Source organism: Chiloscyllium punctatum, chromosome 22, assembly GCF_047496795.1.
Source record: "Chiloscyllium punctatum isolate Juve2018m chromosome 22, sChiPun1.3, whole genome shotgun sequence".
NCBI lineage: Eukaryota > Metazoa > Chordata > Chondrichthyes > Orectolobiformes > Hemiscylliidae > Chiloscyllium > Chiloscyllium punctatum.
Genome location: NC_092760.1, coordinates 40914337 through 41202694, shown reverse-complemented (window position 1 = coordinate 41202694; position 288358 = coordinate 40914337). Strand labels below are relative to the sequence as shown.

The 288358-nt window shown below is 40.1% G+C and overlaps 6 protein-coding genes and 1 long non-coding RNA gene across 18 annotated transcripts; 1 reads left to right on the top strand and 6 right to left on the bottom strand.

The window, feature by feature from the left end:
* Window positions 1-26933: 26933 nt before the first annotated feature.
* LOC140493563 (inner centromere protein B-like) lies at window positions 26934-85403 on the bottom strand. 5 transcript variants are annotated; one of them, XM_072592128.1, is made up of 17 exons: window positions 85294-85403; window positions 83793-83947; window positions 75378-75487; window positions 73249-73970; window positions 71309-71354; window positions 61341-61383; window positions 61103-61220; window positions 57664-57709; window positions 53472-53589; window positions 51065-51138; window positions 48674-48779; window positions 48407-48517; window positions 46256-46446; window positions 38061-38202; window positions 36974-37159; window positions 31293-31452; window positions 26934-28390 (listed from the first exon to the last, which is right to left on the bottom strand). In XM_072592128.1, the coding sequence occupies exons 2-17, from the start codon at window positions 83835-83837 to the stop codon at window positions 28182-28184; spliced, it is 2427 nt and encodes an 808-aa protein (XP_072448229.1). In that variant the 5' UTR covers window positions 83838-83947; window positions 85294-85403; the 3' UTR covers window positions 26934-28181. The 5 variants fall into 5 exon arrangements, with proteins under 5 accessions (XP_072448229.1, XP_072448230.1, XP_072448228.1 ...); XM_072592127.1 differs by having other exon boundaries at window positions 26935-28390; window positions 75378-75473; XM_072592125.1 differs by lacking the exon at window positions 85294-85403 and adding an exon at window positions 84690-84837 and having other exon boundaries at window positions 26935-28390; window positions 75378-75473.
* A 3505-nt stretch (window positions 85404-88908) lies between these two features.
* On the bottom strand, window positions 88909-127259 carry LOC140493561 (inner centromere protein-like). 4 transcript variants are annotated; one of them, XM_072592122.1, is made up of 19 exons: window positions 127183-127259; window positions 124020-124186; window positions 123297-123452; window positions 120929-121024; window positions 118504-119249; window positions 115800-115836; window positions 110793-110862; window positions 110574-110691; window positions 109105-109168; window positions 106509-106626; window positions 103842-103976; window positions 103504-103613; window positions 100916-101036; window positions 100670-100792; window positions 97540-97733; window positions 97139-97280; window positions 93647-93826; window positions 91355-91514; window positions 88909-90351 (listed from the first exon to the last, which is right to left on the bottom strand). In XM_072592122.1, the coding sequence occupies exons 3-19, from the start codon at window positions 123443-123445 to the stop codon at window positions 90143-90145; spliced, it is 2772 nt and encodes a 923-aa protein (XP_072448223.1). In that variant the 5' UTR covers window positions 123446-123452; window positions 124020-124186; window positions 127183-127259; the 3' UTR covers window positions 88909-90142. The 4 variants fall into 4 exon arrangements, with proteins under 4 accessions (XP_072448223.1, XP_072448222.1, XP_072448225.1 ...); XM_072592121.1 differs by having other exon boundaries at window positions 127075-127201; XM_072592124.1 differs by having other exon boundaries at window positions 109105-109153; window positions 127075-127201.
* Window positions 127260-133742: 6483 nt separating this feature from the next.
* On the bottom strand, window positions 133743-181722 carry pgghg (protein-glucosylgalactosylhydroxylysine glucosidase). 3 transcript variants are annotated; one of them, XM_072592116.1, is made up of 14 exons: window positions 181022-181233; window positions 177582-177848; window positions 176283-176493; window positions 168706-169141; window positions 161356-161475; window positions 159979-160110; window positions 158831-158942; window positions 154984-155056; window positions 152072-152208; window positions 150513-150646; window positions 145358-145453; window positions 143912-144009; window positions 141271-141482; window positions 133743-134377 (listed from the first exon to the last, which is right to left on the bottom strand). In XM_072592116.1, exons 2-14 carry the CDS (start codon window positions 177832-177834, stop codon window positions 134292-134294), a joined length of 2100 nt encoding a protein of 699 aa, XP_072448217.1. In that variant the 5' UTR covers window positions 177835-177848; window positions 181022-181233; the 3' UTR covers window positions 133743-134291. The 3 variants fall into 3 exon arrangements, with proteins under 3 accessions (XP_072448217.1, XP_072448215.1, XP_072448218.1); XM_072592114.1 differs by lacking the exon at window positions 181022-181233 and adding an exon at window positions 181271-181722 and having other exon boundaries at window positions 133744-134377; XM_072592117.1 differs by lacking the exons at window positions 152072-152208; window positions 154984-155056; window positions 181022-181233 and adding an exon at window positions 181271-181722 and having other exon boundaries at window positions 133744-134377.
* LOC140493560 (uncharacterized) lies at window positions 180631-202089 on the top strand. Its single transcript, XR_011963711.1, has 3 exons — window positions 180631-180733; window positions 195340-195470; window positions 201967-202089. It is a non-coding gene; the product is annotated as an uncharacterized lncRNA (long non-coding RNA).
* LOC140493559 (uncharacterized) lies at window positions 184698-196436 on the bottom strand. 3 transcript variants are annotated; one of them, XM_072592119.1, is made up of 4 exons: window positions 195890-196434; window positions 191185-191277; window positions 188755-188844; window positions 184698-188030 (listed from the first exon to the last, which is right to left on the bottom strand). In XM_072592119.1, the coding sequence occupies exons 1-4, from the start codon at window positions 196308-196310 to the stop codon at window positions 187738-187740; spliced, it is 897 nt and encodes a 298-aa protein (XP_072448220.1). In that variant the 5' UTR covers window positions 196311-196434; the 3' UTR covers window positions 184698-187737. The 3 variants fall into 3 exon arrangements, with proteins under 3 accessions (XP_072448220.1, XP_072448219.1, XP_072448221.1); XM_072592118.1 differs by having other exon boundaries at window positions 188755-188847; window positions 195890-196432; XM_072592120.1 differs by lacking the exon at window positions 191185-191277 and having other exon boundaries at window positions 188755-188847; window positions 195890-196436.
* Window positions 199385-261276, bottom strand: LOC140493557 (uncharacterized). Its single transcript, XM_072592113.1, has 23 exons — window positions 261126-261276; window positions 251059-251138; window positions 250127-250228; window positions 249431-249522; window positions 246069-246182; window positions 245583-245637; window positions 240662-240724; window positions 237056-237123; window positions 236865-236958; window positions 234097-234219; window positions 232951-233066; window positions 228095-228261; window positions 222648-222744; window positions 221823-221946; window positions 220062-220254; window positions 215074-215189; window positions 213306-213385; window positions 210746-210825; window positions 207613-207763; window positions 206447-206516; window positions 204663-204828; window positions 201994-202151; window positions 199385-201126 (listed from the first exon to the last, which is right to left on the bottom strand). Exons 1-23 carry the CDS (start codon window positions 261139-261141, stop codon window positions 200956-200958), a joined length of 2496 nt encoding a protein of 831 aa, XP_072448214.1. The 5' UTR covers window positions 261142-261276; the 3' UTR covers window positions 199385-200955.
* A 5910-nt stretch (window positions 261277-267186) lies between these two features.
* On the bottom strand, window positions 267187-283794 carry LOC140493360 (fascin-like). The gene is made up of 6 exons (XM_072591759.1): window positions 283269-283794; window positions 282092-282373; window positions 281108-281226; window positions 275670-275826; window positions 271868-272052; window positions 267187-267381 (listed from the first exon to the last, which is right to left on the bottom strand). The coding sequence occupies exons 1-6, from the start codon at window positions 283792-283794 to the stop codon at window positions 267187-267189; spliced, it is 1464 nt and encodes a 487-aa protein (XP_072447860.1).
* Window positions 283795-288358: the final 4564 nt, after the last annotated feature.

Here is a 288358-nt window from a genome sequence, read left to right as displayed (position 1 = left end):
AGATGACACCAAAATTGGAGGTGTAATGGACAGTGAAGAAGGTTATCTCAGAGTGCAATGGGATCTTGATCAGATGGGACAATGGGCCGAGGAGTGACAGATAGAGTTTAATTTAGATAAATGTGAGGTACTGCATTTTGGAAAGGCAAATCAGGGAAGTACTTATTACAATTAATGATAAGGTCCTTGGGAGTGTTGCTGAACAAAAAGACCCTGGAGGGCAAATTCATTGTTCCTTGAAAGTGGAGTCACAAGTAAATAGGATAATGAAGATGGTATTTGCTATGCTTGCCTTTTTTGGTCAGAGCATTGAGTATAGGAGTTGGAAAGTCATGTTGCGGCTGTACAGAACATTGGTTAAGCCACTATTGGAAAACTGTGTGCAATTCTGGCCTCCCTGCTTTAGGAAGGATTTTGTGAGACTTGAAAGGGTTCAGAAAACATTTACAAGGCTGTTGCCAGGGTTGAAGATTTTGTCCTGGAGGGAGAAGCTGAATAGACTGGAGATATTTTCCCTGGAACATTGGAGGCTGAGGGATAGCCTTATAGAGGTTTATAAAATCATGAGGGACATGGATAGGTTAAGTAGACAAGGTCTTTTCCCCAGTGTGGGGGATCCGTAACTCGAGGCCATAGGCTTAAGGTCAGAGGAGAAAGATTTAAAAGGGACCTAAGGGGCAACCTTTCCATGCAGAGGATGGCGTGTGTATGGAATGAGCTGCCAGAGGAAGTATTGAGGCTGATACAACTACAGCATTTAAAAGGCATCTGGATGGGTATACGGAGATATGGGCCAGATCATGGCAAATAGGACTAGATTAGGTTAGGATATTTGGTTGGACCGAAGGGTCTGTTTCTGGGCTGTTTATCTCTATGACTCTATGGTCCAACAGCAGAGTTCCTAACACCTGGATATAAAGAGAGATAACCTCTTGTGAGATTAGCAGCTGGCATGTTTTTCAGGGAGGTAACATAGCCTGGACAAGTTTAACTGCATGAGTCATATCTGGTCCTAGTCTGGTAGCCAGTAGTAGTTTAGCTAAGGATTGCCACAAAGACTTAACATTGTGATCCGTGGAGTAATTAATGTCAGAATCAGCAGTTTTATAGTGAGAGAGCAGGGTTTTGGATAACATTTGGCAATATGGCTCTTTTGTGACTTCGGTGTATTTTGTGAATAAAATTGCATTCAATTACACTCTGATTCCTCTGTTTCACAAGTATAGTACCCGAATAAAAGGAGTTCACATAGCAACTGGTCTAAGTATCCTAAGCATAACAACACTCCTTGCCCAGGAACTTGACAATTTTGGTAATTCGACCTGGAACTGTGGTAACTTGCAAACCCTCATCTGGGCCCGCTCATTCGAAAATGGGGTCTCATGGCTGTCATGCACAGCCGCTAATGAAATCAAAGAATGAAAATGGCAAACTGTCACTTTGAAACCAATTTTTATGCACAATAAACTGGAAAAGGCTTTATTTTTGCACTGCTACAGTACAGAGATGTCCACATTGGATATCAGCACAATACAAACAGAATTAAGGGAAGTTCCTTTTGAAGATTTAATTGTTCTGTCTCTGGAACAGTCAAAAGATTTAGTGAGGAACTTGGGATGAGAATGAGGTATAGAAACAAGAAGTGAAGAGAATTTCAGGAAAAATGGCAGGAAAGGGAGTTTGAACTAAGACAGGCTGGGCTTCAGAGTCTTTCTGTGTAGGACACACTACAGGCTCTAATTTAAGAATAAAAGCAACAGGCGTTTGCTAACTTAAGTTAAGAAGACAGAGGCAGAAGCTTCTTTTAAAATCCCAGAGTGTGTTGCACAGCAGTTAAAGTGGCTAGTCCTTATTACTGCAGAATAAGATTTTGAGAAAATCCCACAAGATTCACACTGTTTTGTCTGAGGAGTGTGCTACTGATTATGAGGTAGCAAAATGGTAGTTAGTGTCTGAGGCAAACTGTCAAATATTCATCACCCCCGGGAAACCGCCTAACCAGAACCTCCTGGAATTTGAAAGGCATGAGCAGTTTAGGTTTGACCATTGAGTATGGGCACAGAAGATACTTTCATAAACCTCCATGAGCTAATTCTCCTTGAGGAGTTCAAAAACTTAATACTGTTCTCAATAAAGTACACCCTCAAGGACAGAAGGTGACTGGGTCTGTGTTGTAACCAGTTACACCTTCAAACCCCTGGTTGTTGTGGGAGCTTGACCTCACCTATCCAGGCTGCTTCTATTAATTAAAGGCTTAGTATTCTCATAGATTTCTCATCAAGGCTTCATTTTTAAGGTAGTAACATTCTGGGATACACTCATTCTTCTTCGTATGCTTTTTGATACAACCACTTTAGTTTTTAATTTTTCTATTGCAATTCAGCTAATTTCTCTGAACTAAAAATATCCAGTTTGTTCTCCACCTGTTCTTGTTTTTTCTCAAGCATTTGATCAAACATAGTTTCAGATAGTAGAACTTCAACTTCATTATTTTTACTCTTTCATTTCTCCTCCTGCTTCAACCTGTGGCTTTGTGACCTCGTTACCATACAGTCAGGAAAAATCCCAGGACATACTTCCTGTAACATCTCAGTTGCCTGTTTTTCCACTGGCTTTTCAACCACAATAGGCAGCACTCCTATCTGTGACCCAGTTATATTGTTAGCAAGGGCAAATTGTATTCCTGGTACTGACAGTTCTTCCAGTACGGTAAAAACAATGACTGCAGATGCTGAAAACCAAATACTGGATTAGTGGTGCTGGAAGAGCACAGCAGTTCAGGCAGCATCCAACGAGCAGCGAAATCGACGTTTCGGGCAAAAGCCCTTCATCAGGAATAAAGGCAGTGAGCCTGAAGCATGGAGAGATAAGCTAGAGGAGGGTAGGGGTGGGGAGAGAGTAGCATAGAGTACAATGGGTGAGTGGGGGAGGAGATGAAGGTGATAGGTCAAGGAGGAGAGGGTGGAGTGGATAGGTGGAAAAGAAGATAGGCAGGTCGGACAAGTCAAGTAGACAGTAACTGAGCTGGAAGTTTGAAACTAGGATGAGGTGGGGGAAGGGGAAATGAGGAAGCTGTTGAAGTCCACATTGATGCCCTGGGGTTGAAGTGTTCCGAGGCGGAAGATGAGGCGTTCTTCCTCCAGGCGTCTGGTGGTGAGGGAGCGGCAGTGAAGGAGGCCCAGGACCTCCATGTCCTCGGCAGAGTGGGAGGGGGAGTTGAAATGTTGTGCCACGGGGCGGTTTGGTTGATTGGTGCGGGTGTCTCGGAGATGTTCCCTAAAGCGCTCTGCTAGGAGGTGCCCAGTCTCCCCAATGTAGAGGAGACCACATTGGGAGCAACGGATACAATAAATGATATTGGAGGATGTGCAGGTGAAACTTTGATGGATGTGGAAGGCTCCTTTAGGGCCTTGGATAGAGGTGAGGGAGGAGGTGTGGGCACAGGTTTTACAGTTCCTGCGGTGGCAGGGGAAAGTGCCAGAATGGGAGGGTGGGTCGTAGGGGGGGTGTGGACCTGACCAGGAGGTCACGGAGGGAACGGTCTTTGCGGAAGGCGGAAAGGGGTGGGGAGGGAAATATATCCCTGGTGGTGGGGTCTTTTTGGAGGTGGCGGAAATGTCGGTGGATGATTTGGTTGATGTGAAGGTTTGTAGGGTGGAAGGTGAGCACCAGGGGCGTTCTGTCCTTGTTACGGTTGGAGGGGTGGGGTCTGAGGGCGGAGGTGCGGGATGTGGACGAGATGCGTTGGAGGGCATCTTTAACCACGTGGGAAGGGAAATTGCGGTCTCTAAAGAAGGAGGCCATCTGGTGTGTCCTATGGTGGAACTGGTCCTCCTGGGAGCAGATATGGCGGAGGCGGAGAAATTGGGAATACGGGATGGCATTTTTGCAAGAGATAGGGTGGGAAGAGGTGTAATCCAGGTAGCTATGGGAGTCGGTGGGTTTGTAAAAAATGTCAGTGTCAAGTCAGTCGTCACTAATGGAGATGGAGAGGTCCAGGAAGGGGAGCGAGGTGTCAGAGATAGTCCAGGTAAATTTAAGGTCAGGGTGGAATGTGTTGGTGAAGTTGATGAATTGCTCAACCTCCTCGCGGGAGCACGAGGTGGCGCCAATGCAGTCATCAATGTAGCGGAGGAAGAGGTGGGGAGTGGTGCCGGTGTAATTACGGAAGATCAACTGTTCTACATAGCCAACAAAGAGACAGGCATAGCTGGGGCCCATACGTGTGCCCATGGCTACGCCTTTGGTCTGGAGGAAGTGGGAGGATTCAAAGGAGAAATTGTTAAGGGTGAGGACCAGTTCGGCCAAACGAATGAGAGTGTCAGTGGAAGGGTACTGTTGGGGACGTCTGGAGAGGAAAAAACGGAGGGCTTGGAGGCCCTGGTCATGGCAAATGGAGGTGTAGAGGGATTGGATATCCATGGTGAAGATAAGGCGTTGGGGGCCGGGGAAACGGAAGTCTTGGAGGAGGTGGAGGGCGTGGGTGGTGTCTCGAACGTATGTGGGGAGTTTCTGGACTAGGGGGGATAGGACAGTGTCAAGGTAGGTAGAGATGAGTTCAGTGGGGCAGGAGCATGCTGAGACAATGGGTCGGCCAGGGTGGTCAGGCTTGTGGATCTTGGGAAGGAGGTAGAACCGGGCAGTGCGGGGTTCCCGGACTATGAGGTTGGAAGCTGTGGGTGGGAGATCTCCTGAGGTGATGAGGTTCTGTATGGTCTGGGAGATGATGGTTTGGTGATGGGGGGTGGGGTCATGGTCGAGGGAGCAGTAGGAAGAGGTGTCCTCGAGTTGGCGTTTGGCTTCAGCGGTGTAGAGGTCAGTGCGCCAGACTACCACTGCGCCCCCTTTATCCGCTGGCTTGATGGTGAGGTTGGGATTGGAGCAGAGGGATTGGAGGGCTGCGTGTTGTGAGGGTGAGAGGTTGGAGTGGGGGAGGGGGGACGACAGGTTGAGGCGGTTAATGTGACTTCCCCACTTTTCATTAGACACTGTATCCTCATCTCACCTCACCATGAGTTCCAAGTAGTAACACTTCTACTGGCAATACCCCTTTTGAGTTACATATCTCATCCCTCATCATCAAAGATTGACTTGCTCCTGTACCTCTTAAATTTTTAATTTCCTTTCCTGGTCCTCCTGCCATACCTGAGTAAACCTTACCCCCACTTTTCAACCATTTTCTTCTCAACCAACCCCTGACCATTTTGGTGCGGCTCTTTAGCTTTCTCTGTGTTTTCCTTTACGACTTCAACAAAACTCACTGGCTTATCTGGTTTTCCCACATCCATCTTCCCAGTGCTTTTTCTAAACCACCAACACTGCCACTTCATGTGAACTACTTAATTACAGTAAAAGCAGCTGAGTTTTTTTGACCTCTTTCCCCCCTATAGTTTTCCTTTTTATCCTGTTGTAAGCTATCATTATTATCTTTAATGAGATCCCCCTTTCCTTCACCACCTGAGGATTTCTTTTTTTCCCCCAATTTCTATCCCTCACAGATTGAAACTGATTTTGCAAGCCAAACTTTGATTTATGAGCCAACTCATAATCATCTGCCATTTCTGCTGCTAACCTTGCAATCTTAATTCTCTGCTCTTCCACGAGTTCTCACTACTCCAGGAAGTGAATTTTTGAACTTCTCCAAAATAATTGTCTCTCTAAGAGCAGCATATGTTTGATCAATTTTCAACACCCTTATCCACCTAACAAAATTACTTTGTTTGACCCTTTCAAACTCAGTATACGTTTGTTCAGATTCCTGCTTTACATTCCTAAAATGTTGTCTGTCGGCATCTGGTAATAGCTCATATGCACTCAGAATGGCATTTTTCACCTTATCATACTCCCCAGATACCTCCTCTGATAGTAATACAAGCACCTCACTAGCTCTACTGACCAACTTTGTTTGAATCAACAATATCCACACAGTCACTGGCCATTTCATTTGTTTAGCCATCTTCTCAAATGAAGTGAAATAGGCTTCTACATCCTTCTTGTCAAACCTAGGCAACCCTTGAACACATTTAAACAGATCCCCACCAGACCTAAAGTCACATTATCATCACAACAGGCATCAGCACACTGGTTGCCAGTGTCTCTTTACCATCATTGATGTGGCTATCCATTTCCCATAGGCTGTTCACACGAGAGCCATATTAACCAAGTCAGTGGAGAAGGAGTTGATGCAATTCTCCAACCAGTATCATTCACACCTCAGATCAGAGCTTAAATTTAACATCCAACCTATTCCAGGAAGTTATGGAAAACTTGGGTGGAGCCCCGCTGAAGTCTTTAGCATATCACCCACTGTGCCGGGGGGGGTGCTGGAACATAGAAACATAACAAATAGATCAGGACAAAGCCATTCTGCCTCTCAAGCCGTTCCATCTGTTCAACAAATCAATAGTTGATCTGCCCCAGACTTCAACTCATTTTTCATGCCCGCTCATTATAACTCTGAGCTCCCAATATTTCAAAAATCTATCAACCTCTTTAATAACAAAAATGATTAGGAACAGGATAAGAATAGTGCCACCAGACCCTAAAATTAATGATGAGTGTACTGCCACTGCTACCTGCATAATTGGGATAAAGGACTAGACTTAATCCCTTTTGCCATCAAACATTCCCCAATGAGTCCATAGGTTTAACTCTGTTTAAATTGGTTTACAGCCATCAAGTAAGTGCAAGGGCATTTGAAGGTAATCAAGGAGAGGTTTTTAGAATAGAATAAGCTACTTCTGAACTAAGAGGCTCAGGTTCAAATCCCACCTGCCCCAGAATTGCATAATAACTCAGAACCATATAACCCCTACAATGTGGAAGCAGGCCATTTGGCCTATTGAGTCCTCACTGATCCTCTGAACAACATCCCAACCAGACCCACCTCTCCATCCACTCTCTATAACCCTGCATTTCCCATGGCTAATCCACCCAGCCTGCACATCCCTGAACACTAAGGGGCAATTTAGCATGGTTTATCCATCTAAGCTGCACATCTTTGGACTCCTCTGAATCAGTTGATGAGAAAATATACAGAACAGAATGAGAAATTCTCCACGTTAGTCCACCAAGCAAAGTTCCAAGAGCAATTCTCATCAGGCTGTAACTTTCATATGGCTTGAGAACACTTCAAATTATGCAGACAGTGATATAAAAATATATTCCAGCCAGAACCTTTCAGCTTGCAGACAAGGTGTGAATGCTCCTATTAAACTCAGGTGAACTTAACTGTCCAAATAGATTCGCAAAGTAGTTTGTTAAAGCAGGAAACTGTGTCATGTAAACAAGCTAAATCAATATCACCAAGAAGGGGACAAGTAGGTAATGATTTATGCCATTACCACTGACCTAGAGGATGAGGCTAGTGGTTGGGGTGAATTGGAAGGAGATGTGAGTGAGGCCCAAATTGATCCATCTCCTATTCAATTAAACAATAAAGTAAGTATACTTACCTACCTAGCTCAACATGATGTGGACATGAGAGTGGCTCCAACTATAAAGCAACATTTCTTCATTTAAGTACAGAAATACTTCCTCAGCTTCGAGAGATTAACTACATGGGAGCACCAATTAACAGAGCATTACAGCAGTAGCTGGAGCTTCCCAGCTGTGAGTGCTCCCAAGCAAGACTGCTCCTCAAGGCTCTGCATTGACTACTGGGAAGTCAGTGCAACAACCAGAGCCAACTCCTAACCAATATACCAGCTGAAACATTGCACAGACACAGTAGAGTGGGGTAAGGACAGGTACTGGAAAGGCCTCAAAGCTATAAGCAGTAGCACAGTTCCTCTGTCCCACAATGAAACATGAAACATGAAATTCTCTCGGGAATTTGAAAATTCTACCAAAATTTGGGACAAACACTGACAGTCCCACTATAGCAAAAAGATAGTATGGAGATTCATGATGATGACAGTATAAAAAATCTGCTGTGTTGAGCTCTGTGCCATACCCCAGGCGAGGTGTGCTCCTACCTCCACAGTCTCATTAGCCACCCCTAAGTAAAATTGTCAGTGTAAAGCAGGCAGAACCTTTTAAATTTGGATTTGGAGGTTTTCGAGTTGAGATGAAGGCAAACAAAGGAAAAGGAGCAAGAGGAGCACAGTAGGCAGGGCACTCCCCTACGTGTCAGGCACACACGCAGCTGCTGTTTTGACTCCCATGGCGGCGCCTCTGAGCTCAGTGGAGTAGCAGCATCTACTCTCAGAGTTCGCAAAACTCCATGAAAAAATCGAAATGTTGCTGGAACCAATTCCTGCCATGCTGACAAAGCATGAGCAGGAGATTCTGTCATTGGATCAATGCGTGGATGCATTCCTGATGAAGGGCTTTTGCCCGAAACCGATTTCGCTGCTCCTTGGATGCTGCCTGAACTGCTGTGCTCTTCCAGCACCACTAATCCAGTATTTGGTTTCCAGCATCTGCAGTTATTGTTTTTACCACCTTAATGCATGGAAGCGGTTGAGCAAAGGACCGCAACATTGGAGACCACGACGGAGAACTCCGAAGGGCAGATCCGAATCCTGGAAGGCCAGGTTTAGACCTTGCTGGAACAGGTTAATGACCTCGAAAATCTAGGATGGAGAAAAGACTTATATGTTTTGGGGTCTTCCAGAGCACGAGGAAGGTGAGAGTCTGGCTGAGTTCCTGGAGATGTGGCTCCCGAAGCTGCTGGGCTGGAGATCGAGTCAGGCCAGGTGAGTGTGGAGCAGGCCTACCAGATCGCGATGTGCAGGTCCGGGTTGGATTAGCGCCCCGCCTGGTCCTAGTGCGACTCCAGCAGTTAATAGTAGAAACATTTCGAAGACTGGGAAGAGATCCACAGGTTCTCGTATATAAAGGTTGGAGAATAATGTTTTTTCAAGACTTTTCTGGGCCCATAATTAAGAAGAGGAAAACTTTTGATGATGTTAAGAAAAATTTAAGAGTCTAAACTATTCAATATTCTCTAAGGTACCTGCCAGTAAATTTTAATTATGGGGGCTCTGTCTAAAACTTCAACTCAGTAGAAAAAGTAAAGGAATTTGTGAATTCGCTGAAATGAAAGACTTGGACCAATGGGGGGGGAAGAGGAAAAGATGTTTGCGGACAATGGCATAATTTTTTTATCTTCTCTTTCTTTGTTCTTTTCCCTTTCGTGGTTTCTGGCCTTATAAACTTGGTATTACTTTGGTGTAAAATCTGGATTGTTTCATATTGTATCCGTTTGGAAGTTATCTGTTATGTTACTGCTCTATTTTTCTAGGTGAGGGGTGGTTACTTCTTTGGTGTAAACATGTGTGGTTGCGATATGGAGGCGGGGGACAGGGAAGGGTGTCCATTACACTTGCCGAAGCGTAAGTAACATGTTTTTTTCCATTGCCTGGGTTTGGGGCACAGCCTTAACTGGGAGGTGCCAGGCCGGCTGTAAGTATGGTCGAGGGGGAAGATCTCTGGAGATATGTGGTTTTTGTGTTTATTTGTTCAAGTTAAGAGTAGTGGTTAGTTTCTTAGTTTTAGTAGTTTTAATCATGTTTCTAGGAATAGTTTTCAGATTTGATAAGTTCTGTGTTTTTTCCATTCGCCGCATATTTAATGGGTTTCTTCCTCTTGGGGGACTGCGGGTTGTGGTGTACGATCATGGCTAGCGTTCTGTTCAGGTGGTGCACCTAGAATATAAAGGGCAACTATTCCCCCATTAAAAGGAAAAGGGGGCTCTCAAATGTTAAGAAGGAAAGGGTTGACATCGCTCTATTGCAAGAGACACATTTAACCGATAGGGAACATCTGAAGTTACAGCAGTGGGGATACAATAGGGTATTCTTCTCCTCCTTTAACTCCAAAAGCAGAGGAGTGGCCATACTGGTACAAAGGAACCTTCCATTTCAGGTGATAGATCAAATCAAGGATGAGTTTGTATGGTTCATCATTCTCAAGGTTCTGGTACACGAAGAAGGGTATGGCATCCTGAATGTTTACTGTTTCCTGGCATATTCTCTCAAGTTTTTAATTGATACAGCCTCGAAAATAATGGCTCGTCGAGCGCTGTATGATTATAGGAGGAGACTTTAATCGTCTCATGGACCCTGGGGTTCACAGGATGCCAAGAGGTCTGTCAGGTACACCTCTCCAATCTAGACAGCTAGTATCTACCTGGCTTATCCCCATATTTGAACAGTGTTTGCTTTGCAACTCTTCACTGCTTCTGTGAGCACTGAGTCCACAGCAGCCCGGAGAGCCATGACCCATTGTAACTTAACCACAGATGGTCTGGTATAATATGTCCACTTGGCTGCCTTCAGCCAGCCCTCAAGCATCTGCTGCTGCTCTCCTCTCCGCCTCTTTTTAGTTTTGAATATCGAACTTATCTGGCTTGGAACAAAAGTGCTCCACAGTCCATTATGTCTATTAGGGAGTGAACTGGCAACATCACTCGCAAGCTGAACAGGATAAAGGCCAGATTTTGGGAATTCTATGCAGAGGAAAAGCGAACCCGGGAGACTACAGCTAAGGTAAGACAGTTTGTTTCAAAATTACTTACCTGTAGCGGGCAGCTGTGTTTTTTTTCTCTCTCTTCACAAAAAGAGCGGGAGCAGCAGAGGAAGTGACGGCAAACAGAGGGGCAGCCGGGAAGGAGAACTGTGAGTATAAATACTCACCCTTTAATCACCAACGGTCATTTGAGTGGGAGCAGCGGCCGAGGAAAAGCGAACCCGGGAGACTACAGCTAAGGTAAGACAGTTTGTTTCAAAATTACTTACCTGTAGCAGGCAGCGGTGTTTTTTTTTCTCTCTCTTCACAAAAAGAGCGGGAGCAGCAGAGGGAGTGACGGCAAACAGAGGGGCAGCCGGGAAGGAGAACTGTGAGTATAAATACTCACCCTTTAATCACCAACGGTCATTTGAGTGGAAGCAGCGGCCGAGGAAAAGCGAACCCGGGAGACTACAGCTAAAGTAAGACAGTTTGTTTCAAAGTTACTTACCTATAGCGGGCAGCGGAAGTGAGGTTGGAGCGCATAGCTGGGCGGGAAGGTAAGTGATTAGTATTTGAGTGGGTGTGTTCTAGACCCCAGGTCCTACTTTTGTAGGGCCTCCTCTAACCTAACTTTAAAGTCCACAGGTAAGTGACTCAGTGTTATTGACTCAGTGTTCTTGTTTTTGGAGACAAAGTGTACAGTCATGGCAGCGCAGGCGGTGGAATGTTCCTCCTGCAGGATGTTTGAGGTAGGGGTGACCACCGATACTCCTGCCGACTTCGTCTGCAGGAAATGCAGTCAGATCCTGATCCTCACCGAACGAGTTAGGGAACTGGAACTGGAGCTGGATGAACTGAGGATTATTCGAGAGGCTGAGAGGGTGATTGATAGAAGCTACAGGGACATAGTTACACCGGAGAACAGAGGTAGCTGGGTAACAGTTAGAGGTGGGAAGGGGAAGAAGCAGGCAGTGCAGAGTTCCCCTGTGGTCATTCCCCTAAAAAATAAGTATACAGCTTTGGAAACTGTTGGGGGGGGACAGCCTTGCAGGTGTAAGCTGCAGTGAAGGGGTCTGTGGCTCTGAGACTCAGAAGGGAAAGGGGGAGAGGAGGAGAGCGCTAGTTATAGGGGACTCTCTAGTAAGAGGGACGGACAGGCGGTTCTGTGGACATGAGCGAGACTCTCGGATGGTTTGTTGCCTCCCGGGTGCTAGGGTCCGAGACGTCTCAGACCGTGTCTTCAGAATCCTTAAGGGGGAGGGTGTGCAGCCAGAAGTCGTGGTACACATTGGCACCAACGACATAGGTAGGAAGAGGGGTGGGGAGGTCATTCAAGAGCTCAAGGAGTTAGGCTGGAAGCTAAAAGCTAGGACAGACAGAGTTGTCATCTCTGGGTTGTTGCCGGTGCCACGTGACAGTGAGGCAAAGAATAGGGAGAGAGTGCAGTTGAACACGTGGCTGCAAGGATGATGTAGGAGGGAGGGCTTCAGATATTTGGACAATTGGACTGCATTCTGGGGAAGGTGGGACCTGTATAAACAGGACGGGCTGCACCTGAACCAGAAGGGCACCAATATCCTGGGGGGTAGGTTTGCTAGCACTCTTCGGGGGGGTTTAAACTAATTTGGCAGGGGGATGGGATCCGGACTTGTAGTCCAGCAAGTAAGCTAGCTGTGTGTCAGGATGTCCAAGACTGTAGGGAGGCTGTGGAGAAGGTAGCACTGACAGGGAATACTTGCGGACACAGAGATGGGCTCAAGTGCGTATACTTCAATGCAAGGAGTATCAGAAATAAGGTGGGTGAACTTAAGGCGTGGATCGGGACCTGGGACTACGATGTTGCGGCCATCACAGAAACATGGATAGATGAGGGACAGGAATGGCTGTTGGAGGTTCCTGGTTACAGATGTTTCAGTAAGATTAGGGAGGGTGGTAAAAAAGGAGGGGGGGTGGCATTGCTAATTAGAAATGGTATAACAGCTGCAGAAAGGAAGTTTGAGGGGGATCTGCCTCTGGAGGTAGTATGGGCTGAAGTCAGAAATAGGAAAGAAGCAGTCACCTTGTTGGGTGTTTATTATAGGCCCCCCAATAGCAGCAGAGATGTGGAGAAACAGATTTTGGAAAGGTGCAGAAGCCACAGGGTCGTAGTCATGGGCGACTTCAACTTCCCAAATATTGATTGGAAGCTCTTTAGATCAAGTAGATTGGATGGGGCGGTGTTTGTGCAGTGTGTCCAGGAAGCTTTTCTAACGCAGTATGTAGAGTGTCCAACCAGAGGGGAGGCCATATTGGATTTGGTACTCGGTAACGAACCGGGACAAGTGGTGGGCTTGTTAGTGGGTGAACATTTTGGTGATGGTGACCACAATTCTGTGACTTTCACCTTGGTTATGGAGAGAGATAGGTACGCACAACAAGGTAGATTTTACAATTGGGGGAAGGGAAATTACGATGCTGTAAGACAGGATTTGAGGAGCATACGTTGGGAGCATAGGCTGTCAGGGAAGGATGTGGTGGAAATGTGGAACTTTTTCAAGGAGCAGATACGACGTGTACTTGATATGTATGTACCTATCAGGCAGGAAAGAAATGGTCGTGTGAGGGAGCCTTGGTTGACGAGGGAGGTTGAATGTCTAGTAAAGAGGAAGAAGGAGGCTTACATAAGGTTGAGGAAACAGGGTTCAGACAGAGCAGTGGAGGGATACAGGATAGCCAGAAGGGACCTGAAGAAAGGGATTAGGAGAGCTAAGAGAGGGCATGAAAAATCCTTGGCGGATAGGATCAAGGATAATCCCAAGGCATTTTATGCGTATGTGAGAAACCTGAGAATGACGAGAACGAGGGTAGGTCCGATCAAGGACAGTAGTGGGAGACTGTGTATTGAATCGGAAGAGATAGGAGAGGTCTTGAACAAGTACTTCTCTTCAGTATTTACGAACGAGAGGGACCGTATTGTTGAAGAGGAGAGTGTGAAACGGACTGTTAAGCTAGAAGAGTTACCTGTTAGGAAGGAAGATGTGTTGGACATTTTGAACAACTTGAGGATAGACAAGTCCCCCGGGCCTGACGGGATATATCCTAGGATTATGTGGGAAGCAAGAGAGGAAATTGCAGTACCGTTGGCAATGATCTTCTCGTCTTCACTGGCAACGGGGGTGGTATCAGGGGACTGGAGAGTAGCAAATGTTGTGCCCCTGTTCAAAAAAGGGAATAGGGATAACCCCGGGAATTACAGGCCAGTTAGTCTTACTTCTGTGGTAGGCAAAGTAATGGAAAGGGTACTGAGGGATAGGATTTACGAGTATCTGGAAAGACACTGCTTGATTAGGGACAGCCAGCACGGATTTGTGAAGGGTAGGTCTTGCCTTACAAGTCTTATTGAATTCTTCGAGGAGGTGACCAAGCATGTGGATGAGGGTAGAGCAGTGGATGTAGTGTACATGGATTTTAGTAAGGCATTTGATAAGGTTCCCCATGGTAGGCTTATGCGGAATGTCAGGAGGCATGGGATAGAGGGAAATTTGGCCAATTGGATAGAAAACTGGCGAACCGGTCGAAGGCAGAGAGTGGTGGTAGATGGTAAATATTCAGCCTGAAGCCCAGTTACAAGTGGAGTTCCGCAGGGTTCAGTTCTGGGTCCTCTGCTGTTTGTAATTTTTATTAATGACTTAGATGAGGGAGTCGAAGGGTGGGTCAGTAAATTTGCAGATGATACGAAGATAGGTGGAGTTGTGGACAGTGAGGAGGGCTGTTGTCGGCTGCAGAGGGACTTAGATATGATGCAGAGCTGGGCTGAGGAGTGGCAGATGGAGTTCAACCCTGCCAAGTGTGAGGTTGTCCATTTTGGAAGAACAAATAAGAATGCAGAATACAGGGTTAATGGTAGGGTTCTTAGTCAGGTGGAGGAACAGAGGGATCTTGGGGTCTATGTACATAGATCTTTGAAGGTTGCCACTCAGGTGGATAGAGTTTGTAAGAAGGCCTATGGAGTATTATCGTTCATTAGCAGAGGGATTGAATTCAAGAGTCGTGAAGTGATGTTGCAGCTGTACAGGACTTTGGTTAGGCCACAGTTGGAGTACTGTGTGCAGTTCTGGTCGCCTCACTTTAGGAAAGATGTGGAAGCTTTGGAGAGGGTGCAGAGAAGATTTACCAGGATGTTGCCTGGAATGGAGGGTAGGTCGTACGAGGATAGGTTGAGAGTTCTCGGCCTTTTCTCGTTGGAACGGCGAAGGATGAGGGGTGACTTGATAGAGGTTTATAAGATGATCAGAGGAATAGATAGAGTAGACAGTCAGAAACTTTTTCCCCGGGTACAACAGAGTGTTACAAGGGGACATAAATTTAAGGTGAAGGGTGGAAGGTATAGGGGAGATGTCAGGGGTGGGTTCTTTACCCAGAGAGTGGTGGGGGCATGGAATGCGCTGCCCGTGGGAGTGGTAGAGTCAGAATCATTGGCGACCTTTAAGCGGCATTTGGATAGGTACATGGATGGGTGCTTAATCTAGGTTAGAAGTTCGGCACAACATCGTGGGCCGAAGGGCCTGTTCTGTGCTGTATTGTTCTATGTTCTATGTTCTATGTTCTAGTTATACCGGTCAGAGAGTTGTGGAGATGGAGTAGCGAGAATGGAATCCTTTTTTGAAAACCTGGACCTCCTCGGTATAAATGCAGATCAGGCCTCCCTTTTAAATGCACCTCTGATGATACAAGAGGTACAAGAGGTGTTAAGGCAGCTCCAAGGTGGTAAGGCACCCGATCCAGATGGGTTCCCGAGTGAACTTTTCAAAGAGCTTTTACACATTAGCTGAACCACTTCTGAAGATGTACAGTCATTCATATAGCCAGGACTACCTTCCACCCTCTCTTAGGGAGGCCAATATTTCCCTTATATTAAAGAAAGGGAAAGACCCTGAGGATTGCATGTTGTATAGAACTATCTTGTTGTTGAATGGAGACTTCAAAATTTTATCAAAGGTGCTGAGGTTGGAAAAGGTGTTGTCCACTATTATAAAAAGGTTTTATCAAGGGCCGCAGCTCTTCCAATAATATCAGAAGACTATTGAACATAGTGCAAGTATGTCAGCAGAGATTGATTCTGGGCTTGGAGGTCTCCCTGGATGCTTTAGATTGGGTGGAATGGTCGTATCTCCTTGATGTTCTAGATTGCTTTCATCCAGGCAGGTGGCAATGCTTAGAGACCCCAAGGCAGCGGTTATCATGAATGGTATCAAATCGAGCAATTTTAGTGTGAGGAGAGGTAGCTGACAGGGATATCCCCTCTCTCCGCTACTATTTGCCTTGGTAGTTGAGCTGTTGGCAGAGACCATCTGAAAGGATCCTGAAATAGTGTTACCAAAGGTGGGAATTAGGGAACACAAAATTATGCATTATGCAGATAATGTCCTTCTGTTTCTGGCTAATCCAGAAAAGTCCAGCTAATGGTAAATATTCAGCCTGAAGCCCAGTTACAAGTGGAGTTCCGCAGGGTTCAGTTCTGGGTCCTCTGCTGTTTGTAATTTTTATTAATGACTTAGATGAGGGAGTCGAAGGGTGGGTCAGTAAATTTGCAGATGATACGAAGATAGGTGGAGTTGTGGACAGTGAGGAGGGCTGTTGTCGGCTGCAGAGGGACTTAGATATGATGCAGAGCTGGGCTGAGGAGTGGCAGATGGAGTTCAACCCTGCCCCAGCTAATACACAAAATTTAATTATTTGGCAGTTTTTTGAGATACAGGATAAATTTTGCAAAGTCAGAAGTCATGCCTGTGGGGGAATTCGTGGAAGTGCTGGAGCTGGAGGACAGTTTCCTTTTCGGTGGTCACAGAAAAGGTTTTCTCTACCTGGGAATTTTTATTATCCCTACCTTCCATCAGCTGTACAGAGCTAACTTTGTACAATTATTTGAGAGAATAAAGCGGGACTTGCAGTGGTGGGAGGGGCTACCAATCTCATGGTTAGGCCATATAACCCTGATTAAAATGAATGTTCTTCCTCAGTTATTATATCCTATGACGATGCTCCCGTTGCTGTTACCCAGACAATGCAGAGGTGCCGTAGATGCCCCCTAATTAAATTTACAAAGCTGCAACTTTCACAGGATTTGGGTGGGGGGGGGGGGGTGGACCTCCCAGATCTGAAGAGATACCAAATAGGTGCCCTGCTGTCATATGTGGGTGACTGGGTGCTAAAGGACTTGAGGTCGATATGGCTTGATGTTGAGGCTTTGCAGGCGAGATGTCTCCTCATTACCTTACTGTTTATGGACAAGATGAGATCCATGGCTGAGCACTGTGAGAGCCCAATTATCCTAAAACAGTGAAAGCATGGAGGATAATACAGCAGGATGAGGGCAATTTGCTTAAGACTTCACCGTTCACCCAGTTAGTGGGGGATAACGGAGAGACTCCATGAGATCTGGAATCAAGAGCTAGGGGAAGAAATTTAATCGGAAACATGGAAGGATATATGGGAGAGTGTAAAGAAAATTTCAATATGCAATAAAGCACAAGCTATACAATTGAAGATCCTTCCCAGGGCCCATATGGCGCCAGAGAGGTTAGAAAAGTTTAAGAAAGGATCTTCTCCAGAATGTCTCAAATGTAAAATCAGATTAGGCACCCTTACACATTGCTTTTGGTCCTGGTACAAGATTCACGGATATTGGGGTGCCATAATGAATGAGCTGGAGAGGATCCTGGGAATTGAAGTTAAGGCGGATCCAATATCCCTTCTTTTGGGACTACCAAATCTGTCCTCTCTGGGTGAACTCTGGAAGAGTTTACTTAACATTCTTACACACTGTGCGAGGAAGAACATTTTAATGAAGTGGACATCAGAACAACATCCAGGTCATGCAGGATGGCACAGACTTGTGATGGAGCTCGTCCCGCAAGATTATCTGATGAGTATGGTGCACCATGGAACAGAGCAATTTTATAAGACATGGCAGCCTTTTCTGAAGTAACATAGACATTGACGTATTGGTGGTATTGTTTAGGGCCTTTATATAGCTGTGAGGGTTGTATCTGGTGGTCTGAGAACCCTGGGGGGAGGAGGTCTAGTAAATACAGGTATAGCTGTTGCTCCCATGGATGGGAGCTTCGGTGGAGGTGCAGCAAGTGGCGTAGAGTAGTGGAATGTAATATAATTAATTTCATTGGATTGAAATTTAATGTAATACTATTTCGTTTAATTTAAGTTTATTTTAACTTGGGCTAAGTTAGGTAAATATGAGACGATTGTATCCCGAAGAATAGTAGGTAGCTTATTGTTAACAATATTATATTACAGTAATGTGGTATTATTTCTACTGTTTTCTTCTTTGCAAAAGTACAAAAATACAAAACAAAAACTTATAAAAGAGTAAAAACTTTTCAAAAAATATATTAAAAAGATTTTCTTTAAAAAAAAGTAGCATAAACTGAGAAATGCCAGGCAGCTTTGAAAAGCTGATGGCCATTTTATTAAGTTTTTGCTCACAGTTCCCAACTTTAACCAAACATTTAAAACAGTAGTTGATGTAAGTGACATGGGAGTAAGGGCTGTCCTCCCTCAGGAAAACATACGATCATGGGTACAGGAGTAGGCTATTCAGCCCCTCAAACCGGCTCTGGCATTCAATAAGCTCACGGCTGATCTGTGACTTAACTCCATCTGCCTGCCTTGAACCCATGTCCTTTGATACCTTTGCTTAATAAAAATTTCTCTCACATTTAAATTTAACAATTGAATTAACATTGCCCGGTATTTGAAGAAGAGTTCTAAACTTCCACTACTCATTGCATGTAAAAGTGCTTTCTAACATCTCTCATGAATGGCTTGGCCCTAATCTTTAGACGATGCTTTTCTAGGATCTTCAACCAGTGAAAATGGTTTATCTTTATTTACCCTGTGCTACCCTGTTAATATCCTGAAAACCTTGATTAGCTCACCCCTTCAGCGTCTAAATTCTAGGGAATAAAGGTCTAATTTGTCTAATCTCCCCTCATTACACCTGAAGTCCAGGTATCATCTTTGTTCACCTGCATTAAACTCCCTCTAGAGCAAAACATTAGCTCATGGTACTCTAAGTGGGGCCTAACTAGGACTTTGTATAACAGCATAACATCTGCATCCTTACACTCCAGCCCTTTAGTTAGGGAGGCTAATTGAATGTTTGCCTTCATAACTATGTGCTACACATTTTCATAGATTTTAAAAGAGTTATCCATCTGAATCTCCAAATTTCCTTGGACATCCACTGCATTTAACTTTGTGACTTCTAAAAAAATACTCTGGTCTGTTTTCCTTTGGTGTGAAATGAATAACCTCACATTTGTTTATATTAAAATTAATCTGCCACAACTTTGCCCGTTCCCCTAATCTATCAATATCCTATTGCAATTTTATGCTGTTATCTAAATTGCTGCACAATTTGTGTCACCAGAAAACTTGGATACTTGACTTTTTATGTCATTATCCAAGTTGTTAATGAATATTGTCATGAATATAGTAAGATAAATCCAGAATAAACAGACCAACCAGGGTACTTTTCCAAAAAACCTAAACAAATATCAGATATCAAATATCCTCAAATCTGTTGAAGGAGGGATAAAACAGCTTCAGAGACACTAGAAAGGTAAACTCTCACAAGTGAAAGAAAGACTGAATTTCTGTGTAGCAACAACCTTGTGTTGACCTCAAAAAATCAAAAGGCAGTAATAAACGAAGTCATAAAATTCTGTCATCTGCACTGTTACTGGTGAACTATTTTTCCCTGATATTTTTCTCCTTTATTCACACTTAATATCCATGCAATGTCTGTCTGTATGTGAAGAGTTATTTCAGAAAAAATTGAGTTTAAGTTATAGAATTATACATTAGCAATTCATATTATCTTTTTGACATTTGTTCACAATTACCAGTTTTATCTTTTTATGTATACAAACATGGTGTACATATTCTTTTTACCTAAATAATTAAATGGAATTTGGGTGGCTTAATCAAATTTTCACATTTGTGGGAACTCCACAAACAGTGGGGCTTAATTTTACAGTGCACTTTCTAATGAGTCATGACAGTATGCATGTCAGTGTTGTAAAGTATTCCCCTCCCCTCTGCGTCTAATACAGTGTGTAAAAAAAAACTTTGTGTTTTTTTTAAACCTTTATATCAGTGTTATGATCTTTACAAAGTCGGAGCCAACAAACAGAATGAATGGGGGAAATTACAGACAGGTGGTGAGAATAGGGTGAGAGATTTGTTTAAAAACCCAATCGGACTGTGACAAAGGATATGTTATCCTGTGTTGGTGTTTGTATATGAGAAATTGAAAAACAACTCTCAGTTTGCTGAGTACATCTATTTTACTATTTCATCGATTTTCCAGAAACTTGAGGAGAGGGTTCAGAAAGAAGAGAGACAAATAATTTTCACCCAGGCAACAGGATACCTATTTTACCTTGCACAATCATCCCTTTTGGTACTTAATATTTGACATTTCTTTTCCACTCCTCCTACTTCACGTCACACCCCTTTCCCTAAGTCTGTACTTGTTTAAGACGTATTTTATTTCTAACATTTTCCTATTCTGAAGAAAGGACATTGATTGAGATAACTCTGTGATTCTCTCCACAGAAACAACATGACCTGCCGAGTACTGTTTTGTTTATATTTCAGATTATGAGCATCGCTGTTATTTTTCCCTGTTTTTGTATAGAGCTTTCCTCCTACTGTCCAAAGATGTGCAGGTCAGGTGAATTGGCCGTGTTAAATTGCCATAGTGTTAGGTACATTGGCCAGGGGTAAGTGTAGGGAAATGGGTCTGGGTGGGTTACTCTTCAGAGGGTTGGTGTAGACTTGTGGGGCCAAATGGCCTTTTTCCACACGATAGGGAATCTAGTCTAATCTAATTGTCCACCTGTTTTAGAACCTTCTGGTTACATTGAAATTAATGGAAAGGAAAATCTGGCAGCTCATATACTGGATGAGTGATCAACTCTGCTAATTTACTGCACAAGTTACAAAATTTGAAAAATAGTGCAAAGTTTTTTTGATAAGCTAGAGTTGAATTCAAAAAGACACCTCCCTTTATGAAACAATAAATCCTACACTTTTCTGCAAGTAGCTATTGGTGCTGTAGGTGGCAGTGTGATTTGTTAGAACCAGCACACATTCTATGATACAAAGTCTTTCTGCGATATCCTTTTTTGCCACAGGAACATTTTTATTGTTTTTAATTGTGAGCGCAATTTAAAAATGCTTTAAGTCTTAATAGAATCTGTGGCCAATTAGAGAATCCTTGGAATTCTCTGACCCTAGAGGATTCCGGAGTACCCATAGCTGAGCATATTTAAGGCATGATTTGGAGACGCCAGTGGTGGACTGGGGTGTACAAAGTTAAAAATCATGCAACACCAGGTTATAGTCCAACTGGTTTATTTGGAACAACTTGCTTTTGGAGCACTGCTCCTTCATCAGGTGATTGTGGAGAACTTATGTCAAAAGTTTACAGTAAGATGTAACTGAAATGATATATTGAAAAAGACTTGGATTGTTTGTGAAGTCACTCATCTTTAGAATGACCATGTTGGTTTCAGTTCTTTCATATGTAAAATCGCAAAATTTTTTAGAAGTTACATTCTCAAGTGAACTTTAACAATTGGTGTCATGTCAGCCCAGATAAGGTATTGCAGGTGTTAGCTCCCTGTGCCACAATGGTCAGACTGATTCTAATCTAAAAAACAGATTTACACAGAGTCTTACATGGATTCATGCAGTTTTTGAGCAAAGTAAAATGTAATTCTGAAAGTACAAATTCACCCCACAAACTTATATGTGCGTGTGTGAGTGTAAACAGGTTTGAGTCTGTGAAAGAGTGAGAGTGTGAGTGTAAATGAATTAAAGTCTGTGAGAGGGTCAGAGTGTATATTGCAATAGGGTCACCTGTAGTGTGACATGAACCCAAGGTCCTGGTTCAGGTATTCCCCATGGATACCGAACTGGCTATAAGCCTCTGCTCAGCCACTCTTCGTTGTTGCCTGTCCCGAAGTCTGCCTTGGAGGACGGTCACCTGAAGGTCCGAGGTTGACTATCTCAGACTTCTGTCCAAGTGGGAGGGAGCACTTCTGTCTGTTGATTGTTCTGCAGTGTCCATTCATCCGTTGCCGTAGCCTCTATTTGGTCTCACCAAAGTATCACACATATTTAAGGCACTACACATTTTTGGTCCCTTACAGGAGGTTGTCATTATTTAACCAATTTCCAACTATTTCTGAGGCTACCAGAATTTAGTTGTGGCTCGGGGATGATGAGGGCAGCATGGCTTTCCGGTGTCTCCAGAAGGCTGCCCAGCAAAAACTGTGGCCTTGTACTGGTTTCCATTTCTCAAAGGTCTTATATGGAACCAGAATGTAGCCTTGAAAAATCATTTCGTTTGAAAATTGCAAAAGTAGGCTAGAGCTGCAGCCAGTACATGGAAGAAAAGTTTGGGACATTTCATTAACCTTATCATATGTTTCTTAACTACCATTATGTTACTTTTCTTAAGAATATCTCTATGCCCCTGAATTGTACTTTAACAAGCCATATACTGCATCTTTTACTTCAGTTTTCCGATGTCACTTGGCACACATTCTTTATTTCTTGGACATTGTGCACAATTAAGGTCGGTGGTCATGGCTACCATAACAAACAATTCATGGCCATGAGAAGATCTCCTTGGGAGCTTACACAGATTCTCTGCTCCAACTATGTGAATTGGCAAATTTAGTGCCAGATTAGTGGTTAAAAAGCTAAAAGCTGTTGTTCTGGGATTATTTAGTCAAACCATACATCCACAAGCTTCCAGCTCTTGTTCTATCACTTAATTCCAAGTAAGTAACACCCACATATTCTCAGTTTGTACTGATCATGATCTTAGCTGATGACATTACTAGATGGGTCAGATCTCAGAAAACACCTGGCCTGATAGCATATTTATATAATTTATTTGCTGCAGATTTTCTTTAACAGTAAAACAGAAGTTTATTCCACAAGTATAAAATAAAACAAACCAAGCTAAATAGAGAACAGTTTGAAAGATCTTAAAACACAGAGCAAATCCAAGTTTTATCTACTCCCAACAGTCACTACAGCATTTCATATGATAGAGAAGGATGATTTCTGTGGATATCTTTAAATTTGACTTGTAATCATTATCCTGTGAATTGTGAAGTTTTCAGACTTGAATACTTACAGAACTGAAAGTTTAAGGCTTCCTTAGTCTAAAAATCTGTCAATTTCTACCCAGACACTCCTAGTCTTGATTTGATTTATTACTGTCACATATACCAAGGCATAGCGAAAAGTGTTATCTTACGTGCTTTATGGACAGTTCATATTATACAAAGTGTATCAGGGTATCAGAATAGAGTGCAGGATAGTGTTACAGCTGCTGAGAGAGATCAAAATTAACATTAAAGAGGTCCATTCAAAAGTAGAATAACAGCAGGGAAGAAGCTGTTCTTGAATCTAGTCTGGAAGATTCACAAGTTAGATTTTTATACCGAGGTAATTGAACTTTTCCTTCACTGTCCTAGATTCCTTTCCCTAGGCATGTTTGACTACTCAATACAATCATATTGGATTTGTGGCTTAAACTCCACTTTCCCATCTACTCTACATACTCAATTTCATGAGGGTCCCAAAGTCTGTCTGTCTTTCTCATCCTTAAACATTATCAAAATGATCTAATTCATGATTCATATTAATACTTTAGTGGTAATAATTTATCTTGAGAAATTACATTTGAACAAGTAACGTTCTCATTTTTTGATCTTCATAAGTAAAAGCCTGACTTATAGGTTACTTTTAAACAATGTTTATTAATAGACTGTGTATTGTGGTAAGAACACTAGTAGCATGTTCTGTGCTGTACAGGTTCCAAGCTCCTGGCAGAGTGCTATCACATGACAACTAAGGTTACCATTACATCACAGCTTACCTCATAGGCTAATCAACACATGCATTAAAACTTTAGAAATTGCCAGAACACTGCAAAGTGTGTTTATTCAAGAGGTTCAATGTGTACATACGAGGTGTGAGATATTGTATTTGCTTCACTGGTGCACTGTTTTCTATACTGCATTTCCATCCATTCATAAAAAAGCGATTTTATAGTACATTTTACTGTTTTAGAAGATAAACTAAATTCAAACATCCCTTTCAAACCATTACTGCTTCTTTACACCTTTCAATTCTTATCGGCCCATACTGCAAGCAGTGTTTAGACCTATCTCTGTATCAAAGGCTACTCCTGAAAAAGTGTTAATTCTGTAACCTACCTAGAACAATGCCAACCCTATCGTGTCTCCATAACTCACTCTAAACTATGGAAAGATTATCATAATCATCCCTTAATAACAGTCTCTTAGGACCTGAATAGACTGCAGAACATCATACAATTTCCTCCCTTAGCATGTACTTTATAAAACACATTAAAAGGGGTAGCAGCCCTATTTAAGAAACTTACTGTCAAAATAGCACTTCCATGGAATGGTGTGAATAAATACATAAGAATTGTGAGAACTGGCAACAGTAGATAAAATCTCTCAACCCAACTGTGAAAGATCAGTTTAATATCCTCTATACATTTATTTAGCACATGTACATAGATTCTAACTTATTTAGATCATATAGGTCTACTATTTATTTATCAACATTACTAACTTTAAAGATAGCTTTTCTTAATTATGCAACTCAGACCAGACTGACATTCTAATCCCTACAGGAATAACAGGCATTAAACCATCTCTTGCTTTCCCAGGACAGATGGCACACAAACTAGTGTACGATAGATACAACTATGCTAAAATTTTAATATATCTAGGAACTGTATATAAAACAGCTTCTGTAAAAACTGTACTTCAGATTCTATCGCTACCTCAAACTGTTCTACTGTAGATGCACAACAAAGAGGTTATTTTCACCACTCACTAATTTCGGTTGTTATTGAACACAATCCCACAGGAGGTCAGAGATAGGATTGTAAAGTCTTAAAGCAGCAGGTACCTTCATTTACCTGAGGAACTGCAAGCAGCAAGTCATAGAATCATTGAACACAGAAATAAAACCTTTCATACTTAGAATAAATGGTTTGCTTTCATCAGGGATTTAAGTTTATCATACAGACCACAGGGTCAAGAGATTTAATTTAGAAGCCATCAAGTTAACCCTAATAAAATATTTATGAGATATCACAACTAACTCTGGTTTCAGAGATTAATGATTCAGATTGAAAACTTGATTGAAACTCTGGAGTCACATTATGCACTAGACCTATAATTACATTTTCCCCTCCCTAAAGGACACAACAACTCATGTCTTTAACAGCAGCAAGTAGTTTCATGGTCATGATTATGCAAATTTACTTGAAGTAAACTATTTTTTAAAATCCAAATCACAATTAGTAGGATTGAACTCAATTTATTAGACCAGGTATCTGAATTATTAATCCACTAATATGAACCACACAACTATACCTGTACACAAACATTAATCATTTGGCAATCTTGCCCCTTTATCCACCTATACTGTAGTGTGATAGAATCTATGGTTTCAAAGCTTTTTTTCTGAGACAGTCCCTAACTTTAACTGAAGTGGAAATTGACATTGGATTAAAACCAGATAAAATGATAAAGCTATTTGATGTTCAGTTGCAATACAGGTATGGCTGAAGGTGGAAGTTGGATCCAGGAGCTGGGATTTTTTTTTTTAAAAATCGACCTATTCAACCATCTTCGACAGATGAGATTTGCTTTCTGACCCAGAAGTAGGGACCTACCATTCCATCATAAGAGCCCTCCCATAAGCAGAGGTATTTTATTTCAAATCATCTTGTTCAGAGATGTTATTACACACCTCTGGAGCAGGTATGACTAGAATCCAGATCTCCTAACTTTGAGGTAGTAGGAACTCTACCACTGCACCACATGCTGTGACTAGGCAAATACACATTTACTGTTGTTACTTGAAGATAACTGGTTGCATAGCCTTGAGACAGTCAGGAGCAGCATTGAGGCAACTGCACAGATATCTGCCATTTAGGTGAAGACTTGGAATTCTGCTCTAATCCAAAGACCAGGCTAAATCCAAAGGGAGCTGGAGTTCTACTGGAGAAGTACTTTTCTGACTGAAAATAGTGCCAAATGTGCAGTAACTTGCCCTAAATGAGTACTCTTAAAAACAAAAACTGCCACTTAGCATAATTCAGTTTACATGAATTAAAAGCAAATTACAATTAATGTTGGATTCCCTGGCATATTTAATTCTTTGCGTTTGGTCAATCCCCACAAGGATCATAACAGCAATTAGGTCACAGTTTCATCATTCATGGAAATTAAAGTCATACAGAAGAGATGCACAGATTGGCAATATTACCAATTATATTTTAATTGACTATTTTGTTAATACGTTCAGAATATGAACGTTGTTACCTTGATCAGCATTTATTGCAATCGTCCCTAAATGTCAAGGAGATGATGGTAGTCAGCTGCCTTCTTGAACTACTGCCAGTACATCATGTACATAGAACTACAGGGCTGTTAGTTAGGTCAAAATCTTGGAACTCTAAGTGAAAGAATCAGAATATACTCCAAACATCAGTTGCATAGCTTGCATTTCCTGTCCTTTGTCTGTTGAGCTCATACAGTTCACAATTGGAAGGTGATTGTGAAGGTATTGGACAAGGTGCCAAACAAGCAGGTGGCTTGGCCCTGAATGGTGATGAGCTTAGAGTGTTATTGCAACAGCACCCTTCCACACAAGTGGATAGCTGGCCATTACACTCCTTGCAGAAGTTGGCCTGGAGTTCAGGAAATAAGCTACAGACCACAGAATTCCTAGCCTCTACCTGCTCTTCTTGTCACAGTATTTGTACAGCTATTCTCAGTTTCTAGTCACTGGCAACCCGCAGGATTTTGAGTGTGGGGGAATTCACTGATATACTGCCATTGCATGTCAAAGTTAGAGTCTCCTTGGTTAGGAGATAGTCATTGCCTGGTACTTCAGTCTTATGAATATTATTTTCCATTAACCCAAGCATCATGCAATACATATGTTTTTCTTGGATCAGGGAATGGACTGTTAGATGTATATTTTTCCCCTTGCCCCAACAAGTTCTGATTATTGAAGGACAAAAGACATTATGGAACATTGTGCAGGTGTGCAGGACCCTACCATACATGCAGCAAATAGTGTCAAAATCATGGATTTTTTTTTCCCTTGTTAAAAACAGCATTCAACTTTTTGTGCAAGTAGACCACTTTAGTCTTATTATGGGTATTTTTACATCAAATTTTATTTCCACAATAAATGATTGAAATTTCCTCTGAAGCAATCTAGAGATAAATGGCTGCTCCATGGAAGTTTAAGATAAAATTAGCTGCAAAAACACCTTTACAATAATACTACTGTATTATAGTTGCAATAATATTTCAATGACATTCGATTTGAAAGAATAATTGAAGAATAAAAGTTAATATAAAACTCTTTATTGAGTTTAGTTTAAAAAATGAAAGTTCCCCTCATTAGACTTTTGCACATGATTTATTTACAAAAAAAAGAGACTTTACACCAAGATACTCATTACAAAAAAAACCAGTTTTGACACATTGCAGTTTCAACCTCAGAGTACTGCATCAGATTTTGCAATGGTTTTAAACAGCATGGAGCTGTGTGTGGTCAATTTACTCTCCTTTCAAGACAATTCCTGTGGGTAATGAATGTGCAAGCACTTTCAAGATTGCTGCCAGGTGATCATCCTGCACACAAGGTTAAATAATGGAGTTTGGCAGTCTAATTTGAGAAGGGACGCAGGGAAAGACAAGCCTGATCTTGTCCTCAAATCTTCAAAAAAAAATGAAGATTTTGCCAGTTTCCCAGCCCCTCATCCAGGAGGTGTTTTTACTGATTTCACAATTTTAAAATTATTATTCCAATCAAGGTAGTGAACTCATAATAGATAAAGAAATTTAACCTGACATATCTTGGACCACGTGGCCACGTGTTTCCAGTATTTTTGGATAAAAAGTACTATTCTAGTAGCTTCCAAAAACAAAAAATGCCAAATACACAAGATCAATTATTACTCAGATAAAAAAAATTCTATTGGAAATGAAATCCTCAATTTTAAACACAAGGAACATTTCACCAATCAAGAATTAGCAACCTGCCCAATTCAAGCAATTTGAGTCAAGACAGAGCCAGATGCACAACAAAAAGCACCTTGCCCAAACCACTAAAAAATACTATATTCCAACAATGAGATGAGATTTCTTCAACTACAATCAGTCATATCACATATCAGGCACAGAGTTTGCCAATTGTTGCTAAGTTAGAAGTATTGTGCAGGTTCATCTCAGCAGCATAAACTTAATGGTATTTCCAAATTACATTTTGTACATGACCCTGATGGAAGGCAGGAGATAGAGACACATTTATCCCATCAGGGTATGAACTCCGGCACAAAATAAAAGTCTAATGAAAGTTAGCTTTAAGAAAACCCTAGTGTATTAAAATGCAACAGCTTTAGAACATCAATACTCAAAAGAGATTTGTGACAACCAGCTGAGAGATGCTTGCCTGCAAAATAGGACAGTTTAAAAAAAATCAAGCAATAAAGATATAAGATAGATAAAGGGATACAAGGAGAGTTCATTTTATTCATTACAACATTTAGAATGTCATTTCTAATGAAAGGATTACTTTCAGTATTTCATAAAACCGTAGGGTACATTCCTTATACTGTTTGATGCTGGTGGCGAAAGCCAAACTGCAGAACTTGTGCGTTTCAGATAACGTGGCTTGCTTTTGCCGAAGATGTTCTCAAGATTTGGGGGTTGAATGACACCGAAGAATTTGTCTAAATCAAGTGGGTGATAATACTGCTTTACGAGCGCTTGCTGCAATTGGGCACCTGATGACAAAAAGAAAATGGCAATGTGATGGACTGGAGCTAAATCTTTGTTATAACTCTCCACATCGAAAGTGCAGACAACTTAGCTGTTTTGCTGATACAAGGAATTTACAAATTTTCCAATATAAGAGTGGTGGTGAAGGAGATGGATGTTAGGATAATGAGGGCAACTTCATTTGACTACAATTAGTAGGCTATACATGAAATAACTATTCCCTTACAGAAGTGTCATGACCATGGTTTTCAGAATTTTCTGATCTGAATTCAGATTTCCAATACTTTTCTCTCCTCCACAATTTCTGTTGAGAAAAGAATTTCATCTCAATTGCTCAACATGCGGCTCAGACAAACTAATAGGAGGCAGTTTCCACTTACCCATGAGACAATGAGGGTGGCTGTTTACATCACAAACAAAAACAAAAAAAAAGGCACATATGCGCTAGAGAAAAAAAAATGGTGGGACCAATAATAGATCATTGGGGCAGAATCAGAGACAACATAAGGAGTATGAGGATTGCAGGTAACACTGCATACAACTGAAAAGAGAGATTGTATTCGATACCTGGGTAGGGCAGTCCTCACCAGCTGGAAGATGGAGACAAATTCCAGTAAGTTGGAGATGGGACAACAGTTTTCAGAGGAGACAGACAGAGAGGAAGTTTAAGGACAGCAATCACAAATTTGAATATAACAGAGCTGTACCAGAAAAGAAATTGTTAACAGTTGTCATAGGAGCCAGATTAGTGGCTTTAATGAAATTAAATATAAAATTATTCATGAATTTCTTGCACGGAGCCAAATGGGTCGAGTGAGGGGTTTATAGGAACATGTTGGCAGTGGAGTATAGAAAAGGGAGATTTCTTCACTTCCAGAACTGTCTAGGAATAGCTGTTGGCTTTTGACAAAGGAAACACCTTAAGAAAGAATAGAAATATTTCTAAGGGCTGGCAGCATTTGAAAAGAATGAAATAACATTAATATGAGAGTCAGATTTGACTACTTACCTTCAGTTCTAAAAAAAATGTGATGGGACTTAAGCCATTGAAATGGGAAAGGGGAGGAAAAACAGAAGAGAAGTGCTGAAATTGAATAGTAGGTTGGAGAGATGAAACAAAAATATTATGAATGGAAAACAAAAAAGCAGTGGTAATAAAAAGGCAGTGGTAGAAAAGAAACAGCATTTGACCAGAGATCGCAAGTGGCAGAACAATATTGTTCAAAAGCAACACAGGAGAAGCAAAATTCAGAACAGTCCACAGCAAAATTAAAAAGTTCCTGGTTTGAAATTGTTAAACTCAAATGTGAAGTCAAAAGAATAAAGTGCCTTGTTGAAAGGCATGGGTGCTGTTCAAGCTTGCACTCAATGGAACGATGAGTAGGCCAAGGACAGAAAAGTGAGCATGAGAGCAAGAGTGAATTAAAATCAAGAAGTGGAGCCTGCTGTCATGTTTGTGGATCAAGTTGGAGATGTTTGGTAGACTGTCACCAACTCGGTTCTGAGGCTCCCAAATATATGGGGGAGTTGCTTTGTTGGCTTTTTGCACAATGCAGACTAAACTCTTGTATGTATTACGATAGGGAGCTTATTGCAAAAAAAAATTCAAAATCAGCATCATTAAGCTTCCCCTTTTTGGCTTCTACTTCTCCAAATGTTAACTCTGGATAACAAATTCAGAAAACAAGGCTGAAGATAATTTTGAATCTTGGGTTCAGTCTGTGTAGTACCAGATATGATCAAGCCTGAACTTTTGAACTTCGATTAAAAGGTAAGAACTATAACTTGGTAACAAACCTACATGAGGCAAATTTTTTAAAAAAAGAGGAATAATCCATTTCAAAAAGGCAAAAAAGTGTAGTCAAGGATGGAAATACCTGAAGATAGGGCTACAGGACAGCCAAAAGGCAAGGTAGTTTAGATACTCAAACTGATTTCATGGAGAGCACAAGGAGTAAGCAGGAGGGTAGAATTGGGCTAGTTTTGCAAGTACACTTAACAGCAAGGGAAGTGGTTTTGAGCTAGTGAGGATACTGCTGATAAGGAGGCCCTTTACAGCAAGCCAAAAAGGGACAACAGGCTTATTCTGTGTGTCTTGGATGGTAACAGTGCCAGAGACAAAGAGAATGGTTGCGATTGGGATTCAAAAGAATCTTCACAAACAAAATGTAATTTGTAAATCACATGCCAGATTTTAGAAGCACTTGCAGTAGTTTTAAAGTTAGATGAATGGAATCTTGACTAGGTTTGTGCACATATCTTCCATCAACTGATAAACCATGTTAATTTGTATGTAAACTATGATTGCTAAGCTTGACCCGTTCTCTCAGTTGTAATCCAGAGTTAATACTTAGTTGGAGTTGAAAGAAAAAATAGAAGGCAAACAGTAAACTCACCAGTATAGATGCCCAACAAGCTAATCTTTTTCATTTATTACATGGAAAGATTTAGTCTTGTTTGTGCAAAAAATTGAAAAGGAATAAACTCACATTTCAACTTTTTCCTGTGAGCTTGTATTTGCAATAATTCTTTAAGCTTCACTGCAAAGCCCATACAAGTGCTCCTTGCAAGAGTTAGAAACAGAAATTGATGGAAATATTGGCTGGTAAGGCAGCATTGGAGCAAGAGTGCAGTGAGAATGAGAAAACAGAAACAAAAGTCAATATTTCAAGTGGATGGAGTATTTCCAGCATCTTTGTTCAAGTTTACAATTTCCAGCATCCACTCTGCTTTTGTTCCAAAGAGTGCATAACAAATCAAACACGGGAAGAATTACATAATTTGCCTGTTGTTGCTACCAAAATAGGCTAATGAGCTGATAATTGGAAGTTGGAAGTTGAAACTTTGTTTGTTTGCATGGATTCAGCTGCCTAATAAAACTCGAAATTGATCAAGTTATTTCCTTACCATTAGCCCAAGTAGGAATAGGTTTACGTGGTGCTCCCTCATCATCTGTTGAATCATCACTTTGTAAATCCATCCCGTAAGTTTCCAGATTGACTTGAGACAATTTAATTTTTGAGTAGCCATTAGGAGTCATAGTGTAAGACTCCAGTACCGTTGAGTGCTGGAAAAAAAGGTAATCCATTAAAAATCATAAATTGTTGAACCATCAGCACTTTTTAAAAAAACTGTCCCTTGAGTTCTCAATGAAGTATACACTTTTCCAACTATACCACAAACTCAAAGGATGACTTCCCAATCAGCCAATTTCCACAAAATCACACTAACAGTTCACAGATCCTGTTGTTGGACAGCCATTTACTGTTAGGCAGGTACCAGAGTTTTGGGCAGATGCCAAAAGGCATGCAAAGCCAAGAGAAGAATCTCCAGTTTAGAATGCACAGCCACTTACGCAAAACTGCTCAGTTTGTTTTGAAATGGTGATTAAAAAGGAGAAGAGGGAAAAGACAGGATTGAAGAGAAATGAATTTGCATTAATTCCAATATTAAAACATTAAAGTGAAATTCAGCAAGAACTAGAAATTATAGGTTTGCTTTTATACTACTTGGATGGGCAGTAAAAAAAATCAGATTTCTGAAGCTGCACAAAGCAGCCGGCCATTTAGCCCATTGTTATTTCAAGGCACTGTAGATACAGTTTGTCTTACTTCTCCATTGTTTCTCATGCCCTTGCAAGTGTTAAGTGTTTATCAAATTCCCCTTCAAGTTACTGAATTTGCTTCCTTGCATGAAGGCATTCCCAGTCATAACAGGATTGGTTTTCCAAAAAAAAAATCTATTTGTTCATCTTATCAATCATTTGCTTATTATTCTTAGACAACAAGGATGCTCATTGTATGATATGTAGTATAGCAATAAGTATGACTACATTCAGTCAAACATTATTGGGATCTTAGGGGACTGATCTTGCCTTCCAAAACTAGGAGAACGGGTTTCAACCTTTTGCACAAAATAACAAATTTTAAGAACTACTGTATTATCTTTTCACAACATTACCTACTTTTGTTTGTCATTTATATAATGAATTTGGATAAGAACATAGGAGGCACAGTTACTAAGTTTGCAAGTGATACCAGAATTGGTGATATAGTGCACAGGTAGTTAAAAATTTAAAAATAAAAGAGATCTTGATCAATTGGGTCAATGGTCTGAAGAATGCCAGATGAAATTTAATTTGGATAAATGTGAGTTGACATATCTTGGTAATACAAATAAGGACAGGACTTATATAATTAATGGTAGTGCCCTAGATAGTATTGTAGAACAGAGATTTATGGGTTTGGGTACATAATTCTTTGAAGTTTGCATCACAGGTAGACAGGCTAGTTAAGATGACGTTTACCATGCTTGCCTTCATTGCTCAGACCTTTGAATATAGAAGCTGGGATGCAATGCTGAAGTTATACAGAATGTCGATGAGGCCTCTGCTGGAGTACGGTGTCCAGTTCTGTTCTCCCTCCTATAGGAAGAATATATTAAACTGGAGAGGGTTCAGAAAAGATTTACCAAGAATGTTGAGCTGGAGATATAAAAATATAGACTAGGACTTTTTTCCCTCCCCATACTGGATTGTAAAGGTGAAGGTGTGATCAATACTGAAGTTTATAAAAATTGAGGGGCATAGACATTGTGAATGACAAGGATCCTTTCCCTCAGAGGGGGGGGGGGATAGAGTTCAAAACTAGGGAGCTTATTTTTAAGGAGAGGGGAGGAAATTTTTTTTTAAAAAGTTGCCAGTTGTGCTTTTTAAAAAAAAAGGAACAGTTCACGTGTGGAATAAACTGCCTGAGGAAGTAGTGAATGCAGGTACAGTTACAACATTTAAGAAATTTGAATAAGTTCATGAATATAAAAGGTTGGGAGGGATTTGAATGAAATGCAGGCAGGTGGAACTAGTTGGGAATGTGGTTGAGTGGACTGGTAGGACAGAAGGATCTGTTTCTAAGCTGTATGACTTTGCAACTCTACTCCTCCAAACCATCTACCCCACTGGTTAACCCATAATAGTGTAACTATAATGGTTATATACAAAATGCTATGTCCTTAGTTTCTTTGCAAATGAATTCTCTCACACACGTCTGTTGGAATACACTTTTCAGAATACAGTCAATTGGACTCAAGAATGTTCGACATTGTGAATGACAATGTTTGATCTGTAGATTATTTCTCAGATGGAGGATCTTTTCTCTCTTAGATCCTTTGCAGCACGAGTTATTTCAAGTAAACTGTTGTCATGACCACAGATAATAACCCCAGATCATCAATGGACAGGCCAAAACCTTAAATTCTATTTTTTTTTGGTAAGGAAAGCCAAAACAATTATAGATAGATATCTGGACAGGAATTCTGGAACATCACACCTGCAAGTTAAAAAAAAAAAGAACTTTAAAAAGAGAATGTGAGGAGGAGAAGCGAGTGGCATTATCTCTGGACTATTAATCCAGGGAGGCAAAAGTGACGACTGCAGATGCTGGAGATCAGAGACAAGATTAGAGTGGTGCTGGAAAAGCACAGCAGGTGAGGCAGCATCTGAGGAGCAGGAAAATGAACATTTTGGGCAGGAGCCCTTTATCAGCACCATTCTAATCTTGTCTATTAATCTAGAGACCCAGGTAAACATGCTAGGGACCAAAAACAAATCCTGCCATGACAGATAGAACTTAATTCCAACTTTTAAAAAATGACCTCACGAGTTAAGTGATGACCACAAAACCATTAACATGAAAATAAAACACCATCTGTTTCACTAATGCCATTTAGGGAAACAGATTTGCCATCCTTACCTGGTGTGGCCTACAACATGCAATTCCAGACCCACTGAATGTAACGGACTCTTAACTGCCCTCTGAAACAGCCTAGCAAGCCATTTGGTTGTAACAATCACTAGAAAGTAGCACCACCCAAGAAGGGAGCTCTTTTGTAAGAGGGTTAATTGCATCATAGCAATACGTAAATTTTATTTAGTCAGGCATAATTGCTAAGACCAGAAATGATCTGTCCCCCCTCAAAGCTGAAATAGAAAACCTCGTCTCTATCCACAGATTGTGAGCAAAAGCAGACAGAATGCATACAGCCAGTGTAACTTGAACATTACACTGCCTTTGACACCATTATCTAATACAGCAAACTTTATTTTAAAATGGGTACCTTATGAACCAAAATTCTTGATAATGCAGCAAAGATTATAGACTTCAAATATCAGATGTTTATTGTATTATCACAATCTCAGTGCTGTCCAAAGTAGTCAGTTGTGTACAAGTGAGAAGGCTGTCTGCCAGTAAGTTTTATTTAAGGAAAGGTTGCATGATTTTCTTCTTTATTTACAATAAAGAATCACTGAAATAGTGATATGTATAACTCCCTGCATTAAGTTTCTATTACTTTGTGTGCTTTTACATTGATTTTGTGGACCTCTTGATCAACTGAAATTTTTGATCAACAGCACACTCCGTTCCATAGGTGCTGCTAAATTAAGTTTGCTCTACAAGATTTGTCACCTTCAGTTTTTTGTCAATTATTTTATTAAAGAATATCCTCATATTATTGACCTTGTTACTGGAAACAATTTAATCAAAATAGTTCATGAATTTAAACCACCTTGATCAAATCTCCTCCACCTACTTACTTCAAGGAGAGCATCTCCAGTCTGTCCACTTCTAATGAACTATGGTAGTCTCAGATACCATTCGAGTGAATAGTTTTTGCTGCCTCACTAATGTTTTCACATCCTTAAGGTATGACCCTCTGAACAAGGGTACCCCAGATGAGATCTAAGCAGCATACTTCATAAACATTTAGCCCAACATCCTGCTGTACACTTCATGTTTATAAAACCAAGAATCCTGCATTATCATTTAAATTGACTGTTCAAGGCCCTGCCATCTTCAAAAGATTTGTGTATGCATATCAAAGTCTTTCTATTATAGCATTCACTAGAATTGTTTAATTTGGGTTACCTTGCCCCTAATCGGATTGGCTTCATCTATCCATTTCAAAGTCTTCCTGAGGCCCTTTGCTATCAACCACACTGAACCAGAATTGCATTTTACCTGCAAAACTTCACAATTTGTGCCCTTTGCATGAATTCTATTTGCTACCTACTGTATCAAGAGGATTCCAATATTGATCCAAGGGAACACGACATTGCAGACTTTCTTCCGGTCCGAAAACCCTGACGATTTTCACTTTTTCCTCCTCCTCTTAACCATTTAATAATTATGCAGGCATTTCCATTTTAATCCAAAGATTTCAAAATTTGCTACAAATCTATTTGTTGTACTCTCTCAAAACACCTTTCAAAAGAACTATGTACACAATTTCATTACATGACCCATCAAGCTCTCCAAACACAATCATGCATGTTAAAATGATTTGTCTTCAACAATCATGCTTGAATCCATTTAAATTCTTTTGTTCCATCACACATGACAGTTTCATCCTGGACTACTGTTTCTACACCATGAGGTCTAGTTGCCGGCAATCACCAGGATTAGGCCATTCTTTTGAAAAAAAGGGGAAGTCAAGTTGCTGTTGTACAGGACATTGGTAAGGTCTCCTCTGGGAGTACACAGTTGGTTCTGCTCAAACATGTGCTTCTTCAACACAAATTTACTTTAACACGATTGACGAATTTAGACCAGTATTTGTAGAAGGCAAATATTTCCTACCCATATCGGCTATAACGCCGCATTAGTTGAAATGGCGCAGCTATTGCATGATTTTCTTATAACCAGAGATTGCTTGAGAACGGAATTTAATCGGTTATATTAGAACCGAATGTACTACGTCCAGTTCTGGTTGCCCTGTTAAAAGGAAGGATATTATTAAGTGAGAGAGGGTTTAGAAGAGATTTCGCATGATGTTGCTGGGTATGGAGCATTTGAGTTGTAAAGAAAGGCTAGGATCTTTTTCACTGGAGCATAGGAGGTTGAGAAATAGTTTATAAAGGCATGAGGGGTTTAGATAGAGTTAATGGTAGGTGTCTTTACCTTTAGATGGGGGGAGGGGGAGGGGGAGGGGGAGGGGGAGGGCATGAGAGAGAGAGAGCACACGAGCTTTAAAAAGGGACCAAGGGGCAACTTCTTTTCCTTCCCCACACCCCACAGAAGTTCACATATGGAATGAACTTCCTGAGGAAGAAGTGGTGAATATGTGCACAATTACAAGACATTTGGATAAGTACATGAATAGGAAAGGTTTGGAGGAAAATGGGCCAGGAGCAGGCAGATGGGACTAGTTTAGTTTAGGATTATGTTCAGCGTGGACTGGTTGGACCGAAGATCCACGCTGCAGTGATCAAGGAAGTTCTTAATTTGCAGGAATTTCTTTGCACAATTTCTAGATGTAGGTCTGCTCTGTTTCGAGTCTTCAGGCAAGTAATTTGAAATGATAAATTGTCAGACGTCATGCAGTCTCAAGATCTCTCAACTTTGATTAAAGGCAGTCACCCCAAAAAAGTTAAGGAGAAATTATTCAAAATGTCATGGAGTAGCCCCAGTGTTCCAACAAACTTTTGTATTTGAAGAAGTTCATTATTCCAAGTCAAACAATTGAAGAGTCATGTCCTTATTAGTTATCGCCCTCTAAGCCCCAGTACTGAAACAAACAAACAAATAAACACTCACATGGACATTCAGTATATTTTTGTTGGAGACCTCTTCCTTCACTTTCCAGTTCTTTTCTTCCTTGCATTTTCTTTGATCTTCACAAAGTCTACTCCCATTTTCTTGCTGCTTTGGTTCCAACTTTAGACTTGTAGCTTCCCTATTTGCTAAAGTCAGACTTCCCAACTCTTTCAATTGCTGTTCTTCCTATAAACAGGGATATAAGTGTTATTTCAAATCTTGCTTTCAAACCTGCTTTCCCGTGATGGCCTTTAAGCTGCCTGACTGACTTCCTCAAGCCCCATACCTTCCAAAATAGGAAACAAAATAGAGAATTCATATTACAGAAGTTTGCCAGTCAGCCCATTGCACCTATGCCAACTAGCAAGAGGTATACATCCGAATCCCACTTACCAAGCTTTGAAGCTTTGTTATGGCACTTCAGATGCACGCCCATGTGTTTCAAGAAACTACATGGAGGGGTTCAGCCTTTCCCATCCCAGGCTGAAAATTAAGCACCTTCTTTCCATCGTTACACATCAGTGCACTAGTGTAATTACCAATTGATAGATTTCAACATTAAAAGGTTACTTTCAATTTGCCAAACTGTACTGGACAAACATTTCAGTAACTAGTCTTCAAATCAGGAGTGCAAGCTAGTTGGCCCATGAAATCTTTGCCACCCATTCAATGAGATCGTGGCTGTTTTGATAATCCTCAACTGTACTTTCCTGTGCAACCCCCACCCCCAAGGCCAACATTCCATTTGCTTTCTGAAGTAGACAATTTCACCACCCAAATTCCTTTTAATCTTTTGGTACTTAACTGCAAAAGCTATAATGTGTACAGTTTAATACACATGCAGTATACTTATTATGCAATATTGAGCTAAATAGCACTCCTAAATGGTTGTAATGGAGTCAGATGGTTAGCAAAATGTTATACTTCAGGATAGATTTGACAGCAATAAAAATCATTTCAGATATTTGCCCAAAACATGAACAAGGCTTAAGTATTCAATTTGTAGCTCCACTCAAATTTTAGGATTGTACAATCAGGGACTGGGTGGTCATTCAGAACAAACTCCCACTCAGAGACAGCCTCTTACCAGCTTTCTTTCTTTGTCTTGGGTTGCTTCATGAAGCTGTCCCTGTTCTTGTTCAGCCAGCAGTGCAGCATCCTCTGGTGTGGTTTGCTCCAGCTTTTGCTGCAACTGGATGGCTTTGTCTTTCTCTAGATGTTCACGCTCTCTGTTAAGAAAAATTTGGCAGTCATTTTAGTCTTCTATTTGAGGCAAATCTACTGAGCTTGAAGTCCAAAGATGAAAACAGGACCCCTAACCAATGCAGTACTTAACTTTAGTCTGAATAAGTGTTTATTCACTGAAGTTGCATTGTATCAGAAAGATCATACTGGTGCAGACCTAAACCGAACCCACAAACAATGGCACAAATGAACACCAACACATGCATGAAAAATAAAGGGAGAAAAATCTACTGGGAAATTCATAGGCATGTGTACAAATTATATTGGTGACAAGGTGGTAGTGCTGGTGGCGGGGAGAAGTGTGCTTACATTTCTCAAACATCAGTGTTCAGAATTTCCTTAGCCAAAATGCTTTTGTCCAAAAAGAATGGAGACAATGCTGGATTTGTTGCTGAAATGAGGCAGGCCAAACAGACCAGTCAAATACATTTGAAAGTATGTGAAAAGGTGATAAATAGTCAAGTTGGACTCCAGTGACAAGGGAGATGATTTTTTTTAAAATACTAGTAACAGACAATAATACTACACTATGCACACTAAGTGAGTTATTCCCCTATGAATCAAGCCAATAAGTTGGAGGGTGAAGACAAAAGACAACCAGATATGATATATAAATGGTAACAATGGCAGTTGACAGCAATGGGGATCCCAAAAATATTAACTGACCTGTATTAAGAGAGTCAAGATATGGATAGAGCAGAACATAGAGCAGTACAGCACAGGTTCTCAATGTTGTACTGACCTTTTATACCTGAAGTTTCCCATTCCTGGACCAATGCAAGTTGCTTCTACATTCACATCTTTCCTATAATATGGGACTGACAAATGGTGAGTAATACTCCAGCTGAGGTCTAACAAATAGCTTGTACAAGTTCAAGATGATCTCCACTCTTGTACTTTACACCTCCATTAAAGTAGAGAACTCTGCTTTATGAACTGCCATCTCCTGTCCAGCCATCTTAGAGGATCTGTGTGCAAGGAACATTTGGCACAACACAAATGCCAGGTTCTTACCACCACCAATAAAAGAGACAAACTAACCACCGGCCCTTGTCCCTCAAAGTGTTGCCATCACTGAATCGCCCATTTACAACATCCTTGGGGGTTACCATTGACCAGAAACTCAACTGGACTTGCCACATAAACACAGTGGCTCCAAAAACAAGTCAGAGGCTGGGAATACTGTGGCAAGTAGCTCACCTCTTGATTCCCCAAAGCCTATCCGCCATCTACAAGACACCTGCTTGCATGGGAGCAGTTCCAACAACACTCAAGAAACACACCAAAAAGGATAAAACAGCATGCTAGAATGGTACGATAATCGATAACTATCCATTCCCTTCACTACCAATACTCCGTAGCAGCATTGACAAGATGCACTGCAGAAATTTACCAAAAATCATCAGGCAGCACATTTCAATCCCACAACTACTTCCATCTACAGAGGACAAGAGCAGTAGATACATGGAAACACCAGCACCTGCAAGTTACCCTCTAAGCCAGTCACCATCCTGACTTGGAAATACATTGCTGTTCCTTCACTATTGCTGAGCCAATATCCTGGAATTCCCTCCCTAATGGCATTGTGGGTCAAACCACAGTAGATGGACTGCATTGGTTAAGGTGGTAGCTCACCTTCAAGGGCAACTAGGGACAGGCAATAAATGCTGGTCAGCCAGCAACATCCACATCCCACAAGGTGAATAAAAAACACCTGGGTCCCTCCACACCTGTACCCCATCTAGAATTGTACACCCATTTTGTATTTCAATGTACTTTAAACCAATATACATCACTTCACTTCTCTGCATTGAACCTCATCTATCTCCAATTTGCCCACACCAACTGGTCAATGTCCTTTTGGCGTTCCATGCTATTTTCAGTTTATAATTCTTCCAGGTTTGTGTTAGATGCAAGCTTTGAAATTGACGTGTTTATTGTATAATACAGGAAAAGCAAAGACTTCTGGGGAACTCCATGTCAAACAATCCTCCAGCCCAAAAAAATACAAACATCTAGTGACCATTTCTGTTTCCAACCACTCAGCCAATTTTTATATTTATGTTGCTACTGTCCCTTTTATACCACAACCTATAAAAGTTTTCTTAAAACTATTACTGCACTGTATCAAATAGACATTAGGTGCAGGAGTAGGCCACTCTGCCCTTCGAGCCTGCACCACCTTCTGGAAATCCTTGTATACCACATCAATAGCATTAAACTCATTTAATCTTTTTTCATCTCTTCAAAAACTCCAGTTTTAGAAATCGCTGCTGACTCGAATCAAGCCAACTTTCCCCCTTGATTACTAATTCCAGAAATGATGATTTGGGATAGAACATGAAACTGACTGGTCTGTAATTGCCAGGATTACCCATAGAACCTCTACTGATTGAGGCAATAAACGTTTGCAATTCTCCAGTCTTCTAACACCTGCAAGTCCAAGGAAGACTGAAAAATTATAAAGGCAAGATGGGAGCTCAAGGTGTTGGGGCTGTATTTTGGCATGGATAGAGAATTGGCTACATGGGCTACAAACAGTAAACTGGGGATAAAGGGTTCTTTCAGGTTGGCAACCTGTAACTGGTGGGTTTTTACAGGGATTAGTATTGGGACTGCAACAGGTTACAATGTTGCAATGACTGAGGGAGGTAGACAAATTTGCAGAAAAATATGTGACAAAGGCATTTTGTGAGGGGGGATACAGGTAATTCTGGGATAACATGCTTTTCAGCAGGGCGATTTGGGGATAATGTCGCTGAAGAATTGGAGAACAGTATTTTAGAGAACGCTTACCTTCGTTGGCAGTAGTGCAAGTCCAGCGAGGATCCATTTCGGTGCTTTGTTCTGTGAATGTGATGTCAGCTGCCAGAGCAGCTTTCAAATGTGAGGTACTGTGTACAGAACACCTTGTTTACATTTTTTAAATGTATGGTGTTAAATTTACTTTTGGTTTCGTTAATAAATCAGATTTCAACCTTCATTCAGGCTGTGCAATACTTTGCGTTAGACTTTTGGGCAATATTTGAGCAATCATAAGTGACATTTTTTGCCAGTCTGTTCCTAACCCTACTTTTCCCATAGGCCCCATTATTCCTATTAAGTGAGGTTTAGCTGGAACGCAACTATGGCATTACAAGAGAACTACCAATACAAAATCAGTTTACATAGAGAGATTGATAGTTTAAGCAAGCAAGCGAAACATTGACAAATGGAGTTTAAAATGAGGGAAAACATGAGGTTGTTCATTTTGGAAAGGAGAACAAAAAGAACAGTATTTAAATTTAGGAGAAAGACTGTAGAAATCTGCAACACAAAAAGGGACTTGGGTGTAGTTGTGCATGAAATAGAAACCTAGTACACAGGTGCATCAGGTAATCAGGATATTAGCAGTAAGACTATTGCAATGTTGGCCCTTAATTCAAAAAAAAGAGGGTTGGAGTAAGGAAGTCTTACTGCAACTGTACAAGGTACAGGTGAGACCACATCTGGGAGTAGTCTGAGCAGTTTTGGTCTCCTTGAAGATATGTCATTGGAGGCAATTCAGGGAGTGTTCACTTGGATGATCTCTGTTATTGAGGGATTGTCTATGAGCAAAGGCTTAACAGATTTGATATCTATTGACTGGAGTTTATAAGAATGAAAGGTTATTTCATTGGAACATATAGTATCCTATAAAGGGCTTGACAGGGTAAACGTGAGAAGATGTTTCCCCTCATAGTAGCATATGAGACCAGAGGGTATAGTCCCAGTATTAAAGGGGCACCAATTTAAGAAAGATGAGGAATTTCTGAGGGTTGAATATCTTTGGGACTTTTGCTACAGAGAGCTACTGGGTGTGGGTATGGGGGTAGTTTAAGGCTGAGATACATTCTTAATCAGCAGGGAAATCAAGGGTTACAACTGCCTTGGCCTCCACCACAAATTACCCCTTTTTATAAAAAACTTTCAAAATGACACACTATTTTCCCTTAAATCTATTCTGACTGCGTCAATTCACATTTTTCCATGTGACTATTAATTCTACCTAAAAATAAGTGTTTCTAGAAAATTCCCAAAAACATTAAACTGGTTTATAATTAGAAAGCTTACAATTTCTTTTTGTACAAGGGCACAATACTTGCAATTTTCTAATCTTCTGGCACCAACCCTGAACCCTGAAACATCATTGAGAGTCCTTCCACAATTTCCACTCACTTCCTTCAATATCATTGGACATATCATCCAGTCCCAATGCCTCATCAACATTAGGTGTCAACAGCTTATCCAATGATCCCCGCATTGATTTTAAACCCTTCAAGTAACAGTTTCTTCCTTCGTCACCATGGTTTGGGCAACATCTGTCATGTAGACAAACACAGTCACAAAATACTCATTTAACACTTCACCCACACCTCTTGCCTCCAAGGTGTAAATTTAAAAAAAAAACAATTTCCAATTGGTCCCACAACTTGTACGACGAGTGGTCTTAGATTTTGGGACTTCCTTTATAGTAGCTGCCAGTCTTTTCCATAATATTTATTTCTCACGTTTGCTTTTTTCATCTCCCTCTGAATCTTCTATAATCAGCTTGGCTCTCAATTGTACTTGGCTGACACCTGTCATAAACATACTTTCTACTTTTAAACTTAACGTCCAAGTGCCATTCAAGAAACTCTGGTTTCGTTTGTCCTACTTGCTTCAAGGAAACATACCTCAAAATGCCCAAATCATCTCCTCAGGTGAAGGTAGCCCATTATTGAGCTATTGTTTTTCCCAACAACGTGCAGTTCCAGTTTATCCAGCCTCCACCAGATATTTATATTTATTTGGAATTGACCAATGTCATTTTCCACAATCACCCCAAACAATGGCACAATGATCAGTGCCATCTAAACACTCCCCACTTTATCCCACATTATAACCACTTGATGTTTACAACAGAACAATGTCCTTGCAGGTTTGTTTCATATATCCTACCACCACCTGGTGGCCTATCGATTACACCAAGCAATGTTATTTCACCCATCATATTCTTTAACTTTAGTCAAATAAATGTTGTTCTTGTACCTTCTGAAACACACTTTCTCCAATGTTTCTCAATCAAAACACCACCCCACCATCAGACTTTCTGAACACCTTGTAACCAAAAATATTTCACAAGACAAATCTGTTACCTCCCCCACAAAACAAGATCAGGCAATCTCAGTAATGCCCCAATCTTAACCACATGAATGCAGTGAAACCCCAATTTAGACTTCATTATTTTTTCCTCTTACTCTGATTGCACCCATTAACTTACTATTCTTTACTTTAAAAGTACTATCTGACTCTACCAGCATTGTGCACTGATACTTGCCAATATTCTCTCCTGGTTCCCACAATCGTGCAGGTTTAATTAAGTCTTTCCCAAAAGCACAAGCAAAACACCCCACAAGGAATGAAGCCCCCGGTCTGTCAGATGCTGACTTGTACTGGTTCTTGTCCTGCAGCTGTTCTGTGACATACTTGACATTGACACCAGGGAGACAAAGCAGCATCCTGCAGTCAGGTTGACAACCACAAAAATGCCCATTTCTACTGCTAAAGACTCCCCGACCAATGGTGGCCTTCTTCCTGTACATCGGGGCCACCTGTGCTATCAAAGATCTATCGCTCACCGTGATATCCAGAATTGAAAGGAGTTTAGTAAATGGGCCCTTTGAGGATTCCTGCACCGCTCAGTTCTCTTGTACTGCCTGTAGTCACTCCTTCCCCTATCTCCACGCTTTCCTCTAACTTGCTTTTGTGATTACCTTTCTGAATGGGCTATTCCTTCATTCGCTGCATCACTGATGCAACTGACTTCAGACGTTCGTACCTGGACTCAAGCTTGTGTAGTCCATGATATTTCTTGAACTCAGGCTTTTCTGGGTCACAAGTTGTTGATATGATTCCCCAAGTGATAGGGTTAACATTTAGCTTGGTTGAGCTGTCTGCCAATCCTTAACATTAAAATCTTGACATGACTTTCACCTTGCTGTGGTACTGTTAACTATAAACTATGAGAAAATAGGAGTTCTTGGCACTTAATTACCACCACCACCAGCTTCTCTTGTGCTAATAAATTCTTAAAACTTCCAAACTGGCACAGTGATTTTCAAAATTACTGGAAATGAAAGTTTCCAACAGCAGCTGCTAAACAAAATTGATTAACTCAACTCTCCTGTGATGTCACTTACACTCAGCCAAGTTCAAGGGTACTCAGTTTCAACTTTTCACCCCAAAGGCAAGTGAAAAGTCCGAAATTGTAAACTCTCTGCAGATCACAAATGTGCTTCAAGGATCCAACTCACCCATGGAAGCCAGGTCAAGAATGACTTGCTATGATCTTCCATCAAAATGGAGGGTGGGGATGCCAAAAGATTGGCATATGACATACTTGGCACTCATTTCTGAAAAGGTCCAATGGAATTCCTCAACTACTGGTCAATTTCACAGTGGTAAGTAGTTTTTGAATAAGAAGGAAAAATTAACTGAAACCTGGAAAGGGTTGAGGTGACAGAGCAAGAGAGATTTCTTTTTAAAAAAAAGCACTTACTATTCAATCAAAAAATTAAATTAGATCGATCAAGTAACAGAAAGTTGAAGTAGTAAATCAGTAGATGGTGGCTATTTGGATTTCTAGAAAGCTTTTGAAAAAGTAGCAAATAAAAGGTTAATTAACAAATTTAAGATGTTTATATTACCTTCAGCTGGAATCATAATATAACATAGGAGTGATCAGGATGCATTTTAATTCGGCTGTCATACTGACAAGACAGTACAAATTCTTCAGCAACCAGTACTGTCCCACAATCAATCAATCAATCAGTTGAGACAATGTTGCAGTTACAACCAACCCATTACACCAAACACTGAACCCAAAACCAACATTAAAAAAGTGGGTATGTGCACATACAGTGAACAGAAATAGGAGCAGGAAAAAGGCTGTTGCCTGGTTTTAATTTGTAACCTTTCCCTATTCACTTTACATGAGCTCCAAGAAAAGTAATTCAAATTGCAAGTATTAAAATGCCTTGGAAAATCTCCTTGACATAATTCACAGAACACTGTCTGGTCACCAGGATTTCTGAAAAAAAAAGTGTAGTGATTGAATTCAAATCTCCATTAAACCTGTAAATACTTTATAATTGCATCTTCTCACCTTTCAAAAAAGAGAGAGAACTTGGGATTTTGAGCTGTATGGTTCTTTTAAGAGTCACTTGGATGGGTATAATGAATAGGAAGGGTTTGGAGGGATATGGGCCGGGTGCTGGCAGGTGGGACTAGATTGGGTTGAGATAAAATCGGTCAGTATGGACAGGTTGGACCGAAGGGTCTGTTTCCAAGCTGTACATCTTTGACTCTATGACAATGGAGACTATAGCTCTCAATAGTATATGGCAGTAGTTGCCAGGTGACCCATGAACTGATATAAAATGCAAGTCACTACCATACAAGGATGCAGGCCAAACCTTAATTCCACCACTCATGAGTAATCACACAACCATTCTAGTTCCTGCAATGAAACATAAGCAACACTGATTTTACAAAATTTAACATTAGGAGTGATCAGGATGGGGATCCCATTTGCATGTTCTCCTCTAAACTATGCACCATCCTGACAACATACAACGGAGGCCAATTTTTCAATACTTGTGGGGTTGAAGACAAAAGATCAGACATTGGCTAAACAAAAAGCAAAATAAAAGACTGAGCTTGAGCATGGCATTAATATTTTAAAAAAAGCAGTATTCTCTTTGATTTAGTTTAACTTTTTTGCAGTGACAATCAAGAGAAGGCTGGGCAGGACTAGGTGATAGTAGTCCACTGGTTATTTGCTCCACCTGGAGTGGTTCTTCTATTTTAAAAAAATAAATCTTAGAGAATCACTAGCAATAGGGTAAGGGAAAGTTCAATTCAAGGGAATGAACCAAGTGGAAGAGAAAAGATGACTCATGTTTGACCATTTGGGTTAAAAATTAATCTAATCTAAAATTGGGTAATGGAACTGCATTATTTTAAATAGGTACATACTTGTCTGTCTGGATGTGCTCTTGCTCCCTCTTCCTTTCCCACTGCCTATCTGTAGTCACTTGCAACACATGTAGTTTGGCCTTCTCCAGCTCAGATGGTTGCTGCTCTTGAAGCTTTCTAGCTTCTGCTATTTTGTGTTGCTTCTCCAGTTCTTCCTCCTCCTGTTGCAACAGCTCTTGGTGTTTCTCTTCCTGCAGAAAGAAGCACTAATTGTTTCATCTTCAGAATTTAAATGAAGCAGTTCACACTGGACATCAACAACTTAAGATCTTGCCAAAATTCTTAAATTCATAGAAGTACCATTTTAAAATATACCATCTATTATAAAAAGGCCTTTAAAATAAGCTACCAAAAACAGTTGAAGGTTTTGATTTGTGGCAAAAATCAGAGGTAGTAGAAAAGAATCTATAGAGTTAGCTTACTTGATGCTCATGAGTTCCTGGATTCTGGACTCACTAATAAAGGAATGGATACATTACACACTGGCTAAATAGGCATACTGGGGGAATATTTCTCAAAAGATACAAAGAAAAACATACTATCTTCTGACAGTATACATTGAACATGGATGTTGTCATTTGCTGTAATAGAATAGTTAAAAAATAGTCTTCATATATTCAAGAATGTGGAGATAATTTGGGAGATGAACCAACTTTTTTAATTATTAACACCTCTTTTAGCAAGGCATCCAAAGGACAAGGTGCATTAACTCACTGGTATGCCACTATGATCAAAGTGAAAGGAAAAATAGTTGTTGGAATGAGATACAAGGACACACAGCCTCCACTAAGCCATATTCTAGTGCAGCATAAAGTGGAACAAAATACGAAGGAAACCATTTCAAAACCGGCTGGCCCAATATAATAACTTTTGTGAAATTCACTCTGGGGATGAGCGTGTTGCTAGCTGACAAACATTGCCCATCCCTAGTTACTTTTCAGAAGATGGGCTGGTCTTCTTGAACTTCTGCAGTCTATTTGGTGTCAGTAGATGCACAATGTCATTAGGAAGGGAAAGGAATTCCAGGTTTTTGACTCTGATGCTGAAGGAGAAGCAAAAGTCTTTCCAAGTCAGGATGGTGCATAGTTTAGAGAACATGCAGATGGCATTCCCACTTATTTACTGCCCTTGTCTTTCTAGATGGTAGGTGGTTTTGAAGGGGCTGTTCAAGGTACAGTGGCAAATTACAGCAATGTACCCTGTAGATGGTATACAGTATTGCTACAAAAAAAGGATCAGTGGTGGAGGGAGTGAATATGGTGCTAATCAAGCAGGCTGATTTATCCTGGGTATTCCATCTCTCCTAACTTGTCTTGTTACAAGGCTATGGAGAGAGTGAGAAGGCAAGTCACTTACAGCAAACTCTAGGCTCCGAACTGTTGTTCTTGTTGCTGTAGTATTTACATGGTTATGGATTAGTGGTACTGGAAGAGCACAGCAGTTCAGGCAGCATCCGAGGAGCAGGAAAATCGACGTTTTGGGCAAAAGCCCTTCATCAGGAATACAGTATTCCTGATGAAAGGCTTTTGCCTGAAACGTCGATTTTCCTGCTCCTCGGATGCTGCCTGAACTGCTGTGCTATTCCAGCATCACTAATCCAGAATCTGGTTTCCAGCATCTGCAGTCATCGTTTTTACCTATTTACATGGTTAGTCCACTTCAGTTTCTGGTCAATGGTAACCCCACGATGTTGACAGTGGGGGATTCAGTGATGGCAATGTCATTGAATGTTAAGGGCCCCATGGTTAGATTCTCATGTTGATGATGGTTAATATCAGTTTCTTGGTACAACAATTACTACTTAACACTTGTCAGTCCAAACCTGGATGTTGCTCCATTTAGATCCTGACTGCTTCGGTATTTGAAGAGTTGGGAATGGTACTGATCATTTTGCAAACAAATATCCCCACTTTCTGATTTTAACAAATTCACAGACTGGTTATTGATGAAGTGGGCAATGATGGTCAGGTCACTACACTGAACAACTCCTGCAGATGAGCTGTCTGATCCCAGCAACCAAATAATTTCCTTTGTCGCAGCTATGAACCAGGGGAAGAGATCCCCCACTGGCACGGGTGGGGGGGGGGGGGGGGGGGGGGGGGCAGAAAAGTAAGTGAACAAACAAGTACTTCACTGGTACCATAACCATACCACCTGAAGTTTCTGTTTTTGGGCTTCTTCTTGTGGCCTTTGGGATTTTGCCTCTTCCTTCCTCCGAGTGGCTTTCTTCTTGGCTCTTTCAGCAAGACATTTCTCACGCATCTGTAAAAAAGGATGTGGGAATGCTACATTGATCTCCAAGTGGAGTTTTTATTGGGGATGGAGGTGGTAAGAGCAGAGAACACTCTGCCCACTCAATTGTTCAATAGCTGGTTTGTCCATGAGAAAGCCATCTTTAAAAGTAACAGAATGGTATACCTTTTCATCAATCTGAGAATTTTTTTGCTCAGCTTTTCTCTTTTTCTCCTCTTCTTGTTGATCAACTCGGGAACGAGTTTCCAAAACACATCTCAGATGCCGCTTTCTATACAAAAACAAAACAAATCAAAAATTCTACTCAAAAGCGTGTAGAAAAATGATAGAACCTATGTTGTATAGTGTCCACATTGCGTTTTCATAAACTTGTATGCATTCATGATCTGTGGTCACATTTAAAATTTCGCATTCAATTTTATTGAATCAAAAATTGTTGTTGAAGGGTTCAACCATTAGAAAATTATTGACATTGGAATCTAGGAGAAAGTGGGGACTGCAGATGCTGGAGATCAGAGTCAAAAAAAGTGCTGTGCTGGAAAAGCACAGCCAGTCAGCATCCAAGGAGCAGGAGTCATCGTTGTTTCAAGCAGAAGTCTTTCATCAGGAATGTGCCCCTCCTGCTTCTCAGATGCTGCCTGACTGGCTGTTCTTTTCCAGCTTACTCTGACTACACCGGAATCTGGACAACATTTTGCCACCCAAGGCAAGACTTGCTTTTAGTTTTAGTTTACAGCTTTGGTTCTCATTTCTAGGAGATTTTTGACAGCTCTGTTCCACAAAGTAACTGTCAGAATGGATGTACAGCTCTGTGTTGCTGATGGGATCCATGAGCAGTATCTCAAATGCAGAGGTCCCTTCTTCTATATAAAAAAAGGGCTGGAGGAGTGACAATCTGCAGGGAATTGATAGCCCCTGGAAAAAACATGCCACTGTATGTTTCTTCAATTATACAGATACTTTATTTTCCCTCCCACTTTGAAAAAAAATCATTTTTCAGATCATCTCCTAATCCCTCTAATCAAGTCATAGAATCCCTATAGCATGGAAACAGGCAATTTGACCCAACAAGTCCACACTGACCCTCCAAAGAGTAACCCATCCAGACCCTATCACTCTGGGTTTTTCAACCCTGATTAATGTACCTAACCTACACACATTCTTGAACACTATAGGCAATTTAGCATGGTCAATTGTCAATTCACCTACCTGCACATCTTTAGATTGGGCAGCACGGTGGCACAGTGGTTAGCACTGTTGCCTCACAGCGCTAGAGACTTGGGTTCAATTCCCGCCTCAGGCGACTGTCTGTGTGGAGTTTGCACATTCTCCCCGTGTCAGCGTGGGTTTCCTCCGGGTGCTGCGGTTTCCTCCCACAGTCCAAAGATGTGCAGGTTAGGTGAATTGGCCATGCTAAATTGCCCGTAGTGTTAGGTAAGGGGTAGATGTAGGGGTATGAGTGGGTTGCGCTTTGGCGGGGTGGTGTGGACTTGTTGGGCCGAAGGGCCTGTTTCCACACTGTAAGTAATCTAATCTAATCTAGACTGGGAGGAAATCAGCACGTGAAGGAAACCCACGCAGACACAGGGAGAACGTGCAAATTCCACACAGACAGACAGACAGACAGACAGACAGACAGACAAACAAACAAACAAAGTCACCCTATGCTGGAATTGAACCTGGGTACCTGGAGCAGTGAGGCAGCAGTGCTAGCCACCGTGCCACCTAAACCCTCACCAATTCTCAGAAATAAATCGACAAAACCCAATTTGTTTATCCACTATCTAAAAGCATCATGTTTTAATCTGTAAAAATAATAATCTGAGAACAAGCACATTCGCATGAAACAATAAACTAACTGTCCTGTGCTTTTCATCAGCAAAATTTCACCTTTCTCAGCAAAATTGTCTGCAAAATGCCTTTTATTCCTTTCCAGCATGTTTCATTAACTGAGTTTCATGCCAGCATGTGAAAAGGAATTCACTTCAGTGTGGTGCAGGATTTGAAAGTGGCAAGAAATAATTAAGACCAAAGGTTTGGGCATTCCCAAATTTGCAGGATATAGTAAATCAAGTCAAAATGAGATTTTTAACAAAATCCTGAAGCTGGACTGAAAAGAAACAAGATCCAGAGGGATTTCTGGATACCGAAATAATTAATAGTGGTGTTTAAAATTTTCAAAATTAAAAAGATTCAGTCTCTTCTTTGCAAGTAATATTTTCATCAGACTTCCATGTCCTTCATACACAATTACTTTGAAATAGTTCTAGTAACTGATGAGGATCTTTTGGTGTGATGTTGAAAGGAAACACATTGGCCAGGATCAAAAACCTTTGTTCAAATTGTGCACTGGACTCAAAAGCTTTTGAATATCATTTTTATAGAGACTGCAAATTTTGGTCACATCTGGAGACTGTAGGGCTAGTAACCAGTATTATTGTAATTAAAAAATGAACAACAATTTAACAGATAGCAATGAAATAATTTCACAATGTTTTCAGATATTGCAACTAACTTCAGTCTGGAATAGCACATATTAAATGAACATTTTCTTACTTTTTAAGTTCTTCCTCTTGTCTCTGTATTCTCACTTCTTCTTGCTTCTTCAGATTTTTCAGGCGGATCTTTTTCTGAAGTGCATAAGGGACAATTAAAGGCATATGCTCAACAGAGTTTTTCTTTTAATAACCGCATAAAAAAGTACCTTTTCAAAAACAAGAAATTGACAGTTGGATCACAAATCCATTGTCCTCATTTACATAAAAGTGAATCAAATGTTGCTTAAATCCGTCTCTTTGTTATTTGCCCCCCCCCCCAGTTATTCAAATAACAGGAACTCATGATAAGACAATATACTTTCAGTGGTGAACCTCCAAGATCAGGAAAGTGAAGTACTAAATTTGCTGTGAGCGAACCAGATTGACAGCTTTGGAAATCGGAGTACCCCGAAAATGGAATAATTTTAAAATTTCATCTTTAGTAGTTCCTGTGCAGCATTTAGCATCACTTAACTGTTGTATAGTAATAACTAGCCTTTTACAAAAAAAAGAGAATCTCTAGCAAATGAAATCAAAAACGACTACAAGAATCAGAGGTCACAATGCTCCACTGAACTAACCTCAAGTGATTTTTTTTAAATGTGGTAAACAAACTGAAAATGAAAATAGTCATCCTGATGGCAAATGGTAAACTGTATTAAATAATTGTGATTACAAACCCCAAAATCTGACAACAAGGGTCATTTGCTCCAACAGTACAAAATGTTTGTATTTCAAAGCTTGTTAATACTGACAGAGTCAAACTGAGGAAATTAAAAAGCTACGAAGTGATAAAGAGCTTTGTATGGTATTTTGTAAATGACAGACAAACAAACACTACAATCGGACAAACAGGCAGAAAGCTAGCCACCAGGTTACATGAACACCAACTAACCACAAAAAGACATGACCCATTATCACTAGTATCCTTGCTTACAGATGAAGGATGACACCACTTTGACTGGGATAACACATCCATCCTAGGATAAGCCAAACAGAGACAGAGTCATGCACGAGAATGCAGAGATGCCTGGCATTCCAACTGATCTCCACCAATAAACACACTGATTTGGACCCAATCTCTCACCCACTGAGAAAAAGAACTGGTAATGATATCACCCATCTTAAAAAAATCAAGACCCATAAATAGAAAAAAAACCAGGACATAACCAGCACTTCACCAGTAGCTCACCGATAAGGTAACCTAGTATGATGACAAAACGTCCAAAAACAAACATTTTCCATCTCGGAGCAAACTAACATCCAAAATCATAGATCATATGATCATAGAACCCATACAGTGTGGAAACAGGTAATTTGGCCCAACAAGTCCACACCGACCCTCTGAAGAGTAACCCACCCAGACCCATGTCTCCTGCCACATTACTCTAAATGTATCCCTGACTAATGCATCTAACCTCCACATCCCTGAACACTATGGGCAATCTAGCATGACCAAATAACTTAACTTGCACATCTTTGGCATTGTGGGGAGGAAACTGGAGCACCTGGGAGAAAACCCACACAGACACTAGGAGAATGTGCAAAATCCACACAGAGTCACCAGTGGCTGGAATCAAAACCCAGGTCTGGCGCTGTGAGGCAGCAATGCTAACCACTGAGCCACCATGCGTGATAATGGATTGAAAAAGAAAGCTCAAAAAGAGCAGTTAGTCAATATGCTAACTACAGACAAAATACTGAGAAAGTTGTGGAAAAAGCATTAAAACTTGACAGAATGCATCCCAAAATGCTGAATGAAAATAAGAATTAGCAGAGCCTTGACAACAAATTGACAACATTTTTTGAGCATGGAACAACCTAGAAGGGCAAAGTTAAATCAGTTAACCATGTGTCAATTAAGCCAATATTGATTGCAGGTATTGGGAAACTTCATTTCAAGTCTCAACAAGACTATTCAATCTTGCAGAGAAATAAAATGTAGGGAGAACAACAATGTCATGGACAGGTTCAGAGAAAACTTGCCAGTATCACTTCCAGGTATAGAAATAATGTCTGGTTAAAAAGAAGATTGGGAATAAAACAAAAGATTTTGAGGACTACGAGAATATAGAGAGAAATCCAGGGCTCAAATACAAATAGGAAATTAAGGAAATGTCTTTCAAAATAATACAAATTAAAAAATAAAAATGCTGAAATATTTCAAACTTGAAGTCCAGTTAACAAAAGAATTTTGTTCTGCTACAGAACTAACACAGAAGGATAATCAGGGTCTAAAACCTTTCACCTTATTTTAAGTTATGTCGGAACAAGAGACCACTAAAATGGTTGTCACAAGACTAAAATGTGAGTGAAATCAAGAGTGTGCCACTGATTTCCACCAAGCAGATTGGGAGGGTAAACAAGTATTCTTTTTAATATTAAATAGTGCAAATATCATGGAAAGTTTTGCTTCCAAGACTAACCTTACTTGGAGGACAAGATGGGGAAGCAGTCTTCTTTCTTGGCAGAGAATCGTCACAATTCAACACCTCAGTGTGATTATGCACATTTTCAACGCCTTGCCTGTAATTATTTTTACATCTGAGAAAGAGTAAATTTTAAGGCCAATAATGATCAAAACAGCATGATTCAAGCTGATGTAATATTACACTTTGCACCATAAACACAGGTTATGATCTTTTTGATATCATTATCAATTCAGACTTAACTAGTATCATTTTCACTAGACCATTTTCATTCAAGGACATTAAATAGCTTATATCTGTTCATTCACAAACAGAAACCAAACTATATGCTCAAGACTGCTGAAATTTTATTCAGATAGGAGGGGATTATTAAACAATATTAAAAATCTGCCAGGTGTTTCAGAATTCAGTTCAACAAAACTACACCTTTCTCTAGCCCAGACCAAGAATCAGAACTTTTTCCTTCCCCAAAGATTGTACAGGTGATTACACTGTAGGGTGCTTTGAAAAGCATTGATGTAGACAAAGACCCAGGACCTGATGGGATCTATCCCAGAATATTGGAAAAATATTTGCAAATTATTTAGCTTGGGCCTTGTACAAAATCTTTGTATTCTTCAGTCACAGGAGAGGCCCCAGAGGACTTCAGAATAGCCAATATTGTTTCTTTGGTTTTTTTAAAAACTGGGCGTGTGGGGAGGATGCAAAGGGATAATCAGACAAATCAGACTATTGACCTTTACATCAGTGTTTAGGAAATTATTGTAGAAGACTTTTAAAGGACAGGATTTACTCAAATTTGGAAAAATGTGGACTTATTAGAGATTGACAGCATGACTTTGTGCTGGTCAGGCCTCAAGCTTTTGACTCAGTCATACAGCATGGAAACAGGCCCTTTGGTCCAATTCATCCATGCCAATCAGGTATCCCAATCTGATCTAGACCCATTTGCCAGCTTTTGGCCCATAGCCCTGTATATCCCTTCCTATCCATATACCTCTTAAATGCTGTAATTGTCCCAGCCTCCACCACTTCCTCTAGCAGCTCATTCTATACACACACTCCCTGCATGAAAAAGGTACCCCTCAGGTCCCTTTTAAATCTTTCCCCTCTCACCTTAAAACAGTTGTCCTCTAGTTTTGGATTCCCCTGCTCTAGGAAAAAGGCTTTGCTATTCATCCTATTGATGCCCCTCATGATTTTATAAATCTCTACAAGGTCACCTGCAAAGCTAGACAGGCACTGATAATAAATGACACAGGATGATGGACGGTGCCTACATGGGCTTTAGCAAGACATTTGACAAAGTCCCTTATGGCAGGCTGGTATAAAAGTTGAAGTCACATCCACAGTGAGCTATTAAGATGTATACAGAATTGGCTTGGTCATAGAAGACTGTAGCAATGAAAAGGGTATTTTCTAACTGGAGCTCTGTGATAATGATCAGTGCCTGGAGCCCTATTGTTTATAATATGTACAAAATGATTTGGAGGAGATTGCAGATGGTCTAATTAGTAAGTTTGCAGACAAAGACTGGGGCGCTGGGGATGGGGAGGAGGATTAGCCAAGGATACAGCAGATATAGGTAGGCTAAAGACTTGGGTGGAGATGTGGCAGATGAAACTTAAGCTGGAAAGAAAAAAAGCAAGGATGGATTTTGGAACATTTAACATACGAGCGAAGTATATAGTAAATGGTACAACCCTTGGAGCACGAAGAAAGAAAAAAAATAAATTAACAAAAAAAAAATTGGAACAGTCATGTGCAGCTGTACAGAACATTAGATAACCACATTTAGAATATTGCGTATAGTTCTAGTCACCACACTACCAGAAGGATGGGGAGGCTTTGGACAGTGTTCAGAAACAGTTTACCAGAATTTGCCATGAAAGATTGGAAAAACTTGGTTTGTTTTCACTTGAATGCTGAAGGCGAAGATGTGACCTGTCTGAAGTTTACAAAATTATGAGAGGCACACAGATTGGATAGTTGGAGCGCTCTCTCCTCAGCACCCCACCAGGTAGAAATATCAATTACTTGGGGGACAAAGGTTTAGGATTAAAAAAAAAGGGAAACATTTAAAAGGAGATACAAGAGGAAAGTTTTTTTTGGTTTACAGAGAGAGGGGTAAGCACCCAGAATACATCAGAGGTGGCAGAAGCAGATACAATAGCAACATTTAAGAGGCCACTTGATAGAAAAGGCAGGAAAGAGAGGGATATGGACATCACTGAGGCAAAAGGTTTTTAAATTTATAAAAGGTATCATGCATTGACTCAGGCTTGGTGGGCTGAAGGACCTATTCCCGTGCTGATTTTTATCAATTAAAGAATGGTGATAGAATGGCCAGGCATGATGGTGCGCTGTTTGGAGGGAAACTTGCATGTAATCTTGTTTCTGTGTGTGCTTGCCTTTCAGCTGAAAAGGTCATAAGTTTGGAAAATCCTTGTGAAGAACATGGATATGATGCTGCAATACATCTTCAGGAGATACACACATTTACAATTGTGTTTGAGTGATAGAAGCAAGCGGTGAAGGTGGTGGGTTAGGTGCCAATCAAGTGGTTTGTTGTACATGGACCCGGCTGCTTCAGCAAATGTGCAATCAGCAAGCACATACCCAATTCCAACCTTAAATGATTGAGATAAGGAATTAGATAAACAAACTAAGATGGTTGGGCCAAGGACACTACCTGGAGGAACTTGGAGCTGTTATGGTGTGGTGGTAGTGCTCCATAAAGTCAGGGGGTCAAGGTGGCTTAGTGGTTAGCACTGCTGCCTTAACGCCAGGGACCTGTGTTCAATTCCAGCCTTAGGTGACTCTTCCCACAATCCAATCTATGCAGATTAGGTGAATTAGCCATGCTAAATTGCTCAGTGTTCAGGTATGTGTAGGTTAGGTGCATTAGTTAGGGTTAAGTATAGAGTAATAGGTTCGGGGAATGAGTCTGGGTGGGTTACTCTTTGAACCTAGGTCCATGGCACTGGGGCGCAGCAGAGCTAGCCACTGAGCCACCATGTCATCCCCTCTGGATGGCACACTTGGTCAAATGCTCTGGAATTCAGCCATTTAGTTCATGTTTGGATCAAGGTTAGTTCAAGGTTGCAATAAGGTCAGGAGTCAAAACCCAAACAGATGATCAACAAGCAGGTTACTGCTGACTAAGTGCAGTCTGACAGGGCAATAATTTGCCAGATTGGATTTGTCCCACTTCATGAACAGGTCATCTCGAGGCAAATTTCCATGCTGTTGGGTAGATGTTAATGTTGTAGCAGTATTGGAACAGCTTGGCTAGGAACATGGCAAATTCTAGAACAGATCATTACTGCTGCTAGAATGCTACCAGAATCATTAGCCTTTCTCGTACCCGGTGCCTTCAGCTGATCCATTTTGTCACAGTTGGCTGAAAGCTATTCAAGATGTTGGGGTCAGGTTAAAATCAGCACAAGGTTTACCTTACCTTGGCTTAATGCTACAAGATTCCACAGGGGTCCAGAGTCAAGTGTTGAGTACTCCAAAGGACTACTACGACTACTACTACTCACCATCTTGGGGAGTCAGTTTTGTTGATGGAACAGGATATACCCAGGAATGGGGTGGACCAATTAGGACAGACATGAGACATTTCTTCAACCAAAGAGTGGTGCGGCTGTGGAATTCATTGCCACAGGAAGTAATTGATGCCAAAACATTGAATGTATTCAAGGGGTGGCTAGATATAGCACTTAGGGCAAATAGAACCAGGGTTTATGGGGAGAAATCAGGATTAGGCTATTGTGTTGGATGATCAGCCATGATCGTGATGGATGGCAGAGCAGGCCTGAATCTATGTTTTAATGGCGACAGTGTGCCTGGGACAGTCAGTCACAGACTCAGTCATACACACACATATGAAACTAGACTCAGAACTTAGATGGGCAGGCTGTTGTTCAACTATATTTGCAATAATGGCCTCACTTTCAGAAAACATTGATCTGCAAACCATTTACAAACTATTACCACAGTAGAATCTTTTAGACCACTCCCTCTTCACAGAAAACATGAAATATGCAAAAGGATTTTTGTATTTTGGTATTCAGAGTTATAAATGCAAATCATTGTAATGTTGGTCATGTGCTATATTTAACTTCAGGACATTAAGCTCGCCATTCAGTGGAAACCAAACATACAATCATCTTCACAAACTCACCTAAGCCTCAGATTGTCAGAATTCAGTTCAGCAGAATTGCTGCCATCTATGGAGTTATAAAACAAATAATCAACATACCAAGAAACAGGCAAAGTGATCTATTCTGATTGTAATGGTCAGCCAGTTTCAAGCTACCGTTAAATTTCAACTCATAACTTGCATTCCAATGCTCTCTCAACTCTGACTTAGTATCAATCAGGTGAGAACTGAAATGACTTCATCACTGCATAGCAAACCTGAAAATCAACGTCAGCACACCAGAAGGCATGCCAAGATCATAACAGGAGCCTCAAGGTACCTGCACAGCTTAACAGGAACATGACCACAGACAAGGTTAAAATCTGGAAGTGGCATCAGATTCCATGGGGTTGTTGACAAGAATTTAGCATGCCCATCAAAATTAGTTGCAGAGTTACAGAATGATACACACACATATGAAACTAGACTCCTTCATTGCTCCAGTATACCAAGTTATAGTCAGAAGTGACTACTGCATTCTTGTACAAGAAATGGGACAGCTATGATTTTAACAGCCCATTTTTATTTTGCTATCTTTTCGCATAGATCAGTTAACAGATTGCTAATGCAGTCACCTCAGTGGCCAGACAGATTTCTCTGTTATAAGTATATCCATCCTGAAAATAGCTGTCCAAAATGGCCAGTCAAAAATGAACTGGCTCCAAAAAACCTCAATCTTGGAAGCAAATTGTTTTAAAACTCAAACAGAGTTTTGTTTTGGCACAGAGCACAAAAATTGGTACATTTCTAATTCAGGAGAAAGGGAGGACTGCAGATGCTGGAGATCAGAGTCAAAGAATGTGGAAAAGCAGCTGGTCAGACAGCATCCAAGGAGCAGGAGAATTGTCATTTTGGGCATAAATCCATTTCTTGTGCAAGAATGCAATAGTCTCTTCTGACTATAACTTGGTATCCTGGAGCAATGAAGGGGTCTATTTGCATGTGTGCGTGCCTATGTGGCATCCTGTTACTCTGTAACTAATTTTGACGTGCACGCTAAATTCTTGTCAACAAGACTATGGAATCTGATTCCTGATGAAGGGCCTATGCCTGAAACATCAATTCTCCTACCCCTCGCATGCTGCCTGGCTGGCTGTACTATTCCAGCATCACGCTCTTCAAGATTACTGATTCACCCAAGTTAGGAATGTTCCCCAAATTCAACTCCTAAAAAGAGAAAGCTGTACAGGAAAGAGAACTCAAACATTGATGTTTTGAAAATAGTTCACATTTCAGAAGAGGAAATCCTAGAGGTCTTAGAAAATACAGTAGTCCCTCATACCCACATGGGATACGTTCTCAGACCTACGGCGGAAGCCAGAAACTGCAGGTAGAGCAAGCCCATTAATTTCCGGCAGCCCTTGGGCCCTGGAATGATTGCTATAATACGTTCAGGCTGCAGTAAACTGTGGGTAACTGAAAAGGCAGTAACACTATCTGCAGATACATGAGTTGCCCTGTATAAAAGTGGAGAAATCTCCAGGATCTAGTGTATTCCAGGACATTGTGGGAAGTTAGGGAAGAAATTGTGGGGCTCCTTGCAGAAATATTTATGTTACCTATACCAATGGGTCAGATGCTGGATGACTGGAGAGTGGCTAATTTTGTGCCTTCATTTAAAAAGGGATGCATGGAAAGCACGAGCTCTTTAGAACTCTGGATCAGTGGTGGGTAAGCTGTTGCAGGTGATTCTGAACAATAGGATTTGTGCACATTTGGAGAGACAAGGAATGATGAGAAATAGCCAGCATGGTTTTGTTCGAGGGAAATTCTATCTCAGACTTGATGGTTAATTTCTTTCAAAAGAAAACTAAGATAAATAATGGCAGCATAGAAGAAAGATACTGTTTAATTGGACTTTAGTAAAGCCTTTCACAATCGTATGTTAGACAAATTAGTAAAGCTCAATCACATTCAGGGTGAGCTTGCAAATTGGATTAACAGCAGGAGACAGAGGGTGGTGATAGAGAATTGTTTTTTTTTGATTGGAGGCCTATGACCAGCAGTGTTTCACAGGGACCAGTGCTGGGTCCACTTTTGTCTGTCATTTTAAACAAATATTAGGATGAGAACATAGGAGGCATGGCTGGTAAGTTTGTAGATGACACCAAAATTGATGGTATAGTGGAAGTGAAGGGTACCTAAGATTACAAAGAGATCTTGATCAACTGGGTTAAATGGGCTGAGGAGTGGCACATGGAGTTTAATTTGGCTAAATGAGGTGCTGCATTTTTGGTAAAAAACCAAAAAAAAAAGGGCAAGACAATTAATGGTAGTATTGTAGAACAGAGACCTTGGGGCTCAGGTACATAATTCTTTGAAGTTTGCATTGTATATAGACAGGGTGACGTTGGATAAGACTGAGGACTGAGGTTTGGCAATGGCCTGGTTATGTGAACAGAACTATGCTGAGTCATGCAGGTCTGCTAAGACTTAAAATGGAGGGAAGTCAGCAACTGCTGTCTCTACCAGATAAGGCATACACTTGGACAAAATATTTGGATTGCTCACATGCATGGATAAGTCCATGCAAGGCATACACTTGGCACAGAGAAGTGTACAAAGATGCTGAAGAAAGCCATTAGTCCAGCAGCAATTTGAAGATTCAAGTTGTAATGATTGCCCTACATCAGGAGATTTTAGATTAGAATAGATTCCCTACAGTGTGGAAACAAGCCCTTTGGCCCAACATGTCCACACCGACCCTCCGAAGAGTAACCCACCCAGACCCATTTCCCTTGACTAATGCACCTCACACTATGGGCAATTTAACATGGCCAATTCACCTGACCTGTACATCTTTGAACTGTGGGAGGAAACCAGAGCACCCGGAGGAAACCAATGCAGACACAGGAAGGATGTGCAAACTCCACACAGACAGTCGCCAGAGGCTGGAATCGAACCTGGGAACCTGGTGCTGTGAGGCAGCAGTGCTAACCACTGCATTTCAGGAAGAATAGACTTCGCTGGTACATTTCAATATACAGGAAAGTGCACAATCACTGTGAAGCCTATATTGGGTACAATGTAAAGCAACATTGCTGACCTTCAACAAATTAATTTGAGGTTGCAATGATGACTACCCAGTAAACAATATCTCAAAGCACACACTATGGCTGCAGAATTGCAAGTGGTTATTTTTATTAAAACAAAGCCACTCCACTTAATTGCCCATCGTGCACAGCTTTTCCTTATCCTCTTGGAGGAGGTGACAATCCATCCAAAATCACGAGTTTGAAATCGTTATTGCCTCACATTGGTTCAGTATCTGACTGTTCTTCCAGACTTGGCTTTTTACAAGCTTCAACACACTCTCCACAGAAAGGTCCAGTCTTTAAAAAATTAGCAACCCAAAACCATATAACTATGGCGAGTTTTTCAAAAGTAAAATTGAACTTTTAAAAAAAAATTGACCACAAACCTTTTCCCTGAAACCTTGGTGAATTTCTACAAGCTTGCAGCCGAGACACATTCTCAAGATTGGCCTTCACAATTTTTGTGGCATTTCTAGTGCATCGAGGACTGTGCTTTTCAGGACCCTGCAGATAAATAGAACAAAAAGAGTGTCGTTTGCATGATTGCTCACATCGCTAATTAAACTACTATAGAAGTTAAATGCCAAAAGTTTAGAAGAGCAATACAATTTGAATGATACCTACCAACATGACTGGTTGATTTTGATTTGGTTCAGTCACTTCAACACTGCAATGACAAAACATTGTTCTAAGTATGCTATAATTTTTTTCAACATTTTGAACTAAAGATCAGAACAAATACTGTTAAGCCTTTTGATAAAAAGGTATGTCATAGAAATCTTCTGACAAGTGAAAGAAACTTGCAATTTAATACAACTTGCAACTCTTGAATTTATTTCCAAAACACACATTAAATTTTTAGATTAAGCCACTTTATGGCCATCTCAAAAGTACTGCAAAAACAAAATGAAATTAATCTACTTTTCTGTTTAAAGTTATCCAGGAGGAGTCAAAATAAATTTTCTTTCCTCAGGATTGCTTTTTGAAATTACCCTAAGGGCAGTATCTTTTGACTAAGGGGCATCATTTTCATGCTCACTAACTCCTTTGTTAGGTCATACTCACGTGGTGACATATCCTTAAAATCCAGAAAGTATTATCTTTAGATTGAATATACAGCAAGGAAAAAAAAAAACAAGACTACATAATTAATTCCTTAAAGCTTGATATCCATGAGCCAGGTCTTGGTATTTGGTTTCCTACAACACATGTTTTATAAAATAATTTGAAATGAATACATTGCCCTTACTATTTCCAAAAATGAAAATTTTGGCACAAAAACGCATCTCATATGCAACCACTTATAATTTAATTGAAAAGGATGCAGACTCATCATACAGCACGGGAACAGGCCCTTTCGTCCAACCAGTCCACTCCAACTATGCTCCCAAACTAAAACTAGTTCCACCTGCTTGCACCGGGCCTCGTTTTGTTCTATTTCACATTTCTTTCCCTTCACGATGTATGTTTTCAGTACACACTTCAAACAGACATCGCTACTAATTTTCACAGGTCCAAAAAGTACAAAAGGAAATTGACACAAACTAATGTTGCAGCACCAAGCTACCAATCAGACAATGCGTGGCTCCAGACCCAGACTCCAAACTCCCATCCCCATGAACTGGCACTCATGCAAAGTCTATCTAGCTCTCACTTCCCTTCAAAACAACACCCAAATTCACCTATGCTATCCCAATGAAAAGGTGAAAGATCAACCATCCTAACTGCATGTACAACATCCAGGTCAAGAGAAGGGAGAGGCCAAAATAACAGCTACCCCAGGCTCTGCTCCTGGTCTCATTGTTAGGTCCATTTGCCTCCTCCGCGTTTTTGCATTCTCCTCCTTGGCCACATTGCAACACAATTGGTCATGGGGCAGCCAAAAGAATCCTGGCATGACAGCAGCAATACCAGCCAGAATAAGTGCACCAACTCCTTCAAATCACAGGTGCCAGTTCTTGCTGCTCCTCCAATCATAACATGAGGGGAACAGAAGGAGGGAAACTTGATGAAGGGACTGGACCAAGAAAGTATGATTTTTTTTCTGTTTTGATGCCCATTTGTAGTAAAGACCACCATAAAACATGGTAATACATATTTGGTACAATTCCTTTATTTTCAGCTTTGAGCCTCACAATGATAGAATCCCTACAGTGAGGAAACAAGCTAGTTGACCCAACAAGTACACACCAACCGTCCAAACAGTAACCCACCCAGACCCATTCCCCTACTCCTATTACTCTACATTTCCTCTGACTAATGCACCTTGCCCACACATCCTGAATCCTTGGGGCAATTTAGCATGGCCAATTCACCTAACCTTCACATCTGTGAGAGGAAACCAGAACATTGGAGGGAACCCATGCAGACATGGGGAGAACGTACAAACTCCAGACAGACAGTCACCTGAGACTGGAACCGAACCTGGGACTCTGGTGTTGAGGCAGCAGTGCTAACCACTGAGCCACTGCACCACCCAAAGACTAAACCTTCCACCTCTACACTGAATTTATCCAAAAACATTACATTGAAACTCATTTAGTAAAAAGGGTTACAAATTACTTTCAGCACTGTACAAATGTGACAAACCAAAAGAAAAACGGTTTGGAGGATGCAACAAGTTTCCAATAAGTGAGAAGGGCAACTTTATCACAATCACATAGCACTGTTTGGTGGCTGATCACAGAATCCCTACATTGTGGAAGCAGTCTGTTCGGCCCATTGGAGTCTGCAAAGAGCATCCCGTCCAGACCCACACCATTCCCGTAACCCTGCATTTCACATGGCCAATCAATCTAGCCCGCAAACCTTGCGTGTAGGAAGAAACCAGAACACCCAGAGAGAACCCACACAAACACAATGCGTAAAATCCACAAACACAGTCATCGAAGGCTGGAGTTGAACCTTGGTCTCTAGCACAGAGAGGCAATAGTGCTAACCACTGAGCCACTACAATCACCCCTAACTTTAAGCTAAAAGAAAGGATGTCCAACTCAGCCAAGGAATCTTCAGCCCAAAATCACATCCAACAACCTTTGCCGAAGTGTTGCTCACTACTTGAGTCCTGGGATGGCAGGACTGACGTAAAAGGAGAGAAGAGTCAGTTAAGATTCTACTCACTGGAGTTTAGAAGAATGAGAGTGAATTGCAGAGAAACTTACGAACTTCAAAGGGATTGGACAGGTTAGATGTTTGATGGTAGGAGAGCCCAGAACGAGGGATCATGTTGAAAAATAAGGGGCACCCCTTTTAGGGTTGAGATGAGGAAAACTTTCTTCATCTAGGGTTGTGATCCTGTTGAATTCATCTCATTACCACAAAGTGGTGAGGCCAAAATATAGTGTTTTCTCAAGAAGGAGGTAACAAAGCTGTTACAGCTGGAGGAATCAAGGGATATTTGGTGGGGCGATGTAAAGTTTAGATACTGAGCTCCATGATCATCCATAATACAGGAATTCCCTGCTTTTCGAACATTCACTTTACATAATTTCGCTTTTAAGAAAGATCTACATTAGTACCTGTTTTTGAAAATCCAAAGAGGATTTTTGTTTTCACACAAACAAAAGCGATGTTTTCCCATATAAATCATGCACCTTGGCTTCACACCATTTTTGGCTTATGAAAGGTTTCCTGGGAACATTCTATTTTCAGATAGTGGGGGCTACCTGTATTAAAGATTAGCAGAGTAGACACGAGGGCTTGAATGGCCGACATTCCATCCCCGTCTTCTATATTTAAATTTAACTTTCATCTAAGCAGCTGAAGTGATCCTTAGCGGCCCAGATAAAAGTGAAATCATCTGGCCAATCCCAATGATGCAATTATATTTCCAGGATCTTGATCCAGACGCTTTTGCCAACAATTAATGTACTTTCTTCGGTCATATACTGTACCGAATTGTTGAATTTCTTCTGTCAATTGAGATAGAAGGTTCACAAAAATAACAAATCAGGGCAAAGATATCACCCTGCTCACCTTCAATTACATAGGAGATTAATTCTCATCTTTGTATTGCCTCTTGCACTGCCGCCTACAGCAGCTGCAATTCTGAGATGCAAGAATGTGGATAGCACTTGATAGTGCCATCAGCAGTTGTCCCAAGATAATGGTGCTAGACCTCCTCAAACCATGGTACCCTTGCAGCAAAAGGCATGATGTGGCCAGCTTTTATATTTATTTCCATCACTTTTGAAGGTGCACAAGAGGCAATGTTTAATGCTCCATTTGTTAGCCTGAAAACAAAAACATAACTCTCTACTCTAAAAGCATTACAGGAAAGAAAAGTTGCAATTTCTTTAGCACGGCTGTGAAAAAGCAATGGGCCTTAAGAATCCATTCCCCTACCCCCAAGCCATAATTTCTATATTCAGGAATGGTTTCTATGGACTGGAAAGTAGCAAAGTATATTTCTCTATTCAAGTAGGAGGTTGTAGAAAACAGGAATCTGAAATCCAGTTAACTGGATATCCATGGTTAGGAAGATGTTACAAATTGGTTAGAGATTATAGATGTGCACTTAGTCAAATAACTCAGAAACAGACCCTTCCATCCAGTTAGTCCATGCCAACCACATTTCCAAACTAAACAAAATTTATATATCTTTAAAAAACCCAAGTTAAATTGGAAGAGTCAGCATGGTTTCAAAGGAAAGTCATGTTTAACCAATTTCCTTTCTGGAAGGAATAAAGTCACCACAGTGCTAGCAGAGCATAGGCTGCCCTCTCAGAGAAATGACTGGTTTAACCAGAGGGTCACCACACCTCAAGCAAAGGAGGAGGTCAAGAAGGTGGACAGCTGGTACAGTAATTGCACTTGTACTGCACCATGAACTAGCCCATTCATTCCAACTGAGCTAACTGACCAGAGGGAACAATATGCATTGTGAATGAAGGAACACAGGAGGCATACAACATTTGGGTTTAAAAAGGCATTGAATATGGTGCCATAAAGATTAATGTGAAAAATAAAAACAAATTGTATGGGATAATAAGTATGGATAGAAGTACAGCTGACAAAATAGATTATGCATAAGTGGACCCTTGCCTGATTATCAGCATGTGACGAGTAGGGTCCCCAGTGTCTGTGCTGTGGCTTCAACATTTTTCTTAAAGATCAATTTCTATGAATGACTTTAATGAGGGGAGCAAAAAAATGGCAGATATATTTACAGAACACACAAAAACAGGGAGGAAAAAGTTAAGCTGTGAAGACTAAGGAGGTTACAGATGGATATAAATTGAATGGGTGGGAAAAAAAAACTGGGAGGGATCTGATGTGAGAAAATGTGAAGTTGATCCTTTCAGCAGGAAAGAATGAAAAAGTAGATCATCTTAATTGGAGAATGACTGCAGAAATTCCAAAGGTGCAGAGAGATTTGGACATTCTGGTGCAGGAGCTTTTATGCAGGTACAGTATGCAATCAAAAAAGCTTGTTGTCCTTTGAGGGGAACAGAACATAAAATGCTTCAGTTGTTTAATGAGGATTACGCTTCAGTTATGCAGGACATCGTTGGACCAAATCTTGAACATGATATGCAGCTATAGTATTTTTATTTAAGTGATGTAAATGTATTGGAGATGGCTTACAAGATGACTGTTTGAAGTGAGTGGGTTGACTTGGAAGGACTGACCTTGTTTCCACTGCAGATTTAAGAATGACAGTGACTTGATTGAAACAAAACAGGATCCTGAACAATCTTGACAAGATGGATGCAGAAATGATGTTTCCTCATACGGGTCAGTGCAGAATTAAAAGTGGCAGTTGCCCTTTCAGGCAAGGGATGAGGGGAACCTTTTCCGCAAGTGTTGTGGTACTTTAGAACACAGCTTCACAAAGTGATGAAGGTGGGATTATTAAATCTTTTTACGACAGGAGTGGATAAAAATGTTAGACAGGGGAATCTAAAGGTTTTGTTTTTTAAATATAAAAAAAGGTTATGGGGTAGATGTAAATGTAGAATTCAAAGCAAACAGATTAGCCATTCTTTTCCTGAATGGCTGAGCAGGTTTGAAGGACAAATGGCCTACTTCAGCTTCTATTTCATATGTTTGCATAATATTTGAACAAGGTCCAAGCAAGTTGCATCAACTGCAAAGTGATCAATTGTACATTTCTTAGATATTAACATATACTGGTTCACATGATTTGAGTGCACCAATGGCAGGCAGTTTGAAACACAGACACCACATGAGACAGACACAAAAGAGCCAGAGGCAAAAAGAACTACAGCAAAGGAACTGAGAATGTGAAGGTACAGATGCAGACAAAAACAAATATGGAGACTGAAGCAGGAATACAATGAGAGAAGCAAATCACGCAGGAAGTAGTCAGCTTGTCAAAAGCGAAAAAAAAGGAGCTCTGAGATAATGTGCAAGCTAGCCAAAAAAATATAAACGCTTTAAAACGTGAGTAACTTTGAGATGCTAAAACTTGGTTCTCCTGGCTACTTCTTTGTTGTACCACTCCCTGTGAACCAGGTTCCCTTAGAGAGAAGCTTATCAGTTTCTGGGCAAAAATATGGAGCAGCATCCTGGAATTTTCTTTTTAAAGAAGTACCATAGAATTCATCAACATTACAAAAGTGGGTGAACCGACTGTTTAAAAGAAAATAAAAGAAGTATGGGCCTTTAGAAATATCTATTCTTTGAAAATGTCACAATTTGTCTCAGCTGCTATGGTGGAATTTAATCACTTAGCCCAGACCCAGGAGGCCCAGGTTCAAGTCCCACCTGTTTCAGATGTTTTAGAAAATATCTCGATCACAGAATAGACTTAGGTATGTAGACCATACATTCCAAAGACTGGCAGACCATATCCAACAGCATATCACTTCAACTATTTGCATTTAACAAGGCGTTGATCATGTTTAGACAGGCGTCCAACATCGATTCTGCACTTGAATTATCCCTTGTGTGCACAAAATTATGTTGTTAATTTAGGATGGTCAGGCATGCAGTGTGGCACATACCTGTACTGGAAGCTACATATTAATATATAAGGCCCTATTCTTTAGAGGCAAGAGAACATGTACACACAGTTTGCCCATTTCAACTCCATAAAAGTCATGACAACCAGGTTCTCAATCCTATTTTAGTGACCATATTTCTCTAAATTAAATTCAACTGTTTACACTATTTATCTTTTAGTTACTGTACAAAACAAATCTCAGGTTCAAATGTGGTGTTCATAATTGGTTTGAAAAGTTGTAATGCATTGTAGACAAAAATGCATCCTGTTCATAAGATCATTTACCATTGTCCTGACCAGAATCAATTAGCCTGTTTAAGATTTAAACAAAGCCTGGCAGGGAACAGTCAACCATTATTATTTACTGCATTTATCATGGCAAGACCTCTAACAAGACCCCATTTGCCATCCAGTCAGCACTCCCCTCTCTCACACACAGTATATACATGTAGCTTTCCCCTGAGAACAATTTGCAAGAATATCAGGTTGAGTATAAGACAAAACAGTCTGGCAAAATGTCTTTTTTTGTCCCCCCCCCGCAAAGACATATTTAAAAATAAAGACTTAAGCACGGTGGAAATCATTCCTGTGCGAAGTGCGTCTTTCACATTTGGACAGTTTTCATCTTCTACCACCCTTGACTACAACAATGGTCACAAACTTTCAGATATGGTACCAACGTTTGGGTAAATGAACTATGCAGCTTAAAATCTGAAGCCTTGCAGAAAATTCTTAAAAAGGTTTCAAAGCACTTTGATATTGTATAACACCTAGTAACCAGACTCACTGGCAATCACCGAAAACAGGATGCATTTTGTCTACAAAGAAGTAGAACATTTCAAAACAATTAGAGTCAGATGTACAGCACGGAAACAGACCCTTCAGTCGATCTCGTTCATTCCGACCAGTTATCCCAACCCAATCTAATCCCACCTGCCAGCTCTTGGCCCATATCCCTCCAAAGCTGAAAGTGTGTTGTTGGAAAAGCACAGCAGGTCAGGCAGCATCCAAGGAACAGGAACAGGAGGATGCTGCCAGACCTGCCGCGCTTTTCCAACAACACATTTTCAGCTCTGATCTCCAGCATCTGCAGTCCTCACTTTCTCCTCCATATCCCTCCAAACCCTTCTTATTCATATACCCATCCAGATGCCTTTTAAATGTTGCAATTGTAGTAGCCTCCACCATTTCCATACACGTACCACCCTCTGCATTTAAAAAAATCACCCCTTAGGTCTCTATTATATCTTTCCCTTCTCACCCTAAACATATGCCCTCTAGTTTTGGGCTGCCCAACCCCAGGGAAAAGACTTTGTCTATTTATCCTATCCATACCCCTCATGACTTTATAAACCTTTATAAGGTCACCCCTCAGCCTCCGACACTCCAGAGAAAGCAGCCATAGCCTATTCAACCTCTCCCTATAGCTCAAATCCTCCAACCCTGGCAACATCCTTGTAAATATTTTCTGAACCCTTTCAAGTTTCACATCTTTCCCGTAGGAAGGAGACCAGAATTGCACGCAATATTCCAACAGAGGCCTAACCAATGTCCTGTACAGCCACAACATGACCTCCCAACTCCTGTACTCAATACTCTGACCAATAAAGGAAAGCATACCAAACGCCTTCTTCACTATCCTATCTACCCATGACTCTACTTTCAAGGAGTTATGAACCTGCACTCCTAGGTCTCTTCGTTCAGCAACACTCCCTAGGACCTTACCATTAAGTGTATAAGTCCTGCTAAGATTTGCTTTCTCAAAATGCAGCACCTCACATTTATTTAAGTTAAGTCCATCTGCCACTTCTGAGCCAATTGGCCCATCTGATGAAAATCCCATTGTAATCAGAGGTAACCTTCTTCGCTGTCCACCGCACCTCCAATTTTGGTGTCATCTGCAATCTTATTAACTATACCTCTTATGCTCGCATCCAAATAATTTATATAAATGACGAAACGTAGTGGACCCACCACTGATCCTTGTGGCACTCCACTGGTCACATACCTCCAGTCTGAAAAACAACCCTCACCAACACACCCTGACTTCTATAGACAATAACACAATAAAACATAGGAGTGGAAGGAAGGCCATTCGGCCCATCGAGTCCACTCCGCCATTCAATAATGGCTGATGGGCATTTCAACTCCACTTACCCGCATTCTCACCGTAGCCCTTAATTCCTTGTGACATCAAGAACTTATCAATCTCTGCCTTGAAGACATTTAGCATCCTGGCCTCCACTGCACTCTACTGCAATGAATTCCACAAACAAACTCTTCGGCCCAACAAGTCTGCCGTAGAGCAATCCACCCAGACCCATTACCCTACATTCACCCCTTCACCTAACACCATGTGCAATTTAGGGCATGGCCCATTCACCTAACCTGCACATTTTTGTGTTGTGGGAGGAAACCAGAGCAACCAGAGGAAACCAGAGCAACCAGAGGAAACCCACACAGACACAGGGAGAATATGCAAACTCCACACAGACAGTTGCCTGAAGCGGGAATTGAACCCAGGTCTCTGGCACTGTGAGGCAGCAATGCTAGTTGTTTTACAAGGATGCTGCCAGGATTGGAGGATTTGAGCTATAGGGAGAGGTTGAATAGGCTATGGCTACTTTCTCTGGAGCGTCAGAGGCTGAGGGGTGACCTCATAAAGATTCATAAAGTCATGAGGGGTATGGATAGGATAAATAGACAAAGTCTTTTCCCTGGGGTTGGGCAGCCCAGAACTAGAGGGCATATGTTTAGGGTGAGAGGGGAAAGATATAAAAGAGACCTAAGGGGCAATTTCTTTTCATGGGTGGTACGTGTATGGAATGAGCTGCCAGAGGAACTGGTGGAGGCTGTTACAATGAGCACAGTGGCACAACAGTACTATCTTTGAGCAGTTCTGTATCCAAATGGTGAGTTCTCCCTGTATTCCGTGAGATCTAACCTTGCTAGCCAGTCTCCCATGGGGAACCTTGTCGAACGCCTGATAGGTCCATGTAGATCACATCGACCACTCTGCCTTCCTCAATCCTCTTTGAGTTTTTTGAAGAAGGAACAATCAAGTTTGAGACATGAGTTCCCATGCACAAAGCCATGCTGACTATCCCTAAATCAGACTTTGCCTTTAAATGAATAACAAATTGAAGTTTGAAATTTTCAAGTAGTGACTAAAAAGGTAATTAACACAAACAAGTTGGACTTCAATTAGAGAAATAAAGTCACTAAAATAGAGCTTGTGAACCTGGTTGAGAAAGGATTTAGCAATCAAAGTCGGCAGAGTTCCCCATGTAAGAGCTATGCTACAAATCTAATAGTTAGTGAATGCTAACTAGGAACAGGATCGTTTGGTGACTGTGTTGTACTAGCCTATAGCATAATCTATAAAACGCACTTGGGAAGGAAGCAGAGAGCAACTTGCATTTGTGATTGGACTCCAGTTAAAGCAATTACCTCCAGGACAAGGTTAGTATTACTGCTGTGGTTTCTACATTGAAACTAGTTTCTTGGGAGAGTTATAGAGGAAGACATCTTCCAGAGGAGATCTCCTTTAAGGGATGACAATTTTTTTAAAAATGGATTATACTTCATTCAGCCACAAGCCAGCTACTCAAAAGACAAATCTCACCATTCTTCTTCCATATTTTTCTTCAATTTCTGAATAGAGTTATGATCTAAGGACAAAAGGAAAGGAAATAAATCAAAAGTGAAAAGAACGTTGGTATAAAACAAAACTTGCAGTGTCAAAAAGCTCAATCAAGTATTAGGTAAAGATTCAAGAAGCTGATACAAATAAAGTCTGTAGAATTAAACAGTCCAACAATATTCTAAAATTTGGAAGAATATGTATAGGTTAGTCAGGGGAAATGTAGTGTAATAGGAGAAATGAGTCTGGGTGGGATATTCTTTAGAGGATTGGTGTGGATCTGTTGGGCCAAAGGGCCTATTTCCACACTGTAGGGATTCTGTGAAATGTTTAATGTTCAAAATCATCCTCATGAAGAGAATGAGAAACAGTACTAGATTCAAATTTCAAATTATTGAAAATTTTGAAAATTCATTGGGTAGAGTGAGGAATTGGGGTTGAAATACTAAAAAAAAACAGGATTGCTGCTTAAAGTCACTACTGAAACATGAATGCAAAGCACAGTGTGCCTTTTATAATCTGGATTTATTTTCTCACTGTTAATGAACCTGTATAATCTTGTATAATTTCACTATCCTTGCTCAATTAGTTTGGCATATTAAATCGCTATTTTAAAATATTTTGCTGGCTCTTTCCACATTTGGCTTTTCATTAAACTACAGCAACAGAGTCAAGAGACCGAATCCACAAAATCTGTATTTCTCGGAAGAAAAAGCAGAAACCTCCAGTAAAAGGACTTTTTGTTCCAAAATCTGAAGGAAAGAAAAGGGCAATCATACTGCTCAAGAACCAGTCAGCATACAGAGGCAATGAATGGACAATAGGAAAAGCTAAACATATGCTCTTTGATCCGAAAGGTAAAAATGGAATTAACCAGATCTAGACTATCAGTTTTAAATAGAAAATTACCTTCATCATAATTAATGAAATATTGTGGCCAGGTTAGTTTAGGTTTCTAATAATTCTAAAATTTCATTTGTTGGCAACAGCCCATCTAAGTCATCCTTGAAACCCAAAAGAAACTTACAACCTTTTTTGGTTAGTGCTGCATTTCATAATTTCTTTAGAAATGAAGGGCAATTAATTAGATTCTTTAGGCTTAAAAGAAACCTTTGTACAATGGAAGAGCTGACATAAGATTCAATTTGACAGAAATTTGGCAAAAGTCCAAGGAGAATTCAAGATAGTCAATTATTCTTGACAGAGTTTCTTTAAATTCTGGGTAGTTATAGCTTTTCCTTGTAACCCCTTCACTAATACAGCAAGGAGGTGATGTTAAAGATTTATACGAGTCACAGATTAGACTTTGCCTGGATTATTATGTATGGTTATGGGTACTGCAGAAGAATAAGGTAAACACATTGCATAGAGTACAGAAAAGACTTACATAAATAGCTGCAGAGATGAGAATTTTCAGTGATAATGGATAAATTGGAGAAGCTGGACTATTCTCTGGAGAGAGTAGATCGGATTGATGTTTGCAAAATCATAGGGCGCTGAATCAAGGAGATTGGGAGAAACCATTTCCTTGTTAAAAGGATTACTAAAGAACAGGAAGATGTAGATTTCAAGTGATTTGCAAAAGAAGCAAGTGTAATGTGATAAGGCTTTTCTTAAAACAGTTCAGTTCTGGAATGCATTGCCTGGAAGTGTAGTGGAAGCAGGTTGTATTGAGGCAGTAGATTATTTAACTAAAAAGAATATGCAAGATTATGGGGAAAAGGCATGAGAATGGTGCAGTCATAGAGCTCATTTGGAGAGTCAGTAGGGCTCCACCTGCAGAATAACCCTTTTATGATTGAATAGATTCTTTTAGCACAAGTTTTGGTCAAAAAAGGTGCTCAGAAAGCAGAGCACAAGGGGAGCCATTCTGCATTCAGAATACAAAGCAGCTGTGAATTTTCCTTAGTTTGAAAACTTACAACTGGAAGCAGAGGACTCCTGCATATTTTTTCTCCAGGCAATTGATTTGTGCAAAGATTTTCTGCTGGATTCCTGCACCATGGTAGTCCATTGAACATTCAGTGAAAATTTATCCATCAATCTGAAGGAGCTGGACCGGCGACTGCTAATACTTTTCCGTACCAATCTGCAATTATGGTTGCGAACAAGCTTATTTTCAACTTCACCAGAGTTGGAACCCCCATCTGCAATGGGGGTATCACCTAACTCCCAGTTAGCTAAATGGGTGTCTCCAGTAACTGCATTTACTTTAGCAGTAACATCAATTTTCAGCTTCATTCCTTCAGGATTTGGGCTGCTGGGGTTCACTGCAGTTTCCAAAATAGTTTCACTCTCAGGTTGTTTTGCTTTAACTGTTTCTTGAAACAAGTTCACGTCTTCAGGAATCAGAAGAGATTGAGCTAAGTTGGCCACATGACTCTTCTGCAATTCTGGAGGCTTGCAGTCATTCAGCGACAATTCAATCAATGGAACTCTACTATTAACTGGGACAATATTGTGCTTTTCAGTTTCTAGACTGGCCATTGTTGCTCTTGCAGGTGACTCTGATGGTGTTAGATTAACAGGACAGGCTTGTTCAGTTCTGCTCTTAGAGTTACCATTATCTTCCACAAAGATTCTGTTTAAGAGTTTCGGCCGCCGAACTGAAGAACGCCTGAAACTTTTTCGGCTTCTAGAAAACCTGGAAACAAATTTTTAAAATAAAAAAGATGCTTAAGTAATTTATCAGTTGGATTTGAGAATCTCAAAATGGAGAATAAATCTCTTCTCCTTCATTACTAAAAAAAAATTAATTGCATTTTTATGAAATCAATTCACGGTAGCAAAATATTTTATAATATTAATAGAAACCATGTATTCTATCATTATAAAATTACAATCTTCAAGAGAAACATTTCTCATTCATATCTAAACAAAATTAACAGCAATGTAAATGTTGCTTATAAAACCACATTGCTATCTCACACTTAAAGCCCTTGCCATGCAGGCAAGAGTTGGCCTGGTTGAGAGACATCAGGTGCATGACAGATTTGAGGATTCTGCCCCAAGTGCTTGAATTTGAATAGCTGCTACCATGGCATTAAACATCAATTATTTGCATTTTGGAACAGCCAACAGTCCATCTAGAAGACTCCGGTCAACCAGGCTTCGAAAATCACTTCACTAACAGCGTGGAAACTTCTTGTCCCCTTCTCAGGGACTATACCAGCCAAAGGCATTGAATCTAAATGTTTTGTGGGAATAGGATTAGGTAACAGAAATTCATAGACGATAGCAGAGTTTGTCTTTAAAGGAACTGCTCTGATGGAGATGCTTAACACTCACCTAATGCATTCTAAGGCATTAAAGCTAGCTACAACAGGTAATACCAACCAAGCAGAATAAACAATCATTTGCATTTGAAATAGACTGCATAATTGTTTGAAGAAATTGAAATAAAGTAATTAATTCATACCTTCAAACTGCACGATTAAGCTACACTGACTTGCTTGGTAAAAGCAAGTCAACAACAAAAAAATGATTTTCCATAAGTTTTTGGAGAGAGAAGCAATTAGTTGAACTGTGTTAGTTCCTAACTCTTCCAAGTCACAAAAATCTTAAAGTTCATTATGTTGTATGGTTTCCTTTTTATGGTTCACCTTTCACCCTTAGCACCATTCAAAAAAAATTAATTGCAGCATCAGGTCTTATGCTTGTTTAGCCTATCGGAAAAATAAAAGAGGAAGGTTTTTCACATCTCCAACTGTCCTGGTATAAACTGAATACACCATTTATCCTGCCCAAGAAAATCAGGACAACTTGATCAAATCTATGAGTTGCTACCACAGTTGGACAAGTTTATTGTATAAAAGTTCACACCTTTGTGCTATCATTTTAGGTTTGCAAAATTAGTTTTACCAAAACAATGTTTCTTCAATGATTATTCAATGTAACATTAGTTGAGAAAAGAAAAATTTCATAGCCAAAACAAACAAATGGCAATGGGGGAAAATGGGAGAATTTTGACTTTTAAAAATCACTACTGAAAACAATTGAGATAAGTTCAATCCCAGTGCCAGTGTTCACTAAATGGCACTGATACTCTTACCTATTATTGGAATCCTGGATTACAGATAGACGCTTTCTAAGCAGTTTTCTTTCTGAAGGGGTTTTTGGCATCAACTCTGGCTCTCCATTAAAGTCACTGAAAAACATAAACTAATAAATATTTCCATTGAAATTGATAAAATACATTAATTCTTCTCCATAATGTCCATTGATTAAAATGAATGAAGGATAGGTTGAAGTTATTAATCTTGTGACTTAGTGTAAGCATGTTCATATCAAACTGATTTTCTTGATATAAAAAATTGCTGGAAAGGTTAGAGGATGTTAGCAAGTTTTGAAAAGATTTGTAGCTCAGGTTGAGGTTCTGGATGTAGGTTTGCTCGCTGAGCTGAAGGGTCATTTTCAGATGTGCTTCGTCCAGAGGCACCTAGTATGATAATGAAATGTCTGAAAATGCTCAGCAAGCAAACCTACATCCAGGTTAGAGGGAAATGCTATAACATCACAATGCCAGGGGCTAGAAAATAGGTATGCGATCAAAAAGGAATATCCAAGTGTTCATCATACACTTGTTTCAAAAGCATATATTCAACAATGATCTCATGGTATCTGGCAACTAATCTTTTCTCGATTACAAGTTTGAGAACACATCTAGGGTTGCCAAGGAAGAATTGGTACAGAAAGCAAAACAAATGACATCTGAAGATGTAGACCTTCCTCAGTGAGAAATTAGTGTTTGAATCAGGTTCAAAAGTAGTCAGAAGAAAAAAAAAGATTAACAATTAAGTGAATAAAATTGATCAAATTCACTGCAGTTTACTGCCTCTAATATTATGAAATTGAATAAATAACCATTTGCATTTGAAATACACTGCTTACAATGGAAGTTTCGATTGATCCAAGAAGTGAAAACCAAGTAGTGTTTGAAATTGGACATCTAAGCAATGGAAATGGTGTACTTAAAATCAGTTCAGATGGCTTGGTACAAAAGTAAAAAACTAAGTGAATTTCTTGGTTCATGCAAAGATAAGAAAACTTCATTCAACTTTCCAAATCCTTTTGCCGATTACAAACTCCTTGGTTGAAAGCAACAACTTTGTAGCAGGTGCTGTTCCATTCCGGCTTATATCTCAACATGATCTCTTCTAGACTGCATTTTAGAAAGCATAAAATCAAATTGTTAGAAATGCTCAGGTCTGACAGCACCTGTGCAGAGAGAAGTTTTCAGTCTCTTCTCCTTCAGATTCAGATGTTGCCAGACCTGCTAAACACAACCAGCATTTTGTTCTTATTTCAGATTTTCAGCATCAACAAAACTTGATCTTTGTAGAAAGTGGACATAGTTTATTTGGCTTGGAGGAATGGTTACAGGAGGACACAGCAAATATATTAAATATTATTTTCACAAATTCAATTTCCAGAATAGGCTAAACTGCTGTAAACAGGAGCCATAATTTATTTTTTCCAAAGTCTACTTTGTTCCCAAACCAAATAAGTCAACTGCAGCATACCGCCATCTAGACAGATCAAGGACTAAATAGAACAAAAACAGCTCAAAGCTCAGCAGATCCGGCAACATCTGAGAAGAAATATCGGGTTGACGTTTCAGGTCTGGTGACCGTTCCTTAGAACTGTTCTGAGGAACAGTCATCAGGCCCGAAACATCAACTGATTTTTCTTCAGATGCTTCCAGATCGGCTGTGCTTTTCCAGCAACTTCTGTTTTTGTTCTGATTTGCAACATGTGCAGCTCTTTTGGTTTTTATCAAGAACAATTGAACCATTTAATCCATTAAAAAGTCTTGCATTTTGTCTAATCCTTTTCAACTTCAGGACATTCTAAATCACTTCACACAAACAAACAAACAAAACCACTGCAGTATAGTAACTGCTGTAGAAAATGCTCCATGCAGATTGGTTCACAAAGACTCAAAAACAAAAATATGATGATGCCTAGATATTTTGGTTAGCTGTTAGCTGCATTATGAACAATGGACAACATTCCCTTGAAACAGTACCATGGAATCTCATACATCTACAGAGTCTAACTCAGCCATTTGCTTGACCATGCCAATTTGAAATAGCAACCCTATTGAGTAGAACTCTTAACCATTTCAACAGCTTTGCATCCATGACATTCTATGTTTTCACAATCCATGTGTGGAGAAATTTTTGACATTTGTGCCACATGGTTTGAATTTTATTACATTCTTATATTTGAATTCTGTTTCAATTTTTTCAGTTAAAAGATGTCAAGCACATCACTCCTCAATTCTAAGTCTTTCATTTGGTCTAGCCATTACATTGACTCGATTTGAAGAGTTTAGCCAAAGTAGTTTATCATTTAAAAACTCTTTTCTGCTATGGTACTTTGCATTTATTATTCCAATCAATATAAACTTTAATACTGCTTTATTAAATAATCTTTATATCCAAGGCCCACAATTTCCATCAGCATTTTCTCTTACTCTGCCATTTAGATTGTAACCCCTCATTGTTTCTCTCACTACGTCAAATCAAATGTGCCTGTCATTTCTTGGTCTGTTCACTTAACCTATATTATTGGTTTTTCATTTACATCCACAATTCATTACTGCCTTTTTAATAATTGGTAGGTATGAACATTTTTAGAGTAGACAATGGCAGAGCAGGGAGAGGTGGAGATCGGGCCATTGAGACTGCATCAGAAAGCTAGGAGCTTTACAGCCAGAAAATGAGGAAAGAGTGGGCCTTGGGAGATGGTGTGTGTTTAGGTCACTTTTCTTGGGCCGGGGGGGGCGGGGGCAAAGGCAACAACAGGCACAAGATAATGCTGAAATTGAAATTGACTAAGGTAGTGAGATCAGGCACTGAAGACTAAACAATGTGATGAACTATATCTGGAACTAGAGGCTTTACTTGTATTAAACAGGGTGGTGGTGATGCACCACTGATCTCAACTTAAGCAAGCAGATGGAGAGAGGAAATAGAATCATGGTGCAGGTCCTGGAACTTGTTGGTGAAGCTAATCAGAATTGCTTTCTCTAATTTTAAAATCTGACAAGAATCAGGTTAGATTGTGTCCTTGTTCACCACAGTTGATGAACAGCATAATCAAAGCACTTTTATACTGCCAAAAGTAGCAGATGTAGTATTTAGTGGTGTCGAAACAAAATCAGATTTCAAGGAGGCTAAATGCTAAGTTATCATACTCATGGAGCAGGAGAGGAAAACAATGCGAACCAAACCTTAGGACAGGAGGCATAGAATGTGGCCTTTCCATGCAATGTCAGCAGGGGCTCTGATGCTGCTATGAAAGTGCTCCATACCATCATAGCAGGTTGGAGATTTTCCATTCTGAAATCCCCCATCCACACAACATACTAGGTTTGCATGCAGACAGTTTAAAGAGAATCATTCATGACATTTATGTCCAATTGAGGGACTTTACATTAGGGAAGGGAGCCTACCACAAGACATTCACACTTTCTTCCCACAAAACAGTTGTTGACTTCTTCCCTGCACAGGTTCACTATATCTGGAGACAGAGACAGGTCTACAGCACAGACAAATAAAGACCCTTTGGCCCACTGAGTCTGCACCAGTTTAAAAATAACCATCTAATTATTCTAATCCCATTTTCTAGATCTTGGCCCATAGCCTTGTATGCCTTCGTATCACATACATCTAAATATTACTTAAAATGTTGAGGGTTTCTGCCTCTATCACCCTTTACAGGTAGTGAGCTCCAGATTCTTACTACGCTCTGGATGAAATAAAAACTCCTCAAAGCTCCTCCCCTTGTTCCTATGTCACCCTAGTGAACCTATTCTGAACTGCCTCCAATGTAGTTTCTTAAATACAGGAGATATACATAGCACTGTTGGTATGGTCTCACCAACTCTATTGTACTTATTACAGGATCATAAATAGGAACAGGAATAAACCATTTAGCCCATTCATCCCATTCTATAGGATCATGACTGATCCAACATTTCTCTTATTCACTTTCCTTACCTTTTCTTGATTATCCTACTGATCCAGGATCTCTCTCAGACAGAAATATACACAAGGTCACACCATTGATAGCTCTCTGCGCAAGGAGTTCAAAAGACTCAACACACAAGAAATTCCTCCTCAGCTCAGTTTTAAATTGCAGTCGACCTCACAACCATTATTTGAGACTATGCCCTCTGGTCGTAGATTCTCCCACAAGGGAAACATCCCCTCAGCATTTCCCCTGCCTGCCATTTAAGAGACCTACATATTTCAATGAGATCGCCTCTCATTATTCTAAATTTCAAGCAAGTCCGAACTCGTTTAAGTTTTGCTCATTAGACAACACCCCCACTTGTATTAAGATTGTCCCACCATTTATATTCCAATCCCCTTGCAATGAAGCTCCATGTCCCTTCCTAGTCAACATGCAGTGACAGCAAGTTACAAGTGTGACTCATGCACACTAGAGTTTATGCTTTAGGACTTCTGCCATGCCTTTGGTTACTAAAATATGTTTAACAAAAGTAAACTCAAAATTTACTCATGTGAACAATTCCAGGCATGAGGAATGTGACATGGTGATGGATTGGAGAAGTTAGGACTGTTTTCCATGGACAAACAGGGAAGATTTGATAGAGATGTTTAAAATCTGAGGTCTACAGAGTAGATAGGGGAAAACTTGGTTACCATTTGTGAACAGATTAAGAACTGGTGGGTACAAACTAAATTAAGTTAATTGGCAATAGAAAACCTTTTCATGCAGTGAGTAGTTAGTGTACAAATACAGGTTAGAGACAGAAGTAGACCATTCAGTCCCTTGAGCGTGCTCTACCATTCAATAAAATCCTATATGATCAGTTGGTATTTGGAATTCTATATTCCCATCTATCCCCAATAACCTTTGATTTCTTGCCCAAAGATCTACCATCAACTTAAATTCAATGGCCATAAATCCACCCTTTCCAAAGTCCCACAACCTTCAAAGAAAATTCTCATCCCAATCCTCAAAGGGCAACCCCTAACTTTTTTTAGGAAACACCTTTATGTATACCATGTCAGGGCCATTCAGGGTCTTGTATAATTCAATAAGTCATCCCTCGTTCTCAAAATCCAGTAGGAACAAACAGCCTGTTCAGTATTTGCCAAAGTAAACCCACTCATTTAAAGCTCAAACGTCCTCTGAACAACTTCCATTTACATCCTTCCAAGGAGACCAAAACTGCACAAGCTATTTGAAATGCTTTCTTACCAATGCCCTGAAGAATAATCATAATTTTATTCTCAATTCCTCTCATAAAAAGGGAGAACCCCATGCACCAATTAATTTGCTTATTGAATGACTCCTGCCCAAAAAACACCCTAAATCTTTCCACTTCTTGAAACTCTGCAGCTATTCTCTACTTTTTCACTCTTCTTACAAAAAAAAGCTTTCTCCCCCACATTAGATGCCATCTGGCCAGATTTTTGACTACTCACTTAATCCATCACAACCTACCACTTCATAACATACAAAAGATAGGAAAATGGCAGCTACAAATTTACCATACTTTTGCTCCCCTCATCCAATTCATATCCATAAACTGTAAATAAAACGTCCACAGTACACCCTTTTCATCATATCCTTCCAATCAGAAAAAGGTCCATTTATATAGACTCTTCTCTGCAAACAACCTTCTATCCATGCTAATGTTATCCCCTACACCATGCACTCCAACTTCATACAATAATCCTTAATGTAGTAACTGGTCAAACAATATCTGGACAGGCCATTTAATCACGATTAACTAACTTGTTTGAATAACGTTTAACAGGATCTTTCTTTAATGAAACCATGCCAACTCTTAGTTGTTCAGCCATGACCTCAAATGATTGATTCTAACACCTTCCCCATAACAGACATCAAGCTATGGTGAATTATCTTTGTCACATATCAGTTTGATAGAACTTTTGTACAATCAAACAAAATTTGGAAAATTGACACCAGTTATATCAACTACCCCATTATACAGAGCTAGAAGGCAATACTTCAATTGGCATATTGATGGCAATGCACAGAACCTGGGAGGAAACATTGCTGGAGCTTGGTTTGGAGGTTGACAAGAGGAGTCCGATCAGTACATGTCATTTGCAAACTTTACTGTTTCTTTCTTTTGGGGTAGCCCATCTCTTAAGGCCCCAGGATGCAGTTTATCAGGAACTGTGGGTTTATCACAACTGCAGCTCCATCAATTAGCCCAGTGGAAGGGACAGTTCTAATCAAGTTGTGGAGACATTCAAAGTAGACTCTGGTTTGGAAAAGGAATATGCAGGTTTATGGGGAGAAAGCAGAAAATGCCATGCTTACTCAGTCATGCAGGTATGATGGGTCAAGTAGCCTCCTTCAATGCTCTAACATTTGTGGATTGAGAGGTGTACAAATAAGTCTAGTCATCATCCTTTGTTGTGCTGACTTGTAGTTATACTTGGATTTAAAAACAAAACATTTTGCTCTTTGGTATTTACACACACAGCTACGCTGGAGTCTGAACAACTAATGGATGTTCTAAAGTCACAAGAACATAGAACTCAACCAGAGAGCAATTAAGACAAGGAGAGGCTGGATAAACAAACCGGAACAGAGGATTATGTAAGTAGAAGTTAGAGGAAGAAGAATGGTGGAGGTGGAGTGGAACATCAACTGTATATTAACTTTAATTTTACGATAAAAAACACATTCTGGATTATTTTTTGAGATGGGAAAAGAATACCAATAAACCAAGGCCAGTTAACGGAGATGCTGCAATATTTTACAAAGTTTTATGGCAACTCATACAATTTGGTTACATTGTTGCTTTGTTAAAAGCAAGTAGTGAAGATATTTGAGACTCAGTGGCAACTGGGGTGTACATAAAGGGCAAGTATGCCCAGAGACATACTATTGCTTGGGTTTTCAGTGGGGACTAGCTGTGTCATCCAAGAGTTATCAGCCTGACAATAACTACTGGGTAGTAGATACACAGATAGTCACTATTCCAGGAAACGTGACATATATTGGGCTTCTGATGAAAATTTAGAACTTATCTGTCAGGTAGACCTAGGCTAACAGAACATGTGCCAATGCTCTGTCCTGAAGAACTCTATTTCAAATACAGAGGAACCTTGATTATTAGAATATCAATAAAGGAGATCTTGAGGTCCCGATAGAAACATTACGTCAAAGAGCTGTCTCAACCCTAATCGCATCTTTTGTTTATAGGTACAAATGATTAAAAATGAACTCGGCTCACTGATACGCTCCAGAGAGTAGTCCTGGACAGTCCAGGCACCGTCTCTAAATAACTGACCTCCTGCCCTCTCTCTTCCCCCAACACTGAGTTCTACACAGGGGTGTACCCCGAAACTCTATTCCCAGAAAATCTCTCAAACGTTGTCCTGTACAGGGCAGAGGTGGAACGTGTCAAAAAGTTGCAGTAACATTGTGAGCATCTGGAAACTTACCTCACAAAGGCAGCAGCAGTCTTACTGTTGGTGTACAATCCAGCTGCCCCAGGGAAGGGGTGGGGTGGAAAAAAAAAATCAGGCCTGGGGCAGGGGGTGGTGGTGGTGGAGGACAGGGTGGGAGCAGACAGGGTTGGGTTCTCGCACAGTGTGTTGCTGCCTACTCTCCTGAACAGGGAGCAGACTTCACAGAAAACTGAGCCCCGGAGGAAATCAATTAACAATAATAATCCATTATCTGAACGAAATAGTGCCTGCCCATCTCATCCAGATAATCGAGGTTCCTCTGTAAATAGGTTCCAACCACAGGAAAACAATTATGAACTGTTTGAATACAACACTATAGTCTAAACTTTATTCTTCTTCCCAAGCCCCTCACAACATATACTTGACAGACAAAACATTAGTGCTATGGATGGAGGAAAGCAAAACTAGAAAGCAGTTCATGGGCGCCAGTCCACAGCATTCGCCAAGATGAACATTTTGCTTGCTGGGAATTTCAGTTTTTAAAAGTCTCTTTTTGCCAAGTTCCTTGTACGTTAACCAGTAACAAGAGACTCTGTAGCTAACAACCACACCTTACAGCAACTGAGTAAGGGAAAATGAACTGCCTTTCTTCAGCCATTTTACTGGACAGAAAGACACACCATCTGGCCCATGCCAAAGTTTTCTGCTAGTATTATGCACACTCATGCAGTTCAACAGTGACTAAAAGACTGAAAAATTGATTTGTCAACTGTCTTGTATCTGTAGTAAAGAATTGAAAAAGGATAAGCAAATACGATCAGAAAACAGTAAGGATTAACAAGTACTAGAGAGACACCTCATCAAATACTATGGACTAGTACTATTAAATTACATTCCCTTAAATTTTTTTCTTTCTCTGCACATAACACAAGTTTTTACCAAAATCGATATGGTTGTTACACAAAATTTGGGTCATCTCAGCAAATACATCTCCTTCGCAACATAAGGATTTATAGTTTTAGCAGTATTCTCACCAGACAAACATCTTTGTGGCTTCCTCCTGGATTTCTTTTAACCATATTTCATTTGCTTTAAAATCTTCAATCAGATCATTCAGTTTCTCACCAAAAAACTTCAGCATGTTATCAGTATCCACAAATGTGATGGCTGTTCTTGAAGCCATCGTGCTCTTAAATGGGAAAAAAAAGTTAACAGAGTAACCAAATGCAAGCAGCTTAAATTATTAAGAGCTTAGCAAGACACACAAGTTGTCCTTAAAATAATAAAAACAAAAGAATTATGTATGCTGGAAACTTGAAACAAAAACAAAGCATTGGTGGAGAGAAAACAAAGTTAGTGTTTTGAATTCACTATTATACTTCAGAAAGAGGATTAGATTAGATTAGATTACTTACAGTGTGGAAACAGGCCCTTCGGCCCAACAAGTCCACACCGCCCCGCCGAAGACAAAGATATTATTGTTGATAATGTAAGAGAGAGGGGTCAATACTGGACAGGGCGCTAATGACACATTTAAATGGTTGAAAAAAAAATCATTTGGCTGTGCCTATACAAAATAGAACCTAGGGGTTTGGCAGCAAACAAACATGGAGAACAAAAATTCTGAAGTGGTTAAACTCAACTTTGAGTCCTAAAGTTGAAGGTACCTAGGGCAGAGCTGTTATTGTTCCTCCAATTTGGATGAAAGCTCACTACATTACTGCAACAGGTCAGAGACAGAAATGTGAACATGGTAGGGTGCTGAAGTGGCAGACAGCGAGATGATCAAGGCTACTTTTAACAGACAGAAACAATTGCTCAGCAAAACAGTCACCCAGTTAACATTTCTGTCCCCTCGACACAGGAGGGGGTGAAATATAGAACCTTTGTTACTTATTCCTTCCACATTTATTAAAAAAACTCAAGTTTACCATTCAGCAGAGACAACCAAGACTTCCTCTATAAAATCAACACACACATTGAAGTCGTATTCAATCGCTCATCTCAATTTGCCATAGTGTTGTGGGAATAGCAAACGAAGCAGGACAATTACAAGTGTCCTAAGTTGAATAGCTTCTTGGTCAAGCTTATACATCACTTATCTACCCCAGTCTATAAGATGTTATCAGCAAATATTAATCAATCGTATTCGTCCATTCCATCCTGGCATTTGTTGGATTACTCTTCGTTGTAGCAGCTTTCAACAGACATCAACAAAGAACAATTACAGCAAAGTGGCGGGTACACAGAAGTATATAAAAGATTGCTTAAAAATTGTGGAAACTTTATAATAAACAAATTAATTAAACCAAGCCTCAAGTGGGTGCTGCGTTATTGCTCATTGATGGCATTATTCCTCCCAGCATGACCGGTTCTCCGAGCTGCTAAGGCCACTCTACTAGGAAGGAGAACATCAGGACCCAGACAGCTGACACCCTCTCACCTCCAAGAAGTGGCCGTCCAGAGACAACCCTCACCCCAGTAACAGGCACTTACCAGAACATCCCAAACAACCAACAGCAGCAAGGTACGCACCTGTTTTAAACGTTTAAATTCAGCGGTAGTGACAAAGCGAATCAATAATGACACAATACGTCATAAGAACGTGCGTAACGTTACCCACCGCCTCGGCGATACTGCGCAATGTCGTTAGAGCGGTGTGTGAAAGAATTGGGCAGTGCCTTTAAAAAGGAAGTGTTGTAATTAAGTCTGATTCCGCTTCGTTTGTTGTGGTATTATCCCGCGTTGAAAGTTTGTGTTCTTTACAGACAAATTCAGGCGATAGTAAAGCCAAGGCTGTGTTCATGCTCAAACTTCAAAGGAATACTTTATTTGACATTAATATTAACTATATCCGTTACCCTGATATTATTTTGCATATGCATTCCTTATTTGGTCCGGAAGTTTTGTGTAATTATTCAGCTGTTTTGCATTTGTCATTATTTCACCTGTTGCCGAAAATTCATTAACTCAGTATTGCCCATAAGAATGTTTTTTGTTGTTTCACTAATTGTTTGATTTTACTAAAATGTATATCCCAAGAATAACAAGGAACCCTCTGTACTACAATAAATAATCATAGATATATAAACTTTTTGCTTGCATTAGGTAACGACGAATCGTTCTGCTTCGTGTGTTCAAGCCAAGTTCACCAATCTAAGACTTTCAGACTAGACTGGTAGAAAGCATAGACTGGGTTTCTGTATAAAACTAAAGTAACTACTTATTACAATAACTTATTCCAGCTACAGGTAAACAGTCCTAAACTATTGGCATATGACATTAAAGAATCAAGCGTAGTGCTGGAAAACCATAGGTCAGGTAGCATCAGAGAAGAAGGGGAATTAACGTTTCAGGCATAAGCCTTTCAACTGGGAACTCTGCTAATTAATTAAATATACTCATAACCTATTTTATATGTATTGACTGGGGGGGTGAAGGAGAACTGGAAAGTTAGTTCAGTACTCTTGCTCCACTATTGATGAGAGATGAATGTGGATGTAGGTTTACTTGCTGAGGTGGAAGGTTCATTTTCAGACATTTTGACATCATGCTAAATAACATGCTCCAAACTGCTTTCCATTTATGTTCGGTTTTCCTTGAGTTAGTGATGTAATTTCTTATCCCCCCCTGCAGGGGGTGGTAAATGGGATTCAAGGCAATATGGTTGTTGATAGAGCTCTGATTGGACTTCTAACTGACACATTGCCTCAAATTGTCTTTTTCCAAATGCTTCCACTAGTTGGTGAGAAAGATAAAATAGCTAGCTAGCTAGCTCCCTTAAAAGTAATGTCATTTATTTCAGTTCAAGGTCATACATCTGTTGCAGGAAATAAACTGGTTTGTATTCTGTTTACATGAGTTTTGACTACAGAGAACTGGTTGAAGAACTGAACACAGTCTCTCTTAAACATTTCAATTATCTAAAAAACAAGCACACAGGAAAAAAGTCTTATCATTGTTACTAGTTCCTGGACTAGTCAACCTTCTTGGGGTCAATAAAAGCTGCAGAAGTACAGCAACTGTTTGTTCAATGTGATGCCTGCAATGGCTGTCAGATTATTTGTTACCAAAAAACTGCAGATTGTGTTTTTTTAACCTCATCCATGCCATCAAAAGATTTTCAATAACAGCTATAAAACTCCAAGCTGAATAAACAATTTTAAATTTGTTTTCTTCAGCTCATTTTAAATTCTGTACCTGAGGAAAAATCATAATGTTTTTAAACAGTCATAGAGGAAATATTTCAGAAATGTTTAACTCTGCTCCTCAATCTATTTTTAGGGGTGGTAAAAGACTGTTGATCCCTTCCCCTAAAGAAGGGATTCAGCTTTTGGTACCTGTTAAGCAGCCTCTTTTCATTTCTCCTGATAGCTGTTGTTAGTAGACTTTGACAGCACTCACTACTTTCTTAAAAGGTTTTGTTACCTCTATTATTAGACTTTTCTCCAAGCTACCAACAGCTATCATGCAGCAGTCAGCTTGCATTGAAAAATAGACTTTAGGCACTCTGGGAATTCAGGATACACAGATCATGATGCAAGTGCCTTGAAAACAGTTCAGAGAACTCTTACCAGATTATTACACGGCAATGAGGGTGTTGTCAAGGAAAAAAGGGCAGAAGACTAGTTTTGTAATTGTTGGAATTTAGATTGAAATAAAAGATTGAGGAATCACAGAGTGGGCACAAAGCAGATGTTTCTCTTGTGGCATAATCTAGAACAAAGGGGTCATCTACTTAAAACAGGCATAAATGAAAATCTCTGCCAAATATGCAACAGAAACAGAATCCTTGTGCATTAAGGCAGACACTGTTTAGATTCTTATTTAAAAAGGGGGCAAAAAGGTTATTTAAAGGGAAATATAGATTTGAGCTGCCATAATTTTATGTAATAGCAGAATAGGCTCAAGGGGTTGTATACCTGTTTATATTTTGTATTGGTGCCTCTCATTCCAGTTCCTGAAGAAAATTTTACATAGCCACATTTGATGGAGAAAAAAAATATCATTGGTAAGCTGTCAGAGTCAAAAGATGTTGCCCATTCCTAATTGCCCTTTCAACTAAGTAGCTTGCCTCACCATTGCAGGACTGTGTTTAGAGTCAACCACAGTCTGAAATCACAAATTAGTGTACTTTGTCTTTGTGTCCTTTTAAAGTTAAAGTTAGATTAAAGATGCATTCAAAATACCAGAAAGCACTCAGACAAATGGAAAGATGAGTTCTAAAGAAAAAGGCACGCACATGCTATTCACAGAACAATAATAAACAAAACATTTTAAAATAGTCCTTTCGGCTGCAAAGTGCTGCAGGCCTGATCCTCCATGACAGCATAGATACTTTGAAAGCTCATTGCAAATTTAATATTTTGTGACCTTGCAGTATGGTTCAGCTTCAAGACAGAGTAGAATGAATTCATTGACAGAGAGCAAAGTCGGTGACTTCAGGTCATCCCAATACTGTATATGAAGTGGAGAGAATTTCTGCTTATCCCAAGTTTGAAATTGTCAATGTATATTTAGTATTGGAGATAAAATGTAGTAACATGTACAAGGGGCGATGTATCACAATTGATGGTAGTCTTGTACAGCATTCCTATCCAAGCCAGAATTGCTGCAAGATGGAGGGATAGAATGTAGCTAAATAGGTAAATTTGTAAATCCTGGAGACACCTACAAGAGTGTTTTTCCTGGTCAGCCAAAACCATATGTTGTCAGTGCTAAACCTTCAGATAAAAAGGCTCCACACCATGAACAATCATCACTCCCTACGACCACACATTAAGTGGCAATATTCTATATTTGAATCACCAGCAATACCAGAACGTCACCCTTATCAGACAGATATGCTCTCCCCCTCCATCCCAAGGCAGAATTTAAATCTAGGCCCCAGAAATGAACAAACATCAACTCCATGCATCAATGAAAGTAATATTCTCAGCAAAAAATCAGGAGGCCAGTGTTTTACAAACATTTCCAATTCACAACGTTGGCTCATTATTACACTTTAAACTACTGTGACATTAACTTCAAGAATGAGTTCAAGGCACCACTTACTGAATTAGTGTATGCTTTTTTCTACAAAAAAAAAGGTAGATATCTTCATTTAACATGACCCCTTTTACAAGATTTTTAAAAATAAAAACATTGCCATTCAGGTCAAATCATTTAATGATGCTTGTCAGACAGAGATTCATTGCGCAAGAGATACTGACAGTTTAGACTTTCATCGTACTTGAAGTCAAAGTGAACCCAAAGTTCAAACCTCTTGGCAACAGTAAGGACAGCATTCACATTTAACAGTTGACAGACATTTTATTGCTAACATTCTCTTAAAAGAATAATTTTCAGGATACAGTTCCATTGGTGTTTAGATATCTTATCCAAATGATGATCCTGCACCAGAATTTAAGTAGCATTTATTTCTTGTTGTAGAGACGAAAAGCACAAGCAAGCCATTTTTGTCCTCAGACCTCCCCATGGACATATGCAAGGCAACAAGAAAAGTCAGTCAAATTCAAACATTGAGACAATGAAGCTGATTTAGACACTAAAGTGTCACTCAGCACAGACAAGTAACTGGACAACTGTCTTTTAGATTTGTGGTTTCTTTCCAACCTTTTGAAATTTGCAATCAGAAGCTTCCAAGTATTTCTTTTTAAAAAGCAGTACTAGGGTTAATGCTCCTTTTAAGCAATAGGGAGTCCTTACAATAATCCAAGAAATCAAACAAAATGTCTGCAATGGAAATGCTGGATTTCCTGTGTTCAAGATATGGACTAGAACTTAGCTTATTTCAGGCACTTCGGTCTCAGGTCAGGTAAACTGTCAAACCTCCGAATGTCTTACTCATGGCTGGATCAAAAGTTTTTTAAAAATCTTACCAAGATGCCCCTCCATCCGGTTTCCCCACATCAACTATTGAGCTTGTTAACTAAAACCACCTGTTAGACATTGACTATTTGTCCCCTTTCCTGTGCCAATTACAAACCAACACTAATTAGAAATTTCAAATTTCAAATTTTCAAACTCATTACACAGAGGCCTCAACAGTCAGACAGAAATTTTATCCCTTCAGGCAGCACTGGATTTAAATATTCGCCCAAAGAAAGAGATTCAAAAGTGAAGTCTAATTAAAACTACCCAAATAGATATCCTTAATATTACAAGGTAAAAACCTCAAAGCAAACCCAGACTTAAAAAAGGCTCCTGAGAAATAGTTGACCAGTTTTCCATTTGAAGTCTTTATCCACTAAAGTATATACAAACACAAAAGGGAGAAATAGCTAGCAAAGTCACATCAAGTTTGTCAATGAATAAGGTGTAGAGCAGAAGACAGATTCACACTGTACAATAGTTGGAATGCCACTCTAAGATAGAGGCACAGTCAGTATTTCAGAAGGCCATAAGGTATATTCCTAATGCTGCTTGATACTGGTGGAGAATGCCACACTGCAGAACTGGTCCGTTTCAGGTAACGTGGCTTGATTTTGCCAAAGATGCTCCTTAGATCAGGAGGTTGAATGACACCAAAGAATTTGTCCACATCAAATGGGTGGTAATACTGCTTTATAAGGGCTTGCTGCAATTGTTTACCTGGTGGCAGAGAAACATAATTCATTACAGTTAAACATAATATACAAACACTGGAAAATTGTCACCACAACCCCTCAGACTCAAAGTACAAACTGACTTCAGATTTGAAAAGTGCTAGTAGAATCTGGATGATGCAAGTAAAAAAGGTTAATCCCCAGGTGGCATACTGCAGCAACAATGACAATCAGATAAAGCAGTTTGAGGCTGCTCTTTGTAACAAAGCAATGACAGGTCCCTCAATGAGTCTTCAATTAGAATGCCAGAAGGATACACACAGAATAGTTATTTATTTCAATAATACGTTTAAACCGAGAGGAGTATTGAAGGACTAGAGGAAGGAGACAAAGAACAATTATGCCTGTGCTGGATAATAAAAAGCAGCATGTAGTAATCCAATATGAATCAAGTATTTAGAATAATTTGCAATACATTAACTGAAGTTGGTCAACTTAGAAGATGCCAAGTATCAAACATGAAACCCTGTATTTGTGGGGATCATTCTGTCAGCTTGTTAAGTCAGCAAGTAATTCTTCAGGTCAACAAAATTTCCTCAACAACTAATGCCCTCAAAAAGGAGAATCCTCTTCATTGATGCCTATTGCAGTTTGATTTGGTAAGTGACCATTACAGCCTGGGGTTTCATTTTGCTTAAGAGGAGATACCTGCAAGGATAGGCCAAAACAGTGTAAAGTAATGGATTAAAACTTTTAAAACTGTCTATAAATCACTTAACTATAAAAAGGTCCTAAAGTATTTGTTTGAAGCAATCAGCCTCATTAGGTCAGCATTGCACGTTGTTACAGACAATATAGCATGTGGGGTGAAGCAGGGTGTTGGTCAGAAAATATGGTTCATTGTCACATTGTCCCAGAATTTCAAGTGTACAAGCATCAGCTATCACAACCAGTTAACAACTTGCAGTTGCCATGACCAGTCAATTAAAGGCAGTAAACTTTCCATTTCATTACACACAAAATGTTTTCTTCCTCAATCAATTACTTACCATCAGCCCAAGCAGGGATCGGTTTACGTGGTGCTCCCTCATCATCTGTAGAATCGTCACTGTTCAGATCCATTCCATAGTTGTCTAAAGTTACTTTTGGCATCTTGAATTTTGAATAGTTATTGGGAGTCATGGCATATGATTCTGGAGCTGGGGAGTGCTAGAAAACAAGTACATTTGTCAAATCTCAATTACTGCACGATCAATAAGTTTCCATCCAGACTCAAACTGAACTAGTTTTGAGGGCATATGCATGGGTTCAGAAATGAAAGTTATCCCCAAAAAAACTTTGTTCTGATCTTAACTGGAGGCAATGACATTGTGGGTCAGAACCTAAAGTCATGCATATGAGTTCAAGTGTCTCAGCAACAGCATGCATCCAAGTTTTGCAACTTTCCATCCAAAAGGTCCACAAGTCAAATGATAAAACTGACTAACATCTACAAGATTTAGCAGACAAGTTTAAATTATAAAAGTATCGGAGACCAAGGCCATATTAGGGAAAAATAGCAAAACAATGTAAAATTAGAAGTAGACGTCAAAATAAAGCATTAACAAAAATTAATATAAATACTTTAATTTAGTAGCTTTTGAGCAGGGCAATCAAATTGGGAGAAAATGGACAGCAAAAATGAAGTTGATGAGATAGCTCTCCCAATTAATGGATGAAATAAATAATCTTAGCAGCACTTCCACATGAATGAAGCCAAGAGATAAGAGCATAAAATAATTGTGAAAAGGCTTTGACACCTTTTCATGGTGAAATTGGTAACAATCGAGAAGACAAATTTACAGTTACACCATGTCAAGGTTTGCGTTGAACATAAACTTACTACCTCAACAGTTCTTTCAAAAGAATTAATCAGGCCTCAACACTTTTTCCACACCAGAGTACCTGTCTGAAACACTAAGGCCTAGGATTTCTTTCCCAGAAAATCGATAAAGAAGAGAAGGTATAACTAGCAAGAAACAAAAATCTTCATCCACATAAAAAACAGATGAAAGATAAAAATACAGGCCTTCAGGTGCAAGGAAAGAGCTATCATAATGGGCAATAATGAAGCAGATGATAAAGATAGCTGGAAACAAGGGTTGACAAGAGTAAAGATGGGAAGGCTATTCTGAGGAAAGATCAAATGAGGTAAGGTTTAATGTTAGAGTTATGAAAGACTGATTCACTGAATCGCTGGCGTCTATAATTAAAGGGAGTATAGATCATTCTACGACAACACGCATTTTGTTAGCATGAATTGGCTATAATGTGATTGACAAGTTGTGGACGTTTTGATAATGCAAACTTTTTACTGAATGGGCATAGCGATTTTCTATTCACAATCTTCAATTATGTAATTTTCTACAGCATGTTGCAGAGGAACACAACTGTGAAACATCGAACAACCTCTATGACCAAGTAGAGCAAAATGATACCTATAAAGTAAGCGCACATGCGTACAAGTTGATTAGAAAATATCTGTAGTATGGTATCCTGAGTAACACCTGCAGTGAATACCTGGAGCAGAGATGATTGGCCTCCAACAACCACAATCATCTTCCATTGTGAAAAGAGTTTTTGCCCAAATTCCCATTCACTTCCCTGTTTCTCAGGCATCTTAATGCTACATGCTGTCGAAAGGCCAGGGGCCTTTCAGAATCTAAAACTAAACACCAGTAAGCAGGTTATTGCTAATTCAAGTGCCATTTAATAGAATTGTTGACAACACTTTGATGATGGAGGACAAACTGGGCTGCATTAGATTTATTGTGGTTTTTGTGGACAGGAAATCTCAGTAATTTTTGACATTGTCAAGCAGAAAACAGTAATGGAGCTGGTCTAGAATAACTAGCTCTGGAGCACAAGTCTTTAGTATTATTGCCAGAACACTGCAAAATGTTTGGGCTGTAACAATCTTTGGCATCCAGCTGTTTATTGCTAACATGCAGAGTGAATCAAATTTGCCAAACACTGGCATGTGATGCTGGTAAGCTCAGGTAGCAGGGTGGATCATCTAGTCAGCACTTTAGGCCTGCAAGGGGTTTGCAAATATTCAGCCTCATCTTAGTTGATGAATATGTTAAATATACTTTTGGTCCAATGAAAGGAATCCAAAAAAGGAAATAGGGAGAGGAAATTGGATTTAATTAATTTCCACAACACCCTTATTGAATGGCAGAGCAAATTTGGTGGCTGTACTGCTGTTCCTGTTTCTCTTGTTTGTATAATCTGGGCTGACACTTCTATCCAGTACTGAAGACATTGCATGATCAGATGTGTTTCAAATACTGTTAACTCACATGCACTTCCACAGTCACATTCAACATATTTTTACTGGTGACCTTCTCTGCTTTCTGGTCTTGCTCTTCCTTCCATTTTCTCTCTTCAGCTTCACGAAGTTTCTTCTCTTTTTCTTGTTGCTCAGATTCCAGTCTTTCCTGCTCTTTTCTAATTCTCTCTTTTTCTAAACGCTGCTCTTCCTACAAGATGCAAATATAAATTCAAAGTTCAGAATCACCACGTTAATAAAAAGTCATAATTGTTCAAATACTTCCAAAGGGGAAATGGGATTAAGCCCAATTATGGAATTTGATTTGCTTTGTACTAGCAGAGAAACATAAAACTTAGTGGTCTGAAAAAGATTAATGTGGAGAAGTGGATACTAAAATAGATTTAATTCCTTCCAAGCCTCTTCCCTCCTAGTGAGGCAGAACAGCAGCAGCTGGAGTTTCATTGAAATCAGGTCATTTAACCAAAATGCTTTTTTTGTTGGTGAAGGTGCTAAATACACAAAAGAAAAGGCACTGTATTATTCCATCAAATTTTGCCCTCTGTTTATTATCCAACAGTTTATAAAACAAAGAAACTCCAGAGATTTTCCTACTGTTGAGCTCAGGCGATCTAGCACACACACTTCTCCACAGGAAAGATGAGTTAACATAGTCAGCAACAATTCACCCCAAGACTTTCTGACAAACATTCAGCAAATAAATAGAGTGGCAATTGGAGGGATACTGAATCGAATTGTCTAACAAACATAGCAACTTTTGAGACACATTATGGTCAGTGGTAGTGTCCTACTTCTGGACCAGGAGGCCTCAGTTCAAGTCCCACTCGCTCCAGACAGGTGTAATTACGTGTCTGAACAGGTTGATTTTAAAAAACCTTTTCAGCAACCTTGTGAAAAGAGATCAACGTCAGCATCTTTTTCCATTACCTGATTCAATTAGATAACAAAACATACCTTCTGAAATTGAATTTTCAACTGTTGAAAAATGTTGAGACCATTTTAATAATTCACTTACTGCAAAAATCCAACTCTTAATTATACCTATCATTTACTATGCAATGACATACAAAAACTTGCCTTTTCAAGAATTCACTTTCACAGCGTGGGCATTGCTGGCTAAGCTAGCACTTATTATTTTGCACTAATTGTCCTGGTGGTGGTAGTATGGTCAAGTTGCCTTCTGGAAATGTTGTAGTCCAATTGGAGTAGGTATACTATGCTATTAACTAGGGAGCTCCAGGATTTTGAACCAGTGAAGGAAATAAGGAACTGCAGTATAGTAAAAAGTCAGGATGGTTTATGGCTTGGAGGGGAATTTGCAGGTGGCAGTGTTCCCACGTCCTTGCTTTCTTTGTCTTTCTAGGTTATAGAGATCACTGGTTCAGAAGAGACTGATTGGAAGAGCTTTGGCGAGTTGCCAAACTGCATCTGCTGGATGACCCACAGGATTGCAGTGGTGGAGGGAGTGAAGATTGAAGGTGTTTGATCGGGTGCCAACAAGTGTTGCCACTAGTTTTCTTGCTTCTATATGGACCAAAGTCTGTGCATAGTAGCGATTTCCAGAATTGTAAGTCAATGCTGCGAACAGTGTTGGCATACCAAACACCTCACTGACTGTGCACATGTATAGCTTACAACAAATTTTGTTGCCAAACCAAAACAGATTGCTTTTCCAGGATGGGATCAAGGTAGTGTTGATCCCATTCTTCAAAGTCTTGACTTGAAGTGAGATGATAGGCAGGATTGGAAATCAAGATGCAAGCTACTTGCTGCAGAATTCCTTCCCCATGCAAGCACAATTTAAGTGTCTGGTTTTAAAATCAGCCCAAGCCCAACATTTTCCAGGTTTTGCTGCATTTTGGATAATGAAGCAGTTTGTCTAAGAGCTGTAAATGATGCTAAACCGTGTAATCAATGAAGATCCTTCTCTCTATCACAAGGTCAGAAGTGAGGCAATTGATGAAGCAGATGGTTGGACATAAAGACAGACTTCTGCATTGATCGCCTGGGCCTGAGATAATTAACTGACAACCATTAACATCTTCCTTTGTGCAAGGTATGACTAACAATAAGTATTCTCCAGATTCCATCAACTTAAACTTTTATTTAGGCTCCTTGATACCATACTTGCTTAAATGCTGCCTTGATGTCAAGGGCAACCCCTACCATTTCACCTTTGGAATTTAACTCTTCCAGACTTGCAGGTCTGCACCAAGATTGAGGGCTGAAGCTCAGTCGACTTGACCGAATCCAAATGGAGTATGATAGCAGATGCTTAAATGCCAATGCACTTTCCACCATTTTGCTAATGAAACAGTAATTGGGCAGGTTGGATTTGTTTTTAAAATTTGCTCATAGGCCAAGTCAACATTTTTCTCCCCATACCTAATTTCACTGGAGAAAGCTGCATTGAGCAGGCTTCATCATGTTGCAGCCCTGGAGGTTTAGGAACATCTGGAGTGCTGTCAGAAAGGGAGTTTGTTGTTACTGCATCAAAATTCCAAAGAAACATTGATTTAGATGCAGGTCAGGACAGTGTTGGAAACAACTTGTAGGAGGTTGTGTTCCTTCACATCTGTTGCTCCAGTCTTTCTAGATGATACAGAAAAAACTTTTGAAAGATGCTATTGAAAGGAGATTTTTAAAATCTATGTAGTGTATCTGCCACCACTGTGGCAATGATGAAAAAAAAAGAGGGAATCGTGAAAGCTAGTGGGGTGCCAAACATCCTGGGTGGTATCAAGCTTCAATGTTATTGGAGTTCATTCAGGCAAGCAGAGAGTATTCATCAATCCTGACTGCACCCTGTAGATGGACAGTCAGGTGTCAGTTAATTGAAGAATTCTTAACTTTTGATCTGCTCTTGTAGCCACATTTAATTAATTGGTCAATTGAGTTTGTGGGCAATGGTAACGTCCAGGAATGTTGATAGTAGGAAGGTTTCAGTGATTGTAATGCTATTAGTTGCCATAGAGCATTGATTAGATTCACCCTTGTTGGGTACGGTCATTGCTTGGCACTTCTGTTTTTCACGTGCAGGACATAATTGTCCACCATTCATTTAGGAATGTGATAAGATTACACAGAGTTTAAATATGGTCTAATGATTGTGGAATTACTTACTTTTGTCAACCACATGCTGCTCAGTATGCAAATAGTCCTGGATAGTACTTCCAGCAGGTGGACTCATCATTTTTACAAATACCTGGCACTGCCTATGTGCTTCCTTCCTGCACTTTTGACTGAACAAAACTGGAAAGATTTTAGCATTTATTGCACATGATTATCCATAACTCTGGCTTGCTGGACTATAATCATTATGCAGTAGAAAGTCAACCAGATTGATGTGGAACAAAGCCACTGGCCAGGCAGCTGTGGAGTTTTTCCAAGTTACAAAATGCCAGCTTCATTGTCACTTTATCATATTTGAAATACTAATACTAGTGATGGCCCTCTGTGTGAGCAAGTGGCAACAAGTGCAGCGAAGGAGAGATCCCCTCACCCGTTTTCTCTCTTTCTCCTGCACTTCTTGGCGAAGCTTTTCCTTTTCTCGTTGAGCCTGGAGTGCAGCATCCTCCCGTGCTGTTCGCTCCATCTCCCGCTGCAATTGAAGGGCCTTTTCTTTCTCCAGTCGTTCACGTTCTCTGTTAAGAGAAAGTGCACGACTTATTCTAGATCTTGCACAAATCTATTTGAAGCAATGTTTAACAATCTACTAATTTGAACTCAAAAATGGGTTTCTCCTTCCAAACTTGGCATTTGTTTTTCAAATAACAGTTAAGAAACATTTTGCACACAAGAGTAAAAATAAAAGAATGATTTAAGAATACCATAACAGGTGGTCATGTGGGTTTGATTAAAAAAGTTTCTCTGGAGAGGGGGATGCAGAACTTTGTTACATACTTCTCTGCCCGAATGCTCTCCTCTTCCTTTTTTCGTTCCCGCTCCCTATCTGCAGCCAGCTGCAGCTCATGCAATCGTTCTCTTTCCAACTCCGCTTGCCGTTGTTCTTGAAGCTTTCTAGCTTCTGCCATTTTACGTTGCCTCTCCAGTTCTTCCTCCTTCTTACGCTGCTGCAGCTCTCTGCGTTCTTCCTCCTGCAAGAAGGATTTGAATTGTAGCCTTTATACCTGGCTTCTCAAGACTTTGAATCACTATTAGAATATGCACCATATGCCATGTGATATGGTTTTAACTTTACTGAACAGACATTACTTTTTAGTAGATCTGATAGTAGAAGATCTACTTTTTAGTAGTTGATGAGTCTCCGGGACCTGATGGCCTGCATCCCAGGGTACTGAAGGAGGTGGCTCGGGAAATCGTGGATGCGCTGGTGATTATTTTCCAGAGTTCAATAGAATCGGGGTCGGTTCCTGAGGATTGGAGGGCGGCTAATGTTGTGCCACTTTTTAAGAAGGGTGGGCGGGAGAAAGCAGGAAATTATAGACCAGTTAGTCTGACCTCAGTGGTGGGAAAGATGCTGGAGTCTATTATAAAGGATGAAATTACGGCACATCTGGATAATAGTAACAGGATAGGACAGAGTCAGCATGGATTTATGAAGGGGAAATCATGCTTGACTAATCTTCTTGAATTTTTTGAGGATGTAACTCGGAAGATGGACGAGGGGGATCCAGTGGATGTACTGTACCTGGACTTTCAGAAAGCTTTTGATAAAGTCCCACACAAGAGGTCAGTGAGTAAAATTAGGGTGCACGGGATTGGGGGCAAAGTACTAGATTGGATAGAGAATTGGTTGGCTAATAGGAAACAAAGGGTAGTGATTAACGGCTCCATTTCGAAATGGCAGGCAGTGACCAGTGGGGTACCGCAGGGATCCGTGCTGGGACCGCAGCTTTTTACAATATATGTAAATGACATAGAAGATGGTATCAGCAATAACATTAGCAAATTTGCTGATGACACAAAGCTAGGTGGTAGGGTGAAATGTGATGAGGATGTTAGGGGATTACAGGGTGACCTGGACAAGTTAGGTGAGTGGGCAGATGCATGGCAGATGCAGTTTAATGTGGATAAATGTCTGGTTATCCACTTTGGTGGCAAGACCAGGAAGGCAGATTACTACCTCAATGGTATCAAATTAGGTAAAGGGGCTGTTCAGAGAGATCTGGGTGTTCTTGTCCACCAGTCAATGAAGGCAAGCATGCAGGTACAGCAGGTCGTGAAGAAGGCTAATAGCATGCTGGCCTTCATAACAAGAGGGATTGAGTGTAGAAGCAAAGAGGTGCTTCTGCAGCTGTACAGGGCCCTGGTGAGACCACACCTGGAGTACTGTGTACAGTTCTGGTCTCCAAATTTGAGGAAAGACATTCTGGCTATTGAGGGAGTGCAGCATAGGTTCACGAGGTCAATTCCTGGAATGGCAGGATTGCCTTACACGGAAAGACTGAAGCGACTGGGCTTGTATACCCTTGAGTTTAGAAGACTGAGAGGGGATCTGATTGAAACGTATAGGATTATGAAAGGACTGGACACTCTAGCAGGAGGGAACATATTTCCGTTGATGGGGGAGTGCCGAACCAGAGGACACAACTTAAAAATACGGGGTAGACCATTTAGGACAGAGATGAGGAGAAACTACTTCACCCAGAGAGTGGTGGCTGTGTGGAATGCTCTGCCCCAGAGGGCAGTGGAGGCCCAGTCTCTGGATTCTTTTAAGAAAGAATTGGATAGAGCTCTGAAAGATAGTGGAGTCAAGGGGTATGGAGATAAGGCTGGAACAGGATACTGATTAGGAATGATCAGCCATGATCATATTGAATGGCGGTGCAGGCTCGAAGGGCAGAATGCTATTGTCTATTGTCTGATGTGGAGGTGCCGGTGTTAGACTGGGGTGGACAAAGTTAAAAATCACAACACCAGGTTCTCGTCAAACAGGTTCATTTGGAAGTACTAGGTTTCAGAGTGCTGCGCCTACTTACCTGATGAAGGAGCAGCGCTCTGAAACCTAGTACTTCCAAATAAACCCGCTGGATGAGAACCTACCATTGAGTTTTAACTCCACTCTGAATTGAGCTTTGCAAGACATCATAACAATGGAGTGGAGCATAACAAAAAATCCACAGAAGATAAATTAAAAAAAAGGTCAAAAAAAAACTTAGTCCTCTAATAAATGACTTACCACTCAAAACAGGGATTATGATTTAGAGAAGATGGACAGTATTGTTTTCAGATAGCAGAACACAGGAAGGGCATTAAATGAATGATGAATACAAACCATAATGAAATGAAGCTTCAATAATTAGAATCAAATATTCACATGTTAAAATTGAACTTAAGCCTGGTGTAATGACACTATCACTTTAAGGAGGTGTATATTGTCCTTTTTTGAAAAGGAGATCGAGAGAGCCACCAAGCTTTCCATTCCAAGCCAACAAAGTAAAGTTTCAGGCACCTTGGGTTTTTCTTTCCAAAATGTTGGAACAATAGAAGCAGCATGAAGAAATGGGGTCCAGCTGCCATAGAACCAGAATTTTTGTTTAGCGTTCAATAGTTGCTGCAATCTTCAAGCTGGGTTCTGTTAGTCCTCTCCCTCGCTCTTACAGCTAGAAGGTTGAGCTCTCTTCCTGCAGCTAGAATGGTCTCACATTCAGTCTATTTTACAGAATTGTCTTTGGCAAGTGTGTATGGGACGTAACGGTATTGGAATAGTTGATGTTTCATAACTAAACAATTATTCTGTTAAGTTTTAACAATAGAGTTAAATTATTCCAAATCTCTTTGTATTTTAGTTTAGTGTAATAAAAAACAGTTTTGCTTTAAGCTTGAATTGCTTCTGAAACATATCCCCTTATCCTTCCCTTTAAAACAAACAAACAGTTGGGGGTCTATGCTACCTTAATATATTTTGAAGGGGGTTAGTCTGGTCCATAACACTAATAGTGAGACATGTTCATAAGAAAAGTTCCTTGATTAAAGTGTCAAGTAGCAGAACTGTAACCAAGTCAAATTTACATGGCAAAAGTGAAATAGCTAAGCTTTTTAAAAATAAAACAAAGCACAGCGGCCACACCAGCTGTTGCAGTTTCTTATTTCGGGCTTCCTCTTCTTGCCGCCTTCGAGCTTCTGCTTCCTCCATCCTCTTGGCAGCGACCTTACTTTTTGCTTTCTCTTCAGCAAATCTTTCCTTACGAATCTGTAAAGCAGAATCCTAGGTTAATCTCTTGATACAATGTGCATATTCACTCAAAGGAATGGCAAATCTTTCCTACTTGGTTGATTCTTCACTTGTCATTAGGCAGCATCAGAACTGACATACCTTTGCATTCTTCTCATTAATTTGAGCAAACTTCTGCTCAATTTTCTTGATCTTTTCTTCCTCTTGTTGTTGAACTCTGGAACGAGTTTCCAAAACACGCTTTACTTGCATTTCCCGTTTCCTATGAAAAAGCATTCCATAAAGTTTCAAATAACAGTTTATTCCATATCCCTATTACCACCTAACATTAGCATGAGTGAATGAAAACTAGGGTTAATTCATTCCATAGATCAGCCACATTATTTTGGAATCACTGGGAGGGGAATGAGATAGTTTCAAGTTTCTTTTTGCTCAAATGGTGAAGGAAACCAAGATTAAAAAAAAAGAAAGTCAAAAACTACCAAACTCAATTGTTCACAAGGGGAAGATACACAAAAGCCATCTTGTACATTTTTTTTGACAAACAAATTCTAATTTCCATGTTGTTTCTAGGCATAATAATTCCACATTTTTAATTTATGGAAGCCTCCTTAGTCTTCAAGCTCCCAAATGGTACTGGTGTTTCCTTGTCCCTTCAGTCAATGTCAACCAAAAGTTCATCATACCAAAAACAATATTCCAGCTCTATTAAGAGTCTCTTTAAATCAAATTATGTCCCTACAGTATTGAGTGGCAAGTTATCAAAGTGATTTTTCATTCGGTAGCCCAAAGGCTCTCAACATTCAAATTGATTTAGACAGCATGGCTGTCCTCAAACCACTAATCTCCATATATCCTCCAACTGAAAACATCAAGCTGGTTGAAACCATCATGTTCCAACTCACTTGCTGCTTCATAACGACCTGTTTAGTTCACCTATTGGGTCTTCAATCTCAACATCCTATATGAAATTTCCCTGAGCAAAATCTACCTTTGAATCAAAAGGATAGTAAAACAGGCAGAGGCAAATCACTAGCAAGTTCTTCATGATAAACCACGTGTCAACTATGATGTGGAATGCGGAGCTGAAAATGTGTTGCTGGAAAAGCGCAGGTCAGGCAGCATCCAAGGAACAGGCGAATCGACATTTCGGGCATAAGTCCTTCTTCAGGCTTATGCCCAAAATGTCGATTCTCCTGCTCCTTGGATGCTGCCTGACCTGCTGCGCTTTTCCAGCAACACATTTTCAGCTCTGATCTCCAGCATCTGCAGTCCTCACTTTCTCCTTGATGTGGAATGCCCTTGTTAACCAATTTCGAAGCAAGACAAGCACATCACAATCAAATTTCACCACAGGACCTCAATATAAACTCCAAATGCACTTACATACAAATGTTGCAATGTTATGAAGATACAGCATGGTGGCTCAGTGCTAAGCACTACTGCCTTACAGCACAAGAGTTTGGGGTTTGACTCCAGCCTCAATCTGTGGGGTGTTTGAATGTTCTCCCAGTACCAGCAGGAAGGAGTCTCCTCTAGGTGGTCTGGTTTCCTCCCACAGTCCAAAGATGTACAGGTTAGGTGGATTGGTCATGGCTAAACTGCCCATAGTCCTCAGGGATGTGCAGGCTAAGTGGCCTAGCCATTGGAATTGCAGGCTGACAGGGATTTCAGGAAAGATGGGGGCTGGGGTTGGGGACACTACAGGTTAAGGTGGACTAGATGATCTGCTCCCACCTTGCAGGGATTCTGCAATATGCCCTCTACTACACAATAGCAATCCAATCACCATTCAGCAAACATTACCAATTACTGGATTCAAATGACTTGAATTCACTAAAAAAAAGAACAAATTTTCCTGTTGAGTATTAAAAAAAATGATAGAGACATTAAATGACTTCTGGGCAGCACAAATAGTTTTTTTAGACTTAATATAGCTTTTATTGTTTTCAAGCCCAAAGCTATCTTCCACCCTGAGCCCATTTTGCTTTCTTAAAAAAAGGATCTTGCAGATTCCATTTGACTGAGCTCTTCCAGTCAGCATTTTGCAAAAAAAAACCAAAATTGTATGACTAAGTGTTTAACAGACCACTAGTTTGACACTGCAGTTAAGCCAGTGTCAAAATAAGCATTAAATGGCATTGCAATTGATCAGCTGTTGAATTGGCTGCAACTTCCTGGTTGCATTTGTACAAGAATCAATTAGGAGTTGGCATATCTCAGTAGGAAGAATAAAGAGATCATGTAAAGTTTGAATGATAATCTAAACCAAATGCATCTCTATGACTCTAAGGCATCTGGGGAGGTACGGATACAGAAAATCTCAAAGAAACTTTGGTTTTGTGGAGTCTGTTTATTGCACTACAGCACATTCCAAATAGCACTATAGCTTAGTGGGAATATTTGCAGAAGCAGCAGTTCATCGTGCTACTAATACAGGGTCCTTCTCAGAATACAAAATTAAGAAAGAGTTGTTAAAGTTGCATAAAATTTTGATTAGACCATTTTGAACACAAAACAGTTTCATTCTTCAGACGATAAAATTTAGACAAAAAGTTTACTTGGCCTGCAGCAAAATACAGGGAGTTTCATAAAAAAGGTGGTAGCTTCAAGACAAAGGAAAACCAGTCTAACAGAGAATGCTTCTAAAATTATGCTCATGATAGATATTCTCACCCCTCCCAAAAGCTGATAGTGTAATTGATATAAATTCTGACATGTTGGCTTACTTTTTAAACTCTTCCATTTTGCGTTTCTTCTCTTCCTCCACCTTTTGTATCCTTTCTTCCTCTTGCTCTCGTTTCTTCTTTAGATTTGCCAGACGAGCTTTCTCTTGTTCCTAAAATATACAGTGGTAGGCAAGCAATCATTGATTGTATAGGTACATTAAAAAGATATTGTACCATTACTTTGATAGTAAATTTTAAGCAAATATTTCCTAAAAAAGGAAAATTTTTAATAAATTTAGATGTAGTACCACAAAACCTTTCACGAGCAGTCACTTGGACAATGATTGCATTTTTTCGCATACAAGACTAAATATCTTCAGAAGGCAGAATACACATACCTTGGGATCAACTTTCATTGGAGTGTTGCGTTTAATGAAGGACTTAACTACTGTGCGGCCAACAGACACTGGGGTCATCAACAATTGATTCTTTTGAACTGCATGGAGGAAGCTTTTGTGCTTTGGTCGAACCACCTACCGGAATGAAAATTTGGTCTCGGTTATATGTTGGAATTAGGGAGTGGGTGTAATTCATGTTCAGAATTGATCAAGAGCAAATAACAGTCAGATATCCAGCACAGCAAACCAGATATAATTAATATAGCTCTGTTTGCCAACATTTGGCCTATCTCCCTCTAAACGCTTCCTATTCATTAGTGAGTTTTGAGAAGCTTTTGTAACTCAGGTTGAAGTTCTGGATGTAGGTTTGCTAGCTGAGCTGGAATGTTAGTTTTCAGATGTTTCATCACCATTATAGGTAATGTCATCAGTGAGCCTCCAGATGAAACATGGGTGACATGGCCTGCTTTCTATTTGCGTTTAGGTTTCCTTGAGTTGGTCACATTTACTGTTTTTTTTTCCTCAGTGGGTGGTAAATAGGATCCAAGTCAACGTGTTTGTTGATAGAGATCTGATTGGAATGCCATGCTTCTAGGAATTCTTAAGTGTGTCTGTTTGGCTTATCCTAGGATGGATGTGTTGTCCCAGTCGAAGTGGTGTCCTTCCTCATCCATATTTAAGGATACGAGGGAGAGTGGATCATGTTTTTGTGCTTAGTTAATGTTAAATGTATCCTGGTGGCTAGTTTACTGCCTGTTTGTCCAACATAGTGTTACAGTTCTTGCAAGGTATTTTGTAAATGACATTAGTTTTGCTAGGAAAAGGACAAAGACCTAAACAAATAGAAAGCAGGTCATGCCACCTGTGCTTCATCTGGAGGTTCACTGATGTTACTTAGTATGGTGATGAAACATCTGAAATCAAGCCTTCCATCTCAGCGAGCAAACCTACATCTTGCTATTTATATAATTTAGACAGCTTTTGAATGTTATAACTGTACCAGCCTCTATCGCTTCCACTGACAGCTCATTCCATACATGCACCACCCTCTGCATGAAAGAGTGGTCACCTAGGGCTACCTTTTAAGTGGTAGAAAAACATTTTACTTTATTCAGCTTGGCTCTGTAGACGTTGAATCTTTTGAAGTTGATGTGAACTTTATTTTATGCAGTGTTTAAACTTGACTAGTATCAAGCAATAATTGAATAGCATACTATAGAAGTAGTAAATCAATATATTGCAAGGGCTTGGACAAAAACTTTTTCATCTGAATTAGAATTTGTCTAAGTACCAAAGGCAAATCAGAAAGTCTATTGTTGGAAAAAGCAGAACATACCTTCAAAAGAACTGTCCCTATTACACACCCATGCCAAACTGGCTAACTGAAGCACAAGTTGAAAACAAAAAATTTAAGTAAACATGAGGTCACAAAAAGAGAGGACGCTAAATCAAGAAGAACTGACAAGTAACATACAGATGCTCTAAAGTAGTTAGAAATTAGTAGTTTTTAAAAAGTCAGGAAAGGACGATTAGAAATGTCCATTTAGAATAGGTGGAAGCTAATATGATTAAAATGACTGGACTGTGGTATTTGTCTACAGTGATTTAGTCTTAAATTTAATCTGATGGTTCTGCCAGTGTTTTCCTCAGGGTATTATTCCACCACACAAATGTAGTGTCTTTGGATTTCAGTCTGCAGTCTCAATAAATACTGAAAATTGCTGCTAAAAGTTGAGGAGATAATTACAAAGTTTCTTCACTACCAGTTTCCCTCAGAACCTGCAGCACTCTATTCTGTTTACTCTAAATATAGTATTGTTGTTTAATAAACATCAGTTCCAAATTTTAAAAAGTCTGCAATAGTAATCTCTTTAGGACTGCAACAGACTAAATAATCTACACTTTTCTTCCCCTCTTTTGTCTAAATACATTTAGCGTGACTGGACTTATTTTTGTTCCAATTCTTCTACACCCACAAGAAAAAAAAATTACTAAAAACTAGATATTTTTAAAAACAAAATACTCTAGTTTCAAGGACATCTTTATGACACCAGTTTTATTTGATTAATAAATTTGAGGTTGCAAGCTTACTGCTGGAACTTTAACTAGTCCTTTTGGATTATTGCACCCAATCTCTGAATTACCAGTTCAGAAATGACTACCATAGTAGCCAAGAGGTCAAAAGATAATGGCTTTGTTCTCAAATTCTGAAGAGAGAAAATTTATGATCATCCATTACTAGATGGTAGACAACCCCACATGGCCAAACAAAGGGGATGACAGAGGCAAGATGCTGTGATCACACAAGGGAACCTGAATTCATTTTCTCTCTAAACACCAATTGACAGCAAAATAAAGACCCAATGATAGATTTGTGAAAGAGGAAGAAAACCAGGAGAACAAGAACTATCAATATCAGCCAATATAACCAGGAAGGAAAGAAAGTAGTCAACAGTTTGGTGAGAACAGAAAATAGTTCTAGGCAACAGGAGTTCAGATGACACTATGCAAAAAAAAGAGAGACATTAGAGAAAATTTGCTGGTTCACAACTAGAGTGGAGAAATAAGCTTGACTATTAACTAAAGTCAGATGGGAAACAGTAGATGGATGGTCTTGATCAGAGTGATACATGTGTTAGGAGATCCCTGCACTGTGTTTAGACTTACTTTGCTAGTTGCAAGGTCTGGTGAAGGGGTCTTCTTTCTTTGTGGAAAGTCATCAGTTTCCAATTCTTCATTGTAATTACACACATTTGCCACTGCACGCTTGTAACTACGTTTCCGTCTAAGAAACCACAACACAAGTTAATGACACTGCAAATAATATCATATAATATGATCTGTTGTTCTATTTTAATTTATACCTGGCTTTGCAACAAAGCTATTAAAACACAGTCTATTAACCTTAAAAAACCATAAAGGACTGTTTCTGATATACAGCATCTGCAAAGAGAAATCACTGAAACAGCTCAGGTTTGGCAGCATCAGTGAAAAGAAATCAGTTAATATTCTGGGTCTGGTTCTGAGGAAGGATAACCAGACATGAAATGTTAACTTTGACTTCTCTTCACAGATGCTACCAGACCTGCTGAGCTTTTCCAGCAACTTCTGCTTTTGTTTCTATCGTGAACATTCAAGGCTCAAGCCAAGTAAGATTTCTCAGGATAATATTTGAAACCATTCAGGCAAATTCAGCTGAAAAGAAACCAACATACATTATATGCAAGCAACCTACTCCGCACCACATCTAAGAACAGAATCTTTGAAAAGGAATGCTGAAGAGGTTATTTCTCCTCCTGAAAAACTCCACTAAGTTTACAATATACAACGTTCTTTTAAGAAATATGCCCACTAGCAATGTTGCCTTAAGGCTGAGCTGCAAAAAACCAAATAATCCCTGTGCAAGGCGGTCTCTTAAAATCACAGTAAATAGGGGCTACAACTTCAAGGCAAAAAAGGCAAAACCATTTGAAAGTACATTATTTGGATTAGATTCCCCTACAGTATGGAAACAGGCCATTTGACCCAACAAGTCCACACTGTCCCTCTGCGTAACCAACCTAGACCCATTTCCCTCTGACTAAGGCACCTAACATGATGGGCAATTTAGCATGGCCAATTCACATGACCTGTACATCTTTGGACTGTGGGAGGAAACCGGAGCATCTGGAGAAAACCCATGCAGACACAGGGAGAGAATGCGTGTAAAGTTTGCACACAGTCGCTGGAGGCTGGAATCGAACCTGGGTCCCTGGCACTGAGCCACCATATTGCCCCTTTAAAATGGAACTAGATGCAGAACACCAGGGACTTGAATCCAGGACCTCTCGCACTTATGTCACCTACCTAAAGCAAGAATCATACCCCCAGATCAATGAGCCAGCACGGTGCCTTTATCAGGTTGGATTCTTGCATGATGACACAAAACAAGTTTGGGCCTTTCAACTCTCCCAGGAGAAAGTGAGGACTGCAGATGCTGGAAATCAGAGTCGAGAGTGTGGCGCTGGAAATGCACAGCCTGTCAGGCAGCATCCAAGCAGGAGAATAGACATTACTGACATCAGGAATGAAACTTGTGGAACAACCCCACCAGCCCCTGGCTGAACAGTTCAATTCTCCCAAGGACATGCAGGCCCTGGGCCTCCATCACCAAACCCTAACCAGCTGATGCCTGGAGGAAGAATGCCTCATCTTTCTGCCATGGGACCCCACAACCACACATAATCAATGTGGATTTCACTAGGTCTGTCTCGGTCTCTTCCTTCCCACTTCTCCCATCTCCTATCAGTTTCACTTCCACCTTCATCCATCTCCACATTCCTAACTACCTTCCCTTTCCATTTATCTAAGTGGGAGGGGAGGGGAGGGGAGGGGAGGGGAGGGGAGGGGAGGGGAGGGGAGGGGAGGGGAGGGGAGGGGAGGGGAGGGGAGGGGAGGGGAGGGGAGGGGAGGGGAGGGGAGGGGAGGGGAGGGGAGGGGAGGGGAGGGGAGGGGAGGGGAGGGGAGGGGAGGGGAGGGGAGGGGAGGGGAGGGGAGGGGAGGGGAGGGGAGGGGAAATAAGGAAACAAGCATGAGAATTGCCGTTTTGGGCATGAGCCCTTCTTCAGGAATTGAAGGGGGCGTTGAAGTATTCAGCCACAGGGTTGGTCCAAGCGTCATTCCTGAAGAAGGGCGCATGCCCGAAATGTCGATTCTCCTACTCCTTGGATGCTGTCTGACCTGCTGCGCTTTTCCAGCAACACATCTTCAGCTCTGATCTGCAGTCCTCACTTTCTCCTCATGGAATAAGGAAAATCAACATTAACCCCATGTAGTTACAGGAGACGTGCTTCCTCCAAGTGTCAAGTAGTTAGGGTTTGGCGATGGAGGCAACCCAGGACCTGCGTGTCCTTGGGGTAGTGGAAGGGGGCGTTGAAGTGCTTGGTCACAGAGTTGGTCCACAAGCGTCATTCCTGATGAAGGGCTTATGCCCAAACGTCAATTCTGCTGCCCCTTGAACGTCACCTGACCAGCTGTGTTTTTCCAGTACCACACTTTCCAACACTCCGCCTATTTCAGAATTCTAGATACCATCTCTGAACTTTGAAACATTCTCTTGCTTGTATTGTGTCCCACTAAATCACCCTAAAGGTTAACAATTTAATCGTTGCACATTTTGGAGCCAAACACTAGGAGTAGTGGAGGACCACACTTCAAAGCTGCATGTAGCTACAAGCCAATAAAGTTAAACCAATGGCAGACAGGAATCTCAAAAGATACTTACTCAACATTCGGGCCATCAAGAAAAACTGGTTCGTCAGAATCACCACTCTCTGTGATAAGATAACCTGTATTAATACACCAAATGCTAATAGACATTACATGTTCTCTACTTAAATTGCAGTACCCTTTGAGCAGGACCAGTTGGCTTAACTGTCAAGAAATTAACATGCAGATGGTAGTCATCATTACTGTCAGCAACACTGTATTCACCATGACTACTACAGTGGTGACTGTTGAACAACCACATGACCCACATTCCCTCTGAACAGCACATGGCACAGCCACTGAGGGCTCCCACTGCAATGAGCATGCTGACATCTCTAGCATTGACTTCCATTTCTGATAGTTGCTGACACACAGAGGAGGTCATGCAGATGAATATTAGCAGGAACACTGCATGTGACAACCAAGATCACAGATTATGGCACTGCCATTTCAATTTTCACATCTACTGTTGTCCTTTTTAATTAGTCAACCTTCTCATCATACTGAAATATTCTGAACAATCCTAATGTGGTACCTTTTAATACATTTAGATTTCCAGAAAATATTTTACGTCAATTGGCTGTAGTTTAAGTCTACACTGTTGGTTTGTTACTTCAAGGAGTGTTCAGACAGGATTTCTCCTTCTTATTAAATTTTGAAGGAGTGTTGATTAAGCATTTCTGCACATCCAGTAACTACATCCTTTATAAATCTCATTATGTTTTAGAACATAACTATTCTTGGAAGATTTGACGAGTGCATCCACTATCTCTGTAGCTACTTCAATATCCTAAGGAGGTCCAGGGCACTTTTCAGCTTTTAACCTCATTAGTTTTCCCTAGCACTTTCTCTCTAGATAATTATTGCTTCTTTCTCCTCCTACTCTTGCTCCAGACTTTAGTATTGTTGGAGGCGACTCAAAAGTATTTATTGAACTCCTCTGCCATTTTCTCATGAGCCAATATTCACTTTGACCTCCTTTTTGTATATTTTAAAAAAAGGAGGCATTTGCTAGTCTTATTATTTGCAAGTTTTCCCTCAGTTTAAAAAACTCAATCCTCTGAATCACCACAACTCTTTGCAACACGATTTCTCCCCCCCCACCACCCCCAACTCCTCCCCACCCCCCCAAATTTAAAGCTATCCTCAACTTCCCTGGTTAACCACAATTGATCACATTAGAATCTGACTCACTGGGATACTATTTGTTGCAAGCCATGGGCTATTTTCTTAAACGTCTGCCATTGTTTGTATTTCTCCTTAGGAATATTACCAAGTCACTGCTGGAGGATAAATATTTTAGGAAGATAGATTCTAATTTTCAAAAACTTTGCTAAACATTTAACCCATTCTAATGACTTGAGATCAGTAAACCAAATCTTCCCCCCCGCCCCCCCCCCCCTCAAAAAAAAGTGCAGTGAACTTAAATGTTCATCATAAAACAGAAGCACAGCTTATTGAAGTTGTAAAATTGAATTTATATACCTTTCTGAACTTTTGAAGTTCTACATGTTTCTACATTAGCTGACACTTCCTTCTCTTGACTGTTCATGGCAGTTTTCATGACACTTCGTGTGCATCTACGTTGTTGATTTTCTGGAACCTGCACCAAGTGAAGCAGCTTACTTTACACATTTATCTAACAGAAAAAGTTCATGTACAGAAGTTAAGCTTTAATTAAAAAGGCCAATTCTTAAAACCTACCTTAGTGGCTGATTGCTCATCTTCCTTTCGCTCTTCAGTTTTAAGTGGAGCACCAGAACATTCGTCAACTCTAAGTGATTAAAACAAAAAATTGTTCAAGTTTCCAAAATAAAACAGTTTACAACAATGTGAGCCAAAGGATCTGCTCTTAATCTTAGTTTCATCAGCTTAGCTATGGAGATGGTAATAAGTCTTTTCACATGCAAAACAAAAATAGACAAGTTAGAGATTCTGCTCAGTTTACAGAGCACAATGTCCAGAAGAGAGCCAACAAAACAAGTGATGGATTTTAAAGCAAAACTGCATCCAAGAGGTACCCTAATATTTTGTAATGAAAAGAATCTTCAAACTACTTTCTTTTGCGTGGTGCACAAACAGCCCAAAGCTCCAAGACAAACTGATCACCATTCGGAAATTCCATTTCTCATACTCAATGTTAGCAGTCAAAGTCATAGATGTACAGCACCGAAACAGACCCTTCATTCCAACTCTTCCATGCTGGCCAGATAACCCAACCTAATCTAGTCCCACCTGCCAGCACCTGGCCCATATCCCTCCAAACCCTTCCTATTCATGTACCAATCCAGATGCCTTCTGAATGTTGCAATTATAGTAGCCTCCACCACATCCTCTGGCAGCTCATTCAATACATGTACCACCCTCTCCGTGAAAAGGTTGCCCCTTAGGTCTCTTATCTTTCCCCCTCACCCTAAAACTATGTCCTCTAATTCTGGACTCCCCCACCCCAGGCAAGAGATTTTGTCTAATTTATCCTAATCATGCCCCTCATGATTTTATAAACTTGTATAACATCACCCCTCAGCTTCCAATGCTCCAGGGAAAACTGCCCTAGCCTATTCAACCTCGCCCTACAGCTCAAATCCGCCAAAGCTGGCAACATCCTTGCAAATCTTTTCTGACCCCTTTGAAGTTTCACAACATCTTTCTGATAAGGAGACCAGAATTGCATGCAATATTCCAACAGTGGCTTAACCAATGTCCTGTACAGCCACAACATGACCTCCCATCTCCTGGACACAATACTGACCAGTAAAAAGGAAAGTATACCAAATGCCTTCTTCACTATCCTATCTACCTGCGACTCCACTTTCAAGGAGCTACGAACCTGCACACCAAGGTCTCTTTGTTCAGCAACACTCCCTCGGACCTTACCATTCAGTGGATAAGTCCTGCTAAGATTTGCTTTCCCAAAATGCAGCACCTCATTTATCTGGATTAAACTCCATCTGCCACTTCTCAACCCATTGGCCCATCTGATCAAGATCCCATTGTAATCAGAGGTAAGCTTCTTTGCTATCCACTACACCTCCAATTTTTGTGTCACCTGCAAACTTACTAACTATACCTTTTATGTAAACGATTTGATGTGAATATGTGATGAAAAGTAGTGGACCCAGCACCAATCCTTGTGGCACTACTGGTCACAGGCCTCCAGTCTAAAATACAACTCTCCACCACCACCTCCTTCATTTGAGCCAGTTCTATATCCAAATGGCTAGTTCTCCCTGTATTCCCTGAGATCAAACCATGCTAACCAGTCTCTCATAGGGAACCTTATTGAATGCCTTACTGAAGTACGTATAGATCACATCTACCACTCTGCCCTCAATCCTGTTACTTGTTCAGAAAACTCCATCAAGTTTGAGAGACATGATTTCCCATGCACAAAGCCATGTTGACTATCCCTAATCAGTCTTTGCCTTTCCAAAAGGAAGTACATCCTGTCCCTCAAGATTCCCTCCAACTTGCCCACCACTAACATCAGGCTCAATGGTCTATAGTTCCCTGGCTTGTCCTTACCACCTTTCTTAAAACAGTGGCACCATGTTAGCCAGTCTTCCAGCACCTCACCTGCCTCTGAGGCCATAAACTTTTTAAGTGCAACAGCGATTGACAGATTTTTAAAACAAAAAAAAAGTTACCACAAAACTGACTTAATAAGTACTTACTGAGTACAGTCATAGAGATGTACAGCATGGAAACAGACCCTTCGGTCCAACCCATCCATGCCGACCAGACATCCCAACCCAATCTAGTCCCACCTACCACCCGGCCCATATCCTTCCAAACCCTTCCTATTCATGTACCTATCCAAATGCCTCTTAAATGTTGCAATTGTACCAGCCTCCACCACATCCTCTGGCAGCTCATTCCATACACTTACCACCATCTGAAAAAGTTGCCCCTTTTTCATAATTCAATAATTGAAAACTGCATTGCTTACGGGCTATATATAAACAACAAAGCCACCATAGTCCTACTGGACCAGAGCTGTGCTCTCAGATACTGGTGATGTTTTAACTCAAGGATCGTAAAACTTCAGACTGACAAATACAAAACTTGGGTTTACAAATTGGCTTAAGTTATTCTTCTGAAAGACAAAAAGAACATTTTTTAAAATGCTATTTGATGATATCAGAATATATTAAGAGTATAAAAATTCAAGATTACAGCAATGTCTGACACCACAGTGACAACCACGTATACCATCCAAAACTTGCACTGCAGAAGCTCAGTTCCTTATAAAGCACTCTTCAAACTCAATCTCTACCATCTAGAAGGACAAGGGCAGCAGATCCAGAGAAACATCACTACCTTCAAAGTTTCCCTCGAAACAAATGGCTCAGATTTGATTTATGAAGCAGTCATCGCTTCACTGTCACCGAAACAAAATCCTGGAACTCCTTTCCTGACAGCACTTCAACACTAGACTACAGCAGTTTAAAAGGAGTTCACATCAATGTCCTCAAAAACAATAAAACAAATTTTTAAAAGCCTTTATTTCCAATTGCATCTAAAAGTGAACACTTGCAATGCAAGACTTACAGTTCTGACAGTAAACAGCAAAAGACTTTAAACAACTACAAAGGATGGGAAGAGAGGACACATTGTTTGGAACCTACAGACCCATGCTGCAGGTTTATCTGAATGGCTTTCACAATGCCATAGCTAATATACACATGCTCAAATAGCCATAAGTAAAATTCTCTCAGTGTTTCCAAACTTCTATTTAAACATCTAGGAAAAGATTGATTAGATATTATCTCACTGGCCAGATGTTTGCACACTTTTGCTTTTACAGCAAATTTAACTTCAGCTCCAATTACATTTTGCAGTTGGAATAGAAAAATCAAGGGAGGAGAATGCTGCTGACATGTATTCCTATACTGAAATCTATTCTATTCCACACATGTAATGTGATTTATATGTGCTCATCAAACTTTGCCTTTCATAAATTGCAATTGGCCCCTATCTCACTGACAAGATAAAGACTAACATGGACCTGGTTTTAAAACATACAATTTACATTGTTCACAACTCTAGGACATCCCAAAGTACAGCAATCCACAACCAATGACCAGAAGTTGAACAATACTATTTAGTGCAGTAATACAGAAATAAAATTTGCACACAGCAGAGGTGCAAAAATAGTAACTTGACAACAATTGATAAACATTTGTTTTTGTGATGCTAGTGATAATAAATATTGACCAGAACTTAGGGAGATTTTCCTTGCTCTTTGAAATAGTGACGTGGAAACTTTTGTGGGCCCAAGTCCAATGAGGAACTCAGTTTAGCAGCTCACTCAAAAGATAGCACATCAAAAAGATAACAATGTAGCATTCCTATATGATAAGAATAATAAGTCAGCCTCAGTTGTGTTATGAAGCCTCTGGTGTGGTACATAAAACCAACTTAGAAGCAAGAGTTAGAACACTGAGCAAGATGCCATTTAGCCCTGCACTGCATGTTTCAATTACTTAAGCCATTTCTAAAACAGCACACTATTCTGCCAAAGAATCTCACTGCTCATATCTTAGCAATTTAATATTTATGAGCAGTACAAGCTGTAACACTTTACAACTAACAAGTTTCCTAAACAGGCTACTTCACAGCTTAAAAAGGCAGTGTATAGTTATGCATAGATCAGGTGGTGACGTCTAAAAATCAGGAAATATGTAGGTGATAAATGCAACAACAAAGTATAACATCTGGCTTCACTACTCTTGGACATTTCAAGGTGAAGTCCTACAGACAGCAGGGCTCAAAATGTTTCCAATTACACTGGTATCTAGAGGAATGTATGTTTTCACTAACCAGAACACAAACTCAATTTAAGGATTAAAAATGCTTAATCATTGTAGTTCTCATACCTTGTGTCAGCAGATTGTAACTTGTAATAACTAAACTAGTGCCAGTCTGGTTACTGGATTTTAGCTAGGAAAAATACAGGGCACATAAAAATTGGCCTCAGATGATCCTGTTTTAAAAGGATTAACAAAAGTGGTGAAAAATGTTTGAAAGGCATCTTAACCTAATTGAAATTGCAAAAAAAATCATATCACCTATGCACCAGCTGTTTATAACAAAATTTGCTCATAGGAAGATCAAATGTTTTAACAAGAAAATATACACAGACTGGAGAACAATGTGGATGATCTGACTGTGTGATAGCATGCAGTGGGCTGTCCCACTCCACACCTCCCCATATCATTCCCATTTCCACTTTCATCATTGAATTTAGAAGAAGCAAGAGAGAGGGAATAAGAGTTCACATCATCACATACAAGTGAAAATAACAGCCATCTATCCTTCCAAATTTTGAACAGACCAAGGGGGGGGGGGGGTGGAGGAAACAAAAAGCAAGCAGTGATGGAACCATTAAACCAGTACGGATTGCTTTAAGCACCCTTCCATTACACTGTGTCCTTTAGAGAAAGAAATCTGCCATCCTTACTTGGGCTGACCGAAGTGATTTGCGACCCACAGTCATATGGTTGACTATTAACTGCCCTCCAAAATAGTTGAACAAGCCATTCACTTTTTTGTTCCGGAAAAGAAAAAGATTCAGATTACACACTTCAACAGATCCCTCTCGATGGGATAAATGTTGGGCAGGTAAGCAGAAGTTGCAATTATTTGTGACCCATTTAATGACTTGCCGGTCAATATTCATTCTGAATATTGAAGTAAATATTCTCTTACCGCATTCTCTCATCCATATTGTCATTACTGATGTGAGCTAAAAGCAAAAGACACACAAGCAAATTAGAAGATTTTAAAATGAAATAAAGAGCACCAAACAAAATCTGAAGTTGAAAAATACCTGATCAATTCTGGATTCTGACAGGTGTATTTAAGAGAATAAAGTCAGTTACAAAATTTGGCTAGATTTTCTAGCACAAGATAGGGCATAAAGTACATGATAGTAATCAATGACCAAGACAAAAATAGTAGATAACATCTGCACCTGAACAATCCATGCACCATACTAAATAGTCTTTTTCCAACTTGTTCCATATTTTGGGTGATCATTTAATTGACATAATGCAAGACAAGAGTCATGCAACACAAACAGAACCTTCGGTCCAACCAGCCCATGCCAAACAATCCCAAACTAAATTAGTCCCACCTGCATGCTCCTGGGCCATATCTCTCCAAACCTTTTCTATTCATGTACCTATCCAATTGTAATTGTGCCCACATCCATCACTTCCTCAGCAAGTTCATTCCACGTGAGCCACCTGGTGAAACAAGGTCTTTAAAATCTCATGTCTTTAAAATCTCCCTGCTCACCTTTAAATTGTACCACCCAAGTCTTGAAATCTCCCAATTTAGGGAAAAATAAGCTACCATTTTATAAACCTGTCAGCTCACCTTTCAAACTATGCTCCAGTGAAAAAGTCCCAGCTTCTCTAACTCAAACCTTCCATACCCAGCAACATCGTGGCAAACTCCTTCAGAACCTGCTCCAGCTGAGAATATTCTCCCTAAAACTGGATTGAATGCAGCATTCCAGAGGAGGTCTCATCAATACCCCTTACAACCTCAAATGGCTTCCCAACTCCCATAATCAAAAGGGATGAAGCAATGATGGCTAGCATGTCACATGCCTTTTTAACCACCCGGTCTATATGTGACACAGACTTCAAAAGATGTTTTGCATTTTGGGACATTTATCCAGATTGAACGCCATCTGGTGCTTTTCAGCCCATTGACCCATTTAGTAGAAATCCCTTTGTAATCTTAGAAAACCTTCTTCACAGTCTACTATGCCACTAATCTTGGTATCATTTGCAAATTTACTAACCATGCCTTCTATATTCTCATCCAAAAATTTATTAAGAAAGAAAAAGGACCCAGAACTATCTGGGGACAGATCACAGTAAATTGGAGTTTCAGTCATCATAGCATACTATGATTATGTCTGACATGACAATAGCATTTTGAAAATTTAGGCACAGATGGGATTGGGACAGGTCACTGCAGAGAAGTGAGTCATTATGACCGTCTATGCAGTCAGAAACTCATGGCAAATTTAGCTGCCATGATTAGCATTGCAGCAGTAGCTGCAGAGTGAGGATAGAATCTTGACAAGAATTGTGCAGATAACTAATGTTGATATTATCTTCTCCCTGAAGCAGAAAGTAGGGGATGTTGTGATCCAACTAGGACAGCAGATAAAATGAATGCAGCACATGTTTGGATTTTCAATTTTTAAAAAAAAAGTGCAAAAGGTTAAACTACAAGGAGATTACATGGTTGGGCAGCAGTCTTTGGAATTTCAGAATCAAATAGGTGACTTGACTTTTTTTTTCTCTAAATCAACCACTTCAGAGATGTTATTATACACCTCTGGAGCAGATAGGACTTGAACTTAGTGTAGAATGAGAGGATTATAATCTCAAGAATAAGGGATCAGTCATTTTGGACAGAAGTTACTTCACAAAGTTGGGAAGCCCTGGAACTATCCAGAGAATACTACAGATATTTCACAATTATATTCAAGGCAGAGAATCAATAACTTTGGGGCAATGAGGGAAGGAAACAAAGGAAAGGGGGAGTTAATGTGGAAGCATATTCATGTTACTAAACTGGATGATAAAGTTCAACATGCTCCTATTTGGACTACGCTGTCCAGATTGAACACCATCTCCTTTCAAGCCATTCTGCTAGATTAAGACAACAATAGCTAACCTCCAGATCTGAGATGGTCATTGCTTCTTAAGACTAAGCCTGGAAAGAAAGATGTGTAGGTCAGGTGAATTGGCCATGCTAAATAGCCTGTAGTGTTAGGTGCATTAGTCAGTGGCAAATATAGGGTAGGGGACTGGGTCTGGCCGAGTTGCTTTTCGGAGGGTCAGTACGGACTTGTTGGGGCAGTGCAGTGGCTCAGTGGTTAGCACTGCTGCCTCACAGCGCCAGGGACCCAGGTTCAATTCTCACATCAGGCAACTGTGTGGAGTTTGCACATTCTCAGAGTCTGCATGGGTTTCTTCTGGGTGCTCCGGTTTCCTCCCACAATCCAAAAGATGTGCAGGTCAGGTGAATTAGCCATGCTAAATTGCCCAAATAGTGTTGGGTGCTTAGTCAGGGATAAATATTGAGGACTGGGTGGTTTGCTCTTTGGAGGGTTAGTGTGGACTTGTTGGGCCAAAAGGCTTGTTTCCACACTGTAGGGAAACCAAAATCTAATTTATAATAAACAGGTTATACAAGCTATGAGAAAGGCTTTTCTTTCTTGTCTCAACACAGATCCTTCTATTTGCAAATATAGCCAAAATATTTTGTGATCTTAAGTTCAGTTTCATATGGTTCAAGTAGAAGAACTTAGTTAACCTTTTTTTTTGTAGATAGACTAGGTACAATTTGTCACCACATTGTCTAAAACATGTGCAGTTATACTTACAGCTCGAAGCAGAGGATTCTCGAATATTCCTCCTCTTGGCCATGGATTTACGCAAGGATTTCCTCATCGATTCTTGTACCATGACAGTCCGTTGGATATTCAATGAATATTTATCCATTAAGCCAAGACAGCTGGACCGGTGATTGGTGGTGCTTTTCCGCACTGATCTACGAACAGCCTTATGGCTAGACTGGTTTTCATCTTCAGTGATGGAATTTTCACTAGCTGCTGATGACTTCATAGAATTATTTAATTCCTGATCAGCTAAACACTCATTCACATTATTTTCTTTAGCAGTTACTGCACCTGCTATTTTCATCTTAGTTGCTGCTCGATTTGGGCTCCTGGGGATCACTGAAGTAGCAGCAGATATGATTTCCAAAACAGGTGCACTAGGAGGTGGTTGTCTTTCAAATTCCTTTTGCACATCTTCAGAAGAAGTTGACAGAGTTTTGGTTAAGTCAACAACTTCACCTTTTTGGTGCAACTCAACACTTTTACAGTCATTTGGTGACAAGACAACAAGTGGCACTCTACCATTAACTGGGACAACCGCAAGCTCATTTTTCTCAGTTTCAAGATCAGCAGTTGCTAATGCACGTGTCGTTGACCGTGTTAGACGTACAGGAGGTTCTGGCTCCTCAACTATCTTATTGTAGCCACTGTTATCTTCCTCAACAACCCTACTTCTGAGCTTTGCCCTTTGAGTTGAAGAGCGCCTCAAATTTCTTCTGCTTCTAGAAAGTCTGGAGAAATAAAATCCTTCAAATTAAAATCTCTACACAAACCAAATTAACCAGATCCAACACTCCTTCATATTAGCAACATTTTCTAAAAGTTTTCTTTACACCATTAGGGACATTCCACCCTTCATTCACTAAAGCTTTAATAACACTGGTTCAGTTCCAAAAGAATTGGAGCTATTCAGTACTTTTGTCACATGATGGCACAAAAAGTAGTTTCATTAACTATTGTACTGCGAAATGTGAATACATTAAAGACAGAACCTTAGCACCAAACTTCAATGGAAGTCAAAGCAAAAATCAAAATAGTACTGGCCAAATGATCCATTAAGAACAATCCAAAAGTGATCATATAATGAAGCATGAAACATGCTATGCATGACTCTTGGGAAGAGAGCACTTTGAACTGCACAAGAACTCACCTCTCAATTCAGCATAAAATGGAAGTAGACTCACCTTCCTCATCCCATCCTTCCTTTTATCATATGGCCTTCCAAACTTTGAAAAAGTATAGTGGAACTACATTCAACAAAAGCAGCATACTACTTTTCACCAAAATCTTATTAAATTCAATACATTTGAGGTAAATAGAATACAAAGGATAGCAACTCATTCACACTTGAATCGGAAATTTCTTTCAATTTTATACAAAGTTTTGATAAAAGTAAATTTCAACCCAGTTAGCTATCCAGCAGACTGCTCTGTACCAGCATCAGATTACCCACCAGCAGTCCACAGCCTGAAAAGGCAGAACTTTACATGCAAGAAGTAGGAAGAGGAGTAGACCTGATGTGTAGAGTCTGCTTTGCTATGATCATGGTGGATATTCTGCCTTAACTTCATTTTTTTGACCACTACACATATTCATTGATTATACAAGGCCAAAAGTCTATCCCAGTCTTGAATAGTCCATAATGGAGCATTTACAACCTTCTGGAGAGAATGATCACCCAAACATTTACTATACTTTGCGTGAAGAAATTTCTTACCTCAGTCAAAAATGCTTATTTTTGGGCCAGTTTCTAATGTCATACATTGCCCAACCAATAGGAGTAAACTTTTTGCCCATACTAATGAGCTTTAACACCTCAAGAAATCACATTTCATTCTGCTAATGATAGCATACACCGTTTACTCTGTCCATTGTACAATGACCCTCACTACAACCCCCCACATAACAATTTTTTTCCTGTCCATTAATCAAACCAATATTAAGGCAAATACTATTGCTGCAAATCCATGAACCTTCTAATGCCTATGGCCTTTGGTTTGACACCATATTGAATTTCTTTTGGAATCCAAATGGCTTCTCTTCACCCATGTCTCTCATTACACCCTTACAAACCCTAAATAAATTTGTCAAACTCAAGTTGCCTTTTGCAAAACAATGTTAATGCAATGTCATACTCTAAGATTGCCTTACCAATAGATTCAAGAAATTCCTATATTAATGGGATAGTCAGCACCCGGTCATCCCCATTTTTTCTTACCCCACTTTTGAACAGGATTGTGTTTGCTAGTTTCCAAAGTTGACACTATTCTGGAATTCAGGAAATTTTGCAAATTTAGAAGCATGAGAAATACTGGTTTTTAACTAAAGAAATTTAACCACTGAATGTGTTCAGGTGATTAATGCCTTCAAACTACATCTCAGTTTGCTGGACACCACTGATAATGCTTACCTCTTAGTGGAATCCTGGGCCACAGATGGTCGTCTCCGACGCCGCTTTCTTTCTGAAGGTGTTTTTGGCATCAGCTCAGGTTCTGCAGTAAAGTCACTGAAAATATTTTCAATTCTCACATTAGCAGCAAAACTCAACTGGTGCTCAAGTTCTTATTTGTGTTTATTATTCATTTGTGCAAGTGAATAATGTGTGCTGTATACTGGCAGTGTACATGGCCCTATTTCTTTGATGATAAAGACAGACTCCGGGCTTGAAGGTAATTCTAACACCTATACTCAACATTTTAGAATTTACTAGATGGATTTTAAAAATCAGTGGAGAGAAGAGATTCTGTATTTTTGGTTGGCAACTTATAACCTGTTCATTTATTCGTTCTTGGGCCCAAATGAACAATGCACAGAAACATCAATTTCTAAAGGCACATTTAACATAGTAATACATCACAAGACATTTAAGTGAGACTAATGAAAACAACATTTTTTTTTAAAATTGCTAGGCCACAATGAGCAAGAACTTGATCTAGGATATATATTTCAAAAAGGGACATGTCAATAAGAGAGGAGAAAATTTCATATCTTGCAGCAAAGGAAAATGGCAGTAATGTCACCAATGATTAAGCAATTTAAAAAAAAGATCAAAAAAACTACAGGCATCAAAGACTTTAGGGCTGCAACAGCTGCACTGAGGGGAAAAAAAAGAGACAGTGATGGGATCTGAAGACAAAGGTAAGAATTTTAAAACTGAGATATCATCTGACGGAAGTCCGTGATGGTCAGAAAACACATGATTGGCAAATGAGATTTGAAGAGTGTTGATAAATGGACAGAATTGGAGGACCCATGTTTATACTGGGTGCAAAATCAAGTTATTCAGGAGACCAATAGAATACTCAGCTTTTTGGTGTAACCGAAAGATTTTAGATGAATTTGTCTAATATCAGAGAGCTGGAAAGTGGTGGTCTTTGGTGATGGTGTGGACAGAAAACTGTTTCAGGAGTCAAAGATAATAAATTGAAAATAGACTTTTGCAGTTTCCAACAGTTATCAAGGATGGAAACAGTGCAGGAAATAAATTGCTGTAGGGAGCAAAGAATAGTTCCAGATTTCACGAGAGTAAGTTCAAGGAAAATTTTCACCTCGTGCTGCATGCCAGACAAGCAGTGAGACAATCATAGGAACTGATGAGCCCTAGAGAGGCATCAGTAAAATAGAGTCAAGTATTGTTGAATACTTGTGGAATGTTGCATTTTCAGTTAGTTGAACTATAGTATATATCTGAGAAATAAAAGGCTAAAAAAGGTGCACCTTTGGGGTCTGAAGGAGTTGTTGACTGCAAGACAAATATGGCTATTTTTTCACAAAGTAAAAACAAAGGTGTTCTTTCAAAAGCTGTCTAAATAAATAAACAAACCTTATAGATAAATCTGAAGTTGTTGAAATCAAACTAGCCCAAAAATGATGAAATGGCAAATCTAACTGGACATTGTCACAGAAAGATGCACCAATTGAGTTTGACTTTCTGAATGAGGTATATGCTTCCATTTGTAATGATAGCTACTTGGAAAGAAGTATTTTGACCAGGGGACAGTGGTTCATGCATTAACTAAAGCACGAAGGTTATGATTCACCAGATAACCAATGATCGTGCAATTGGCTGCAACACCATTGGCAGCTTTTGCCCGAATTGTTTTTTGCTGCATCTTATATGATTGTAAAACATGTCTCAATTCAGACGGTTTCCATCAGGAAACTTGAAAAACCTTAACAAGACTTTTAATGATTTTTTGAAACAAGTGCCAATTGAAGTCACTTTTAACTTAACATAAAAATGTTCAATTATACTTGAAGTAGGGGAGAAAGGGAGGACTGCAGATGCTGGAGATCAGAGCTGAAAATGTGTTGCTGGAAAAGCGCATCAGGTCAGGCAGCATCCAAAGAACAGGAGAATCGACGTTTCGGGCATCAGCAGCCCTGAAGAGGGGCTGATGCCCGAAACGTCAATTCTCCTGTTCCTTGGATGCTGCCTGACCTGCTGCGCTTTTCCAGCAACACATTTTCAGCAATTATACTTAAAGTGACAGCTATATTCATCAATCCCAGCAAAACATCTCAAATAGCTTGCCTTTATTAAGCTACCTATTTATGAGGTTGATTAAGGGGTTTAGCCCCATAACAAGTTAAAAATTTCATTGAACTGAAAATCTAAAATATATAAATTGTATAAATCTGCAACTTTTGCCAAAAAAACCAGCCTCTGGCAGTCTACTCAATATTTTGTTTCAACAGCTACAAAACTGACAGTATATCAAAAGCAAAAAAGGTACAGTGGCCAACATGGAGTTTGCAAAATAACAAAATTTTTTAACCTGATGAACATCTTTTTGGCTTCCTCTTTGATTTCTTTCAGCCATATGGTATTTTCTTTGAAATCTTCAATAACAATATGGAGTTTTTCACCAAACAATTTTAGCATGTTATCAGTGTCCGCCATTGTGATTGCTGTTCTCGAAGCCATGATGTCACTGAATGGCACAAAAAAAAGGATAAAATTTAAGCAAAGTAGACAAAGTGATTTAAGTTAACTAATGAAGTTTAAATTTGGAATATATATGCACATGAAGTGCAAGAGTGCACAAAGGAGGAAGGACCTGACCTGGCCTTCATGTCTCTCAACGTTCAGAGCAATAAATAAAAACCCACATCCCATAAACATTAACAAAATAAAAAACAAAATCAAATCATCCACAATCCATTACATATTAACTGATTTTCAATGTAGTTAACAAATCAGATGGGGAACAATTAGAGTAGAAGATAGAGTCAGCCTGGACTCTGACAAAACTCTAGCCAATTATAGATTTAGGGTCCATGAAAGACTCAAGCATCCTTTCAGAGAATGCTTCAATACAGTAATGGAAGCACACTGAGGAGATACTGTCTTGCTGATGATCAATAAACTGACCCACCTAACCATGAACGAAAGAACATTGTCTGCTCACCCAGGGGAATTTTAAAAAATTGACATTTGGCATGCAAACAAGCATAGCAATCCAGTAGGAAAACAAATGAAATGAATGCATATTTAATACCTTAAAAAGGTTTGACCCAAGACTAAAGTTGTTTAATCAATGTCTTGGATCATCAGCAGTAGCAAATATCTCCGTTGTCTTGAGTACTCCACGTTCTGATGTGTTTTTAAATCTTATTTAGTCACTGAGCAGACTCTTGAGTGCACAAACTTCCTCCAGCTTCAGACCTGTAGTCATAAACAAAAAAAACTGTTAAACAGCAGCTTGAAATACAGCTTGCTTTGTTTTCTACCTGCAGGAGATTCTTTTACAGGTGAGGTTCCATCTCCAATGTGAAAATTCCCATAAATGGTGCAAATCAAAATTGACAACAACTTATCACACCCAACTGGAGTGACTGGTTTCAGTCCTTTTTGATCAAAAGACTACTTATTTGTCAATACCAGTTCGTGATGTAGCAATTTTAATGTGCACACAAATTTGCACATTCATGTTGATGCAGGAAGTTCATTGGTGCAAAAAATGGACCACATTCATGTAGAGGTAGATATCTTCGCAACAGGGGTCTGCTGCAGTTGCATGCCATCCACATACACCAACTACCTTGATATTGGGGAAAATCACTGATTCATGTACTTCCAAATAAACCATATGGACTATAACCTGGTGTTGTGTGATTTTTAAACTTTGTCCATCCCAGTCCAACACTGGCACTCCACATCATGTTTGATTAATGTAATTTTTAAGATCAGGTTAATTGCACATTGATTGTGAAATTTGGATACTTTACAGTCACACCAATGGTGTGGGTTCGCAAGCTATCAGCCACTAGTTGAGTTGATGCATTGCATCCTTTGCAAGGTTTCAGTATAACACAATGCACTATTGGATTAGAGAGAATGTTATTCAAGCAGACCATTTTGTTCAAGTTGAGGTTGCGTTTCTCGAGTCTTGGAGCTGTGCTCATCTACACAAAGTAGAATACTCCATTCCACCTATTTGTGCTTTGCATGTGGCAAAAAGGCTGAAGTCAACGGCTGCCAAGTAACACCACAGAAACCTGTTCTTGCAACCATAGTACTATATTTTCAGTACTGACGACCTCCCTGCTCCTGCCAGACCTTCCCTGTCTTTGAAAAGGCAGACTTGCTCAATATCAAACATTGAAATTATAATAAAGCAAAGGGAACCCTCCTCAACTCTTTCTATGGTAACCAATGGGATCTTGCTCAGGTGGACCAAGGGGCTGAGGAGTGGCAAATGAAGTTTACTTTCGATAAATGTGAGGTGTGGCATTTTGGAAGAGCAAATCAGAGCAGGACTTAATGGTAAGGTCCTGGGGAGTGTTGCTGAACAAAGAGACCTTTGAGTGCAGGTTCTAGCTCCTTGAAAGTAGAGTTACAGGTCGATAGGATAGTGAAGACAGCATTTGGTATGCTTTCCTTTATTGTCACAGTATTGACTATGGAGTCAGGAGGAAATGTTGCAGCTTTACAAGAAATTGGTTAGGCCTCTGTTGGAATATTGCATGCAATTCTGGCCTTATCAGAAGGATGTTGTCAGTGTTGGAGGATTTGAGCTATGGGAGAGACAGAGGCTGAGAGGTGCATAAAATCATGAGGGGCACAGATAGGATAAATAGACACGGTCATTTCCCTGTGATGGGAGAGTCCAGAACTAGAGGGCATAGATTTAGTCGGGCAGGGGGTGGGCACAGGGATACAAAAGGGGCCTAAGGCGCAACATTTTCACAGAGGGTGGTATGTGAATGGAATGAGCTGCCAGAGGAAATGGCAGAGGCTGGTACAATTACAGCAGTTAAAAAGGCATCTGAATGGGTATATAAATAATAAGGGTTTAGAGGGATATGGGCCAAGTGCTGGCAAATTGGAATAGATTAGGATATCTGGTCAGCATGGACAAATTGAACCAAAGGATCTGTTTCTGTGCTGTACACCTCTATGACTGTATAAATGGTCTGCCCCGAGTAGAAAAACAAATCTGTTAACTAATTTATTAAATAAATTTTAAGCAAGTCTGAAAAGAATATGGATATTTTAAGAAACTCTCGTCTCAATTTCTATTTTTTTTTAATCTGGAAACTACAGAAATAAATTTAACCAAAACCAGAAATTGCTGGAAAAGCTTAGCAGGTCTGTGGAAAGAAATCAGTTAATGTTTGGGGTCGAGTGCCTCCTCCTCCCCTCAAGAACTCCAGTTAGATGTTCAGAGGACGGGACACTCGACCCTAACGTTAACGGACTTCTCTCCAGATGCTGTCAAATGTGCTGAGTGTTTCCAGCAATTTCCGTTTGTGTTTCCATTTTCTAACATCCGCCGTTCTTTGTGATAAAAAAAAACTTAACCCCAATTCACACCTTAACTGAAAAACCTTTTCGGAGATACTTTATAGCGCACCTCTTCAGAGAGATTTCAGAAATAATTATTGTCGTGGACGACTATCTAAAGATACCCCCAAACCCTGTGTAAATCCTATGCGCACAGAATTCCTTGAACAAACTGAAGATATAGCCCCATAGTTAAGGGTGGATGAAGCAGCTGCAAGATGCCTAGGCATATGCGAACCCAGCTTGAATAGAGAGGCACCACCATATATCTTTACACATCGAGCATCAAAAAAGTGCTCTCAAAAAGTATTAACACTTCACAACACACAATAGTTAGAACTCTCTGTAGATATAGCAACACAAATACCGTTAAATATCTTCCAATGTACATGTTATGGAAGTTAAGTTTCCTGAAGCCAGTGGCATATCAATAAATCCAATCTTACTACACCATTGTAGAGATTTAAGTATAGCATCAGTTGAAAAAGGAACAAGCCCCCGCCAACCCTCATGGACCCTCCGCATCAGAAATTCAAGACCAGGCCTTTAGTAATGCACGGACACATCCCAGATCCCAGATCCCGAGGCGGCCGTACTGCTGCACACACAGGGCAGGACAGCCTTTCTTCCTGCTCACATCCCTGTGGGCCCTCCAGTGCTAGCGAATCCTCCACCCTTCCCTCAAACCCTTCTGGGGACAAATAAATTAGAAGGCACCAGCCCCTCACCTCCCGGGACCGAGCAGGCGTCTGCATTCCCTTCCTCACCTCGGAGCAAAACAACCGCCTGAATTCCCCCGTCCTCCCCAACTCGGGATCGACCGGTTGCGTCCCCGTCCAGAAACAGCCCTCTCACCCCCAGTAGCTGGCACTTACCGGAGGATCGCTAACAAACCCAACAACCAGCAGCGGCCGCGCGCCCGTTTAAACTTTTAAATTCAGCGACGGTTACAGAACGAGCCAATGTCGACAAAGCAACCCCCGTGACGTACATGCGCCGGAACTGACGTAAAACGTACGCGGAGACCAACTTTAAAGTTAAATATCACACAATATTCGGTTGCAGTCTCAGAGGTTTATTTGGAAGCATTTACAGTGTGATATAACTGAAATTTTATATTGAAAAAGACCAGATTTAAAGTTAAGGTTACAGGTTTAACTCTTTTCACCCCAGTCCAACACCGGCACCTACAAATCAGGCCAACTTTAAACGAAGTTTAAATAAAAATCACACAACACCAGGTTATAGTCCAACAGGTTGATTTGGAAGCGCTGCTTCTTCATCAGGTGCTTGTGGGGTAGCACCATAAGACGCAGAATTTATAGGAAAAGTTTAGTGTTATGCAGCTGAAATATATTAATCAAACTTAGTATTTAATCTTTTAGAATGGTTTTACTAATTCTGGTTCGTTAATATGTAAATCCCAGAGCTCCTTTAAAGTCACATTCTTAAAATAACTTCTGGTTTTCTAATAAAATGTGTCATCTCAGCTCACACAATGCATTAAAGATATGAGGTTAAAGTCTGTCTGTGTCCCAATCTTGAGTCAGACTGGTTCTATTTCTAAAATGGGATTTATAAAGTCTTAGGTGGGTTGACTGTAGGTTATGCATTTTTGAGCAAGGTAAAATATTCTGCAAATACAGATTTGCCCCATAAAATTGTGTGTGTGTCTGTATACACGCGCATGCATGCAGGAGAGCCAGAGTGAGTATGTGTATGTGAGTGCGCGTGTTTGGGTGTGAGTGCATGTGAGAGAGTTTGTGTGTGTAAGCTTGGTAAAGTATGTGTGAGTGTGACGGGGTATAAGCCTGTGAGAGGGTGAGTGTGGAGGATGTAAGTGTGCATATGAAAGAGAGCTTGTGTATGAGAGAGGGTCTGTGTGAGTAGGAATGTGTGTGTGTGAGGGACTGTATAGTGCAGTGGGGTCACCTGTAGTGTGACATAAACCCAAGATGCCAGTTGAGGCCATCCTCATGGGTGCCCAACTTGTCTATCAGCCTCTACAAGGCAACTTTGCGTTGTTGCTTGTCTCAAAGTCCACCTTGGAAAATGGTCACCTGAAAGTCTGAGGCCGAATGTCCCAGACCGCTGAAGCATTTCCAGACTAAGAGAGAACACACTTGCCTGGTGATTGTTGTGCAGTGTCCATGCATCCATTGTCATAGCGTCTGCTCGGTCGCACAATAATCACCAGGTAAGTGTGTTCCCTCCCAGTTGGGGAACACTCCAGCGGTCCGGGCCATTCGGCCTCAAACCGTCGGGTGACCATCCTCCAAGGCAGACTTCGGGATAAGCAACCACGCAAAGTAACCAAGCCTTCCCTCCCTCCATATTCACACACTAACATACACCCTGCACTCTCACCCATGCACGAACCTTCTCACAGGCTTATACCCCATCTCACATACACATGCTTTACCAAGCTTACACACACTCTCTAAGATGCACTCACGCACATGCGCACACACTCTCTTTCTCTCCTGCACGCACAAACATAAGTTTATGGGGTGAATCTGAATTTTCAGAATAATATTTTATTTTGCTCATAAATGCAAAACTTACAGTCAATCCATGTAAGATTCTGTAAATCCCACTTTAGAAATTGAACCAGTCTGACTCAAGATTGGGACACAGACACACTTTAACCTTACACCTTTATTGCATTGTCTGAGCTGAGATGACACATTTTGTTAGAAAACCTGAAGTTATCTTGAAAATCTGACTTAAAAGGAATTCTGGGATTTACATATTAACAAATGGAAACTAGCAAAACCATTCTAAAAGATGAAAGATTCAATCTAAGTTTGTTTAATATATTTCAGCCACATGACACTGTAACCTCTTGCTTTCCATTCTGCGTCTTATGGTCCTGCTCCACAATCACCTGATGAAGAAGCAGAGCTTTGAAAGCTAGTGCTTCCAAATAAACCTGTTGGATGATGATTTTTAACTTTATCCATCCCAGTCCAACACCGGCTCCTCCAAATCCTAACTTGAAATCTCAACGTTTGTGACATAGTGATGTTAGGTTGAACCTTACCTCTCTTTTCTCAACTCAAGATTTCTGCCTAGAGTGGCTGCAGTTCATTTTCCGCATGTTTGCTCTCACCCTTCCCTTCTGGTCCAGAACCACACTGGGGTGCTTCGTGCTGTTTTTGGACCAGCCACCAATCTGTGTATTTAACAGATCCAGCAAGAGGCCATCACCAAACATGTTCTGCATACCCTTTCCAACATTCCAAAAGGATCATTGCCACTGTGACTCCATGACTTACTCCTCAGTCACCCCAATCCAGCAGTATCTATTCCCTGAAAAACCACAAGATTTGTCTAGGTCTTGCAGTGTATTATAAACTGCTTTGGTGCTTGAAAAGTTGCATTGGGTTCTAAACATTGCACAATCATCAGCGAAAACTCTACTTACCCAATGGAGAAAAGGTTGTTAATGAACTGTGAAGAACTCACGTCATAGAGCCATAGTGATGTACTGCACAGAAACAGACCCTTCGGTCTGACTCGTCGATGCCGACCAGATATCCCAACCCAATCTAGTCCCACCTGCCAGCACCTGGCCCATATCCCTACAAACCCTTCCTATTCATACACCCATCCAGATGCCTTTTAAATGTTGCAATTGTTCTAGCCTCCACCACTTCCTCTGGGAGCTCATTCCATACACATATCACCCTCTGAGTGAAAAGGTTGACCCTTAGGTCTCTTTTATATCTTTCCCCACTCACCCTAAACCTATTCCCTCTAGTTCTGGACCTACCCCACCCCAGGGAAAAGACTTTGTCTATTTATCCTATCCATGCCCCTCATGATTTTATAAACCTCTATAAAGTCACCCCTCAGCCTCCGACGCTCCATGGAAAACAGCCCTAGCCTATTCAACCTCTCCCTATAGCTCAAATCCTCCAACCTTGTCAACATCCTTGTAAATCATTTCTGAACCTTTTCAAGTTTCACAACATCTTTCCGATAGGAAGAGGACCAGAATTGCACGCAATATTCCAACAGTGGCCTAATACAGCCGCAACATGACCTTCCAAATCCTGTACTCAATACTCTGACCAAGGAAAGCATACCAAACTCCTTCTTCACCATCCTATCAACATGCGACTCCACTTTCAAAGAGCTATGAACCTGCATTCCAATGTCTTTGTTCAGCAACACTCCCCAGGACCTTACTATTAAGTGTATAAGTCCTACTAAGATATGCTTTCACAAAATGCAGCACTGCGCATTTATCTAAATTAAACTCCATCAGATCAAGATCCCATTGTAATCTGAGGTAACCTTCTTTGCTGTCCACTACACCTCCAATGTTGGTGTCATCAGTAAACTTACTACCTATACCTCTTATGCTCACATCCAAATCATTTGTATAAATAATTGGACTAAGATGATTGACCTCCAACACTGATTCATCTTCCTTTGTGCAGATATGACTCCAACTGCCATAGAGTTTCCCATCTCCAATTCCCAGTTTTGTTAGTGCTCCTTGATGCCAAAACCCATCAAATGCTGCTTTGATATTCAGTGCAATCGCTCTGACCTTATTTCTGGAGTTCAGCTCCTTTGTCAATGTTGAACCAAGATTCTAATGAGGTGAAATCCAAACTAATTTCAATGAGCAGATTATTCTTTTCTACATCCAGCCTGATGAAACTATGAATGACCCATTTCACTATCTCACTGATTATCGAGAGTAGACTGACAGGGCAGTAATTGGCTGCATTGGCTTTGTCCTGCTATTTGTGCATAGGCTGTATCTGAGCAATTTGCCATATTTCCAAGTAGGTAACAGTGTTGTAGCTGTTCTGGAACAGCTTGGCTTGGATCATCCATGTAGCACTTGTGGCTGATGCTTCAGCTTTCTCTTGGCAGTGTTGAGATAGACTCCCTATAGTTGAGGATGGAGACATTTATGGAGCCTTCGCATTCTATTAATTGCATGATTGCCCTCAACATTCATGACTGAATATGGCAGGACTGCAGAGATTTGATTTGATTTATTAATTGTGAATTTATTTATCCTGGTTTATTGTATGCTGCTTCTACCATCTGGCATACAATTTAACCTGAGTTATACATTCATCAAGTTGATATCTCATTTTATATATTCCTGCTTCTACTATGTCCTCCCAAAATTTAGGGTTGATCTCAGCTGATGCTAATGATAGAGTGAGACATATACTGGGCCATGAGAGGACAGACTGTGATTAAATAAAATTCTGCTATTGTTAATGAACCACATTGTCTCAAGGAAACCTAGTTTTGATTTAGCACAGTGATATTGCAATACTTGATGGAGAATATTTTCAATGTGACAGGTAAGCAGCAGGTTTATTGTACCATGTTAATGCAAGGGTTTCCTTTAAACTGGGGAGACCAAATGTATTCTGGAAACCCACTTTGCAGAACTGACTGACCCTGAGCTTCCTGTCACTCACCTTGTAACTTTTCACCTTGCTCTTATTCTGACCTTTCTATCCAATGAAACTCGACACAAGCTTGAGGAACAACAGTTCATCTTTTTTCTTGGCATTCTGCAGCCTTTTAGACAGATCAGGGAGTTCAACAACTTTCGATCACAGCTTCTGCCACTATCTTGTTTGGTGTTTTACTTTGGTTCTTTTGGTTAGTTATCTTGTTTCTTCTTTGTTCTTTAATGTTTTAGAGTCATACAACATTGAAACAGACCCTCCAGTCCAAATAGTCTACACCGACCATATTCCCAAACTAAACTAGTCCTACTACCTGCATTTGGCCCAAATCCCTCCAAACTTTTCCTATTCACGTATTTGTCCAAATGTCTGTTACATGTAACTGTATTTGCATCCATAACTTCCTCTGGCAATTCATTCCACACACTAACCACTCTCTGTGTTAAAAAAAGTTGCCCTCATGTTCTTTTTAAATCTTTCTTCTCACCTCAAAAAAATGTCCCCTAGTTTTGAACTCCCCCAGCTTACGAAAAAGATCTTTGTTATTACTTTATCTATATTCCTCATGATTAATAAACCTCTGTAAAGGTGACCCCTCAAACTCCTACACTCCAGTGAAAAAGGTTCTAGCCTGTCCAGCCTATTTTTATAACTTGAACCCTCCATCCTGGTGGATCTTTTGCTGAACCTTCTCTAGCTTAATAATAACCGGGTGACCAACCAGAACTGCACACAGTACTCCAGAAGAGGCTGCATCAATGTCCAATACAACCTCAATATGATGTTCCAACTCATACAGTCAAAGGTCTGAGCAATGCAAGCAAGTATGCTAAATGCCTTCCTAACCATCGTGTCTATCTGTGACACAAATTTCAAAGAACTATATACCTAAATCCCTTGATCTCTCTGATCCAAAACACTATCTAGGCCCTATCATTAACTGTTGCAGTTAGATGCTGGTATATAGTCATTCGCACCTCTGACATAGCATTTAGTCATAATCATAGTGTTACAGAATGAAAAGTGGCCCGTTAGCCCATCATGTCAGAACCAGTCAACAAAGACCGATCTACTCTCGTCCCATTTGCTGGAACTTGACTTGTCGTCTTGAATGCTATTGTGCTTGAAGTGATCATCTAAATATTTCTTAACTGTTATGTGATTCCTGCCTCTACCACCCTTTCTGACGAAGAGTTCCAGATCCCTACTACCCTCTGGATGAAAAAGAATCTTCATATCTTCTCTTAGCCCCTAACAATTTACCTTAAATCCTTTGGTTATTGATCCCTCTGCTAACGGGAAAAATGTTTCATTCTATCTACCCAATGCCTCTCATAACTGATGTACACAAAATCAAGTGCCCATTCAGCCTTCTCTATTCTAAGGAAAACAACTCGAGCAGATCTGATCCATTTTCATAGTTAAAATGCAGCAGCCTAGGCAACATCCTGGTGAATTTCACTTAAACCCTTTTGAAAGCAATCACATGCTTCCTATTTATGTGGCAGCCGGAACTGCACACAGTACCCCAGCTCTGGCCTAACTAACATCTTATACAGATTCATAATAATCTTTGCTCTTAAAATATTCTGTCAGTTTCTCTCTCCACAGATGCTGTTTGTCCTCCTGAGCATTTCCTGCATTTTTGTTTTGAGCAATGAACGGCTCGTTGGTTTCAAAACTTACTTCCCTATTCGACATATAATGCGTCCATTAAGGATGGGCTAAACAACAGCAAATAATGACTGACAATCAGGTAAAAGCTTCTACAAGGTTGACCATTGAAAAAAACAATCATGTGCTTAAAGGACCTATATTGTATAATGTATAAACTTGAATGCAGATTGTTCTTCCCCAAGAGCTCAAACATGGAACATCTCTCAGGAGTTCCTTCCTGTTACAATCTAAACATAGTCAAAGCAGTCCCAACATCAACTAATAAGTACTCCTTTCTGACATCTTTACAACCTTGCTATTGCACTATATTTCCAATAAGTTTCCTCAATGATAAATAAGTCACTTGGACTTCAATGAGACATTTCTTACTATTTTATTGATACACTTTCCTTTGGTTTACATATGTCTGAGATATGAAATTTAATTTGAATTAAAGAAATGTATGATTGGAACATATCTAATGGCTCAATAAGTAAATGGAGTAGCCACATAAACTAGGAGTGGGAAGGTTACAGATTGTCTGATCTCAAGAGTGTAAACTACAAATCTGCCCCAATTAACCAGAGTGATCCAGGGAGAGAGAAAGAAAGTCAACCAGAGTTCTCAAACAACACTTTTCATGTAAGGACAACACCAAACATATTCTTGAGGGATATTCTTCAAAGCACTGATAAGTTGCAAGTGCCAGTATATTTGAAGAGGTATCCATGTCTTTGGCAGATGAAGGGAGGGAAATAAACAAAATAACAATCCATGAAAGGTGTACAATTCCAGCAATACAAAACAAAACTTAGATCACATAATTCACAGACCTATACGTTATAGACAGGAAAAATTGGTTCCATTCCTATCGACTATAATTTGTTTGATAATACAGAAGCAGCAGCAGGACATTTTCTTTGAATCAGTCCTGGTTCCAGAAGGAAAGTCACTGCTTGACCTGTAAGAATAAATGAAAAGGGATGTTACAAGTTTAGGGCTTTACCTCAGACTTTCTCTAAAATATATTGTTAGTCATGTGTTTTATATCCAGCAATGTGATCATAAAGCTCAAATGTCCAACTGTACAATGACTTAACTCAGGACTGCAACCCCTTGTGATCTGAACTGGATATTCATATCCACATGCCTCCATCTGCACCTGTAGAACTATTTTGTTGACAAAGCAAGAAAACACTTGATAGATACATGCAAAGTTCCTTTATTTCTCAGCAAGTGAGCATACAGAGCAACAAGCAATGATACAAGTCACTCAGTTTAATCAGTACTGCTTGTGTTTGCAATACAATAAAGAATAATGAACCTATTGTGTTTCCCCTTGAGGAATTTAGCACAGTGGTAATATGGAGAAAGTGAGGATTGCAGATGCTGGAGATCAGAGCTGAAAAATGTGTTGCTGGAAAAGCGCAGCAGGTCAGGCAGCATCCAAGGAGCAGGAGCATCGACGTTCCTGAAGAAGGGCTTATGTCCAAAACGTCGATTGTCCTGCTCCTTAGGTGCTGCCTGACCTGCTGGGCTTTTCCAGCAACACATTTTTCAGCTCCACAGTGATACCTCTGGGCCAGGAACCCTGGGCTCAAGTCCCACTTACTCCAGAGGTGTGTCAAAACACATGCCTGAACAGGTTGGTTAGAAATCTACTGTGCTTTCCACATCAGCGAGTCATTTTGCTTAATTTCAGCAAATTAATGTTAAACCACTATTTAACATGCCTAACCTTCTAGGATCAGTGATGTTTTTAATCTTCATCATGGCTTGGAGGCTTCCCTCTGAGCCAGGATTTATTTCTCATCCTTCGTTGTTTTTGAGAAGATGGCAATGAAAATATGCACTTTCAGTTTTCTATATATAAACCACACAATTAAATAAACATTTGGGTCACTGTTATTATCTCAAACAACTTAAACAAACCCTAGAAAAGTACTCATGGCCATGGATCAGACATTAGTTATTGCACTGTGGATCCCACTAGGAAGACTGGAACTTGATCGGAATTCACAACAGTTCCATTACAGCCAGCTAACTGTGATTACATGACAGCTGGCCAATTAATAGAAGTGGGGGTATGGAGCCCATCCAACTATGTAACACTGATGGGATTCGGTGTAAGAATACCACCATTGGGTGATTTTAATCCATGATCTGACACTATTTCTAATATTACAGACAAGCTTTGTTTGCACACTCCCAAGACTTCTGAAAGCAGCTGAGTCAGAAGAATATATCAAGACAAAAGACTCTAAAAATATAATTGCAAATCGATGCTAATGAACAGGATACCTCAGAGTTGAAAATATCTCTCCGCAATCTCCGAGGGAGATTAAAACTTACAGTCAGAAACTGTGCACCATGAAACAATGACTGATATACAGAAAAAACTCTAATCCCACGGTTCAGCTCCAGGCGATCTGTGAACAGTGAGATGTATTGGTCACAGCTGATGGTCACTTTCCAAAGGGAATGGTGTGTGCTGTGTGCTCTGTTTTACAGAGACATGGCTCACTCCCACTACACTTGACTGTTCTTTACAACTGGAGGTTTCTCATTTCACTGAATGGACCACTTGGCATCCTCAGGCAAGGCAAAGGACAATAGGGTCTGTCTCCTAACTAACACCTCCTGATACTCAGATGTGGCGATGCTGGTGAGTTACACTCCCAAGACCTAGAATTTCCTTAGACTTAGTGCTATCCTTACTACTTGCTGTGCAAGTTTACGTCCGCTATCCTGACAGTGGTCTACATCCCAGCAAGTGCAGATGTGAAGAGTACACTTGATGTTGTATAGAATCAAATCAGTCTTGATACAGAATACCCAGAGGCCTTGTTCATCTTTGCCAGTGATTTCAACCAGGCCAACCTCAAGAACGGGCCATCAACACTTCTCCTATTCCAGCAGAGATTCAAACATCCTTGACCATTGCTATACACCCAAAGATGCTGACCACTCCATCCCCCATCCATGTTTTGGAATATCAAATCACAACGCTCTGCTTCTCCTCCCAGCTTAAAAGCTGAAATTGAAGTGTGAGGGCCAGTACAGAAAGTAGTGCAGTGTTGATCTGAGGCAACAGAAGGGCTCCTCCAGGACTGCATAGAGTCAGTGGGCTGGTCGATATTTAACAACTCAGCTGTTAACTGAAAAGTGTATGTTCCTACCATTTCAGACTTCATCAGTAATTGTATAGAAGACTGCATGTAAAAGAAGTTAATCTGAATGTTCCCCAAACAGAAACCATGGATGTACTGGGAGATTCACTCCCTAGAGAAGTCCAGGAATTGTCCACAGGTTACACAGTATTCACTCAGACTCACCCTCATGAGGTGGAGTAGGTCATTCAATAGACAATAGACAATAGATGCAGGAATAGGCCATTCAGCCCTTCGAGCCTGCACCGCCATTCAATATGATCATGGCTGATCAGTTCACTTTCTTCCTGAACTGGACCAGTCTTGCTGCTTCACATCACAACTGCTCACTTCCATTCAACTCCTGGCCAAGCCTTGTGGTTAGCTGGGAATGTTTTAACCTAACCAATACGGGTAATCTGGGTACGACCCTTATAAGGCTAAACATGCCGAGAGACAATACCAAACTAAGCTTGAGACCAAGACCAAGACCAACCACAGAGACCAACCACTGTTTGTGGCAAGGCTTACACGACATAACAGGCTACCAAGCAAATTCAAACAGAATTGCAAGTTAACAGTACATTCCTACCCACTGAGCTCAAAGCATTCTGTGATCGCTTTGAACTGAAGGTCAGTGAAGTGATATCATCTATCCCAACAGCCTCAGATGCTCATGGTCACCACTGTAAACGTTAGATTGGCCTTCTTGAGATGGAGTCAAAAAGTATGGTGCTGGAAAGGCCCAGTCAGTCAGGCAGCATCCAAGGAGCAAGACAGACCATGTTTCGAGCATAAGCCCTTCATGAACAGTTGACTCTCCTACTCCTTGGTTGCTGCCTGACCAGCGTGCCTTTCCAGTGCCACACTTCTTGACTCTGATCGCCAGCATCTGCAGTCCTCATTTTCTGCTTCTTGAGACTGAATCCATGGAAAGTAACTGGCCTGGACGGAGTCCCCAGCCATGTACCCTGATCCTGTGGGGACCAGCTAGCAAAAGTATTTGCAGTATCTGATCTGAAGTCTCCACCTGCTTCAAGACCACCATACCTTGGTGCCAAAGAAAAGCTTTGCACATGCCTCAATGACTATAGCCTGGGGAATCTGACCTCCATAATTATTAGATGATTCGAAAGGTTAGTCATGGCCCACATCAACTGTAACCTCCCAAATTGCAATTTGCCTACTGGCACAACCGATGCTGGCCCTAACACTCATCCCTGGAACATCTGGATATCTACGTCAGGCTCCTACTTATTGACTATAGCATTGCCTTTAACACCATAATTCCAAACAAACTCATCTCTAAACTCCAAGACCTAGGTCTGGGCTCCCACCGGTGTATCTGGATCCTCTACCTCCTGATCCATAGACTGCAAATCAGTAAGAATAGGTGACAAAACCTCCACCACCAAAATCCTCAACACCAGTGCCCAGCAAGGCTGTGTACTCAGCCCTCAATTGTACTCCCATTATATACTTACAACTGTGTAGCCAAATTTCACCTCAACTCCATTTACAAGTTGGTTGATGATACCACCATTGTAGGTCAGATCTCAAACGATGATGAGACAGAATACAGAAAATGAAGGAGCTGGTTATTGACTTTAGGAACTGGAGTGGAGGGCACATCCCTGTCTGCATCAATTGTGCTGAGGTGGAAATGGTCAAGAGGGTCAAGTTCTTAGGAGTGATGGTCACCAACAATCTGTCCTGGTCCACCCACATCGATGTGACAGTCAAGAAAGTACAATAATGTCTCCAAGTCCTCAAAAGGCAAAAAGAAATGTGGCATGTCCACAAGAATGTTTTACCAATTTTTATAGATGCACCACAGAAAGTTTCCCATCTAGATGCATCACAGCGTGGTATGGCAATCACTCTTCCCAAGACCACAAGAAACTAAAGAGAGTTGTGAACACAGCCCAGTTCATCAAGGAAACTAGCCCTCCATCTGATCTCTCATTCTGCACTTTCTCTGTGGTATAACACTGTACTCTGTACTGTGGTATAACACTGTAACAGTGTACTCTTCTGTTACACTGATACACTTGATATGGCACAATCTACCTGTATAGCATGCAAAACAACACGTTTCACTGTACCTCAGTACTGATAACAATAAATCAACCAACATAAAACATTCCCAGCTAACCACAAGGCTTGGCCAGGAGTTGAATGGAAATGAGCAGATATGATGTGAAGCAGCAAGACTGGGTCCAGTGCAGGAAGAAAGTGAATGACCTACTCAACCTCATGAAGGTGAGTCTGAGTGAATAGTATGTATCTGTGGACAAATATGTGTAAGGCACCCCCTCTCTACTCCAAAATTTGCATTGATCAGAACTCTTCCCTGGACCTCTACTGAAAATCAGGTTCATTCTCATACTGAGACAAAGAAGCCACTCATAAGCTGCCAGCTTTATCTAGTCAGGTTTCTGACGGCATGGAAGACTCTTACAAATCCAGTCAATCACCATAAAGATTTTACTGAGGTTCGAGCAAATTTGGTTTAAGGGGTTGAAAGAAAGGTTCATTTATTTTCTGCCATTAGACGGCAGCTTTGTCACTTTGTATTCTTTCCACCATACACTTGATGATACACATATCGACTGCTGCTGAGGTTCAGTTGGGAATTCTCCCATACAATTCTCTCGGACTTTCCACCAGTTTTGACTGCTCCAACAATCTTCACTAAATTCCACCCCTTGTTCTCCCAATATATCAATTGTTGAGTGTCACTAGCAACTGGTTGTTGTTTTCAATCTTTGGGGAAAGTTTAGATCATGAGCATTTTAACCATTATGTGTATGTGATATTTTAAAAAAATGTGAACATATTTTGTTTTAGAATGTAATATTTAAATCCTTGTTCCAAACCTTTAATATGCAGCAAAACAAAAGTTAGAAAATAAAAACCACAAATTGATATAAAGTTATCATGCATTACAAACAGTCACATTAGATGGCAAAGTTTTAAGGAGATAACCACTTAGTGAAAATAATTATTTTTCATTTTCAGCAATGTTGTACTTTATGCTTAATAATATCTTTAATATAAACATTTGGAATTTCAAAACATAAATCAAGCCATCACTTGCCTAGAGTTATTTCAATAGTCAGTCTTTCACAACCAACTCCCATTGCCCATAACAGAGGCAACCTCCAGCCTCAAGGTCCAGTTTACTTACACAAGTGTTCCTGCCCAACTAACTCTGGAACCTTCCATAAATGTATTTTTTCCAAAACACGAGGTAGATACTGGCATTCTTATGGCTCAATTTAAGACAGCATTTTCCTTTCCCCCTTCACTGCTCAAGCTGGGAACAACCCTTCTCAATTCAACCCTCACTCTCCCAAACACAGTTCATTCTGGCACTTCTATCTTTGCTCCCTCTGAATTAATGTTAGAGTGCACTGCTTTGGGTGGAAGAAGGAGGCAAGTGCTAACAAGAAGTTGAGATCTACAAAAATCAGGTGGACATAAAAGCTCTCTTAGCTCTATACAAAGAATATACGTAATTCTCTTAGCACCATGGCTAATATTCATTCCTAAACCAACAGCCAATATTCATTCCTAAAACAACATTATCAAAACTGATCAATGGGAGTTTACTATGCGCAAATTTGCAAACACATTTGCCGACAAAGCCTCAGTGGTTAATAGCTGTGTAGCATTTTGTCTTATCCTGAGGATATGAAAGGTGCTCTGAATAAGAAAAACCAGAATCATTTCTCAGAGCAATGATGAAACACAGATCTAATCCCTAAACACGAAATGTTAGCTGCTGCTATATTTGTGTTCTCCTTTGGTCAACATCTCCTCAAATACTGATCACAGAGTTCAACAGGCCAGTCAAAATCCAGAATTGTCCCAATTCAGTGTGATTATCCAGAACATAAGGTGGCCGTCATATATGCAAAGGCACAGCCATTGATGTCACCTGGTCATGACAGGACAGGTTGCAGAAAGTGTCTGTGCATGCACCAATGATGTCAATACATTCTGTGGACATTGATCATAAGACGATAAGATGCAGGAGCAGAAGTAGACCATTTGGCCCATCAAGTTTGCTCTGCCAATCAATAAAATCATGGCTTATCTGGTAATCCTTAACTCCACTTTTTATTTTATTTTCACTCTGTAATTCCAGATTCCCTTCCTGATTAAACATCATCCTATCTCAGCCACAAACAGACTTAATAATCCTCCCAGCCTCTGTAGCCCTTTGCAGTATAAATATCCACAGATCCACTACCCTTGAAGAGAAAAATAATCACCACATCCTCATCTAAAAGTGCAACCCAAAACTCACCATCATCAGCACACGTCACACCGACGGATTGCCTGGCAGCTAGTGACTCTTGAAGTGTAGACAAAGGATGTTTTGGGTTTTTTTGGGGGGGTGGGGCAGGGTGTGGGGAGAGGCAGGTTGGAGGAAGGCCTGTACCAGCAGCAGGGATGGGAACAAGACCTGCACCACTGTCAGGGGCTGGGCCTTCACTGGGAGCAGGCGTGTTGGGTACAGGCTGCACTGAACAGGCTTCAAACTAACATTTTTTTTTGTCATCCAGGGGATTTAAACACCTGCCTTCCATCGTTTGAGAATGATGTCAGTTTTCTTTCTGCTCTTTGCATCACCTACATGTGGCATGCATGGGATACTCTTGACAATTGAATTATGGTATGGACTTCCCAGTGTTACCTTCATTTAAAGCAAATTTCTTTCCTGAATCACTTAAAACAACTTCCAAGGCTGAGTGCTGAAACCCACAAGGCCTGATCAAAACAATGGTGACTTGCTTTGTCGAAAACTGAAAGTGCAGTTTATTTCCAAGGTAATTAATTCCAGTAATCCATAGTTCACCCAGATTCTCTGGGATTGTGGGATCAAAATATAGATAGTTTTTCATTATCCTGCAAAGGAGAAGGACAAAATACAGTTCAGAAGAGCAATTTTCAGACAAAAAGTTTGGTCTGCATTGTGATTGTAACTGGAAGCAGTAATAACTATATTAAATGCACTTTCCTGAGTAATCTATATTACAAAGAAATGTTGACACGTGGAAATTGTTCAGTTAGGAAAAAGGATTCCAAGGTCAAGATTTCACCACACGTTCAAAAATCAGGAAGTTAGGAGTAAGACAGGCAGTCAGATTGTCTTTTTTTTAAAAAAAATTCAAGATAATGAATCAGTGAGTTACATGGAAAGACACTGAAGCAGACAGTATAGTAAGATGGAATGGTCAAAATTCTCACGTACTTGCATACATCCACAGCACTTCTGTGTTTAGTTTTTTATCTTAATTCCAATTGTGAATATTAGGAACGTCTTTCAGCAAGGAGGCCTGTGACCAGTGGAGTGCCACAAGGATCAGTGCTGGGTCCTCTACTTTTCACCATTTATGTTAATTATTTCAATATGAACATTGGAGGTATAGTTAGTAAGTTTGTAGATGACCCCAAAATTGGAAGTATAGTGGACAGTGAAGAAGGTTACTTCAGATTACAATGGGATCTTGATCTGATGGGCCAATGGGCTGAGAAGTGGCAGATGGAGTTTAATTTAGATAAATGTGAGGTGCTGCGTTTTGGGAAAACAAATCTTAGCAGGACTTATACAATTCGTAGCAATGTCCTAGGGAGTGCTGCTGAACAAAAAGACCTTGGAGTGCAGATTCATAGCTCTTTGAAAGTGGAGTCGCAGGTAGATAGGATAGAGAAGAAGGCATTTGGTATGCTTTCCTTTATTGGTCGGACTGTTGAGTACAGGAGTTGGGAGGTCATGTTGCGGCAGTACAGGACATTGGTTAGGCCACTGTTGGAATATTGCGTGCAATTCTGGTCTCCTTCCTATCGGAACGATGTTGTGAAACTTGAAAGGGTTCAGAAAAGATTTACAAGGATGTTGCCAGGGTTGGAGGATTTGAGATATCGGGAGAGGTTGAATAGGCTGGGGCTGTTTTCCCTGGAGCGTCGGAGGCTGAGGGGTGACCTTACAGTGGTTTATAAAATCATGAGGGGCATGGATAGGATAAATAGACAAAGTCTTTTCCCTGGGGTGGGGGAGTCCAGAACTAGAGGGCATAGGTTTAGGGTGAGAGGGGAAAGATATAAAAGAGATCTAAGGGGCAATTTCTTCACACAGAGGGTCGTACGTGTATGGAATGAGCTGCCAGAGGGAGTGGTGGAGGCTAGTACAATTGTAACATATAAAAGGCATCTCAATGAGTAAATGAATAGACGGGTTTGAAGGGATATGGGCCGGGTGCTGGCAGGTAGGACTAGATTGTGTTGCAATATCTGTTCAGCAAGTTGGACCAAAGGGTCTGTTTCCGTGCTGTACATCTCTATGACTCTAAAAGAGGCAAAGCCTGGCCTATGCACCTGCACAACTCACTGTCAATGCCTGTTAGAACTACACCAAAAAGTAGCAATCTGACTTCTGCAGGAGAGGTATTTTCCATATGTTGATACAGTTAGTGATGACAACCCCACTTCTCAGAAAAATCATGCTAAATGGCTACCGCTTGCAAAAACAAAATCTTAAATGATTAGCAAATCTTGAAGAAACCTCCCAAAAAGCTCAGGGAATAAAACATTGCTCTCAGTGCCCCAGAACTCTGTTAAGCTTTAGAACTTCTTGGAGAAAAAAATTAGTCACATCCCATCAGAGGTCTAACACACTAACGCCGATTCCACAGAATAAAGTGTTTTTCTCAACATCAGCATCTTGGCACAAGGAGGCGCAGATGTGAGGAGAGAAGTATTGATTTAGTTGCAATTCTGGAATACTTCTTTAACAAAAGCAGGATTTATTGTATGGACTTGAGTCACTTCCTGCAAAACTAGACTTTTTAAAAATTGCTTTCCAAAAGTGCAGTAGGATTAACAAAGAAGATGGGTCATATAAATTGGAAAGTTCTCAGATTGAATTTGGCGCTAAATTTAACCCTCTCAATTCAGAGGGAAGAGATGGAGTTAGGGCTAAGGAGAGATAAAATAGCCAGAGTTCCTGACCTTGGCACATATCCAGTGACCCTGTTTGGAAATTCTGTCTTTGTATATAATTAAGTTATGGACAGGATCACCTAAGCTAACTACATTCCTTGACTGTAGCCCAACACACAAAATATGATTACTTGTTAGAGATAGTAATATTAGTGGTTTATCACCAAAGCATTTAGAACTGAAGAAAGAGCATTAATTAAAGAGAGAGCACGTTGAAGAAAAATATACAAATACCCTATTCTGATATACATCTTTATAGAAAAATAAAATTTGTGTATAATAGATTATTGTATATCTGAATGACTCAAATAAAAATTGGCTATATTTACACTGACCTGAAGCCAGTGTAGCCAAATAACACTGTTTGCATGAAGCCACCCATTCCGGTCAGGAAATTCACAGCTCCTGATCCATCTGGATTTTCACTCCAAACCTGACGTAGGGGATAAGTAAGGGCAAAATAAGTATCCAGAAACTTTTCAGCAAGCTCCATGCTTACCCTTTGATTCAAATTCTGTATACAGCATTAATGATGACCCGACTTAGAAATAAAAGAATTCATTCCTTTATCTAATCCATAGAGGAACAGCCATGGCTCAGTTGTTGGTGCTTTCACCTCTGAATCACAAACTTCTATGTTCAAGCCCTCGACCAGAGCATGAGCACAGAAATGACACCCCGAGGAAATATACCAATATTGGAGATGCTATCTGTCAGATGAGACGTGAATCGAAAGCCCCATCTGCTGGCTCTGATTAACATAGCAGATTTCACGGCACTATTTTGAAGTAGGGCAGGACAGTCATCCCCAGTGTCCAGGCCAATATTTAACTCTCAATCAACATCACAAAAACAGGCACAAAAATGACCAATGAGAACCATAATAATATGTATAGATAATAATCACATCCAATACCCTGCTCTCCACACCACATCACTACATAGCTGTTTCGAGGAATTTTCTGAGTGCATTTTGACTGTTGAGCTTTCTACATTATAACACTGACTACATTTCGCAAATAACCCAGCATCGAGTAGATGGAACCTTGTGGGGCATGCGAGCCAGACGTGGCTAAGCACGTAAGAAAAGTCTGTCATGTTGAATTTTTAATGTTATTTCCTTATTTTTCTATGTTATACTTATGATTTTGTACCTAGGCACCTTTATACTCAAGATGACGCTGAGAATGGTGACTTTGTACACTTTCACTGTTCTCTTGAGTATATGTGACAATAAAATCTAATTCTAATTCTATACCTGTGAAATGCTTTGAGATGTTCATTTCTCATGAAAAGTATTATATGAATAGAAGTCATGTTAATTTACTCAGCAGAGTAAGCAGGAGCCTGCTACAGGTAACCTCAGTGACACAGGCATCAGGAAAATGTGACAGGGATTGGCATCAGAGACTGATGTCACATTTCAGTAAGGTGATCAAATAAGGAATTCCTTACAGAAATTTCAGGGCATGGTAACAAGCAAAAACATATATCCTTACTAAATTCAGGGATGAGAATTACAGTTCTGAATATGTATCAAGATTGAAGTTGCAAAAAATCTAAATTTCCTGGTAGAACCACCTCCCCAACAAAATTTAATATTCTTTCCTTCTGCACTTATATACTCTTGAGTAAATTTCAATTCTACCTTTGTTCTGAAATAAGCTTGTGTACATTTGTTGTGAAAAATCTTTTGTGAAGGCCTTGGTTAGCCTTTTATAGTTTTATAGTTTGGTATGCATGCAATTGTACAGAGCCTCAAAATGTTTTGAAGGCATTACCTTGAATGGTTCCTGAATGTGGCTGTAACATTTGCTAAATTGATGCTGAGCCTGACTAACATTCTTCAGCTCCAGCCAACCGATTGCAAACATACTCTGAAAAAGAAATGTGTTTTAAAAAAAAATACAGATATTGACTATTTTGATTAAATTAATAGCCAATGGAACAGGAAATTTCAGATACAAACATGAGACCAAAAGGATTTTGGTCAGTATAGTTGAGATTAATATATAACCCCGATACAGTTATCTTAAGTAAACCTGTTTACATGCACATGGGAGGTACGAGTTTTCTAGACAGCCCCTGTTGATGTATTTGTCCTCATTCTCCCTCAGTCATAAGTTTGCAAAGCTTCTATAGTTACAGCTTATTTTGGCTACACATTTCTTACATTATACAGTGACACAACACATCATAGCTGGACACGCCCAGGCCATGGCACCAGGTCACATGCGTGCACATTAGTTTTTTTTAGATTAGATTCCCTACAGTGTGGGGCGCAACAAGTCCACACACCCTTCGAAGAGTAACCCACCCAGACCCATCTCCCTCTGACTAATGTAGTTAACACTATGGGCAATTTAGCATGGCCAATTCACCTGACCTGCACATCTTTGGACTGTGGAAGGAAACCGGAGAACCCGAAGGAAACTCACGCAGACACAGGGAGAATGTGCAAACTCCACACAGACAGTTGCCCAAGGCTGGAATTGAACCTGGATCTCCTAGTGCTGTGAGGCAGCAGTGCTAACCACTGAGCCACCGTGCCACCCCACATGGTTGGATCATGTCCTTCTAACTGCTGAAACTGTGGTTTCTAACTCCAGCATTGCAAGGTTCTACCAAGATTGCCTGTTAACATTCATTATTACTATAGCCTTGAAATTATGACCTTTACTGTTTACTTAAGCAATCAAGCAGTCACATTATGATTTCTTAGTACAAACACACAAAACTATCTTTTGACCCTTATGTTCCTGATTTGTAGTGTGGCACATCTGCCCCTCTCTAGTTAAAGTTGAAAATCACACAACACCAGGGTTACAGTCCAACAAGTTTATTTGAAAGTACTAGGTTTCAGAGTGCCTAGTTACCTGATGAAGGAGCAGTGCTCTAAAACCTCATACTTTCAAATAAACCTGTTGGACTATAAGCTGGTGTTTTGTGATTTTTAACTTTGTCCACCCTAGTCCAAAACCAGCACCTCCACATCAGAGCCACTTTAGTCAGTAAGCCTTTGCTTTTCTGTGGTATTTATGGATAAAAAGATGCTGTTACCAATTCTTTTTGACTATGTCAAAGGGTCTATTCACTTTCGCAGTGATGGAGGCTCAACCACCACTGAATCTTAACAAGAGACTCTGTCTGACTAAGCTATGCAGCTGTGTGTACAAATGTATCTTTTGGCAAGACTTGTCTTATTGATAATGTCTCTATCTCTGACCAGAAGATCTAGGTCAGTCAGCCTGTCTCGAAGTGTCATAACATGTCCAAACAGGTTAATATTAAAACAAATTGTTAAACATTGTTGCAAAGACTATAAGGAGGCCTGTTGATAATAAGTTGCACTTCACGTGAACCTAAGATGTCTACCTTATTCTCACCCAAGCTTTTCTGACATCATCAGACTAGGTGGAGCTAAATGTAGTCCCCAGCATTATTCCTTTCAGAACCATTACCTAAACACCACCTTCCACTTCTCAGGACTATATTTCAATTGTTTACTCCCTCTGTTGAATTTTAAGTTCCTAAGTTATTTCAATTTAATATTGTTATAATCTCACTGCAAAAGAATAGATAACACAGTTTGGCAGTTCCAGGATAACTGAAATGCCATATTGTTGTAGAAGAATCAACACAAATAGCTGACTATGTTTGGTAAACAAACAACATTATTACGTTAATACAAAATCTGTATATCCCCCTCCATAAGCTGCCACACACCACCCATTCCAGGTTCTTTTCTATTACAGTACTTTATTTAGGGATCTAATTCTGTTTCCCTGAACAAGAGTCAAGAATTCCTGGTTATGTTACAGTGATATTGAACAAGGATATTTTAATCCATTTGTAAATGCCTGCACTTCCAAATTCACCATATTTTTTGGTGAAATATTTGCTAATTTTTGTATCACTAGGCATAAGTACTCTCTGTGCAAAATTACATTACTCTGCTTTTAATCTATTCTGTATTGACAAGGGATTGTTGAAGAGAACTAGTCATCTATACTCTGTCCACATAATCTGCACTGAAAAGGGTAGGTAATTTATGATTATTTGAACTGAGGTTTTTTAGATGTTCATTTGTGATGTTTGAATTTCATCAACCTTTATTCAATTAGAAAGGGCTGTTTTTAAACCTGTTGCCTCATTGGTAGATAAATTCCAGGACAGAAGATCAAAATTTGTCAGTATCAAGAACTTGAGATCTGTAAATTAATAGAAACATGGATCTTAATCTTTTATGCATCTCCCTAAGTGCCATTGTGTACTGTGGCATATAGTTAAATGGCCTATATAAACCAAAAGCTTCAAAGCAGCCACTTTATTCCAGATTTAACTTAGACTCTAACTATCTGAGAACATTGATGGGGGTTCTATTGAAAAATGGGAAACTGTTCAATTCTCAATCACAATAGAGAAATAAATCATCCAAAATAAGAATTAGGTACAGATATCAGCACTTTCACCTGACAAGATACATGAAATAAAATCAGAAAACGCCTGAAATATTCAGCAACTCAGGCACTGTCTGTAGATAGAGAAACATAGTTAATGGCCCAGATTTTTAGCATGTTGAAAAACTTGGTTACACAATTAAAATGGTGGAAGTGCTCCAAAATTACAAGTGCTGCACGCAAACTCATAGTTTCCAGTTTAAATGGCCAGCTGTCTCCATTTAAATCCTATTTTGGGGTCACTGATGCATGAAACTAGAATGCACAGGATAGACTAGTTCAGGTCTGTCCTCTGCATTTTTTTGGACTATCCAGGGAACAATTCAGTGCTGACATGTCCCAATAGGCAAGGTCCCAGAACATTCTTTGGTGGGGGGGGGGGGGGGGAGGGGAAGGAGGAGGAGGAGGGTTTATGGGGTCAGATATCTGATATCTCTTAGGGAGTAGGGAGGATTATGCCTAAAATGTGAATACAGCCCTGGGAACTGAAAAGATGTAAACTGTTTTTTTCAGAACTATTAAAAAGCATCAAATTTGTTAAGCACTGTCAAAAAGTGTCAAAACTACAATGAACTGCCAAGGTGCATCAAAGCTGCCAACAGCTGTCAGAAGTTTTTTCTTTAAGCCCTAGATGATTTTCTCAATACAGTGTAATCTGCAATATAGAATATTATTTTTCTCCTGTCTACTTGAGTACTAGTAGAACAGGTAAGTTGGTATCGTAGGTGAAGGACTAAAGGGTGGATCTATAGTTGACATGAACAGGCACTAAGTTGACATTGGGAGTATTAGGGACGTATGGAATATGAGGGGCCATGTGTATGGTTATAGAGAATTAAAACTCACGTTGGCATGGATGGACCATGGAGTGTGTGTGGGGATGGGGCGGGGTTGACAATTGAGGTCTAGGGGGAAATGGCTTATATTTAATTCTTTGAGTTTAGTATTTAGAAACAGGACTGAAGCCTTGCCAACCAGCTACTGTAACTGGTAGTCTTCAGCAATTTCTGGTTTGCCTGGTCCAACTTCAGATCCAGCCCGCTGTATATAGAATATCAGGAAGATAGGCAAAAGTGAGGACTGCAGATGCTGAAGATCAGAATCTAGATTAGAGTGGTGCTGGAAAAGCACAACAGGTCAGGCAGCAATCGAGGAGCAGGAATGAAGGGTTTTTGCCCGAAACATCGATTTTTCTGCTCCTAGGTTGCTCCCTGACTTGCTGTGCTTTTCCAGCACCACTCTAATCTAGACCCCAATATCAGGAAGATATCAGTGTGGTGACTGTACTAGAACAGCTTAACAATGAGTGCAGCAACATCTGGAGCAGAAGTCTTCAATACTATTGCCAGAATGTTACCAAAATCCAAAGCCTTTGCAATAACCAATACTTTCAGCTGGTTTCTTAGTATCACTTGGAGTGAATCAAATTGGCTGAAGTCCTGCATTTGTGATGCTGGAGATCTTCTGAGGAGGCCAAGATGGACCATCTACTCAGCACTTCTGACTGAAGGTTGCTGCAAATTGTTCAGCCTTATATTTTATACATGTGCTGGGTTCCCCGATCATTGTGGATGGGGATGTTTGCGGAGCATACCTGTACAGATAGGCAGTAAAAGTTAGAAATACACTAACTTCTGGCTAACCTTCAAACTGAACTTCCCTCCACAGTGATCTGGACCCAACTCAACGCCCCATTCCTTACCCCAGGCATTGACTTGACCTCCCCTACCTCCCACCCCAGCCCTCCACCTAGGCTCATCCCTTCCATCCCCAACTACACACTCCCCAACCAACTGGACCTCAACCTTTCTACTCACTCATGCAACCATTCTTCTACTTTAGCTATACTAGTAGCTAAAGTTGACAAGCAGGAGGCTGGAAGAACACAGCAAGCAAGGCAGCATCAGGAGGTGGGGGAGTCAACCTTTTGGGTACAACCTTTCTCCAGGAATGGAATGGGAGTAGGGGGGCTGCAGATAAAGGTGAGGGTGGGCTAGGGGGGTTTTGGGTGGAAAGAGGAGTGAAGCGGTGAGGCGGTGAGGTAGGGATAGGTAAAAACACAGGCCATGGGTACGACCTGGTTGGTTGATGGGAAGAATGAATCCGGTTGGTAGCTGGAAGGAAGGGTCAGTCAGAGGAATGGAGTGGGGGTGGGGGGGGGTGAGGAGCAGTGATAAGGGGCTGGACAGGGAGTCAGGGGCTGGGAAGAAATGTTATTTGAAACTGGAGAACTCAAACGTTGAGTCCTCCAAGCTGTAGGCTGCCCCAGGCAGAAGATAAGCTTCTCTGATAATCCAAAGGTTTTCAACATGCCCTATCACTCCATCCTTGATTATGGACTCCAGTAATTTCCTGACAACAGATGTTAAATTGGCCAGTTTCTTATTCCCTCTTGATTATCCACATTTTAGATACTACTGTACTGTGATTAAAGCAGCATCATTCTGTGCCTGTTGAATTATCACCTTCTACTAACCCAGGTCATGGCAGGTCCATCCTGAGCTGTCACACCTTCATACATCACCAAGTCATTATTCCGCACCGGAGTACTCATGGGATACATGAGTGGGTAACCGAGCAGCACAACATCAGCTTGTTTCACAACGACTCCTGGAACACAGAAATACAATTTTTAAGCACATAAGATGCTGTAACCAAATCTTCACCAGCATATACAGTGTGAGAAACTCCAAGATAAACTATTTTAAAATTCTAATCAACTTTTTATCTTCCTTTCCTTGGACACAAACACCAGTAATGTCTTGCCCAAGTGAACATTGTTCATATGGGCTTAACATCACAGTTTCACTCAACAATATCAATACAAATAGCCTTCCCAGTAAGGATTATTGGTTTGTGATCAAGAGTGGAATCCCTAACTATTTTCTTCCAATTTAAAGGCTGAGATAGACAGACGTCTAATCATTAAGGGAAACAAGATTTATGATGATAAGGCAAGGAAGTGGATTTTAGGATTATTATATCAGTCATGATTTCATTGAATGCCGGAATGGATTTGATGGGCCAAAGAGCCTACATTTCATTGTATGTCTTATGGTCTTATGATGCACTGAAATTAACTACGCTGCCTCAGAAGATAAACACAAGGATACAAGAAACTTAAGAAATAAACGAAATAGGAGTAGGAGGTAGGCTACTTGGTCCCTCGATCCTGTTGAGCCACTTCAATAGGGTCATGACTGATTGCCTCATGACTTTAACTCCACCTCCCTGTTTTGCATAATCTTTGACTCCCTTAAGATCAAAACTCTGTCTAATTTAATGCTGAATATATCCAAAGATACAGCCTCCATTGCTTTCTGGGGTCGTGAATTCCAAGGTCAACAACCCTCTGAGAAGAAGTTACTCCTGAATGCCATCTTAAATATTTTTAAACTGTGGCTCCTAGTTCTAGATTTCCACAAGATTTCCATCTTACCCTATCAATATCACAGCCTGGATGTAGGAACAATCCAAGTGTTAGGGAAGTAGCCTTTTTTTGAAAGGAGGGAAACTTGGACAGTGGAATATCAGAATTGCTCGCCAATGACTTTCACCTCCATATTTTCCCATAAAGGGGCTCCCAATGGCAATAGCTGTACACCAGTTCATGGTGGAGAGCCAGTCAAAGGACAATTAGCCATTAATTTCTGTCTTTTAATGCAATATGAAAGAAGGCATATTGTTTCTGGGCAATAAGGAGAACCTAGTAACACATCAGAATGCAGAGGGCATTGGAGGCAGCCATAAATGCTGCAATCACAGAACCATGAAACTGAAATGGCATGAAACATTCTTGCGAAGAAGCACATGTGAAGGATCAGAACCCCCACGTGCTCCCAATACCTGAAAACTTGTGGGAGAGGATTCTGCCCTGCCTTGGCAACTTCTTCAGCTTGGGTTATGTCAAACCTTCAGTCAAAAGAAAGTGAGAAACCATAGTGGGTTCTGATAAAACAAATCATGTGACAGGAAGAGAGGGGAAGGTTGTTGGAGAAGGATATAGTAAGGAAGTCTGAATTAATTCTTCTGCACCTGACTTATATCCATCAAACTCAGGATGATACTGCTTCAAAGGGTCAAATGGCACTTTGATTTTCTCAGCTATTTTCATCCATTTTGATGGAACAGTAACTTTTAAACGTGATCCCAATTCTGTTGCAAACTGGAGGCTGGAAAAAATAAATAATTTAAATCTACTGAATTACTTGAAGATTAGTTGTAAATTTGATGTGTAACACACAATGTGGTAAATGAAAGACTTATCTATAACATAAATTACACCTTAACTCACACAAACCCGTTGTCCAGTCACTCATCTACAATGACTCCAGGTAAGGCTAAACCTTAATTTTAAAATTGAAGTCTTTACATCAAATATCTCAATGACCTGCCCTACCCCAAAACATCTCTGTAATTTCCCCCAATCCCAAAACTCTCCATGTTATTTGCATGCCTCTGATTCTGGTCTTTTGCACTTTCATAATCATAACTGTTTCACTGGTAGCCATGTCTTCAGTTGCTTAGGCCCAAGCTCTGGAAGTGTTGCTATATAGTTCTCTGACTCTCAATGTTACTTTTCACATTGAAGACTCTTCTTAAAATCTCTTTGATCAAGTTTTGGGTCAAATAACCTATTATATGCTTATGTGGTTTTGTGGTAAGCAACTGGTTTTATAATGCTCCTGTGAAGTGCCTTGGAATGTTTCATTACATTAAAAGCACCATGTTAGCATTGTACCGCTCAGAAGTAAGCATTCTTCAAACCCTGCGATGAGGTTAATTCCTGCAAGGGTGGTCCAGCTTCTTGATTTAATGAGATAGTTTGAAGATAAGCAGTTATCTCCTCCTCAAATTCCATAAGAATAGATAAATTGAGAATTACATATAGATACGTTGCCATTAATAGCATAGTGCACCACTATTTTGATGTTCTTGGCCAATAAACCTACTGCAATACGTACTTCTCACTTATTCTCCACTCTACTGATGGCTGCATGCAAAAGTCACTGAATGGCATTCTAACATAGGAACCCTAGCTGACTTCTCTCCTCTCTTGCCCTAGATGCTACAACCAGTCATTGCTGTTATACAGGGAGCTTTCCTGAACTAGGAATGATGAAGTAGGTAAGAGCAGCAAGTGTGGCACAATGACATTCACATAATTAAGGTGTAAGTGACAACGTGACTGATATCAGTGAGACAGAAGACACCAGTCTAGAATCAGTGAGGTCCGAGACACTACAAAGGAGCTGTATTTGACAACTACTATGTATAGGTGTAAATAAAAGTATTACACCACATAAAGAGTTGATGAGATTTACTCCATAATAAGAAGCAAGCATGTAGAACTGATAGATTGTGATACTCCAGATCAATATGTTAATCTGCAAGTAGCAGTTCTGATTTAAAGCTCAAGACAAAGCACCAATGTTGAAGTTTATGTGAGGCTTGGAGGGCAGTGGTGGTGGTCCCACATGCCTGCTGCTCTTTAACTCTGCTGAAGTGTCATCTCGACTCTAAATGCTAGCTTGCTGTCTCCATCGATGCTGCCAAACCCACTGTGATTTCCAGCATTTTTTTATTTCAGTGTCCACTGCTCTTGTTCTTCCAAGTGGTTAAGATTACATGCTTTGGTAACTTAGTGCAATACTTTGTCATACTGCATACATTTCAGTCACAATGGTAGAGGTAGTGGATGAGTTTGAAACAATGGCGAGCGTGCAAGTCAAAAAGAATACTTTATCCTAGATGGTATCAAACTTCTTGAGTGTTGTTACAATTGCACCCATTCAACAAAAGTAGAGAATTCTCCATCATACTTATGACTTCAGACAAGTAAGTGATGGACAGGCAATAAACCGCTCTCTAAAGAATACAGCACTGAATCCATAGTTAATGATGGTTTGGGATTTGGTACCAGGTAAAACCATTGAGTGTTAAGAATAATTGGGTTTTCTCTTGTTAAAAAATGGCCATTGCCTATGACTTGTTTTGTAAAAATGTTACATGCTACCTATCAGCACAAGCTGTTGTCCAAGTCTTATTGTATGTTAGCGTGTACTGTTTCAGTATCTGAGGAACTGTTAATTGATCTGAGCACTCTGATATCATCAGCACACACTCCCACGTGACTTTATGATGTTGGGAAAGTCACCGGTAAGGCAGCTGTTACACCTAAGGTCTGCTCCACGACACTACCCTGAAGAACTCCAGCAGTGATGTCCACACCTTTGGAAGATTGCAAATGGTTGAAATAACAAAGTTGCTCACCAGAGTTTCACCTCTCCTATCTAGGTTCAAATTCAATTTATGCTGAAGGATTTTTTCACTGTTAAGTTAAAGGTTCAAATGAGCAATTTTGTGCCGTTCCAATTCAGTTGGAGATAACACAATAAAGTGTACAATCAGCAGCTTAGATTTGGCAAATATCATATTGCTGCTTTTGGAAAGTCTTTTTTCTGAGGATGGGACAGAGAGGAGAAAGCTTTGTGATGCACCCAAATTAGTTACGTTCATTTTCAAATGTTTCGACTAAAAATGCATGAAACAAAAAGAGAAAAGATTTCATAAACATTTTTCAAACAATCTTTATCTTTCTTCCTGTGTTTCATTCTGAGGATTGGTAACAACACAAGTTCAACACTTATAAAACTAAACATAATGAAAGCTTGAAATATGACACAAAAACAGGGAATGCTGGAAATTCTCAACAGATCAACTTTCACAGAAAGGTCATCTATATGAAAATATATTTTTATTTTTCTCTCCACAGAAGCTGCCAAACCTGCTGAGTATTTCCAACTACTTTTTAAATTTCAGTTTATTATTGGTCTTGTATTTTCATAAGAGTTAGTGCCACAATTTCAGCTGTTTCTTATTACTCAATACTAGTAACTGTAGAAAAATGAGAAAAGGAAACGTCACCTCCCCTGTCCCATCCTCACCTGTACTTGGCCACCACCGCAGTGTAGGCAGAATTGGTAACATCAGATTGATATTCATCAGGTGGCATTACTCCTTGAAGAAATTACATGTAGTGAAATAATCAGCGATTCACCAACAGATGGGTTCCTGGATACTTTTCACACAATGTCAGTTACCAATCATGCAACAAATGAGAAAAGGCCATTTGATTCTTTCAACTCATTCCATTCATACATTAAATTTGCCCTTTATAATATCTGATTTTATTTTCTATCACATTTGCCTGTATTACCTTGCTTGATATTTTATTCCAAAGGGTTCCCACGACTTCAGAAAAGCAATTCTTCCTGACTGCAGCCCAATTTGGACAAGGACTAATACAGAGGTACTGAATAAATTCAACATGACATGACAACTAATTGATAGCATTCAGAGGCCATGAAAATAGCTGCCGTTAGAGATGAAGGTCAAAGATTGCAGCAGGAATGTTCTTCAGAGACTGAGGTTTACAGAATTATAGAAATACAGCACAGAAGGGGGTTATTTTGCCCATTATGTCACGCTGATTCATTGAATTAACAGTCATATTTAATCTCATATCCCATGTATTATCCATTAAAACCTTAATAGGAAGAATAAATAAAATACTTTCTGCATTCTATCTCAAATGAAGTACTTGGTTATGGATGCCTGAAATATGGAAATGGGTTTTATTTCCGGTGTTAAGGCACTTCACTTTAGGATGAAAGTGTCAGGGACAGGGAGGAATAAGGCGTGTACGGAGGCAGAAGTAGAAAAGTCTCAGCTTTTGCAAATTATATAACAGGTATGAAGTTCTTGAGGTTTGTACATATGAAAACAGAGGCTGCAAAGTGGATGTGCAAACAGACCATGGCACCATAGAGTAGGAAGCCTCCATCAGAGAAGAATAAAATAGGAATGTAATGGTATTGGGGACAGTATAACCAGGAGGATAGACACAGTTTTCAGAAGAGAAAAGTCAGTGTAGAATATAATGTTGCCTTCTCAGTACCAGAGTTTAAGATATCTACTCTAGCCTGGTGAGGACCTTGCAGTCAAAAGGGCAAGATCTAGTTGTTGAGTTTTACACAGGTAACAACGATGTAGACAGCACAAGGAAAGAAATACTGCAGTAGGACTATGAGCTGCCAGAGGTGAAGTTAAAAAGCAGAATGTCAAATGTAAATCATCTCTGAATTATTACTGGAGTGACAAGCAAATAGTTGATATGTAAATAAAATATAATATTTGAGGGCATGGCTCAAAGATTGATATGGAATAACTGGTCTTCATTCAAGAAGCATGGCACCAGTCCTAATGTAAATGGGAGCTATACCATTGGGAGAGTCTTCACCTGAACTGTGCTGGAACCAATGTCCTTTTAAACTATATATCTATAGTGATAGAGATGGCTTTAAATTAAATAGTGGGGGGAGGGATCAAACAAGGGACAGTATGATAAATTAAAGGGAGAGGACAAGACATTAAAGCAGGTTAGCAATAAGGGTATTGATAGTCTGAGCATGGCAGGAAGGGACCAAGCATATAAACTTAAGAGTGCAACAGCAGATAAGGCTAAAGATTTGAATAGTAAAAAGACAAAGCAAAAGGGATCTGTATTATCATCTATGTATTTTCCCTTGAAGAAAATTGTTGAATGTTGGCAATATTGCAATTCATCCTGGCAATTAGTTTGCCTTGAGTCTGCCACATACACATACAGAAAATCAGTTGGTTGCTGTAATGCCTGCTTCATAATTTGTAATGTGTTATACTGTTTTAAACACACAAATCCATAGCATTGCAATTCCTTTAATAATTTTAGGCTGACCTAAAATTTTTCTGCTTTTAATAAACATTTTGGAATTTGGGCGGCACGGTGGCACAGTGGTTAGCACTGCTGTCTCACAGCGCCTGAGACCCGGGTTCAATTCCCGCCTCAGGCGACTGACTGTGTGGAGTTTGCACGTTCTCCCCGTGTCTGCGTGGGTTTCCTCCGGGTGCTCCGGTTTCCTCCCACAGTCACAAAGATGTGCAGGTCAGGTGAATTGGCCATGCTAAATTGCCCGTAGTGTTAGGTAAGGGGTAGATGTAGATGTAGGGGTAGGGGTATGGGTGGGTTACGCTTCGGCGGGGCGGTGTGGACTTGTTGGGCCGAAGGGCCTGTTTCCACACTGTAAGTAATCTAATCTAATCTAATCTAATCTAATCTAATTGTGTTTGCACCAAATATTCTGTGGAAATTCGGTAAAACACAGATCCACTCGAGAGCTTCTGTGTAATAGTTAAGGTTAAAATATTGCCGACCATTCAATGATAGGAATGTGACAATGTTTGACTCTTTTGATCTTGGTGCAGCTGACAGAGTGTCATAAAGTCAGAGGCATACAGCATGGAAACAGACTTGTCCATGCCAACCAGACATCCTAAATTGATCTAGTCCCATTTGCCAGCATTTGGCCATACCCCTCTAAACCCTTTCTATTCACATACCCATCCAGACATCTTTTAAATGTTGTATTTGTCCCAGCCTCCATCACTTCCTCTGGCAGCTCATTCCATACAAGCACCACTCTGTGTGTGAAAAAGTTGCCCCTTTGCTCTCTTTTAAATCTTTCCCCTCTCACCATGCACTCACCTACCCTAGCAAAAAGACCTTGGATATTCCCCAATCCATTGCCCCTCATGATTTTATAAACCTCTATAAGTTCACCCCTCAACCTCCGATGCTCAAGGTAAAAAATTTCAGCCTTTTCAGTCTCTCATCGTAACTCAAACCCGCCAATCCTGGCAACAAATCCTGAAAATCTTTTCTGAACCCTTTCAATTTTCACAACATTCTTCATATAGCAGGGAAACCAGACTTGAACTCTGTATTTTAAAAGTGGCCTCATCAATGTCCTGTACAGGCGTAACATGACCTCTCAACTCTTATACTCAATGCACTGACCAAAAAAGGCTAGCGTGCTAAATGCTTTCTTCACAACCCTGTCTACCTGCGACTCCACTTTCAAGGAACTATACACCCTTACCCCTAGGTCTCTTTGTTCAGCAACATTCCATAATTATTGGCCAAACATATATGTTTTCCTTCATCCCAGTGACCCTGGTCATAGGATCACTTGTAGACAACTCCATTGTGGTTATAGAACAAACATACTCGAAACTTCTCACACAAATGGGTAGGTAAATAGACAAGGCCTTTTCCCACTTCATTCAGATCCCATGTTTTTCCCTGGGGTGGGGGAATCCAGAACTAGAGGGCACAGTTTTAGGGTGAGAGTGGAAAAATTTAAAAGGGACCTAACGGGCAACATTTCATGCGTGGTGCGTGTATGGAATGTGCTGAAGGAAGTGGTGGAGGCTGGTACAATTACAACATTTAAAAGGCATATGGATGGATATATGAATAAGAAAGATTTAGAGGGATACAGACCAAGTGCTGGAAAATGGGACTAGATTAGCTTAGGATATCTGGTTGTGATGGACGAGTTGGACCGAAGAGTCTGTTTCCATCCTGTACATCTCTATGACTCTAATTATACAGATGTACGGCATAAGAAATGTTCTGAAATGTGAAATCTATCACAGAGGGAGATATTTCAGCATGTAAACAAATTCTTTACAATTCAGTTAATAAAAATGATGCATTTCAGAGACTTAGTGACATGGACCATATCCGACATGGTCTTAACTCTAAAATTTCCAATTTAGGGAGTTCTTGATTCTAAGTGTACCTCACACCTTCATCATCGAGCTGGATCTTCTTCCTTATAACATTTTCTGAGATCGAAAGTCTGAAGTAGTCAAATGACCCAACTTTTTGCTCAATTTCATATTTATTACCTTTGATGTCATAGCACTCCTCCAAAGGGTTCCAAGTAACTCGACTGCTCCAAAATTCAGCTATGTTGCTGACCACATACCAACCCCCATCCTTTTGGAAAAACTCCAGGTCCTAAAACCAAAAGTAAATCGTGAGAAATGACTGAGAATAGAAACTACAACTGTGGAAACTTGCAAAGACCTAAATGTTCTACTTTGGGAAAACAGTTTGAGTGTGACAGACCTGCTTGACTTTCTTAAGGAGAAATACCAGAATTCTATTCTCCTTAATGTAAAGGATCAGAGAGTGGTGGGCAGGATGTCCGTGATAGAATAAACATGGGATCTGAATGAAGTGGGTTTGAAGAGAAAATTGCACCTTGGTACCTCACAGTTTTAGCATTTTCAAAAAGCAACCATACAAGTTTCCTACAGATTTCCACCATTTACGAAAATAAAAACCAGTTAATGAAGTAAGACATTAAACTTCTATAGAAGATCATTGACTTAAAAGCCCCAAATGCACTCTGTCCAGTTGTCCCAAATTCACATTTGAATTAAATTCTTCCAGTAGCCTTAAACTCTAGCATTTCCAGATTGCACACAGTGATGCTTCCAATCTCCCAATCTATAAGCCTTAAATTCATCACATAAATTTCTTCCTCATTGCCACAAATGTGCTTCCTTCTTCAACAAGCATAAAAGAAATTCAAAAACTTGAAGTTTGAAAATAGAAAACTATCAAAGGTGAAAAGACAAAACACCAACAAGGTTGAAATGTAAATTATAAGTAGATATCAAAAAATGTGGGTTTTTTAATCCTTCGCATCGCAGATTGAAGGGAGGTAATGAGTTCCAGTTTTCAACCTCAATGAAACAAAGACAGTCTTGATTTCAACATTGGAATACAGGGAAGAGGAAGATTATGTAAGGTAGAGCATTAAGTGTTTATGAAGAACAAAAGCACAGTTCAGAACAGCAACTCTTCACAGTGATATTGAGAAAATAACTCAAAAAAGACTGCAATGAATAAATTGATTTGAGCAAGAAACTCCAAAAGTATCATTCAACAGGTGACATTTTTCTTTTCATATCCAGAGTTCAAAAACGGAGCAATAAAAACATTAGTCGTAGTCTGCTATAAGGAATGCTGCAGAAACAGTGCTCACCTGGGTGACGTAAAAATACTGCTGAAATGCAAATGAGATGTCACCATTGATGTGGATTTCTTTTAGTCCATAAACCGCTTCATTGCAAACCTCAAATCCAGTCACTGCACTCTCCCATGGGTATTTGGCACCCTTATGAAACAAGAGATATTAAACTTCATACACAGAGCCCATTTATGCAAGTAAAGCAGATTACTAGCAAATAATGAAGTGCAGTGAGATTAACAGGAGCTGTAACTCTAAATATTTAATCAGTTTGGTAACAAAATAAGCTTTTTAGAATTAAGTTTTAGATTTTGATTTCTAAAATAAATGTGATATACACCATCCACAAGTGAACGATTTACTCTTGTCTTACAGTATATGGTTCACCTGTGTTATGGTGTCAGCTCCTGTACAACAGGAAGCAATTACTGCCATCTGGTATTGTATATCTCAACATTAATTTTCATAAATTAGCTAAGACGTGATCACAGCATTGAGCAAGTGGTGCTGAGAATAGTGTTTTATTGGTAGTATAGAAGATTATTTTCATTTATCAAACATTCCAAATGAACAAAGGAATCTCCTCATCAATTTATTTTCACAGAAGAACTTGGATCATGCTGCTGTTCAACTTTATTTACTCTTTTACACACTAATCATTTCATTTTGGGTGCCTACCATATTACATAACTTTGGCTTACATGAAAACCTTTTCACACATTAGTGTGGTCTGAACCCTGAGTTACTGACAATTTTTCTGGACAATTTAATATCTACCCATCAGGGAATATCAGCTAACATAATAAATGTACACTGATCTAATAGAAGTTTTTTTTATGGACAGATCAGAAGGAATATTGTTCTATATACCACTGCAGGCACATAACAGTCCAGAAAGTAAAATATTGGTTTCAATTATAACATCATACCAAACCTTTTCACACCAAAGTGAAATAATTCTCTGATGTTTACTTAGTCAAACAGAACTACAGTAGTCGTCATTCATTTCTGGCTGGATAATTTTTCTCTGAAAATAGGGAAAAGCACTATCATTTTGGCAGTTATTTATTTGTGATCAGATGCCTTGTATCATTCAGGTTTAAATGAACAATAGGAAACAGAGTGGAGCAAAACACATTTGTAAAGAAACATGTCTGACCTTCCTCTGCATAAGAAGTGGAATGTGCACACCTGGGTAACTGCCAGCTGCTCAGTTCAGTGTCAGGAAAAGCATCATTATTCTCCTTTGAGAATAAAAGCATGGCAAGAATTCATGGAACCTCTTCAATATCAGGACAAGAAAAAAAGCCCCACAAAATAAATAAAGGCAGGTATGGGACACTGAGCCCACAATGTGAAAAGAAATTTACTGTTCTGTTGCCACTTGCTTACCCGATATCCTTGTTGTCCAGCAATGATTTTTGCAGCAGGAAGCGTTTGAATGCGGTTCTTCAGGAGGATGCGTGCCAGCTCTGGATAAAATACTAGTACATTTGGAAACATCCAGATTTCCTAAAACAAACAAAGCCAAATATCTTTAAAGGATCCTGGCAGCTAATAACTAGATCGCAGAACTATTAAGTTAATTAAAGAGGGGAAGCTGATGATGACATCCTGACATGGATCTGAAATTGGGATGGGCATTTTATAACAAAAATAGTAACTGAGCTCTCCAACAATTGTGGTTTAAAGTACCATCAATATGGTATGAGGCTGAGGTTTGATCTCTAATTCATGTTCACATTAACTGATCTCACCCCAAGTGCTTTGCTCTGGACTTCAGATTTCTTTTTGCTTTACAGAAAGGACTTTGGAAAAAAAAGTGACATCAGTGTTATCCAACACATTGGCCACTGCGTGCATGGCGAATTCAGAATCTAGGTGCAACCTTGTTGATTATATTTTGTAATAAACTCATTCATGTGATGTGAGCATCAATGTAAGGCCACCATTTATTATCCATTCCCAATTTCCTTCGAGTAGGTGTTGGTGAACAGCTAGCCTTCCTGAACTGCTGGAAGCAGTCCGGTGTCCACAACTTGTATCCACAATGCTGTTCAGAAGGATATTCCAGGATTTTGACACAATAACTGTGTGAAGGAACTAGAATACAATTCAGGTGGTTTGTGCCTTGGAGGAGGTATTACAAATGGTGGTGTTCTCACATACCTACTACCCTTATCCTTCAAATAGTAGAGTATATGGTTTTGGAAGGTGCTGTTAGAAGAGATTTTAGTGAGCTGCTTCAATGCATCTTGTAAATAGTACGCAAACCAAAAAGTATCTACTGAACTTGGGGTGAAAGGAATGAATGAAGGTTTAAGGTGGTTGATAGGGTACTGATCAAGTGGATTACTTGATTCTGGATGATGCCAATCACAAGTGGGGGGCTATTCTTTCACAATCCTAATTTGTGTCTTACAGAAGACAACTTTGGAGAACCAAGGGGCAAGTTCTTACTATGATCGACAGAGTTTATATGGATGATCTTGTTATTGATGTCATGCTTTTGAATGTCATGGGGAGATGGTTGATTTCTATCTTAATGGTGATAGTCATTGCCTCACAATTGAATAAAAAAAGTGAACAATAAACATTTTTATCAGTCATGTGATCTCAATATTTGAATGGCACTTGCGGGAGCAGCGTCGAAGTAAAAGAGAACCCGGGAGACTACAGCAAAGGTAATACAGTTTGTTTTAAAATTGCTTACCTGTAGCGGGCAGCGGTGTTTTTTCCCTCTCTCTCCACAGAAAGAGCGGGAGCTGCAGAGGAAGTGACGGCGAGCAGAGGGGCAAGCCGGGAAGGAAAAGTGAGTATATAAGTCCGGAAAGAATTTTTATTTCTTTACTGGGGACTAGTTAAAAAATTACTTCGTGTTTTTTTTTGTGTGTATACATCAAGTCCTTACTTAGGCTAAAAAAAACTATAGCAGAGAGGTATCAGAAGGTATTCTAACTCATACTTGTACAAAGTAAGTAATTAACTAACTAAGCAGAGATGGCTGGGCAGGTGATGTGCTGTTGCTGTATGATGTGGGAGCTGGCTGATCCCATTGTGAACGGCAGTGACCACATCTGCAGCAAGTGTTGGTTGCTGGAAGAACTCCGGATCAGAGTTGATGATCTGGAATCTGAGCTTCAAACACTGCGGCATATCCGGGAGGGGGAGAGTTACCTGGACGCTTTGTTTCAGGAGGCAGTCACACCTGGGAGATTAATTAATTCCCACTCAGCTAGTGATCAGGCACAAAAGAGTGTGACTGTAAGTGAGGCAGGTAGGGGGAACCAGAGTTCAGGAGTGGAGGAGCCTCAGCCCTTGACCTTGTCCAACAGGTACGAGATTCTTGCTCCCTGTTCGGATGAGGAAAAGGGCTCTGGACAGGATGAGCCAACTGACCAAGGCACCATGGTGCAGAAGGCCATTCAAGAGGGGGGAGCTAATAGACAGGTAGTGGTTATAGGGGATTCTATAATTAGGGGGACAGATAGTATCCTTTGCAAGCCGGATCGGGAGTCTCGCATGGTGTGTTGCCTGCCCGGTGCCAGGGTGCGAGACATCTCTGACCGGCTTGAAAGGATATTGGAGCGGGAGGGGGAGGATCCAGTTGTTGTGGTCCACGTTGGTACCAACAACATAGGCAAGACTAGGGTGGAGGACCTGTTTGGGCATTACGAAGCACTAGGCAGGAAATTGAAGCACAGGTCCTCAAGGGTCATAATCTCCGGATTACTGCCCGAGCCACGTGCCAATTGGCATAGGGACAAGAAAATTAGGCAAGTAAACACGTGGCTAAGGGATTGGTGTGGGAAAGAGGGATTCCACTTCATGGGGCATTAGCATCAGTTTTGGAACAGGGGGGATCTGTACCGTTGGGACGGTCTCCACCTGAACCGATCAGGTACCAATGTTCTAGCGAAGAGGATAAATAGGGTGGTCAGTAGGACTTTAAACTTCTGAGTTGGGGGGAAGGGAAAGTGAAAGCGACAGGGAGTATGGAGGTAAATGGAAAGATAAGCAGCAGGATAGCATGTTTCCAGGCGGATTTAAAATTGAGGCAGACTGAGATTGCAGAAAAAAGCAAGGATAACTGAGGACATATGACTTACAACATCTCTAATAAGGAAGTTAGCATTAAGGCACTTTACCTGAATGCTCGTAGCATTCATAACAAAGCCGATGAATTAATGGCACAGATAACAGTGAATGATTATGATGTAGTAGGCATCACAGAGACTTGGTTACAGGGGGGTCAGGACTGGCAGTTAAACCTCCATGGTTTTTCAACTTATCGAAAAGACAGAGAGGTGGGCAGAGGGGGTGGGGTTGCCTTGTTAGTTAAGAACAAAATTAAATCTATGGTATTGAATGACATAGCGTCGGATGATGTGGAGTCTGTGTGGGTGGAATTGAGGAACCACAAAGGCAAAAAAACCATAATTGGAGTTGTGTACAGACCTCCTAACAGTGGTCAGGACCAGGGATGCAACATGTACCAGGAAATAGAGAAGGCATGTCAGAAAGGCAAGGTTACATTGATCATGGGTGACTTCAATATGCAGGTGGACTGGGTAAATAATGTTGCTAGTGGATCTAAAGAAAGGGAATTCATGGAATGCTTACAGGATGGCTTTTTGGAACAGCTTGTCATGGAGCCCACAAGAGAGCAGGCTATTCTGGACCTAGTGCTTTGCAATGAACCAGACTCTATAAAAGATCTTAAAGTAAGGGAACCCTTAGGAAGTAGCGACCATAATATGGTAGAGTTCAGTCTGGAGTTTGAAAGGGAGAAGGCAAAATCTGATGTAATGGTGTTACAGTTGAATAAAGGTAATTATGAGGGCATGAGAGAGGAACTGACTAAAATAGACTGGAAGCAGAGGCTAACCGGGAAGACACTAGAGCAAAAATGGCAGGAGTTTGTGGGTATAATTGAGGACACTGTACAGAGGTTCATTCCCAAGAAAAGAAAGATTAACCGGGGAGGGATTAGACAACCTTGGCTGACAAAGGAAGTCAGGAAATGTATTAAAGAAAAAGAGAGATCCTATAAAGTGGCTAAGAACAGTGGGAAATCAGAAGATTGGGAAGGATACAAAAGCAAACAGAGGATAACAAAGAGTGTAATAAGAAATGAGAGGATCAAATATGAAGGTAGGCTAGCCAGTAATATTAGAAATAATAGTAAAAGTTTCTTTCAGTACATAAGAAACAAACGACAGGCAAAAGTAGACATTGGGCCACTTCAAACTGATGCAGGGAGCCTAGTGATGGGAGATAAGGAAATAGCAGGAGAACTTAACAAGTACTTTGCGTCAGTTTTCACAGTGGAAGACATGAGTAATATCCCAAAAATTAAAGGGTGTCACGGGGCTGAGTTGAGTATGGTTGCCATTACGAAAGAGATAGTGCTAGAAAAGTTAAAAAGTCTTAAAATTGATAAATCTCCTGGCCCCGATGGGATACACCCTAGAGTTCTGAGAGAGGTTGCTGAGGAAATAGCAGAGGCATTGGTTGAGATCTTTCAAGAGTCACTGGAGTCAGGAAAGGTCCCGGATGATTGGAAGATGGCTGTAGTAACCCCCTTGTTCAAGAAAGGATCAAGGCAAAAGATGGAAAATTATAGGCCAATCAGCTTAACCTCGGTTGTTGATAAAATTCTAGAATCCATCATTAAGGATGAGGTTTCTAAATTCTTGGAAGAGCAGAGTCTGATTAGAACAAGTCAACATGGATTTAGTAAAGGGAGGTCATGCCTGACAAACCTGTTGGAATTTTTTGAAGAGGTAACAAGTAGGTTAGACCAGGGGAACCCAGTGGATGTGGTCTATCTGGACTTTCAAAAGGCCTTTGATAAGGTGCCACACGGGAGGCTGCTGAGCAAGGTGAGAGCCCATGGTGTTCGAGGTGAGCTGCTGGGATGGATTGAGGATTGGCTATCTAACAGAAGGCAGAGAGTTGGGATAAAAGGTTCTTTTTCAGAATGGCAGCCGGTGACGAGCGGTGTCCCGCAGGGTTCGGTGCTGGGGCCACAGCTTTCGCATTATATATTAATGATTTGGATGAGGGAACCGGGGGCATTCTAGCGAAGTTTGCCGATGATACGAAGTTAGGTGGACAGGCAGGTAGTACTGAGGAAGTGGGGAGGCTACAGAAGGATCTAGACAGGTTGGGAGAGCGGTCCAGGAAATGGCTGATGGAATTTAACGTGAGCAAGTGCGAGGTCTTGCACTTTGGCAAAAAGAATAAAAGCATGGACTACTTTCTAAATGGTGAGAAACTTAATAAAGCCAAAGCACAAAGGGATCTGGGAGTGCTAGTCGAGGATTCTCTAAAGGTAAACATGCAGGTTGAGTCTGTGATTAAGAAAGCGAATGCAATGTTGTCTCTTATCTCAAGAGGGTTGGAATATAAAAGCAGAGATGTACTACTAAGACTTTATAAAGCTCTGGTTAGGCCCCATTTGGAGTACTGTGTCCAGTTTTGGTCCCCACACCTCAGGAAGGACATACTGGCACTGGAACGTGTCCAGCGGAGATTCACACGGATGATCCCTGGAATGACAGGTCTAGCATATGAGGAACGGCTGAGGATACTGGGATTGTATTCGTTGGAGTTTAGAAGATTAAGGGGAGATCTAATAGAGACGTACAAAATAATACATGGCTTTGAAAAGGTGGATGCTAGAAAATTGTTTCTGTTAGGCGAGGAGACTAGGACCCGTGGACACAGCCTTAGAATTAGAGGGGGTCATTTCAGAACGGAAATGCGGAGACATTTCTTCAGCCAGAGAGTGGTGGGCCTGTGGAATTCATTGCCACGGAGTGCAGTGGAAGCCGGGACGCTAAATGTCTTCAAGGCCGAGATTGATAGGTTCTTGTTGTCTAGAGGAATTAAGGGCTACGGGGAGAACGCTGGCAAGTGGAGCTGAAATGCGCATCAGCCATGATTGAATGGCGGAGTGGACTCGATGGGCCGAATGGCCTTACTTCCACTCCTATGTCTTATGGTCTTATGTGTCCTTTTAACCATTTTGTCTATTTGTTGATATAACTACAATAGGGTGGGGCAGTCAATATATGTCCATGAAGTGCAACTTGAAGTACATTGTAATGTTTAATGAATGCAAGCTGTTTCTGACTAAAATTACTCCATGTAGCAAAAGCAATGTCATATTCGTCACGGTAGCACTCGTCAGCAATTCTACCGACAGAGTCACATGTTAAAGTTGTATTATCAAGCAAAATGCATGCACACAAGTTTAAAAATAAAAGATAGGCAAGTAAATTTCCAATAATTTAGACTTTAAAGCCATATCCTCAAAGACAGATAGAAGCTTATTTTTGCAAAATTAATACATAGTTCAAATGTATTAGGTTGTAAGGTCTTTGATGCAGAGTGCTCAGCAGGGGTCCATACACTTGTGAAAATAAACCAAAGAACAGTGGATGCTGGAAATCAGAAACAAAAACAGAAATTGCTAGAAACCCCAGCAGGTCTGGCAGCATTGGTGGAGAGAAAACAGAGTTAACGTTTCGGTCCAGTGACCTTTCTTCAGAAACGTTAACTCTGCTTTCTCTCCACAGATGCGACCAGACCTGCTGCATTTTCCCAACAATTTCTGTTTTTGTTTGTATCCGTTGTAGTATAAGATCATATAGTTTCATCTTACTAAGGTTTTACAAATTACATTTTTAAAAAACAAAATTGGATAACCACACAATGGGCATAAACAACAGGCAGCAGTAAAATGGACTCAAAAAAGGCCAAGTCTGAGTCATAAGGTTCCACGTCTGATTTGCTACAGACACCATTATTTTTCACAGATGGTTATGATTATGGTAATCAAAATAGTGGTTTATTCAATGAGATTCATTCTTATTTTTAAAAAACTTTCTCTGATTTACAAGGCCTCAAAAGGCCAAATCACAATCATTACATTCACATCAATAGAGAAAGAGTTTACAACATGGAAACAGACCATTCAATCCAACTCATCTGTCTTGACCAGATATCCTAAACTGATTTAGTCCCATTTGCCAGCATTTGCTCCATATCTCTCTAAACCCTTCCTATTCACATACCCATCCAGATGCCTTTTAAATGTTGTACACTAATAAAAGAAGGAAATTGCATTTGTATAGTATTTTTCAAGTGTCATCACTATAATTTTAAAGGCAAATGCAGCAAACAATTGTACACAATGAATTCCACAAACAGCAATGAGATAAAATGACTAGTTTGTCTGTTTCGGTGATATCAAGAGATAATTACTGGCCTGCACAACAGGCTGAATTCCCCTGATATTGTTCAAACAGCACCTTGGGATCTGGTATTTTTATCTCACTGTCATTAGCTCCAGCAACATAGTGTTGTCTCATATTCCCTGTCAACTGAACTCAAGAAATACTGGGCTCTTGGGATGCTATGTTACTGACAGAATCTTTTAAAATATAGGGAGTCATTTAAAATTGATGTTTGTTTTTTCAACTTGCATTCAGCCTTGAAGTTCCACATATACTCTGCAAGTATTGAGGACTACCACCATCACTTTATATCCTACCCACCAGTAGGCGCCAATAATTTTTAAGTTGCTCTGACCCCCTGAAAATCAACTGGGATCAGATTCCATTCAACAAACTAAGCAAGCAGAACATACATCCATAACAGTTTCATCAAATTTCCTCAAAGTGTACAAAGTTCAGCCATATGATCAGAGTCTTCATATCTAATACCTCCTACCTGATCCCAGAAAACGTGTCCATGATAAATTTCTCCTTTACCCCCATTGGAAAGACCTCCAGGACTTAATCCTATATAGTGGAAGTCAGTAGATTTCAGAGGGGGAAGAGCACTGAGCAGGTAATATAGACACCCGTACATAGCCTGGTTTAACTTTCTGCAGCCTTTTGCACTAATACAGCTCTGCTTCCATATTGCAGCCCATGCAGCCACATGCGAAGAGTACAGCTGATCGAATTGGATCAGGCTTTGTCCTTCCACAAAACAAGCCTTCACTTGCTCTGCTGTGCCGGCCACCGCGGTCAGGAATACCCAGGAATTTCTCTGCTCCTCTGGCAACAGAGTCAGAGACTCTGGAAGTGGCACTGAGATCATGTGAACATTTTGTCTTGCAGCCCCTTTGACCTCTGGGGTAAGAGTCTGTCCATAGATGTACCTGAATTACAAAGAAAGAAAAGCTTTCCTAAGGAAGCATCAAAAGAAAGATCTTAACTATATTCAGCCAATGAATATTGAGAAATATAATTCAAACAACAGATGGGGGAAAATTTAAATTTGTTATTTTGAGACATTGGCTACCAATTATGACATGGGTATCTCTAGGACACGAAACATTTATGCAGAGGCTATACAGAGAAATAGTCTGAATCTGAATTTGAGGTTGAATGCAAATATTTAAGCATTTTAACATAATTTTTAATTTATTCACTTTGCATTTTATGTATGCAGGGAAAAATGTCTAATATTTCCCAGTGAATTCTTGCGCTACATGTCGTATTTTCTAAATACAAACACATGCTTGGCTTGGGGACAGGTTGGAAGATTTATCATGGGATGTAGGTCTCTGCAATATTCTGTCACTAGACATCCCTCAAAGAGTTTATTGAGCTTCTGAGCGTGGGTTGAAAGATTCCACAGAGGACTCGCCCTCTTCTAGAAGGGTCATCTGGCATAATGTACCAATGAGGTTGAGGTCACCACATCTGGAGATGGTGATGATTCAAGGCTAGGGATTTAAAACTCAGTTTAGAATAAACAGTATGCAAGGATTCATACATTTTGGGTGGAATTTTACTCAGAAGACAGTATCAGTTTTGCAGATAAAGAAATTCAGATAGTTACAATGCAGGATGGCTCTCTGATCCTGTATATATCTTCGACAGTTTCAGAGGTAGCAGGCAGCAAATACAAAACATGCTTGGCCTGCCTCATTGAGCTGAGTAGCCAATGAAGGCCCCAATAAGAGGCCATTCGCAGAAGCTACCAGCATTTCCCAGCACTAGACTTATCCTCTGCTGAGTTTAGCCATGACTTGGACACAACCTCCCAGCTGCAACCCACAGAGACATCAGTGCATTCTCTCACTGACCCAATGAATGAGCTCACAAGGATGAAAGGTTACGATTGAGTGCAAAGCCATTTCTGTCAATAGGTTGCACAACAGTACAATTTGCGTATCTTTATAGCCAGACCATTGATAATAATTTGTAAAGCTATGGCTGAAAACCATTTAAAGGGCATGTAACTTGAGCACAGTGGATTGGGGAGTCAGAACAAAAGTTTTATTCACCCAGCTATGAAGTGCATACAAGTTTGGCATTATATGAGACAATAAATTCTCTTTCTTATTCATTGTCAAAAAATAAATTGACATTCCAAACATAACAATCTCATCTTTCACATTTGCAATATCTTATCGGCATTGCTTATCTGTATTATAATTTGTGCATTTTGCATAATTCTCAAACATTAAAAGGTTAAAATATTAAACATTCACATTATTTTGGGTGCTCAGAGAGCTGGTAGATTGATAACTATAAATAAAGATTGTGAACTATTACTTTTAGGTGAACAACACTCAGTAGAGGAATGATTGGAGGGTAGATAATGTTTTCCGGAATACTGATTCTGGGTAATCCAAGATGGAGGACGGGAAAAATTTCTGGCTGTAACATGCTCCTTCTTTGTTGAGCTGTTTTAGGTGTTGGAGGTGATTTCCTTGAATTCCAGGAACATCAATTAATGTTTTATGTGCTGTTGCATTGTTTTGGAGCTTTGCAGAAAAAAAAGTCAGAACAACAGCAGTTTTAAAAGGGAGAAGAACAGACGAAGGAAGCACATGATGAGGTCAGTGCAGGAAAGAGAGAGAGAAAGAAACCCAAATTGCTAACTGACAAGAGTTCGCAGTTACTGCCTTTGTTGTTGAATTCATGTATTGCTGGACATCGGAGTGCGTGTGGGAAAATTAAAAAACAGTGAAATTCACAACTGATCTTGGAGGAACCTGTTTGGGAAAGGTCACAGCACAGAAGCAGATAAGTGGATTTTAAGCGTGGCCTTAAAATAAGTCTGCAGTAGTGAGCAGAGTGGGTTCTTTCTTGATTATATGTTTTATTGAGCTATGTCTCTTGATTAAACTTAAGATATAAACCATAAGTATAAATTTAACTTGGAGCAGTGTTTTGTAGAGGAATAAGACAGTCCTATTTTCTGGGTCTGTAGATTGAAAGAAGCAAAAATGGCCCTTAGTAGAGTGATATGCTCTTCTTGTCAGGTGTGGGAGTTTAGGGAGAGTTTATGGGTTACTGAGGATTATATCTGCAATAAATGCCATTGGTTATGAATCCTATCAGATCAAATATATCAGTTGGAGAGGCAGTTAGAGGCAATGAGGAATTTACAAGAGCAAGGGGATGTGATGGACAGCAGTTATAGGAAGGGGGAAAAGTCTCAGATACGGTCACATAGATGGGTTAACTCCAGGAAAGGTAAGAGAGGTAGGCAAGTAGTGCAGGAGTCTTCTGTGGCTATCTCAATTTCAAACAAGTATGCTGTTTTGGAAAATGTAGGGGTGATGGACACCCAGGGGTACGTAGCGTGAACAGCTAAGTTTCTGATATTGAGACTGGCTCTTATGTACGTCAGGTTCCAAGCAATCGATTGTGTTAGAGGACTCTCTAATCCAAGGCACAGACAGACATTTCTGCGGATAGCAGCGAAAAATCAGAATGGTGTGTTGCTTCCCTGGTGCCAGGATCAAGGATGTCTCAGAGAGGGTGCAGAATGTTCTCAAGGGGGAGAGGGACCAGCAGGATGTCATTGTGCACATTGGAACCAATGACATAGGAAGGGAAAAGGTTGAGATTCTGAAGGGGGTTACAGACAATTAGGCAGGAATTTAAAAAGGAGGTCCTCGAGAGTAGAAATATCTGGATTACTCCCGGTGTTGCAAGCTAGTGAGCGTAGGAATAGGACGATAGAGCAGATGAATGCATGGCTGAGGAGCTGGTGTATGGGAGAAGGATTCACATTTTTGGATCATTGGAAGCTGTTTTGGGGTAGAAGTGACCTGCACAAGAAGGACGGATTGCACCTAAATATGAAGAGGGTCAATATACTCGCAGGGATATTTGCTCGGGAGGATTTAAACTAGTAAGGTGGGGGACTGGGACCCAGGGACATAGTGAGGAAAGGATTCAATCTGGGACTGGTACAGTTGAGAACAAGGGCAAGTCAAATAGTCAGGGCAGGCAGGGACAAAGCAGAGAACAAAGTAGGACTGATAAATTAAACTGCATTTATTTCAATGCAAGAGCCATAACAGGGAGGGCAGATGAACTCAGGGCATGGTTAGGAACATGGGACTGGGATACCAGAGCAATTACAGAAACATGGCTCAGGGATAGACAGTACTGGCAGCTTAATGTTCCAGGATACAAATGCTACAGGAAGGACAGAAAGGGAGGCAAGAGAGGAAGGTGTGTAGCGATTTTGATAAAGGATAGAATTACAGCTGTACTTAGGGAGGATATTCCTGGAAATACATCCAGGGAAGTTATTTGGGTGGAATCCAAGGAAGTTATTTGGGTGGAACTGAGAAATAAGAAAGGAATGATCACATTATTGGGATTGTATTATAAACCCCCTAAGAGTCAGAGGGAAATTGAGAAACAAATTTGTAAGGAGATCTCAGTTATCTGTAAGAATAATAGGGTGGTTATGGTAGGGGATTTTAACATTCCAAACATAGACTGGGACTGCCATAGTGTTAAGGGTTCAGATGGAGAAGAATTTGTTAAGTGTGTACAAAAAAGTTTTCTGAATCAGTATGTCAATGTACCTCCTAGAGAAGGTGCAAAACTTGACCTACTCTTGGGAAATAAGGCAGGGCATGTGACTGAGGTGTCAGTGGGGGAGCATTTTGGGGCCAGTGACCATAATTCTATTAGTTTTAAAATAGTGATGGAAAAGGATAGACCAGATCTAAAAGTTGAAGTTCTAAATTGGAGGAAGGCCAATTTTGATGGTGTTAGGCAAGAGCTTTCAAAAGCTGATTGGGGGCAGATGTTCGCAGGTAAAGGAATGTCTGGAAAATGGGAAGCCTTCAGAAATGAGATAATGAGAGTCCAGAGAAAGTATATTCCTGTTAGAGTGAAAGTAAAGACCATTCAGTGTAGGGAATGCTGGATGACTAAAAAGGGTTTGGTTATGAAAAAGAAGGAAGCATATCAGGTATAAACAGGATAGGTCAAGTGAATTCTTACAGTATAAAAGCAGTAAAAGTATACTTAAGAAAGAAATCAGAAGGGCAAAAAGGGGACATGAGATAGCTTTGGCAAAGAGAGTTAAGGAGAATCCAAAGAGTTTTTACAAATACATTAAGGACAAAAGGGTAACTAGGGAGAGAATAGGGCCCCTCAAAGATCAGCAGGGCAGCCTTTGTGTGGAGCTGCAGGAGATGGGGGAGATACTAAACGAGTATGTTGCATCAGTGTTTACTGTGGAAAAGGACATGGAAGTTATAGAATGTAGGGAAATAGATAGTGACATCTTGAAAATTGTCCAATTACAGTGGAGGAAGCGCTGGATGTCTGGAAATGCATAAAAGTGGATAAATTCCTATGACCTGATCAGGTGTACCCGAGAACTCTGTGGGAAGCTAGAGAAATGATTGATGGGCCTCTTACTGAGATACTTGTATCATCAATAGTCACAGGTGAGGTGCCAGAAGACCGGCGGTTGGCTAACGTGGTGCCACTGTTTAAGAAGGATGGTAAGGACAAGCCAGGGAACTATAGACCAGTGAGCCTGACGTCAGTGGAGGGCAAGTTGTTGGAGGTAATCCTGAGGGACAGGATGTACATGTATTTGGAAAGGCAAGGACTGATTACGGATAGTCAACATGGCTTTAAGCGTGGGAAATTATGTCTCACAAACTTGATTGAGTTTTTTGAAGAAGTAACAAAAAGGATTGATGAGGGCAGAGCAATAGATGTGATCTATATGGACTTCAGTAAGGCGTTTGACAAGGTTCCCCATGGGAGACTGGTGAGCAAGGCTAGATCTCACAGAATACAGGGAGAACTCACTATTTGGATATAGAACTGGCTCAAATGTAGAAGACAGAGGGTGGTGGTGGAGGGTTGTTTTTCAGACCGGAGGCCTGTGACCAATGGAGTGCCACAAGGATCAGTGCTGGGTCCACTACTATCATCATTTATATAAATGATTTGGATGTGAGCATAAGAGTTATAGTGAGTAAGTTTGCTGATGACACCAAAATTGGAGGTGTAGTGGACAGTGAAGAAGGTTACCTCAAATTACAACAGGATCGTGATCAAATGGGTCAATGGGCTGAGAAGTGGCAGATGGAGTTTAATTTAGATCAATGTGAGGTGCTGCATTTTGGGAAAGCAAATCTTAGCAGAATGTATACACTTAATGGTAAGGTCCTTTGGAGTGTTGCTGAATGAAGAGACCTTGGAGTGCAGGTAGATAAGATAGTGAAGAAAGCACTTGGTATGCTTTCCTTTCTTGGTCAGAGTATCGAGTACAGGAGTTGGGAGGTCATGTTGCGGCTGTACAGGACTTAGGTTAGGACACTGTTGGAATATTGTGTGCAATTCTGGTCTCCTTCCTATCGGAAAGATGTTGTGAAACTTGAAAGGGTTCAGAAAAGATTAACAAGGATATTGTTATCCTCCAACAAGGTTGGAGGATTTGGCTATAGGGAGAGGTTGAATAAGCTAGGGCTTTTTTCCCTGGAATGTCAGAGACTGAGGGGTGACCTTATAGAGGTTTATAAAATCATGAGGGGCATGGATAGGATAAATAGACAAAGACTTTTCCCTGGGGTGGGGGTATCCAGAACTAGAGGGCATAGGTTTAGAGTGAGAGGGGAAAGATATAAAAGTGACCTAAGGGGCAACTTTTTCACTCAGAGGGTGCTACGAATATGGAATGAGCTGCCAGAGGAAGTGGTGGAGGCTGGTACAATTACAACATTTAAGAGGCATTTGGATGGGTATATGAATAGGAAGGGTTTGGAGGGATATGGGCCGGGTGCTGGCAGGTGGGACTAGATCAGGTTGGGATATCTGGTTGGCATGGACGGGTTGGACTGAAGGGTCTGTTTCTGTGCTGTACATCTCTATGACTTTATGACTCTATGAGATAAACAACTAAACCAGACTGCTTCTATGGTCAACCCAGGCAGCCAACACATTGGGGCTGAATTTCCAAAGTGGGTATTCTGTAACTTCAGCAGAAAAGCAACATTATCCTTTACAAATAGATCAAGCTACATTTATGACATTTCTTCTGGGGTTTCTACAACTTGTCTAATAATCTGATGGTGGATGAATGGAAGGTTCCCATCCCCAACATACTGGGGTGGAGTGAGGGTGAATAAAAATTAGCCAATGTTTTCTGTCCTGGAGATTATTGCTCTTACATGTTGACAAGGGTGAAGATTGATTTTGAATCTTCTGCTTGCCGATATTAGTGACACACACGCTTGCTTAAGTACCTCAGGAAAAGTTAGCATGTTCAGGAGCCAAGTTTCCAAAATTGGAAGCTAGCAATTTATAATGATTAAAATATAACAATGTATAATGCTGTTTGTAACATAATTTCAGTATTTACAAATTTTCTCCCAATCACCAATTCAACATACAAAATTGGATTGCCAGAAAAAAACAATGCGTGTAAGGACAGTGGAATCATTCATTAGCTGTTTTAGATGTTACGAACAAAGTATTTCTACATGGGTGGTGTCGGATAGACTAAATGGCAGCTTCACCTGAATTTTTGCTATGAAGCTGTCCAAAGATTTTCAACTGCATGCATCCAGAAAAATATAAAGAGCAAAGTCATACTTCAGTGAAAACAAAATATAAGGGTTTCAATATTATAAAATGGATGAAGCTTGAAAAGAGAGGGTGGCAGTTTAAAGAAGTAGTTCACCCAAAGAGACAGCAAGAAAATATTGTTAGCAATTATAGTTAAAGTAAAAAATAAGCAACATAAGAAAGTCCAAATGAGTTATGCAAGGGAGAAGAATGATCAGGCAAGATATTGAAGACACGACCATGACAACATGCATATAGCCCTGTCCTTACATTCCAACAGCCCTCTGAGATTGAGCTGTCTCCATTGGCACACTGACAATGCCATAAAACAAAACCTCAACAACTCCAATAGGAAAGAAGAAAGGAAATTTTATCTTAATAAAACACTAAACGTAAAAAAACTAAGCACCAATATATGACATCAAGAATTAGAGATCTGATCCTTACTTTGCTCCCATGAAATCTGGTCCACTCACAAAGTCAATATTCTGGCTGTGGGGAGCAAATGACGATTTTATTTGGACTGTGCACTGCTCCTTGGAAGTGGTTAATCGCTCCAAAGTTATGATGAGAACCATGAGATGAATCTGAGTGCGATGGGCAAATATCTGCTGGATCATCCTGAAATTCTGTGTCTCTATGATATAGCTAAACACACCTAGGGAAAGGAAAGCAGCAATCATTATGCAACTAGTGAGAGGAATTTTAGAAACTTGCGTCCTGGAAAGGCAACCACCATATAGGTTATTTTAGCTGTAAGAAACGTAGGCAGAGAAACAGTTAACATGTATTTTTTTTTACAAAAAACAGCCTAGAGAAACAAAGAGAGAATACAGGGATAGGTAAACGAAGAGATTGTTAATGATAAGGGAAGTAGGGGGGTGGAGAGAAAGAGACAGACAGACAGACAGAGATTATAGGTAAGTGGGATGCTAATGAGAAGTGTAATTGTTTGAAAACCAGTTGGCTGTGCTGGGAACAGATCATATAGGACAAGACCTAAGGGTACACAGGTAGGGAATGAACAATGGAGAGAGTATTCACGTTCTGAAATTGTTAAACTCAATGCTGAATTCTGAAGGCCCGATGGTGCCCAGGCAAAGATGAGACATTGTTCCTTCAGTTTGCCTTGAGTCTCATGTGATCCCTGCAGTAGACATAAGATGAAAATGTTGGCATGATTGTGTCTCAGTCTTATGCAGTGCTGCAGCAGGACAGTACGTTTTTAAAAGGGAGATGATTTGGCTACATTTAAGATATATTCCTGACAGGGGGAAAGGCAGAACAACCTATTTCTGCTCCTTGGATGCTGCCTGACCTGCTGTGCTTTCCCAGCCCCACTCTAATCTAGACCAAGGCCTAAATTGTCCATCTATTGTTTGAAAAAAAAAGTTACAGATCTAACTGTAATTTGTTAACCTCAAACAAAGTAGCTGGTGCAGAATTCAGAATTGAAACTGTCACACTCAAGTCTGGGCTAAAACATTGTTTTATCTGCAAAAGAAACTTTATTCTATATCTTACTACTTTGCACCTAATCTTGGATGGTGTATTCGGAGTCAAAATGGCAAGTATCTGTTTCTGCAGGACATATATTTCACACTTGATAAGTAGAAACATTGACACAAAAGCAATGATATTAGTGTTAGGCGCTAGCTATCTGCAAATAAAACCTGCATGAGACAGACAGTCTTTGAAAAAGCATTTGTAAATTTTAAAAATTATAAGTAAATAGATTTTTTTTACCTATCCTTGTGTTCAAGGTGTAGGTTTCTTTAAAGGTTCTCTCAGCAGGTATGGTCAGTCTGGCGTTAACAGTAGATGGTACATCTGCCCGACAGCTGTCACCATTTGCACCATTATATATGCCATTAATATGCATTACATCACCATACACTCTAGTGCCAAGGTATCCATTGGCAACTGTTGCCATAAAACGAAGGTCAGAAGGCAATGTATCACTGGAAAATACTGCAGGGTCATCTTCATAATCTGACATATTGCATGTGGCATCTAAATGAGAAGAAAACATTTCTGAAATTTAAATCTAATAACTTCTTCCTCTTATTCTCCCATCTCCAATCTCCATAATAATATGCACTTTTGCAGGCACAGAGTGAAGGGACTGAACAGGTATTTAACATGAGGTGGTGTGACATACTGATGATCTGCCATTAGCATGCTTTTAAACTCACGCTAGTTCTCGTAACACAAGGATAAGACATGGGTCACATAGTACTGCAAAATTAAATGAACTTCTATTACAGCTCTGGGTATTTACACAGGTAGGTTACAATCACAGGTGCATTACAATAATAGGTACTTGCATGTCTGGACTGAAGCCAAATAATTTGGATGTACTGTAGTTTGCTTCACTTAGCATGTCATGCTGCAAGAGGTCAAAGCTCAGTAAGATGGAGACTTGAAACTGTGTACTATTATGCAATGATATAGTGATGAATTCTTGAACATATACCTTAAAAGAGATATCACACATCTGCTGTGAGACATAGCACTAAAGAATTGACACTTTTTTGAATACAAAATCACTGTGAAAATGTTTTTTCTCATGTCGCCATTATTTCTTTTGCCTATCTTAAAACTGTGCCCTCTGGTTCTCAATCCTTCCAGTATTGGGAATAGTTTCTCATCTACTCTGTCCACATCCCTCAAGATTTTAAATAATTCTCATCTAATTTCCTGTCAATTTCCTCTTCTCCAAGGAGAACAGTCCCAATTTCTCCAAACTTTTCATTCAAGAGTTTAAAATTGACGAGGAGCATGTTTCAATTTTTTTTTGTTATTAAATAACCACGCCGGGGTAAGTTACACCCAAGTTAACTGAGGGAAGTGAGAGGAGAAATTGCAGAGACACTGACCAGAATGTTCCAATTTTTCTTAGACTCAGAGATGATGCCAGCAAGTTCAAGAATTGCAAATATTTTACAATCTTATTCAAAAAAGGTTGTGAAGATAAAACCAGCAACTATAAGCCAGTCAATCTAAATTCGTGGAGGACAAGTTTTTTAAAAAATGATCATTTGGGGCAAAATTAATGGTCAATAAGGAAAATGCAGGTTTTTGAAGGCAAGCCAGGATGGACTTAAGGTCAAACCAAGACTAACTAACTTGCTTGAGTTTTTCAAGTAACAGAGAGGATTGTTGAGGGTAGTGTTGTTGATGTGGTGTATATGAATTCCAGAACGCATCTGATAAAGTACCATTCAGCAGTTTTGTAAATAAAGTTAGAAGTAAAAGGTACAATAGCAACATTGATATAAATAGGCTGAGTGGTGAATGATTTTTTAGAATGGAGTTTGTAGTATTGGTGTTGGAATCCCAGCTCTTTCTCATTATATGTTAATGTGCTAGATCTTGGTGCCTAGGCCACATGTGGATCACTTAAATTTCTAAGTACTGAAACTCATGAGAAAAGTAGTGTCAAAAGGGCATGAACATGTGGCAGATTAAATTTATTGCAGAGAAGTGTAAGGTGATTAATTTTTGTAGGAAGAACACGGAGATAATAACATAGAACAAAAGATACAATTCTAAAGGAGGTGCAAGAAAGGGACTAGGTGTATTTTATAAATTATTGGCAGGACACGTTGACAGTACACTTAATAAAGCATGAGGAGTCCTGGGCTTTATCAATAAAGGCAAGGAAGTTATGTCAAACCAGTATCAAACACTAGTGTGGCCTCAACTGAAGTATTGAGTCCAGTTCTGGACTTCAGGAAGGATGAGAAGGTGGTAGAGAGTGTGTAGACAAGATCCACAAGAATGTTCCAGAGATGAGGAACTTAAGTTAGTTGCTGGGTATATCTTCACAGCCTTTTTTGAATAGGGTTGTAAATATGCAATTCTTGAGTTCACTGGCAACATCCCTGACTCTAAGACAGATTAGAAAATTATGATCAGTGCCTCTGCAACTTCTCCTCTTTCTTTCCTCAATGGCTCTGAATACATCTCATATGTACTTCGTTTCTTATCAACTTAAAAAACAACAAACAAAAAGCCTCCGCATCAATTTTAATGTCTGAAAAAGTGTTTTAACTACCTTTCCTTTCACCAGGACCTGGATGACCTCATCTTCTTTGGTTAACACAGATGCCAAGTATTTGTTTAATACTTCAGCCATGCCTTACACCTCCATATAAATCCCCTTTTTGATTTCTAATTAGCCCTGCTCCTTCTTTTACTTATATTTCTATAGAAGACTTTGGGTTTGCTTTTATGTTGGTTACATGTCTATTCTTGGACTTAGTGTTTGCTTCTCTTATTTTAAATCCCCTCTGAAACTTGTTTCTTCAGATTGGTTCTCATTTAGATTATCCATCTAATCTGCCACAAGTGCACCTTTTCTGTTTCAGTTTAATCCCTATCTTTTTCATCATCCAGAGAGCTTTGTCTTTGCTAATAGTCCGTTTGTCAGTTACAGTTTGGCTGCCAGTCTTTGATCCCTATTTGTTTGGATTAGAGTTAAAAACCACACAACACCAGGTTATAGTCAAATAGGTTTATTTGGAAGCACTAGCTTTCAGAGCACTGCTCCTTCATCAGATGGTTATCATTTGGATTAGATCCATTCTCACTTAGTTGAAATAGGTTTTTTTCCCAGTGAGTTATTCTCGTTTTGGTTTGCATCTTTTCCATTGAAGACCCTAAACTTTATGATATAATGATCACCAACTGCTGCTTCACCTCATCCCCCTCGCACTACCTCGTCCCATAAACCAGATTTTGCCTCCTTTCACTGGACTGAAGCATCCCAACTTTTGTCTAGTCTTGGGGTGGCCGCGTGGGGGCGTGAGCTAGAAAAGAAAATTCAATTCTCCATTCTTTCCCTTATTGGAACCTTCACCTCTCCTGTTCAAGCTGTTTGTCAATTCTTTTAGGTAAGAAATGCTACAAGATTATTGTTTTGCAGAAGCTTGACATGTGGCTCTTTAAATTGCCCAGGTTGACGGGTAAACTGGAAGTTATCAGTCTCTGCCTGACTATAACCTAAATTGATCAGATTAACCTTGCGGAAGCCCCGACTCCTTTTCTCGTTATTTTTAGTTTGCAGATCTGGCTTTCAATATACCATTGAAGTTCAAATCCAACCAAAGTTCCGACCTTAAAGCCTCAAGAACCCTCCCCTGGCCCGCTGCTCGTTGTCAAAAACAAAAGATTACACTTACTCCAATCAGGAAATAAAGGTTCCCAGATTCAGACTTCGCTCAGACAACGAAAGCTTCTAAAGTGTAAACATTTGCGAGAATAGAAGAGTCTGCTCGCGCAAAGCGCCCCGTCTCATTCTAACGGGACAAAGCTCAGAGTTTGTTACAAACGGTTACTTGCAGTTCTCAGCTATTTCCTGCAACCAAGTTTGGTTTGAGCCATTCCTGCATTCTCAAATAAACCCGCAAATGCAAACTCTGGCCACTCACCCGAGAGTCCCAGGGCAATCTTCTAACTTTCCTGGGCCTGCTGCAACCGGTCAGAGCCTCGCCTTCCAATCGGTGCCCGAGGGGAAAATCAACAACCAGCACAAACCCTCCCTTTTGTACACGGAAATCACCTCAGTACTAAAACACGATGGGGGTGGGATCACAAAGCGGGCAGCAGATTGCTTTGCTGTGAATATTTGAAAACAGTTGAAAACTTTCTAATAACGAAAGTAATTCCAATGGGATTGTGTTTAATTTTAATAACATGCCCCGAGCCATGTAGCGAAGCAAGTGTTTGGAATAGTTTCTTCAGGAACGGTTCAGCATATAGAGTGACATGAAGTTAGGGGCTGGGCGAGGAGACGCAGAATTCTTCGCACATGCCATCCTGTTTCAGCAGCTGGAGTCCAACTTGAATGGCTATTTTGACATAGAGTCATGGGCCGAACAAAGCTGTCAGCATCTCCAAACTGCGCTAAGATCCAACTGAGACTTTCTTGCCAAGACATAATAGCAGTAGGTAATTCAGCCCATTGAATCAGATCCACAATTCAATGAGATTATGGCTGATTTAGTGAGTTTGAGAAGATTTGTAGCTCAGGTTGAGGTTTTGGATGTAGGTTTGCTTGCTGAGCTGCAAGGTTCATTTCCAGACGTTTCGTTACCCGAATCGGTAATATTTTCAGTGGGCCTCAGGCGATGCAATGTTGAAAATTCTTGCTTTCTATTATCTGTTTGGGTTTCTTTGGGTTGGTGATGTCATTGCCTGTGATGAAGTCACTTCCTGTTCCTTTTCTCAGGGGGTGGTAGATGGGGTATAACTCGATGTGTTTGTTGATAGAGTTCCAGTTGGAATGCCACGCTTTTGGAATTCTCGTGCGTGTCTTTGTTTGGCTTGTCCTAGGGTGGATGTGTTGTCCCAGTCGAAGTGGTGTCCTTCCTCATCCATACATAAGGATACTCGTAAGACAGAGTCATGTCTTTTTGTGGCTAGTTGGTGTTTATGTATTCTGGTGGTGAGTTTTCTGCCTGTTTGTCCAATCATGGTAGCCCAAAAACCTACCAACACACTAAAACAGCAGCTAATGAACTTGATAGGCCCTATTCAGACAATGAGCAAAACTAATGTCATTTACAAAATACTGTGCAAGGACTGGAACAAACACTGCATTAGACAAACATGCAGAAAACTAGCCACCAGGATACATGAACACCAACTAGCCACAAAAAGACATGACCCTCTCTCACTAGTATCCTCACATACAGATGAGGAAGGACACCATTTCGACTGGGACAACACATCCATCCTAGGACAAGCCAAACAAAGACATGCACAAGAATTCCTATAAGCATGGAAATGCAACCAGAACTTTATCAACAAACACATCGAGTTAGACCCCATCTACCACCTCCTGGAAAAAAAAACAGGAAATGACTTCACCACAGGAAATAACATCACCAACCCAAAGAAACCCAAACATATAAATAGAAAGCAGGAATTTTCAGCATTGCTTTGCCTGAGGCCCACTGAAGATGTTACCAAATGTCTGGAAATGAACTTTCCAGCTCAGTGAGCAAACCTACATCCATGGCTGATTTGATTATATATGTGTGTGTGTATGTATATATATACATACATACATATATAGAATATAGAACATTACAGTGCAGTACAGGACCTTTGGCCCTCGATGTCGCATCTTAAATTTCACTTTCCTGTCTTTTCCCCTTGACCATAATTCTGTAATTGATTAAAAATCTGTTTATCGCAGCCTTGAATATTCTTAATGACCCTATCTCAATCTACTTTTGAGGTCGCGCCTTCACTTTTTCGTTCAAGTCGGCATTGCCCTTGAAAAGAAGGGCACTGCTTGTCACTAGCCACTTGGGTGTTTTCTTTTCTTGGTAGTGGAACACCAATAAAGTTTTCTGCACTCCATGTTTCTTCACTGTGACCCTGCACCTACACGCACAGAACATGGGTACTGGGGAGAAATAAGCATCACTGTTTGGCAGTAGTGTGGGGGATTTTAAAAAAGGCATAACCAAGAGATTTGAATCTCAAAACAATATATATACGTTAGTAGTAAAGAATTTCACAGACTCACAACCCTCTGGGAGAAGAAATTCCCCCTTACCTCAGTCTTAAATATGTGATTCCCCCCTACTCTCAGATTATGCCCTCTGGTCTTAAGACTCTCTCACAACGGGGAACAGCTTTCCCACATCTACCCTGTCAAATCCTCGAAGAATCTTCAGTTTCAAAAGATCACCTCCCAATCTTCTATCTTCCAATGAGTATAGGGCATATCTGCTCAACCTCTCTTTATAAGACAGTCCTTTCCCATCTGGTATCTTTTCTAGACTGCCTCTCATGCCAATATGTGTTTCCTTAGAGAAGGGACCCAAAACTGTTAACAGTATTCCAGTAAGCTCCCTAATTTTTTCTTATTCCATTCCCTTTGAATTAAAGGCCAACGTTCCAAATTCTTTCCCTATTACCTGCTGAATCTGAATGCTTACTTTCTGTAATTCATGGATGAGGACTCTGAAATCCTTCTAATATGAAGCTTACTGTAGTTTTTTCTATTAAAATAATATTCAGCTCTCTTATTATTCCTCCCAAAGTGCATGACCTCACATTTCCCCACATATTCCAGCTGCCAAATTTTTGCCCACTCACTTAACCTGTCTACATCCCTCACCAGAGTCTTGTGTCATCTCTTCCACTTGCCATTCCACTTTTTTTTGCGCAGAACCTACTTAAAGTAAATGAAAGGCTAAAAGATCAGCATGATGTACAATGGGATCCTCAGATCTGCTTGTCTATGGCTTTACCCACTGAGTCTTTGGGGAATTTAACTGACATTAAATATATTACCCTCGACTATTTCCCGGTTTATTTTGATAATACTTGAGTGACGAGATCTTTGTGGCTTAGTGGATAGTGCCCCTTCACCCTGAGCCAGAAGGTCTGTGTTCAAGCCCATGACCATTCAATAGTGGACTGAACACATTGATAGTCACTAAAATAAAAGCAAAATATTCAAGATGTTGGAAACCTCACAAATAAAATCGAAGTATTAGATAAACAACAGGTCTTACATCATCTGTGGAGAATGAAACAGAGTTAATGTTTTGAGTCAAAAATGACTCTTCAAAATGAGAATGCAATAAGTTCAGAGGGAGAACAGGTTAGAGTGAATGAGGGGAGTGGAGAAATTAAGGTGGCCAATGTTATGTCAACAGTTTACAATTAAAAGAACTAGAACAGGTAAGAGTTCAAAAGGGGTCCAAGTGAAGTGAGAATATTGGAGATTGATGAAATGGACCTCATGTCTCAGGGAGGAGCCCTGCCCAGAAAAAAAAATGAACACAAATACAAGAAAGAAATGTTCAACATCACACTGAACTCAAAATTCAGATGTTGGGCAAAAATTATTTGCTAAGTGCAATTTATTCAACATCAGGTAAAGCAAGATCAGAGAGTACAGATGTCAGTTTTTTTCAACACACTCTACTTTATTTCAGTCACTATTTACCCTGCTAAACCTTCCATCATGACTGGTTTTAGCAATGAAAGAAATTCTTGATTATGCCGGTCTTAGTGTAGATGATGCTTCTCAATCTTTTTCTATTTATTTTTCCCTAACAGAAAGCATGCCTGCAGTCCTTTTCTGTGGCTTAGATGTTGTGACAGGATGTTAATTAAAATTTATTAGAAAGGCCTTTTTTTAATTGTCATACAAGAGTATTGTCTGTAAAACAAATTTTAAAAATGGGCCTTTATAAACTAATATAATGACTGAACCAACATCCAATTTGAAAAGAAATAAATTTACTATCAGTGTTTTTACTTATGTCCACTGGGAACCCTATTCTTGTGCCCAAGGGACATGGAAGGCTCCAAATATGCTCCAAACTGCATGCCTTTTTACCCAAGGAATCCAAATAAATACTATTCAGCAATATTTGAGGACTAGATTTTGGTGACAATTGTTCTTAGCCAAAATAGGTCAGTTTTTTAAAAAAAACATTAGAAATGTCACATTTCCTGAATCAATGTGTTAGTAGTCGCTCAGTTTGTGTTTCTTATTCATGGGTTGCTTTTGTGTCTCTAATTATGACTATCCCAGCTAGATTTAAAGGTAAATCTGACAGCCAAGATTTGTTGAAGATTAAGTAACCATGCATTAATCTCAATTTCTTTGAAACAGTTTGTTCAAGGACCAATCTCCGAACTAACCAAAAGAAAACATCATGTTTTCATTTTCCTCTACTAAAAACATTTGCTGTGCTAGCTGCTGCTCAAGTAACTTTCCAGAAATATGAATTGTAAAACAGAACTAGGACCTCTAATTTTACTGAGGAGCTGGTGGATCAATTTCACGTGTACAGGTTTATTTAGGAAGCTAAACAAAGATTCTGACACCTTATGATTTCAATTGCACTACATCTAGTGTGCATAATCTGTGCAACCCTCCAATGTTACATTATTGGAGGTGCTTTCTGAGATGTAAATACAAGGACCTGCCAGTCTGTTCAGAAATACAAAGAAATTGGAGTTCCGGTTAACATTCCTCCCTCATCCAATACTTTCAAAAATTTAATAAGCTTTGTTTTACTGTTATTAGTAGGACGCAGGGCTTTTTCTGAATTGTTCCCCTTTCACTGACATTGTTAAATATGACAATTTAATAAATGCAAAGATTAATATTATTATTTAAGTATACTTAAACAAATCAGTGCTGAGTAAACAAGGAGAGTGGCTATCAACAAATCCATCAACAATCAGATGCATTAGCTCACATAGAACAAACATTTGACTCATTTTTTAAATAAAACATATGACTTGGTTTTGCTGTTTTCTTTACTTGAGTGACAGGAAAATGTGTGATAAAAGCATTTTGATGAAAGAACTCACTGATACAGCATCAAATGATATGTGCAATACTACAAGGTTAGATCTTGCAATGCATTATTAGGACAGTTACTGCTTCATAATGTGTTATGATAAATAATTTTTAAAGACTCCAGTAGTTGTTTGCTGGAAACATAATGGTCTTCATAACATAAGGGAATGTCTCCATGTAAAACCAATTGCTTGATCCCAAAATAAGAAAGACAGGTTCACCTATGTTAACTACCCATGATGCTTTTCATCCACCACCAGCTTTTGCAGACAAGGTTTAAGATTTGCCATTATTATACAGTGAACTATTTAATTTAGTCAGTATTAAAGAAAAATAATATTCTTGAAAATACTTCTCTTGTTTTAGTTTTCCTCCATCATCTGATTCTTGCTGGGGGATGGTTCTATGTTGCCAGTATAGTTCTTCACCTAAATAACTGGACTAACTTGTAAAGGCAAGAGATTCAACTATGATACCAACAGAGCTAAACCTGAGCCTCTTCTCACCCAAGCCATACATATTTTGCATCTTGATAATAATCAGGTTATCAATGGAATGATCTTTTCTCCCTAAAGAGGCAAATTGACCCACAATGACCATAGATGAATTCAGTATTGACAGGAAATCAAACTGAAATATTGCTACTCTGTGGCTTTTCTGACTGGCTCAGTAACATAGCACAAGGTATAGGTAGTCGCTGAGATATTAGATTGCTCTCACTTGAAGCACATCATGTCCCAGTAAGAAAGTATTCTCACAGAGCAAAAAAAATTTGATAATTTATATAGGACATCGATTAATCCTGTAACATAGTGCCCCTCATCATCCTTTGCAGTTCAGGAAACTGTCCCGGTTCCCCAATACATTTTAAAACCACAGCTTCACTGACTCAAACAGCAGCTAAACATGAACTTTTAAAAATTAATGGTGAAAGTGTTGAATGTGAATCTGCATTTGAGAAGTCAGGTTAACATTTTAAAGTGAGACTTTTCATTGTTGGAGCACATTCCGAGGAATAGTCCCATCCCAAAATGTATCCTTTATTAGATGTTATCAACTTACCTTTCCATTGTTTGTTTTTTCTACAATGAATAGTTTTTCCTGTGTTGATTTGCTGGGATACAATTCCAGGTGGAAACAGCTTCCAGTCCTGTTGAGCCGAGACACCAAGTCGCGACAGTCAACCTTTTGACTGTGGGAAGGGGACTTTACCAGCTAAACCCAAATATGTGCACACATACATATACACAGATGCTCACACAAAGCTTGGATAAGTCAATTCTAACACCACCAATATTGAGTTCATTTAATGTCGACAGAATCTGGGACCTACTTGGCTTGTTTTGGTTGGTGCATAGTGCAATTATTGGGGAAATTTTCTTTCATAAACACTGTCACCATCCTTTCACTTCATCTTCCTTGGATGCATAAGAGCTGGCAATATGGGAGCAAATCTAGGAAATGGCAACTTAATGGGTCCTGACTAACATTGGCTGTTACAACAGTGCACCATCAACAGCAAATAATTTAAATTATTAAAAAAGATCCTGAATGTTAATTGTTTGAGGGAGGAGGGGTGAACACATTGGTGTTCTGGCTGTGCAGTGATCTCATGTAATCTGGTGTCTGAGGTGTCTGAATCATTGAGGATCTGGAATGATCGAGCAACAGTTGGATAATCCGCAGCTCATGCTCACGCTCCTCCCTTCGCCTCTCTTCCTCCCATTTGTAGAACCTCTCTTCAGCTTTCCTCTGATAGTCCATAAAGGTGTTGATAATTGTGCCAATGTGTCTTTGAAACATGGTTCCTTTCTTCAACTTCATCCTCTTGCTTGGCACTGTGCATTCTAGAGGTTTTCAAAAGGACAGTTAAGTGACATATGATGAAATTACTTGAGTTAAGGAAAAACATGGATTTGCATTTAACCTTTCACAATTAAATACATTTCAAAGTGCTTCACAACCAATTAAATACTTTTGAAGAGTTGTCATTCTAATAATAAGGCAACCAATTTGCATGCGGCGAGCTCCCAAAAATAATCTGTTTGCGTGACACTATTATGGGCTAAATATTGCCAGGACATCAAGGAGTGCTCCCTTACTTTTGTTCAATAATGTCATGGGACGTCTAATACCAACCTGTCAGAGAAGATGGGGCCTCTGTTAAATATCCCAGCAGAGGTCATTCAAGACGGAGCTTTGAACTCTTCTGAACTTTATTGTTTAGAGCTACATTTTGTGATGGTTATTTTGTCACACACTGTACTTTTTTAAGGTTTGGTTTGATGACTGAGAAGGCCTAGCTTGGGATGTCTAAGGAAAGGGGAAAAGAGGGCAGCTTGGGTCTGGCAAACAGCAAACACCAACATTACAGAATGTCAGTGAATGCATTAAATACATAAATAATACCCGAAAGAAGCATATAACGTTAGGTTTTTCCATTGTTAGGTCACAATCTAGTATGTATTGACTGTGCCAATTATTCCTGACAGTTTTCCCAATACATAAGCCATTATTTAACTGTCCAGCTCATACTCAACATGATTAGTGTATCATTGTTCAGAAACACACCGTGTTCAGATTCAGTCCTTTTTCTGCTTGTTGCAGCAGGGGTCTCCGAGGCTGTACTAACCACCTCTTCTTCCACAGGGCCTTCTGTTTCTGCTACACCAGAAATCAAGAGAAATAAAAGGCAACCATAAGCTTTAGAAGTCCCATTTCAACACAGAACTCCACCAAACATTTCCTTTTCAATATTAAAGACAATTTCATGACTCACTATCACTAGGATTCACATTATTCAGTGATTTCTATTGGAAGTCAACAAATTGAACAAAAACTCATACACCCTTAAGTTGTTTCATGAGACCTTAACCATTAATTACCCTCTGTCACAGTATGTCCCAAGCCTTAGATCCAAATGCAAATTCCAACCTGCTCCTGATACACATTACAATCCTCAATGTGAGCTTCAGGCTGGAAATAAGATCAGAAGCAGAAGAAAACCACTCAGCTCCTTCAGAGCACTCCACCATTCAATAATATCACGGTTGAAGTGATTGTGGCCTGAACTCTATTTTCCTGCTAACCACTCATAATCCTTCACCCCCTTTCAGATTGAAAATCTGTCTAACTCAGCCTTGAATAAATTCAGAGATCCAGCCTCCACTGTCTCTGATGAGAGGCAAAATTCTGTCTAATCTATCCAATGTGGGAGACATCTTATTTTTAAACTGAATACTAGTTTTAGAGTTTCAGTGAGAATAAACATTAGCACTGCATCTATCCTGTAGAGTTATCTCAGAATTATCTCAGAGTTATCTCAGAGTCCAAAGATGTGCAGGTAAGGTGGATTGGCCGGGCTAAATTGCCCGTAGTGTTAGGTAAGGGGTAGATGTAGGGGTATGGGTGGGTTGCGCTTCGGCGGGGCGGTGTGGACTTGTTGGGCCGAAGGGCCTGTTTCCACACTGTAAGTAATCTAATCTAATCTAATCTAAATTCTATGTTTCATTAATATTACCTCTGAGTCCTTTAAATATACTTTTTTACTATTATCTGGACTTATTAAACTCTGTATTCCCATGCTAGTCTATTTCTTTTACTCTTTCAATTCTGTAACAACACAAAGTATCTGTAACTAGGTACGCTGTACCCAAGATGGCACCGAGAAGTGACATTACAAACCTTTCACTACACTCATTTGAGCGCATGTGACAATAAAGGCTAATCAATTCTATTCATTCTCTTTACTCTCCAATGAGTATCATCATAATTACTTGTTTTATCAATAAGAAATAGGAAGAGTAGGCCATTTGGCCCACTCAAGCCTTCTCCATCATTACCCTTGATTTCCCTATTGATCAAGAACCTACCTACCTCAGGTTTAAATATATACAGGGATTTTCCCCCCATAGCTGTCTGTGACAAGAGTTTCAAAGACTCCAACCCCCTCAGGAGAAGAAATCCCTCCTCACCTCAGCTTTAAATTGGCAACCATTTATTCTGAGGTTATGCCCTCTGGTCCAAGTCTCTTCGATGAGAGAAAACACCCTCTTAGCATTTAGCCTGTCAAGGCCCTTAAGAATCCGATATGTTCAAATAAGGTCACCTCTCATTCTACTAAAGTGAGCAGAGTCCCAACCTGTTAAACCTTTGTTCATGAGACAATCCCTTCATATGAGAACCTTCTATGAACTGTCACCAATGAAATGATATATTTTCTTAAATAAAGAAAACTGCTCTCAGTCATAGTGTCCCCAGCATGTGTATAGCTACAGTAAGACTTCCTTACTCTTATACTCTCAACATCCTTGAAATAAGGGCAAACATTCCATTAGCCTTCCTGAATATCTGCTGCAGCTGTGTGCTCACTGTCTGGGTTTAATGTACAAGTACCCTGAAGTCCCTTTATGTTGCAGCTGCCTGCAGTTTTTCTCCATTTAAATATGAATCTGTTCTTCTGTTCTCGCTTCCAAGATGAATTTTACATTTTCCCACATTTTCTGCCACTTAATTCAATTATCTACATCTTGTATCCCTCTTGCAACTTGTCATCTACAAATTGGGCTACTGTATATTCACTTCCTTCCTCCAAGTCATTAATATATATTGGAAATAGCTGCAGTCCCAGCACTGATCCCTCTGGAACCCAACTGGTCATCAACCTGAAAAAGAACCTGTGTCCCCACTCACTGTTTTCTGCCCATGAACCAATTCCCGATCCATGCCAATGAATTACCAAATGAATTGGACCAAAAAGTCTGTTTCCGTGCTGTACATCTTTATGACTGTATGAATACATATTCACCCTTTTTAGGGACAATCCCCATTTATCCAAGTCCAGACAATCTACCTCAACTCAGCCCCACATCATCCCAGGCACCCACAAAACAGGATGCCATGCTCTCTCTTCACAATATTATTAGTTGCATCCATAAGTAGTTTATGTAAGTGTTAGCATTTGATCCTTGCCTTCCCATCATCATCAGTGTGTATACATACCTGTAACACTGTCTGCTTCAGACTGTGGTTCGGGCAGAACCTTATTGTCTTCCCCATCTCTGCTCTGGGCAACAACTGGTTGGATATAGCATGCTGCAGGAGTTTAAAATTTACAGTTTGTCAGTGGTCCACCAATTTCAAATGTAAGACATGACCTGCTTCTAATTTGAAAGCTGGGGTGATCAGTAGTGGAACAAAAAGTTTATACTGTTCTCTTGAAGACTCATCCAAGCAAACAGTTTTCTCCTACATCTCACTCCAAGTTGTTGAATTTATTTGGGGTATAGTTGCACAGGAATGAGGTACTGTTTTGATAGCTCATGCAGGGACCACTACTTATTTCAGAGAGTGAGTGTTGGTAGGACATTTAACCTAAATAAGTATTGAAATCCAAACCTGTCCTTAGTCCATATCCACCTATGCGCATTGTCACTAAGCTCACTGGATACTAAATCAGGAACAGAACACCTCATTAACTTTCACTTCCTGAAATCAGGCCTTTGCAGTATCTTTCTCACTGTCCTGAATGAGATCAGCAGTTAGATACAGGCTGAGAATATAATCCCAGATCTTCTGGATCCTGTAACTCAGCTGCTCATTTGTGTAATTTATCAAGTTAACAAGAAATCAATACGTGATCCATTGTATTATGTGGCAGGGCATTAGCCCAGTCATAAGGCTGAATTTTCTCAAGTCTTGATACGACGATCAGCTGTGGATCAGTGACCATACGCATAGGTGGAAGTGGCTGATTTTCCCATCTCCAACAAATTAATGTCCAGTAGGCTGGGAGTTGGACAAAAGTAGGTATCAGGCAGATGTTCTGGCAGTTCAAAGGCAGGCACTATAATTAACGGCCAATCTACAAATTTACTATGGGCAGAAAGCAGACAGGATTGAAAGGGGTACAAATCAAGTATTGCTGTAGAAGTGTTGAAGTCAGATTACGAGTGGATCCAAAGTTTAGTATCCCTTGGTGGTTCTCCTGTAGGAGGGAACAAGGGTTGAAATAAGTAAGCCTCACCAAGAGAGCAGAGGTGGAGAAAGTCAGAAACCACAGTGTTAATGTGAACATATCATGCTGAAGGTGAACCAATAACCCATGCAGTTTGGCAACATAACTGCAGCCATAATTGCAGGTTTGCAGCCCTATTGATCCTAAATACAATCATGTGATATAAAATGATGTGGCCAACCCACAAAATGGGCTTGACCAAGGATTAGTGTCCTCAGTGAGGCATAGAATTAGCTCATATAAGAGGTCAGTTAGATGTGATCATTGTATTGACAAGACTGAATGGCTGTTTGCTTCATGCCTCTCAGTGTTACCAATGTGAGACATGTAAAGAGGCACCAGACTGATGAGAACAGCTGGATTACGAGACATGTCTAGCATTGTGCGTGTTGTTGTGGTTCTGTTCGCCGAGCTGGGAATTTGTCTTGCAAATGTTTCGTCCCCTGTCTAGGTGACATCCTCAGTGCTTGGGAGCCTCCTGTGAAGCGCTTCTGTGCTGTTTCCTCCGGCATTTATAGTGGCCTGTCTCTGCCGCTTCCGGTTGTCAGTTCGAGGTGTCCGCTGTAGTGGCCGGTATATTGGGTCCAGGTCAATGTGTTTGTTGATAGAATCTGTGGATGAGTGCCATGCCTCTCGGAATTCCCTGGCTGTTCTCTGTTTGGCTTGCCCTATAAATGGTAGTGTTGTCCCAGTCGAATTCATGTTGCTTATCGTCTGTGTGTGTGGCTACTAAGGATAGCTGGTCGTGTCGTTTCGTGGCTAGTTGGTGTTCGTGTATACGGATCGTTAACTGTCTTCCTGTTTGTCCGATGTAGTGTTTTGTGCAGTCCTTGCATGGGATTTTGTACACTACATTGGTTTTGCTCATGGTGGGTATCGGGTCCTTTGCTCTGGTGAGTTGTTGTCTGAGGGTGGCTGTTGGTTTGTGTGCTGTTATGAGTCCTAGTGGTCGCAGTAGTCTGGCTGTCAGTTCAGAAATGCTCCTGATGTATGGTAGTGTGGCTAGTCTTTTGGGTTGCGGCATGTCCTCGTTCCGTTGTGTCTCCCTTAGGCATCTGTTGTTGAAATTGCGAGGGTATCCGTTTTTGGCGAATACTTTGTATAGGTGTTCCTCTTCCTCTTTTTGTAGTTCTGGTGTGCTGCAGTGTGTTGTGGCCCTTTTGAATAGTGTCCTGATGCAACTTCTTTTGTGTGTGTTGGGGTGGTTGCTTTCATAGAGTAGGACTTGGTCTGTGTATCAGGACACTATTCAAAAGGCCCACAACACACTGCAGCACACCAGAACTACAAAAAGAGGAAGAGGAAGAGGAACACCTATACAAAGTATTCGCCAAAAACGGATACCCTCGCAATTTCATCAACAGATGCCTAAGGGAGAGACAACGGAACGAGGACATGCCGCAACCCAAAGGACTAGCCACACTACCATACATCAGGAGCATTTCTGAACTGACAGCCAGACTACTGCGACCACTAGGACTCATAACAGCACACAAACCAACAGCCACACTCAGACAACAACTCACCAGAGCAAAGGACCCGATACCCACCATGAGCAAAACTAATGTAGTGTACAAAATCCCATGCAAGGACTGCAGAAAACACTACATCGGACAAACAGGAAGACAGTTAACGATCCGTATACACAAACACCAACTAGCCACGAAACGACACGACCAGCTATCCTTAGTAGCCACACACACAGACGATAAGCAACATGAATTCGACTGGGACAACACTACCATTTATAGGGCAAGCCAAACAGAGAACAGCCAGGGAATTCCGAGAGGCATGGCACTCATCCACAGATTCTATCAACAAACACATTGACCTGGACCCAATATACCGGCCACTACAGCGGACACCTCGAACTGACAACCAGAAGCGGCAGAGACAGGCCACTATAAATGCCGGAGGAAACAGCACAGAAGCGCTTCACAGGAGGCTCCCAAGCACTGAGGATGAACGTTTGCAAGACAAATTCCCAGCTCGGCGAACAGAACCACAACAACGAGCACCCGAGCTACAAATCTTCTCCCAAACATTGTGCATGTATTAGTTTCAGCAAAAGCATGCTCCCAATTGTTTTCTATTCTTTCATGGAATGTGAAAATTGTTGGTAAGGCCATGATTTGCAGCCCATCTCTAATAATCTTCTTGTACTACGGCATTCCATCTTGGTGTAGGGTACACATACAGCGCTGTTATGAAAGGAGTACAGGTTTTTGATCAAATGACAATGAAGGAATAGCAACATAACTCCAAATCAAGATGGTATAGGGCTTGAACAGAAGAGGCTGAGGGGAAACATAACTGAAGTGTAAACAATTACAAGGGGCCCAGATAGAGTGGATACGAAGGCCTTGGTTCCCTTATTTCAGGGGGCCACCACCAAGAATCGTGGACCTACTGTACAAGGTAGAAGATTCAGATGGGGTTCGAGGGAAAATTGTTACCAGCCAAGGATGTTTGGAATTCACTGTCTAAAAGGTTGATAAAGGTAGATATGCAGCTGAAGTACTGTAACTTATAAGGCTACAGGCCAAAAGTTGGAAAGTGGAATTAGGCTGGATGATTATGGTGGAATGGCCTAGTACTGTACATTTCTATATTCACATATATAAATATATGAAATAGATGAATATTAATTCTATATTCATCTAAAACTACGCCGCTGTGCATCAAGTGAAACATGTCTGAATATGTCATCAGCAACAGTTGCTGGATGCCAAAATAATTGTATGATAAATGCTTTGTAATATTACTGCAATGTAATTACATACTTTTTATAGGCAGTCCTTTCAAGTTAATTGATCATCATTCGAAATGAGTGACAAGAGCCACAATTGTAACTGGGGTAATAGGAGTAAAATGTGTGAACAGGTCTTTCTTTGGCTGGAAGGAGATCAAGACTGATTATTTTCTACCCAAGACTTCTGGAACCTGTTGTGAATGTTAAAGACTATGATAACTGTTGAGGTCGATGCTTTGAATATTAAGGATACTTGAAAGATGATTCTATCATCAGGTGCCCATAACATGCTGCATCCATCAGGAGCACTCATGCCAGAAATTTAACAGTTCTCAAATTTCCATCTATTTAGATTAATTATTTGCATTTTATAACAACTTTAAAACAGAAAAACGCCGAACTTCATTCATGGATAATTAATTTGTGGGAAATCAAGTACGGTTGGTCAGCAACTTCCTCACAGTGCCATTCCTCACCTGGAACATGCTAATTAAAATCAGCTTGGTGGTGACTTTAGGGGTAAGTACAATGAATGTTAAAGGAAAAATATATCTCCAGATGACTGCATCTGAGATATTAAACATAAGAATAGTTATTAAAAATTGTGAACATTTATGACAACCTTTCATATCACAAAAAAACATAGCTCCGCCGTTTTGTTAATAGGTCCTCTTGCATTTCAGCTGTACTGTGCTTAATGACACTAATGATTCGAGAGTACTATACTTTAATTAGAGTCAAAAGCATTGATAGCCAGATGGCGGCCCTCAGAAACGCTTATATTTGAAAGTATCTCTGACGCTTCTTTTTGTGACTGTTATCAGTAATTGGCATTAATTTCGCTTACGTAAAGAAAATTTCGGAATTGTGTTTTTTTTCCTTTAGAATTAACTCGTTTATCTATGATTCGCCTGTTGTAGAAAGAATTAAGAGGTTACCTATGACATTTTCGGAGGCTGCTGAGGCCTGTGCTGGGCCATTTTCCAATTTATCCTCCCTCTCCTCTTGCTTGATGACCACACTGAGGACTGTTCTATCCTGTGATCCTTTAGCCTGGGGGGATCGGCATCCCAGAACAGCGTCAATTTCATTGTAGAAGCGCATGGATTTACACCTCCTACCGGATTTTCTCTGATTCATCATGGTCCTGTATTCGTATTTCAGGTTCTTTACTTTGGCCCGGCATTGCTTCCAGTCCCGATTGACCCCTAAGGCGTTAAGGTTGTTGGAGATCCTCACGAACACATCTTTATTCCTCACTGCTCCGGCCAGCTGATCCTGGATGGACTTATCTTTCCAAATGGACAACAAACCTTTGATCTCCTCGTCTGCCCAGTTCTTACTTGCTCTCCTGGCCATTGTTAAAAGTGCTGGTGATCATCCAGTTTATTCACGATTTTCAGGGATGTATGGGTTTAGGGATGATGATGATGGTGGAGGAAGAAGAATGATGATTGGTGTTGGTTGAGGGGTTGGAGAATGCGTCACTGCGTACCTCGGCAATGCAGCGTAAAGGCGATTAACCCGTATACATGGGGAGGGAGAAGGCAGTAAAGAAACCAGGGTTTACATTCACAAGTGCTGCACGAGAATAGGAGTCAATCTCTGCAGAGAACTGAAGATTCCACAGACTAATCCAATTGCTTTTGTGAGGTACAGGAGAAATTGAGGTTCCTGTCTGAAATCGTTGATTCCTTTGTTCCAAAAAAAGTCTCATTGTCTATCACGAAAGTGGCGGACAATGAAAAGGAAACAGCCAGCTTTTGTTCCCTCCTTTTAAATCTAACAGGGATAGTCAGAACGAATCTATTACAGCTGGTTATATGAATAATGTTCTGCCTTTTGACTATGTCAGTAACAGAACTTATAAACCACTACGAATATGTGGCGTGCCCTTTTTGTGATGACATTCGTACGCTTTTCCTTCTTTCCCTTCCTAAAGACATTGATTTTTTTTGTACTGGTCCAAGTCGCGTGCTGTGCAGTGTGTAACTAGAAAGCTTCTGGACGCAACTGCACTTCCCGAATATATATTCATTATTATTTGTGGTTGAGCGTTTGAGAACAAGGAATTCCTGCGCTCCTATCAAGGATTGCACCCGCTTCAGTAAAAGTCTTTTGTACTTGGTGCTACAAATACGACCGTAAGATACAGAAGCAGATTTAGGCCATTTGGCCCATCGACTTTGCCATTCAACCATGGCTGACAGGTTTCTCAAACCCATTCACCTGCCTTCTCCCATTAACCCTTGGTCCCCTTGCTAATCCAGAGCAAACGCAAGATAATATGTGAGCATCCAAAGCAGTGATAGGCACCCCACTGTCACAGAGTCAGCGGTTTGAGAAGTTTTACTGTTGCAGAGCTTGAGTGATCTTTCTTTCCTGTACAATAGCTTGGAGTAAGTCAGGCAGCTTGAGGGGAGGAAGACACCATTGATGCGCTAGATTCAGCATCTGAAAGGTTTGAAACAGTGAAAAACTACGTTGGCATTCATATTAATGTGATGCAGCAACTAATTGCTGGCACAAACTTGCCATTTGCCCACACCTTAAAACAGCTTTTGACTGACGTCTTGAGATTACCTGTTCTGCTTTCCAGCTCCACCTTCCTTAGTGCCTTGAGGTGCTATACAACCTGCCAAACATTCACATTAAATTCATCTGCAAAATGCATCTTTTGTCTTCCCAACACTAGCACTATGATCAACAGAAGAATAATAAGCTTTGTGTTGCCAGTGTTACGTTATTTTTGGGTTTAAAGACATTTGCATTTATCACACATACCTTTGTTAACTCTAGGTTTTGCTATTCAAATGCACTTTTGATTGGACATTGGAGTTTTACATCAGTAAATGAAGTCATCCAAATATCTGCTGTCCATGTCGCATCTTGCACCAAATCCCATTCATCCATCACCCCTATGCTCAATGATTCTGATTAAGCAACAGTTCAATTTTAAATTTTTGTTTTTAAGTTCCTTTATGTCTACACGCCTCCTTATTTCTGTATCCCAGCCTAATAGGCTTTCAAGATAAAAAAAAACAGAAGTTACGTAGAAAAGCTCAGCAGGTCTAGCAGTATTTGTGCAGAGAAATCAGAGTTAATGTTTTGAGTCCGGTGACCTTTCCGCAGTTCCTCAAGGATCATGGGAAGCAGGCGGCATAATCGGTTTGAGAAACAAATTGGCCATGATTGAATGGGAGAGCAGACTTTATGGGCTAAATGGTTGAATTCTGCTCCTATATCTTATGGTCTTATTTAGAGAACCAAATACAAATGAATGTTATTTCAGTGGCTACAATCCTTGAGGCCAGCACAGGAATTCCTTAGCCCCAGATGCTCAACCATAAATATTATATGATGCTACATGCTTGCTTCCACCTTCCAAATGAAGACCCAGGAAATGCAGTGGTTAATGTATGCTTATTTAAATTGCTTGACTTCCTAAGCCAATAGTCAACATTTGAAATGCTTTCTCACCAAGAATATGATAAAAGTCTGCCAAACTAGAAATTCCATTTAGATGACTAGCATACATGGCATTGCTGACAAGGTGCATATCTTCTGGGTCACCCAAGGCTGAAAACTAGAATCTGATTTTTATGTATTTAATTTCTTTAATGTTTTATTTGCTCTCAATATTTTCTCAACAACACGTTTTCTCAAAGTGCTCATTTTCTATATATCATAACTAGCATCATGTCTCGACCATGTACACAAGCAGATTAACAATCCAATCAAACTTCATAACTGGTCTGCTTTTTCCAAAAATGCAATATCATCTTTCCTTGAGGTCCTTTACAAGGATGTGATTAAAACTTTCTAAGTAAGACTGTTGACTCAAAGTCAATCCCTAGTCTACTTAATACCTAAACCTATATACTTAAAGGCTCTCTGAGCATGACTGATCATAAATGCTCTTTTCACTTGATCTTTCACACAATGTTCAAATTTCACACACAGTGAAGAGTATCCATGGACCAAATCCACACAATTAAATGAGTCTGACTAAAACACTAATTTCTAGTTGAAGCCCTAGTCAGTGCAATTCCCTCTGCCTGATCAGTATCACTGAGCTGAATCAGGCTACCAACTTGCAGTAAACCCATAGGAAGACATATTGTTCTTGGAAAAGTCCAGAAACAAAATGTCAGGATGAAAGGACTGAGGTATGATAATAGATTGCCTGAAATTGGGTTATATTCTGTAGAAATAAAACAGTTTTAAGAGATCAGATTAAAATGTGGAAAATAATGAAAACCTTGGCACAACAAAGCAAGAACAACTCTTCCCTGCAGTTGAAGAATCAGGATAAGATAATCTTGGAATTTCAATTAATTCAGTTAAAAGTAAATCCGAGAAAAAAATTCACAGTGAATTGTGAAAATGTGGATAACACTATTCCAGAAAACCACTGTAGTAAATTTATTTGAGGCATTTAAAAGGGAGTTAATGTTTATTTGAAAGTCATTATTAGATAAAAGTCAAGCAATTGATAGTAAAATGATACATCTACTAAAGCTAACAAAAATATCAAGAGCTCTCCTTTTCAAGGGCTTCATAATCAAAAGCACAGAAAGAAATCCTTGCTGGAATAAAAATAACACACTGATATCAAAGCAGTTCCATGCATACCTCAATCCAACTTTTGAAGTGAATGTGAAAAAAATACAAGATATAAGAGCAGGAATAGGTCTCTGGAACCTATATCATTCAATAAAATTTAGGCTGATGTTTTACCTCAATTTCACATTCATGCCCTCTTCCATACACCTTTATTCAGTTAGTACAAAAAATGTATCGATCTGTCTTAAATATATAGAACAATAGTGTCGCCAATATCATCTTAGAGTCATGTACATTTGGAATTCACCCAAGTGTGGAAATTTCTCCTCATAAGAGTCCTACAGAGTTGGGCTTTTATCCTAAGAGTTGTAAACTCCTCAACCAGGGAAACATCTTCCCAGTATTTATCCTGTAAAGACATATGATTTTACTTTTCAATGTGATCACCTGTCATTCTGTTGCATCTAAGGAATGTAGATCTAATCTAAACAATCTCTCATCTTTAGACAATCCCTTCTTCCCGCAACCAATCCAGTTATCTTTCACTGCATTCCCTCAAGTGTTCCTTTCCTTCCTATGCAAGGATACATGTACATGGCATTCTAATTTGGTCTTGGCAAGGTATTAATTGCAACAAGGTTCAATTTTTTTTATACTTCAATCCCTTTGTTATAAAAGCTAATGTTTTTTTTTCATTGTTTGCTAAAATTTCTGTTATTTGTAAACAAGGGACAGTCAAGTCCTTCCAAATACCAATACTTCAATACAAATATAGCATTTTCTGTTTGTTATCCAGAAGTGGATAACAACACTTCCAGACATTACATTCCATCTGCCAGTGCTTATTAATTTACTTTAAATGTTATATCCCTTTATTAACATTTTGCAGATTTAGAATGCCTTTTGCTTTGATGTTTTTCTCTATCACCTTAGTCACTAATACCCTATTATTTTTGTTATCTGTACCACCTTGACCCACTCTTATTTTTACTCAAATCACTACTATGTTCTCAGACTACTTCTGAGTTTGCTCTTTCCTGAATCCTGATATTATCCCTTCTGAGATATCTCAAAGAGAACTAAAATTTCACTAACAGTGATAGCTGAGGCACTGATAGAACACTACAGTTGGTCTTATCCTGGGAAATGAGGGAAAAACAAACCAAGCATTCTGGATTCCCTCAAAGTATAAGTGTCGTACTATCAGGTGAAAATAGGATGAGGTTTGACTGCGATATGCTTTACTGCTAAACAGCTTGTCACTCACTGTTTAGACTTCCACAGTAATAATAAGTCTAAAAAAATGTGTATAGTGTCAAAAAGCTGCAAGTACACATAGAAGTACCCTAGCAAGAATTGGCATCTTTAAACAGGAATGAGAAAGGAAATGACACATCTGCAGATTTAATGAAAGTCTCCACATCTTCAGAATCTTGATCTAATCCTGTGGCTTGCCCTCACTGTCTGTCCATGCCTGATTTATGGTGGATGCACCAGATACCAGTTTGTTGACCATCATCTCATTTTCTGTGGAGGTGTGGTTACCCTCAATGGCTGGGCTTATTGGCAACGTTACCTTTGGGTTCAGGAGATTCAAAACAGACATCCTCTGAATAGTATCATTAAGGTAAGCAAATGGAAAAGAATGAATAAAGGGGTAAGGATAAATTTACATTGCTGTGTTGCATCCTATCATTTCCTCAAACATTTCATAATCAATTACTTATAAGTAATATTATGCCTATTTGACAAAATAGTCAATTTTGTGCAGAGCAGTCCTATTAACACCAAATCAGATAATCTCAGTCTTTGTTTGTAGGTGTTGGTTTATATAAAATGATGGACTGGACACCAGAAGATTTGAGATAATACTTAACATCCATTTAAACCACTGGGAAGAGCAAACTTCATCTTTATTTTCAATTGAATCACCCTAAAAGCAGAATCTCCCCAACAACATAGCACTCTTGGTGCTATAAAGTACAGAAAAGCCACTCTAGATGTTTTGGAGTGGTACTTGAAACAACAATTTTCTAAATGAGTCCTATCAACTGAAGCAAGGTGCAATGTGTGGCAATAGTACACACAGGATAATGCAGAGACAGGAGTGCTTCTCACGTTGTATGAGATCTCGGATATTTTTCATACTCAGCTTCCTAATATCAGTGAGATTAAAATTGGGGGAAACAAAAGGAGGTGATGGTTCACTGTCACCTATTTTACTTGACATCACAAAGTCAAATCTATTCTCTTAACATTTCCACAAAACTGTTATTCCCGATATCTGTAGTCATCTTCATTGCTAAACTCAGTACCCTTCAATATAATTCTGTGTGATCATCAATAATATAAGCAATGATCCTGATCAGCTAACTATCTGTTACAGCAAAACTATAACCTTTTTAAGAGGTTTTACTTTTTTAAAAAATTCTTTCTATTCCTTTAATAGCAATCAGCAACATCATGTGAAGGATACAGTGCTGCTGCACAGAGTGGGGAGGCTAATCACCGATGGTGCCTGGGTTAGACGGAAGAAGCCTGCTGATCCTGATGGATGAAAGTACAAACGAGCCTTTGGAGTAAATACTTGTCCAATCTTCATTGGCATGAACAGGGCTGGGAAACAGATTTCATCTACCAGGGACAGGAGAAAACATGAATAAGTTAATATATGCATATTTATGGGTTCTAATCACTGGTTAACGTGTGTACACATATTCTTTTGATCTGAGATCAATAGCTCGCGATTTGGAGAAGAAACAAAATGTTCTTAACTAATGGTACAGACCAAATATCATATGATTCTTGAATGGCTCAGGCTTTTTTAAAAGTAATGGGGGCACCTTTTATCTTTTTCACAAAAGACATGTCATTTATATTATTTGTGGCTGGCAGTATATTTGCTTGTATGTTTCCTCTCATTAAAGATCTTTGTGCCTGGTGAGGAAGGAATAATGGCTTCCACACACTCCCCAGTACTGTTCTACCACTGGGACACTGAGATGTATGTGAGTGAAGGGGCATTTCCTTTGTAGGGACTGTATCTGGCTTCCAATTGATCATCACTATATCTTTAAATGGAAGGTTTACCAAGTAGGAAAATACGCAAGTGAGCGTGTAACCAGTTCCTCAATGTTAAACAGCAATTCAGTCCTGAAGGGTCACTGGACCCAAAACGTTAAATCTGCTTTCTCTCCACAGATCCTGCCAGACCTGCTGAGTTTTTCCAACAATTTACGTTCGTTTCAGATTTCCGGCATCCATAGTTTTTTTTTTGTACTGTACAGTTGAAGCTCTCCAACGTAATGTTACTTTTTTTTTGCAGAGGTCACCTTCATAAGTAATGACTTGCTCAAGGTTGGCTTTTGCAAAATTATTATTAACCAACTCAATTTCATCTGTTTCTTAAACAGAATATTTTCTCTGCCTCCTGTCTTCTATAAAATCCCATGACAGCACCATCTGAGAGATTGCAATCACAGGGCTTCTGAAGCTGCATGTAATGAGGGGGAAATTAGCTTTAGGAATGCATCAGTATGAACGTCTGCCAACTTTGACATTTTAATATGTTCATAGCAACCTCGGAAACGAGGAAAAGCTGATCGATAAATTTAATTTAAAAATGCTGCTAACAGCCTTAACATAGAAATTGGAAGTAAAAGCTTTAAATTATGTCAACAAGGATATGGTGAGGGGCTGAAATTATCGTGTAGTTCTGGGGCAGAGAACAGAATCCAATTTGCTCCAGAGATGAATGAAAAGCTCTTTTGACTGTCTTCACTGCATTGCACAGGTAGTTTGGGAATGTGTCAAGGTATGGTTCTGGGAATTCTACCTGAAGTACTCTGATAAGATCAGCTGAATATTTGTCTGCCAAGTGCAGGCTTGGATCCTGTTCTAGGCCTTGGGAAGAATTGCTAGTGCAACAATAATTTACCACAAGAGAAACTGACTACCCAGAACAGCAGTCTTATACTGCTAGAATCCAAATAAAATTGGAAGGCATCTTTATTTTCAACATCCAATCCTCAGTCATGGATGCTTAACTTATACCTGAGATTAGGATCATTGAGTGGGGTGGGTGGGGGGGGGGGGGGGGGGGGGCGTGATTTGTGAAAATTGTAACATTCAGGGAACTTGTGTTACAGTGGTTGCTACTTCCACATTTGCCTTGGAACAAAGCTGGGGCTTGTGAGACTTTCAATAGGTCACCCCAAAACAGTTCCTGGGTCAAAGTCGGTTTTAATTTGAGGCTGAGAGAGAGTGAGGAGCAGGCCTGCTCCATGCAGAGAAAGTGCTGCATTAACTGTGCTGGTGAGAAGTCAGCTAAACATTACTGGCTTTGTGTAGTTGAGGCTCAAGAAGATAATCCAGGAGCTGCTTGATATATCCCCACAGTTAGGACTCAGAGAAGTCCTTGAAGCCAGTAGGTGTAACTAAGTGTCAGAATTTGGGTTGACCTCACCCGGAAGTGGTGAGGCTTCTTAAGAAATCTGTGGAACATGGACATTTGGCATGAATGTTATTATCAGGATTTGCAGTCAGGGCTCCAGCTCAGACTAAGCTTTCTAATTCACCAAGATATTTATATTTGAAATGGACCCATTCTCTGGCACGTCCAAGGCTGAGGGGTGACCTTATACAGGTTTATAAAATCATGAGGGGTATGGATACAGTAAATAGACAAGGTCTTTTCCCTGGAGTGGGGGGGGGGGGGGGGGCGGGGAAAGAGTCCAGAACTAGAGGAGGACATAGGTTTTAGGCGAGAGAGGGGAAAAATTTACAAGGAACCTAAGGGACAACCTTAGGGCAGAGGGTGGTGCATGTATGGAATGAGCTGCCAAAGGATGTGGTGGAGGCTGGTACAATTACAACATTTAAAATACATCTGGATGGGTATATGAATAAGAGTTTAGAGGGATGTGGGCCAAGTGCTGGCAAATGGGACTAAATTAATTTAGGATATCTGGTCAGTATGGACAAGTTGGACCAAAGGGTCTGTTTTCATGCTGTATATCTCTATTACTCTATACCATATTATGTGATACTCACTTCAAAAGAGATGGAGGGAAAGTTGGAAACAATACAGCAATCAAAATCTTAATTGGCTTTTAATTTATGGAAGTATTTTTCCAGACCACAAACCTTTGCTTCTGTTGCCACTTTCTCTGTTGTTTGAGTGCCGGTGAAGCCTTTTCTGAACGGAAAGCTGCTTCTCAAGGTTCTGACGAGTCTCACATTGAAGCTTTTCAATCATATTTTGTTTATTTCTCCACATATTTTCCTCCAGCACTTTCATTCTCTCCCAAACCTAAAACCAACATCACACTCCTTACTGCAGTGCTGTGAGTTACATACCTTGTTCTTTCACTAGAGAAACTCAGGTCTGAATCTAGTCCAAAACGATAGACCTGAAAATGTGTTGCTGGAAAAGCACAGCAGGTCAGACAGCATCCAAGGAGCAGGAGATTTGACGTTTTGGGCATGAGCCCTTTTTCAGGAATGAGAAAGGTGTGCCAAGCAGGCTAAGATAAAAGGTAGGGAGGAGGGACTTGGGGGAGGGGCATTGGAAATGCAATAGGTGGAAGGAGGTTACGGTGAGGGTGATAGGCCGGAGTCGGGGTGGGGGCGGAGAGGTCAGGAAGAAGATTGCAGGTTAGGAAGGTGGTGCTGAGTTCAAGGATTGGGACTGAGACAAGGTGGGGGGAGGGGAAATGAGGAAACTGGAGAAATCTGAGTTCATCCCTTGTAGTTGGAGGGTTCCTAAGCGGAAGATGAGGTGCTCTTCCTCCAGCCGTCGTGTTGCTATGGTTTGGCCATGGAGGAGTCCAAGGACTTGCATGTCCTTGGTGGAGTGGGAGGGGGAGTTGAAGTGTTGAGCCACGGGGTGGTTGGGTTGGTTGGTCCAGGTGTCCCAGAGGTGTTCTCTGAAACGTTCTGCAAGTAGGCAGCCTGTCTCCCCAATATAGAGGGGGCCACATCGGATGCAGGGGATGCAGTAAATGATGTGTGTGGAGGTGCAGGTGAATTTGTGGCGGATATGGAAGGATCCCTTGGGGCCTTGGAGGGAAGTAAGGGGGGAGGTGTGGGCACAAGTTTTGCATTGCTTGCGGTTGCAGGGGAAGGTGCCGGGAGTGGAGGTTGGGTTGGTGGGGGGTGTGGATCTGACGAGGGAGTCACGGAGGGAGTGGTCTTTTTGGAACGCTGATAGGGGAGGGGAGGGAAATATATCCCTGGTGGTGGGGTTTCCCCCCAATTTCCCCCCAATTTCCCCCCAGACGTGGTCGACAATGCTCTCCATCGCATCTCCACTTCCCGCTCCTCCGCCCTTGAACCCCGCCCCTCCAATCGCCACCAGGACAGAACCCCACTGGTCCTCACCTACCACCCCACCAACCTCCATATACATCATATCATCCGTCGTCATTTCCGCCACCTTCTTTGCCGCTAAGTTTTATATAAGGTACAGTTGCATAATTATTTAAGTATTTAAGCTATAAATAAAGTATAACCGAGATGTGTATGCCCCCTGCATTACGTTTCATTTACTTAGTGTGTGTTTTACATTGATTATCCGGAATATTTGATCAACTGGCATACTCTGGTCTCACAGCTGCCGGTTAATAAAAAGTTTGCTGTTCCTGGGTGAAAATGTGCTGAAATTCTGAAAAATAAACAACGAATTTCCTTTTTGATTTAATCTTTGATGATTCCTGCTAGGATATTTAATTGCATCCTTTGGTGCAATTATAGGTTGCTACTCCTGACATAATTATCTGACTTAACCATCTGACAGTTAAATCATTATTGTTCTATATCTACAGCAGCCATAAGAAAGAAGACCATCTTGTTTCCTTAACTTAAGAATAAAGTGTAAAATGAAAAAAAAAGTAAATAGTGCAAAACCATTTTATTTATCCCCTACTTACATCCTGTGGAAGTTTCCTCTTCAGCAGCAGGCTCTCAGTCACGCTCATTTTCTGTTGCTTTTTGGCAGCACTATGGGCAGAATGAGAGAGAAATCTACAATAAATCAGACAAACAGACTGCATGGAACAATGAGAGCCAGGGCTTTACACAATTAATAAGAAATATTAATATTAAATATTAAATCTTTGGGGCGGCACGGTGGCACAGTGGTTAGCACTGCTGCCTCACAGCGCCAGAGACCTGGGTTCAATTCCCGACTCAGGCGACTGACTGTGTGGAGTTTGCACGTTCTCCCCGTGTCTGCGTGGGTTTCCTCCGGGTGCTCCGGTTTCCTCCCACAGTCCAAAGATGTGCAGGTTAGGTGAATTGGCCATGCTAAATTGCCCGTAGTGTTAGGTAAGGGGTAAATGTAGGGGTATGGGTGGGTTGCGCTTCGGCGGGTCGGTGTGGACTTGTTGGGCCGAAGGGCCTGTTTCCACACTGTAAAGTAATCTAATCTAATCTAAAAAAAAATAATGAGAATGTGACTACAATGCAAATGACCACATGATAGATTGAAGGACAAGTAAACATAAGAGTAGATAAATACATTACCCAAGTCTGAAGGCTAACAAGGTTCACAGTACAATTCTCAGTCTGTAAACTTGGGTAAAATTTGGAGGCACTAAATATATATGAAACATTCTTAGCTGGAGGCATACTAAGTCAGGCAGGGTTCCCATTACAGATTAAAAGTGTCAGGTGTCATCCTCCTGCTGTAGGGTACCATATGTGCAAACCCTCTGCTCCAAGTTTCCCTCTCATCAGGAAACACTAGATGGTATTGTCTATCTCTTTGCAGTAACACAGCACAGATTGATAGCTGTAATGATATTACCTCTGTTCTCCCACTTCAAGCCATATACAATGGTGACATTTTTCTTCAAAATTTCTCTTTAAATCTCTTCTTCACCTCTCTGAAGATATTGACTTATTTTCTGGGTGCAGTTTCAAGGCCAAATTACCTTCATCCACACATGAATCTAGTACATGTAGCATCAAAATCCCAAACACTTACAGAACTGAATTTTGTGATCTAAATTTCCCACCTTTTAAATTATTGAAAGTAAACTTTCTAATCTGATTCCTCTTTGTTCTTCATAATTAAGTGGCACCAAATTCTCACCTTTTCTGTGGTGATTTTGGACTGACCAATGATGATCTGGGATCTCGAGCTGAGCGATTGAATATCCATCTATCTTTTGTCTCTGTGCCATTATGCTGGCTCTCAGTTGTCAACTGGGCATTCTCTGATCTCAGCAACCTCTCTGGCATATCTGCTTAAAAATACAAACTTTGTTTCGTTTACACTACTCACTTTCGATAAATAAACATTAGATTACATTCAATATAATTAATGAATAAAAACACATTACTGCAAGAAGCTCAGTCTGTTAACCTAAATGTTGCATTCTCTTCCAGGCCATTGGTAACAAGAGAAGAGTCGAAGGTAGTCATCTCAAAGAATAAATAAAATATCTAGGAAGAGGTTACAAAGGCATTTCAACCCCTGTAATTCATTTCTCCAGAAAAGAAAGAACTATTGCAATGTTCTGCTCCAACTTAATTAACTTTTAAGACTTTTACCTCAGCCTTTCCTGGTGTTAATCACTCTTCATACAAAGAAATTCCATCAGATATTGTTCCAAAAATCTGTCCAATGACAAATTGAACCTAAGCCCCCTGTTCCATTGGCATGAGCTCGATTCAACTATTATTGAGTTTTCCATATCAGATTATATCATCTGATATGCAGTTGCCACCAAAGAGTCCTTATGTTTCCAGTCTTTCCTGAATTCCTGCTTTTGTAGTCAGGAAGGTGACTCCTCTCTGATCCATCTTAGGTTTTGAATTTCTTCTCTTTTGTCTTAAATTATCAAAACTAGACATAATACTCAGGGTGCAACGTGATTTACATTTCAGTGGAACTGTTTCAGACATTGGCAAATTTATTCAGTAGTACTGTGTCAACATACTGTCTTTTGATATGGCTTCACGTTGATTACAAATCTACAAAATGCCAAAATTTTGAACGATATTTTTAGCTCTTTCCACACTTTACTCAGATTCCATTACCCAATTTTTGCTTTTCATGTGGAGAACCTTATGCTTTGTGTTCATACATTTGAAATAATACTTTCACAAAATACAATTTTTTAAATAAAGTTTTAATATTGTTTTTAAAATTGCACTGAAGGTATCTATCTCTCTGCACCAGACCTATCATCTTGATGCAGCTAAGATTGCACTCCCATTCCCCTTATCCTGGGATCTCAACTCAGGGACTGTGATTATGTATTTACAAAAATATATGGCCATAAAGGAGGACATAGAGGAGTTGTTGCCAAATTTTCAACTGGCAAGAATGAGATTTTAAGCATTGAGTTGTTTATTTACTGTTGGGTGTATTATGACCAAAGAACTACTTTGCACACTGATTATTGTATGAATTCAATTCAATTCAAGATTGATAAGTGGGAAATTTCAAGATCTAAAGTTGACTATGTTTAGGATGATCTTTAAAACTGTATTAATATAAAAGATAGAGTATCTGGTCATTATCACTTTGTTTTGCACAAATACTAAGATTGTTCTTACATTAACTTCAAAAATACATAAAGGGCTGCAAAGAATTTTGCAGCGTCCTGTTTTCATGAAAGGAACTCCATTCATTGTATACTCTGACTCTCCACGGGCCACTGTCAGGACCTCCCAGGATTCCTAGCGCTGGCATAATCTTTAAAACCCAGTCATACACCCAGTCAAGCACCTGAAGTCTACTGTTGCCCTATGTGGTACGTATGTAATGAGGCGAGTTCGGAAAAAGAGTGCGAGAAAACATGCTGGGTCACAGAGAGAAACTCTGAATGAAATTCATCAAAAATGATCCAGCTGACTTTTGATAAAATTCAGCCCTTGATTTTACTTGCCATGGAATATGTTTTCTTATATAAATTAAAAATTTCTCCCTAAATATGGACTTTATCAGGGGAGGCAAAGTCCAATTGGTATTATTGCTGTACTGTTAAATCAGAGACTAAGGTAATGTTCTGGGGACCTGAGTTTGAATCTCATCACAGCAGATGGCGGAATTTGAATTCAATAAAATAAATCTGGAATTAAGAGTCTAATGATGACCATGAATCCACTATCAATTGCCGGGTAAAACCCATCTGGTTCACTTATGTCCTTTAGGAAAGGAAACTGCCATCCTTACATTATCTGGCATACATGTGACTCCAGACCTATAGTAATGTGTTGACTTTTAACTGCCCTCTGGGCAATTAGGGATGGATAATAAATGCTAGCCTGATCAGTAAGCCTTTATCTCACGAATGAATAATAAAAATAAACTACACCAAACAAACAACAATTTGGTTGAATCTTAACTAGCCCTGAAATGGCCTAGCAAACCACTCAGAAGTACAAAACCTCTCTGACATAATATAATTTCTGTTGAGCCAAACTTATTTAGCTACTTTATTCAGTAGTATTGGCAAAATGTAAGTCCAGATTCCAGTGCCTGCCAACACAGTATATCCCCCTGCCCCCAAACCTCCAATCTCCACCTTCAGCCTCACCCTTAGTGCCTCTGGAAATTCCCAGCTAGAATGTTGATTCAACATCCCATCCAAAGATACTGGCTCCATCATTATTCCCTCAGTATTTCACAAAGGTCAGTTCAGATAATGCATTTAAACCTTGGTGTAGGATTGAAAAACGCAACCTTTTGAAATGAGTGCTATAATAACATCCTCAGAGACAAATCATCAGAGAATGAAGAATGACTGAACTGAGGCAGCAATAACTTGGGAAGTATAGTTTGAAAAGTGGAGATTAATGGCCTCATGATGCCATGTCCCCCAAGTCTATATAAATACAAGTCAACGGAAATGCCTCAACACCTACCGAAATGAGTCCAGCTAATTCACCCAGACTGAGTCTAAAACTTGGACATTTGCATGCCTTATGACTCCATCTCTTATTGTACATAACAGTAGCAGGCCAAGCCTTTAGGGGCCTCCACTTTTGGTGGTTTGCTAGGAAAATATTATCAATGCACCATACAAATTTTGTGATATTGCAGACTACAGCAATAGTCAAAATAAAATCCAAAGTACACACAGTTGTCAATCATTGATGCACACTAATCATAAATGGGGAAAATATTCCATAGTTCTCAAATGATAGCTCTCTAACATGGAAATTAACACACAAAAATGCATATATACAAACACATTAACATACACTCTGCCTACCTGACATGGAAGTCTGATGGAGAACACTGTTTGTTGTAGTGTTTGATCTTAGTGACTCTAGAAGGTTCCACAACTGCTTCCTGAAATTTCATAGCAAAGTAGCAATGAGATTGAGTGCACCAAAATTGTTTCTAGTCTGGATATTTTATATGTGTATATTTGTGTTTGCCTTTGACTTCAGAACATGCATTGCTATTTTCTTTGTGATGTTCGTTCCTCGCTTTGTTGGCCATTAAGTTGGTAGTTAAGTTAAAATACACAAGTATATTTTATATTTATAGAAAGCTTCTCAATCTGAAAACAACGTCCTTTTACATATTTATGATAGAAAACCACAATAAGATTCTTTGCAGAAATATAGTCAGACAAAAATGATCACTGAATCAATGAAGCAGATATTAAGGGGTTGATCAAACATTTGGTGAAACAAGATTTAAGGACATCCTTGTAGTATTCACCAAAACCTTTTGTATACACAAATATATCATCACCTATCTCATCAAAAAACTCATCACCTATCAAAGCATTTCATAGCAACTAGTAGAAGAGATAGAAAAACTGATTGTTATTTAAATTTGTCTAAATCTTTGGAGGTGGAGGATGGTTATTAATGCAATCTCTGACTGCGATAAGAATATGGGTATGTAAGTGGCCTTTGAATAATGAAGTCTATCTTTGGGATTCTAGTCAAAAAGGTGGATTTATCCAGATTCAAAGCCATTTTACAGTGGGTACTTTATTTTTTCCAGTGGAGTGAAGAATATGTTCTTTTCAAGTACGCACTCAAAATGTTATCATGCATGGAACAATTTGCATCAAGGTCAGACAAAATTGAGTTTAGACACAACTGGGAATATTGAATTTCAATCTCGAAAAAAATTTGATTAGTCTGGAACGTAGGACCATCTGGTAATTTCAGAACCAGTTCTCGAAGTACCAAGATGACTGAAATTAGTAAAAGCATAACTCTGATAATATGTTGGAGTTCCTGTAGCAGGAGAGTCCCCTTCTCCTCATGTGACATTTCCATTTCTGAAATTCCCTTGCCTGATACCTTATCCAATAAGAATTGTTGAATTTGTGCCAGATGCACAATTAAGGAAACACTGTTGTATGATCCCAACTGATAGTAATACTGGACAGGTTGGATTCAAGAGTGAAACGTGTCTTGATAAATCATAAGTTTAGTTTTTTGTAGTTGGATATTGTAATGACTGAACATATTCACATAGGTTACTAATGACATTTTTAAATCAAAAGAATATAAGCTTATTTCATAAAATAAAAAAAGACGCAAACAGAACTAAGACAGTTTAGAAAGATCTTAACTTGAACAGCAAAATAAAATTTGAGTACTTTTTTCCTTGCAATTTTATTTAAGGATACTTAAGTAAAGAGTCACTCTCATTTCTACCCTTAATTTCTTATTTCATTGGCTGTTTCAAGTTTGGATAGTTCATCCAGTCATGAGGACCCAGATGTCTATTCAATTCTGATGGCCTAGAGACTCCTTTCCAGCTATGACACCCTAAAATCTAAGATTCTCACAACTCACATTGCTGAAACAGCTTTTTAAGACTTCAAAAACAAATGTTCTTTCGACTAGGATGAAACTGATTTGCACTGAAATCTGCTTCTCAACTGAACTAAAAAAAAGTCTGTTTTCTTTGTATGTCATAAAAGTTGAACTTTGTAAACACTTCATCAAGTACCTTCACAGGCATCCTGCCAGCTACTTAAATTAAGTGACATCTTGGAAATTCTGTTCCAAATTACTCTCTGACTTTTTAAGATCTATCTTCACAGTACTGAAACCACACATCTCTTCTACTACTACTTTAAAATCCAAAATCCCAAACTGCAGCAACATATTATACACTTTTATCTGTCCCAAATCATTTTACTTAGGACTGTTGCCACTCTTTCTAATTCAGAACTAGGGTGAAATATATCTTCAATGAGAATAAGCTAACAAGCACTTCAGCCAGAAGTGCCAAGTGAATGATTCATCTTGGCCTCTTCCTCAGGTCTCAGCATCAGAGATGTCAGTCTTAAGCCAATTCTATTTACTGCACATTCCCCTGGCCAAGCTGATCCTGTACAACGATAACATTAGAAAGTATCTGACAGTGTGGACAGTTGTGCAACTGCATCCTGTCCACAAACCAAAGGTCAAATCCAACCCATTGGTCTCCTCTTTATCATCAGCAAACTGATGGAAAGAGACTTCGATGGTGGTGTCAAACAGCAATTAACCTGCGAATTAACAAAGCCAGGACCACTCAATTCCTGACTTCATTACAGATTTGGTCCAAATATGGACATAAGAGCTGAATTTGAGAAATAATGTGAGAGTATCTGCTCTTGACATCAAGTTAGCATTTGACTAAATATGCCATCAAGGGGCCCTAGCAAACTGGAGCTAAAGGGAATTGGGGAAAGCTCTCTGATTGTTGGAGTCATACCTAGAACAAAGTAAGATGGTTGCAGTTGTATTTTGCATTAAATTCATTAATGTGAGAATTATAATCCTCTATTGTAGTTAGCTGCACATACTCACTCATGCGTTTCCTGCAATTGGGCGAGCTGGAGATTGTGCTCTTCTATCAAGAGCTGCACTTCTTCCTCAGGAACTAAACCCTGAAAACAAGGAGCAAAATATCATAGATTAACTTCATAGTGCTACATATTAAACTAAAGCAGTGAGGAAGAGGTATAGGGACAAGTGTTATATCTTCTGCGACCGATTGGTGGTGGCATCCTGATGGATGATCCTCTGAATTCAGAGGCTTTTGGAGTGGAAAGAGAGGACAAAAGGTGGACACTATTATTGTCATGGAAAGGAGAAGAAGTAGTGAGGGCAGAAGCACGGGAAATAGGTCAGAAACAGCTGAGGGCTTTCTCAACCAATTTCTCAGTTGATTTCTCTGTTGAAGAAAAATAAATACATATCACGAACATCCCTGTTACACATCTATTCCAGTGATGCTACATTCCACCACCAAAAACATCTTCACTCCCTAAGGGTACCTTCCTATACTATTGTACTTTCCCCTTTACCTCCTCTCTCCTCATTGACCAAGGTACCAAATTTATCTTTCAGGTGAAGCAGCAACTTATTTGAAACTCTCAATATAGCTTCACAGCATGCCTACAATGTGGAAGCAGCCCATCAAGTCCACATTGACCCTCCAAAGAGCATTCCACCCAGACCTACCCTCACCTCCCCCACCCTATCCCTGTAATCCTGCATTTCCCTATGGAAAATCCAGCTAGCCTGCACATCCCTAGACACAATGAGCAATTTAGCACGGTGGGCCCTCCTAACCTGCATAGTTTTGGACTATGGGAGGAAACCAGACTACCTGGAGGTAACCCATGCAGACACAGGGAAAATGTGCAAACTCCACACAGTCACCCGAGGCTGGAATTGAATCTGGGTCCCTTGAGCTGTGAGGCAGCAGTGCTAATAACCATTGAACCACCTTGCCACCCCATATAGTCTGAGACAAAATACAGACACTTTCCACAACATGTCTGCTGTTGTCCTCAAGCATGACACAGACCTTACCATCTTTTGCCATTTCAGAACAAAAGTTTATTGTCATGCTAATATTTCTGTCCTGGGCCTGCTGTGGTGTTTCAGCAAAGTCTAACACAAAATCCAGACAATTTCCATTTAGACACTTTACAGCCTTTAGAACTAAAGACTAAGTTCAACAAATTCAGACCAAACTCTGTCCCAGTTTTCATAATATCTTTCATACCTCCCCACCATGTATCTTGTTTATATGGTTTTGTTGTCAGCAGAGATCTTTTTTCCTGCTATTAAGACCTTCCATTCACCTATATTTCATTTACATTTCATTTATCTTCTGTTCAGGAGCACTTTTTAATCATCTATCCCACTTGCTCCTCTCCCCTTTCTTCACTGCATAAAATCTATCACTTTCCCAGCCATTTAATCCCGAAGAAGAGTCATAATAGACTCAAAATGTTAACTTTACTGTTTCTCTTTCCACAGGCTGTTTCTCTCCAGAACTTTGTTTTATTTCAGCTCACCAGCATCTGCATTACTTTGCTTTTACTGGAGTAAACAAAGGTTTGAATATAATTGAGGACTTGGGTAATTTATATTTTGATACTAATATATAGTAAGAGACTGGGTCTTGGCTCAAAGTGCATGACAGTCAAGACCAGTCCAATTCTTAATGAACAACTACACATAAGCACCTGTCAATACAGATCACTGGACAGCTATAGATAGAAGTCTCTAATATCCTATTTTAAAAATGTTCTCTTTCTTTCCAGCTTTGTATGGCACTTACTGATTTTTCATGAGAAGAGGATACCCAGGACATTGCAGAAGTGCAGCATTCTCTTAGCTCAGGTTTTTTGATGCAATTTTCAAGCTCAACTTGACTAGTTTCCTTCAAGTCTATCCCTGTGCAAAGAATTACATAGAAGTTAGAGTCTTTTTTTGATTGATTAGATTGCCCATGCCACCATTCTGAGGTGTCTCCATACTTTGGTACATATTTAGACTTTCCTCTTAGTCATGTGATTGAAATTAGGATCTTGGCATGTGAAACACATGGGTACAATGGAACTCAGTCAGACTGCACCAGCATTTGTCTGTTTCACATTGAGCTGTTAATTCAAAATGATCCTTGTGATTTACAGAAGCATTCATGCATTTTAAAACCAATTAATTTCTAAAATGGAAGGATCCACTACTAAGAGCCATGAATCAGAATGCTACACACCAATGTAAATTTTGTTTGTTATACTTCCTTCACTTATTTTTCTTTGATAATTGTCAAGTTTAGCTCCATGGATGCTACTCTGTTAACACCAGAATGACTGAATGAGTGCCAGCACAATGTTCATGGAGAGGATATCAGGATCCTCAACTCACCAAATACAAACAGCCCTTTCAGCACTCAAAAGCAATTGGGGGCAGGAACATCAGCTGCAGACTGCAAAATTCTAACTAAGGTATTCATTAATCAGGTCAGGTCAGCTCTGGGATCCGTGATTCACCCCAACTAAATCTGTGCTGTACCTGGCAGGACAATCACTGAGAGCCTTCCACTTCTCATGGATCTGATCAGCTACGTGCGGGACATGGGGTGGACGTATACCTCATCAACCTGGATCAGGAGAATATAGCACAGAGGCATGTGGGACATGCTCTCCAAAATGGGCTTTGAGGAGGGAATCTGTAATTGAATCTGCCTGCTGTGCACTAACATCATTGGTGCAATTTCAATTAATGGGTGGGAATCAGAAAGCTTTCCGATAAGAGTAGAGTCAGGCAGGGCTACCCACTTTCTCCTGCCTCGTTTGTGTGCTGTATGGAGCTTTTTGCCAAGTCCATCAGGATGGATGCAAGCCTGAGAGGTTCTGTAGGTCGAAGACTCCTTGTATATGGATAACATTGCAGTTTTCCGCTCAGACCAACTGTCAATGTGCAGATTTATGAGCATGTCCAACCAATTTAACTGGTCTTGGGAGCCAAGGTAAATTGAGGCAAAAGTGAAGCCATGTTCTTTGGGATCTAAGCTGATCGATCCTTTATCCACCTTACTGTCAGGACAGATTACCTGAAGGAGCTTGCAATAAGGTTCAGAGGGGGTAGGCATGCACTAAAACTTGGGAGGAGCATATTGCCAAGGTGAGGCAGAATTGGGCTTTTGGGAGCACTGCTCCCTCTTCATTATGGGTAAAAACCTGGCCATCAAGTGTGAGGCACTCTCTCTGTTGTTGTACATGGTGTAGGTCTGGCCCATTCATAGAACCTGCACCATTGCAGTCACCCAAGCCATCTTCCACTTCATCTGAAGGTCTAAAATGGACCACGTCCATAGTGACACCTTGTACAAAACTCTGGATAAGGGTGGGGCGGGGAGAACATACCCAGCATTGCCCTCATCCTGATGGCCACTTTGTTGTGGCTGCATCAAGCTATGCATAGACCCTCAGTACATAAACAGCAAGTCTCATTTTATAATGATGTTCTACCTGTCCCCAGTTTCACAAAGGATGGGCCAGGCCTCGCTGCCATGGAATGCTCCAATTAGTTGGACCATTCCATACTAACTATCCTTTGTGCAGAAATTTGTAAAGAAGAGCACCTTTGAACACAAGTCCATTAGGAATTGCTCAGCATGTAGCATCCTTGAGCCCCCGCAGGAAAAGGAGTGGTGGATTTTGCCAGGTTGTTCCCTGAGCAGTCTGCCAAAGTCATTCAGCAGAACGCCTCATCGCCATAACTTTCCAACAAGCACCAAGACATCACTTGGCAAGTGGTGAAAGGGCACTACCTGTGAGATTCCTCACGTGCGCTCAGAGTCTATGTCACCGCATGCTGCTCTCAAGGCATTCTGTGGGGGCGGGGTTGAGAATGTCACATATCTCCTACTGGCATATACCTTTGCAAAGAAAGTCTGGAGAAAGATGCAATGGTTTTTTGTTGAGATTTGTCCCCTGCAGCTCTGTGATGCAGGACTCTGCTCTATTTTCAGATCCCTGGAATGCAAACCAAGAAACATCGACCATGCCTGCGGACCATCAACTCAGTGAAAGATGGTCTTTGGTCTGCATGAAACATGTTGGTCTTCCAGAGCAATGAGTTGACCTTGATTGGGTTTTGCAGACTGGCAATGTCCAAGACTGCATGCTGAGGGACACATTAAATCTTGGGGTAGCTGCTGCCAAGGCACAGTTGGGAAAGACCACCATCTAAGGTCTTTCAGCCGAAGTTAAATGGGGGCCCATTCAGCTATTGGATCATACAGTGCCTCAAATATCTGTAAATATAGCCTTGTACAAGTGAGAAATGCCTTTGGTTTGTTTGTTGGATAGAGTCAAACTCCAATTTTTGTTTGTTCCTTCATATGCTACTCTACAGAATCAAACTGCTTAAGTATGTATATAAAGATATTTTTATGAATATTTTTGAAATAAAACAAATCAGCTAAATTCCACCTAGCCTCCTGAGGGAGCTATAACCCACATACTTTTACCTCAGACAAGATCCAAAAATTTAGATGAGACCGGAGATCAAAGCTGGAATAACTCTGGTCATGTGGCTCAGTAAAACACCAAGCAGAACATCTTCTCTTCCTACACATTCATGTGATACGGGCATCACTGGCTAGGCCAGTACTTATTGTCCAGTTCTCTTACCCTGAAGAAGGGCAAGCTGCCATCTTAAACTGTTGCAGTCCTGAGGTACAAACATCCACAATGCATCTGGAAAGGGAGTGCCAGGATTTTGATTCAGCAACTGTGATAAAGTATTAAGTCTAGATTGTGTGTGACTTGGAGGGGCATTGTCAAGGCTGATGTTCCTATGTATCTGTTGCACATGCTCTTCTTGCTGTTAGACATTACAGGTTAGAAAATGTCGGGAAAGGAATCTTGTTTTTTTACTAAATTGCATCTCTACTACAGTGCGTGCCAAGCAAGAGGGTTGCTTTGAACTGGATGGTGTCAAGCTTTCTCACCGTGTGATGCTGAAACTATCAAGCCAAGGGGAAGACACTCCATCACACCCCTGACTTACGTCTTGTCGGTAATTGACAAGTGGTGAATTAGTTGTCATAGAATTCCTAGCCCCTGACTTGTTCCTGCAGCCACAGTATTTATGTGGTCATAGAATCATACAGTATGGAAACAGACCCTTCAGTCCAACCAGTCCATGCTGAACATCATTCCAAACTAAAACTAGTCCCACCTGCCTGCTTCTGGCCCACATCCAAACCTTTTCTATTCATATATTTATACAAATGTCTTTTAAATGTTGTAATTGTACTCACATCCACCACTTACTCAGTAAACGCCAGAATGTTGGTCAATGATAGTAATGTAATTGTATATCAAGGACTATGTTTAGAAACTCTCTTGTTGGAAATGATCATTGCCTGACACTTATGTGAGATTAAAGTTATTGCCATTATTAACTCAAGCCTGAATTTTGTTCACACCTTGCTGCACATGGACATGGACTGCTTTAGTGTCTGAGGAATCACAAATGGCGCTGAATGTTTTGCAATCATCAGCAAACATTCCCAAACTTCTGATCTTATGATGGAGGAAAGGTCAGTGATAAAGTAGCTGAAGATGTTTGGGCCTAGAGCACTATCTTAAGGAAATCTCACAAAGATGTCCTGGAACTGAGATGACTGACCTCCAACAAACACAACCATCTTTCTTTGTGCCAAGTATGATTCCAACCAGCAGATGGCTTTCCAATTCCCACTGACTTCAGTTTTGCTCGGGTTCTTTGAGGCCAAGTCAATCAATTGCAACCTGTCAAGGTGCAATCACTCTCACCTCAACAATTCAGTTCTCTTGACTATATTTGAACCAATGTGATCAGTAGCTGAATGGCTCTGGCAGAACACAAATTGGGCACTGGTGAGCAAGTTATTACTGAGCAGGTGCTGCTTGATAGCACATTAATGATACCTTCCAGCACTTTATTAACGATTGAGAGGAGACTGATGGATGGTAATCACTGGGTTGAGGTTCTCCTGTTGTGTACAGGACATACCTGGTCAGTTTTCCATTTACCTGCTCAGTTAGGTGCCTGTATTATAGCGGTATTCGATAATCACTAGTTGAATCCTTTTGAGAGATTAATTCTGACCAGAATACTAAGAGTATTTCCTTGCTTGTCCTCGAAATGTTAAAGAATGCACCTGAGAAGGCAGACAGGATCTGAATTTTATGAATCAATTGAATGACAGTACCTCCAACAGTGCAGCACGCCTTCAGTACCCTTCTAAAGTGACAGCAGGGACCATGTTCTCTCAAATTTGAACCTACAACTTTCTGACTCAGAAGCAAGTATTCTACATTAAGGCTGATACGTTAACCTTTATTGGAACATTATTTACGATTTTGCAGGATATAGACTATAAAGGTTCTTATCATAGTGCCAGTGGAAACCCTGTGCAATTTTTACTCTCAAGCCCCATTTAAATATCCAGCCCCATTAAATGATGACTATCATCCAAAGTCTGCAGGAGACAGGTCTGGCAAATCACAAGGAAATCTTAAAACAACATAACTTAGCTCAGGCTCTTCTGACCCCAATCCTAAATGGTTCACACATTTTGAAATTAAATTAGCATCAGAGTCCAAATTATAACATCAGATCTAGACATTCAAATACTTGAGGCCCCATGTGCAGCAGCAGATGGTCAAGACACCAAGAGTTAAAATGATGGGGAATGAATAGTGCCTAATAGCCATTGGGAGTTTTGTTTTACTTTTACTTCACGTTATTTTTAATAAGTGGTTTCACCTGTAGCATCCAAGACCAACTCCTCTAGACTCCAAGCTTCAGTGGACTGATCCTTCCACATGAACTCCTCCATCTCCTCTAAGTGGAGGCTGATGTATAGGGCCGCAATGGTTCTCGCTGCTAATCGTGAAGATTTAGGAGTAAAAAGTTGAATTTCGATATTACTCCTATGTTTTTGTCCCATCTGTAGATCCTGAGAAAAAGTCAAGGCAGAGAGATCAGCCTCTCTAATTGGGGACAATTGTATTTGAATTTATTTATTTACTCCAACTTATGTTCTGCTTGGCAAGTTGAGGGATACCAGTGCTGGAAAGTAGAACATTGTTTGACTTTCTGCCTTAAGGCACCAATACTGAATGGCATAAAGTTACATTCATATTTACCCAAGAAATTCTTCTAAGTTAATCAAGTACAACATAGATTAAATGCTTTCTTTCCAAAATCCCTTAAATTGTTCTCACTTCAGCATGGACCGGCAGTAGCAAACAGAATCCCTTAAATTTGGATCAGCATGCCAAGACTGGTTACAATATTGGTTAGATGCTCCATCTCTGTTGCCAGGGTAACATTTCTTTGGCTCACCTTCTATTGTGCAAATTAACATTTATGACATCCAACAGGTTTGAGTGAGATTGCAAATCTACATTGAATTTTATCTTATAGTTTTATTATTCATAACTGTGCTGAAATTCTTTCAATTCATTTCAACTAGAAGAACTGCAGCCAAAAATCCCAATTGTTTAAGGCTACATATAAATCCAAAAAAACAGATTTAAAGAACTGCATTTTCAATACGCTACCCTGAATTTTCCAGGCTTTAATATCAATCCGTACAATCTGATCTTGACCAGATAGCAGTTTGGTTCTACAGTTGGTCTCAACACTCTTTAATTAATGAGAAGAAAATCAACTCATCTTCCTGCTCCTGATCCTATACCTTTCCAATAGTGTGTCAGGGAACAAGAAGGTGTGGAAGTTCCATGGTTCAAATAGCCTGAGACACTCATTGTCTAGGTTTACTCATGTGCATTTAGGTGATGTAACTGAAAGGCCAACCAATGTCCATAAACCTATTTTCCAACAAGAACACAAATTCACCCAAAAGACAAGCAAATTAACAGGGAGTGTAAATAAATGTCAATACTATTTGCACTGAAACTAAATAAATCACTGTAGTAACTCAGAGGAATACTGTGTCACTAAAAGCTGCCTGCTTCATACTTGGAAATCAATGTGTATTAGTGAAAAATAGTTGAAATAGTGTAATTATTGTCACATGATTCGCAGTGTTCCTTTAAAAATGAACTAACTTAGATTTCAACTTAAATGCCAACTGATTGTGACTTACGTCTAGGGCTGATGTTGAGGGGGAATGCTTGTTGTCGTACCTATATGCAAGACCATCCTCAAGATTGTGTCCCCACATTTCAGATCCTTTTGCAATGCACTTTTCTCTCATTCAAAAGGGTGCCAGACAGATTTGATGACAGCTCTGCTGATATAACACTTTAGATGTGTGAAGGTTTGATCCCTGCTTCACCCAGAGGTGAACCATGTCATAAAGTAGGTAAGATACAGGAGAAAAAGCAAAAACTGTCAGAAGAAATTTACATTCCTTGGACAGTTCCCAGCTCAACAAGCCTATAGTCCTGGAAGAACAGGTGTCATGACCAGATAGAATGTAAGGTACACAATTCACAAGAAAAATTAGATTAAATTCTTAAAATAATCATTAGAATAACAGCAATGTGTTATTGCTACCTCTGGCAATCTGAACTCCCCTTCGGCAATCACACCTTGCTGTTCGCGGAAAAGCAACACCTTCAGCATAGAAGAATCCTCCTTATCTCCTGATAGCACCATTTCAAACTTTGCTCCACAAGTACTAAGATAAAATAAAAAAATTAAACAGTTTCATCAATAAGAAAATGGGAGCTTTATATCCCTAAAGTCTCACTGTCAATTTCATTTGATTTTCCTTTTATTTTCTTTGTATGGCATATAGTAAGTAAAGGATGTTTTTCTAAATTGATCAGTCAAAGCAAAAAGGTTTAGAGAATGTGAGAAATCATATAGGTTGAAGACAAGAGGTAAGTAAGTAGCAATTAAATGGCAAGTACTTTTACAGTGATTTCAACCAAATGACTAGTTGTGCCAAGCTTGACCAGATGCTCTTTTTATAATAATACTCAATCTTTGATATTTTGCTGGTTTTCTTGTGATACATGAGAAGTCAACTCTAAGAACAGGCTTTCAGACCAGGTCACTTAAGTATTCTTCTGACCTAGAAGAATATTAACTAAATTTAAGCAATATTGCTGTGTATTAAAGCCCCTTCTGTCATACTGGCTGCAATGGCAGCTTTCCTGAAACCTGAAGACTCTTCTGCAGCTGAGACCTGAGCTCACCTGTATGAGCAACTGTTGGAAAGTATCCTGTTATGACTTACGGTCTAGGTTTACAACAGAAAAATATCCACTCTTAGGAGATACTACAGGGCATGCATCACTAGGGATTGCATCCCAGCATAAATCACTTTCATGGAACATTTTCAGTGAAAATAGTTAGTTGAAAGGCATAATTTACCCAATCAGTACAGACTCCAAGGCTGACTTTGCAAAATCACTCTTGGTTACTTCTGATGTTTTTAATATTCCAGGTGTAGACCCTGTGGCAGGCAAATCTGTCAACATTAAAAAAAAACCGTATTGAGCATTGAGATAGATGACCACCCATGATCCAAGTAAATGATGAGCAGGCTTGATGAGCTGAATGGTCTACTTGTGTTCCAATGCTCCGATATTCCTAAATTAGTGTCATGACACCAATCAATCAGAATACAGCACTGAATTCACAGTACGTTATATTATGTGCAATATTCTTATTGGAACTGTCCTGATCAACCCATCATTTCAGCCTGTTCCTGACTCATTGAACCTATCCTGTTTTTCTTTCTCTCTCTAGTCTTCCCATCTATATTCATGATTCTTCAAACATCCAATGTAATTTCAACAATATCCAGTTCCCTGATTCTAACTGCCTCTTCTGCAGAATGAATTTCCAATCTTTCTCTAGAGTTTCACCCCTTGAAAGAGTGTTCCAAGAGCACTCAGGTTCTTCCTTCAATGGAGGACCATATAGTCCCTATCTGCCATCATCTTCCACCATCTGGCTAAGCTTGATTACCTATTGAGTAATTTCCCCTCAACTTTGATCTTGATCAGATGGGCAAATGGGCTGAGGAGTGGCAGATGGAATTTAATTTAGATAAAATATGACATGCCACATTTTGGAAAGACAAATCAGAGAAGGACTTATACACTTAATGGAAAGGTCCTGCGAGGGGGGGGGGGGGGGGGGGGGGTTGAGAATTGCTGGATAAAGAGACCTTGGAGTGCAGTTGATAGTTCCTTGAAAGTGGAGTTGCAGACTAGGATAGTGAGGAAGGCGTTTTGAATGCTTTCCTTTATTTGTCAGAGTATCGAGTTGGGAGATCATGTTGCAGCTGTGTAGGACATTGGTTAAGCCACTTTTGGAATAATGTGTGCAATTCTGTTCTCCCTCCTATCGGAAAGATGTTGTGAAACTTGAAAGGGTTCAGCAAAGATTTACAAGGATGTTGCCAGGATTTGAACTATTGGGAGAGGCTGAATGGGCTGGGGTTGTCTTCCCTGGAACATCAAAATCTGAGGGGTAACCTTATAGAGGTTTATAAAGTCATGAGGGACTTCGATAGAATAACAGACAAAGTCTTTTCCCTCCGCTGGGGAGTCCAGAACTAGACGGCATAGGTTTAGGTGAGAGGAGAAAAATTTAAAAAGGGATCTAAGGGGCAACTTCTTCATGCAGAGTGTGGTGCATGTATGGAATGAGCTGTCAGAGGAAGTGGTGCAGGCTGGTACAAAGACAACATTTAAAAGGCATCTGGATGGGTATATGAATAGGAAGGATTTAGAGAGATGTGTGCCAAGTACTGAAAAATGTGACTAGATTACTTTAGGATATCTGGTCAGCATGGACGAGTTGGACCGAAGGGTCTGTTTCTGTGCTGGACATTTCTATGACTGTACGTCTCACTCTGTCCAAATAAACTTTGCTATGGATAACTGAATGGGGCCTAGCTTGGCCTAAATTTTCATGGGTAGTGAGTAACATTTCTTGTTCCAATCCAACTCAGATCTTTTAACCCAACACTTTTTTCTGGTACGTTAGTCAGTGTATTGGTGCTCCTTCCTGCTTTTGTCCAGAACTGAAAATGTTCAGCAATTTCCCTTCCAATTTCTACCCTTCTTTCACATTTGCACAGTCCATCTCTGACACTGCCTTTCCCTTCCTTGATTAATCAAGCTCCATTTCTGGGGTTAGGCTATTAACGATATTCATTTTTAGTGTACCACATCCCACAAGTCCTAAAATTCTTCATATCCTGATTTCTCCAAGTTTTCCATCCTATTATCCCAGTTTCTTCATCTCTATTGCTTCTGTTCTGTTGATGATATTTTCCACAACAGCATTCTGTCATGCCTTCCCTTTTCCTTCACCAAGGAGTCCCCTGTAGTGTAGTCAACGCAGCTCAGAATCATATCCAGCACGTCTGCTGGACTCCTGCCCTCACTTCTTCCCTTTCTTCCTAGAATAGGGTTCCCCTTATCTTTAATTTTACCTCACCATCCTCCACATTCAAAAGGTCATCCTTTACCATTCCTACCACTTCCAGAATGATGACAACACCAAACATTTCCTCCATCTGCCTCCATTGTTATATTTCAAAGGGACCATTCTCACTTCAATACCTTTGACAAGTTTTCTCAACTCTTCATCCCCTTCCATGTAAGCATAGTAGGTATAACACCTGCCTTTTTACTTCCTCCATCCTCACACTCCACGGCCTAAACACTCCTTCCCAGTCAAGCAGTACCCCTTTCAATTTAGTTTAGTGTTTTCATGGCTCACTGTGGTGTAGTGAATATCACTAGACTAGCAAGACAGTCCCAGACTAGTGCTCAAGGGCCATGGCTTCAAATCTCAAATGGTTATAAAAATCTGAAATTAAAAACTAGCTTTGTGATGACCACTGTTGTTTGTCATTAAAAATAGATCTGGTTCACTAATGTCCTCTGGGAAGGAAATCTGACATCCTTTTCCAGTCTGGCCTACATGTGACTCCAGACCTACAGCAATGTGGTTGACTCATAACTGCCTTTTGAAATGGCAAACCACTCCATTTCAGGGCAATAAGCAATGGATGCTAAATGCTATTTCAGCCAGTGTTGCACAAATCCCATGAATTAATAAAAAATGCAATCCTCTACATTTACAATGGCAAAACACAAACTAGGTGACTATTTTCCAAAACACCTCCACTAAGTCCACAAGCATACCCGACCTTCCAGTTGCTTGTCATGTTATTTCACTACTTTGTTCCTTGCCCACTGCAATCTTCCAATGAATTCTGTACTGAATGATTCTATGATCCTAAGCCCAGAACAAGTTTGAAGAACAGCACCTCATCTTTCAATTGGGCACTTTACTCCCTGCTGGACTCAATACTGAACTCTACAACTTCTATTCCACACTTTGATTTGTGTAGTATTTGCCAAGTATTCTGAATCTTGTTTTCATGTCCTTGCTTTCAGAGTTGTACTTTATTCTGCCATTAGCACTTATTCTCGACAAATGATTCATTACTTTTATCCAAGCATTACCACTCCTCTTGCCTTTTATTCCATAACAACTTTGTCATTTAATCTTTCTCAAACTCTAAACACTCCTTTCTTTTTTTTTCTCTCTACCTGATCATCCCACTCTCCCTTTTTCAACAGGATAAAAACATCACATTTTTATCTCTCTTCAGTTCCATAGAAGAATTGTATTGGATTTGAAATGTTAACTCTATTTCTGTCTCCACAAATGCTGCCGAGCCTATTGTGTTTGCAGGATTTTGTTTTATTTTAGTTATTTTCTTCAGGTTTATTGGTATTATTATACACAAGGGATCAGTGTTTATTGGGAATTCAATAGCCATTGATCTAGTTAAGCTGTTTTACTACTATTGACGTCAGAATTGTATGGTGTGTTACCAAGGGAAGGAACACCAATGAAATGGTGTTGAATATTCTGCAAGAGAATGGAGAAGCTCTGATCTATGTCAGAACCAATGAAATGGGTGAAGAGAGCTGACATCCTGCAGTCGGTGTTAATGAGTTAGGGAGAGTGTTAAAAAAGCAGGTGTACTATTCTCAATACACATGCTACAGAATGCTAGGATGGTTAGCACAGAAGGATCATTTTGCCCATATGTCCATGTTAGCTCCTGCAAGGGCAACTCAGTTCGCCCCATCCCTTTTCCTATAGCCCAACAAATTTTCTCTCTTCAGATGCTTATCCAAATTACTTTGGAAAACCACTACTGAACCTGTCTTCACCACACATTCACAAGATCCTAACTACTCACTGTCTAAAACGTTATTCCTCATGTCACAACTGATTCTTTTATTGATCAGTTTAAGTCTGTGTCCTCTGGTTTTATACCCTTCCACCAATATACTCTGTTCAGATTCCTCATGATTTTGAGCAACTCGAAATCTCCTCCCAATCTTCTTTAAGGAGAACAACCCCCAGCTTATCCAATATAGCCACGTAGCAGAAGTCTCATCCTTGAAACCATTCTTGGAAATTGCTTCTGCATTCCTCTCTAAAACCATCACATACCTCCTAAAGAAATAGGCACCTAATTTAAAGAAGGACGTTAAAGCCCTGGAGAGAGTGCAAAGGAGGTTTACTGGAATGATACCAGGATCAAAGGATTTTAGATACAAAGAAAAACTAGAGAAATTGGACTTATTCTCCTTGGAGCAGAGAAGAAGTGACCTTACTGAAGTATTTAAAATTATGAACAATTTTGATAGGATAAAGAAGGATATTCTGTTTCTACTAGTTGGTATGCCAGTAACTAGGGATCACAATTTCAAGATTGTCTGCAAGAGAGTTAGAAGGAGAACCCCCTTTACTTAGAGAGTTGTTAGGCTTGAGAATGTACTGCCTGGGAGGATGGTAGAGGTGGATTCCATACCAGGTTTCAAAAGAGAGCTGGATATATATTTGAAAGTGATAAATCTAGAGGGCTGGAGAATGGGATTATCTGGGTAGCTTTTTCGAGAGCTGGTACAGACAGGATGGAATGAGGGCCTGCTTCTGTATTATAAAATTGTATGATTCTATAAACATAGAAAAGAGGTGGAGTAGGCCATTTGGCCCTTTGAGCCTGCACCACCATTCAATATGATCATGGCTGATTATGCAATCTCAGTATCCCATTTCCATCCGTTTAGCCGCTCCCTCTTGAAAGAGTGTGTGAGAGCGAGTGAGCGAGTGAGTGAGTGAGTGAGTGAGTGAGTGAGTGAGAGAGAGAGAGAGAGAGAGATAGCGATAGCAGTGGAGTGTTATACTCCAAGAGAATACGCAAGGTGCTCTAATGATCATTACATTTGATCCTGCCTAGACCCAAGAGTGAATCTGTTGCACTGTTTTTAATACGTCACTCAAGTGAGTTCAAGTATAGGGTAAGAGGCATTCTTCTTCCCACCCACTGTAGCCTCCTGGCATCCTAATCTTACACTTAACTTACATTCTTACGATTTCACAGCGGCTGTCAAATTGGATCTATGTCATTCTGTTTTAAATTACAGAATAATTGTATCTGACTGTTTGAAAAAGGGGGTTTGGTTTGTCTTCCCCTAACAGTTCTGCATTATGAGGGGACTTATAAGAATGGAAGTATGGCTCCACATCACTGAAGGAGCCCTGATCAGAATATCGTGTCAGAGATCTTTAGTTGGGTTAAACAAAATTTCAGAAAATCCGAGCCAAGCGAGTCACTTGAGAACCACTCTGATATCTACCATTAACCAGCAATCACTGTGCAAGTTTGGGAAGTGCTGTCTTTAAAGTGGTTAAGTGGGTGTTCAATTACTTCCCTGAATGCCCTGTTTTTATACATAGAGACACAAGTCAGATATGAATCTTCATCCTACCTTGTTTATCGGTATTTATTTTGACTTGTTTTCGTGATTTTCTGTTTTGCTTGTTCTCTGGGTCCTGTATAAGCTGTATCTGGTGACATTCTTGTTGATAGATAAGTTGACAAGACAGACCTTGCTCAAAGGGGCCATAAAATTTACTCACTGTCACACAGAGAAATCTGAATTAAAATAAATATTTGCACATTAGAAACTAGGCAAAAGGTATTCCCGAAACGTCGATTTTCCTGTTCCTCGGATGCTGCCTGACCTGCTCCGCTTTTCCAGCACTACTCAGATCTAAAGAAAGATAATTCAAGTCGTCTGTACTATTAATGTCCATGATGAATCGAACAAAATAAAGTGTCATTATAAAGTGACAGCCTTTGGAATTGAATGTGAAACTTTGCAGCCCAAAAGATAAATTTTAAGATCTCACATCCATGACAGAATCTCACTTGAATGGGGAGTTGATCAAAGAACTGGATGCAGATTCAATTCATGCACTTTCTAATGCGTGGTCATTAAATTTAAACACTAGGAAAGCAGGAACTCCACAAATGAGTCATGCAACAGTCACATCTGATTTTTTGATCAGCATTCCAGTTGAATTAAGTCATACACTAAAAGGCTAAACCTTTTGCATTTATCCTTATATAACAAGCTTACTGTTTCACAATTTAACAAAACTGTTTAGTAGCCCTTTGTTGGATGCTTGAGACCATTGCACAAATAGATTTGATTTTCTTTCAAGAGGAGGGCCAAATATAATGACACAGTCAATTTTAGGATAATCTTTGAAGCTTTTAGGATGATTCTGCAAAATATTCTTAGAAGCAAAAGTAGATGATGTGGAATGAAAATATACAAATATATGAGTGAGGAGCAGATGTAGGCCATTCAACGCCTGTAGTCTGCTCCACTTTCCAGGGTTCATCTGTTTGTGTTTCAGGTTCCACATTCCCAATTACTGCCCATAACCTTTGATTCCCTTGCTGAAGAAGAATCTATTTAGCTCTGCCTTACAAGTATTCAATAATACTGATTCCATCACCTTCTCGGGAGAGAGCTCCAAAGTTGCACAATCCTCTAGGAAAAAAAAGTCTCTTCATCTCTGACCTAAAAGGGTGTCCCTTAATTTTAAACAGTGCTCTTAGTTCTGGACTCACCCACAACAGGAAACATGATTCCATGACCACCTTGTCAAGACTTCTGGATTTTATATACTTCAATCAAATCACCATTCACTCTTCTAAACTCCAGTGCAAACAAGAGCAGTCTATCAATCTTTCCGCATAAGTTAACCTGCTCATTCCATGTATCAATCTAGTTAACTTCTGATGAAATATTTCCAATGCATTTACATCTTTCCTTAATATAAAGACAAAAATTGCACGCAGTACTCAAGGCGCACTTTCACCCAGGCCCACATAACATCCTTCCTCTTATGTTCAATTCCACTCGTTACAAAGGCTAGTATTCCAGCAACCTTCTTCATTGTATATTGCACCCGCATACTTTTTGTGACTTATGCACAGAACACTAAAAACCCTCCATACCTTGTAAGTCTGCAGGCATCATCCTTTATATAATATCCTGCTTTTTGTTCTTCCTGTCTTCACATTTTCTCATATTATACTCCATCTGCCAGGCATTTTTCTGGTACATAGAGTACAGTGTGGGAAAGTGCAAAATTTACAATTTTGGCAGAACAAATTTTTAAAAAATTATTTAATTAATGATGGGTTGCAGAACTCGGAGATGCAGGGGAGTCTCGGTGTCCCAGTGAATTGTAAAAGATTAGTATGCAAGTACAGCAACAAATTAGAAAAGCTAATAGAATGTTATGATTTATTACAAAGGGATCGAATGCAAGATTAGGGAGATAATGCTTCAGTTATACAGGGCGGCGGTGAGACTGCATCTGGAATACTGGTCATCATACTTACAAAATAATAAACGGCTTTCCAAAGTATTAACAGCAAAAGATTTACTCAACTAATACCTGAAGTGAACAGGTTGCCTTATCAGGACAGTAGAGACGGGTTGGCTATGTCCTTTGGAGTTTAAAAGAGTCAGAGATGATTTAATTGAAATACATAGAATCAACGTTGAAATAAAGATGTCCAATTCTCCAAGCAAGTTTTGAAAATTGTCTTCTATACTCATGCAAATCATAAATGCACGATAGAAGTGGAAAATATTTGCTACCCTGCCCGATATTGGCTGAATAAGAGGCTTATTTCTGTCTGAGCACACAGGCTCTACTTGTGAGCAATGTAAAGCCCTTCAAGTGGCACTTTATCAGCCACTTAAACAGTACAGGTTGAAATCACCTGCAATCATAGCACTCTGAATGTGAAGTACATGCAGTGCACAACTGGGTAGGTTACAAATCTTCATCACAAGCAAACATGATCACATCATTGGTTATTGCTGACTGAACATTGTCATTTCTGTGAAGCAAAAGGAAATACAGGTGACCTGACAAGTGACACTTGTATGCCACAATTCCCAAAGACAATCCAAGATCAGAAAGGCTTCACAAGGACACAAAGCTGATTTTTTTCTCACCATGAAATATTTGCCAACATGCTGCCTTTCTTGGGTTGCATGGTGGAGTGGGGAAAATAAGGCATCAGTAATTATACTGCACTTTACAATCTCCCATGGAATTTGTGCAACATGGATTGTGCTGCAGTCATTAGAATAGGGACCCGATGTCAAAGGTGAATGTACAGGTATTCCATGGTCCTCTTTGTCAGAGTTCTCTATGTCCGGCAGTAAGGAGGAACTTCACATTCATTTCTGAGTGATGCAACTGCTGTCTGCCCACATAGAGTCATAGAGATGTACATCTGAGGATCTTTTCTTTTTCTTATATTTCCTACCAAAGTTCACTGGAGACATGACCAATAGATCCAGCCATAGCAGAGATTAGCATTACTGTTGATTCCATACGCTAAAGGCACAGATATGTTACCAGGTTCAGGATAAACAGTAAATCTCAGCAGATGCTGTACAGCCTCTACAGAAAGAGACCACAGCTGAAGGTACCATCAGGTTGTGAGAGTCCGTCACCCTCAATTCTATTATTCTCCCAACACATGAGGTGCACGGTTCCTGTAAGCTGAGGATGTCCTGAGGCAGAGTCTCTGGAGTGGGATCTGCAACCTGAAGGATTGGGTGACATTTGGGCAAAACTTTTATGAAACTAAAAGTTTCTATATCTTAGAAGTCTGTGACAGCTTCCTCAGGAGCTATCATGATGTATGTATCCTTGAAAATCCTCAAGTTCCTGCTTTGTTTGAAGGGCTTGATGCCTCACAAGACTGACCCTTTGCAACCACGTTTGATGACTCTATTATGTAACCTCCTGAATGAGGCCGAGCATAGAAACAATGCCACCCATTCTTTGACCAGGATCAGACGATATACCTGGTGTAGGTGAGATTCTAATGCTTAGAGATTGCAGTACAGCCCAAACAGGGAGGAACATTATCTTCTGCATGTCAGTGCAAAGCAGAATCAGGTGCAACAAGCCAGTTGGTAGTTAATTATCATCTAGTTCCAATAGATATGAGCTGGCTGCAGTGACCACTCATTGATTGTATCTTCATTGCCGCTTGTAAGGCAAACAGCCCCTGTCTGTTCCCAGTAATACAAACTGCTTTTGTTTGCTTTTTCTTCTCTTTTGCAGTTGCTGCATGAAAGGGAATGTTTTCAAACATTTAAAATCTTTCCAGAAGAGCAATAAGATGATGTTATGTTAGACTGGGCACTGGGGAAAAAAATAGCACTCCCTGAACAGCTTCTAAGATGGGATGACAAAGGACAGGTAACACGAAGGACAGTCACCCGTGTAGCTTGGTTCTTAACTAGCAATATACTTATGAAATTACACTTGTATTTACAATGAAGTGCCAGCTGTGCCAGCTATTTGCCCTCAGAACCATATCTTTTTGGCTCTCCTCCACTATGTGCACTGAAGGGAAACTCCTGCCTGGCAGTGCTTGATCTGGTGTGTGGCTGGGCTTTAAAACTGGTACTGAGGATGCTGGGAAGCTGGGAAGTTCCAGCAGTGGCAAGTATTTCTGCCTCTGGCAAGAGGGAAGATAGGATAACCAGAGCAGAGTGGGGCGTGGTGAGATTAATTGCAGTGAATAGCATGAAAAAAACTCACTTGTGATCATGGAGAGAAATCCTCATGGAACTCTTGAAATTGATACTTAACTGATTTCTGGTAAAATTCAGTCCAGAGTTTAACTTTAATGAATAGGGTAAAGAATACATCCTTTGCAATTCTATGCAGTTCATATTTCTTCAGTGGGGAAGATACCTTCACTGTGGGACTGTAACTTGCTGAGTAAATTGGGCTTATATGTTCCAGAGTTTCGAAGAATAAGAGGTGATCTCTTTGAGACATACAAGATTCTGAAGGGGTTGATAGTGTAGATTGCTAGGAGAGTCTGGTCAGAAAATTAAAACACAGGGGCATAGTATTAGGATAAGGACTGAGACGAGAAGAAATTACTTCATTCAAAAGTTGTGAATCTACGGAATTCTCTCCCACAGAGGTATGTGAATGCTCCAGTATTGAATACAGTTAAGGCTAGGATAGACAGATACTGGTTGTTCAGGGAACTAAATGATATGGAAAGCAGACAGAAAGAGAAGTGAAACCCAAGATCAGCCATAATTAGATTAAATGTTAGAACAGACTTGATAAGCCATATAGTCTACTCTTACTCCTTTAGTGCTTGTCCTGGAATTCCTCCTCATTTAGCTGGATAAAAAAAGGTTACATTTGCATGTTTAAGGTCTATGGTTAGTAACAAGCTAGTTGTTTTTTCTGTACGACTACTACTTACCTATGTTGGAGAGGGTCACCTGTCCAGGTTCCCTGCTCCTCTGTCTGTCCCTCAGTTTGTGTTTCTCTATCAATAGTGTCTATCTTTAAAAAAGTGCTCTCACCCTCCAATGGAAACTGCAGAAAAAACGAACAAGCAGGACTGAGGCTAGTAAAGGGAAGAATATGTTAGTATGGAAATGGAAATGTTAGTATCAGAGCAAGCACAGAACTACATAACGATATAAAATTTTAGTCATACTTTAATGTTGGAAAAATCAAAAATTATTTTGACTTGATTTAACCATATGATGTAACCATCTGTGACCAACGTGAAGCAAGATTTTATTCTATCTCAAATAGTACAATTCATGCATTAAGTTTGGCCTTGTTGATGTGACTTGGAAAGAAAAATTTATATGTAATTTTAACATTGAATTCAGATTACTGTATTACTTTACCCGCCTCAGGCGACTGACTGCGTGGAGTTTGCACGTTCTCCCCGTGTCTGCATGGGTTTCCTCCGGGTGCTCCGGTTTCCTCCCACAGTCCAAAGATGTGCAGGTTAGGTGAATTGGCCATGCTAAATTGCCCGTAGTGTTAGGTAAGGGGTAGATGTAGATGTAGGGGTATGGGTGGGTTACGCTTTGGCGGGCCGGTGTGGACTTGTTGGGCCGGAGGGCCTGTTTCCACACTGTACGTAATCTAATCTAATCTAAACATTTCAGTGTTAGAATTCCTGAGCCTGGGATAGCAAGATACTTGAAATTTTAGGTAGAACTCTCTTCTGCTGGGTCTCACTTGCTTTTTTCACTCATCAGCAAAATTTTGCGCATCAACCCCTTTTGTTCTGACATTTTAAAAGAGGTGGAATTGGTGGGGTAGTATTCCCGGCCAGAAATTCCACCAGTTTTCTTACCATTATGCTGATCAACATTACACAGCAATTAACTGGTCATTTATCACAATATTTTCTGTGGAAACTAGTATTGCTGCAATGTATTCTGAAATTTTAACATATTATTCTTGAAATGTACTACCCTGGCTGTGAGACATTCCAGACATTGTCAAGTTGTGAAAAAAAATCTGCTAATGTAAATTGTTTTACTTTCTTTGCTCACTACATTTATACAATACACAGCTTCTTTAGGTTCTGAAAAGTACTTACGCTCTCCATTGGGGCCTTAGTTTCCTCCAAATCACTGTCATCTGTCTTCTCTTCCTCATTCTCATTTCCTTTCCCTGTATCAGCCTCTTGATCCTCGCTGCTAATCAGGCTCTGTCGGGATTCCTTCAGGGGCAGTAATACCAATCTGCTTATACATTACTCAGCAACAAATCTGAAACATATTCCATGCACAGTAGAAACTTTCTATATACTATCAAGATATGATAGTCTGGAATAGAAAATATGTCTGGATGCCTTATATTGAAATCAAGATATCAGCCTTTGGAATAGCTGAAAATTGTATCTTGCTGCTCTTGAAATTTTGATTTTGTCACACAATTTATTGATAATGTTCATTTTGTAGTTTTATTCAATTTTCATACTTTAGGAGTAATGTTGTGCCAATTGTCCATTGCTATTTCATCAAATAAATAAGCTTGATGTAAGAGCCAAGATGGTGAGTGCTGAATTGTTTGATTGTGAAGGAAATATCACAACCAAACCTGACATTTAGAATTAGTAGTTTAGTAGTCATGTTATTAGACTCACCAAAGGCTCCAGCTAATACTCAGAGATACAAGTTCAAATTTCATTTTAGCTACTGGTGGAATTTAAATACTATTAAACAATGAAAACTTGTAATTAATAGTTCGTCCCAATAATGATGACCATAAAACTATCCAGTTGCTTTAAAAACCCACCTGTGAGGATCTGAAACCTGAATACAGGTTGAGGTAACTAGTTGTTGTCAGGAACAACTGCTTAACAGATGTTCTTAATAACTTGGGTAGCAGTAAAATGGCTTCTCGATGCAAATAACATGACAAAATGGCTTCTAGGGTGCAAATTGGCATTTCTGCTAAAAGCTGCATAAAATGGCTTTTAAGTTACTAACTGCTAATTCTGCTGTAGCTGCATAATTGACTAACCACAGTCTGCTTCAATAGAGATAAGCAGACAATGCTTCCTCTACAGCATAGAAATAAGTAGACTAGATAAGACATTATTGACCTTCCTAACTGACCTTCAGATGCAGGTGCAATGGCTCAGTGTGTGAGATAAGGATCGCCTGAGTGTTGGAAAACAAAGTTGGTTCCCCGAAAAAATCATTGGACCAAGTAACTGTTAAATAAAGCAATATCATGTATTGATGGGTAATTGTCTGAACATACTATGCGATCATAGCCTGTACATTTCTATAAGAAAAGTATAAAAATGTCTTTATTTTAAGCCATGTGTGCAGCTCCTCTGAAGAACACAGAAGTGTATAACCTCTGTATTTCTGGATGATCTGTGCCCGGCCGTATGATGAAATGAAGAATGAAGTCTTAAAGAACCAGACCGATTGCGAATGTTTATTGACTGATCGCGAGTGTTTATTGACTGATCGTGGAACGGAGAGACCCCACAGGGGGTCCAGATCTTCATGTGTATCACTAACTTCTTTTAGAAAAGGAGATTTGTCAGCCTTTTCTGATGAGGCAGCAGTACAAAACCATGAGCAATAACAGGTGAGAGGCTGAGAACTCATATCTTAGTTACCATCTAAAAGAAGCAAGTCAGGACTGTGAAGAAATAGTGTCCATTTATGTGAATGAGGACAGTTGCAACAATCCTTGTCAAAATCAAGACCATATAGAGCAAAGTAGCCTACTTGAACCCACAAAATCCATCACCTTCAATATTCACTCCCTCCATACTGATGTACAATGGCAGGAGTAGGCACTCTCTACAATACCCACCAAACCAATTCATCAAGCCTCCTTGAAGAGCACTTGGAAACGTTGTAACCTCTGCCACTTAGGAGGAGACAGATAGCAAACACGCAGAACACCATCAGTTTCAAATTCCCTCACTGCCATAAATCATTTTGACTTGTAACCATGTTGCAGTTCTTTCTGTGGCTGGATCAAAAAGTTCTTAACAGCACTGTGCATTTTCAACATCAGAAATTTCAGTAGTTCAAGACACACCAGGAATTGAGTTTGTTTTAATTCTTGTTTGTGGGGCTCAGTACTTCAATAGACACTGCAGTTTCAGAAACACTAGATGACATGGAGGAATATTTCTATTAGTTTAAATTCACAAACCCTGAAGACGTGTTGGACAAAGGATACACTTGGCCCAGGCCCAGGCTTAGTCTGATATAATATGTGCCTAACCAAGCCCTTTTTGCATCTCCTTCTTTCTCCGTCCCAGAGCCCAATCCAAAAGAATTGGGAATAAAGTGCCTGTCACCACACAGATAAGGGCTGAATGTCAGGAAGAGAAAAGAAGAGAAAGGGAAAATTTGAAGAGATATAAGAAATACCCACCTAAGTCTCACAAATGGTACACAGCCCATGACACATTGAAGTTGGTGGGGGTAATGCTAAATTACATCTAAACATAGAAAATGAGAGTGAGCTGGTGATTCAACCACATGTGCAACACCATCAGTTCAATAATGTTGGCAGAGATCACTGAAATATAGTCAGGATTAGGACCCTGAGAGATTTTCTCTTCCCTCGATCAGGGATATGGAAACCAATATGACAGTCTTATTGCTATCATGTCAACAAACAGCAATGGGACTGCCTTGTTTGTGTAGCCTAGTTGCATAGAATTATATATTTTTATTAAAGTTTTCTTAATTTGATCTTGAAGTGTACATCAAATTTTCAGTCTGACACAAACTCCTTTTAAGTGGCAAGACAATACATACAACTTCTGACAAAGATAATTAGTTCAATTTATCAGATAGTTAAAAATTAAATAATCTCACTTACTGTGACTTTAGAGACAATGTTCAGTTCCGAGCCAATTTGTCCATTTCTCATTTCAGACTTAATTGAACTCCCCATGAACTGTTGAGATTCTAGGCTGTAACAGTAACAACCAAACATCTTCAAACTGCACCATACTATCACTGTGACCACTAATGAATGAGTGTGACAATTACAGGTTTATTTCTACCTACCTGATCACACCTTTCCTCTTCAGGTATTCTACGCGAAACTTCCACCGTCGCCCATGAGTCTTCGCAGTCTGCACACAGAGACAGATTGCCACAGGAACAAAAAGGAAAAGGTTTATTCAGTCTAGCACAGTGCCACAAATACAAAAGCAAAATAAGAGGATGATGGAAATCTGAAATTCAAACAAAAATAGTTGTAAAATCACAGCAAATTCAAATCTGCCATGGCAGAATTTGAACCCAGGTCCCCAGAACATAACCTGGGTCACTGGATTAATAGACTAGTAATAACACCATGAGGCCAACACCTTCCAAATACATGGATGGAACAGCAAAGCAATTCCTCAAAAGCTTGAATACTTTGTTACTAAACCTTTCTTTGATTTCAGCTCAAAAAAAATTTTGCTGTTAGTATCTTCAAAAATTGGAATCCGATAAACAAGGTTTGGGAACACCTCGTGGTTGACTTCAGTAAATGACCGGAATAAAAGGGAAAGGAGTAAAGCAAACAATACCTCACTCTCTTGAGATTAAGAGGGAAGAAGCAATCAAACTTAAATTCACACCATTCCCGCTTTGTACATGACAACTTATGTCACATGATCATTTGTTGTAACTATTAAGGACAAACGTTCCAGATTTGTGCTGATCTTTCAGAAAGGCAGGTGGGGGGAAATTAGTTAGGCGAAAAGCAAAATTTCTGATTTCTGACACCAATTTAAATTTTGCTATTAACTTCTAAGTAATTTCAGGCAGGTTGGGATTTTGGATTGTAATCGGCAGGAACCTCTTTTGCATTCACTAGCATGTCATACATTATTATTAACACCCAGTCCACTGCAATTATGCTTGCAGGTGCAATGCTGTTGTCCATAAAGGAGACACATGTCTATTCACAAACCCAACTATACATGAGATGCATACATGGCAGAATCAATTATTTGCTCCAAGCTCTGGTGAATACAGACTTCTCACTGACGAGGCTCCTTCAGAAAGAAACAGCTGATTGTTTTTTGTGTGAAAATAGTCTTGGCGGGGGCAAAGCCTGTCCATGGTGATGAATTTATGAGAAGTATCATTCATATGTAGCCTGCCACGTTGTACTTAAAAGCTTATAGCGTTCGGATTAAATGCTCTTCATGGTGATGCGTCCATGAAAAGGGTCTGCTGTCACTGCAACTGAAACAGTCACATTGCTGAATGCATCACTGCCAGACAGGTAGCAAAGATCAGAACCATTCATAACTGAGTAATTTTGATCGTTGCAGAATAGTGAACCGAGTGCAGGAGAGGGGCGACAAGCTGAGCTCACAGCAGGGCAATGTGCCAAGCTCATACTAGGGCAGTGTTCCAAATGTCGGAGTGGGGCAGCAAATGGCACTGTGAACACAATGATAATGTAAACAGCATTATTCATGTGGCTACTGGTGCAATGGGTATTGATTTTATATTTTAGGTGCATAAATGTGTCAGTGCCACCAACTTCCTGATTCAATGTTGTAGCAGGAGATGCATTCATACACAGTCTGCCATCATGTACTGAAATGCTTACGGTGTCAGGACTGAAATTGATCAATATGGAAAAGCTTATGAGATTTATACAGTCTATATGATCTCGCATTTAAATTTTTACAGTGTTAGAGCACATAATAATATTGGGCTGGAATTGGCCATGATGAATGCCATAAGGGTGGAATAAGATATCAACGATAAAACCTATTCTTCCTTATGGCAGAAATCCCTCCAAAACAAAAGACACAACTCAAATAGCTCAAAGGAAAAAAGGAGAAAAATATCACTGTGGGCTAAGGGTTCAAATTCAAAGCATAAAATGGGACCACTTCCTTGTCAACAAGATTGAAATGCTGACCACCATAGAGTGATAGAAAACCTTTAGGCTAGACCAGTTCAGATAGAAAGTTGAAACAAAATCAGAAATTGGTGGAGAAATGCACCAAGTCTGGCAGCATATTTGAGAGAAAGCAGAGTTAACATTTCAGGTCTTGTGACTCTTCTTCAGAACAGATGGAAAGTTGGTTAGATGAAAGTCTTTGAATGGAAGTAATGATTCAACTTTCAGGGTTTATGAGGTAGTAATGTTCTCAAAAATGCTTCACTAACAGAAATCTGTGCAGACTGTCCTGCTTTAAGGTTTCTTCTTACTTTTTTGAGAGAGAGAGAGAGAGAGAGAGAGAGAGAGAGAGAGAGAGGTTTACTCATTGCACACTTTGGAGGTCATTTCCTTCTACTGATGCACTCAAGCATTCTGGAAAGACTGAAATCAACTCCCAAAGAGTTTCTGGACAACTGTCAGCATGCAAGTCCCTTGTCTTCCAATCACAATTGTCCAGTAACTGAAGCAATAAATTTCACCTGTCTCTTTGCTTGTCTCCTTTCCTAAACTACTTGACTTTAGCAAATGAGTCACAGCTCATATTACTATTGAGCAATTTCAAGAAATCACAAGTCCCTTTAGACCTTGGTAAATCCTTTTTTAATGTAAAATGTCCAAAAAATTCCACATTCCAGTTCCTCATCATGTATCCCCAGCAGCTGATTATGAACATTCTTCTCCTGATGAAAGATAGAAGCATTAACAGACATTCACTTGGTACTATGCCCACACTGATACAGTTAGATATGTGGATTCCAGAGCTGTGATTGTCTCTATGTATTACTTGTAAGATGGAAGTAGTGTGGGAGAAGTTAAGAGTTAAAGGGTTCAAAATGAAAGATGTTTCACTATGGGCAGAGAGGTAGAGTTGATGGTGACCACTAAAGCTTTACACAATGTGCATGCCTGATATTTGTGTGTTCTCTGAAGCCAATTTTGTGATGACTTTGGTGCACCATGCAAGTTTTAGATGAAAAGCTACGCAATGTGTAGTTCTTCTAGTTGTCAGAAAAGGCCAATGAGTTGTTGGCGTGTGAGCTGCAGAGTATTGCAGCTCCTTTTTGAGCTCAATAAACCCTGGCTGATGGGAAAGAGGTAGCAACACTGTTGTAAATACAACATGGGTAGACTCAATTGAATTGATAAACATTAATGGGACATGAGACATGTGGTAGAAATGTTTAGCAACCAATCTTGCATATGACCGTCCTGTGTGGCGACAATGCTTACAACGTTAACTCCCACAGGGATGGATGTGGTTGACAAGCACAGATCCATGATGGTACTGGGTTGCAAAGAGAGGTGCTGAGCAGTTATTTCAAATATGATGCCCTGAAACTGAAGTTCAAAATGTTTTGGCAGGCTTCAGTACTTCCTTCCCATATGCACTAAAATTTGACATTTTACATAGAGTACTGAACTTGAAAGAACATTACCACATGGCTATTCTTGCCCAGACCCAGGCAGAAGTTTGTCCTGATACTTGGTCACCTCCATATTCCACTCTATTAGACTGTTAAGTTCATGTAAGTTATAGTTTCATTACTAGCATCTTTGAGTAACTGTGAATAACTGCTTGAGGTATCAGATCACTTGATATAACGGAATTCAGTTTGGATGAATTATTGGATTATCTAAACGACAACCTTGGACCTGGATTATGCTGATGCACTTCTCTGTCTGACTGTACTCCTCAGAATGACAAAATCACATACCATCAGCTTTCCAAACAACTTCTCCCAGTTCAATATCTGACGTTCCCGAGCAATCCATCTGGCCTAAAAAAAAGAAAATTGAAGAGATTACTAGAAAGTACTTGAGGGATAAAATAATAATCCCTTTGTCAGGGTTACTGATTCCCCTAGAGGCCAAAGAATTCTTTGTTTTCTGATCAAAATTGAGAATGTTAAAGAGCAACAGAGTCATTCAGGCAATGCATAGGTTCCGTGATTTTCCGTTTGGTAAGAACATTGCTGCTGACAATATCAGTGTCAAACCACAGTTTGCATCTTTTCATCTATTGGTCATGGCTCAAAAGCAGACAATGAAGAAGCACAAGGATATTTTTCTGTCTCTCAAAAATGAATTAGATTGTCCTATAAATTTCAAAGGTAAATTTCACTGCATATCCTGAATTCATCTCAGACTATAAGCGAAACTAGCAACATAATTCAAACATACCTGATTTTCCTTTAGTGATTCAACTTCCATTGGTGTGGCTCCCATCCAGCCATTTGAATATGGGTATGTTTTACCTCACTTGGGTATACCTTCTATATATCAGCTGGAGTACTATATACAGTTATGGGTGCCATATTTTGGAAAAATGTGATGCATTGAAGGGAGTACAGTAGTGGTTAACAATAGTGTTTCCAGAAAATATAAACTTCAGTTATGAGGATAGATTGGAGAATTTAGGATTGTTATCCTTAGGGAGATGAAGCCTGAGAGGAGATTTGATAGACATTTTCAAAATCATGAGGAATAAATAGGGGGATGCTGTTCCTGCTCATAAAAGAACAACAACAAGAGGGCATAGATTTAAAGTAATGAGTAGAATAGATTAGAATGGAAATTTATTGTCATGTGTACTTTCACATGAAAAATACAGTCAAAAGTTTTATAAGTTGGCCCACCATGGCATCTCCACCAACGATCAAAGTCATGTGTAATATATACAATTTTTAAAAGTGTAAAAATAAGACAAAATTCATCACAGTTCAGTTAACACCTCGTGGGGTCAGGGAATGCTGATTTAGGATCAATGGAATATCCTGAAGATGCAGCCAGGATATAACCACTACCCCAGGCCACTGGATAGTATGCTGGGAACCTCTGCCAAAGAAGATCGCCATGCCAGGCCATTCCTGATTGAAACCGCCTGCCAGGAAGCTGGAATACCTGGAAGCCGAAGATGACCTCCACAAGGGAAGGAGACCTCCATGCCAGAATAAGGCTGCCATGCCAGGACAAGACTGCCACACTAGAAAAACTGCCACGCTGGGCCAAGATCAGCTTTCTCCTCCTTCAGGCCCCTCGGCCTAGCCTGTGAGTCTGGGCCAGGAGAGTCAGCAGAGACCTGTTCCAAGCTCACTGGGAGACTCAGGCTGGGGTTCAGCTGTGCCCAGCTCATCTTGATGTTGCTGCCACTGCTACCATTGCTGGAGGCCTCCTCCTTTACCAGCCACTTTCCAGGCTTAAAAGAAAACCAAAAGTAAAGCAAAAGTAAAAAGAAAGAAAATGGAGACAGAAAACTGACAGAACCAATGAACCCCGGGCTCAGCCCCACTACTCCGCCACCATTATAACGCCACCATTATAAAGAAAATGTGCAAAAGAAGCAAGAATAATATGAGAGAAACCACTTTCATACGTGCTGTTAGAGTATGGAGTACAATGTCAGGAAATATGGTGGAGGCAGGTTCAATTGAGATATTTGAGGGCAATGGAATGATTATTTTTGATAGAAATAGTCTGTAAGTGTATGGGGAGGAGGGAAGATTTAGGCAGTAGGTTATAATGCTCATTTGAAGAACCAATGCTAGCATGATGAGTTCAAATGGCTTCCTTCTGCATCCACAGAACAATTCTGTAATTCTGCAATTGTCTATGATCCTGAGTTCCACACAAACATATAAAATTGCAGCAAAATTACTAAGGCCAAGACCATTCTGAATTCCACAATCCCATCTCACCCTGAGAATCATTGATTCCTCTGCAACAAGAAATTATCCACTTCTGTCTTAAAAATATTCAATTGCCCAGCCTCCACTGCCTTCTGCCCCCTACTTTTGGACTAACCCACAACAAAAAAATATTTTTTCATTCTCACCTTATTAAAACCATTCAGGCTCTTCACTTAAATCAAGTCACACTCAAACTCCAGTGGAAGCAAGCCTTGTTGTCCAAGCTATCCTCAAACTTGTTTTATGATGGACTGAGTTACAAGTGGGATCTCTGACAAGGGATATCCTTACATCTATCGCTCCAAGAATGTGGCTCATAGAGAGTGGGCAGAGGTTCACCCTTTGTTATAAATATAAAGTTTAAAAGTTTGTATTTTGGGACTGCCTGTTTCAGATAAAATGGAGTATTGAAGGGTAGGATAGACTCTGAATCTTAATACCAACACCCGAGGTGGTTTGGTTAGTATGAAGACAGTGAGGCCCAGATTAAAGTATTGGGAAGAAGCTAACCATCTACAAACAATGGCAAGGGTTTTTGTGATACATGGCTTGACTCTTAATCGCTAAGTCTCACAGGGAGATGTTAGGAATGTCAGATTTTGCAAACAGTTATATTTTAATGTTTCTATTTTATCTAAAGATAGAATGGTGCTGGAGGTATTAAATAGTTCATTTAATTTATACTGCATTTCAACCTTGATACAAGCAACGTTGCTATAGAAACGTGCTTTATGAAGAACAAAATCAATATGAAGCCATTGTAGAATGGGGTTATACATTTTCTTATGAGATCGTTGAACGTCATAGGCACAGTTAGTCTACGAGATTCTGTGAGAGCGAGAGAAGGAGAAGCGATAGAAGCAGTCACCCATACTGTTTATCACAAATGATGAGTGGAAAGTTTTACTCAGATTGAAAAGACCAAGTTTCTGAGGATTTAAATGAGACTGGAAATTTTGCTTAGCTTTGGCTAAAACTAAATATCTTGCCAGGTTAATCATAAAAACTGGAAATAACAGGAGACTGCAGAACTCATGAGAAACTTTGACCCCAATGATATTTAACTTATTTCTGGAGATTCTATATTATACTTGGCAAAAATTTAATGGCAGTGAAAGATTTTTTTACATAGTGGGTGGTTAGCATCTGGAATGCCTTCCTTGCTGTAACCATTCTATGACTCTATTTTATAATAAATTCAGTGGCACAGTGGCAGCATCCCTACCTCTGGACCAGGTTCCCAGGTTTAAATCCCACCTGCTCCAGAGGTGTGTAATAACATCTCTGAACAGGTTGATTAGAAAAAATAGGTTAAATTAAAATAAATTTTTAAATTAATAAATGGCATGCAAAATATATATTAGAAGATGTTAAATGAGATCAGGGAGAAAGCCAACACAAAAAAACTGACCAAATCATCAGAAATGAAAACAGCGTAGTTATGGAGTCATCGAGATGTACAGTATGGAAACAGACCCTTTGGTCCAACTCGTCCATGCCGACCAGATATCCCAACCCAATCTAGTTCCACCTGCCAGCACCTGGCCCATATTCCTCCAAACCCTTCCTATTCATATACCCATCCAGATGCCTTTTAAATGTTGCAATTGTACTAGGCTCCACCACTTCCTCTGGGAGCTCATTCCATACACGTACCAACCTCTGTGTGAAAAAACAAGAACATATAATAAGAACTGTTTCTGATATAACAGTATACTAGTTTTGAGAACTGCAGTGAGGATCTTATGTACTTGGCAGTAGTTACAGGTTTTATTGTTAATTTATTGTGCATTTTAATCCAGTTTTCATAAATTGAGACAAGGATAGATGCTATTGAGGAAATAGGGACGTGGGAATTCTCAGGGATATGAAAGCCAAATTAATCTAAGGTGAGATCACTTATGGAGAAAAAGAAAAGACTAATCTAGAGCACTATTCATCTAGTGTCTAGAACAAGATGTCACAGATTAAAAAAAAGTTAACGGAGAGTAGCAACTTACAGTCTATTAGTGTAGAATTATTTTCTCCCATAGCAGCCTTTCTTGTTCCCCACATACATGGGTCACGAAAGCCTGTGACTCAGCACAAAACAAACAGTGAATCTGAACCTTTTGGATTTGAATGGCTGAGATTACACACTGTCTTCTTGCAATCTATGGCCTGCATTGTTTGAAATTTCGTGGGCTATGATTTTTGACAAAATCCCAAATTGAAAGTAAGTTCGCAGTTTGAGAGAGAGATTTGTTAATTGGATTTCTTGGCTGCAGCATTAGACTGTGATAAATGAGCTATGCCTTTGGTTGCAAGGTAAACTGAAGTTGATTGGCAGAAAAATAACTCAAAAGATTAAATTTCAATGCTGAGAACAGGCATAGGAACTCCTATTATTCAGTGAATTTCAAACGTTGGTTAGAAAGGATGGGAGCTCTGAAAATTGGGTGAACATTCTGGACATGCTGAAGAACTGGATAATTTTTACCAGGCCTGAATATAATATGTACCATGCTTCTTTTGAGCGGTCAGATGAAGGCGACTTTGGGAAGTCACACAATCAGAACTGTCATGAAACAAGTGGAGGAGATTCAGTGTCCTATTTTTAATGATCATATTTATGGAACTAAGATGGATAATGATTAAATCTTGCATGAGAGAAAGGCACTAAATTCCACATGAAGAAGCTAGAGTTATCAAAGGCTTCGGAGAATGTTCCTGTGCCAAACGAGATGCGGGAAACAGTCAATACGTTTGCAAACCATATTTATTGTATTGGTTATTTCAAACTTTTTTTTAGTTCCTACTGAACAACATTTGTCTGTTCAGTTTATATTTGTCTTGGTTACAGTTTGGTTTTTTCACATTTGGTCTCCCTGGGTTTCATAATAATTTAGATTTGCCATTGTCTGTCAAACTCAGACCCCACAACTTTGATGATCTCAAAGCAGAAACTTACATGTCCATCAATTAATTGCAGTCGTCTCACTGCCACATCCAGCTGATGCTTTTTCCTGAAAATGTAAAACAGAACTCTTTCATGAAAAGTCATCCTCACACCACTGGGACCAGACATGAAAAATAACATTGCCTTTGGCATCTCATTTTAGAGTTGCATTATGTTACTCCAATACTCAGTTGGTGGTTTGGCAAAGGCAGTGCTTCTATTTGCATAAATTTGTATACAATATTCCTGTTCCATATATTTGAGCTGGTATTTCAAGGTCTCCAACTTTGTCTCTAAGCTGTTTAAAACCACGGTGCTACGGTCCAGAGTTATGGGCTAACTGTCATGTATATTGGTGGCATATTATAGTTCTGCATTTACTCTCCTTCAATTTAGCATGTGCAGTGCCATACTGGGTGTTATTTTAACCTAACCAGTTCATCAATGGAGCTATCAACCTGTCATATTTTCCATCACATGGATAACAGGCAACAATACCTTTCATGATCTGCATACAATAAGTTCAGGATTTCTTTCTTCTGTTCCCATGGCGTAGCATAGAATCGTACAAGGCGGACCAGCTCAGTGGTTGGAGTGTACATGTCAGAAACACTGTACCATCAGAAACACAAAAGGGTGAATGTTCAAAAGGAAAATTATATTAGGAAACAAATAAACTGCTGAGGCCTCATGAATAACTTCTCCTTTCAGAAAACAACTAAAAGATTGGAACAGCATATAGTTTAATCGAGTTACCTGACTGAAGGGCTAAAATACACATCAAAAAAACCTTAGTAAGGCAATAATGAAAATTAGGTAATTCAAAAAGTAGGTAATACTACCTGAGGATTGTTGATTGTATGATAAAGAAAAGATTGAAGGTGAGAAAAAACAGTTTTGAAGTTCTGGTAAAGAAAGATGTGAATTTTATCTTCTATCGATAGATGGAAAATAAGCAGTAGCAGGTGGCCCATCTGTTTTACATCATTAAATTTTTAATTTCTATTGATTGTAATATAAAGAAAAATTATACAGTGCATAGAAAGAGCAGTTAATTCCCTATTATCAGTTTTACACTTTTCATTAGAATGAAAATTCACTTGAATTGATCAGCGTGATGAGTCTTGATTTCAGCAAGCATGCAAGGAGCTGGACAAATGTAGAAGTCTCGACATATACTGTTAAAATAGATTTTGATGTAGGACATTTTTGAAATACCTCTCACTTCAAATGAGAGTATAAGCAGTGATAAAAAAGTTACCTGCATCCATTACACACAGACAACCTCGATAAGTTGAGCAGAAACAGTTAGTCCCTCAAAATGCTAATGCTCGGTATCAACAATGTGTACCATCTACAAAATGCACAGCAGAAATTCACCAAGGTTCTTAAATAGTACCTTTTAAACCCATGTGCACTACCATTTAGAAGGGCAGTATACTGACTTGGCAAGTTATTGCTGTTCCTTCAATGTCTCTGGGTTAAAATCCTACAATTCCCTTGCCAATGGCATATTGGTCTACCTACACCACAGACTGCAATTCACCACCACCTTCTCAAGGGCCACAATTTTTGCAAGCCAGTAATATCCACATTTTGTGCACGATTAAAGAAAAGGTTGTTGGGACCATTTTCCTTCAATGACTCCCTGTTAAATATCAGGAAGAGCTCAACTGAAATGTGCTGTACCTGATTAAGTCTGAGTCTGTCATCATCTTGAGGTTCAGGACATATGGACTGACCTTACATTTCATTCAGATAGTCTCTTCCCTGAACAGACAGCTGGGTCAGAATGGGGATGGAAGATCAACTGTTTTCTGTATGCCTGTTGATCCTGCAGCAGCAGTAATTCAGTTGGCATGTTGCCTCTTTTGTCCATCACGTCTACCCAGTTTTAAAACAATAATGATCTCTTTTATGATTCAAATTTAGTTACAGAACCATTGTCAGATTGTCCAATCAATCCTTAAACAGGGTCTTAAAGTAAGATTTCCAGTAAGGACGGATATGAGGTAGGAGACAAAAACATGCCACTCCACTCTTGGTGGAAGTATGCAAAGTGAACAGGGACTCAGTGTCACTGGTCACTACTATTTTCTTCTGTTTTCACCTCGAAAATAAATGTACCTTAGGTACAAAACCACAGAAATTTAATCTCCCTGCCTCCAACGAGGAATCTATTACAGAAGTAACCTATCCAAGCGTCATCAAGATGAAGAGGAAACAAAGTGCAAAAAGCACTCCACTTTTAAAATCTAAAGTTGGTTCTATGGAAGTTAGACACCTCAAATAACTTATTCAAATGGCCACTTGTTATTTGTGAGATTAATATGGAGCTACTCTCAATGTTACAGCCATGCTTTATCTCCGGAAGCTACTGCTTCTGATTAAACCTGTTGGACTATAACCTGGGGTTTTATGCTTATCTTGTTCTCACACAGCCCCGACTCACAAGCCTCATTCCTGATGAAGGACTTATGCCTGAAACATCGATTCTCCTGCTCCTACGATGCTGCCTGGCCTGTTGTGTGTTTCCAGCACCACATTCTCGACAACTCTCAACGTATAGCAATAATTTAAGTACTAAGGACAATAATTTGAGTACTAAGGTCCTGAAGGCAGGAGCTGTAAACTTAGTCACCTGTTCCATGTTTATGTCAAGCATTCTCTTATGTTTCTCATGCTGAAATTTGTATATGCCAATTTAATACATGCAATTGTGAGTTCTTTGCCTGTTTATGAAATCAAATACCATTTTCAACAATCATTTGTATGCAATTTGTCAATTCTACAGTATACACAAAAGTTATAGCAAGGAATAGTTGGATGGGGACTGTTTACAACTGTTCTTAAAGGGATCCTTTAACTTTCCAAGATGATGTCTGGCTGAATCTGCACTGAAATTGTGACCAGGGACTTCTGGAAAATTTCAGATTAAATTTTTGATTTCAATGTTTGGGATGTTATTGTGCCCAGAAGCAAAGCAGAAGCTGTAGATAACAGATCAGAGAAGAACAGCTATAGAGAAAAGAGGCAGCAGGATGGAGCATACATGAACTCATTGCCCGCTAAAGTGTACAGGCAAACAGCTTTATCCCAGCTGCCAATTTTAAGCACAGATATTACTGACGGCAGACTCTTAAATAGAAATGAATCATATACTTCAAAATGGCACTTATCAAACAACAGAGGCAAAATGGAAGCTCATCCACCTCACATCCATTTTGGACTCTGCAAGTAAATTATCCTAATTTCACCATGTTAAGTGAATGTTGACGTTGTTACAGCCACACCTTATCTTGTTCTCACTTAGTGTTCACACAAATACACCGTCCCATAAAGTTCACTGTTTAGTGATAAGGAGTTTAAACCCTGGTCAAGTTTTAGCCTTCCTTGCTCAAACTAATTATTGTGCCCAATTAGTTGCATCATCTGAGACCAGCTAACTTAGAGCAAATCAGAAATTGAACATAAAGCTAAATTTCAAATAGTCCTGTTGTAAAAAGCTCATGTCAAACAGGGTCCCTTTCTTTACACACCAAATTTTTAAAAGAACTCCAAGACTTAGAGAATAAAAAGTTCAAGGGAACACACACTTTATTTGATGATCTCTTAACATTTTTATTGAGAAATATGGGTGAAAGACCAAGATGGAACATGAAAAACAACAGATTAGGAAATAAAGTAGGCACATTAATAAGTAGTATGCAATGCTGAGCTTAGGTTTCTACATTGTAGAACAAGGAGACAACTAGTACAAATTAGGATCAGTATCATTTTGAGTCCTTGGAATACAGAGAGCTAGGTTAGAGACAGTACAATCAGTGTGATCTTATCAGTTATGCGAATATTTGCAATACCTGCGGAAAAGTCGCCCTGTGATGATGACCAAATGGGCTAGGAGGCTGGTTGGAAGGGCATGGTTCATCAGTTGATCTTTGAAATCCAAAAGCTGTTGGAAAACCAGAGATACAAGATGCAATGAATAATTGATACTCATTAAGCACCATTACAAAGATATGACAGGAGATGGAGTCTGGCGATTCCATTCTTATAATAACTGCCCTTTATAATGAAAATATCTTTCTTTTTGTCTTCTACATCAACAAAGTGCACGATTTCACCCGTTCTTGATACACGATGCCAATCTTCATGCAGGTAATGATTATCGGTAAACCATTCAACAGGGGCACGGCACTGCAAGACTTAAATAAAAATGTACAAAAGCACATTTTCCAAGTACTAGCAATTCACAGACAGTGTTTGTAGTTGCTGTGGAGCTAAATGCATTATGTGGAGCAATATAGTGTCAGATGGATCAAGAAAATTACAGGGTCAAAATCTTGGTATGCTGAAATAACTAATATGAGTGAGACCAGAGGTTTGATGAGCAATAGGTGATTTCAAGATTGATATTAGCATTAACGAAGAGAATGGGATAAAATATACATAAAAAGATGTACCCCTGCATTACCCTGCATAAAGGACAGAAATTAAAAGACAATCTCAGAGATATATTTCACAAACGAGCTATGAACAAACAATTGTGGGTATACCTCAGTGATACTGTTTTGCAGTAATGCCAGTGATGATAGAACAGTGTCACACAGAGTCTCAAACAGTGTGTAATCCTTTGCTTCTATCGGCCTTGCATCCTTCTAATAAAACAGAAAAAAAACTATTTAACACCATCACTGTCTCATTCAGACTGAAGACTCATTTAAGTTAAATATCTTGATCAGAATTAATTTGCATAAAGCAGTCTCATCTTCGGGATCAACTTTGAACAGGAAACCTCTATACTGAGGTGTCATAAGGACACAGCGTTATCAACAGAACCACCATTATTGATTACAAGCCTGCATCCATTTGTCTCTAATTTATGTATTACTAGGATATACAACTTCTACTGTCATGTGCAACTCACTAGCAACTCTGACCCTTCTTTCTTCTGCTGAAGATATTCCTGCCCTTCAATGGCCTCATTTGAGAGTTTAGAAGAATTAGATCAATCACTATGTGCTAATGACAGGGATGCTAGCAAGTGGGGAGAAACAAAGCAGGTAACTTGAAACAGACAGATAAGGAAGTGTAAGAACAGCAACAATAAGAGAAGAAAGTAAATATAGAAAGGAGAGAGCATCAACAAAAAGATCAGTGAATTATTGATATATTTCATGCAGAATGTGAGAATGCTTAACCCCATTAAAAATTGGTTTGAAACATTTGGGGCACTGCAAGATGTAACTGATCTTGAAAACTGGCACAGTACTAGTAAATTTCCAACTCTTATGAAGCTGGTGTAACAATAAGTTTATTCGAAGAATAGGAACCATGAGAGAAAAAAAAAGAGGAGAATGTCATTTCCATGCTTACATACACGAGGGAAATTTAATGTCTTCGTGTGCTTGGTTGTGTCTGGTCTGTGCATTTTTTTTGTAATCAAGTAATCAACAAGCAAGGAGAAACAGCCTGGGTTTCACTGTACCTCTTCAGCAGGCTTTTCAGTTTCTTTGTTTTCCCTCTCTTCTCCAGTCCTGGACAGTGGATCGACAGAATCAACATTGCCTGTCACAATGAAAGGAAAATAACAATGTCAAAAATCCAATGTGGAGCGACACAGTAAGTGGAACACTGTTAAACCATAATTGATTGTTGTCTTGTTTTATCTCAAAAAAATGAAAGTGATGCAACTCTTACGAGATAATTCATAAATAGAGTCATAGAGATGTACAGCATGAAAAAAGACCTTTCGGTCCAACCCGTCCATGCCGACCAGATATCCCAACCCAATCTAGTCCCACCTGCCAGCACCCAGCCCATATCCCTCCAAACCCTTCCTATTCATACACCCATCCAAATGCCTCTTAAATGTTGCAGTTGTACCAGCCTCCACCACTTCCTCTGGCAGCTCATTCCATACACATACTACCCTCTGTGTGAAAATGTTGCCCCTTAGGTCTCTTTTATATCTTTCCCCTCTCACCCTAAACCTATGCCCTCTAGTTCTAGACTCCCCGACCCCAGGGAAAAGCCTTTGTCTATTTACCATATCCATACCCCTCATAATTTTGTAAACCTCTTCAGCCTCCGACGCTCCAGTGAAAACAGCCCCAGCCTGTTCAGCCTCTCCCTATAGCTCAAATCCTCCAACCTTGGTAACATCCTTGTAAATCTTTTCTGAACCCTTTCAAGTTTCATAACATCTTTCCGACAGAAAGGAGACCAGAAATGCACGCAATATTCCAACAGTAGCCGCAACATGACCTCCCAACTCCTGTACTTAATACTCTGACCAATAAAAGAAAGCATACCAAACACCTCCTTCACTATCCTATCTGCCTGCGACTCCACTTTCAAGGAGCTATGAACCTGCACTCCAAGGTCTCTTTGTTTAGCAACACTCCCTAGGACCTTACCATTAAGTGTATAAGTCCTGCTAAGATTTGCTTTCCCAAAATGCAGCACCTTGCATTTACCTGAATTAAACTCTATCTGCCACTTCTCAGCCCATTGGCCCATCTGGTCCAGATCCTGTTGTAATCTGAGGTAGCCCTCTTCGCTGTCTACTACACCTCCAATTTTGGTGTCATCTGCAAACTTACTAACTGTACCTCTTATGCTCACATACAAATCATTTATGTAAATGACAAAAAGTACAGGACCCAGCACCGATCCTTGTGGCACTCCACTGGTCACAGGCCTCAGTTTGAAAAACAACCCTCCACCACCATTCTCTGTCTTCTACCTTTGAGCCAGTTCTGTATTCAAATGGCTAGTTCTCCCTGTATTCCGTGAGATCTAACCTTGCTAATCTCTCATGGGAACCTTGTCGAACGCCTTACTGAAGTCCATAGAGATCACATCTACTGCTCTGCCATCGTCAATCCTCTTTGTTACTTCTTTAAAAAACTCAATCAAGTTTGTGAGACATGATTTCCCATGCACAAAGCCATGTTGACTATCCCTTATAAGTCGTTGCCTTTCCAAATGCATGTACATCCAGTCCCTCAGGATTCCCTCCAACAACTTGCCCACCACCTATGCCAGGCTCACTGGTCTATAGTTCCCTGGCTGGTCCTTACTACTCTTCTTAAATAGTGGCACCGCGTTTGCCAACCTCCAGTCTTCTGGCACCTCGCCTGTGACTACTGATGATACAAATATCTCAGCAAGAGGCCCAGCAATCACTTCTCTAGCTTCCCACAGAGTTCTCAGGTACACCTGATCAAGTCCTGGGGATGTATCCGCCTTTATGCCTTTCAAGACATCCAGCACTTCCTCCTCTGTAATATGGACATTTTGCAATGTGTCACCATCTATTTCCCTACAGTCTATATCTTCCATATCCTTTTCCACAGTAAATACTGATGTAAAATGTGAATTCATAAAGCTCAAAAACGATATGTTTAGAATTAATGTCAGGAAACACTCCTTGATGAAGAAGAATTGAGATCTCGTGAGCATGTTTTGCCGAGTAGGGTAACGCAGGAAAAGAAATACTGGAAGGTGAGTAATTAGTTAAACAGGTCTCTTAGATGTGTAACAAATAAAATAAATAATTATGAAGGCTGAAGACCTGAAATAAAACATAAAATACTGGGGAAGCTCAGCAGGTCAGGCAGCATCTGTGGAAAGAAATCAGAGTTAACATTTCAAGTCTAGTAGCCCTTCATTAGAACTGGATCTATAGATATGACATCTTTCCTTTCCCCAACTTTAGTCCTCTGCCTCTTGAAAGTGCTGGCTCTTAGTGTGCCTTAGCTTTAGTTGTATGAAGTATTGTTTTGATTTGGAGATGCCGGTGTTGGACTGGCGTGTACAAAGTTAAAAATCACAACACCAGGTTATAGTCCAACAGGTTTAATTGGAAGCACACTAGCTTTCAGAGCGACACTCCTTCATCAGGTCCCTCCAAAAGCTACTGAGCTTCCAATTAAACCTGTTGGACTATAACCTGGCGTTGTGTGATTTTTAACGAAGTATTGTTTGGTATCTTATTCAAGAGATTATTCTTCATGTGTGAATTAGACTAGAGAATTTTAGCAGATAATTGAATTGAGACTAACATTACTATAGAATCTGATACTGCCATACTCAATGTTTACACCTTTGCACTTCCCTGGCAGAATAATTATTCTATAAGAAACCTTTGCTGCGGGAACCAGAGAGGATAGGGAGTTCATTTAAAAACAAGAGTTCCCTATGGATTACCCACTCAAACATCAGACCATCTGGCCCAATACGAAACAAATGATAATACCATGGAGACTCATTAACTGAAAGCTTCAGACAAGGGAGAATAAAGTCAGATAAAGAGCTAATTCGAAGTACACTGGGATTGTATAGTCTGGGAATGGTGCTTCGGAAAAAAACCCAAAAGGGCAAAATGACAATTGGAAATAAACAATTAAAACAGATTGTAAATGGCATATCCTGTCAAAGAAAGAAGGAGCTCATATTTCAAGCCATAAATTAGAAACATCCTTACTGGATCCTAAAATTTGCATAGTACTCAAGGTATCTTCTTAGCATCTGACTAAAATGAAGGAACAATAGTTCTTTTAGGTTATCTTACTCCAGTGACCTTTGGTTGGGTCATCCTGCACTCAGTTTTCAGCTGGACATTTTGTCAATTGAATGACTATTCCTAAAGTGCAAATTAAACACAAATGTAAGCTTCCTTTAAGAAAGAACTTGTAGCTCTCCTGCAAAAAGTTAAAGATTGCAAAATGTGAGTGCTGGGTTATTTAGTTGATAATGAGTACATGGTTACTGTCAGGATTTAAAAGGAAATTGGTGAGAAATGTGGCCATAAGCAGTGAAGCAAGTAATTTTGATGAACCTAAGTTTCCTGAAAAGTTTGGAATCTTCGACAGATGGACATTTCACATGTTCAACAAATACAGTAAAAAGCACGAAATATATTTTTTTAACATAATATGAAATTCACGACAGGTCAATCTCTGATTAGAAAAGGACGGGACTATTACATCATGATGCATTACACAATGGGACAGACTTCCTTCCAAGCACTCTCTTTGTCCAATGCTGCATTCCTGAATTTCCTGCAAATTATGTGACAAGAATATGGTTAGATAATTAATACAAGTTTTGATCATTTGTACACTAATATAAGCAGAGGAAAATTCACCCAAATGTATTATTCTGCTGCTGCACTGTTAATTTTAAAGGAGTTTTTTAACCCACCTATTCATGTATGTTATGACATATCACCATGGCAGGAGGACATGAATCCAGATCTTCTGGCTCAGAGATAAGAAACCTACTATAAGAATCCCCATATTATCAGTTTATGTCAATCTAAGGCTGCCAATGTTAATTGGTAAAAACAATGACTGCAGATGCTGGAAACCAGATTCTGGATTAGTGGTGCTGGAAGAGCACAGCAGTTCAGGCAGCATCCAAGGAGCTTCGAAATTGACGTTTTGGGCAAAAGCCCTTCATCAGGAATAAAGGCAGTGAGCCTGAAGTGTGGAGAGATAAGCTCGAGGAGGGTGGGGGTGGGAAGAAAGTAGCATAGAGTTGAAGAGCTTCAGGGCAGAGGAAATGACCTGGGAGTTGCAGTGGGAGAGGGACTCCCTGAGAAGAGGAGGAAAACTTCTTGTACAGTTCTTGTAGAGAGAGGAGGAAAACTTCTTCAAGGCAGGCATCCTTGCAAGAGGATTCGCAGTAGGGTTAAAATCAACAAGGTAAAAACAATGACTGCAGATGCTGGAAACCAGATTCTGGATTAGTGGTGCTGGAAGAGCACAGCAGTTCAGGCAGCATCCAAGGCTAGATTAGTGGTGCTGGAAGTAAACAATGAAATAATCCATTCAAAAGTTCTTACAGGCTCAACATCTGGCTTTACTCACATCAATTAACTACCTATAGATATTATGGCTCTGGTATTTTCTGTTCAGGGAGACTTTCCCTGGTCTCTCTTTTCTAGCACAGAGAGAGCCTGGAGTTTTTCCACCTTTGCCTGTCTGACATAGCTCCTTGAAAGTGGAGTCGCAGGTAGATGGGATAGTGAAGAAGGCGTTTGGTATGCTTTCTTTTATTGGTCAGAGTATTGAGTACAGGAGTTGGGAGATCATGTTGTGGCTGTACAGAGCATTGGTCAGGCCACTGTTGGAATATTGCGTGCAATTCTGGTCTCCTTCCTATTGGAAAGATGTTGTGAAACTTGAAAGGGCTCAGAGGAGATTTGCAGGGATATTGTTGGGGTTGGAGGGTTTGAGCTGTGGGGAGAGGTTGGGTGGGCTGGGGCTATTTATCTTGGAGCGTCAGAGGCTGAGGGGTGACCTTGTGGAGGTTTGTGGAATCATGAGGAGCATGGATGGGATAGATGGATAGGATCTTTTCCCTGGGGTGGGGGGGGGGGCGTCCAGAACTGGAGGGCATGGGTTTATGGTGAGAGGGGAGAGATATAAAGGAGACCTAAGAGGCAATCTTTTCGCTCAGAGGGTGGTGCATGTGTGGGGTGGGCTGCCATAGGTGGTGGTGGGAGCTGGTGCAGTCACAGCATTTGGGGGGCACCTGGATGGGTGTCTAAGTGGGTGGAGGTTTGATGGGATGTGGGCTGGGTGCTGGCGGGTGGGACTGGGTTGGGTTGAGTTGGGTTGGAATGTCTGGTTGGCGTGCACGGGTTGGACCGAGGGGTCTGTTTCCGTGCTATACAAGTCTATGACTCTGTGACTTATTTCCCATAACTGAGTGAAAGACTCAAACCAATGAAGAAACTGTAACTTTCAGAATGCACCATTCATTGTGGTCGAAACATCTCCAAATTCAGATGAAGCAATCTCCCTTCCAAATCCAAGGAAAATGGCCAGATTTCAGGAAGGGCGTTTAATGTATAATTTTCTTAAGATTAGCAGTAAAATTTGTGATTCAAACCATATGCCAACACTTGTTAATTGCATGTTCCATCCTGCAGGTTGTATTTACCTATTGAAATAAACTGGTAGTCCAAACTCCAGCAAGGTATCATTAGGTTGAATGAAAGAAGATACCGGAATATGATAGGAAGAGACACAAACATACAAACATTCAAGAGGGCACTGGATGATTATTTGGATGAAAATAATATGCAAGGGCATGGGGAGGAAAAACAGGAGACTGGTGCTATAAAATTATGCTCATTTGAAGAGTTGGTGCAGGCACGACAGGCCAAATGGCCTCCAGCGCTGTAAAACTTTTATGACTCCGTAAGAGTGCTTCAGCAGCAAAGTGAGACATGGTAAAATGTTACATAAAAATGGCTCTGCATCTGAACACATAAAACTATAATGAGGGATATGATTTGGAGATGCCAGTGTTGGACTGGGGTGTACAAAGTTAAAAATCACACAACATCAGGTTATAGTCCAACAGGTTTATTTGGAAGCACTAGCTTTCGGATCGCTGCTCCTTTGTCAGGTGGTTGTTACCTGATGGAGGAGCAGCGCTCCGAAAGCTATTGTTTCCAAATAAACCTGTTGGACTATAACCTGGTGTGTGATTTTTTTTAAAACTTTATAATGAGGGATAAATTGTTAACGTAGGTAGAGTTGAAAATGTACGACCTGATAGACATTCCAGCAACGTGCTTAAAAGGTGACCAAAGTTGGGACCTGAATGTAGAAGGTAATTTGGCATATTTGAACAAAAGAGAGATAGGAAAAGGCACTGGGGTCATCTGGGTCAGGATTAGGAGATAACTTTAACTTGAAGGACAAGGTGTAAAACTGTAAAGTTAAAAAAAAAGAAATAAAGTGAAGTCCCTTGAGGGGATACTTTATAGGTTGGGGGCAGCATAGTGGCTCAGTGGTTAGCACTGTTGCCTCACAGCACCAGGGATCCACAGGTTTGATTCTGCAAAGATTAGTAGTGGGTCAGTACATTTGGCAGACTTTAAAAACTGGCAAAGAATGACTAAAAAGATAACAAAGAGGCAGATAGCAGAAAATGAAAGAAAGCTAGCTAATAATATAAAACAGATAGTAAGAGTTTCTATAAATATTTGAATAGAAAAATAACTAAAACTAATGTTGGATTCTAAAAGTGAGTCATTTCCTTAGATTTTCAAAGGCTGCTAGCAAATGAAACACCTTTATTCAAGAAAGGATACAGAAGGTGGGAAACTATAGGTCAGTTATCTGAATAGGTTACAATAGGGCATTTTAAAAAATCACTAGTAGGCAAGTTGACATGACTCTGTGGAAGGGAAACAATTTTCAATTAACCCATTCAAGGTTTTTGACAAAGTCACATTCGCAAACAATAGAGGTGGTTGTGGTGTATTTGGAATTCCAAAAGATATTTGATAAAGTGCCACATCAGAGGTTTGTGTATAATTTGTATGCAAGTCAGAACACAAGCAGGGCAACACAAAGTAGCCATTCATAAGTACAGGAAACATTTCTAAATTGGATCCCTGCTTGGGATTGCCTTCGTAAGTGCAAACATTCATAAATTAGATGTCTGTAAATTAGGGATCTCCGTATGGATAGAAGATTGGTTAGCTAACAGAAAGCAGTTCACAGAGAATAGGGATAAATGGGCCATTTTCAGATTGACCAACTGTAATTAGCAGAGTGCCACAGGTATCAATGCTGAGTCATCAACTATTTACAATCTATATTAATGATCTGGATGAAGGGATTGAATGTGTGATAGCTTAGTTTGCCAATGACACTACATAGGTAGAAAAATAGGTTATGAAGAGGAGGTGGACATTCTGCAAAGGAATATAGACAGGTTAACTGAGTGTGCAAAAGGCATATGTAGTATAATATGGGTAAATATGAATTTGTCCATTTTGACAGCAAAATAGAAAAGCAATGTGTCGCTAAATGGAGAGTCATTCCAGGACTTGGTGGAACAGATTAGTCTGGGTGTTTTAGTACATGAATCACAAAACATTAACTTGAAGGTATCGCAAATGATTAGGAAGGTGAAAGTAATGCTGTTATTTATTGTAAAGTGAAAGGAACTGGGGAGTTTTCCTGCAGCTGTACAGGGCATTGAGATCTCATTTGAAGCGCTGTGCACAATTTTAGTCTCTACTTGAAAAAATATATAATTGCTTTAGAAGCAATTCAGATAAGGTCACAACTATTCCCTAAGATAAATGAGTTATCTTTTCAAGAAAGGCTGAACAGGTTAGCCTAATACTCATCGGTGTTCAGAAGAATGAGACGTGATCTTATTGAAACAACTAAAATCCTGAGGGGACTTGATAGGGTAGATACCAGGAGAATGTTTCCTCTGTGGAAGAGATGAGTACTGGGAGACAATTTAAGAATAAGAAGTATTGCTTTTAAGACAGTTTGAGCAGAATTATTTTAACAGTTTTGTTACAGTAGGTGGATAAATCCCCAGAACCTGATTATGTGTACCCGAGAACTATGTGGGAAATGAGGGAAGAGATTGCTGGGTCCCTTCCTGAGATATTTGTAGCATCAATAGCCACAGGTGAGGTGATAGAAGACTAGAGGTGTTGGCTAATGTTGTGCCACTATTTAAGAAAGGTAGTAAGGAAAAGCCAGGGAACTATAGGCTAGTGAGCCTGACGTCGGTAGTGGGCAAATTGTTAGAGGGACTCCTAAGGGACAGGACTTACATGTATTTGGAAAGGCAAGGACTGGTTGGGGATAGTTAACATTGCTTTGTGTGTGGGAAATCATGCCTCACGAACTTATTGGAGTTTTTTGAAGTAGTAAGGGCTGAGCAGTGGATGTGACTTCAGTAAGGCAGTCAACAAGGTTCTTCATGGTAGACTGGTCAGCAAGGTTTGATTACATGGAATAAAGGGAGAACTAGCCATTTGAATACAGAATTGGCTTGAAGGTAGAAGACAGAGGGTGGTGGTGGAGGACTGCTTTTCAGACTGGGGCCTGTGACCAGTGGAGTATCACAACGATTGGTGCTGGGTCCACTACTTTTCATAATTTATATAACTGATTGGGATGTGAACATAGGAGGTATGGTTTGTAAGTTTGCAGATGACACTAAAATTAGAGGTGCAGTGGACAGTGAAGAAGGTTACCTCAGAGTGCAATGGGATCTTGATTAGATGGATCAAGTGGTCCAAGAAGTGGCAGATTGCGTTTAGTTTCGATAAATATGAGGTGCTGCACTTTGGAAAGGTAAATCAGGGCAGAACTTTTACACTTAATAGAAAATTCCTGGGGAGAGTTGCTGAACAAAGAGACGTCAGAGTGCAGGTTCGTAGTTTCTTGAAAGTGGAGTCACAGGTAAATAGGATAGTGAAGAAGGTGTTTGGTACTTTTGCCCTTATTAATAAGTGCATTGAGAATAGGAGTTGGGAGGTTGTGTTGTAGCTGTATAGGACATTGGTTTGGCCACTTTTGGAGTATTGCATGTATTTCTGGTCTCCCTCCTATAGGAAGGATGTTGTGAAACTTGAAATGGTTCAGAAAAGATTTACAAGGATGTTGCCAGGGTTGGTGGGTTTGAGTTATAGGGAGTGGCTGAATAGGCTGGGGTTGCTTTCCCTGGAGCATCAGAGACTGAAGGGTGAGCTTACAGAGGTTTATAAAATCATGAGGGGCATGGATAGGGTAAATAGAGAAGAAATTTTCCCCACGGTCAGAGAGTCCTAAACTAGAGGGTATAGGTTTAAGGTGAGAGGGAAAGGTAAAAGGAACCTAAGGAACATTTTCATGCAGAGGGTAATGTATGTATGGGATGAGCTGCCAGAGGAAGTGGTGGAGACTGGTACAGTTACAACATCTAAAATTGCAGATACATTCTATTTTGTTCAAAAAGCACACAATCTGCAGGTAGTCAATACAAGCAGTCAATCCATGTAACATTTTATAAATTCCTACTTTGGAAATAGAACCAGTCTGACTCAAGATTGAGATACAGACAGACTCTAACCTCACACTTTTAACTGAGCTGTCACCTTTTTAATATAAAACCTTAACTTGTCTCAAGAATGCAACTGGAAAGAAGTTCTGGGATTTACATATTAATGAACCGAAACCTGCAACCCATTCTAAAAGATGAAAGGCTTAACAACAATGTAGGTTTGTTCAATATATCGTTTCAGTTGCATGCCACAGATCTTTTGCTATAAACTCTGTGTCTTATGATCCTGCTCCACAGCTACCTGATGAAGGAGCAACACTCTGAAACACTCTAGTACTTCCAAATAAACCTGTTGGACTTTAACCTGGTGTTGTGTGATTATTTTTTAAACAACATCTAAAATGCATCTGGACTTGTATATGAATAGAAAGGGTTCAGAGGGATATGGACAAAACGCTGGCAAGTGAGACTACATTAATTTAGGACATCTGGTCCGCATGAACGAGTTGTACCGTTTCCGTGTTGTACATCTTTATGACTCTGACTTTGTTACAGGCCATCCCATTTGTCCCCCCAAAATACTTTCCCCTACCTCACCAACCTTGTATTAAGGTTTCAGGAAAGTAGACAGAATTGTATCGTTATTGTGGACTCTACCCAACAATCAGAGGCCTTTTCTAGCCTTCTTAAACCTCTTTCTCAGCAGCAGCCTGCGACGTGTGCCCTTACCTGGGGAGCTCTCCATGTTTCGCCTGCCGGTCTTGTTCCGCGGTGTGGTTCCTGGTTGCCTGGAGACCAGAGGTTGGACAGCAGTAGTCCTCCCGGCCTGAGGGTGGCGCACCGGCACTGGAGCAGCATTCGCTTGAAGTGTTGATCTAAAGTTCCAATCACAAGGTGTATGGAGCCTCCTACAGGCTTTACTGTGAGTAAATACTTTTCTTAAAAACACACACAACCCAGGAGACCAACTGAGCACTTTTAAGCCTTTCACATTCCACAAATTGGTTTTGTTTTGAAATTGTAATATATGACATTTGAAGTTTTGAATAGCATCCCTGAGTTCCTCCAAAGGTGACTTGTTTATGATTTCTGACAATTCGATGTTTGCCTCCAAGGATGAATGTAGCAGATTAACTAACCCGTTTTCCTTGATATTTACAGTTATTGAGAGGTTTCCCTTACATTTTCCCTGGGGAGGGGAGTGAGGGTTTCTATCCTTCACCGATGCTTCTCTCTCGTCTTGTTCATTGAATCTGCCTGGTTGTTCTCGTCACGTGAGCAAGTTTAATTACTCACCACATCCCAATACTTGTCAAATGGCCGTCTCCCCTTATTTCTCGGATAGTAAATGACCTGGCCCCCACAGCCTTCTGTGGCAATGAATTAGGTCAATTCATCACTCTCTGGCTGAAGAAGTTTCTCCTTATCTCCGTTCTAAAAGGTTTTCCCTTTATTCTAAGGTCTCCCCCTTCTCAACTCATCAAGTATAAACCCAGAGTCCTCAAATGTTCCTTATATGTTAAGCTTTGTATTTCTGGCACCATTCTTGTGGATCTCCTGTGAACACACTCCAGGGCCCATACATCCTTCCTGAGATATGAGGCCCACAACTGTGCACAATATTCCAAATGTGATCTGACCAGAGCCATATAGAGCCTCAGAAGTACATCCCTATTTTTACATTCAACTTCTCTCAAAATAAATGCCATCATTGCATTTGCCTTCCTAACAACTGACTCAACCTGAAAGTTTACCTTAAGAGAATCCTGGACAAGAACTCCCAAGTCTCTTTTCACTTCAGAAATTTCTCTCCATTTACAAAATAGTCTATGTCTCTATTTTTCCTACTAAAGTGATTGACTTCACATTTTTCCATGTTGTACTCCATCTGTTGCTTCTTTGCCCACACCCCTAGCCTGTCCAAATCCTTCTGCAGCCACCCTGCCGTCTCAATGTTACCTGTCCTTCTATCTATCTTTGTATCATCTGTAAACTTAGCCAAAATGCCCTCAGTTCCTCCATCTAAATCATTAATGTATAAAGTGAGAAGTTGTTGTCCCAACACTGAGCCTTGCGGAACACCACTTGTCACCAGCTGCCATCCTGAGAAGGATCCTTTTATCCCCATTCTCTACTTTCTGCCAGACAGCCAAGCTTCTATGCATGCTAGCATCTTGCTTCTGACACCATGGGCCCTTTTCTGATTGAAGACCCTCCTGTGCGATACCTTGTCAAAGGCCTTCTTGAAGTCCAGGTTGATAACATTCTTTGGCTGTCCTTGGTCTAACCTGCTTGTTACTTCCTCAGAAAAGTCTAGCAGATTTGTCAGACATGACCTTTCCTTGCTCAAACCATGCTGACTTTGCCCTATTTTATCATACACTTCCAAGTATTCAGAAATCTCATCCTTCACAATGGATTCCAAGATCTTACCCACGACCGAGGTTAGGCTAATCAATCTGTAATTTTCCATTTTTTGCCATACTCCCTTTTTAAACAGAGGTGTCACGTTAGCGATTTTTCCAGTCCTCCAGGACCCTCCCCGATTCTAGCGTTTCCTGAAAGATCGCCACTAACTTCTCTGCTATTTCTTCAGCTATCTCCCTTAAAACTCTGGAGTGTAGTCCATCTGGTTTACCCACCTTCAGGTTTTTTTAGCACCTTCTCCTTGGTGATGGCCACCATACTCAGCGCTGCCCCCTCACATTTTTGAATTTTTGGCATATTACTTGTTTCTTCCACTGTGAAAACTGACACGAAGTAATTATTCATTTCTTCAGCCATTTCCTTGTTCCCCACTACTGTCTCTTCAGCATCATTTTCCAGTGGCCCAATGTCCACTTTTCCCTCTGTTTTGCCCTTTATATATCTGAAGAAACTCTTACAGTCTTCATTTATATTACTCTCATAACCTCCTTACTTCTTTTTTTGTTGCCCTCTGTTGGTCTTTGTAAGCTTCCCAATCCTCTGGTTTCCCACTGCCCTTTGCCAAATTATATGCTTTCTCTTGCTTTTAGGCTATACTTGACTTCTCTAGTCAGCCTCATCCTCCCTGTGCCATGCTTCTTTTCTCTCAGGATGAATCTCTGCTGTGTCTCCTGAATTACTCCCAGAAACTCCTGCCATTGCTGTTCCACTGTCTTTCCTGCTCGGATCCTCTCCCAGTCAATTCTATCCAGCTCCTCCTTTGCACCTCTGTAGTTGCCTTTATTCAGCTGTAATACCTCTGGGAGATCACGCCCGAAGTGGGAAGTTCGGATGAGAATGCACCGATCACTCAAAATGGACAGAAAATGTAGCTTAAAGGGCATTTCATAAATGTTTATATAAGGTTGCTGATATATTTTGGGTGCTTTGCACAATTGATTTTTGATCTGTGGAGCCCTTGGTAACTCAATATTAACAATATTAATAACAATTAATAATATTTTAAGCTTTCAATGTTGTGGGAAAAGTCCTGCCTAAAAAGCAACCAGTGTGCAGAATTCCATGGCATCTTTGAGAACCACCCTAAAACGGTGGGTTCTTTCAGGACAAAGAGAAAAAGTTTGCAAAAACAAAAAAACTTCTGTTGATGGGAAGTCAAGCAGTGTGAATGTCCTGAAACCACAGAACTAAAGAAGGACAAGGAACGTTCTCTCTTTTTCCAAAGAGTATCCTGCAGGTATATCTGCAGAAAGAAAACACCAATTATCCAAATACAGAACACAGTGCACTTGGTGGATCTTTTTTGGTTTGACAATAAGGAAGTTGAACAAGGGTTCCCAAAGGCTTATTGTGGTCTCAGACTTATTAGGACTTTCATCTCCTATGTATTCTTTCATCTTCTTAATACTTGCTTAATCTTGATATCTGTAATTTATTGTTAATAATTTTATCGCTTTATCTCTCAGGAACCATCAGCAATATCTTATACTAAACTAACTCTTAAGCTGTTTAGACCAAAGCTTAACTGTTAGTCTGCTTTAACTTGCATTTTTGGACATGTGGACATATCTGGTGGTCACAACAAATGAAGTAGTGATATCTTCTATACCCTAACTGTAATCCTTCAGAGTTCCTTAAATCATCCCTCTGGTTTGGAAAACTACACATGAAACTTTGTTTTCTAAGAAGGATAAAAGAGGAACACCAGGGATAGCGTATTACAGACCGCTTAGCCTGACATCTGTGCTGGGGAAATTGTTAGAGTCTATAATCAAGAATGGGGTAACTGAATACCTCAAATTTTCAGTTAAACAGGGAGAGCCAGCATAGCTTCATGACAGGTAGGTCATGCCTGCCAAACCTCATTGAATGTTTTGAAGAGGTGACTTAAGGTAGTGGACAGGGGAATGTCTATAGATGGTATTTATATGGACATCCAGAAGACAGTTAATGAAGTTCACATAAAAATGGTGGGTAAATTACTGACATAGCTAGGAGATTGGTTGAGTGGCAGGTGACAGCAAGTAGGGATAATGGGTAGAAACTCAAATTGGCAAGATGTGACCAGTGGCGTCCCAAAGGAATCTGTGTTAGGACCTCAGTTATTCACATTATCTATTAACAACTTGGATAGTGACATAGAAAGTCATATATCCAAATTTACTGATGACACAAGGTTAGGCAGCTTTGTAGACAGCATGAATGATGGTCTATCAATATCTCTTTGTAATTTTAGACTGAATGAATGGGCAAAACTGTGGCAAATGAAGTTCAATGTAAGCAATCATGTGATTATCCATTTTGAACTGAAAAAGGATAGATTAGGGTCCCCCTTCCCAGATGGTATGAAACAAATAATAGATGTCCAAAAAGACTTGGGAGTTCAGGTGCATAGATCTTTAGACTACCATGAACAGATAGATATACAGAAAATAATCAAGGAGCCAAATGGAATGCTGGCTTCTAGAAGAATTGAAGTATGAGGATGCAGAAGTTATATTGCAGTGGGACAAAACCCTTAGACCTCACTTGAAATACTGTGAGTAGATCTGTTTACCAGACCTTAATAAGTATATATTGGCCTTGAAGGGAGTACAATGTAGCTTTGCAAAATCGATGTGTGAGAAGAGGTTATGCAAATTAGGCCTGTTTTTTTCTAGAATTTGGAAGGTTAACATAGAACACAGAACAGTACAGCACCTTAAAAGCCCTTTGGCCCTTGATGTTGTGCCGACCCTTTGTCCTACTCTAAGATCAGACTGACCTATCTTCCATGAGCCTATCCAAGAGTCACTTAAATGTCCCTAATGTACCTGACTCTACTACCATTGCTGGCAGTGCATTCCACGCGCTCACCACACTCTGTATAAAGAACTTCTGACATCTCCCCAAAACCTTCCACCAATCACTTAAAATTATGCCCCCTCGTAATAGCCATTTCCGCCCTGGGAAAAAGTCTCTGGCCATCCAATCTATCCATGCCTCTCATCATGTACACCTCACTCGAAATACTGTGAGTAGATCACCTCTCATTCTTCTTCACTCCATTGAGAAAAGCCTTAACTCCCTCAACCTTTCTCAACTGCCCTCCAGTCCAGGCAGCATCCAGATAAATCTCCTTTGCAGCTTCTCTAAAGCTTCCACATCCTTCCTATAATGAGGCAACCAGAACTGAACATAAGATTCCAAGTGTGGTCTAACAGGGCAGTATAGGGTTGCAGCATAACCTCATGGCTCTTAAACTCAATCCCCCTACTAATGAAAGCCAACACTCCATACACCTTCTTGACAATGACGTCTTCAAGATATTAATAGGAAAAGACAGAGTAGATAAAGATAAACTATTACCACTGTTGGGAATCCAAGAATGAGGACACATAGTGCCAGAATAAAGGTGTGACCATTCGGGAGACATGTTAGGAAGCACTTTTAAAAACAAAGGGTGATAAAGGTTTGAAACACTCTTCCACAAACAGCAGTGAATGCTGGATCATTTGTTAATTTTAAATCTGAGATACATTTTTGTCAAGAAAAGATATTAAGGGATATGGGCCAAAGGCAGGTATATGAGTTAAACCACAGGTCAGTCATGATCTCATTCAACAGCAGAACAGGCTCAAAGGGCTGAATGTCCTACTCCTGTTCCGATGTTCCTCTAGAGAAGGTAAATTTTCTTTCTTTGGTTCTTAGAAGAACATGTTTATTGACGATCTTTGAATGCCATTCTATGTCTCCCATCTCTTGTCCAATGGGTCCAACCAAAACTACTTTTTGATTGTTAATTGTTTTGGCTTCACAGTCTCATCTAACCTGAAATGGAACTCCAATATTTTGTCCATTGTCACTTCAATATTTTGGTATATTTGTTCCTCTAAATGTTGTTCATTTTAAAATTAGTATTTTACACATTCTTCTTCCATTCATCCAGACACTCAGATCAAGATTATCATAATATCTCCTGTTCTAATCATCTGTAGGGTCTCAAAATTGGAATTCCTTACTTCCCATCATAATTCCGTTTATATTTTACTGTTTGCAAAACCCAGGCTCTGTGTAATTCAAAGATTGCTTCATTTTCTTTGCATTCTATTTTCAATGTCAGTGCATTCTTACTGTTTAGAGAGAATTAGTGCATTTTGAACAGTAAATCTTTCTTTCTCATTTGGTTTAACAGTTTGAAAATTGTCCTTCTTAGCAACTGTAAATCAATTGCATCAAATTGATGATACCAAACAAATGTTATCAATAAAAAGAGTGAGAGTTTTAAAGCATAATATATATAATTTATTCTAGCTATTCATATAGGCTTATTCAGGGTTTTAATGTAGTGGTTTTGATTCAAGATCATATCTTTTAAAGTTGATCAATAAAGGAACATTGTGGCAGTCTTCACATCTTCCCCTGTTGCTTTGAAGTCTCCGCTCTGCTGTGTTATCATATATTTGCCATTTGGTGCTTTGAGGATCAGAACATTGGAACCAACCAGCTGGATAATGAAGTTTATTGGTTGCTCTCCAGTACCACTGATGAAGCCATCTTTGTCCATTTCCCAATACTTGTCTGTGGACACTGAACCAGAATATAAAGAAGCAAACAGAACTTAACCAGGGAAATACCAGAATTCAGATAAATAAGAAGTTTTGAATGTTCAGAAAGAAAAATCTGTGGTCTGGTGTAAGACAGGAATGCAAAATTAAAAATGCAAAGGAAACATGTGGAATTTTCAATAGAGTGCATTTATTGGTGTCCCATGGCCACCTCTTGTATGAGTGTTTCAGATGTTTCCCTGTTGTTTCATGTATCTTATTTCACTTTGCAACATCAAAAACAAGATGGAACTCTGGAATTCCCAGAGTGGAAGATAAATATAGAATAAAAGACACAAATAAAGAAATAGAAAAGAGAGAGAAAAACAGGCAGAAGAAATAATAGTATAGAATACTGTAATGAAAAAAATTTGCTATACTGTATATTCTTGATTTCTTTACAGTACTTCTGATATTGAGCTAATTTCTGTTTGAAATAACTTGGGAATTGAACATTTCGTTAAAACAGTATGTTCACCACTGCAACCAAATCAGCTCTGATAAAACAGTATATGAGTATGTTAATTGTCTCATTGTTACCTTGTTTGCTGGTACAACCTTTAAAATAATCAAATAAGATAATTGTTGAATCAATAGAAAATAAAAGTTTTAGTCTTTGGAGGTATTTCATCAATTCTTTTCTTTTATTTTACTGCCACAAAGAAAGTGAAAGCTGTCATTCCAAATAATCTCTGTTTCAAGTTGTGTGGCAATTGTGAAAGATAAATAAAAAGCAAAAAAATCTGTTGGTGCTAGTTAAAAAAGAAAATGTTGGAAATAGTCAGCACATCTGTCAACATCTGTGAAGACAGAATCAGCTGTAAAAGAAGTATATTTGGTTGCAAATATTTTTGGTTGATCTTCGGAGAATGGATTTATATTTTGAACAAGGTCGCTGGAGTTACTCTTGTGTTCCTGTATTGTAGACAGTGGGGCTGTTCCATTTCAATACTCCATGGTGGTGAAATGAAACAATTTTATATTTTAATGTTATAGATGCTCGTGCAGAGTTAGTATTTTAGATTTTGCAAAGTATTGCATATTTTGTTACTGTTTTATACCTAAGTGTAAGAAATATATCTGAGAATCAAGTGAAATCTGGCACATTGACTTCATGTTTTTTTTATTCCATCCTTTTCATGAATTTAATTGATAGATTATAGTGTAAGTCACATTCGTAGACAGCTTATTCTTCCGTTAAGTAAAGAGGATTCCTGGCAAATCCAGAAAGTTATTACATGGTTTCAATTGGATTCTAAAGACTGTGATATTAATGGATATTGTGGGAGATATTAACTTCCCTACTGGGGTGGTAAAACGTAGGGGAGCAAACGTATAACTTGTAAAACCCACCCGATTTTAAACTCTTTAATTTTAGCGGGTTGAAGAAAACGTAGGATCAAGGAATAGTTGAATCTCTCCAGTAGGTCATTGCCCAGTTGGTGAATTTGAAAATGACTTACACTGCGTGCATAAGGTTTTACTCTTGTTTGTAATATGTAAGTATTCACTCATGTGAGTGGCCTTTGTCTTGAGCATGTAAGAAATATCCTAACAACACAATAGGGAACCCTGGATGACAAGAGATATTGAGTCTTTGACCAGAAAAAATGAAGGAGGTGTGGCTCAGGTACAGGCAGCTGGGATCAAGGGAATCCCTGGAGGTATACAGGCAATACAGGAGTTTACAGAAGAAGGAAATGAGGAGGTCGAAAAGGGAGTATGAGATAGCCTTGGCTGAGAAGATTAGTGTGAATCCAAACAGGTTCTTTAAGTATATTAAACGAAAAAGAATAACTATAGAGAGAATAGTCCCCCTCAAGAACCAAAGGACATGTGTGGTGATATCTTGGGGACAGTCCATATCACAGTAGAGGAGTGTTGGATGTATTCGAATGTATCAAGGTGGATATATCTCCTGGTCCTGATCAGATACATCCAAGAACACTACAAGAGGCTAGAGAAGAAATTCTAGGGGTCCTGGTTGATATTTTTACATTGTCGTTAGCCACAGGTGAGGTCCTAGAAGACTGGAGTGTAGCGAATGCTGTGCCATTATTCAAGAAGGGCTGCAAAGAAAAGCCTGGGAACTGTAGACCAGTAAGTTTAACATCTGTGAGTGGGAGATCATGCTTCACAAGTTTGTTAGAGTTTTTTGAAGAAGTGACCAGGAAAATTGACAAAGCCATGGCAGTAGATGGACTCTATTTGGATTTCAGTAAGGTCTTTGATAAGGTTCCATATGATAGGCTGCTATGGAAGGTTAGATCACGTCGAACCCAGGATGAGCTGGCAAATTGGATACAAAATTTGCTTGATGGTAGGAGGCAAAGGGTAATAGTGGAAGGATGCTTGTCGGACTGGAGACCCGTGACTAGTGGAGTGCCTTAGGAGTGGGTGCTGTGTCTATTACTGCATGTTATCTATATCAATGAATTGAATGAGAGTGTACAAGGCATGAATAGTAAGTCTGCTGATGACGCTAAAATAGGCAGTATCATGGACAGTGAGGAAGGTTCTCAGAAACCGCAACAGGACCTTGATCAGCTGTGGAAGTGGGTCAAGAAATGGCAAATGGAGTTTAATATAGATAACTGTGAGCTCTTGCGTTTTGGAAAGTCAAATCAAGGTAGGAGTTTCATGGCGAATGGTAGGGCCTTAAGGAATGTAGTGGAACAGAGGGACCTTGGGGTTCAGGTTCACAGTTCTCTGAAAGTGGAGTCATAGGTAGACAGGGCGGTGAAGAAGGCTTTTGGCACACTGGCCTTCATCAGTCAGGGCACTGAGTATAAAAGTTGAGAAGTTATGTTGCAGTTATACATGATGTTGGTGAGTCCGCACTTGGAGCATTTGTTCAGTTTTAGTCACCTTGTTAAAGTAAGGATGTTATTAAACTGGAAAGAGTGCAGAAGAAATTTACAGGGATGTTGCCTGAACTCAATGGTCTGAGTTATAGGGAGACGTTGGACAAGCTAGGACTTTTGTTTTGTAGAGCATAGGAGACTGAGGGGGGACGCTTATAGAGGTGTATAAGATCATGAGACATGGATCGGATGAATGCAGTCAGTCTTTTTCCCAGGGTTGGGGATTTGAGAACTAGAGGGCAGCAGTTTAAGGTTAGAGGGGAAAGAATAAAAAGGAACCTGAGGGGCAGCTTTTGTTTTCATCGAGGGTGGTATGCATATGGAATGAGCTGCCAGCGGAAATGATTGAGGCAGGTGATACATTAACAATATTTAAAAGGCATTTGGACAAATACGTGAATAGGCAAGAATTAGAAGGATATAGGCAAAGTGCAGGGAAATGGGGTTAGCATGGGCGGACATTTTGGTCTTGGACCCGTTTGGGCCAAGGGGCCTGTCTCCATGCTGTAGGACTCGATTATTCTATGATAAGGTATTTTAGTACAATTTTGCTAACTCCTGTAATCTATTGGAAAGAAATAGCTTGTTTAACTATCTTTAATGTTTTAGGTGTTGAAAAATATCCACAGGTTTCAGAGTGAAAATTTCAAGCATAGGATTCACCCAGGGTTAGCAATTAGTTTAGTTGCTCTCCTTTATAACAGGAATTTTGAGATAAGAAAGGACAAATATTTCATGCAGAGTTTTGCTCATGTGATCTCTGTAATGGGAAATGTTGCCTTAAACTACTATTCCACTTCATATGTACACAAGACCACAGAATTTGATTTTTGATGAGATGAGAGGAAATGAACATAAAAAGACAGCTTGAAAGTTTAACGCCTCAAACAGGGAAGATGTGTGACTGAATAACTCATTGATGTCTGTCTTTAAGAATTGAGAAATGGTGGGGGAATTCAGTTAATTAAAAGTTATTTAGAAAGAAGTAATTTCACAGTCATGATAACCACTTTTCAAAACACTTCACCAAAGGACCCACTATTAAGGTTTGCTAACAAGACCACTTTTAAAGGGAGAATCGAGCTTCAGGAATGTTGACGAATAATCAGCTTTTTTTTGCGGAATATCCATTAAAACATTTTTGCATTTTTTAATTGTCCTTGGTTCAAGTGATCCCTCATATTGCACATAGAGGGCAGGTGGATGCAGCCAATGCATTGGTTGAGAATAGGAATTTGGTTTGAATGGTTACAGCACAGGCGGCCTTTTGGCCTATCATGTTCGTGCTGCCTCCCTGCAAGTGACATCAACTGCTGACTTTAATAGTTTAGCTGACACAGGAAGAAAGAATACTTGAAGGACTGAAGGTTGACTTACAAAGCCATATCTCTGTTAGAATCAATTTAAGAGTGAATAATAGAAAAGCTGGAAGGAGTAAAGAAGAGAATAGGTGGGAGGAGTAAAAAGGAGACAAGCTGAGACAACCAAATTGCCTCTGTTTTTCAAAATAGCTTTAATTTAAAGCAAAATAAAATTATTTATCTTTCTTAGAGATAATTAGAGTTATTTTAAAGGTGTATTGCACTATATGGATTTTAGTCTTACCGAGTTTGAATTGGTAGTAGCCCTCTTCATCCGAAGTCATCCTACTTACTTCGTACATGGGTCTATTGCCATCTAGTCTTTGTGTTCCAGAACCAAATGCAACAAAGCCATAATCACTTTGCAATATTAGGAGAGGTCGGTTGATGAGTTTTAGAATGAATTCTTGGGAAGTATCTGTGAAGAAAACAAACTGTTATATAATTACCAAAGTCTGCAGATTAAATCCTCAGTAATATTTTTAAATTCTGTTTTTATCAGCTGAATGCTTCTTAGTAGATAGAAATCAAACTCAAAATCTAGGTAGATGACTTATTTTTAAACTTTTGGATCTTTCACCTTTTATTGCTTGTATTTCTCTCCCATCTTCTTTAAATGAGCAGCCAATAGAGCCACCATGTTCCCAGACGAGAGGCCACTATAGAAAGCTTCCACAATGCCCCAGGGACTACCAAACTTCCGTTTTATTTCTGTTTTCTTCCTTTTTCCTTCCTTTCTATCCCACACACTCAGTCTTCCATTTCACATGCATAAAATTGGAAGGCCCCAGTCTGAGTGCTACAGTAGCCATGATTTAAGTGGAATTCTATCAACATTGTCACTTCTCAGTCATCAACTTTCACTCCATAGCCTATGATATTGTGCTCCATTGCCAGCTGGACAACCAATCATAGATAAGAAAATATTTCCTCAAAATTGATACTGGCAAGACAAAGGTGATCTTGTTAATTAACTGAGTTGATTCCGGTAGTTCTGTTGATGTCACCAACGTCAACTTTCAGAAGGCATGTGATAAATTACGACATCGTAAATGCACAAAACTGAAGCAAAATTGCATGAGCGACATTGAAACAAATTTGGCTAATAGATAAAGCAAACACTCAAGACAAATGGTTGTTTGGGTTAGTGTATAGTGGTGTTCCCCAAATACTGGTAAAAGTGCTGCTCTTTTACCTTGTCATTATTGTATCAAAAAATAATTTAAAACCTTGCAGATGACAATGTTAGAAATGGTATAAACAATTAGATGACAGTTAGGAAAAACATGGATGACTGAAATGGGTAGACGCATTATATCTCACTGCATTGAATGCCATCAGTTAAGTTAATAATTTCAGCAAGTAGAATGAGGCGAGGCAATATAAATTAAATGGTGCAATGTTACCGAGAGTACAGAAACAGAGATTGGGGAGCTAAGTACTTTGAGGCGGTAGGACATTTTGAAAAGGCTGTTTAAAGAAACTTAAAAGATTGTTGACTTTATAAAAGTAAGTATAGTTAGAAAACAAAATGTTAAACCTTTATCAAGTGCCAATTAAACCTGGTTACAGGAGTATTGTGCACAGTTACAGGTACCGCACTTTAGGAAGGATCTTAATGTCATAGCAAGGGTGCAAAGGAGATTCATTATTTTATACCAGATATGAAAACCTTCACTTACATAGAGAGACAAAAGAAATGGTTGGTTTTCTTAGTGCAGATGTGGTCAAAGGGGAAAAGCTCAGTAAGCAGAGGGCGCAGATTTAAAGTCATCAGCAAAGAAAAAGGTAATGAGGAAGGCTACTGTTTAGCACATCAGTTGTTAGGATATCAAGTGTTATGCCTAAAAGAATGATGGATGCAGATTCAAATTTTTAAAACATCTTTCTAAGACAAATTGCATGCATACTTGTAAAGCAAACACTTGTTCATTCTGGGAGTAGACTAATGGGACATGTCTTTCAAAGAGTCAGCACAGGTGTGATTTGATGTCCTTTGTTGTATCATTGTCTAATTATGTGAGCACCCTCCGCTCAATCCATCTCTATTCTCAGCAGCTTGTTCAGACTGAATCCAAATTTTGAGTTCAGTTTGTGTGTCAAACCTGACATCTAGTCTACCACCAAGACTAGTAACATCAATCTTCACATCACTGTCCACCTCCTGTATTGCCTGTTCACACTTAGGCCATTCAAATCCATAATCAGTGCCTGTAGCTCAAGACTTGATTTCTTTCCAAATGCCCCTCTCTCGAACTTCCTGAATTTCACTTTGCATAATCTCAAACTTATGGAATCATAGAGATAAACAGCACGGAATCAGACCCTTCCGCCTAACTCATCCATGCTGACCAGATATCCAAAATAAATCTAGTCCCATTTGCCAGCGTTGGCTCATATCCCTCTAAACCCTTCCTATTCATATACCTATCCAGATGCCTTTTAAATGTTGTAATTGTACCAGCCTCCACCATGTCGTCTGGCAGCTCGTTCCATACATGTACCACCATCTGCATGAAAAGTTGCCCCTTTGGTCACTTTTAAATCTTTCCCCTCTCACCTTAAACATATGCACTCTAGTATATGCCCTGGGAAAAGACCTTGCCTGTTCACCCTATCCATGCCCCTCATGATTTTTAAAATCTCTGTAAGGTCACCCCTCAGCCTCCGACACTCGAGGGAAACCCCCCCCTCCACGTCTATTCAGCCTCTCACTGTAGCTCAAACCTTCCAATTCTGGTAACATCCTTGTAAATCTTTTCTGAACCTTTTCAAGTTTCACAACATCCTCCCTGTAGCAGAGAGACCAAAATTGCATGCAGTATTCCAATAGTAGCCTAACCTTGTTCAGAAGTTTGGTGTCTTGCCTGTTCTTTTTTCATTTCCAGCTCTTCAACCTGTATTGTACTAATTCTAAAATTCTTATTGTTAAAAACAGAATCTGTTTGTTCTGATAAAAGATCTATAATGATGAAATGTTAACCCTGATTCTGTCTCCACAGATGTTGCCTGAACTGGAGTATTTGCAGCACTTTTTGCTTTTATTTCAGACTACCAGCATTGACAGTATTTTACTTTTATTTGAAATCCTAGTTCTTGATTTTTTCATTGCTCCAAGGTTTCACTCTGACATCTTTGGCAGCGCTGTTACTAAGCACACGTCTAGTTATCTATACATCCTCTTTTCTCCCCCCACTGAACAATCTGTGACCTGCACTGCTTTCTCAAAGTCTCTTTCTGACCCCAACCACCATACTCTACCATCTCTCCCAACCCTCAGAATGTACTTTTGCAACCATACAATCCATAGCTTTTCTCCCAGTTCCAAGTGATGTCCTCCAATGAGATACAAAATTGTTGAATGGAATTGCAATCTATCCTTGCTCTGTGTTCTAGAGGGTTATGGGAACGATCCCCAAACCCTTCAGTAGAGCACAGAAAATTTTTCAGAATGTGTTGGGATTCACAAAGTTAATGTTGAATTTTTTTAAAAGACAGGTACTTAGAGATTCTTGAAGCAAGTACTCCTTGTTTCCTATGATTAAAGCTCCAAATATCAGACAGTGGCTGCTTCTTAATTTATTGAATGGTGCTCATATATGTGGATGTGGGTACTGCAGATGCTGGAGATTAGAGTCAAGATTAGAGTGGTGCTGGAAAAGCACAGCAGGTCAGGCAGCATCCAAGGTGCAGGAAAATTGATGTTTCGGGCAAAAGCCCTTCGTCAGCAATCACGATGAAGGGCTTTTGCCCGAAACGTCGATTTTCTTGCTCCTTAGATGCTGCCTGACCTGCTGTGCTTTTCCAGCACCACTGTAATCCTGGTTCTCATATATGTTCAACCGCTAATACCCCACAGTCCATCATAAACTGGAAGCACACTGTTTACCTGTTATTGTATCTGTATGACTTGGATCTCTATTTTTGCCCAGGAGGGCTTCAGAGGAGCAACCATCAACAGTTATTAACTCCTAAGTGCATCTACAAATGAGAGGGATATAACAGCAACTGAAGAAAGAGTAAATTGTAACTCACCAGCTGTATAGTATCCTACCACAAGCTGACCATTGGACTTTGTGGTGAGGAGTTTTCCATCTCCTGTCTTAATAACCACCTTAGGCCCATTGTACACAATATTAAACCAACAATCATCAGTCAAGATTGGACTCGCCACAATTATATTTTGAGGGCCCTTAAAGATAAGAGAATAGGAATAGATATTAGATGCTATTGAATGCCTTCACTCCAATTTTAGATAAACACACATCCATTCCCCTGGAGGTGCTTACCCATTCCTGCATTATGATTTTATGGATACTAACACTTCAATAACACACTCAAATGCCCATTCTCTGACATCATTAAATGATGTAAAACTCACAGTCTAGTATAATTTTGTCCTTTCCTGATGTCTGCACATGGGATATTCCAGCAGGAAACGCTGTGTTGCATCAGCCCCCCGAGCCTATCACAAAACTCAAATGCCAAGGCACCTAACATTAATGATAGCACCGATACTGGTTCTATTATCCCTGGTCTTAGTCATTATTTCTTACTGACATCCAATAAACCATCAGGGCTTCCCATAATTAGCTTTCGTTTTTGCATCTGAGTTCATCACAGAGTACTCTCAGATAACTGCTGCTTCTACAACAATTTATGGTGTCATAGCTTGTAAAGTAAATTTTTAAAATTAGAAACGGTACTACTATGGAAGCGTTAAGAGGAATGTCACTCAGATTTATTAAAGCAGTAGCTGAGATGCAAATCATAGAATGATGTAGCACAGGGGAAGGCAATGTTGACTTTTTAAAAAGAGCTAACCAATTGGTTTCATTCTCCTGCCCATTTCTCAATAGTCACACCCCTGTTAACATTCACATACATCTCCTCTGCACCCTCACTAAAGTCTTATCATCATTGCTCAAGTGTAGTGCCCACATTTGTACACAATCAGCCAGCTGGGATCTAACCAGTTTAGCCTAATTTCCGTCGTTTTTTTTAAACTTTCACTTTTTGGATTTGAGCATCGCTGACTGGACCAGCATTTATTGCCCATCCCTAGTTACCTTTGAGAAGATCATAGTGAGCTACCATCTATTGCAGTCCATTTGATGTAGGTAGACCCACAATGTTGTTAATGAAGAAGTTCTAGAATTTTGACCCAGTGACATTGAAGAAATGGTGATGCAGTTCCAAGTCAGGAAGCTATGTGACTTGCAGGTGGTGCTGTTCCCATGTATCTGCTACTTTTGTCCTTCTCAAAGAATTGATAGTGAGTTTGGAAAGTGTTGTCCAAAAATTGATAAATTTCTGAAGTGCATCTTAGACATGGTACACATAGTCAGTGGGGTCACTGAGCATTTGTGATGGAGGGATTGATGTTTGTGGATGTGGTGCAAATTTCGAGGTCTGTTTTGTATCAAGCTCCTTGAGTTTTGTTGGAGCAGTTCTCATCCAGACAAGTGAGGAGTGTTCCCTTCTGATTCTATTCCTGACTAGTGTCTTGTAGATGGGAGTCAGGAGGTGAGTTGCTCAGTGCAGGATTCTGAGCTCGGACCTGCTGTCATAGCCAACTTACTTATATGGCTAGTCCTGTTTCAATTTGTGGTCAATGGTAACCCCTAGGATGTTGATAGTCAGAGATTCAGTGTTGGTAACGCCATTGAATGTCAAGAGGCAATGTTAAGATTGTATTTATTAGAGAATGTTGTTGTCTGGCATGTGTGTGACGCAAATGTAACTTGCTGTTTTTCAGCCCAGTATTGTCCAGGTCTTCCTGCATTTGAACATGGACTGCTTCAATATCTGAGGAATTGCAAACTATGCTGAACATTGTGCAATCATCAGTGAAAATGCTCACTTTTAACCTTATGATGGAAGGAAGGTCATTGATGAAGTAGCAAATGGATGGGCCTAGGATACTACGCTGAGGAACTCCTCCTGAGATATCCAAGTGTTGAGATGACTGACCTCCAACAACCACAATCATCATTCTTTGTGCCAAACTTTTAGATTACTTACAGTGTGGAAACAGGCCCTTCGGCCCAACAAGTCCACACCGCCCCGCCGAAGCATAACCCACCCATACCCCTACATCTACATCTACCCCTTACCTAACACTACGGGCAATTTAGCAATGGCCAATTCACCTGACCTGCACATCTTTTGGACTGTGGGAGGAAACTGGAGCACCCGGAGGAAACCCACGCAGACACGGGGAGAACGTGCAAACTCCACACAGTCAGTCGCCTTCATAACTCCATAACCATCAGAGAGCAAACCCACCATCCCGTATTCCCATCCCGTATTCCCAATTCCTCCGCCTCCGCCGGATCTGCTCCCAGGAGGACCAGTTCCACCACAGAACACACCAGATGGCCTCCTTCTTTAGAGACCGCAATTTCCCTTCCCACGTGGTTAAAGATGCCCTCCAACGCATCTCATCTACATCCCGCACCTCCGTCCTCAGACCCCACCCCTCCAACCGTAACAAGGACAGAACGCCCCTGGTGCTCACCTTCCACCCTACCAACCTTCGCATAAACCAAATCATCCGCTGACATTTCTGCCACCTCCAAACAGACCCCACCACCAGGGATATATTTTCCTCCCCACCCCTTTCCGCCTTCTGCAAAGACCGTTCCCTCCGCGACTACCTGGTCAGGTCCACGCCCCCAAACAACTCACCCTCCAATCCTGGCACTTTCCCCTGCCACCGCAGGAACTGTAAAACCTGCGCCCACACCTCCTCCCTCACCTCTCTCCAAGGCCCTAAAGGAGCCTTCCACATCCATCAAAGTTTTACTTGCACATCCACTAGTATCTTTTATTCTATCCGTTGCTCCCGATGCGGTCTCCTGTACATTGGGGAGACTGGGCGCCTCCTAGCAGAGCGCTTTCGGGAACATCTCCGGGACACCCGCACCAATCAACCACACCGCCCCGTGGCCCAACATTTCAACTCCCCCTCCCACTCTGCCGAGTACATGGAGGTCCTGGGCCTCCTTCACCACCGCTCCCTCACCACCAGACGCCTGGAGGAAGAACGCCTCATCTTCCACCTCGGAACACTTCAACCCCAAGGCATCAATGTGGACTTCAACAGTTTCCTCATTTCCCCTTCCCCCACCTCACCCTAGTTCTAAACTTCCAGCTCAGTAACTGTCCCCATGACTTGTCCGGACTTGTCCTACCTGCCTATCTTCTTTTCCACCTATCCACTCCACCCTCTCCTCCTTGACCTATCACCTTCATCCCCTCCCCCACTCACCCATTGTACTCTATGCTACTTTCTCCCCACCCCCACCCTCCTCTAGCTTATCTCTCCACACTTCAGGCTCACTGCCTTTATTCCTGATGAAGGGCTTTTGCCCGAAACGTCAATTTCGAAGCTACTTGGATGCTGCCTGAACTGCTGTGCTCTTCCAGCACCACTAATCCAGGATCTGGTTTCCAGCATCTGCAGTCATTGCTTTTATCCTGTACTCAATACTCAATACTCAATACCAATAAAGGCAAACGTACCAAACACCTTCTTCACCACCCTGTCCATCTATGGTGCCCTTTTCAAGGAACTATGTACCTGCAGTCCGAGATCTCTCTATTCAACAATACATCCCAGGGCCTTACTATGAACTGTACAAATCCAACGCTGGTTTGTCTCACCAAAATACAACACCTCGCATTCATCTAAATTAAGCTCCATTTGCTATTCCTCGGCCCTGGCCCAGTTGATCAAGATCCCATCGTACTCTTCGATAACCTTCATTGTCCACTATACCAGCAACTTTACTAACCATACCTCCTATACTCTCATGCAAATTGTTTATATAAATGATGAACAAGCGTGAGCCCAGCACCAATCCTTGCTGCATACTGCTGATCAAAGGCCTCCAATCTGAACAAAAACCCTCAACCACCACGTCTGTCTCCTACCACCAAGCCAATTTTGTATCCAATTGGCTGGCTTGCTCTGGATCCCATGTACCAATCTACCATGTGGATCTTTGTTGAACACCTTGCTAAAGTCCATTTAGACAACTTGTAACACTCTGCCTTTATCTATTTTCCTGGTCACCTCTTCAAAGAGCTCAATCAAGTTTGTGAGACACTATTTCCCACACACAAAGCCAGCCTGACTATACATAATGCCTTAATACCTTGCCAGTCCAAATGCATGTAGATCCCAAATCTCTCAGAATCCCCTCCAACAACTTACCCACCACTGATACCAGGGCCATCAGTCTGTAGTTCCCTGGCTTTTCATTGCAGCCTTTCTTGAATAGTGGCACAACATTAGCTATCCTCCAGGCTTCTGGCACCTCTTCCTTGGCTATCAATAATGCAAATATCTCTGCTAGGGGTCCCGCAATTTCTTGCATTGCTTCCCACAATGTCCTGGGATTTACTTGATCAGGTCCCAGGAATTATCTACTTTTAGGACCTCCAACACCACCTCTTCTGTAATGTGGACGTCCCTATTCATTGCCCTGAGTTCTTTAACTTCCACATTTTTCTCCAGAGTAAATACTGATGCAAAATATTTATTTAGGATCTCACCCATCTCCTGTGATTCCACACATAGATGGCCTGATTGGTGTTTAAGGGGCCCTATTCACTCCCTAGTTACGCTTTTGCCCTTAATATGCTTATAGAATCTCTTTGGATTTTCCTTAACCTTATCTGCTAATGTTATCTCATGTCCCTTTTTTGCCCTTCTGATTTTCCTCTTGTACACCCCGTATAGTCCTAAAGACATTCATTTGATCCCTGGTGGAATATACTTGACATCTGCCTCCTTTTTCTTGACCAGAGCCTCAATATCTCTAGTCATCCAGTGTTCCCTACTCCTTTCAGCCTTACCCTTCACACCAACAGAAACATGCAGTCTCTGAACTTTTAAAAGTCTCCCACTTGCCAATCTCATCCTTTCAACTTTTGAATGTTCCTGTCTAATATCATCAAAATTTGCCTTGCCCCAATTTGGAACTTTGGACCAGGCTTATCCTTTTGCATAGCTATTTTAAAACTAATAGAATTATGGTTACTGGTCTCAAAGTGTTCCCCCACTAACACCTCAGTCACATACCCTGATAATTGAGAGTTTTGAAAAAAATTGAAGAAAGGCATTGCTGACCAGTGACCCAGTGTAGATTAGTGGGTACAGAGGTAATGGTGAATGAGATTTGGTGCAACGTAGGACATGAGAAGCAGTTAATTGTCTGTCAGTATAACTCCTTACAGCATGCACTCATCACTGCTTTGCCATCACTTTAGTTCTCATACTTTTTTGACTAACACACGATATCATTTCCATTCCAATTAAGTTCAAAAATATTATAATTTAAAATCACAGTGATAACACTTGCATCAAATTCCCTCGTTCATATTCAGTACCTCTGCACTCCATAATCACTCCACGACGTAACAAAAATTCCATTCAGTCAGTTGAAAATATGTTTATTACTCACCACTGCAAGGTAGTCCTTTGAAATAGCACGGAAGCAAGCTTTCCTAGTTGTGTTATTGATGATAATCTGAAAGATCTCAGAGTCTGTTACTTGTGACTGATGTACAGAGACATCTGCACCTAACAAAGAAATGCGACAGTACTCTACTGAAAATTAACACATTGTGATGTGTATTCGGTTTTAAAATTAAGAAATCTCTTCATTTTCTCACCAGTTTTCTTTCTGTGACCCTCCTCAGAGGTTTGACTTATTCCTAGAATTTGATTCAGTGCAGCGTGTTGTCAATGTAAATATCAAAGAGCAATTTGACAGGGACCATCAAAGCCAAATCCCATAGGTGTGCATTTGAGCACACGCAATTCTGGCAACAGTCCCTTTTTTTTCCCCTTTCTGAGCACAAGAATCTTGAGTCCAACATCATGCAACTGTCTTTGTTGAGCTCAGTTTTTTATTGTATGCCAGAGATTAAACCAGGGATTTTCTTGGTGTTAGTCGTAGAGTAATAGAGATGTACAGCATGGAAACAGACCCTTCGGTCCAACTTATCCATGCTGACCAGATATCCCAACCCAATCTAGTCCCACCTGTCAGCACCCGGCCCATATTCTTCCAAACTTTTCCTATGCATATCCCCATCCAGATGGCTTTTAAATGTTGCAATTGTACCAGCCTCCACCACTTCCTCTGGCAATTCATTCCAGGTAGTCAGTAATTTATTGACCCTTAGAAAAGCAGAATGGGCAGATCTGATGCACTTGAAGTATTAAATTGCATGAATCCTAATAATCTGCTGAATGTTTCAGTGCTTTTTAGTTCAGATTTCCAGAATTTGTGGTTTTCTATTCTGACGATCTATCAGGAAACAGATTCTTAACTTATCCTTGATGGTTAATACTGTGACAAAATAGTTAATACTGTGACAACATCCACGTTTGTAAAAGCAGATTGCACTTTTGGTGTCACTTGATACTTTTTGTTTCTTACCTGATTTAAGACTAACATATTTGCCATTTAGTGTTGATCGGATGGTGACCTGTCCAGGGCTGGGTTCAGGAGAGAAAAGTTCATCCAGGCTGGGACTGTCAGTTTTGATGGTTCTAATATAGTTGTCCCTTCCACTCAGGAACCTTCCTTCACTGTCTTTTAAGCAAATCATTCCACACCTTATCTCCGGAGTGTACAGAGTTTTTGATGACTGACAGGGCTCAAGTTTCCCATTCCAGGCAATAAGATCTCCACTACTTGTCCTTATGCTGTATTTCTTCTCTTTAGGAACAAAATGAAATGAAATTTTTTCTATATCAAATCAAAATATTAATGTTATATAAGATTTTCAACTTTCTAAGATGGAAAACCAACTGACTTAATGGGTTTGCTGTAGCCATTACAACCATCCTCAAAACGACCAACCCCAACCTCTCTGCTCCTATAAACAATTACCCCATTTTCATTCTCCTGTTCTGCTGCAAAGTACAAGCTGGATTATGGAAGATGTTGAAGGTTGCGTTGATCAGATGTTTTATCTGCACATTTTAAGGGAGGCAGGCAGGAAAGTAGAATTCAATTTTGATATAGCTGATCTGATACTGAAAGTAGAATCAGTATCAGATCAGCTATAATAAAATCAAAAGAACTGTGGATGCTGTAAATCAGAAACAAAAACAGAAATTGCTGGAAAAGCTCAACAGGTCTGGCAGCATCTGTGAAGAGAGGGGTCATCGAACCCGAAAGGTTCACACTGATTTCTCTTCATAGGTGCTGCCACACCTGCTGACCAGCTATGATCTTATTGAACCAAATGGTTTATGCCTACTCATATTTCTTATGTTCTAATGTGGAATTATAACCTTTCAAAGCAGTTAGCACCCTCATATCTTGATGAATGGAGAAAATGAGAAGGAAAACATTGATTCTTAAACACTATTGCCTGAAATTCAACATTTTGCCTTCTTCAAGTAGGTTACATTGTTGTGCATATCACCAGGGATGTATGAAAAGAACAGAGTGACCTTTATTAGCTAGTGATTTAACCTGTCCTTCACTTGGTCGCCCACTATCAATTGGAACTTCAGTGGCATGAGGCTGAAGAAAATTGGTGAAAATGTACAATATCAGCAGAATCTTAAGAACTGTACAAAATCAGTTTTAAAATTTCATGTACCTTTGAAGTTAAACATGAGTGTCACAACACAATTTCGGCCCCAAGGCAACTCACTGTCACATTGTACTGCATTTTCATTAGCATCATAGCGCAGATATTTCTTCTTGCCTTGGTTGAACATGCTGATGTTGGGATGGATGGCTAGATGCAGTACCCACTTTTCACTTTCTGAGATTGCCTGAGCAAAGCAAGTGATATTGTCTTCTGCTCCTCCTAAGTATCGTTTTGTTTCCTCAGACTGGAAGGACACCTTGCCATCTGGATGCATAATCATTACAAACTTATTGTAAGGATTGGGAATCTCCCGATCACAAGTGATTTTCCCATTATTATCTCCAGCTAAGTACCTCCTCAGAGAGCTCCTGATGTGGACCATAGGGGAATTTTCCTTCAAAACCTCTATAGTCCAAATCTGTTTTATCTTCAAGATGGTACTGGTAGCATTCACCCTGAAATTGAAATTCTCTGCTGTCAAGTATTTCTGGGCTGAGTTAATCAAACCAACTGGAAGCACCCTGTAAACCATCTTCCCCTGTCTACACTTTAAGCTGCAAGCGTTACCAGCACAGTGTTAGTTTTGTACCTCTGTGACATCATTAGTACACTGGAGCAGGGTAACTACAGTGACATAAAGTATCTTTATGACATCAGGGAAAATCACTGTGAACATTGTGAATGAGATAAAGATAAAAGGTGTGACGTGGCCATTAATAAATTACAAACTCATGATCACTGAGCAAATATTTCTAATTTGCATTTCCCAATTCCATTCGCAAAGGTTCTAGAAACAAAAAAATTGATTTTGTGTATACTAATCAATTCATATTGTTCTAAGTGTGCAGTAAATAATTTCTCCAAAAATGTTGACACTATTCTGGTTATAGAATGATAGAGCACAAGACATAGAAAAAAATGCAAACATTCCTAAAGAAAATCACCTTTGACCAGAATGTCGAAATTCCACACACAGTTGCCAGATGTCAAAAATGGGCACATGAGCAATAAAATAACTGACTGAAGAATTCTTACAATGTTCAAGAAGCACAGATAATTTGATTCCAATTGTAAATTAATTTCAAAGTTATCTTTAATCTATTTTCTTTGCCTGTTATGCACAATAAGACGAAATTTGCCAACTGCTCTCAAATCTGCCACACTCTTCTGAAACTAGATACCAAAAGGATTGTCCAAGTTCTTCCTCTCTACAATTCTTATTCCCTGCTTGTAGGAAATTTGTAGGAAGTTAATAGACTAAAGAACTATGGGCTTGATGTAATGTTCCCAAAACTTGGGAACCACTTTCCACCACTCTCTTCCTGCACCCCAAAACATCACCCATATGAGAATAAAGAGGGGAATGAGGACATCGGATCAACAATAAAATTTCATCATGCCAGCTTCCCACCATTTTGAAATGACTAAGTAACAAGCTGTTAGGCTTGTTAATGATCAATCATCTGCAATGTTTTTTTTTGCTCAATGTATATTTTCAGGTATTAGATATGAAAAAGTTTAGGATTAGTTTGCAGTATCCACCACAGGGGCTCAGGAAAAGGGCTGTGTTGGAGCTATAGTTGAATTTGTTGAAAGATTCAGATGGGGAAGGTGGTAGCTCTACATGTTTAACTCATTTTAAAAATCCTTTTGATTTTTCAATAAAATTATAAAGACTGATTATGAGGGCAAGAAGCCTTTAAACTAAGAGTCATGACCAACTTCCTGATTGCAGTAATATCCCTCTGCCACATCATATCCCTATCTATGATGGTGATTGGGTGCAGATCATCCTAATACTCTTCTAAGTGGCCTCCCTCCCAGCAGACAAATGTGTGTTTGCTATCCACATTTGATTGGATGAGCTGTGCCAATGGGAACTTGGAGCAAATAGACCACTCAGTTTATGTTGTGCCTTTCACATTATGTCAAAAAATGTAAATTCCAGTATTATGTGTACTTTAGATTAGATTACTCACAGTGTGGAAACAGGCCCTTCAGCCCAACAAGTCCACACTGACCCGCCGAAGCGCAACCCACCCAGACCCATTCCCCTACACTTACCCCTGCCCCTAACACTACGGGCAATTTAGCGTGGCCAATTCACCTAACCTGCACATTTTTGGACTGTAGGAGGAAACCGGAGCACCCGGAGGAAACCCACGAGGTTTACAGGTTTTGGCACAGCCCCTCAAGGATTTGATGACCAGTACTCTACTCATTTAAAATGTCTTTTTTAAAGTCTATGTTTTGAATTCTGTGCTCATCATATAGTGTATTGCATGTGTACTAAGAGCAAAACACATGAAATATAAGGGATCAAATATAACCATTAAAACTGGTGTAGATCTCACTGCACTTTATCCTCAACTTCTGTCCTAGAAACTACTTTTCTCAATCCACTTGTATTTCCAGACCGTGCACCTGCCTCTCTGAGTGATATCCTGAATTACAGATGATCTCATGTAATTTAGGGACTGAATTGAAATTGTCCAAAATTGTTGCACATTTGGCAGTTACAGCTAAATTCTATAAATCAGGCCTGAAACGCCAGTACTCTAACCAACATTGCAGGGGCATTCTTGGGGATGACGATATTGATGTTGCCCACTCGGCAGTAGATTCCAAGTCACTCTATTTCTTCAACTTTCTTCAAGAAACTTAGTCTTTCCTTGGGCGTTGCTAAAATAAATCATATATCATAAGTTATATATCATCTCACACCTGGCCAGCCAAATACCACTTCCCATACATGTTGAAGGGGACATTGTGGAATACTTTAATCACTTTCCACATCTTGACATAATTTCTCTCAAAATGTCACCATTACGAAGGAAATCCAGTGCCAGGTAAGTAGTGCCAGCTCAATCTTCTACAAACTATTGCAACAAGTTCTGGACAACAAGGACCTCTGCAAGTCAACAAAATCCTTGGTGTACAGAACAGTTGTCATCAATCTTTCCTCCTTAAATGAATTTGAAATAATGCTGTCACAGTACTGTTAGAAGTTTACTATTTTGATGGTCACTAGAAAACAATTCCATTTTAACTCCATCCAATTGATAACCAAATTAAGTTTCAGAAATGAATAAATCCAAAGATGTGAGCAAGAACACAATCAGAAAATTAATTTGCATTCAGTCATGGAGTCATACAGCACAGAAACAAACCCTTCAACAACCAACCATAATCCCAAACTAATCTAGTCCCACTTGCCATTCTTAGCCCAAATCCCTCTAAATATTTCTTATTCATGTACTTATCCAAAGGTCTTTTCAATGTTGTAACTGTACCTCATCCACCACTTCCTCTGGAAGTTCATCCCACACACCAACAAAAAAATTACCTCACGTCTTTTTAAAAATCTTTCATCTCTAACCTTAAAAGTATGCCCCCTTGTCTTGAATACTCCTAATTTAGGGAAAAGACACCTGCCATTCACCTTATCTGCATCACTCATCATTTTATAAACCTTGATAATGCTACCCCTAAACCTCCTGTGCTCCAGTGAACAACGTCCCAGCCAATCTAATTTCTCCTTATAACTCAAACAGTGGACAAGTTGTAAACTGTTATAAGTAGATCTTTGAGCCAATTGTGAAGGGTTACCTAACTTCTTCTTACACATTGGTCTCAATTCTCAAAGATTGGGAAGGTGAGAAGTGAGGACTTGGAGGCTGTACCGTTTTTAGTCAAAATGTCTGATTTAAATAAAACTAGAAGTCTTGCCTAACAACTGGTGTGATTGATTACCTGATGGCAAAAATTCTTCCTGAAAGGCTGGGGAAACAGAAGGCAATTGCAGTGATTAGGAGTGATGAAAATCCTAATTGTGGGATAGGGAGCAGCCTCTGTCCACATTTGAGGGGAAGGGGGGCAAGCAAAGGAATCTTTTTGAATCTGCTCCATTCCAGATGTCCGAGCTGAAAATGTGTTGCTGGAAAAGCACAGCAGGTCAGGCAGCATCCAAGGAGCAGGAGAATCGACGTTTCGGGCATGAGCCCTTCTTCTTCGGGCTCATGCCCAAAACGTCGATTCTCCTGCTCCTTGGATGCTGCCTGACCTGCTGTGCTTTTCCAGCAACACATTTTCAGCTCTGATCTCCAGCATCTGCAGTCCTCACTTTCTCCTGGAGCAGATTTACCAGAGTTTGAAATAGAAGTACCAAGAGAGACTTTAAGCCTTTTTGAGGGGTCTGGCAGAATACTGCTGTCTGATTGGGCATCAGCACTACCCTCACCACCAGATTTAGTTTGAAATTGTAGATCTAGCTTTGATTACCTTAATAAGGCATAATCTCCATAATTAAAATATGCCCTTGCTTATTTCCTGGTGGGTGCCCTGCTTGTCAATATTGGGACACAATAAGAAACGAACAAGATCAGAGCAGTTAAGTGATTGTATTATTTCAACTGCCCATCAGTTTCCACCTGATGAGAACATATAAAATCAGGGCAAACTCAGAAAATGCTGGAGAAAATCAGGAGATTTCACAGCATCTGTGGAAAGAGAAACAGTTAACATTTTCAGTCCAGTAATAGTCTTCAGCAGAACTCAGGGAGTTCAACAAAATCAGGGTTAATGTTTCAAGTCACACAACGAATATCATTTTTGGACACTAAACAGAAATCACTTTATATCTTGACACAGGAATGGAAAAGCTAGGAGCAGGAGGTATCAATTAAGCCCTATCAGCCTCCTTTGCTATTTAATACAGTCATGGCTGATCTCATCTTGGCCTCAACTCCAATTTCCAGCCTGCTGTCCATTATCCTTCAACCTGTTACTAATTAAAAATCCACCTCCTCCTTAAATTCGCTAAATGTCCCAGCATCTAACACTCTTGGTTAGTGAATTCCACAAATTCATGAGAATGTGAGAGAAGTAATTTCTCATGTTTTAAATCTACTACCCCTTATCCTAAAACATTCAAGAATTGTGCAAAATAAGGAGTGTTTATCCAATTGAAGCCTTTCAATCTAATTCCTTCCATGTCACTTGGAAAGATTCATTCCCAATGTAAAAAAGTGTTGATTGTTGTACCTTCAGACCAGCAAAGCATTTGCCTCCTGTAATCTAAAGTTTGACGAATAAAT

Excerpts from the sequence above, each read along its gene's own strand:
- LOC140493563 (XM_072592125.1), bottom strand. Across the intron at positions 75,474-83,792 it reads GCCACAAAGATGTTTGTCTG|TGACTTTAATGGAGAGCCAG; the intron begins GTGAGAATACTG and ends TATGTTTTTCAG. Across the intron at positions 57,710-61,102 it reads ACCAAGGTTTCAGGGAAAAG|ATGGCAGCAATTCTGCTGAA; the intron begins GTTTGTGGTCAA and ends ATAACTCCATAG.
- LOC140493561 (XM_072592122.1), bottom strand. The coding sequence starts at position 123,445 with ATGGCTTCGAGAACAGCAATCACAATGGCGGACACTGATAACATGCTA. Across the intron at positions 110,692-110,792 it reads ATGAGCAATCAGCCACTAAG|GTTCCAGAAAATCAACAACG; the intron begins GTAGGTTTTAAG and ends CACTTGGTGCAG. Across the intron at positions 97,734-100,669 it reads ATAAGAAACTGCAACAGCTG|GAGGAAGAACGCAGAGAGCT; the intron begins GTGTGGCCGCTG and ends TCCTTCTTGCAG.
- pgghg (XM_072592114.1), bottom strand. The coding sequence starts at position 177,834 with ATGTCAGATTATGAAGATGACCCTGCAGTATTTTCCAGTGATACATTG. Across the intron at positions 152,209-154,983 it reads GCGGTGGTGGCCAAGTACAG|CCTCCAGTTTGCAACAGAAT; the intron begins GTGAGGATGGGA and ends TATTTTTTCCAG. Across the intron at positions 145,454-150,512 it reads ATGGACCTGCCATGACCTGG|AGTATGTTTGCAATCGGTTG; the intron begins GTTAGTAGAAGG and ends TTTCTTTTTCAG.
- LOC140493559 (XM_072592118.1), bottom strand. The coding sequence starts at position 196,310 with ATGGCCAGGAGAGCAAGTAAGAACTGGGCAGACGAGGAGATCAAAGGT. Across the intron at positions 191,278-195,889 it reads AGCCTCCGAAAATGTCATAG|CATGCTATATCCAACCAGTT; the intron begins GTAACCTCTTAA and ends AAACTCCTGCAG. Across the intron at positions 188,031-188,754 it reads AAGGACTGAATCTGAACACG|AATGCACAGTGCCAAGCAAG; the intron begins GTGTGTTTCTGA and ends GAAAACCTCTAG.
- LOC140493557 (XM_072592113.1), bottom strand. Across the intron at positions 215,190-220,061 it reads GTTGGTCTTGGATGCTACAG|GGATAGACTTGAAGGAAACT; the intron begins GTGAAACCACTT and ends TTCTTTGCACAG. Across the intron at positions 213,386-215,073 it reads CCTCTTCTCATGAAAAATCA|GGTTTAGTTCCTGAGGAAGA; the intron begins GTAAGTGCCATA and ends CCTTGTTTTCAG.
- LOC140493360 (XM_072591759.1), bottom strand. The coding sequence starts at position 283,794 with ATGGTTTACAGGGTGCTTCCAGTTGGTTTGATTAACTCAGCCCAGAAA. Across the intron at positions 282,374-283,268 it reads ACTCATGTTTAACTTCAAAG|AGAAGAAATACAGCATAAGG; the intron begins GTACATGAAATT and ends TTGTTCCTAAAG. Across the intron at positions 275,827-281,107 it reads CAAAGGACTACCTTGCAGTG|GGCCCTCAAAATATAATTGT; the intron begins GTGAGTAATAAA and ends CTTATCTTTAAG.